The 226,788-nt window shown below is 49.2% G+C and overlaps 8 protein-coding genes across 12 annotated transcripts; 4 read left to right on the top strand and 4 right to left on the bottom strand.

Annotated features, from left to right (window-relative positions):
• Window positions 1-4,967: 4,967 nt before the first annotated feature.
• SLC7A6OS (solute carrier family 7 member 6 opposite strand) lies at window positions 4,968-12,536 on the top strand. Its single transcript, XM_056136297.1, has 5 exons — window positions 4,968-5,176; window positions 5,315-5,596; window positions 9,991-10,194; window positions 10,907-11,027; window positions 11,682-12,536. The coding sequence occupies exons 1-5, from the start codon at window positions 4,982-4,984 to the stop codon at window positions 11,804-11,806; spliced, it is 927 nt and encodes a 308-aa protein (XP_055992272.1). The 5' UTR covers window positions 4,968-4,981; the 3' UTR covers window positions 11,807-12,536.
• Window positions 12,537-15,681: 3,145 nt separating this feature from the next.
• SLC7A6 (solute carrier family 7 member 6) lies at window positions 15,682-38,672 on the bottom strand. Its single transcript, XM_056136292.1, has 9 exons — window positions 38,103-38,672; window positions 27,460-27,585; window positions 24,970-25,114; window positions 24,286-24,409; window positions 24,002-24,105; window positions 20,554-20,650; window positions 16,763-16,912; window positions 16,486-16,669; window positions 15,682-15,928 (listed from the first exon to the last, which is right to left on the bottom strand). The coding sequence occupies exons 1-9, from the start codon at window positions 38,632-38,634 to the stop codon at window positions 15,828-15,830; spliced, it is 1,563 nt and encodes a 520-aa protein (XP_055992267.1). The 5' UTR covers window positions 38,635-38,672; the 3' UTR covers window positions 15,682-15,827.
• A 19,729-nt stretch (window positions 38,673-58,401) lies between these two features.
• On the bottom strand, window positions 58,402-69,188 carry PLA2G15 (phospholipase A2 group XV). 2 transcript variants are annotated; one of them, XM_056136295.1, is made up of 6 exons: window positions 68,968-69,188; window positions 65,774-65,930; window positions 63,844-63,962; window positions 63,551-63,649; window positions 62,986-63,210; window positions 58,402-60,089 (listed from the first exon to the last, which is right to left on the bottom strand). In XM_056136295.1, exons 1-6 carry the CDS (start codon window positions 69,080-69,082, stop codon window positions 59,578-59,580), a joined length of 1,227 nt encoding a protein of 408 aa, XP_055992270.1. In that variant the 5' UTR covers window positions 69,083-69,188; the 3' UTR covers window positions 58,402-59,577. The 2 variants fall into 2 exon arrangements, with proteins under 2 accessions (XP_055992270.1, XP_055992271.1); XM_056136296.1 differs by having other exon boundaries at window positions 59,867-60,089; window positions 62,986-63,085.
• A 10,640-nt stretch (window positions 69,189-79,828) lies between these two features.
• Window positions 79,829-87,297, top strand: ESRP2 (epithelial splicing regulatory protein 2). Of its 2 annotated transcripts, none has more exons than XM_056136288.1 (15): window positions 79,829-80,080; window positions 80,175-80,303; window positions 81,817-81,930; window positions 82,039-82,153; window positions 82,473-82,571; window positions 82,920-82,974; window positions 83,046-83,153; window positions 83,227-83,359; window positions 83,440-83,482; window positions 83,646-83,947; window positions 84,055-84,267; window positions 84,349-84,547; window positions 84,688-84,874; window positions 85,621-85,786; window positions 85,862-87,297. In XM_056136288.1, the coding sequence occupies exons 1-15, from the start codon at window positions 79,883-79,885 to the stop codon at window positions 85,949-85,951; spliced, it is 2,151 nt and encodes a 716-aa protein (XP_055992263.1). In that variant the 5' UTR covers window positions 79,829-79,882; the 3' UTR covers window positions 85,952-87,297. The 2 variants fall into 2 exon arrangements, with proteins under 2 accessions (XP_055992263.1, XP_055992262.1); XM_056136287.1 differs by having other exon boundaries at window positions 79,831-80,080; window positions 83,043-83,153.
• On the bottom strand, window positions 87,285-178,924 carry NFATC3 (nuclear factor of activated T cells 3). 2 transcript variants are annotated; one of them, XM_056136286.1, is made up of 11 exons: window positions 178,731-178,924; window positions 141,136-142,270; window positions 135,801-135,963; window positions 130,994-131,193; window positions 123,885-124,057; window positions 119,690-119,830; window positions 116,691-116,746; window positions 112,691-112,817; window positions 105,816-106,826; window positions 95,520-95,623; window positions 90,061-90,199 (listed from the first exon to the last, which is right to left on the bottom strand). In XM_056136286.1, exons 1-10 carry the CDS (start codon window positions 178,831-178,833, stop codon window positions 95,523-95,525), a joined length of 3,210 nt encoding a protein of 1,069 aa, XP_055992261.1. In that variant the 5' UTR covers window positions 178,834-178,924; the 3' UTR covers window positions 90,061-90,199; window positions 95,520-95,522. The 2 variants fall into 2 exon arrangements, with proteins under 2 accessions (XP_055992260.1, XP_055992261.1); XM_056136285.1 differs by lacking the exon at window positions 95,520-95,623 and having other exon boundaries at window positions 87,285-90,199.
• Window positions 178,925-184,894: 5,970 nt separating this feature from the next.
• On the bottom strand, window positions 184,895-219,886 carry DUS2 (dihydrouridine synthase 2). Of its 2 annotated transcripts, none has more exons than XM_056136293.1 (16): window positions 219,781-219,886; window positions 214,335-214,476; window positions 209,753-209,798; window positions 206,696-206,787; window positions 205,295-205,338; window positions 203,588-203,648; window positions 198,560-198,607; window positions 194,321-194,386; window positions 194,071-194,141; window positions 191,638-191,724; window positions 190,193-190,361; window positions 188,473-188,594; window positions 187,350-187,499; window positions 186,628-186,715; window positions 185,589-185,662; window positions 184,895-185,390 (listed from the first exon to the last, which is right to left on the bottom strand). In XM_056136293.1, exons 2-16 carry the CDS (start codon window positions 214,458-214,460, stop codon window positions 185,153-185,155), a joined length of 1,482 nt encoding a protein of 493 aa, XP_055992268.1. In that variant the 5' UTR covers window positions 214,461-214,476; window positions 219,781-219,886; the 3' UTR covers window positions 184,895-185,152. The 2 variants fall into 2 exon arrangements, with proteins under 2 accessions (XP_055992268.1, XP_055992269.1); XM_056136294.1 differs by having other exon boundaries at window positions 219,793-219,873.
• A 44-nt stretch (window positions 219,887-219,930) lies between these two features.
• On the top strand, window positions 219,931-221,700 carry DDX28 (DEAD-box helicase 28). Its single transcript, XM_056136290.1, has one exon. It carries the CDS (start codon window positions 219,945-219,947, stop codon window positions 221,553-221,555), a length of 1,611 nt encoding a protein of 536 aa, XP_055992265.1. The 5' UTR covers window positions 219,931-219,944; the 3' UTR covers window positions 221,556-221,700.
• Window positions 221,701-223,709: 2,009 nt separating this feature from the next.
• DPEP2NB (DPEP2 neighbor) lies at window positions 223,710-226,348 on the top strand. Its single transcript, XM_056136132.1, has 2 exons — window positions 223,710-223,776; window positions 226,032-226,348. The coding sequence occupies exons 1-2, from the start codon at window positions 223,710-223,712 to the stop codon at window positions 226,346-226,348; spliced, it is 384 nt and encodes a 127-aa protein (XP_055992107.1).
• The last annotated feature ends 440 nt before the right edge of the window (window positions 226,349-226,788 follow it).

The raw sequence follows: 226,788 nt of genomic DNA, 5'->3' as shown, positions 1-226,788 counted from the left end.
ACAGCGGGTAAGGGCGTTTGTCTGCCTTGCATGCGGCCCGACCCAGGTTCGATTCCCAGCATCCCATATGGTCCCCTGAGCACGGCCAGGAGTAATTCCTGTGTGCATGAACCAGGAGTAACCCCTGTGCATCGCTGGGTGTGACCCAAAAAGAAAAAAAAAAAATCACAGTAGTGCAGGGAGCCCTTGGCTTTCCTCACTGGTTCCCAGAGGGTTGAGTCTCACCGGTGCACTGGGGTGCAGCCTCCGGCAAAAGCAGGTCAGAAGGAAAGAGAAGGAGCGCCTCGGGGTTATCAGTCTGCTTGGGGCCAGGGACGGGGCTCGAGTGCTAGAGTCCAACCTGAGCATAGGAGGCTGCAGGTTCGATCCCTGAGACTGCATGATGCCCCCAGCACAGCCATGGGGGACTTGCTGGCCCCTGAGCACTCAAACATAAAAACATTCTGTTCGAGGAAGAAGACAAGGAGCAGAGCCCAGAATCAGGCCCGCAGTTAGCACTCAAGGAAGAGTCAAATCAAGGAGGCCATTTAGGGGACGTCTAAAGTAACCATACTGGGCAGGGGGGGAGCGAAGGGCTGGAGCATGCTCTGTGGGGTGGGAGGTGGGGGGCTCCACATTCAATCCCCAGCACCACAGGTAGCAATCCACAGAGCACTGAGCCGGGGAGTAGCTCCCCCCCCCCCATCACTCAGGTGTCCCTCCTCCCCAAAATAAAAGTGAGTTTTCTTTTTTTTTTGGCATTCCAGAACACTGCTTGGGGCGACAGCCCTGCTATGTGCCCTTGACAAATCAAGCCCGAGCCTGACTGGGTGGCAGCCTTGCCTTGCACGTGGCAGACCCGGGGCTGGATCCCCAGAGCACAACCAGGAGTGATTCCTGAGCACAGAGCCAGGAGTAACCCCTGAGCATCACTGGGTGTGTTTCTCCCCCCCCCCCCCAAAATAAAACTGACTCCAGGGGCTAGCGAGATAGTAAAGCAGACAGGGTGCTTGCCTTGCACAAGGGCAGCTCAAGTCCAATCCCCGGCATCACTGCTGGGTGTCGGAAAGGTAGGGAGGAGAAAGGAGGGGAGAGAGGGAGGATTGGAGGGAGGGAGGGAGGAAGGAAAGAAGGAAGGGAGGAAGGGAGCTCACAGGTGCCTAAAATGAAACACTGCTAAGATTTCTTGTTTAGTCTTTGGGGCTAACGTGCTCATGCCAGGATAGAACCCAGGGCTCCCACATGCACACTGCCGACCTGGTTCAATCTCCGGAATCCATATGGTCTTGTTTTCTGTCCCCCGCTCTCCCCCTCCCCTTCCCGGCACCCCCAGCATGACTAGGAGTAATTCCTGAGAGCAGAGCCAGGAGCAACCCCTGAGCATCCTTGGTGTGGCCCTAAAACAAACAAAAAGCCCGAGTTCCAGTCCTTTGAGCAATCCCAACTGCCCCCTCCCCAAGACATCTTATTGGTCAGCTAGTGGCTTTCATTTGAAGTCATCTATACTGGGTAAGCAGTAAGTTCTGACACAGACAATAGGAAACAATCCTTTCCAAAAAGACTCATTAGGTCACTTCAAAGCAGTCAATTTGTCCTTCAGTAAAACTCTTAAAAATGCCAACATATCTCTCCTCTAACCTAATGGCTCTTAAGCTGACAGCCCTAGTAAGAAATATATTTTAGACTGAGGGGCCGGAGAGATAGTGCAGCGGGGTAAGGTACTTGCTTTACATGTGCCAGACCCAGGTTTGATCCCTGGCACCCCACAGGGTCCCCAGAGCCCCGCCTAGAGTGATCCTTTAGTGCAGAGCCAGGAAAATGCTTTAAGCACTGCTAAGTATGGATCACAAAAAACCAAAATGGGTCCAAAGCAATAGTACAGCAGAGAGGGATTTGACTTGCCCATAACCAACCCGGGTTCAATCCCTAGTACTCTAGTGGTCCCAGGAACTGTGTCAGGAGGCCTGAACACACACCCAGGAATAAGCCCTGAGCACTGTTGGGTGTGACCCTAAAATAAAAACCACCATATACGTATGCACATATAACTTAGTTTCACTAAACAGCATTTACCCTTCCTCTGTGCAAATTAGCCTTCCTGTCACCACATGATATTTACTTTCTTTTATTTTTTTCTTTGCTAATCACGATCCACTAACTTGATTTCATAATACACCAATGACTTACAACCAACAGTCTTAAACGCACTGGTAGAATCAGCTTTGGACATCTTAGATGCTACTTATCTCTTCTGAAAAGTACATGTCTGGGCTGCAACAGATAGTCCCACGGGCTGAAGTGCAGCTCTGCAAGCAGGAAGCCTGGGTGAGCATCGAGCACTGGAGCGTCCCAGCATCCTGAGCGTCCCAGGAGCAACTCCCAAGCAACAAGCCAAGAGTCACCCCTGCACACTGCTGGGTGTAACCCCCCAATCAACAACAACAAAAACAAAACAAAAACAAACAAAAAAAAACCCTTAGAACTACCAAAATGTGTAATGAGCCTTAGAAAGCTGTGACCAAGAAATGCCACAGGAGAAAGAAATGACCACATCAGGCGCTCAATGGTGAAATGCATGCCTTGATACATTACATGCAGGAGACCTGGATTTGATGCCTAAAGATGCAAAATAGAAGAAGGGGCTGGTGCGATAGCACAGTGGGTAAGGCGTTTGCCTTGCACGCGGTCGACCCAGGTTCAATTCCCAGCATTCCATATATCCCCTGGGCACTGCAAGGAGTAATTCCTGAGCGCAGAGCCAGGAGTAACCCTTGTGCATCGCCGGGTGTGACTCAAAAAGCAAAAGAAGGGGGTAGGATGTCAGCTACGTGGAGGATGAGTGCACCTCACCAGGTTAGAAAGTGTTAGGCCCGTATTTTGCAACCTTTTTCTGACAGTGGCCCCCTCTGACCTTGTATCCCTCCCACAGTTGCACCTGCCCCTCATGTCCTATCAGCTGCCCCCCCAGTCTCCTGATTTGGACTCCCCATTGTGTGATTTTTGTGGCCCCCTTGGAATATACCGGGTGCCCACAGAGGGTGGCTGAGGCACTAAGTTAGACAGTCAGCATGGTGAATGAATCAGTTTGGCTGAAAGAAGTTGGACAAGGATCAACTGTGTCTGTGGTGGGGTCCATGTGTGGCACATGTGGAACCAATTCTGCAGTCACTTTTAAGTTCACCTGTAGTTAAGGACATAGCAAAGAACTTTCATTTGTGGGATGGCCTTATCATCTGGGGTCCACGTCGACAACTAGGCCAAGAGAAGTCGCCAGAATCACAGAAACCTAAACCACTGCCTGAGGACAGGAAGCATGTCCTGAAAACTCTTGGGGTGACACAACACACCCTCCACATATAAATCTCTTCTAGCATTATGACTTGTCGTTCACAGAAGCAGCCCACACTGACCCCAGAGTCTAACCCTGCTTCTCACGTCCTGGAGACCAATGAGGGAACAGAAACATCTGGTGGCCCATCCCTAACTGCACTCCTCATCTGACTGCAAGGCTGATGTCTGGTTCATTCATTCAAAATTTACCCACCACCTTCCGTATGCCCCGCACTGTAGTCCACTGGAAGGCCATAAACAAGACAGCAGGTTCTTGTCCTCTAAAACTTTGACTCTGCTAGGTAAGACAGTAAGGAGAGCGAGCACAAGGAAGGAAAAGGCAGGATTCAAGAGAGTAACAAGGTAGAGGTTGGCACGACAGGGCAGTGGGTTAGGGCGTTTGCCTTGCACATTGCCCAATATTTGATCCCGGGCACCCTATATGGTTCCCAGACCCTGCCAGGAGTGAGCCCAGCAGAGCCAGTAATCAGTCCTGAGCACAGCCAGGTGTGCCCCGCCCCCCAATTATTTTTTTATTTTGAAAACAATAAAAACTGAGGACAGGCTCACTCCTGGTAGGCTAAAAAATCAAAACCACTAAACTTTAGAAAAGGGGCTGAAGCCACGGGACAGCATGTAGTTTTTGTGCTTTGCATGAAGCTGACCCGAGATCAAGCATTCCCAGCATCCCAGCATCCCAGATGGTCCCCTGAGCACCACCAGGAGTGATCCCAGGGTGTAGCGCCAAGAGTAATCCCTGAGCACTGCCAGATATAGCCAACCCCCTCCCCGCCCCCCCAAAAAAAACCAAAAACACAACTTCTAAGGAAGAGCTCAGCATGCTGAGCCGCTCTGCACACCTGGGAGCCCCCGGGCTCAAGCCGCAGGCACTGCATGTTCCACTCCACACCGCGAGCTGCAGCAGAGCCTGAAGCCGCCCGGAGCGCTGCTGGCTGTCCCCCACCCCACGCCCCCAAATAACTAAGTTTGTTACAGAAGTCCCTACCCCAACTTTTCCCCCAAAGCAACCCCCCGCTGAAGGAGGAACGGAGAGGCGCGGAGGCAAATCTGACACGCGCCCGCGGGACTGGAGCGCTCGCCCCGAGAAACGGCAGGTGCCTGGCGGGTGGGCGCGAGAGGCGTTTGCGTCCCGTTCCCGGCGCACGCGGGGCCGCTCGGGGCTCCCGGCGCCAGGGCATCACCCAATTCCCTGGACCTGCCAGCGGGCCGCCCCGGCGAGTGAGTGAAGAGGCTGCCACGAAGCCCACCCGCGGCTCCCGGCACCCGAGAACCGTGACCCGCTCGGGCGGCGCGTGGAGAGAGGCTCGGGTCTCGGTCACTGCGGGGAGCCTAAGCGCCTCCCCACGCGGACTCCGGAGCTGCTCCCCGCGTCCGAGCTCGCCCTCGGCCGGGCCCCTCGGTCAGAGCCGGCTGCGGGCGCGGCCCGGCCCCGCGAGCCCCGTCCCGCCGCGCCCGCCCAGCCGAGCGCCTCACCAGCCGCAGGAACCGCTCCGCTTCCTTGCGCCGCCGCCGCCGCCGCCGCCATCTTGCCGCCGCCGGCGCGCGGGGGCGGGACTTCCCGTGCCGAGTGGGCGGGGCCTCCGAGGGCCCGGAAGTGGAACTCGGAGCGCGCGTCGCCCGGGCCTCGTCCTCCTCAGTCGGCGGCCGCGCCATGGAGGGCGGCCGCACTGCGGTGCTGCGCGTGAAGCGAAAGCGGAGCGCCGAGCCCGCCGAGGCCCTGGTCCTCGCTTGCAAACGCCTTCGAAGCGGGGCCGAACGGTCGGAGACCCAGGAGACGTCCCCCCGGGGTCCCGAGGGAGACGCGGAGAAAAATGTCTTCCAGTTAGTGGCCACCGTACGCACGCAGGTGAGGGATGCGGTGGGGGGAGGATCGAGTGGGTGTGAACGTGTGAGGGTGGGGAGACCCGCGCGGCCGGGGTGGAACTGCATCCCCCCGGCCCCCCGGCCCCCTCACGACCCTCCGCGCGTCTCTGCCTGCCCGCAGGAGGAGCCGGTCCAGCCGCTCGTCCGCGCCGCCTTGCGCCCTGCGCGGAGCAGCGAGCAGCGGATCCGCCGCGACCTCCGCGAATCGGCGTCCCGGAGCCGGCAGGAGGGTCGCTACCGGGTGGTCGCCAGCCGCCGGTCCCTGGGGACGCTCGCGGCCGGCCTGGAGCCCGCGGCCGGCCCGGGAGACGCAGAGGCCACCGAGGACGCCGGCTTCCAGCTCTTCGACCTGGTCCACGAGGAAGGGGAGCCAGAGGCCGCCGGCGCCGGGGCCGCCTGCACGGTCAGTGACGGGCGGGGACGGACGCGGGGTCGACGCCCGGGAGGATGCGTGCGGGTGCCCCTTAGAAACGGATGACGCGGCCGGCCCTGCTTTGCACGGATGTGGTGATGCCTAACATCAGTGTCTTAACTGAACGCCCACCCAGCTGGGGGCCAGGCACCCCCCGAGGCTTGTGGCCAGGAGAAGCGTTGCGGGCAGAAGGGAGAAACGGTAATTACAGAAGTCGATCGAATGTTGTTGGGGGGGGGGGGGGTCTTGGCTCTAAGGAAGGGGACGGGAATGAAAACGGGGAAAGAGAGAATGAGAATGGCATTGGGGGGGCGGAGCAACAGTCTAACGTGGAGGGCGTTTGCCTTGCACACTGCCGACCCGGGTTCGATCCCGGGCATCCCATATGGTCCCCTGAGCACTGCCAGGAGAGTTCAGAGCCAGAAGTAACCCCTGAGCATCTCTGGGTGTGACAGAGAGAGGGAGGGAGGGAGAGGAGAAAAGGAAAGAGATAGAGAGAGAAAAGAATGCATTGGAGCAGAGGAAGGAATGGTAGGGCGCTGTGTGTGTCCTAGAAAGGGGTGTGGCTGCGTTCCAAGCTCAGGACCTGCTGTTGTAAAGGCCCTAAAGAATGCGCATGTTGGGGGTCAGCTTGCTGGAAGCCCAGCGGGCTGGAGGGAGCAGTGGTGTGTGGGGATGGTTGCTGGCTGCACCCCGAAATGATGGGATGTGCCTGGCAGGTTGTAAACAGGGGCCGGAAACCTGCAGGCCTGGTCCTGGTTGGCAAATCCAGTTTGAGGCAGTCGTATCACTGTTCCCCCAGTTGGCTTCCCACTACTTATATTTTACTAAGATTCGTGCCTCACTACCACCTTGATTATATGCAGAAAGACCGAGGAAAGAGGAAAGGGACAACCGAAGGGGTCCCAGGGGCCTCAAGGGCTGGAATGATGCTTTACATGCGGGAGCCCTCTGTCAGATCTGAGGCACCACCAGAAGCAACCCCTAAGCACTGAGCACCACCAGATGGCACCCAAAGAAAACAGAAAAAACACATATCACAGCAAAATAACATTTACTCATAGGACTAGTTCAGTCTAAATAGCAATTTAGGCATATCCATAGACATATCTTCTACAAAACTAGATTCAGACCAATTCATGAGCTATAAAAGTTTCTAAATGTTCAAAAAAAAAGTTACTAAATGTTCGATGGAATCAAGTCATAGCTATATAGGAGAAATAGTAAATAAACTGATGGAGAACCTGACAGGTTTTTCCAGTAACACAATATAAACAAAAAACCTAAAAAACACATTCTTGCAGAGGGGCTGGGGATATAATACAGCAGGTAAGACCTTGCACACGGCTGGCCTGGGTTCGATCCCCGGCATCCCATATGGTTCCCCGAGCACTGCCAGAACTAATTCCTGAGTGCAGAGCCAGAAGTAACTCCTGAGCATCACTGGGTGTGGCCTAAACCCTCCCTCTTCCACCCCACTCCACCCCCCCAAAAAAAATGTATGGATCCAGGTAGAGCTCAGTGATAGATCACTTGCCTTGCAAGCATGAATTTGAGCCCCACCTGGCCTACATGCCCAGGCTTGAGCCCCACCCAGCTTTGAATCTCATTTGGGATTCCAAGCACAAAATACAATTCCCTTCAAGAGAGAAGGGAAACTAAACAACAACGTTGCACAAAATTGTCTTAGGAAAATATTTAGGCAACTGGGGTAGCTCAAAGGGCTGAATGAGACACATTTTATATGTGGGAGCCCAGGGTCCAAACTTTGGTACCAAAGCACTGTTGCGTGTGACCCAAAAACAAATAAGCAAAAAATGAATATGCTGAAAGCAAACTGAGGTTGTATGTGAATAGGAGGCTGTTGGTAGCGTTACTGGCACGGCCATGATTAAAACGGCAGGTGACTGGGCGCTTAAAAGTGATAAAACTTGGGGATGGAGCTGTAGCACAGCGGGTTGGGCATATGCCTTGCACACGACTGACCTGGGTTCGATTCCCAGCATCCCATATGGCCCCTGAGCACCGCCAGGAGTAATTTCTGAGTGCATGAACCAGGACCCTATGCATCGCCGGGTGTGACCGAAAAAGCTCCCCCCGCCCCTCAAAAAAAAAAGTGATAGAACTCTTCAGGAGGACGCTATGACTTTACTTATTGGAAAGCATGAAAAAGAGCTTGGGCTGTTTAAGGAACCCCTGTCACTGCAACATTACCAACCACCAAGGGAAGGCAAGAGGAGAAGGGAATAAAATTACAAAATAATAAATTATTAATATAAATGATGTGTTCATTATAGAAAACAAAGAAGTACTATACTTTTCTCCTCCTACCCCAAACTGGAGCGATGACACAGCGGGTAGGGCGTTTGCCTAGCACGCAACCTACTGGGCTGACCCGAGTTCGATTCCTCCACCCCCTCAGAGAGCCTGGCATGCCAAACACAGTAACAAGTCTCACAATGTTGCGGGGCCCACTCGAGCAAATCGATGAACAACGGGACAGTGACCCCAAACAGGAGTAAAATTGATTTCTTTCTGAGCAAGAAATTCTGTTGTTTGTATCTCTAGCCAGTGTGTTTAATGACTATATGATTTGCTGATTTGATGGGCTTGTGTGTTAAAAGCTAAGCTTTTCTTTGTAAAGCCAGGGATATAGCTGAGAGGGGTGGAGCACTTGCTTCGAGTGCATAAGGCCTAAAGTTCATTCCTGGCACTGTGTGGTCCCCCAGAGCACCACATCCTGGGGCCGGCCTGAACACCAAACTGTCAGTCTTGTACCATAGGACTTCCCCACAGCCCCAAAGTATTGCTGGGGGACTGCTATTAAAACACAACAACAAATAACTTGTTAGCCGCTGTGAAGTTAGAAGGCCACACAAAACATTACATCTCTAGTTCCTAAACACTGGAACAAGAAAGAAAGAATTCCCATTAGCATGTAGTAGTAGAGTTTGGTCACTGCGTCTGCCACAGCCTCCTGTGATGAATATTCTCTCTCTCTCTCTCTCTCTCTCACTCTTTCTTTCTCCCTCCCTCCCTCCCCCACCCCACCCCACCCCAGCTTTTGGCTTTTGGTCCACACTTGGTGGTGCTCAGAGCTTACTCCTAGCGCTGCGCTTAGGGATCACGCCTGGCAAGCCTTGGGATTTTATGTGGTGGCAGGGTTGGTTGGCCACATGCACGGCAAGCGCCCTCCCCACTGTGCTGTGCTGTCTCTGCAGCCCATGTGATGAATTTTTCAAGAAGAGTCGCTTGCAGCAAGCACGTCCCTCTGCTTCCCGGTTGACTGCAGAACCAGATAACAAACTGCAGCCACTCCACCTCTGAGCCGGCCGTTGCCATCTACTTCAGTCCCTCTCAAGCTGTTCTTTCTAGCACAAGGGAAGGACTGGGAGATAGCTCAGGACTTGCTAGAGCCACAGGTTCAATCCCTGTCACCTGTGGGCCCCTGAGCATTGCCTGTTGACCCCTGATTTGTGATTAAAAGCAGATGTCGGCTCCGGAGCCATAGTACTTGTAGAGGGCTTATCTTGCACATGGCTGACCCGGATACAATCCCTGGCATCCCATATGGTCAACTGGGCACCACCAAGAGTCATCCCTGAGTCAGAACCAGAAATAAACCCTGAGCGCCACCCAGTGTGGTCCAGAAACCAAAAAAAATAAAGGTAAAGGTAAAGGCCCTCCCGTTGTTCGTCGATTTGCTCAAGCGGGCCCAGTAACGTCTCCATTGGAGATTTTGTTGTTACTGTGATTGGCATATTGAATACGTCACGGGGAGCCAAAAAAAATAAATTATAAAAAAAAAGATGTCGTGTGAGCAAGTAATCGGTGATGGCTGCTGCTAGTTACCAGACTTCAGGAATCATCCTTAGGCTCTTAGACCCATTTGGGGGTCAGCCACAGAGAGAAGCTGCTTTGGGTCTGCGGATCCCTGTGACGAGAACATCCTACCAAAGACAGACTGTCAAGCAGAGCCTGAGAGCAAGACAAGTGAGCTCTGCGGGGCCTCCTTGGACCTGAATCCTCCAGAAAAGCAGCGAGCTAGCATGAGTCTCTCAAAAGAAGTACACATTACCCTTAATAGATTTCCTAAGGTCTTGGTTTTGTTGCTGAGCTTAGTAGGCCCTAGGGCTAATAGCTTGAGTCCGGGCCAGGAATATAGCTCAAAGGATTGGAGCAGGTGCTTTGCACGCTGGAGGCCCAGCACTGCATGGTCCCTCAAGCATCACCAGGAGCTATAACTGAGCAGTTTGGGGTGTTGTACAATAAACAACCCCCCCCCAAAAAAAAAAGAATCTGTAGAAAGCTGTTGGGAGGCATCTTAGGCTTCTCTTCTTGAAACAGATTTTAATTCCCGCGTGTGTTTGCTCTTTTCCTTCCAGCCCTCCAACCCAGACGCTATCCTCTGCAACTCTGTAGAGTTGATCCGGGAACGGCTGACGTTATCAGAGGATGGCCCCAGAGTTGGGCCGCAGGAGGAACAGAAAGATGATTATGTGTATGACATTTACTACTTAGAGATGGCCACTCCCGGGTGGATCGAGAATGTCCTCTCTGTGCAGCCTTACAGCCAGGAGTGGGAGCTGGTAAGAGGCCTGTGAGGAGGGCATGAGGCAGCCCTCGTGGATTTTTCCCTCAGAAAGCTTTGCGTTCCTGCTTCCATTCCTACCCACACTGATCTTGGTTCTTGTGTTTGCTTAAAATGTTGTTATTCTAGAGGCCAGGAAGGTAGGTCAAAGGGCTGGAGCTTATGCCTTCCATGCGAATCCCTGCATTCAATCCCAGGCACCACATGGTCCCATGAGCACTGCTGGACTCAAATAATTGGACCTTCAGACCCACTGAGCCAAGTATTTACAGAGGTAGACACCAGGACCACCTCCCCCCCCCCCAAAAAAAAGTGTATTTTAAAGTCTTAAGAACTACAACCACCACCACAACAGAAAAACAGCAAAACTAATATCTGGTATCATTCTCAGGACACGTTCTAGAGTGATTAATGAGAAAAGGTGATGCTTATTATACTCTTGCTGTGAGACAGTACATATTCCCGTTCCCGCCCTGGTGCGCCCCATGTTGGTGGTGTTTACACTATCCCGCAGGGCTGGTGCCTGCGCTGGACTCAGGGAATAATCCTGCTGCCCCACTCTTGAAAGCTGAGTGCAGCAGAGCCGAGTCAGACTGGCTCCTAGGCTGCCTTTCCGTCACACACCTTCCAACTTGGCCTACTAAAGCTTTCCCCATAGCATAACGTTAGAGCTACAGTTGGTTATACTCATGTTTGCATGATATGTGCAGGTGAACAATGACCAGCCATCAGAGGACACCTATGAAGATGAAGATGATGAGAACAGTGAAAATAATTGGCGCAATGAGTACCCAGATGAGGAGGATGACAGTGATGAGGAAGATTCCAGAGGTGAGTGGGTCACAGGTCTGCTGGGATCTGTGAATGAGGTGTGAATGGATTTGGCAGGTGTCCCTTTCCTCCCTTAGAACTGGAGAAAGATAGTACAGTGTGTAAGGTGTTTTCCTCGATCAAACCCAGGTTTGATCCTGAGTACCTCATATGGTCCCCCAAATCCTGCCTGAAGTGATTCTGAGCACAGGACCAGGAGTAAGCCCTGAGCACTGCCTTTATGTAGACCCCCACCCCACTCCCCCAAAAGTATATATTAAAAATCATGTCATAAAGCCTTGGAATTTGTTGTCATTGTTCTGTTTTTTTTGGTGGTGCCAGAGATCATGAGTTGTTAATCAGGAACAATCAAACTGTGGAATACTCTAGAACCCAAACAGGCCTTTACTTAGGGGCTGGGGGTGTAACATAGCAATAAAGCAATGTCCTGTGTAAAGCTAGGGTATTGGGAGAAGAAAATGGACTTAGAGGAGAAATGACAAAATACTGCAAGGTCAAGGCCTTATTTAGATGGGAGAAATATTACTGTTTGTTCTTAAATTATTGTGTATTCTGGATTCTCTCAAAAAGGTGTTTTAGAATAGGAAACAAAAACAGACCTTTCTGAAAGAAAAGGGATTAATAGTTAGATCTCCACCTGTTCCCTCACTCTAGATTCTGGTGACTACAGCAGCTGCAGTGAAGATGAAAGACGCAACAGGAGACCGCAGCTGTGGAGCAAGTACCCTTTGGACGTACAGAAAGAGTTTGACTATGACAGCCCCAGTGAGCTGGATTAGACTCGACCTTGTAGTAGCCATGAAATTCGGCCATTTGCCAAGAGGGCTCTGTGACTAGCTTCAGCTGTCCTAGCCACATCCTCCCAGGTTTCCTCATCAACTTGTGGAGGAAAAAGGCCTAACTATCAACCCGATCCCAGTACGGTGAAAATGTGCTGTGGGAGTGCGTCTTAGTCACTGAATGGGCCCCTTACCTGATCACAGGTGACCCTGCATAACCAGGGAGAGGGCTCCAAGAACTGATGCGTGGGAAGGCCCAGGTTTGATGCATGGTACCAAGTACTGGTGTAGCCAAGAGTAATCCCTGAGCACCACCAGGTGTGATCCCCAAAGGTGGTCAGAGTTTAGGGATGGTGGGAATACGATAAAAAGGAAGCCTCCTGGTCCAAGCTTCTCCCCAGCATACCTGTTGTCTTTGCTGAAACCAGTTATATTGAAGAAAGACTTGTTTATCAGTAGTCAGATTTGTTTTCCCAGACCGCCAGGCCACCTCCAGTTCCTTTTGAGTAAAGGAAATGACAAGGTGTCATGGGTCCCTTGTGTCTGCACAGACCTGCCAGTCATGGCCCACGCTGGAGGAAGTAGAATCTGCCTGAAAAGTGAGTAGTGCCACCCAGTTCTGGTAATGTTACAGAGACTGCATTGGTGCCAAAGAAAGAGGACGTGTATGACTGTGATACTGTGTTTAATAAAAACTAACTTTAAAACCGTTAACATCTAAAGTCTAGGGTTTTCTTATTGTACTCCCCTCCCCTGCCATATAAAGAGGGAAAGTAAAAAAAAATTTCAGAAAACACATCCTGGACTATATTTTCTTTTGAGTATGATAAATACTATTGATAGTAATTATCAAAAACTATAACCAAAATATTTTGGAGAGATGGGAAGTCTGAGGCTAGTTCTTGGCAGTGCTCAGAGGACCATGAAGTGCTGGGAGTCAAACTCGGGCCTACTACATGCAAAGTGAGTACGCAGCCTCGTGAGCTGTCTCTGGCCCCTGTGAACATGATACATTGGTCTTACAATTGATCTCTTACAAGCATATTGACTGATGCTTTCCAAATAACAGACACCTTGATTTTAGTTGGCATTTATTCTAGCGTGGCGCTGTCCAGGAAGTCCATAACATGTCCTGTGCCTAGACTGCACTGGCAGCTTCCGGTCACAGGCAGCTGTTGAACACCTGAAATGTGTGTGGTGTAACTGAAGGATTGGCTTTTTACTTCATTCTGCCTTAACTAGCTACATGTGGCAGGTAGCAGACCTTCTGGACAGTGCAGGTCTTGGGAAACAATTCAGTAAACCGAATCAAGGTGTGCCCTCTTGCCCTGTGGCACAGATCACTCAAGTGGGAAGATGAATTACACAGGGAGATAGTTGTTTTGTACCTCTTAACATTTTTTAAATGGGGCTAGAGAAAGCACAGGCAGGGGGTAAGGTGCTGGTCTTGCTGCCAACCTCAGTAGGAATCTCTGGCACCACATATGGTTCCTTGAGTACCACCAGGGGTCACTCTAGTGCAAAGCCAGGAAAAGGTCTCAGCACCGTGGACACGAGTTGGACAAACCCAGTTTTTTTTCATAAACACTTTCCTATCCAATTCACTGTGTGTTCATTTTCTCTGACTTTTAAATTACATTAGTTCTTACCTACATGGAGTAATTAAGTATCTCCCAGGAACCACACCTCCCAAAGTGATTAAGTTCTGTGTACAGGTACTCAGGCCCTACAGAGCAACAAAACCAACAAAATACTGCTTTCCCATCCGAACGCCACAAAGGTACAATTCAGTGCAGCGAGTGACAGGCAGCAACTTAAGTCTGATAACCATCTGTCGTAGGCATAGAAACAGATCAGAAATCACTCGGTGCCATTATGTGCTAGGTACTGTTTATACACTCTCTGGTTCGCTGACATTAAAAACCTGACAACTTCAAAAATAAAGGATTAGATACAGAAGGATTGAGAACATAAAGCAACAAATAATTCCCAGTGAAATTTAATTCCACCTAGATGCTTAAGTGCTGCGGGTGTCGCTGGCTTCCCTCCTACAGGAGAATGGAAGAAGTCTCCAGCAGAAGGGAGGGGAGCCAACACCATCTGGTAATGCGGGACGATGATGTGGCTCAGTCAACAAGTCATGGGGTGACACAGAAGAGAGGCCTGTGCTCTCCCAGGAAACTCAGGCAGCAAGTTCCTGGGAGTCACTGGTCAACGATTTCAGAGGAGATCCTCAAACCTAGTGCACTCTGCTTAAAAAAATTACCTGCAGAGGGTCCCTGGGGTAGGTGCCAGCATGGCTCAGACAGGAAATATTGTGTTTATAAGAAACTAGGCAAGTCAGCCTTTGCGCAGGGCTCCCGTAGTCAGGCAGGAATTAGCTCTGCAAATCCTCAGCCCATGACATGAGAAATGTCCTTCCAATGTTCTCACAGATGTGTGCCATGAACCCAAAGCATCTGTGATCATGGCGACTGTCCAGGGGCATCACTTATACAATCCAGAGCAGTCACTCTGCACACAAGGGAACATCATCAGCCCAAAACCGCTGCTTTGGCTGGCCTGACTGGGTACCAAAGCAGGGGCTTACGCATCCACATTGGTTGTTTTTAATCTTGCATGTTGAGGAGTCAGATCCAGGCTGAAGCAGCATTTCCCAGAGTCTTCCCTGCTCTCTACAGGGAGAAAATGTAAATCCCCACAAGTCCTGAGCTCTTCCTGAGACTGCAGCCCCAACAGAGCTCACTGACAGAAAGTTCACACCAAGGCAATTCCGAATGTAAACAGCCCAGGAGTCAGGGATAGAAGAGACGAATGCAACCTGTTGTGAGGTTCGCCAAAAAAGAAAATGACTACTTCTAGCACCAAGAAGGGCTTGAATGGCTCTGCAAAGCAGCCCTTCACTGTGGTCCATCCAGAGAGGACAAGCTATTTGGTATTTGGGGTTAATGAGTCATTGGCTGAAAGAACTGAGTTGATCCACCTGGATTCTAGGCAAGTTTCTGCCTTCATCTAAAGTTTATACCAGAAACCAGGCAATTTACTTTATCAATTAGAACAAAGACATAATCTCAGGTAAAAAATAAAGGATTATTCAAACGATCAGGTTTCTGACTCACAAATTTGTTCATTTTGTCCTTACTAAGCCTTGTGCTTGTAATGAGATCTATATTCTAAGAGAAAGCTGAGACATGAGTGAAAATCTAAAGTTCACCTTTGCAGGTGAGATTCAGCTAAATATTTTGCTAAAACCAAGAAGAAAAATTCTGGTCAGTGTCTAGCTTACTGCCACACAGAGAAAATCTAAAGGCAGAGAAATTCAGTTTTGAGTACTTAATTTTAACACAGTCATCGGGGCCAGAGAGTTCAGCACATAAGGCACTTGCCTTGCACACAGCTGGGTTCAATCCCCGGCATCACATACAGTCCCCTGAGCACTGCCCAGAGTGACTCCTGAGCACAGCTAGGTGTGCCCCAAAATCAAAGAGAACAATCATCAGCCTATCACATTCTGTAGATGAACAGACACCCAGTGCTTTGCTAGAATTGCTTTTCTGGGCTAATATGAATAAATATGGGATACAACCCTCTTCCCCGGAGGGATTTGGAGTCAGCAGAGGACATGGTAGCATCTTGGGTTTCTAAGGTCAAGTGCTCAGACCTAGTCAGAGAAACCCAGAAAATAATTCCTCTATAGGGAGTCAGGCTTCCACAATCAGAAACACCGGCCACCCACTACTTCTCCAACTGCAGCTCAGCAAATAAGCATAAGGACTGCATCTACCCCCGGGAACAGAAGCCAACAGCCATGTACATCAGCACCCTCCGAAGTCCTTTCTAACAGCTTACCAAGGAGAGTGACCACCGAGTACGCCATCGGCCCCGAGCCTCACTACATAATGCAGGCAAACAGGCTCCTTTAGTACAAGAGGGTGAGGCCCACATGATCTTGTCACTGGATCCTGGTGGCGGAAGCCACATCAGCCAGCCTGCCAGGCCTCGGGGGTATCACCTCTGGCAGCTAGTCAGTTTTCCTCTCAATTATCATCTTTTCCTCTTCATCTTTATCTAGGTCTGTCAGGACACAAAAACAAAGCTTCTGCGTGACTCTGGTGACACTCCCTAGATGAAAAGGGAGAAGAACAGAATTTAGCAAATCAAAAACACTGAGTAGATCACATCTGTGGCTCCGACCCCACCTGTTTAGGTAGCCTAAGCCAGACTTGGCCCCTTGTCACTCCACTTCACCCCACACTCTGCCACCTTCCCTAATGGACTGACTTTCTAAAGGCAGCATTTTCATTCCAAAATAGGACCCAAATGAGAATTAAATGATCATGTCAAGAACTAAATGATCATGATAAATATCGGATTTGAGAACAACCAGACACTCCTTCCTTCCCGGAAGGAGAGGAGCCATGGGAAGGCAGCCCGGCCCTGTGGCCTCCAGCACATCACTAGTCTGGGGGAAAAATCTAGCCACCACCTCTACCTCACATGAAGTGGTGACACATGCACAGGCATGCACACGCACACACACACGTACTCAACACATACACTCACACACACAAGTACTCATACACACTCATACACACACACACACACACACACACACACACACACACACACACATTCACATATACACTCAACCAGTAAGCAATGGCAAAATAAAAGCTCACCCAAGATATTCCGAACTAAGAGTGGCCTCCGGGACTCTGGCAGGTAAACACCCAAGAAGAAGCAAGGGATCCCGGAAAGGGCGATCCCGATGCCGATGAAAGAATTGATGGTGTCACTGAAGAGCGGCACCGTCACCAGAAACACGGAGCATATGCAGAACACGATGGGGAAAAACAGGCTGAGCTGAAAGGGAACAGGAGCCAGACGGTAAAGGCGGACGGGAAGAAGGGTGCGCGGGCAGCTGGCCCACCCTCGTGCTCAGACGCCCTCACTCACCTTCAGAGGCCGCGGCCGCTCCGGCTGCTTCCAGCGGAGGTAGAGCTGCCCAAAGACAGACAGGCCCACGAAGAACCAGTAGCTGAAGCTGAAGTAGTTGATGAGCAAGAAAACATCTTCCACAGTGAGGTAGAGGAGCGCCATGGTGCACTGCAGGGAAAGTGGGAGGGAGGCTCAGTGGGCAGCGTCAGCACCAGGCTCCCCCAGGGCCCCCCACTCTTCAGTAATAAGGGACCCTCACAGTGGCAGCTCCCTCTTCTTTCAAGACCTGTCTCACTCACAGCACCCAAAAACCCTCTAAGAAACCAGATGCCTTTTCAGCATATCACGAATCACACAACTGCCCACGGGAAGCCGTTACAACTGGGTCCCCACCACCAATGAAATTGGGGGATCAAGGGGGTACAAAATGATTAAGATGTTTGCCTTGCATGCAGCTGATCCGGGACCCCCATATAGTCCCCAGAGCCCACCAGGAGTGGCCCTTGAGTGCAGAGCCAGGAGTTAGACCCGTCCCCCCAAAAAAATACAGCTCAGAAAAATTAATGGGTATCCCTGGGGAGAGAAGTATGACAGATTTGCCCTCTGGAATGGCAGAGTCCTACAAGATGGGGACAGGGTGAGGGTCAACAACCTGAGAGAGGGTCTGGAGAGACATTTTAGTGGGTAGGGTGTGTTGGCCTTGCATTTGAACAACCAGGGTTCGATCCCCGGCATCCCATATGGTCCCTGAAGCACTGCCAGGTGTGGGCCCCAAGAGAAGCTTGCTCTTCAAGCCTGTGTTCTCTCTCAAACATGCACTTCTCTCTCTCTCCTCTCACATCTTTCTAAATAAGTTCCAATAAAAACTTTCTTGCATGAAAAACAAACAAACAAAAAACAAAACCTGAGAGAGGCTGGGGAAAGGGCTCAAAGGGTTGGAGCACATGGCCTCCATGTGGGCGCCTCAGGTTCAATCCCTGGCACCCTCCTTGTCCTGAGCACCACTGGAAATTACCACAGAGAAATTCTGGGTGCAACACAAAAACAAAAAGTAAATGCAACCTGAGATAAGATCAGATTTCCTCAAATGACCCAGCAATTCCACTCCTGAAAGTAAACCCCAAGGACCCCAAAACACAATGCAGGAAAGACATCTGCACTCTTATGTTTATTGCAGCACTATTTGCAATAACCAGAATCTAGAAACAACACAAGTGTCCAAGAACAGATCACTGGATAAAGGAACTATGGGACATCTATACAACAGAATTCGACTCAGCTGTAAGTCAAGATAAAGTCATGCAATTTGCTGCCATGCTGGATGAAATGAGTCGGAAAGAGAATGATACCTCTCGTATGCGGGATATAAAGAAATATAGTAGGAGAATAACTAACGGCTGAAGGCAATAGAAGCAGGAGAACTGGTCCTTAGCAGGAAGCTTGCCACTTGTGGGGGTGGGGGGTGGGAGGGTAGGTCAGGGAAGGGACCAGTAAGACAACGATAGACGGAAGTGGTCACTCAGGAGGAGGACTGGGTGCCAAAAGGTGGCAAATGACTGCTGAGTGCAGAGCCAGGAGTAACCCTGAGCATCGCAGGGTGTGACCCAAAAAGCCAACACAGATGGGACTGGACAGAGTGCACGGGTTAGCAGGGACCTTGTCTTGCATGTAGCTGACCCACCCCTGGTGGAGCACTGGCACTTCATGCTGTTCCCTTAGCACTGACGAGTGACCCCCTGAGCATCACAGGGCGTAGCCCAAAATCTAAACACACACACACACAACTAAATGACAAGAAAAATGAGCTCTTTTCCAAATCTTAGAGAAAGGCCTTTCTTGGGTTCTCTGTTGAGTCATTACAGATTTAGTACTTTTGTCTGGGGAGTGGGGGAGGGCAGGGGCGTTTGGGACACACCCATGGGTGCTCAAAGGCTACTCCTGGCACTGTGCTCAGAGGAACATATATGACAGCTGGGAACAGAACAGGTCAGATGCATGCAAGGCAAGTGCCTAGCCCCTGTTAACACTTTCATGCAGAGCTAGAGAGATTATACAGTCGGTGGGGCGCTTGTCTTGCACACAGCTGAGACCTGGGTTTATTCCAGCACGACATTTGGTCCCCCAAGTCACAACAAGTGAACCCTGAGCTCCGAGCCAGGAACAAACCCTGAACGCTGCCGGAGTTGGCCCAAACCACCCCCTACAAGAATTAAAAAAGCTTCAGTGCAAACTAGGAAATGATAGCCATTCTTTAGGATTCTTTCCTCTGCCAGAATATTTCCATAATTTATTAACATGTTAGATTAACTGAATTTTGTTCACTGCCATCCACTGTATGTAAATTGATGTCTGTGTTAGAAATAAAAGCCCCAAGGGTAAATGGTGTACAACTGACATGACTTTTTAATATGATTTAATTAAAGAGGAAAAAAGAGCATCTGGAATGAGAAAAAGACAGTAAAATCAAAGATGATTGAATCAGAAAGATAATATAGGAGTTAAGGCACGCGCCTTGCTTGCAGCTCACTCCAGCAGGAGTAGGTCTTGGCCACGAGGTGAGGCCCCCAGCCCACCCTTGAGAAACAATGATTAAAGGGCTAGAGAGAGAGTACAGTGGACAGGGCACTTGTCTTGCACACAGATGACCCCTATTCGATGACTGGCACTCCATAGGGTCCCCTGAACCCCACCAGGAATGACCCTGAGCACAAAGCCAAGAGTCAACCCTGAACACTGCTGGGTGTGGCCCCAAACAAAAAGAGATTAAGTCTCATAGCACTGTAGCACTGTCCTCCCGTAGTTCATCGATTTGCTCAAGCGGGCCCAGTAACGTCTCCATTGGAGACTTTGTTGTTACTGTGTTTGGCATATCGAATATGTCATGGGTAGCTTGCCAGGCTTTGCTGCATGGGCGAGATACTCTCAGTAGCTTGCCAGGCTCTCCACAAGGGGCGGAGGAATTGAACCCGGGTCAGCTGAGTCGGCTGCGTGCAAGGCAAACGCCATACCTGCTGTGCTATTGCTCCAGCCCAGTGAGGTCTCATATCTATTTTTTTTTCTTTTTGGGTCACACCCAGCAATGCTCAGGGGTTATTCCTGGCTCTGCACTCAGGAATTACTGCTGGCGGTGCTCAGGGGACCATATGGGATGCCGGGGATCGAACCTGGGTCGGCCGCGTGCAAGGCAAACAAACGCCCTCCCCGCTGTGCTATTGCTCCGGCCCTCGTATCTATTTTTATATCCCTTTGTAGCTTGCCCTCTCTGATTTGACTATGCTTTTCACCTCTATAAGTATATCAGTTTAATTCTAAGAAAAATAAACACACAAGGCTAAAGTTATAATACAGTGGGTAGGGGCATCCCTTGCACATGGCTGACCCAGGTTTGATCCCAAACAGCCCAAATTGTTCCCTGAGCACTGCTAGGAGTGATTCCTGAGCACAGCGCCAGAAGGAATAAACCCTGAGCATGAGGTCACCTCCAAATAAATAAACACCGAGACACTGGGGACATGTATACTGGGACACAAGTTCCCTGCCCAGCAACTGCCAGTGTTGCTCAGGCGGCGGTGGTGACCCTGAGCATCACTGGGCCTGAGCACTGCACGGTTAGGCCCAAGCACTGACCCAGCACACCCACATTCAGGCGAAGGGTTGCCAGAAGTGGTCCCAGGCCGCCTGAGCACTGCTGGGAGGGAAGGGAGAGCAAGCACTCAGGGGCTCGTAAGTATGTCCAGAAGTCTCCTCATTAAACTGGCAGGGGACTTTCTAGACAGGCCCCGACCCCCACGGCACCCGGCATAGCTCACATTGAACAGTAAAGCGGGAATAGGCGTGAAGCGCTCGATATTGATCATGGACAGAAGGTCTGGGAGGTGGCCTTCACGGGAGCCCACGAAGAACAACCTGGAACATGAGAACTAGGTCAGCAGGACCCTTTGACCCCGCCACGCAGCCACTCCCTGATGGGGCCATCTTGCAGGCATCCCATGTTCTCCAGCATGCCAGGCCAACCTGCCCCCTCACGGATATATCCCCTCCACCAAGGGTGCCTGACTGTGATCCAGGAATGCCCAAGCTATGAAACACTGCATCGTCCACAGACACCCATTTCCAGAAACACTTATTCCTCACCATCAACCAAAGGATGCTTCACCCTGCCGCTACTCAATGGCACCCATCTATTCCCCCAGGGGACCTCTGATTCTGCTGCCGCCTAATTGCATTACCACAATGGCTTTAAAAACAAAACGCAGTCCTTCCTCTGCTGTGCCCTCCCTGTCTCCCCTGTGGCCCTGGGATTCGGGGCAGGGCAAGGAGTCAGTGGCACGACCCAGACTTCCTTTGGCACCTAGAGAGGAAACGCGCCCCAGGTAAGTCAGCAAGTCCAGGGCACACTGGGGTCAACAGCATTACCCAAGAGAGGGCCACGTCTGGAAAGAAAGTCGGAGTTTTTGTCATACTGGTCCCTTCTCTCTCTTACCTACCCTCCACCCCACACACTTGTGGTAGATTCCAACCATTGGCCAGGCCTCCTCTCCTCTAACTGTATTGAAGCACAATGCCTAAAAGGGAGGAAGGGAGGGAAGGAAGGAGGGGAAGAGGGAGAAGAAAAGAGAGGGTGGGAGAGAGGGAGAGGGAGAAGAGACAGAGAGTGTGTGTGTGTGTGTGTGTGTGTGTGTGAGAGAGAGAGAGAGAGAGAGAGAGAGAGAGAGAGAGAGAGAGCCTGCCATAGAGGCAGGGTAGGAGGGAATCTGGGGACACTGGTGCTAGGAAATGCAATGCACACTGGTGGAGAAATGAGTGTTGGAACACTTTATGATAAACCTAATCACGAACTGCTTTGTAAGGGTCTATCTCACAGTGATTCAATTAAAAAAATCTATTTTAAAATGCTTTTAAAAAAAAATGGGAGCTGGAGCAATAGCACAGCAGGTAGGATGTTTGCCTTGCATGCGACCAACCCGGGTTCGATTCCTCCGCCCCTCTCGGAGAGGCCAGCAAGCTACCGAGAGTCTCTCGCCCACGCGGCAAAGCCTGGCAAGCTCCCCGTGACGTATTCAATATGCCAAAAACAGTAACAACAAGTCTCACAATTTGTTGTGAGACGTTACTGGTGCCTGCTCGAATGAATTGATGAACAACGGGAGGACAGTGCAGTGCTTTAAAAAATAGAATTTGCCAGAAGTGAGTGGCTAGATGAGGGTACCAGCATGACAAACCCAAAAAAGGATGGTTCAAAATGCCTGCGTATAGGGTAAGAGCTGTGAGGGAACAGGCCTTGCCAGGAAACAATAAGGAACACGAGAACCAGCTATGGCTTCAAAGTCGGGGCCTGACAGGATTCGCTAGAGACTGGGGCATCATGGAGGCCACACTGGGGCAAAGGAGACTAGGATGCCAGGAGGAAGGCAAAAAAAAGAGCTGTCCACGACAATGGTCCACAAAAGGGGCTGAGGCTCTTAGCACCCTGGCTGGACAAAAAAAGAAAGATGTGGTAACCTCAGTCAAATTAAATGTGCACATGCAAACTGATGCACAGTTGAGCAAGAAAAGCAGAGGCTGCAGCTGAGAGGAGGTACTCACCTAGCATACGAGGTCCTGGGTTCAATCCCTGGCACTGCCCCAAAAATAAATTTCTTCTTTTTGGGTCACACCCAGCGATGCACAGGGGTTACTCCTGGCTGTGCACTCAGAAATTACTTCTGGTGCTGCTCGGGGGACCATAAGGGATGCTAGGACTCGAACCCCGGTCAGCCCCATGCAAGGCAAATGCCCTACCTGCTGTGCTATTGCTCCAGTCCCTCTCATAAGTAAATTTTTAAAAAAGCATCTGGAGGGGCTGGAGCAATAGCACAGCAGGTAGGGCGTTTGTCTTGCACGCAGCTGACCTAAGTTCGATTCCCAGCATCCCATATGGTCCCCCAAGCACTGCCAGGAGTAATTCCTGAGTGCATAAACCAGGAGTAACTCCTGTGCATCGCCAGGTATGACCCAAAAAGCAAAAAAAAAAAAAAAAAAGCATCTGGACATCAGGAAAAATCTAGATGCCAAGCAAAAGACTGATGTAGCACAACATACAACTGGAGACAAAGCACATGCAGAGAGCACGCTGAGTTAGAGAATCTTGTGGGCCACCCAGGTGGAGCGTGGGAGTTGACGTCAACTGGAAAAGTGCCACTGGGCAGATGTTGGCACTGGCTCCCGGGTTAATAATTTGTACTTGGGGGGCCAGAGTGATTGTACAGAAGATAAGGAACTTGCCTTGTACACGACAGACCAGGGATTCTATCCCCAAAACCTCATAGGCTCTGCCACGCGTGACCCTTGAGCACCACTGGAGATAGCCCAAAACACAAAACAACAACGTATATTTGGTAAAGGAGAAATGTGGTGAAAGAGATGTGCAAGGAAATAACGTGTCAAAGAAAAGTGAAAGTTTCTTTAGTTCAAAGCCAGGATAGTCAGATGGGTAATAAAGAAAAGTGAGGCAGCTCCCAGAGGCGGAGTAACTGCGTGCTAGATCATATTTCACTCTCCCTTCACAAGGCAGATCCCGATTCTCTTCTGGGTGATGCCAGGTGCGGGGCTACCGCTGGCTCAGTGCTTGGAGGCCATCATATGCCAAGGATCAAACCACATGTTCCTACATGCAAAACACACTCTAGCTCTTTGCACTATTTCCCGGGCCCCTTGTTTCAGTATTTTGGGCATACTCAGCAGTACTCAGCTTACTCCTGAGCAGAGCAGGAGTCGTGCCAGCCTCTGTGGAGACAGGGCAGAGTCGTCTGCCCTGGTACCTGGGTCTCAGCAAGGCCCTGGGGCTCATTTTCTGAACATGGGAACCGAGGCTGCAGCAGGACCCCGGGGAGGCTGGAGGCTGGCTCCTGGCAGCTGTCTTCCCTCCCATGACCTCTAACCAATATGGCTTCACCTTGAAAGGAAATGTAGGCCAGCAGCATGCAAGTGTCTGCCAAACATACACAGGAACACAAGCACACATGTACACACATTCATATAAGCACGAAGGCGCACACACACACACACACACACACCCTGCAAGCACACATGTACACATACTTACACAAGCACGCACGCATGCGTACATACATACACACACACACACACACACACACACACACACACACACACACACCCTGCATTTCCAAGAAAGGGAGAAATAAAAAGGGAAGCCTAGGGTTCGCCAGGGGCCTTGGAGAACTAGATACTTCGGGAGGGTCATCAGAACCACAGTACCTTGATGAAGCAAAGATAGACGCGTTGAGGCCCCCAAAGCAGGACAGAGCCACGGCGATAGGGATGGTCCAGCTGAACATGCCAAATGTCCTGTCTGCAAAAGTCTAGGGGCAGAGCACACAAGGACACTCAGCAAAGAGTAGGGTTTCTTGAGTCTCCCGCCTCTGCTTTCAGGTCAAAACCAACCAACACTGCTGGGTGGTCCACTCAGAGCTGGACCAGAGAGGATTGAAGCCAACTGGAATCATAAGATAACGGGCAAATGGGGATCCCAAGAGACTCACCACAGCCACCGCGTCACTGCCTAGGACTTCTGACATGTTCAGCACTGTGTAGTAGGCCACGTTGGTCAGGATGTAGATGAGCATCACGATGGGCATGGAAATCCCAATGGCCAGGGGCAGGTTTCTGTGAAGACAAGTGAGACTCCCTGGCACCAACCCCTCCCAGAGGCCCAAGTGCACCCCAGGGTTTTTCTGACACTTAACGGTTCATCTGGGCCTTTTAAGCAGGCTCCAGGTCCCCCTGTGGTATGGGCGGGTTGGGTACCTCCTGGCCCTGGGCTCTTTCTACGGGAAGGAGAGGGGGAGACCCCTTCTTGATGAGGACAGCTTGGGAGCAGTATTTGCTCCTCACCACAGTAGGCCCAAGGGTCCCACTGCTGAAGGGGCGAGGTCCCTAGGGATTGGAGGCAGGCAGAACAAACTTCTGTGTCCCCAGGACTCGGAGTCCTGGGTCGGCCACTGCCGCCTACAGGACCTCTCCTCCACGTGGGTCTGGGGTGCTCCAGGAGAGGGTGAGGCCAGGGCATCGTGGTTTTCCCACTCACTCCATCCCATCCCCAAGCCCCTCGGAGCTGGAGAAGAAGGGGTGAGAGGCAGACGGAGGGGCGTGGAGGAGGACAAGCATGCTCACTACTGCAGGAGTTCCAGCCAAGTTGGGGGGCGACCGTGTAATCCCGCCTTTACCTTTCTGGGTTTTTGATTTCTTCTGTTACAAAATTAAGGGTGTCCCAACCTGAGTAAGAGAACAGGGCAGAGTAGAGGGCGAGGGAAAGGTTTCCTAAACTCCAGGAGGAACCTTCAAAGGCGTCCTGAAAGTGCTCAGATTTTCCTGTGGTGACAAACGGAGGGAAAAGGGGAAGGAGGAAGAGAGATGAAAGATATGGAAGGGGAGGGAGAGAGGCAGTAAGAGAGAGGATGAGAGGATTGGAAGAAAAAGAGAAAAGAAAAGGGTAAAGAAAAGAAGATAAAAAAGAGGGCGGGGAAAGAAAAAAAAAACATAATTTTACACCAAAAGAACCACCACCACAGTTCCTGCACTTCAATCGCCCTCCCTACCCCCACCACTAACGGTCATGCTCACTGGGCTGGGGCAATAGTATAGCAGGTAGGGGCTTGCCTTGCAACAGCAGACTCATGTTCAATTTCTAGCACCCCATAAGGTCCCCTGAACCCCACCAGCAGTGATCCCTGAGTACAGAGCCAGGAGTCAGCCCTGGGCATCACTGGGTGTGGCCCAAAAACAATTAAAAAAAAAAGTTCAAATTCATCCAGGAAAATCAGACAATCGGGAGCTGGAGCGATAGCACAGCGGATAGAGCATTTGCCTCGTACACAGCCGACCGGTGTTCCATTCCCAGCCTCCCATATGGTCCCCCGAGCACCGCCAGGAGTACCAGTAGTAATTCCTGAGTGCATGAGCCAGGAGTAACCCCTGTGCATTGCCAGGGTGACCCAAAAACAAAAATACAAAAAACAGACAATCTCTGTGCCACCTTTCCGAAGTCCTAATAAATTCCCATTTCCTCCTAATGATCTCAAGCAGGTTGCAGGTCTTCCAATTTTCAGAACCTTGTTGCACACAAAGGTGTCTTTTTGGCATTGGCCTCTAGGGGGCACACCTGAAGGTACTCAAGGGCCCATGAGGTGCTGGGGATCAAATGTGGGTCTTCGCATGCCAAGTGTGTACTCAGAACACTGAGCTCTCTCTCTGTCCAGCCTCAGGTGTCATTTTCTATTAACACTCCAGAACTTCGTGTGGGCCCTGTCGACCCAGACAATTCACACTCTGATCAAAGGGCTTCTCTTGTCACGGAGAGAACGCTCATTCTCTCTTACCTACACCCTGGCAGCGGCTATATACCACAGGAAACCACAGCCTACACAGGAAGTGAGTTTCTTTCCTTAAGTCTCACAGAGCCTGGGGTAGGTTTGGATCACTTTCACTCTTTTTTTTTTTCTTTTTGGATCACACCCGGCAATGCACAGGGATTACTCCTGGTTCATGCACTCAGGTATTACTCCCGGCGGTGCTCAGGGGACCATATGGGATGCTGGGAATCGAACTCAGGTTGGTCGCATGCAAGGCAAACGCCCTATCCGCTGTGCTATCGCTCCAGCCCCTGGATCACTTTCACTCTTGGAGATGCAACACTTGTCACCTTCCAGAGAGGCTGCAGAGACCAGGCTTAACCAGAGCAAAAGGAGGGAGCAGAGACCTCGCTCAGAAGAGCAGATGCTTGGCATACATGAGGCTCCGGGATCTATTCCCACCAAAAAAAAAATTTTAAAGCTGAGAGGAGCACCCAGATGCCTCTTATAGAAATTTTTCAACAAGACAAAGACTGAGCTGAGCCATAGAACTAACAGAGCTTAAAGCATGAGATCCAAACTAAAAAGACAAAACTTAAAAAGTGCTTGTCAAGGAGGCAAGCTGGGGATGGGAGGGATACTGGGGGCATTGGTGGTTGGTGGAGGGAAGTTGACATTGGTGATGAAATTGATATTGGGTCATTGTATGTAAGCCTAAAACTAGGCAACTGTAAGTAATTCTATAAATCATGGTGCCTTGGTTAAAAAAATTGAGGGAAAAAAAAAAGACTGCTATAGGGCCAGAGAGATAGGCCAGGGATTACGGAGTCTTCGGGGTTTTATATATGTGTGTGTGTGTGTGTGTGTGTGTGTGTGTGTGTTTAATTTTTGGGCCACACCTGGCTGTGCTCAGGGATTTCTCCTGGCTCTGTGCTCAAGGATCACTCCTGGCAGTGTTTGGGAAACCATATGTGGGACCAGGGGTCAGACCCGGGTCAGCTGCAAGGCAATAATAATACCCACCATAATCTCACTACAGTCCATCTCCCACTCCTGTTAAGGAGGATCAAGTCTTCTACTTGTTACCTGGCAGTCACAGACCAAAAACAGGAGCCCCACTGCTTCCATTTCTGAACTAATTATGTGTGACCAAAGTTCCAAGAGCTCCAAGGCCCTCGGCCAGCTTCTGCAAGGCTCCCATCCGCCAGGGCGGGGCTGACTCCCATTCAACTGGAGCTGAGCTCAAGCCCTCCCAGACAGTCGAGCATGAACAGTCAAGCTAAAGGAAACCCCACTTCCTCCTCTGAGACCCCAGAGGACGTCCTGGAGTCACCCACTCTCCTTCCCACCTGGGGCCCTTCTTACCCTGGCACAGTTTAACAAGGCCCATGACAATGATGGCAATGAGCGCTAGCACCTTGGCATAAGTGAACGCGTCTTGAACCCGCGTGCCCCACTTGACGTAGGCACAGTTCACAAATGTCAGCAGACCTAGGAGGAAAACCACAAAGTCACTGGCAGGCATGAGCTGAGGATGCAGAGGCCAACCTCCCTGCTGGAAGGTTTCCTTTCCACCTATGGCAAAGGGGCAGTCGACCAACCAGATCAGAACAGGCAAATGGATGCCCTGGCCCCATGCAAGAGCTCTCATGAGTGTCCCAGCTCTATGGACAAGATACACGCATTCATCCTTTCAGGTAGCCTGAACCATCTGTGGGAATTCCCCGAGCCCAGGAATGGCGGATTTATTCTCTCTCCTATATCAGACATCCAAGGTTCCAAAGCTGACAAGACCCCACAAGTTCACCTTGGCCCCAAACAGTCAGGATGAGAAACATCCTTCAACAGCTAAGGTAAACTTGACCGCAGGTGACAACACAGGAATCAGAAACACAGTTTTGGATTAAATAGAAAAAAAGAAAAAAGTCGGTCCTATGCCTGAAGATTTTACAAACATCCTCATAAACAATTTTTTTTCTTTTGGGGTCACACCTGCTGATGCTCGAGGGTTACTCCCAGCTCTGCACTCAGGAATGACTCCTGGCAGTGCTCAGGGGACCATATGGGATGCTGGGAATTGAACCTGAGTCGGCCATGTGCAAGGCAAATGCCTTACCCGCTGTGCTATTGCTCCAGCCCCCTCATAAATAATTGTTATGACGACCACCCATCTCAATGTTGTACATGTAGAAACTTAAGTTGCCTGACTGCTATCTGTGAGCTCATATGAACGGCATGGATCTCCCGCTCCCATTCCTGCCCACACCTCACTTCCCCGCGAGCCCACAGAGGCCAGTACATGTGGGGCTCCCACGCTCATGTCAGGCTCCAGTTCTTCTCTCAGCTCCGGGTCTCTGGGCCCTGCTGAGGGTCACACACCTTTCCTTGGGTACAATACCAGGGCTTGAACTCAAGGTCTCATACCTCCACAACACATTCTCAACCGCTTGGGCCTTCTGGGTACCACCATCACACTTATTAGCACAGTAGCACTGTCCTCCCGTTGTTCATCCATTTGCTCGAGTGGGCACCTGTAACGTCTCCATTGTGAGACTTGTTGTTACTGTGTCTGGCATATCGAATATGTCATGAGTAGCTTGCCAGGCTCTGCATTCGGGCGGGATACTCTCAGTAGCTTGCCGGGCTCTCTGAGAGGGGCAGAGGACTCGAACCCGGGTTGGCCATGTGTAAGGCAAATGCCCTACCTGCTGTGCTATCACTCCATACTTTACCCTGCTACACAGAAGCTGTGCTGATGCATGGAGAAAGACAGAAGATCATCTACTGGAGGGTTCCACAGCAATTCTTCTAACCTTCCATAGGGGCTGTAGCAGGCACGGTGAGGAGGGTGTTTTCCTTGCATGCAGCCAACCTAGACTGAGTCCAAGCTCCCCATGTGGTCCCCTGAACCCAGCAAGAGAAATCCCTGAGCTGAGAGCCAGGAGGAAGCCCTGAGCACTTCCAGGTGTGACCCACGACAAAATCAAACAAAGAAAAAGCACAAATTTTATGTGAATTTCAAATGTTCTTACAAAATCTACTTGGCTCATTCCCCAGATCACCTCTGCCGACTCCTACCTGTTTTGTACTGTCTCCTTCAGTCACTCTCATTAGTGCCAGGTAGACACAAGCAAAATCAGCTCCTTTCCTCCTCCTTCTCCTCCTCAGCCCACAGGGGCTCCCACTGCCAAGGCGGAGCTTAATCTCCACTTTCCCAGATATGCCAGCGGCCCCTCAACTGAGCCCTCTCTAGGCCTCTCCCGGGAGCTCTATGGCATCTAAACCTCAGAACACAGCTGCGTGCCTGTTGCCAAGCACCGGAGTGATGCTACCCCAAGAACAGACTTTCGGAGGGAAACAAAAGCATATTGCTGTCTTAAGCGAACAACATATTTTCAAAGTATATCGTCAAGCAAAGGTAGGAACTGACATTGGGATCACATGGTTGATAACACCCACTAAACTGCAGGCCAGGCAATCAGAGGAAATACCTACAATTCTCCTGGCAGATGGAAAAGAGTTCCTGGTACAGGCTGCAAGACTGTGGGAAGCCCAACAGGTTACAGGACACTTCAAGAACTACCACTCTCACGGACAGAGAGAAAGTACAGTGGATAGAGCACTTGCCTTGCATGTGGCCAACACAGATTCAATCCCCAGCATCCCATATGGTCCCCTGAGCAGTGCCAGGAGTAATTCCTGAGAGCAGAGCCAGGAGTAACCCCTGAACATGGCTGAGTGTGTCCCCCACTCCCATTAAAGGACTATCACTCAATACAGTGGCAAATGACTCAGTGCTCATTAGTCAGTCAGGGAGATGGTGTGGCCAGTACCTCTTCCTCTCCTAAAGATCAAGGTGGAAAAAAAGTCAAAGGAACGCTGCTGCTGGCGAGAGCCCTCAAGATCCCACCTGCTAATCGCAGTTCACTGTGTGGAGCTAAGCCCAGATCACCCCACCTACAATTAGCTAGTCAACAATCCCGAGTAATCCTCAGGTTCCGGACTATACTATAAGCATAACATGAGCTGCCCTCTGGGTCCCTTCTTGGGAACTGCTCGTTCCCCGTCACAGCGCATCTGTCCAAATGCTAGTGCCATTACTGAGCTGTTGCCAGGAACAGTCATTAGCAAGAGACTGGCTCTACCTAAGAGCCACCACATTGGGGCCACGGCAAGGCCGAGCCTTCTGCAGAATTCTGTAACAGGAACAACAACAAGACAAGAAGGTGAAGGACAGAAGCGCTACTACAAAAAGCAGAAATAAAGGGCTCTGTGGCTTGTGAGAAAAAAAAAAGGATGGAGAAATATGTAGAAATAGACAAGGAGACGGATAGAAGGGGACAAGGGACAGGGAGGAGACCTCCACCCCAGCAAAGCTCAGGGACTATTAAGCACCACTAGTGTGGGCCCCTAAACACAGACCCAAAAGAAACCAAGACACGGACCCAGGGGCCACGGAGAATGTTCCACAAGGTTCTCCTCCAGCTTGTCTGCAGCCCCACGCCCGCCCACCACCCTCTCTCCTCCTCCCTTCCTTCCCCCCACACCACAGCTATCCCCCAGGCTTGCTCCTTATGCGCAGGAGCAGAGAGTGAACACTGTACCCCGTGGGAACCCTATGTCTCCAGGCAGCCCAGTGGCAGTCCCTGAAGGACCCCTTTGCCAGGGCCAGCAGTAGGGTGCTCGCCTTGCATAAGTGATGTGTGATCACTGGGACCATGTGACACTTGGCCATAAAACTGGGCCCGAGAGGGATGGTTCAGCAGGCTGAGTCTCCACTGTGCATGCAGGAGCCCTGGTTTTGGTGCCCGATACCACACGGTTCCCCCAAGCATGATAGGGAGTGAGCGCTGAACACCACCGGGTGTGGCCCCCAAACAGAAAAAAAAAATTACGAATTAGTGATGAGCAGCCAGTAGATGGGTGGCCCAGAAGAGGAGGTGAGTCAAGGGCCTGGAGCACAAAATTTCAGGCCCGTGGCCAAGCGGTTTGCTGAGAGCAAGCACCACCCTAAAAGCCGTCCAGGAGGCTTGCTTGCTTCATCTTATTACTGCCAGAGAACAGAGAGCTCCGAAAACAGTTTACTGAGGAGAAGCCAAGTCTCTGGACTGTTTGCTCGATTCTACTTAAGAAACAGCGTTTCACCACTTGCTCTCCGCCCTCTGAGACTCCCAGAACTGCTGGCCCCATTTAGCTGACCACGGACACAAGCCTGGGCCGGGGGTCCAGGGGCTTCATGTCTACTACCACAGTGAAAACACCAGCTGCTCCCCAGAGAAGCGGTTTGCTTGTGCCCTGCGTGTGCCTACGAATGAGGCCCCCAACGAGGTCTTCCACTGCCCTGGGGAACAATTGCTGAGAAAGACACACCCAGAAGCTCCAGAATCAGACCCAATGCCAAAGAGAAACAAGGCCCCAAATCCTCTGCGGCAAGTCCTCTTTCATTTTTCCTCAGCAATCAAAGTTTTAGGGGTCGGAGAGATAGTACAGAGGGTAGGGTGCTTGCTTTGCAATCAGCAATCCTGGGTACAATCCCTGGCACCCCATATGGAACCCCTAGCCCTCAGGACTGATCCCTGAGCATAGAGCTAGAATAAGCTCTGAGCACTACAGGGTGTGGTTCCAAAACAAACAAAAGTTTTAGCTGGAATCATGACTAATAATGTCACCCTTTCCCCGGGACTAGGGAGACAGCTCAAAGGGCCAGTACACATGCTTGAGGGAGACCCGCCCTAATCTCTCTGGTTTAATCCCCAAAACCAGTTGATCCTCCCTGAGCACTGCCTGAGCACAACTCAGGAGCCCCTGAGCACCAGCAGGTAGGTATGGCCAAAATCAAAAAATCAATAAAATAGACAACGTTTCCATTTTTCAGTCTCCTGGTAGGTAAACAGCAGGAAGGAACCTGGCTCCCTGAAGAAACAGGAAGTCATTCCCCTCAATCCCACACTGAGACTTCTGACATGGAAGAAACATGTCAACGTTTGTTTGGGTCACCCTGCTTCTGGCTTTCAGCTGCTTGAAAACCAAATGAACCATGAATAAAACATGCACCTCAGACTGAACGTCTCCTCTCATACTCCTGTGAGCGGCTGCCTGGTAACCTGAAGCTGGAACTCGAGTTTTACCCAGTGTCATAGCTCCCTTCCTGGCCTAGGGAGGGGAAGGAGCCCTTCCAGTCCCTCCCACCCACAGGCAGCCTGGTACTAGGGGGCAGTCAAGGTCACAGGCGTGCAAGTCTTAGAGAACAAGGTGGGAGGAGATAAAAACAAGTAGAAGTTTATTAGGAGAAAAACAAAGTCAGGGGTGTCGCTGGGTGGGAGAGCCCTGGCCTTGCAAGTGTGTGGTCCTGGGTTGGATCCCTGGCACAGGCGAGTAGGGGGAGGTGAAACATGTTCTACAACAGTTCAGGGGAAGTTAAGGAGTTATGTCATGGGATGTAAATGAAGATGTAATGTAAATGCCTTTCTAAAGAGCCCTTTTGAAGCCGGAGCAAATATAAAGCAGGTAGGGCCATTCCCTGGAACGAGGCTGACCCAGGTTCAGCCTCTGACACCCTAGATGATCCCCCAAGACTACCAGGAGTGTCTGAGCACAGAGCCAGGAGTGACCTCGAAATGCAGAATTAGAAGCCCTGAGCACTTCCGGGTATGGCCCAAAATCCCCCCCAAAAAATTAAAAACATAAAAAAAAAACCTTGTTGGGGCTGGAGTGATAGCACCGCGGGTAGGGCGTTTGCCTTGCATGCAGCTGACCAGGGTTCGATTCTCGACATCGCATGTGGTCCCCTGATCACTGCCAGGAGTAATTCCTGAGTGCATGAGCCAGGAGTAACCCTGTGCATCGCCGGGTGTGACCCAAAAAGAAAAAAAAATTCTTTCTTCTCAAGCATATGTCTCTATACATTTAGTCCTATTATAAAAATTCCCAAACTACACAGAGTACAGGGAATTTGAGCAGCTATAGCCAAAACCCTGTCCTCCTTAGGGGCTATCAATGCCAGAATAAGAAAGCTACCAGGGAGTTGGGCAAGAGCAGGAGGGGCACTGGTCTGACACACAGTGTAAAAGTAAAGTAAAGGCCCTCCCGTTGATCGTCGATTTGCTCGAGCGGGCCCAGTAACGTCTCCATTGGAGACTTTGTTGTTACTGTGTTTGGCATATCGAATACTCTCAGTAGCTTGCCGGGCTCTCCGAGAGGGGCGGAGGAATCGAACTCGGGTCGGCCATGTTGGCCGCTTGTAAGGCGAACGCCCTATGATCTCTGGTACCCCATATGGTCCCTGAATACAGAGCCAGGAGTAAGCCCTGAGAATAGTGAGTGTGGCATAAGAACAAACAAACAAAAAAAAACAGGCAGGCTGTGTTGGGGATGGGGAGGTTGGGAAGGGGAGGGCAGCAATGACAGGAAGGAAAATGGGGACATTGGTGGTTGGAAATGTACGCCGGTGAAGGGACGAGTGCTGGAACATTATGACTGAATCCCAAACATGAACAATTTTTGTAACTGTGTATTTCCCAGTGATTCAATAAAACAATTTTTTTTTTTTGCTTTTTGGGTCACACCTGGCAATGCACAGGGGTTACTCCTGGCTTTGCACTCAGGAATTACTCCTTGGCAGTGCTCGGGGGACCATATGGGATGCTGGGAATCAAACCCGGGTCAGCTGGGTGCAAGGCCCTACCCCCTGTACTATCACTCCAGCCCCAAAACAGTAAATTTTTAAAAAATAATAAAATTAAATTGCACAGAAAGAAAAAAAAAATTGTCATCTATACATAGAACAACTGGTCAAAACAGGGGAGTTTATCCTTCCTTTCCAGAACCCTGCTCAAGACACATTAAACTGTGTTTCTCGAATCTCCCTTGGCAGCCTCCCTCCCTTTCCTTTTCCTCTTCACTGTCAGCCTTACCAAACAAACCCTGGGCGGAGAGGGTCCAGAATCTCAACTGTGAGCAGGCCTCTGACGGATTGTTTGTTTTGGGGCCACCCACACCCAGCGGTGGCTCAGGGGTTACTCCCCACTCTAGCAGCTCCTGGCAGTTTTCAGGGGACCATGCAGCACTGGGAACTGAACCAGTTCCCACATGCTCCTACATGCAATGCATGAGCCCCAGCCCACTGAGCCCTAGAACTGGTTCTGGAGATGACCTGTGCCTTTATTTCTATGATGGATTTTTTCATTTTACCACACATCAAGGATGTTCGATCCAAGTGGCACCCAGGGGACCGGCAGTGCCCGCTATGGGGCCCTATGAGCATTCTCCTTGCCTGCTATGTCGGAACTGAAACTTTCTACTCCGGCAGGGTTATGACGATTTTTTAGATAGTCTCCCAACCAACCACCTGCACCCCTCTAATATTTCCATTTCAAGACTAAATTTTTGGGTCTGGGGTAGTAGTACAGCCGGTAGGACATTTACCTTGCACGCAGCAGACCAGGTTCGATTCCCAGCATCCCGTATGGACCCCCGAGCACTGCCAGGAGTAATTCCTGAGTGCAGAGTCAGGAGTAACCCCTGGGTATCGCCGGGTATGGCCCAAAAAGCTAAAACAAAACAAAAATCTTTATGGGGGACTGGAGTGACAGTGCAGCAGGTAAAACACTTGCCTTGCATGTAGCCAATGGGGTTCAATCCTAGGAATCCCTGCAGAATGATCCCTAAGTGCAGGACCAGGAGTACATCCTGAGGTGACCCCAAAACAAAAACAAAACAAAAAAACCCTTATGTTGTACTAGACAGAGTATCCTCAGGCAGGGCTGGCAGGGAGAAGAGCCTATTTCAGAGAAATAATGGAAGACACCAATGAAGTCATTTTTTTGTTTGTTTCTGGGCCACATCTGGTAGTTGTGAGGGCTGTTCCCACACTTAGCCAGCTGGAGAGGGTAGGAGAGGAGGCAAGGACATAGTGTGTCCAAAGGGAACTCAGGTCCAAAGGGAGCCCCATAAAGGCTTTTCAGGCTGGCCTCCTGAAGATCCCACTCTCAGACTTGCATTATGGAAATATCAAGGCTTCAGGGTTTGAAAAACTTAGGTCCAGAGTACTGCAGTAATAGTTTATTTGAATTAATGAGGCCAGGAGATACTACAACTTTATATTTTAAAGAAACCCTCCTGGGACTTTCCTCCAATGAAGATCATCACTGGCATAGGATAGGATTCCTTGACCCCAAAACAATGGGAAAAGTCAGAAAGAATGAAAACAAAAAAAGATTTCATAAAAATCCGCAAGTGCAAATTTATAGCACAGCGGGTAGGGTGTTTGCCTTGCAAGAGGCCAACATGGCCGACCAGAGTTCGATTCCTCCACCCCGCTCGGAGAGCCTGGCAAGCTACCGAGAGTATCTCGCCTGCACGGCAAAGCCTGGCAAGCTACCCGTGACATATTCGATATGCCAAACACAGTAACAATTGTCACAATGGAGATGTTACTGGGCCCGCTCTAGCAAATCGATGAACAATGAGAGGACAGTGACAGTGACAGTGAAGATCTATACAAAGTCACCCTTTAATGGGGCTAGAGAGACAGCACTGTGGGAAGGGCACTTGCCTTGCATGCACTGGACCTGGGTTTGATCCCTGGCAACCCATATGGATGCTGAGCACTGCCAGGAGTGGTTCCTGAGTGCAGAACCAAGAGTAAACCCTGATGGGTAGAGGGATAATACAGCAGGTAGGATGTTTGCCATGCTCGTAGCCAACCCAGCTTCAATCCCCAGCATCACATATGATCTCTCAAGCACTGCCAGGAATAATTCCTGAGTGTAGAGCTAGGAGTAACCCTTGGGTACCCCCGTGTGACCAAAGAAGCCAAAGCAGGGGGGGGGAAAGAGTAAATCCTGGGGCTGGAGCGATAGCACAGCAGGTAGGGCGTTTGCCTTGCACGCAGCCAACATGGTCGACCCAGGTTCGATTCCCAGCATCCCATATGGTCCCCCGAGCACCGCCAGGAGTGATTCCTGAGTGCATGAGCCAGGATTAACCCCTGAGCATCGCCGGGTGTGACCCAAAAAGAAAAAAAAAGAGTAAATCCTGAGCATCGCCAGGTGTGGCCCGAAAAGGAAACAACGACAACCAAAAGTATTCCCTTTTTTAGATAACTCAAGTCAGGCCAGAGGTCCCCAAACCCTGCAGAGCTCCTTCGCTCCTCCCAGCCTCATCTCTGGAGGAGTTCCCACTCAGATTTGTCTTCAATAAACTGTTAGAGCTAGAAGGCTCAGGGCGCTGTATCTTCAGTGCTAACTCCAAGGTACATTCGGTCTATTTTTAACACTGTGGATAAACGACATACACTGCCAAAGCTTTTGCAAGCTGAGATTCAGAAAGCACACAGTATAATTAAGTGCTTCTGGCAGCACAGAGCTAAGCAACACAGGATGCTGGGCCTCTCCTCAGCCAAGATGCTAGTGCTACAGGACCAAGTGAAGTCACAGCAATCTCTCTGGTGAAGAAGAGAAAAGGGAAAATAAAGAGATTCACAGGATCTCTCAGGTCCTATTTTCAGAGGCCGGAGTATGGAGCAGAAGACGTTCCTCACGCTGGTCAAAGGCCAAACCTGCTCAGTGTAAAGAAGTTCGCACACCAACAGGAGGGGGGTAGGGGGCGGATATGTCACTACTGGGTGGTGCCTGCTGCTGACACCGGCTAGAAGGAGCAGGATGGTGTGGAGCTCTGTGGGCCAGGGGGTGACGCCTGGGACCTCCACTCTACAGAAGGTGGTTTCCTCGCTGATGGGCTTCAGATAAAAAGCTGGGACGTAAGAAAGCTTTGTTTTCTTTTCATTGCTTTAGCCTTGGGGCCACAACAGCAGTGCTCAGGGATTACTCCCAGTGGAAAGCTTGGCAGCTCCTCCTGGAGGGGGCGCAGGGATCGAACCCGAGCCTCCCCCCCCCACATGCAAAGTGTGTGCTCCCGCCTACTGAGTGACCTCCCCAGTCTGAACTTTCTCTTTTTTGATCAACAGAACAAAGGCTTCCTGGGTTAAATTGCAAGGGTTAGGGAGAGGGCTCAGAGTGGAGGGGATGGCTGCCCTGGAATTGAATCCTGGCAACCTCTCAAAAAAAAAAAAAAAAAACGATTTATAACTCATGTTGTTGACTCCAATCACCATCCCTCACAAGACTAGTCCAAGACATGCAGGAACCTGCTGCAGAGACTGAGAAACACAACAGAGAGCGCCAAGCGCTGAGCGGCTGCCAGGCAGAGCCACACGCAGATTCAGCTGCCCCTCCCCCCACCTCTCAGGATCAAATGCCTTTGGGAGAATTACTTTCAATTCTTTGGTGTGGGGGCCAAACCCAGCAGGGATCACTGCCACGCTTGGGGCTGGGAGGCAACCCTGAGGCATGGAGGTTCAAACCCAAGGCTCCCAAGGATGCACTCTCTCCCTGGCCCTGGGGAAATCACTTTTTTTTATTTATTTATTTATTTTGCTTATTGGGTCACACCTGGTGATGCACTGGGGTTACTCCTGCCTCTGCACTCAGGAATAAGCCCTGGCGGTGCTCAGGGGACCATATGGGATGCTGGGAATTGAACCCGGGTCGGCCACGTGCAAGGCAAACACCCTACCCGCTGTGCTATTGCTCCAGCCCCTGGGGAAATTACTTTTATGAAAAGCTAAAATGCTTCTTCCCCCCACCAAAAGAGGAAAATCCTTCTGTTTAAATTTAAGGTATGAGGGGCTGGAGCAATAGTACAGTGGGTAGGGCGTTTGCCCTGCACACGGCCAACCCGAGTTCAATTCCAAGCATCCCAGATGATCACCCCCCCCCCAGGAGAAAATTCCTGAGTACAGTGCCAGGAGTAACTGATGATCACCCCCCCCCCCCCCAGGAGAAAATTCCTGAGTATAGTGCCAGGAGTAACTCCTGTGCATCGCCAGGGTGTGACCCAAAAAGCCAAAACAAACAAACAAACAAACAAAACAAAAAACAAACAAATATAAGGTCCCATTAGTAACCCCCTCAGCCAAGCATTGTCTCCAACAAGGCCCCCTCACTTACATATGCAAGCGGCAGCCAGGAGCCGACAGGCCAGGTATGGAGGGTCACAGGTGGGGAACATGGGCTGGACGATGTAGTTGGCAAAGGTGATGGCGATAACAGCCTGGCTGGTGGGCTCGATGATGAGCAGTGAGGCCCACAGTCGGATGAAGGCAATGAAGCCGCCAAAGGCCTCGAGAATGTAAGCGTAGCTGGCTCCAGACTTGGTGATGGTGGTCCCCAGCTCAGCATAGCAAAGGGCACCCACAACAGAGAAAAGCCCGCCAATCACCCAGACGATCAGGGACAAGCCGTAGGAGGTAGTGTACACCAGCACCCCCTTGGGGGAGACGAAGATCCCTGAGCCAATCATGTTGCCCACCACCAGGCTGATGCCACTCAGCAGCGAGATCTCCTTCTTCAGCTGCATGGTTTCGGAGGTGCCTTTGGACATGCCTTCAGATGCCATCTTGACGCCTTCCTTCTGGGTCTGGTTGGCCTCGGGAATGAGGTGGTAGGTGGGCGTGGGGCTCTCGAGCTCCCTGATTTCCATGGCAAATGGTTCCTTCACTCCTGTTTGCTGTGGCCTGGGGGGAAATGGAAGCGTGTCAGCTGGGGCAAGAGCGCTGGGACTGTTTCCCTGCCCGCCTCCTGGTGAGGGTAGCATGCCTCCCACACATAATTAGCTGGGCTCAGTTCCGAGCACAGGGCACAAACGGGGAGGTGACAGCATTCACTACTCAGAGAGATCAAGAGAGCACAGGCACCATAATATGACAATTTCCTTGGGGGGCCAGAGCAATAGTACATCCAGTAGGGTGTTTGCCATGTGGCAGACTCTGCTTTGATCCCAGCATCCCATTTGGTCCCCAGAGCACTGCCAGGAGTCCCAGAGTACAGAGCCAGGAGTAACCCCTAAGCACCACGGTGTGGCCCCGAACTAAAAAATAAATGAGTAAAAAAAAAAATTGTTTTTTTAAAAAATACATGGCAAGGGGCAGAGTACTAGTACAGCAGGTAGGGTACTGTCTTGCATGAGGCTGACCCAGGTTCGATTCCTGAGCACCACCAGGAGTAATTCCAGGAGTGCAGAGCCAGGAGTAACCCCTGAGCATGCTGGGTGTGACCTAAAAACAAGAAAATAAAAAAAAATAAAACTATGAGAGAGAGAAAACAAAACGGAATGCCCTGCCAAAGAGGCAGGGTGGGATGGGGGGGGATGGAGGGTGGGAGGGATACTGGGACCCGTGGTGGTGGAAAACGAGCACTGGTGGAGGGATGGATACTTGATCATCGTATAATTGAAACCCAGCACAAAAATTTGTAAGTCTACTAATGTACCTCTTGGTTTGTCACTAATAAAAATTAAAAAAATAATAATAAATAAAATAAATAAAATAAAACCATGAAAAATTCCAACGAGAGGTAAGAGGTACCTAGTTGGATCCCTGGAGTAGGCTGGCCTTATGGTTATCCAGAGCACAAATTGTCCCTGAGCTGGTGATCTTGCTGTCTTTTTTGAGGGGGTTATATCTGGCAATGTTCTGGCTCTGCACTCAGGAATCACTCAGGGTACCATACAGGATGCTGGGAATAAAACCCTAGTCGGACACAAGTAAGGCAAGCACTCTACCTGCTGAACTATCACTCCAGCCCCTTGTCTGACCATCTTCAAAACTTGCAAACAGGACTGGAGAGATAGAACTGCTATTAAGGTGCTTGCCCTGCACACAGCCAACTGGTGTTTGATCCTTGGCACCACTGATCATACTCCAAGCATAGCCAGGAGTGATCCCTGAGCAGAGAAGCAGGAGTAAGCCCTGAGCACAACCAAGTGTGGTCCCAAAACCAATTAAACAAAATTTGCAAACCCAGCCAGGAAACAAGCTCAACGGAAGAGTGCACATTTTTTCAAGTTTACTTCCTGAGTTTAGCTCCTCAGTATCAAAAACAAACTAAAAAAAAAAAAAAAGCCAATGAAAGCACCTTGCAAACTGCAAGCGTTTCTTACAGAAAAGAGGCTCAGCTCTAGACCCAAAGCCCAAGCCAAGCTGATAGGATACTCCCCACCAGATCCAGGTAATCTTTTTTTTCTTTTTATTTATTTATTTTTAATGAATCATCATGAGATACAATCACAGACTTACAAACTTTCATGATTGCATTTCAGTCAAACAATGTTCGAGTACCCATCCCTCCACCAGTGCCCATTCTCCACCAACATTTCCAGTATCCCTCCCGCCACCCCCACCCCTTCCCACCCCCTGCCTCTGTGGCAGGGACATTCCCTCTTACTCTTTCTTTCAGATCCAGATAATCTTGCCCACCCACCTCCATCCAAACTAAAACTATTTTATTTAAAATAAAATAAATGTGGGGCTGGAGCGATAGCACAGCAGGAAGGGCATTTGCCTTGCATGCGGCCGACCCAGATTTGATCCCCTGCATCCCATGTGGTCCCCTGAGCACCACTAGGAGTGGTTTCTGAGTGCATGGGCCAGGAGTAACCCCTGAGTATCGCCAGGTATGACCCAAAAAGAAAAAATTTTTTTAAATAATAAAACAAAATAAATATATTTAATAAATAATTTAATAAATAATTAAGGACTGGAGCGATAGCACAGCAGGTAGGGCGCTTGCCTTGCACGCGACCAACGCGGCCGACCCGAGTTCAATTCCTCCGCCCCTCTCGGATAGCCCGACAAGCTATTGAGAGTATCTTGCCCACACGGCAAAGCCTGGCAAGCTACCCATGACGTATTCGATACGCCAAACACAGTAACAAGTCTCACAATGTTACTGGGCCCGCCCGAGCAAATCGATGAACAACGGGAGGACAGTGACAGTGATTATTTATTGAACTATTTTATTTTTGTCCAGTCATATGCAGAGAAGTCTGCAGCTATTCTCAGGCTGACAAAAACATACGAGCAAGTAATAGAAAAGGGCCAGGAAGATATTCAGGAAAGGGCCATCCCTCTTGCAGAGACTGGACCAGGGAGAAGATCTTCATAAAAATACACACCGGTGAGTCATTGTGTCTGCAACACCCACTTTACCTCCTACATTGCTGCTTGCTCATTCAATACCTTTTCTTTTTCCAAAGTACCCAGGAGAAAGGGTAACAACAGTAAAATCAGACAGAAAAAGAACATCCAGGGTTGAGAGATGGCACAGGGGTAGGGCACGTGCCTTGCATGCAGCTGACCCTGGTTCCATTTCCAGCACTGCATATGATCCCCTGAGCTGCCAGGGATCACTCCTGAGCACAGAGCCAGGAACAGGCCCTGAGCACCACTGACTGTGACCCAAACATTAAAAGAGGAAAAGAAAAGAGAAGAAAAAGAAAAGGAAGGAAAAGAAAAGAAAAAGAACATCCAAGGATGGGGTAACAGCACAGCAAGTGAGGCGCTTGCCTTGCATGCAGCTGACCCGGGTTCGAACCCCGGCTCTGACCCCCAGCATATGTTCCCAAGTGATCCCGGCATATCACCCATGTGTGACCTCCCCCACCCTTAGAAAAAGAAAAGAAGAAGAACATCCAAAGTGCACAGGGGCCCATCTGCTACTCATTCTTTCTTCCTTAACATTCTCTTCACTTTGCACCTCCTCACTGATTTGCAAAGAGATTCTTCCAGAACAGGACCCGAAAGTTTTGATACCCTCCCAAGCTATAAAACTTCTCTTTTGTTGCTGCCTTGGTGCCAACCCTGGCAGTACTCAAGGCTTACTTCTGGCAGGGCTCCAGGGACCATATGTGGTGCCAGGTGTGGAACAGGGCAACCGTGTGTCAGATCCAAGGTACTATCACTCAGAATCCACAAACATGGCACCAGAAAGTCCCTCCTGTGGGGAGAGGCACACACCTTATTTACTGCCTTCAGATTAAAGTCAGGCCGGGCCAGAAACTTCAGAGAAGTTGAATTAGACACTAACCTACCTGGGAAAGACCCAGTAACCATCAAAGGAAGACAAGCACCCTGAGTGTACTCAGAATAGCCTTCTCCCTCCCTCAACCCAGTGCACCAGAAGTTAGGAATTGAAACCTTCCATTCCCACCTCTAGCAGAAAAGTAATCTGGAAGAGCAGATTCCTGGCTAGGGGTCAATCTTTTAAGGTCAAAAAATGGGGCTAAGAATGGGATTAGTGCTGGAGACTATATGGTACAAAGGTTAAGGCCGCCTGCCTTGCTGCTGTGGCAACAGCAAAACTCAGCACCATCAGCTGAGCACTGCCAAGAGTGTTCCCTGCTCTCCCCAGAAAAAAAAAAAAAGGGTCAGATCCTGGATTTCAGCACACCCCCCAAAAAAGGGGGTGTGAGGGCAGGGCTGTGGCTCAGTGGCAGAGCGTACACATTACACACAAGACCTGGGTTCCAACACACCAGTTCTCCAATGGGCCAAAGTCAGGCTTTGCACGTGGAAGGCCCCGGTTTGAGCCCCAGGGACACACGGTTCCCTGAGCACTCCCAGGGGAAAAGCCCCTGAGCACCACCCGCTGTGGCCCGTTTGAAAATAAAAAACCAAGGAAGCTGGAGTGATATTACAGCAGGTAGGACGTTCGCCATGAACACGGCTGACCCAGGTTTGATACTCACAACCCAGAACTCCTCCACAAGTGACCCCTGAGCAAAGAGCCCAGAGTAAGTCTTAAGCATCACAGGGTGTGGCCCCAAAACAAAAATAAAACAAAAAACAAACAAACAAACAAAAGGGAGCTGGAACAATTACAGGCAGGTAGAGTCTTTGTCTCGCTGACCTGGGTTCGATCCAAACCCCACCAGGAGTAATCCCTGAGCACCAGCATGTCACCACCACATTCCCCCCCCCCCCAAAAAAAAAGAATATCCACAAAAACCTTTTACTTTACAAAAAAAAAAAGACAACCCCGGAGCTAAGAGCAATTAGGTTGCTTACTTAGAGGATTTCCAGCCCAGGTTCTACCCTAAACACCACACTGACCTCCAAACCATCATGGGGGATGGCCCTGGTGGTCCCCAGCATTATAGGGCCCAGATAACACCACATCTTTTGGCTTTTTTTTTCCTTAAATTTTTATTAGTGAAACACCATGAGGTACAGTTGCAGACTTACAAATTTTTGTGCTTGGGTTTCAGTTATACAATGATCGAATACCCATCCCTCCACCAGTGCCCATTCTCCACCACCACGGATCCCAGTATCCCTCCCACCCCCCCGCCCCCCATCCCACCCTACCTCTGAGCACCACATCTTTTGAGTCCTGGCTTGGAACCAGGTTGGCCAAATATCACCAAACGTGCCCTTCCCGTTTCCTCTGATCATCTCTTGGTATTCCCCTCTCCCCCACTCCAACTCCTGCCCCTGTCCCCCACCCACCCACTCACACAATAAAAAGCCAAAAGACAAAATTCCGGCTTTACATCACCCTGGTTCATTCCCAGAGTCTGGAACTGAAGCCAAGAAAAGAAGTTCCTGTAGGGAATTTGTAAGCCTCCCCAACTGGGCAAGAACTGGGCCAGCCGCCTCTACGGAGAAGGCACCAGTCCACCTCTGCTGAGATGACACCAGCCCACGCGGCAGCACCTCATCGCCATTCTCACCCACACGCAGCCATGTGGTCACAGGGGAGATCTTTGCTTTCACAGGCCTCCCAGGTAGCCCAGAGAATCCAGGAAGCAGGAGACAGCTGCAGAGCCGTAGCTCTCGGAAGAGGGTGCAGAGAGACCAGGCGCCTTCCTCACCGGCTCCCAGCTCAGCAGGGGACATCAGAGGAGCCGCCGCGGCCACCACCACACCAGTCATTCCATCAGCCCCTCACTGTGATCGGGCTGGGGCTTCCATGCATTCTTCTGGACTTCTGACACCAGATGGGCGGAGTTTGCCACACAACAAACAAGTCTGAGATACCAGCCAGGTGAGCCACACTTTCACTCCATTCTGAACAGGATTTACCTGATAACATCAGCTCCCTCGGGTTAAAGGGCTCGTCCTTAAGGATTGCGTCCACCTCCGTGTCAGACCCAGGGCCAATGCGGACTGTTACCTGCCCTTCTGACTGGCTTTAAATGGGAGGTTGCCACTAGCTGACCAGAGCAGCTCACAGAATTCAGGAAAAGAGTCAAATTTACTGGATTGCCAGGTTATTATTAGGAAAGGTAACTCAGGAAGGGTCAGATAGAGGAGTTGAACAGGGCAAGGTGTGTGGCGGGGAAGGCCGGGGAGCTTCTGAGCTCTCTCCTGGCACCACTGTCCCCAGAACCTCCTCAGGTGTCCCAACCTGAAAGATCTCTCTACCCCATCACTTTTATTTTATTTGGCTTTTGGGTGTGGGGCCGGAGCGATAGCACAGCGGGGAGGGCGTTTGCCTTGCACGCCATCAGCCCAGGTTCGATCCCTGGCATCCCATATGGTCCCCCGAGCACCACTAGGTGTAATTCCTGAGTGCATGAGCCAGGAGTAACCCCTGAGCATCGCCAGGCGGGTTGAGTTTCCCTCCCCGCCCCCACCAGGGCTCCGGCAGCCGAAGACCTCCAGAACCAGCCACCACCATGCCGAGACCACTCTCCACACGCATGAAGGTACCGGCAAAGGAACAAAGGCATGCGGGTCCCGGGACTGAGATCTCCAAGCCTACTTGGATCGGGGCTGAGCATCCTCCACCCAGATCCTCCAAATTCCAGTAGGCAAGGGTCACACCCACCAACTGGTCCCCTGGCGCCGTGTAATCCCATCAACGGCCAAGACTCAGAGACTATAAAACCCAGCTCCCGGAAGCGCGCAGCCGCATTTCCGGCTGCGTGACATCTTATTATCTCATTCTTACTTTGGACAAACTAGCAGGCTACCAAATGTAACCTGCCCACACGGCAGAGTCTGGCAAACTCCCCGTGGCGTACCCAATATGCCAAATAGCAGTAACAATGATGGCTCTCATTCTCCTAACTCTGAAAGAGCCTTGAATATGGCACTTTTTAAAAAAATCTCAGGGCTAGGACGAAGGAGATGTTACTGGGGCCTGCTCGAGGCAATCGACGAATAACAGGATGGTCGTGATTGTGATCGGCTTTTGGGTCACACCGGCGATGCTCATGGGTTACTCCTGGCTCTGTACTCAAGAATCACTCCTGGCCCAGGAATCAATATGGGATACTGAGGATCGAACCCGGGTCACCCATGTGCAAGGCAAGTGTCTTACCGGCTCTACTATCTCTCTAGCCCCATCAATTTGAAATTTTTAATGGAAGTTTCATCAGAAATACAAAGCTGATTAAATCACTGCTCACGGATAACTGGCTTACCTCTAGCCCCTAATCTCTCCAGAGGTCAGTACTGGACTTAAAGTTCCAAGCCTCTAATCACAGGATTGGTTCCCTAGCAACCAGCCCCCAACCAGAGTTCACCTCTCTGACATAAACTCCTATACAGTAAAGGGGCTTAAGACAAAAACAATAAAAGACATCCATTCCACCTTTACTGCTCCAGGAACTAAGAACAAATTAAAATATTTAAGTTGACCTCAGCTCTGAAACTTGTGTTAATTAAGCCGTTCTTGAACCAACTCAAGTGTGAGGTGGTACAAGTTGGCGTCAATGTATTAATCAAATATGCCCCTATGAGTCATATACAGGAAGTTATCTTATTCCTACATAATTTTTGTGTTCAGAAGCAGTGAACAAAGATCAAATATGTATTTAATCACAGAATCATGGAAGGGGAAAAATGAAAGGTTAGCACATTTCACTGGAAATTTTAAAAATATTATAAAATGGTGTATCCTTGACTTTTAATTTCCATTTAAGATACAGAAAGATGAGTAAAGGATCACTCAGATGACAAGAAAATGTTGAATAATCTGAAGTTTTACCATCCCCACATCAGGATCCCAGATCTTGGGACTGTGAAAGATGGAGAGGTATTTTTTTGGGGGGAGGGGTAATCACACCTGGCAATGCTCAGGGGTTACTCCTGGTGCTGCACTCAGGAATCACTCCTGGCAGGCTCAGGGGACTACATGGGATGCTGGGATTGAACCCCCGGTCAGTTATGTACAAGACAAATGCCCTCCAAACTGTCCTACCCCTCCAGTCCCAAGATGAAGAGGTTAAATCAAAGTGTCACATCTGGAAAAATGAGTACTGGTGAAGGGAAAGGTGTTTGATCATTGTATGACCGAGACTTAAACCTGAAAGCTTTGTAACTTTTCCCACAGTTATTCAATAAATAAATATAAGAAGAAAAAAATAAATAAAATTATGAAAAAATACTCCAAGCCTACTCGGATTGGAGTCAAGCATCCTCCACCCAGATCCTCCAAATTCCAGTAGGCGGGGGTCACACCCAACAACTGGCCCCCTGGCGCCATGTAATCCCATCAGCGGCCAAGACTCTAAGACTATAAAAACCAGCTCCCGGAGAAGAAGAGCGCAGTCTCCTGCCCCGTGCCTGGCTATTCCTCACCGGAACCCCTTGGAGGGGAGCGGGTTGAGCTTTCCTCCCCGCCCTGGCCAGGGCCCCGGCAGCCGAAGACCTCCAGGACCAGCCACCACCATGCTGAGACCACTCTCCGCACACCTGAAGGTACCAGCAGAGGGACAAATCCACGCGGGTTCCGGGGCCGAGATCTCCAAGCCTACTCGGATTGGAGTCGAGCATCCTCCACCCAGATCCTCCAAAATCCAGTAGGCGGGGGTCACACCCTGTTGGGTAACATTGCTTTGTCCTTCAAGAAGCTTAGGTTTTATCTGGTTACACCCATCACAGTGCTCCAGAGGCACTTCCACTTCCATTGTGTTTACATGTAAACATGTAAACAGTCTTCCCTATGCTCTCCTTCCCACCCAGTTAATCAGCTTTCCCCTTAATCAGACTTTGTTAATTTGTAAGATCAGTTTCCCAGAAATCTATGATTTTATATTTATGAGTGAAATATTGCCTTTCTCCTCTCCCTATGCCTTATGAACAGTTTACCTTAAAGTAATATCCTTTTGTATAGATACAGGAAGACCGTTAACATTATGCTTTGTAACTTAGGATTTGATTGGCCTTGAATATTATTCACTCCTGGGCATCTTTCTCGACTTAAGCCTCAGTTGCCCTTAGTTCCTAACACCCCAAAAGCAGGGTCCCGACGAGGGACTGAATGGACCCAGGGCAAGCAGTGAGCTACCCTGGCAGCGAAATGGGCCAGGCCAAAGTGCCACGATTCTTAACTATAAGTTAAGAGTTTGATCATGGACAAATGCTGTCATGATCCAAGGTAACGACAAGACTAGGATCTTGCTAGGGGTGGGAAAGACTATCTGGCCTGAGCACCATAGTCTGAGATCAAGATGGCCCTAGGAGAGCAATTCTATAAGTTTAAGATATTTCTTACTGTATCCATACAAAATGATTAATATTATATTCTTGTATGCTTGTCGGACAAGGAGAGGAAAGGCACGCCCATGGGATTCTGCTCTAGGGTGGGTCCTCTTGCTGAGGAAGGATCTGTCCTAGGAGCGGTCTTCCCTGAGGCCAAGATTTCTACCCCTATTGATTGTGACCGCACCTATGTGTAGTTGTTTCCCCAATTCCTCATGGAGAGAGGATTTAACTGTACTGTAGGAGCGGGCTGGGGGAGAGGGAAGAAGAGAGTTCAGAGAGGATCAGAAGGAAGAGGAGGATGAAGGGGGATGGAGGAGAATGAAGTAGCATGGGGGCAGAGATAGAGAGACAGATGAGGAGAGAATCAGAATAAACTACGACTAATACCTACCAGCCTGGCCCTCGTTCCTTCCTCTGCCTGACCATCGCTATCGACCTCTCCGGGGTGGGAGAAGGGTGAGACTACCGAACGCGGGCGGCGGGAGAGATAGAGCCGCCGCCGTGTGGGTGCCGCCGTGCCTCCTCTTGTGTGAGTTTACACAACACCCAACAACTGGCCCCCTGGCGCTGTGTAATCCCATCAGCGGCCAAGACTCTGAGACTATAAAAACCAGCTCCTGGAACCGCGCGGCCACATTTGCGGCCACGCGACATCTTATTATGACATCTCATTCCTATTTTGACAAACTGGCAGGCTACCGAATGTAGCCTGCCCACACGGCAGAGTCTGGCAAACTCCCCGTGGTGTACCCAATATGCCAAATACCAGTAACAATGATGGGTCTCATTCTCCTATAGAGCCTTGAATATAACCTCAGGGCCAGGATGAAGGAGACGTTACTGGGGCCTGCTCGAGGCAATCGACAAATGGGGCCTGCTCGAGGCAATCGACGAATAACAGGATGATTTGTGATTTTTGTGATGAAAAAAAAAAGTAAGGTGGAGTTTATGCCCAATTCAATCAGCTAATCAGTGGCTGAATAAATAGCAGTACTCCTACATAAAAAAAATAAAAATAAATAAATTTTTAAAAAAAGTGTCACATCTGTCCTGGGCATTTTATGACTCTAAGCCACCTTCTATCTCAAATTATACCTTTTGTTAAAACCATTAGTGAAGTAAGAAGCAAGCAATTTGGCTGGAACTACAGCTCAACCTGCTGGAATACATGCTTTGCCTGGAGACCTGGGTTTGATGAACTGTACCACATGCTCCTCCTGAGCACTGTGGAGTGACGCATGTGAGCACTAAGCTGGGGAGTTGCCCCCTGGGCACTGTCTGTCATGGCCCCCTTCTCTCCCAAAGAAAGCAGTCTACTGGATAGTGATAAAGAAAAACAGACCTTTACAAGGAGAGATGCAAGCCCTATTTCCCCTGTGGCAGAGAATAATGAGCCACTATACAGACAGGTAAGAATTTAGTACCATTTTTAATGAATTACTAAATTACCAGGCAGGATACAGAGAAAGCGCTCAGCAGTGCTGACCTGAAGAAGGAAGTAAGTCATTGCGGCCCGGAAAAGACAAAGCTTCACCTGTTCTATTCTCTTAATAATAAAGACCTCAAATCCCTGGGGAAAGGGTGGCAAACTGTTATTTCCAAAGCACCCCAGGCAGGAGAAGAGAAAAATATTTCAACGCTCTATACTGTGGAGCGATAGCACAGCGGTAGGGCGTTTGCCTTGCACGCAGCCAACATGGCCGACCCGAGTTCGATTCCTCCGCCCCTCTCGGAGAGCCAGGGAAGCTACCGAGAGTATCTCGCCCACGCGGCAGAGCCTGGCAAGCTCCCTGTGACGTATTCGATATGCCAAACACAGTAACAACAAAGTCTCCAATGGAGACGTTACTGGGCCCGCTCGAGCAAATCGACGAACAACGGGAGGGCCTTTACCTTTACCTTATACTGGGGAGAGGTAAGAACTACTGACCCAGACCAGATCTGGATCAGTGCCTAACTTTTTTTTTTAATGATACTATTAATTTTTATTTTATTATTATTATTATTTGCTTTTTGGGTCACACCCGGCAATGCTCAGGGGTTCCTCCTGGCTCTGCACTCAGAAATCACTCCTGGCGATACTCAGGGGACCATATGGGATGCTGGGGATCGAACCCCAGTCGGCTGCGTGCAAGGCAATCGCCCTACCCGCTGTGCTATCGCTCCAGCCCCAGTGCCCAACTTTTAGAAGAGGGGCAAGACCACCCAGAAACCCACACAGAATGGCCCGCATAAAATTGAGAGAGTGAGAAAGAGAGAGAGAGAGAGAGAGAGAGAGAGAGAGAGAGAGAGCCTGCCTAAAACGGAAGCTAAACCAAGACAATAGAACCCCTCAGTTCTATTGTCAGCTTCAGTTCCTCCCTCCAGGTTAGCAAGCATCAAAGAACAAGACCGTGACCGCCAGAGCACTGAGGCACTGAGGCACAGAGACACAAACACCTAATGTTGAGGGTGTAATATAAACACTGGGTGTAATGTAACCTAGTTCATTTCCTGACTCCCACACCAACTGCCAAGCAAAAGCAGAGGGTGCCCTTTATTCAAATAAATAAAATGGACCTCCGTGTCTACTCTTCTGTATTCTACATCCTGCAATCAGCAACAAATTACAAGCAACACACAAAAAAGAAAAACAATCCATTGTCAAGAATCAGTCAACAGGGACCAGAGCAATAGCACAGCGGGTAGGGCGCTTTGCCGTGCGCCAGTCATAGCCAACCCGGATTCTACTTCCGATTCTACTTCCGGCACCACATATGATCCCCCGAACCCCACCAGAAGTAAGCCCTAAACACTGCCAGGTGTGACCCCAAAAGCAGCAAGAATAAATAATTAGTCAACAGAATAAGCCTGGGGCTGGAGCAATAGCACAGCGGGTAGGGCATTTGCCTTGCATGCAGCCAACCCGGGTTCGATTCCCAGCATCCCATATGGTCCCCCAAGCACCACCAGGAGTGATTCCTGAGTAACCCCTGAGCATTGCTGGGTGTGACCCAAAAAGCAAAAAAACAAACAAACAACAGAGTAAGACTTAGAGATGATGCAGTCCCACACCTTTTTTTTTTTTTTTTTTGCTTTTTGGCTCACACCCAGCGATGCACAGGGGTTACTCCTGGCTCATGCACTCAGGAATTACTCCTGGCAGTACTCAGGGGACCATGTGGGATGCTGGGAATCGAACCCGGGTCAGCCGCGTGCAAGGAAAACGCCTTACCCACTGTGCTATCACTCCAGCCCCGACTTAGAGATGATCCAGATAGTGGAACCATCAGATAGGAAAATTAAAATTAAAATGATGGGATGTGGGGGTGGAGAGATAGTATAGCAAGCAGGGCACTGGCACGAACCTACCGGTTTTTTTTTTCTTTTTATTAGTGAAACACCATGAGGTACAGTTGTAGATTTACAATTTTTTGTGCTTGGGTTTCGATTATACAATGATCAAATACCCAACGAACCTACCGGTTCTGATCCCTGGTACTGCAAATGGTTCCCCTGAGCCCTGTCAGGAGTGATCCCTAAGTACAGAGTCATGAATAAGCCCTGAGCCACCACCAAGTGTGGCCAAAAAAAAAATCCCCAAAATAAAATAAAATAAAACGATGGGCTGGTAGGATAACTTATTGGGTTGAGTATGTGCTCTGAATGTTGGAGGCCTGGGTTCAATCCCCAGAACCTCCCAAACTTGCAGGAGCGGATCCCTCTCCTGTCTTCAGCCAGGAGAAGTCATGTGCAATGCCAAATATGGCCCCCAAACCACACATACACACACATGTACACACACAGATAATAAAAATAAATTAAAATGATTAATACATTAAAGGTGAAAAAGGAAAAGTTAAATAGCACACAGGTACAAAGGTGGAATTTCAGCAAAGATATGAAAAGTGGGAAAAGTGAAAAAAAAAATGGAACAGTGCCTCTTAAGAGTTGGAGGATAACATCAAATAGCTTAATTTTAATTCCTTTAGAATATAAATGCCTAAAGAAAGAACAGTAGCAATGTACTATGGATGTGTACCATATGCAAAGATGAAATAAATGTGAACAACACAAAGAAAGGAAGAACTAAGAATTATGCTGTTCTAAGTTTCTGACATGTGAAATGGTTTAGTAGTAAATGCTGAGCATCATCCTGTGTGATTCCGCTGCAGAAAAGCAAAACCCAGTACACAAACTATAAGAAATATACTTTGGAAAATAGACACAGGGGCTGGAGAGATAAAACAACGGATAGGGCACTTGCCACGCACGTGGTCAATCTGGTTCAATCCCCAGCACCCCATATGATCCCCTGAGGCCTCGCAGGAGTGATCCCTGAGTACGAAGCCAGGAGGAGGCCCTGAACACAGCAGGTGTATTACACACGCACACACACACACACACACACACACACGCACACACACGCACGCACGCACAAAGCAAAAGGAACCTAGTATAAGGATTTATGGCTGAAGGGGTCTAGATTCGATCTGCAGCACCTCATATGTCCTAAGCTCCACCAGGAGTGGCCCTAGTGGCCCCTTCAACTAACAAAAATATATTGCTGGAGTGAGAGATATAACTCAAAGGGCTAGAAGGGCACAGGTGTAGGATAACATTGGTATATCTTATCTCCCTTGCCACAGGGAGCTTAGGTTTATCACAGTGCTCCTGAGGCACTTGCATTCCTCTGTGTTTATCTGTAACTTCCTTCTCTGTGCTTTGCTCTCTATCACCTTTTCCCCTAATCAGACTCTGTTAACTTGTAAGGTCAGATTCCTCGGAAATCTATGATTTTATATTTGTGAATTAAATATTGCTTTCCTCTTCTCCTTACGTCCTTTGCATAGTTACTTTAGAACAATGTCCTTTCTGTGTAGACACAGGAAGACAGTTGATATTATGCTTTCGTAACTTGGGACTTAATTGACTCCATATAATATTCACTCCTGGGCATCTGTTCTCTTGACTTAAGCCTCAATTGCCCTTAGTTCCTAGTACCCCAAAAGCAGGGACCCGATGAGACAATGGATGAATCCAGGGCGAACTGTGAGCTACCCAGGCATTGAAATGGGCCATGCCAAAGTGCCATAATTCTTAGCTGTAAGTTAAGAGCATGGTCATGACAAATTGTGTCATGATCCAAAATGTAACAACTGGACGTAATGTACATTAGGACCCTGCTAGGGTTAGAAAAGACTAATCTGGCCTGAGCACTGTAGTCTGAGATCTATAGTGAGATCTCCCCAGGAGAGCCACCCTATAAGCTTAATGTATCTCTTACTGTGTCCATACAAAATGACTAATATTATTAAGGAGTAGAATGAAGATGAATGTTTATATGGGTATCGGAACAAGGAAAGGAGAAACGCACCCATAGATGGTATTTCGCCCTTAGGCGGATCATCTTGCTGGATGAGTTTGTCCTGGAAGAAGCTTCCCCTGAGGGAGGGACCTTATATCCGTTGATAGTATGATGACACCTATGTGTAATTGTTACCCCAACCCCTCATGATTTGGGATATGAAGGCTGTGAGAGTAGGCAGGGGGGGAGGAAAAGAGTTTTGGGGAAGGAGAGTCAGGAGAGATGAGATGAGAATAAATGGAGATGAGAATGGAATAAAACTGCAACTAAGGGGCTGGAGCAATAGCACAGCGGGGAGGGCATTCGCTTTGCACACGGCTGACCTGGGTTCAATTCCCAGCATCCCATATGGTCCCCTGAGCACCGCCACGGGTAATTCCTGAGCGCAGTGCCAGGAGTAACCCCTGTGTATTGCCGAGTGTGACCCAAAAAGCAGAAAAAAAAAAACAAACCTGCAACTGATACCAACCAGCCTAGCCCTCGTTTCCTCCTTCATCCACCCATTGCCATCAGCCTCCCCGGGGTGGGGGAAGCGGTCCAAGACCACCGAACACAGGTGGGGAGAGCGCCATAGCCTTTGGTATGTGTATTTTTGAATACACACATAGGAACCTCACATTCTAGTTCCAGCACCTCATAGTCCCCTGAGCAAAATCAGAAAACCCCCTGCATACAGCGCTCGGAATAGCATCATAGGGCTGCCAAGGTTAGCCCAAGGGGCAGACAAACAGCAAACAACAAGAAGAACAGAAATATGGCCAGGGATGAAGGAGGGACAGTGAGAGTGACATGGAAACCAATTCACCCGAAAGACAACTCTAAATGCATATTACTTCAACAACATACAACTCCACCATTGGCTCAATCACACTGATTCCTTGCAGTTTCCAGAATGTGGAGTAGTTTGAGATTTCCAGAGGCCACCATCCATGGAACAAACACCTCCTTGCTCCTGCTGAGCCTCTGCCTCTAAAACGTTTCCTCCCACACAGCCATCTTCTCCCACACCGCTCCTTAAGCGCCAAAGGTAGTCTTCTGCCTGGCAGGCACCCCACTCTATTGTTACCTGCCACCGTAAATCTCTCCCCTCTAGTCTGTGAACTAGTCTGTTTTAGCAGAAGCCTGATCAAGGAGTAGCATGGGATCAGTGCTCAGTCCACAAGTACTGAATATAAATGTACCAAGGACACAGAACCCCGAGGATACCACACACCCTGGTGAAAGTTGACTTGGAACCTCGCTTCCCTGAGAGCACTGTTTCTCAAACTTTCTCTGATCGAGGCCCTTCTGACCCTATTGGCTGGTCCCTCAATTAGGCCATTTTAACCTTTAGATTATCCTGGGTCCTATGTCCCTAGACGCCCCAGAGTACTTGTTCTTCAGTTAAATGATTAAGGAGGGGGAAAAAAATAACAAAAAGCTTCTAGATCAATAAGAAAGATCTTGAATTCACTTGCATTTAATTCTAAATACTAAATTACTAAAGAACAGTTGTTCTTTAGTAAGATTATATAAAAAATTTTCTATTATTGGACACATATTGTTAATAATATATGAGTCACTCTCTTTAGTATCCTTTATAAATTTTTAAAAAATACTTCTTGTTTTGTTTTGGGGCGACTCCCGGCGATGCTCAGGGGTAACTCCTGGCTCTGCATTAAAAGAATTACTCTCCAGAATGCTCGGGAGACCATCTGGGATGCCAGGAATTGAACCTGGGTTGGCCATGGGTAAGGGTAAGGCTACGGCTACCCACTGTACCACCCCTTCAGCCCTGTTTAGTAACATTTTTTAATTTTTTATTTTACTGTTAGTATTCTTTTTACATTATACAAAATCAACTAAAACTCTTTACAAAGCACAAAGACCAAGAAAGCTAATAGATAACAGGAAAACAATAGTCACCTGGGAGCAAATAAGCAAACATCACCCTGTCATCAGCCTTCTCCTCCGAAGGGGTCAGAGATAGGCAAAGAAAAGGAAGTCTCCAGGCAACGCCTAAATCCACCGGTCAGAGGCCATTTAATCTCTGCAACAAAGAAGCAATTTATCATTACAAAAAAAAAGTAGCAACACTCCCCCCACACAAACACACACTAGTCAGACAGCAGGTTATTTCCCATCCTTCCAGGCCAGTCATCAACTCCGGAGAAGTCGCATCTCCCTCCCCTGAGGTGTCCCTTAAAGCTGCTGGTCCACATATCAGAACCTAGCCTGGTCAACCTCGGCTCACACAGTTCTCGGTGGCACCGACTTGTGTACATGTAGCCACAACCTGAAGACCAGAGTCGGAAGCACAAGAGGACAGAGGTCAGAAAATTTCCTGTAGCAAGAACTGCCAGTTGGGTGACAAAATCTTACTTTCGGTCTGCAATACAAAGGAGGTCCAGGGCGCCACGGGAAGGAGGGAAAAAGAAAAAAAAGAGTCGCAGCAGCAGCAGCAGCAGCAGCAACAGCGGGGCTGGTGATTTTCCTCTTAGGACCGCCCCGAATCAGGTTTCAGAACCCCAGTGACTCAAGAGCCGGGAAGCCGGAGCTGTCAGAGCACAATGGGGGTCCTCGGCGCGGCTCCTAAGGGCTCGCAGGGAAGCCGAGGGGGGGAGAGGTGCCGAGGGGGGGAGAGGTGCCGAGGAGCGGCCCCCTAAGCGTCGTCCGCCAACGCCTGTTCCTCCCAGACCCGCAAATCAGGTCGCGGCCCTGAGAGCGGCGCCCCCCCGCCCCCCACCCCACCCCCGGCATTCTGCCACCACGTGCGCGGGATGGCGCTAGATTTTTCTGGGCTCCCCACCCAGCCCCCCTTCAAGGGCAGAGGCCGGATTCTTTCGGGCTGTGCCAGGCAGCATCGGAGGAGCTGCAGCGCTCGCTCCCGCGCTCGCTCGACAGGCTTCAAGAGCGTCTGTGGAATGACGCTGGGCGCCGGGTTCCCGGCCCATTGCACAACGCGGGGGAGGGGGGCTCCCCCCACCCACCCCCACCCCACCCCACGTGTTTGCTTAGTGCTCAGGGAGGCATGTTCAGAATGTCCCACATGCAGATCTCCTTGCAGGTGTGACAGGAGAGGATGTCTGAGCCAGATGACAAGGATAACGGGGGTGGGGGTGGGGGGAGGCATTCTAGCCCCAGTGGACAATCGGGGGTTTCTGGAAGAGGGTTTTTGGCCTTCACTGCCCCCCAGCCTCCCGTCTCCCACCTGCAGAGCTCCGGGTCGCGTCTTCCCACTCACCCCCGTCTCTCAATCTGTCTCTGTCTCTGTCTCTGTCACACACACACACACACGCACGCACGCACGCACGCACGGGGTCCCCTCACCCCCAGAGTCTCTCACACACTCGGGGTTCCCTTCCATCCTCTTCACCCTCGACCTCCGAGTCGGGGGTCCCACGCACACGGCGGCCCCGACCCTCAGGACACCACCCCCAACACACACACACACACACACACACACACACACACACACACACACGTGCCCGCGTCGGGCCCGCGGCGACGACCAGGCCCGGGACGCGGCCGTTACCTCGCCAGGATGCTCCGTGGCGCTGCCGCCGCCGCCGCCTCGGCCCTGGCTCCGCCCCCGCCACGTCACCGCCGCCGGTCGCGACAGCGCGCGTGGCGTCGGGACCCGGCGGGGCGCGGGGCCCTGGTGGCGGCGCTGCTTCCGGGCGGGCAGTTCCCTCCGCAGCGCCCCGACGGCGCCCCCCCACCACGAACCCGAGTGCAAGCTCGGCACCCCACCGGTTCGCGCGCCCTGCACCCCGACTCTGCTCCCTGAGGGGACCCAGACGACGGGACGCGCAGGGCCAGCTTCCGCACCCCGCCCAGCCCGCCCCGACCCTCCCCCACCAGCCCCTGGGGCCCTGGAGTGACCCAACACCCAACACTGGGCTCCTCCAGACCCCCTAGAGGGCCTCCCAGATAAGCACCCCTTGGCTAACCCAACCCCCCTGACCCTTCAGAGTCCCTTCCTCTCCTTCACACCCCTTCTGCTGCCTCCAGCTCCCTGATCTCAGGGCAGCTAAGTCCCCCTTAGATTCCTTCCACACTCGCAGCCACCGACCCCTGCAGACATTCCTCCAGATGCACCTTCAGCCACTGATCCTCTGCTTCCAGACCCACCAAGGCCATCCCTGGCTCCCCGCAGCCCAGAGAGGACCGAACCCAGACATTCCCTCCTTCCCACACCCCCCTGAATCTCCTGGTTTACCCCCCACCATTATGAGTCCCACACCCCCAAGCCGGATCCTGCTCCCTATAGTCCCCAGCTAGAAAGAACGATCCTTCAGGCCCTGCCCTGGAAGATTTCCCCGAGTGGGGAGAACCTGGATGACTCAGTGCTGTCCCTAGTCTTGGCCCTTGGCCCTCTGGGCCGGCTCCCGCTGAGTGCCTGGCTGGCCAAGAGAGGGGTTCCCGACACTCCCCTCGCTCCACAGTGGCCAGAAACTCCACACACACACACACACACACACACACACACACACACACACACGAGCTGGCGCCCAGCCCTCTGGTTCTGTCTCAAGCCCAGTGACAGGGGACGGTCAGCTGCTGTCCACTGGGCACCGAGCAGCGAGTCCGATGTTCTCCTGGACTTCATTCACGGTCATCCATCTCCTTTCTTCAGCTGTGGAAACAGGCTCAGGAAGGTGAGAAGCCTCCTCAGGCAACTTGGCTGATGATGTCCACAGCTGGGACTTGAGTCCTGGAGTCCTGGTCAGCTGGTGCAGAAGCTCTCTGCCGCTGAGGGACCAAGAGCAGCAGTGGGACCAAAAGAGGTCACGGGGAGTGGAGTGGCTGCAAGTGGTACAGATGGCTAAGGGTCACCACAGAAGGGGAGTCAGGCTTGGCAGGTGCAGGGTGTGAGTTTGCTACGGGGGAGGAAGGTGCCCTACCTGTTTCTCCCACCTTAGGTCAGGCACCCGAGGGCTCAGGGTGCCCTCTAGTGGCGCACCTGTATCATGGCCCAGGCCGCTGGAGCCTTGGGCTGTGGACCACAGAATTCAGGCCCAGACCTCTTCGTGAGGTCTGTTTCTCAGCTTGAGATTAGTTTCTTTGTCCAGCTACACTGGGTCCCAAGTCTCTTGGTGCTTGTCCCTCCTTCCTTCTCCCTCTGTCCCCCAAGAAGTGGGTGAAGCCAGAATGTTAATATAGCAGGGAGGGCGTTTGCCTTGCACACGGCCAACCAGGGTTCAATCCCCAACATCCCATATGGTCCCCCGAGCACTGCCAGCAATAATTTCTGAGTGCAGGGGTATGAGTAACCCCTCAGCATCAGGGGTGTGGCCAAAAAGCAAAAAAGAAATTATAAAGTAGGCGGTGGACAAACAAGGTGAAGAAGGGCAGTGCCGCTAGGCTCACAGGCATGATCAGGTCACAAGCTGAAATGGGACAGAGGCTGGCAAGGCAAAGCTGGAGCGGTGATGGGACCGGGGCCCATGGGCTACATCCAAGAGGGTTGGATTCTGGTTCTTCATCCTAGGAGGGGCAACTAGCATCCGGAAGGAACCATGAACCATGCCTTAGTACCGTAGAAGCCCACCGCGGCCCCAGGAAAGGTCAGGTCCCAATTCCTGCCTCTCCAGATCCTTCCACTCCTTAGTCCCCTGTCACCCTCAGGGCAAAAACTGCATCCTCACAGCATCCAGAATACTTTTATTGCCAAAATTGAGGTACAACTTGCTCAGAGCCCACGTGAGGCCCACCACGCAACTCAGGGGGCCAAGGGAGAGTCAGGCGCTGGGAAGGGTCACAACAGACCAGACCCAGCTCCATGGAAACGGAAATGCAGTACAAGAGGCAGAGTCTGGCCTGAAGGAGGCTCTGGGCCCTACCCTGGAGGGTCCCCCTGAGTCTCAGCCTATGGCACCAAGACAGGAGGATTCCACCCCTGCTCTCACGCAGCACCTCTGAGGCAACAGAAAATCCCCTGAGCATGGGGGGTTTGAGGAGGTGGCATGGCCAACATGTCTCCAAGTTGGCGCCTGCAAACCGAACCTCTCTCAGCTTCCGGGTGGGGCACAGGAGCTCCGCCTCTCCCAGTCCGACTCTGGCCCTGGCACACGTCCCAGAGACCCATGACGAGCATGGCCGTGACCCTAGCGGGAGGGCAGCGGCCTTCAGTTCGCCCTTTAAGCGCTTGCACTGGGCTTGGTTGGCATCATGACCAGAGTCCCAGGGCAGAGGGAGCAGCGTCGGTGCTGACGCCAACTGCCCAACCCAGGGGATCTAGGGCTTGGGGGGGGCCCAGCCCCAGAACTGGGAAGCCATTTGCGACCCAATCCTGAGCAAGACGGCTCTTGGAGGTAAAGAAAGGAGGTGAGTGTTTGGGGCCTGGGAACCACGGAGACCCCACACTGCCCCTAACCACTGGGGCTGCCCCCCAAGAATCCAGCCGGGCTGGGAAGCTGCTGAGCCACAGGGAGGCCACAGCGTCCGCCCCCCACCCCCATCCTGGGGTCAGCAGTAGCCCTACCTGTGGCCACTGTGAAGAGGGGCCCATGCCTGGGACCTTGGGGATGGGTCCCAGCACTCTGTGGCACCCCTCAAAGGCAGGAGGCCTGAGCCTGACAGGTGAGTAAAAAGGCCCCCCGGCCCCAGGTCAGAGGAGCCTGGCCCAAACCCTCAGGAGGTCCCAACCCTCCCACTATCAGCCTCACCCTCCCCCTCTGGCCCCCCAGGTGAGTCAAGAAATTCCCTGAGGAAGGGAGAGGGCAGAAGTGTCACCCCACCCCAAAACCCCGAGCGTGGCCTGGTCTGTCTCCAGCTGCTGCACACACTGGCTCCAGAAGCCGAGAGCAGCCCGGGCTGGCGGTCAGGGCCCAAGGAGCAGGCGTTTGAGATAGGCCAGGGTGCTGGCGTTGGCCAGCATGGCGATGTGCTCATTCCCCGGCAGGTCCTGCAGCCACACTGGCTGCTGCTGGCGGCCCAGCCACGCCTGGCACTGCCGGGCGCTCTCCAGGTTCACGGTGCCGTCGCCATCCCCGAAGCAGATCTTCGGCTCCCGATCCGGGAAGCTTTCGTAATAGAAGGAGTCTGGGGTGGGAACCCCCGTGCCGTAGAGGCAGTGAAGTGGCACCCCTGGGGGCACCAGGCCCTGGACCAGCCCCTCGGTGTCCTGCCGCATGAGCCAGCCGTCGGGGAAACCGATGTCCCGGTAGAAGCGGGCGTAGTCCCGCAGCGTGTAGTTGGCGGTGGGCGTGCGCACGAACACCTTCTCGGGGGACCAGGTGGAGTTATAGGGCAGCAGCCAGCTGGTGGACACGGCCGAGCGCTGCTGCTCCCGGATCTTCAGGGGCCCGATGACGGAGATCCGGTTGTTGTCTCCTGCAGGAGAGGGCTCCCTTCAGGCTGAGCTCAGGGGTGATGGCAGCCCCCCACGGGCCCCCACGGTGTTCCCAGGGAGCGCCCATGCCAACCCGGTTCCCTTCACGTCTGCTTGCAACGCTCACGAACCGGATTACTTCACTTCCTTTTTTGTCTCCGGGGTCGGGTGTGCATTTTGGCCACACCTGCTGGAGCTCAGGGGCTACTCCTGGCTCTGTTCTCTGAGATCCCTCAAGGTGGGGTCCCTCAAGGTCCCCATGTGATGCCAGGGATGGGAGGGGGTGGGCCCAGGGCTAGCGCCCAGCTTCCCTTTCTCATTTCATCACCAGGAACTCCTCAGCCACTTTTCCTTCCCAGAGCTCAATTTGTTATGTAAATGTCACCCCGAAGCAGCTGGGCACTTATCACCTGGCCAGCAGGCACTGACCTTGTTTAGACAGGAGGCTGGGAGTCCAGAAGAATGCTCCTTTCTCTTTTATGCTACTGAGCTGTGTCGGTATGTTCCCTTTCCTGGGCTCAGCCCTGCAGACCTCTTACTCACCTGCCCATCACTGCCCGAGGCAGCCTGACCTGCAGGAGGCAGAGCAGTGGGCGAGGCTGTAGGTGAGTATCAGTCCTTCACCCAGGCATGGTGCCAACATGGACACACCCGCCGGCCAGTCCCGGGCAGGCAGAGCTGCAACTCGCGAACCAGAAGTTGGGTTTTGTAATTTTCTAGGGCCACACCCAGGAGTGTTTGAGGAACTGCTCCTCTTAGCTCTGTGCTTGGGAGTCGGTCCTGGCTGAGGTCAGGGAACCCTCTGGTGCTCGGGGCTCAATCCCGACTGCCTAAGCAAAGCCCATGCTCAGCCCAAAGGCCATTTCTCTCCAGCCCGGAGGGCGGGAACTGAGAACTTGCACTGAACACAGGTTTGCTGGAGGGGGTCGGGAACCGGCTCAGCTCAGGGCGGGGCCAGAGCAATAGGACAGTGGGTAGAACATTTGCTCTACCAGTTCAATCCTGGACCCCCCATATGGCCCCCTGAGCCCTGCCAGGAATTATTCCTAAGCACAGAGACAGGAGTAAGCCACGAGCACCACTGGGTATCACCTCAAAGCCCAAAAAAATTAAATTTCCAAGAAAACAGATGTACCTAGGGAGGCATAGCTGCACCCACGTGCCTCCCACCTCCCGTCCCCACCCCCATCCTGCCTGGGCCTGAAAACAAGTTTCCCTGAATCTGGGGCAAAGTGTGAGTTTTTTTTTTGGTAGGGCTTTTTTGGTTTTGGTTTTGGGTTTTGGTTTCTGGGTCACACCTGGCGATGCTCAGGGGTTACTCCTGGCTCTGCACTCAGGAATTACTTCTGGCATTGCTCAGCGGACCATATAGGATGCTGGGGATTGAACCCAAGTTGGATGCATGCAAGGCAAATGCCCTACACGCTGTGCTATCGCTTAGCCTTTTTTTGGCTTCTTTTGCAGAGTCTCTCACATACAAGGCAAGAGCAGGCTCGGCTTTCATTTGTTTCTTTGGGGAACAGTCTGGCAGGTGCTCAGGGCATAAGCATTGTGGGAAGAACCTGGGGCTCCAGCACACAAAGCAAAACTCTGAACCAGCTCAAAGAAAAGTTGGGGGCCACACCCTGCAGTGCTCAGAGCTTACTCCTGCCTCCGTATTCCGTTGCACGCAAGGTGAACGCCCTACCAGCCCTACTATCATCTCACTCGCTCCTCTCTGCGATTTTTTTTTTTTTTTGGGTACACCTGGAGATACACAGGGCTTATTCATGGCTCTGCACTCAGGAATCACTCCTGGTGGTGCTCAGAGGACCACATGGGATGCTGGGGACCAAACCTGCGTTGGCCACGTGCAAGGCAAACACTATCCACTATACTATCTCTCTGGCCCCTCTCTGTTAACTTTTCATATACTGGTTGAAGGTAAAGTTCTAAAAAGAATCCTGGGGAAGGGGGCTGGAGCAATAGCACAGTGGGTAAGTCGTTTGCCTTGCACGCAGCCAACCCAGGCTCAATTCCCACCATCCCATATGGTCCCCCGAGCACCGCCAGGAGTAATTCCTGAGTGCAGAGCCAGGAGTAGCCCCTGTGCATCGCCGGGTGTGACACAAAAGGCAAAAAAAAAAAAAAAAAAGAATCCTGGGGAAGCTCCGAGTGGGTTGGGGTCTTCATAGCTCCATCTCCGGCTCAGGGGTGCCCTAGTCTCCCCCTAGACCCACACTGGACAGAGCAGGTGGCTCGGATCTGCAGGGCTGAGGCCTGCATTCACCGCGCAGCCCAGACTGGCTCACAGGGAGCGGCAGGGGCTTGAATCAGATGGAGAGCAACACGCTAGTCAGACAGACCTGCTGAATGGGCTCAGGGAAGAACGTTCACAGATGCTTAGTACGTGCCTGGCTGCTGGCTAAAAGCTAAGGGCTCACCATCCGCCCCGGGGCTGCAGCTGGCAGGTTCTGACGATCTTGAGGAGGCAGGTGGTGGGGAACAGGCCAGGAGGGGTTTCTCACCAACCGCCAGGGGGGCAAGCCCCGCCAGACTGGCACCTTCGCCCTCTGTGCGCTGCCCACAGAGGAGGTGCAGCTCCCTAACAGGAAACTGTGGGCCAGCCTTCCTCCTTGGGGCAAAGGCAGGTCGGGGAGAAGGGGAAGGCTGCCCGGAAGTCAGGCCAGCTACATCCAAACCCAGAGTGTGAGTGTGTGTGACCTCAAGGACCAAGTTTTGCCGTCCCTGAAGAGGAACCAGATGCAAATAGCAGGAGTCACCAACTAGCGAGGGAAAACGAGGCCGAGGGCTGGGTCTCCTCCGTGGGAGGGAAACGCCCGGCCCCGGGTGAGAGAAGGGGGGGGAGGAGGCGGGGGCAGGCCGCCAGCAGAACCAGCTGGACCCTGCGGGTCTTACCTGAGGCCAGGACGCGCAGTGTCTTGGCTACGCCCCCCCAGGGCGCACCCAGGGCCACGAAGGCCCGGATGTACTTGTCCTTCCAGGCCTGCGGCTGCCGCTGCAGAAAGTAGAGCGTGTACATGTTGCCCATGCTGTGGGCGACCAGCACCACGGGGCCCCCGTACAGCTGGTACATGTCCTCGATCATCTCGCGGAGGGCCAGGAAGTAGGGCCCGTTCTCATCTGCAGGCCAGAGCCGGGCAGGGGTCAGGCAGGAAGGGTCCTGGGGCCTGAATCAAGCTCTCTTGGGCCAGACCCAGGACCAGATGGGCGGGGAGGGGATGGTCCATGTCTCCCCCACCCCCCGGTTCCATGAAGGGAGGAGACGAGGGGGCCTTGCCCCCCTCTTCAGTCTGTCTTCCCCCGGAAGTCCTGCGGGATCGGCAGGGAAGGACAGGACAGAAGAACCCCAGGTGGCAACTATGATGAGGGGTCAGCAGGAGAGCACAAAGCGTGCGGTGACCGGGACCTCCTTGTCCCCACCTTCCCAGACTTTAGGGAGGAATCGAGGATGACCACTTACTTGGAGCTCGGCGCCAGTCGTAGGGGGCCCCGCGGACATCCTCACCCCGCGTGTAGCCCCAGCCCACGAGGCTGTCCACCATGGTGTGGAAATAGGAACCTGCAGACGAAGGGCACTTGGTGTCTCCACCTGCGGCCTCAGGGCAGGGAAGCTGACCCGGCACTTTCCCCGCAGCCCCCTGGATGGGACCCCTGTAGCAACAAGGGACCTGACCCCCCTCCCCCAGGCGGCAGGGGTCTTGCCATTCAAAGAACCCAGCCCCTACCCGGGGGGCCTGCGGGAGGGCTACGCACCCACGCTTCTTTTGCTGGGGTCCAGGAACTCCAGCGAGAAGGTCTGCCCAAAGCCAGGGACCTGGATGTCCACACCTTCTGGAAAGTGTGTGGTCCGGGAGGTTCTGTTGTAGATCAGCCTGGGGGGAGGGTGGGCGGAGATGCAGAGTGGTCACCTCAGGGTGACCCACCCCTGGTTTGGTCAGATGCAGAGAGGAGACCAAAAGTCAGGCTCTAGAGCCCGAACCAGAGGAACGCTCTGAGGGTCCTCGAGGTCCCTGTGCGGACCGACCCCAGCGCCCACCCTGGCAACAGTCCCTTCCTTTTCTCTTGTTTTGGGGCCGGGTGTGGCTTATGCCCAGGGCTTATGCCCAGGTCTGACTCAGGGGTCACTCCTTTAGGGCTCAGGGGGCCGTATGAAGCGCCGGGGGTCAGTTGTGTAGCCAAGGTAAGCGCCATGCCCCCTGTACTGTCTCTCCACCCCCCTTTTATAAATCCCAGTGTTGCAGCACAGCGCTCAAGGGACCCTGCGGTGCCGGGGACCCAACCCAGGGCTCTGGCCCCAAAGCATGAGCACTAGGAGCCCATGGAATTATCTCCCCGCCCGCACTCCCTGCTGTCACCCGGCACAAACAACTTTTGTGTGTTTGTGTGTGTTTGTGTCTGTGTTTGGGCCACAGCTGGGTCACTCAGAGGTGACTCCTGGCTCTGCACTCAGGACTCACTCCTGGCGGTGTGCAGGGGACCATATGGGATGCCGGGATTCGAACCTGGGTCGGTCACTTGCAGGCAAGCATCTAGGCCACGGACTGGGAGAGGGGAACGGCAGGCCTGGCCCTGCCATAAACACTGTCCCATCAGCCCCCCTCCACAGATGCTCTCAGCACCCAGCACCAACCCCGCATCCCACAGGCCTCCCCACCAGCACCCGAGTACGGAGCACTGCTGTGTGGGTGTGCAAGGCTGGAAATGATGAGAACGGACATGGGGACAGGGACACCATTGCCTGCCTCTGTGCCCAAGAAAACAGCCAGGACCTTCAACAGCTGTTCCCACCCTTCGGACACCCTAAGACTAGCCACAGAAAGCTGGCGAGAGCCCCAAAATGGCCCAAATACTAGGCACTGGGGGGGGGGGGGTCGTAGAGAGAGCTCAACTGTGTGGTCCAAATCAGGACTGAGTAGAATATCCAGCACCACACATGATCCTCCCTGCCCTGCCAGGAGTGATCCCTGAGTGCTACTAGGTGTAGTCCCAAAACACAACAAAGCATAACAAAAACAAAAACAGAGTGTCTTATCTAACAGCAATTATTATGACTATGACATTACCGTCACCGCGGGTAGGGCATTTGCCTTGCATGCGGCTGATCCGGGTTCGATTCCCAGCATCTCATATGGTCCCCTGAGCACCACCAGGTGTTATTTCTGAGTGCATGAGCCAGGAATAACCCCTGTACATCGCAGGTATGACCCCAAAAGCCAAAATAATAAATAAATAATGATGGTATGACTATGAAGTTACTACCGGTTCTTGTCCGGGGGCCACACCCAGCAGTGCTCAGAGACTACTTCCTGCTCAGCACTTGGGGGAACGGGATACACAGGGGATGGAACCGGATTTCTCACATGCAGGTCACCCACACTAGCCCTGTGGACCCAGCCCAGCCCGAGCCCTGAGCTAGAGATCAGGTAGCAGGAGATGGAGTTTGTTCGGTCTTGTATTTGTCTGGGGGCCACGCCCGGGGGCTCAGGGCTTCCTCCTGGCAGGCTGGGGACAGCACGGGGTTCCAGGAATCCAACTAAGTGCAAGGCAAGCACCCTGCCTGCTGGGCGGTTGCTCCGGCCCCCAGTTCATCATTTCCAGTTATGTCTGGAGACGCAGGGGCGCTGGCATCTGGACAGAGGACATGGGGAGTCTGGGGACTTGGGGGTCTGCGCCACCCACCCACCTGATGTTGTCGATCCAGCAGTCGATGATGACGGGCAGCAGCAGCTCCAGGTTGAGCCAGAGCGTGAAGTAGCTGTCGGTCCTCTTGGAGCAGAGGTAGTGCACGACGCTCGGCTTGTCCAGCTTGGCCTCCAGCTGGTTGCCCAAATCTCCGGGCACTGCAGGGAGGCACAGAGCCAGCTAGAGTTCCTGGAAGCTTGAACCCCAAGGCTTATGCTCCCCTCCCCCGCCGGACCCAAGTGGGTAACAGGACAGAGCATGGGGTCCCTTAACCAGCCCCTGGGAATCCAGAGAAGCATCTAGAACCGGCGTGTGTGTATGTAGGTGGGGGGGAGGGGACAGGGGGAAGGGGAGAAGGCGGTGTGCAAAGGTGTCAGGGTCACAGCTGACACGTTCCCAAGGACCCGGATTCGCTAAGCCCACGGTCTTGAGTCTGGTCTGAGCCTGGGTCTGAGACGGCTACACTCAAACCACAGCCCTGTGGCTTGGGGGTGTCAGACCCCAGGGTGACCTTCCTCCCCACTAGGCCACACACTGGGCTCCACCCCCACCCCCTGGCATCACGGCCCAACACTCGAGTCTTCATCTACATACACCCCCATGACTGTCTGTGCCTGTCTCCAACGCCCCCAAACGTGGACTCTTGTGCAAATCACAATCGCAGAGTGAGCAAGTGTCTGCTGAGCTCCCCTGAGCCCTGCAGGGTCAGCCAGCCCCAGCCCCCCCTCCATGCCCTTGGAGAAGACAGGGGTCGCCGGGGGGCCCTGGCTACCCTCCTCCCTTCATGACTGGGGTGTAGAATCCTCCCCCAAAGGCAAATGGCTGGAAGAAGAAGTTGCCACATCTACTCTCTCAAGATGTCCTTTGACCTGGTCAGCCTGTGGGGTTTCTGAAATTAGCAGAAGTCACGTTCTGAGCCACTTTTTGCCTAGTATGTCGACAAGCACTCACATGTTCTCAGGCCCAAGAACACTGGGACAGGACAGCCTTATTAGGCCCATTTTACAGATGAGGAGACTGAGGGAGGTGGGAATGGGTGCAGATAGCCTCTTCCCCTACCCAGTGCCTTCTGTATTACATCTTGGCTTCTGCTGCTCCTACCCACAGAGGCTGGTCATCCTGAAATGCTGATCCTCGGAAGGTCGAGATTAGGTCCCCTGATCTGTGTCCAGACACTGGGGTTGCTGCCACGGGGCTTCTCAGGGCTGACGCCAGCAGCCTCACTCTGGGATGCCAGGCAGTTTACTCTTCAGGTCTGTTGCCGATGCATTGGCAGGGTCAGGAACTGAATCCAGGACCTCGTACACATAAGACAAACAATCTACCACTGGGTCACATCCAGGTCCAACTTTTTGTGGGCGGGAGGGTAGGAAGTAGCCAGCCATGCACGGGGCCTACTCCTGGCGGTGCTTAGGGGACCATATGCAGCGCCAGGACCCAACTGGAGGCTGCACACAAGACAAGTGTCTTAAGCCCATGCTATCTCCTCAGCCTCTCTCCCCTTTTTGTTTTGGGGCCACAACCAGAGGTACCTAGGGGCTTCTCCCAGCTCAGTGCCCAGGGGTTGCCCCCGGCAGTGCTAGGAGGGCATACGGTACCCAGGATCAAACCTGTGCTTCCTGCTCACTGAGCCCCTGCTCTAGCCCTGAACTTTCTCCCCAAACTGAAACTGAGACGTTTCCAGTGCCAATTTCTCTGTGATGGTGGGTGGAGCCCGAGGCGCCAAGGCCGTGAGTGACCTAGCAGAAGGGTGTTTGGTCTGCGCCCATCAGGGGGAAAGGGCGAGCGGCTCAGGGACCACGACTTCCCAAGGCCACGCGCCCAGACTCAGGATCAGTAGACTCGACCCACTCCCTGGGGCCTTCAGGGTATAAAACACATGACACGAGTCATGAGTTACAGAGTCTACTCCTCCCCCCACCGCCTTTCCGGTCAGCCGAACCACTACCACCCTCGTCCACTGTGCAGTTCCCTCTGCCTGCACCGCCCGGGGCCCATTGGCCTGCTCCAGGAATCCCTCGACATCCACCCGAGTCAGCAGTCCTGTGCCTGCCAAGCACAGACCGCGTTTCTAGCCATCGCTGGGAGTCTCATCCTCCAGGCTGAGGCAGGTTGGGCCCAAGCTGCACCCAGCATCCTCCTAAAGCAATTCTGGCCCAAAGCTCCCAGCACAGGACTGCCTGAGCCCACACCAACGGTCACCACCCCCTTTTGGGAATGACGACAACCTCCCTGAAATATTCTGAGCGGGGGAGCTGGGGCTGGGGCTCAGCGGCGGAGCTCATGCCCTGCACGGCTGGATTCTATCACATCCCTGGCACCGCAAAAATGAAACAAAAAGCCCCAGAGGGAAAGAGCAAGTGGGTGTCTGCACCCGGCTCTGAGTGTGGATCACCTGCCTGCAGCGGCTGCTGAGAGCCATCATAGGGGGAGAGACTGACAGCTACAACGATGTGACTAAAGTCCCCGCGATGGCTAGCCTGTGACTCCAGATGGTCCGTGGGGCAGAGCTCCGAGAGGTCACAGGTGCCCAGGAACCCACAGGTGCGGCTCCAGGCCACTCAGCGCCTGGTCCAAGTAGGTCTGGCAGGGATGAGCGAAAGGGCAGGCTCCCCCACATCTGCTCCTGGTTGCCCACCGTGGCATTAGCCCAGCGCCCCTTGACTGGGCCTCGGTACCCTGCTCGGATACTACCCCCCAGTTTGCTAGGGGTGGGAGAGGGAGGGGGCAGGCCAAAGTGCAACCACCTGCCCAAACTGTTGCCTCTCCCGTAGTGGCCTCTGCAAGGGTCAAGGGAGAGAGGGCTAAGCATACCAAGTCGACCCTGAGGTCGCTGGTGGTCAGTCCAAGACCACATCACGCACTCCCTAACTCCTCACATACCCCACATCTCAGAAACGAGGCCGGAGGGTGTCGAGTCATTACAGTTTAAAAAACAAACAAATAAACAAAAAACTAACTAAAAACGGTTATGAGGCGAGGCGTCAGACTACGTACACGGAACCGCGCTGCCAGGCGCTGACCCTCCCACCCTCACCCCGGGATTCCACAGGGGAGGAGAGGGTGACCACGCCCGCGCCCATCAGAGCGGCAAGCGCACCGACGGGCTTTTACGCCCGAGCACCCCCTCGTCCCCGCTCTGCACCCCAGGAATGCAGCCCTGCACGCACGCAGACGCCTGGACGCGAGCCTCACCCAACACCACCGGAGGGGGTCGTCCAGCCGGGAGCGTCGGGGCTGCGAGCAGCAGGAGACACAGGAGCCCGCGCGGGAGCAGGGCCGCGGAGCTGGAGCCGCGGCCCAGACCCATGGCGAGCGGGCGCGCACAGCTGCGGGTTCAAGGTGCAGGTTCGGCTCTCGGGGCTCGCGCCTAGGCCCGGGGCGGCGGCGACGCGCTTAACCCCGCCGCCCGGCACCGCCCGCAGCCGCCCAGCCAATCGGAGCCCGCCTCCCGCAAAAGACCGGCCAATAGGGACACGCCCGCCGGCCACGGCCCTCCCCGGAGCGCTCCTTGTCCCGCTCCTGGCCCGCCCCCAGCCTGTTCCATTGACTGCGCTGCGCGCCGAACGCATCGAACGCATCGGTCGCTCGCGGCTGGGCGCGACTCGCACCCTCGCAGCCACCCCCTCGGGGAGCCCGGCCCGCCGCAGCCGTGCACCGAGCCCAGCCTCCGGCGCCCCAGGTCCACGCGGCGCAGCGCCACCCCTGATTCCTGACCCGTGATCCCGAACGGGGGTTCGGGGTCCAAGCGTTTGCTGCTGCTGCATGCCCCGGGCCAAGGGGGAAAGTGAGTCCAGGGCCGTTCTTTGGTCTTTAGCGGACCTGGAGCTGCCCAGGACCCTTGTGAACCCCACACAGGGCTCTTCGCATCCCGTTTTGTGTTTGTTTGTGGGCTACATCCGGTGTTGCCCAGGGACTATTCTGGGCTCTGTGCTCAGAGGCGACTCCTGGCGGTGCTAGGGTCCCATATGCCTGCCGTGCCTGGGATCTAACCCCGTCTTGTCCTGTGGAGACCTTACCTCCTGCGCTCTCTCCCCCTCACACCTAGTTCTGCGGACCTCTGGCTTACGGTCCCCCCTCCCCCCCCCCCCACACTCTGCTTCAGACTAGGGATGGGGATGGGACAACAGAGACAGGGTCAGTGTGTTACTGTCATTATTTTACTATTATGACACTGTTATTTACAATGTTGTTCATAAGTTTCAGGCATACAATGTTGCAACACCAGTACCAACCACCGGTGTCCCCAGGTTCCCTCCCAACCCACCTCCCTAACAGGTACTTTTTTTTTTTTTTTCTTCTTGGGCCACACCAGCGATGCCAGTTACTCCTGGCTCTGCACTCAGGAATTACTCCTGGCCGTTCTTGGGGGACCACACGAGATGCCAGGGATTAAATTTAGGTCGGCCACGTGCAAGGAAAACGCCCTACCTGCTGTACTATTGCTCTGGCCCCCAGGCACTTTTTTTTTTTTGCTTTTTTGGGTCACACCTGGTGATGCAGAGGGGTTACTCCTGGCTCTGCACTCAGGAATTACCCCTGGCGGTGCTCAGGGGACCATATGGGATGCTGGGAATTGAACCCAGGTTGGCCGCATGCAAGGCAAATTGCCCTACCCACTGTGCTACTGCTCCAGCCCCAGCACTTTTTTTTTTAATTCTTAAAAAAAAGTTTCATTTTAAAATTTTGCTTTCTGACTCTGAGCTTGGGCTGGAGCTATAGTACAGCGGTAGGACATTTGCCTTGCACGAAGCCAGCCCGGCTGAGCGGGTTCAATTCCTCCGCCCCTCTCGGAGAGCCTGGCAAGCTACCGAGAGTATCTCACCCGCACAGCAAAGCCTGGCAAGCTACCCATGACATAGTCAATATGCCAAACACAGTAACAAGTCTCACAATGGAGACGTTACTGGGCCCACTCGAGCAAATCAATGAACAACGGGAGGACCATGACCGTGACTCTGAGCTTGTTGCCATCAGCACCATCACGATGATTTTCTGCTCCTCAGTAAGGACAGCATATGCTGTCCTGACTCGACATAGCACCACCGCAGGCCTGCAGGACTGTGTTTTCGTTTTAGAGACCTCTTAGGTCTCACAGCACAAACTCCTCCAGGCTGGCCACGCGCACACAGCTGGGGCCTACCCAGCCTTTTTGGTATAAAGGTAAATGCTATTTCCAGGGCCTCAGGAAAGCCTAGTTTAGCTGGAAACTGTACTGCGGAAGAGCCTGTCACAGTATGTCAAACACTGGGCTATTCTGAAGCCTCAGAGACACCATCCAGAAGAGTTGGTTGTTTTTTATTTAATTTTTTTTTCTTTTTGGGTCACACCCGGCAATGCTCAGGGGTTATTCCTGGCTCATGCACTCAGGAATTACTCCTGGCGGTGCTAGGGGGACCATATGGGATGTTGGGAATCGAACCTGGGTCGGTCATGTTGGCTGCGTGCAAGGCAAATGCCCTACCCGCTGTGCTATTGCTCCAGCCCAGAGTTGGTTGTTTTTTTAGGGGGGTGGGGGTCTGGGGAACACCAGGCTGTGTTCAAGGCTTACTTCTGCCTCTGTCCTCAGGGATCACTCCCAGTGGCGCTCAGGGAAACTTATGGGGTGCTGGGAATTGAACCTGGAGTTGGCCATGTGCAAGGCAAGCGCCCTACTCACTGTATTATCACACCAGACCCCAACAGGCACATTTTTAAGTTTAATGATTGTAGTTTGGATCTCCTGCTTACTGTGCTGTTGGCTCTGTTGTTTAGATATAGATCTGCAACCCCCTTCTGCAAGGCCCCAAGTGCCTGAGGGCTCTTCCTTGCCTCGATACCTCCTGTCTGCCTCTCCTACCTTTCTATCTCAATTTCTTTTCTTCACTGCCCTTCTGTAGGGCCCAGGGTGGTCGCAGGTACCCTGGTCCTTGTTATACAGCCCATAGAGAGGTCAGGTCTGTATTTGGATTAGGAGTGAAAGTGACCATTTATTGGGCACTGGAGTTTGGACTCACCCTACCAAAGTAGTTTGTTTGCTGGGCAGAATGGCCTTGAGCCTTGGTCCTTCTCCATGACTCACGAGCATGTTCCCCCAGAGAGCCAGAGGGTGCCAGGGCTCCAATATCCGATCCCTAAAGGACTCTGCAGCACACAAAGGAGAGTCAGTGATGTGCTGGCACCACACGTCACTCTGGGCTAGGGGACAAGCATGTTTGGGGACTGGAGGTTTTCATCCTCCACAAACCCCCAACCCAGGCTAGACATAGTCAGGTCATCTGCCTGGTCCCAAGGTCTCTGTCCCTCTGCTTCCTTCCTCTTGGTCAGTGACTGAGCTGTTCCCACGTCTCTGTGACTTCTCTGTGAACCCTGCCCTCGTCTACTTCCCAGCAGTCTGGGGACATAGGGCTACACCCTCAATGCACGGGAGGTCATGCAGTTCCAGGGATCATCTTCTCTTTGTGTTGCAGTGCGAGGATCAAATCTCAGGCCTGCCACCTGCAAGGCAGGCGTGCTGTTAGCTAAGTTGCATTCTGGATCTACTCTTACTCTCTTTGGTTTTGTGGCCCATACCAGGTTGGTGTTCAGAGGACACTCTTGGCAGTGCTCAGGGGATCATGTGATACTGGGGATGAACCCAGACTTCCTGCATGCAACGCTGTGTGCTGGCCCTTTGAGCTGTCACCCCAGTGCCCTCCTATATTTTCTTTTTTGGCAGGAGGAAGGTGACACCCAGCGTTGCTCAGGCTCAGTCCTGACTCTGTGCTCAGGGATCACTCCTAGCAGTGCTCTGGACACCTATGTGGTGCCTGGGGTCGAACCCGAGTCAGCTGCGTGCAAGGCCTTTCCACTACGCTATCTCTCCAGCCCCACCCCACCACATTCTTACAGAGGAACAGATCAATGGCCGTGGCGGGGGTACCCGCCTTTCCTAAGGTTCAGCCACTTCCCATCTCAGGTCCTATCTGGACCACCCCCCTAGCCCCAGCCCAGCCCCCTGCCTCCCTCACCTCCATCTCAGGCCCCAGCAGAGAGGCTGCTGTGACCCCTTGTGTGGGAAGCCATGGAGACCCCCTGGCAGGGCTCGAGGGAAGCGGGGGGCCAGAGCCAAGCTTGGGGAGAGGCAGGAGCTCCCCCTTCCCACAGGCCCTTCAAGAGACAGGAAGCATCAGGTTTGGGTGGGGGGAGTCCCCAAGCCTGGCCCTGCAGACAGACATTGGGAGGTGAGGGGTCCTCCCTTTCACAAAGGTTTGCCATCCCTGGCCCTGGGTGGGGGAGGGTTGACTCTTCTCTAGATAATCCCTAATTCCCAGATCCACAGCCAGAGGTGACCTGGGCTTGCCATCTCTCCCTGCCCCAAAGCCAAACCTTGTGTCCTTTCATGGGTGTCCCCTCTGTGCCCTTTTGCTATAGGTTGTTCAAGACAGGCACTGTGACACATGCCAGGCCCCAACCAGGCCCCCCACTATGCCTGCATTCATCTCACTCCGAGTCCTTTTCCCCAACTTCCACTGCCCCGCAGTCCAGTTCTGACCTCCAGCCTCAGGTCACTTTCTTGCTCCCTGGAACAGGACCGTGTTGCCCCGGACATCTGCACGGAACCACTCTAGAGTCGCAGGGCTAGGGCATTCAGCTGAGTGTTTAGGTCTCACTGCTTTGAAGCCGGCTCTGCATGACCTCCTTAAGAATCTAGTGGTCGGGGCTGGAGTGATAGTACAGCGGGTAGGGCGTTTGTGTTGCACATGGCTGACCCGGGTTCCATTCCCAGCATCCCATATGGTCCCCCGAGCAATGCTAGGAGTAATTCTCTGAGTGCAAAGCCAGGAGTAATCCCTGTGCATTGCCGGGTGTGACCCAAAAGGAAAAAAAAAAAAAGAAGAATCTAGTGGTGGAAGTGCTGGAGCGATAGTACAGTGGGGAGGGCGCTGGCCTTGCTCGCAGCCAACCCAGGTTCGATCCCCAGCATCCCATATAGTAACTCCTGAGTGCTGAATCAGGAGTGACCCAAAAAGCAAAAATAAATAAATAAAATAAATAAATCTAGTGGTGGAGCCCAAACAGCTGTACAGCGGGGAGGGCACTTGCCTTGCACATGGGTCCTGAGAATTCTATATCGTTCCACACCGCCAGGAGTGATCCCTGAATGCAGAGCCAGGAGTAACCTTTTAGCACTGGTAGGTGTGGCCAAAATATCCTTTCTCCCTCTCTCTCACCCTCTCTCTCCCTCTCTCTCCCCTCCCCGCCCCCCGCACACCGCCCCCCCCCCGCCCCAGAGCAAGCTCTTCACCTATCCTGTTCTCATCCCTGCCAGATTGCTAGTTACCTCCAACATGTTAGCTCGAGCCTCCCTCCACCTTGCTGGACAGGGTCCCGGAACCCAACAGACCTGGGGAAGGAACTAAGGGACTAAGAGGAGACTGGGTGTACATAAGACGAACAGGGAGGAGAGTTTTCCTGTGGAGGCAACAACTTCCTGGGCAAAGGCTGCGTATAGACATAAACCCAGAAGCTGGGCAGCCAGGCCCGCGGGAGCACCCTCAGCTGAGAACCCAGACAGTTCTGCCTTCCCTCCCCCACGCCCTTGCTCAACTTCCAAGTTCTTCTACTTGGACCAGCTGGAGCTTGGGGCATTCCTAGTCAGACCAGGGCTTCCCAGCTGGTTTGGCTTAATTTGGCCTCTTTGCAAGTTAACTGACTTCCCTAGAGCTAGTTACACACAGGCTCCTAGTCCTCTGCAGTCCAAGTCTTTTTGGGATCTGGAGTGGCCATCACTGACCCAGTTATGATGGTGCCCAGGGTGCAAGAGGCTCGGAACAGGCCTTCCAGCCCAGGGCATCAAGGAAGGCTGCCTGTAGGAAGAAGAATTATTAGAGATGGGTCATGAAGGATACATCGTAGCTTCGGGAAAAGAAGGGAATGTAAAAAGGTTGAGACCTTGAGAAACAAGCATGAACACTCAGTCTGGATTTAGGAATCACTTGTGAGGGGTCTGTGTCCTGGACCTCCCTCTCTCTTCCTCACACTCCCCCTCTCAGCGATCCTGCGCAAGGCGCAAGGCACAAGGCAGTCACCGCGCCCTCTGGTGGGTGCCAGGGAGCTGCGCATGCTCCATGCTGGAACCAGGAGACGGAAGGTAGAAGATGTGCCTCGCGGGGCGGCCGATGCCAGCGATGGACTCCAGCGCCGTCACTCCAGGCGGGGTCTTTGCTGACCCAGCAAGGAAAGGTTGGCACTCTTACACTAATCCTAGACGCCCTAGAGGTTGCTGGTGTCCCTAGATATTCCCACCTTCTATAAACCATCGGATAAAGGAAGGGATTCTTTGAGTGTGAGACCTGCTCTGGGGACCCAATTCTTTCTCTGCAATAGATGGAGTGAGGTTTGGGAAAGGCATCTATCTGCTGGCCATTGGAACCTCCTTGCCATCTCTTATTCATTCGTTCTTTTTTTTGGGGGGGGGTCACACCCGGCAATGCACAGGGGTTACTCCTGATTCATGCACTCAGGAATCACTCCTGGCGGTCCTCAGGGGACCATATGGGATGCTGGGAATCGAACCTGGGTTGGCCGCGTGCAAGGCAAACGCCCTACCCGCTGTGCTATTGCTCCAGCCCCTCATTCATTCTTTAGGATTGGTGTGGCCTGCCCGGAGCAACACTGCCACATGGGTTTTGTGTGTGTGTGTGTGTGTGTGTGTGTGTGGTGAATGGACACTCTTTGAGCCCTCCACTTATCAGCTAAGCTGCTAAGGAGAAAGATGCCTTGCGGGGAAATTTTTGTGCAGGAGCCAAAGGTTAACAAGGGCTAGAAAGCCAGCAGGCTGAGCTGGGTGCAGCTCTGCTTTGTTTGTGGCAATGCTTTGCAGTTGCCTGGCCAGGACCTGTGGGTCACCCAGCACCATAGGGATGGGCCCGCAAGATAAGTGGGAGTAGCCCTTGAGTACTAGCGTTGTGGAAATTCTCACCAACAGCCAGAGAAAAACCAAGCAGTATCTCTGAGAAGTGGGAGGACATACTTTAATTTCACACCGGTGGGGACTCAGCAGAGGCTTGCTCCAAAGACTGGGCCCAGAACAGAGGCGAGAGCATTTTTTTTTTTATAGAATATCTAAAGGGGGATGAAGGCATTTGCAGGCAGCAGGTGGGAGAGTATAGAAGCAGAAATTCTTTTTTTTGTTTGCTTTTATTTTTGCTTTTTGGGTCACACCCGGCGATGCACAGGCGTTACTCCTGGCTCTGCGCTCAGGAATCACTCCTGGCAGTGCTCAGGGGAACATATGGGATGCTGGGAATCGAACCCGGGTCTGCTGCGTGCAAGGCAAACGCCCTACCCGCTGTGCTATTGCTCCAGCCCCCATAGAAGCAGAAATTCTTAAGCATGTTATTTTGTGAAGTAGGGTCTGGACCACCCCAAGGGCATCAGCACATTTGGAGGACATTGCCAGGTTACCAAATGACATGGTGACCATCTCAAGGATATCCCAAATGCACTCCATGGTTAGTCGTGTCTCACAAACTTAGCTGCTCCTTGGCAGCCCCTGCTCTCTGGTGTCAGCCTGTTTGAAATGTGGGCAAAGGTCTATTTTTTCCATTGTCACTAGGTGTGAGGACACCCACCCAGACATAGAGAGGTGAAGAGTTGCTGTGAGGGAGGGGGGAAGAGTTTTGAGGAGACTGGAGGTTATTTCCACAGCAGATGAAACAACACTAAGTCCTTTTTTCCTCTATTAGTTTTAGGAACTACTACTTCCTAGCCTGTCCTGAAGATCTGGTATTCTCATGGGCAGTGGGTAAGGAGATACTAGCACTGTTAGCATTGTCCTCCTGTTGTTCATTGATTTGCTCGAGCAGGCACCAGTAATGTCTCCATTATGAGACTTGTTGTTACTGTTTTTGACATATCAAATGTCAAGGGAAGCTTGCCAGGCTCTGCCGTGAGGGTAGGATACTCTCGGTAGCTTGCTGAGCAATCCGAGAGGGGCGGAGGAATCGAACCCAGGTTGGCCGTGTGCAAGGCAAATGCCCTACCCGCTATGCTATCGCTCCAGCCCAAGGAAACAATAAAACACAAACAAAACACTGTCTTCCCCTTGTTTATCAATTTTGCTCGAGCTGGCCCAGTAACGTCTCCATCGTGAGAATTGTTGTTACTGTGTTTGGCATATGGAATACGTCACAGGGAGCTTGCCAGGCTTTGCCGTAGGGGGGAGATGCTCTCGGTAGATTGCCGGGCTCTCCGAGAGGGGCGGAGGAATCGAACCGGCTCGGCCGGGCTGGCTGCGCACAAGGCAAACGCCCTACCACTGTGCTATTGCCCCAGCCCAAGGAGACAATAAAAATAAAAAATTTACTGGGGTGGGATATAAGTCAAAGTCAAACCTACACCCATAACCCCAGCAATGCAAAAAAACAAAACAAAACAAAAACAAAAACCAAAAAACTAAACCCTTGTGTTGGTTTTGGTTTGGGGACCACACTTGGTGATGCTCAAGGATCACTCCTGGTGGGCTGGGAGAAAATTAAGTAGATTACTTACTGTGTTGGAAATTGTCTTAGTGTTGGGATAGAAGAGAAGGCTGGGGCAAACGAGTAAGGATTGTTTATATTATAGGAGTCATTTAGAAGGGGCCACAGTGGCTAGGATCCTAGCCTTCCTTGCGGCCAACCTTGGTTGGATCCCCAGCACCATATATGATCCTCCCAGCCAGGAGTGACCAGAGTACAGCCATGTGGCCCCAAACAATAGAAAAATAACGACACATCTTGATGAGTAAGGGACTCCGAAAAGCAGGAACCCTAATGTTTTCCTAGTCTTTTTAAAGTTTTGTTTTGGGAGGGGCACACCTGGCAGCTCTTGGTGCGGTGCGGGGATCCCTATCCACGACGCTAACAGGCCACGGATAGCACCCAGGGTCTCACGTATGCAAAGCATGTGCTCAGTGCGGTGGGCCATCTCTGTTATTTTATTTCTGTCCAGTGGGTAGAGGTGGCTAGACACATGCACCAGGTTTTGAGGAAGCCCCTCACGTCGGCAAACCCTAGTTTCAGGCTCCAACACAGCAGGGATCTGGGCAGCCCTGAGTGCAGGGCTTGTCTCTAGTGGGAACGCACTTAGACCTGTCAAAGGTGTCACGCTGGAGGGGCGACCCAGAGGACCCGGCTATGCGGGCTTCCACTCACGCAGAAGGCTGACTGGGGCAGAGCCTAAGGCGAAGGTCTGGTTACACAAATCCGGGCACCAGGAAAGGTGAGATCCACAGACACCGGAAGGCCTGGAGGGGCCACCAGGACTCAGAGCTGCAGGAGCCGGAGTAGGAGCGAGGAATGCCTAGGGGCGCTACTGCGGAGTCTGGAGAGTGGACTGGGCGCGCGGGGGCGTGGCCAGGAGGAGGCGCCGCCGCCGCTCTGCGCACGCGCCCGAGGCCAGGGGCGGGGCCTCACCTCACCTCGCTGTCGCGCCCCGCCCCGCGAACAAATATTTGACATTCCAGCCTTATCTGGGGGCGGGGCCCGAGATGCGCGTCTTCCCGCCTCCCGCCGGGCTTGATTGGCTTAGAGGTTCCGGGGGTGGGGACAGAAGAAGCGCCGGGGTGGGCGGCCCGGAGAGGAGCCTCGCGGGGAAATACCCGTCTGCTCCCCAAAGGGAGCCGCTGATTGTCCCGAGCCGCTGCCAGACGGGTCTGCTTCCCACTCCTCGAACTCGGGTTCCGGTGCAACCACTTTCGTCCCAGGCGCCTCAGTTTCTTTCCCTGCAAATGGGGACACGCTGGGCTGGGGGTTCCGTGGGCACTCGGAGGCACCCCTTCCACACCCGCCTTCCTCGCTCTTCCCATTGTTCGAAGGTCGGGACTCAGCGCCCAGCTTTTCCAAAGTCGGTGCGGCTCCGGTTCAGGCGCCTTCCTCTACGCTCTTCCCTCGGGATTCTTCAGTGTCTCAATCCCCCAAATGGGGACATTCAGAGATGCCCCGGCGGCCCGGAAACGCGGTCCGGGAGTGAAGGACGCTCTCCGCGCTCGGCAGGGAGAAAGGGGCTCCCGCGCTGTCGGTGCGGGACGGAGACGGGAAGGAGGGTTCCAGCCCGCGTGCGCGCCACTCCTTCCCGCGGCGCGCTCGCACCTCCAGATAACAGAGCTCGCGTCCAGCGGGGAGGGCGACCAGAAGCAGGAGTCCCCAGGCCGGGTAGGGGTGACCATCTAGGCCGGGTCGAGAGTGCAGCTCTCGAGAATTGGGGGGAGTGCAGCGGGGCGCATCTTCTCCAGCCCCTGCCGCAGCTCCGAAGTCTGCGCAACTCTGGCGCGCAACCAGCGCGCTTTGGCACCGGGTGCAATTCCTGAGCTGAGCAAAGCCCGGCCTTCGCACCCGTGTGGCCGGGTCCTGCCCTGTGACCTCCGATGACCGATCCCTCGCCGCGCGCCCGCGCGTATACCCACACTCTTGGCTCTAATGACCTCTGCTGGTTCCCGCCGCCTTCTCCCCCAGAGGAATTCTGGTGATCCCCCACGGGCTTCTGCGTGGTACCTGCTAGCACTTCGCCGACCCGCTTGACCCTTTGGTGGCTTGTATCACTCCAGACTCCCTACCGGGATCTCCACAGGCCCCTCGATTGTCTCTCGGTGATTTTCAAAAGCCCTAGGTGACCTCAGTCAGGGACTGCACAAGGCCCGCGGTCTTTGTGGGTTCCCGGGCGGCCTCAAGACCTTAGAGGGGGTAGGGGGTGGACGGGGTCTCCCAGGAATCGGGCAGGACTCGCGGAGCAAGGAAGGGCAGTCCAGGTCCTGAGCGCGCGCCAGGACCCGGGTGCTGGTCTGGTGGTGGTGTTGGGGGTAGGGGTGGCGCGCGCGTCCGGGGCTGGGTCCTGGCGGCCCTCCCCCACGGTTCCCCGGGCTGCCCTCGGTCACGTGGTCGGCGGGCCCGGCAGGTAACTCGCAGAGGAGGCGGGGGCCGGTCCCCGCCCCGCCCCGCCGGCCGCCGCGGGCGGGTCTCTGCAGCTCTCACTGCGCCTGCCGGGCCGCAGGTGCCGCCCCCGACACACGGTGTCCCGCCCAGGCTGCTCCGCGTCCCGTCGGTCGGTGCGTGCGTGCGCCTCGTCGGTCCGCGTGTGCCTGGCCCGGCGCCCCCTTTCCTCTGCGGCCATGACTGCGCCGCCACCCCAGCCCCCGTCGCCGGGCCCGAATCCCGCCGCCGACTCGGCCACCGACCCGGGCCCCAGTCCCGGCGCCCTGGTCGTCCTGTTCGGGGCCACGGCCGGTGCGCTGGGGTCGGACCTCGGCTCCGATGAGACCGACCTGATCCTTCTGGTCTGGCAAGTGGTGGAGCCGCGGAGCCGCCAGGTAGGGCGGCAGAGGGACGCCCGGATTCCCACCCCGGGGAGCGGCGAGAGGCGGGGGCCGCCGGGGCTGACCGGTTTGCCCCGGCCGCTCGCAGGTGGGGACGCTGCACAAGTCGCTGGTTCGCGCCGAGGCGGCCGCCCTGAGCCCGCAGTGCCGGGAGGCGAGCGGCCTGAGCGCCGACAGCCTGGCGCAGGCCGAGCCGCTGGACAAGGTGCTGCAGCAGGTGAGCGCCGCGGTGGGTGCAGGTAGGGCCGCGGCGGCGGGGGCTGCGGGCATTCCTCGGCGGGAGCGGCGGCAGGAGGCGAGGCCTGGCGCGCCGCAGCCAACTGGCCCGGGCGGTAGGACGGGTTTCTGTTGTTTGAAACTTTCGGCGACTCCCGCGTGTGCGTGTGCGTGTGTGCCGGCCGTTCCCAGGGCGTCTGCTCGGCCCTTCCAGGGCTCCACTCCTACTGAGGGGGTGGGGATCCAGGCTTCGAGACCCCTCCCAAACCCCCGGCCGACGCGGGAGTGGGGTTGGGACGCCGCCGGGAACCTGCCCAGGCCAGCTGCCGGAAGCCCAAAGGGCCAGGGCCCCGGGCCCCGCACTTGGCCATAGGTCACGGTGCGTGCGGCCCGCGTCCTCGGCCCACCCACCCGCCGGGGAGACGCTGGAGCGGGGGCGGAGGGCGGTGTCTACCCCCGGGGCAGACGCCGCCAGGTGTAAACTGCTCGTCTAGGCCTGCCCCGGCCAGGCTGGCCAGGCGTGGGCGCTGTCCGGACCCCGCCTGAAGGGCTAGCTGCCTCGCAGAACCGAAGCCCGGGGAGCCTCCTGGCCCCGACTGAAGTGGGGGGCGGGTCCCCCGGCTGTTTTCTTGTTCTTATCTTCGCCCACTGAGCTCACCCGGCGCTGGACTCTCGAGTGTAATGAATCTCAAGTGCTTTACCCGCACAAATTCTTTCATCTTCCAGTTCCATCTGGAACTTTGGAGGTTTCTGATGAGGACATGGAGGCACAAAGCGTGAATCTGAGTGTTCCACCAGGGCTCCGGGGCTAGCCCCCACACGGAGGTATCCCAAGGAGAGCAGGGTGGCCAGGCTCAGCTTGCTAAGTGGCGGACTGGGGTTCGTGGGCCTGGGCTTAGAGCTTCTCTCTGTCCTCCTCGAGCTGGGCTAGAGGCCGGGGGAGGGGCCGGGCAGCTTCAGGAGTGCCACCCCTCTATGAGCAAACAGCTCAGTGCCAGCTGGTCGATAGGGTGTGGGTCAAAGCTCATACTGCCCCTGGCGTCCAGGTGTGGAGTTCTGTCCTTGGGTTTCTCTGCGCCTTGGTTGGTCAAACCTAGAGGCGGGGCTGCCATTGACCGTGAGCAGTCGGGCCTCAGGCAGGACTGGGCCTCCCCCACCTGTCTGACGCCTCCGCCTCCTGGTCAGGGACAGGTTTTACCTGCTTTGCCCCGCCCCTTCCCACCTGCTTGTCCCACTCCACCAGGTGTTTGCTCTGGCTCCTCTCCAGGAGTCTGGAATGGCTGTGATGGGGGCTTGGGTGATGATCTATGATTGCACCCCTTTGCCTGGGAAAGGTGACAGCGCGCCCGGTGGGGGTGGGGGGAGAATGGGGGACCCAGCCGGGCCGGAACGGGCGTGGCTACAGCCGGGGAGAGCTGAACATCTGGCTGAACCAGCTTTGCAGCCTGCCAGCCCTCCCGCCTGCCCCCGCAGCTGTGAGTTTCTCTGTTTCTCTCCCCTTTCTCTGTCCGCAGTTCTCACAGCTGGTGAGCAGGGATGTGGCTCTGCTGGGCGGGGGCTCCTACACGCTCTGCACGGACGGGCAGCAGCTGCTGCGACAGGTCCTGCACCCCGAGGCTTCCAGGAAGGTACGTCACTGACTGAAGGTGCCTCAAAGGGCGAGGCCCCATCCTGCTGGAGGGTAGGAAGGGCAGTTCTGTTCCTCCCTCTTAACCCCTGCTCCTCTGTGCCCCCAGAACTTGGTGCTCCCCGACACCTTCTTCTCCTTCTACGACCTCCGCAGAGAGTTTCATGCCCAGCACCCAGGCACCTGCCCTGCTAGGGACCTCACCGTGGGCGCCATGGCACAGGGTACCTGTGGTCCTGTGGGGCTGGGTGGAGGGGTGGCGGGAGGCTGCGTGAGTAGGGGCGTGCTGGCGGGGCAGGAACACAGACAAGTGTCCCTTATTTGCCCAGTCCCTGGGCGACATGTCTGTGCTGGGGTGCTGTGGGCACGTGCCTGTTTCAGGGCTGGAGACCTATCAGGTGTATAGAACTGGCCCCAGACAGGTGCTTGCTGGGAATTTGCAGCATCTTGTGGGGGACATCTGCCTCCACGTGACTGGGATCAGGGCTCTTGTGGGAGTCTAGTGTCGGGGTCTCCTTACCGTCCTTGCCTCTCTGCCTGCAGACTTGGGGCTAGAGACAGATGCCACTGAGGATGACTTTGGGGTCTGGGAAGTGAAGACAATGGTAGCTGTCATTCTCCACCTACTTGAAGCCCCCAGTGGTAAGGTCCAGCCCTCACTGCTCAGGGTGGGGTCCACACCTGCCTGTTCTTTCCTCAACGGTTCTTACGAGACCATAAGGCCCTCAGCCCAGCCTCCCAGCTTCCTTTTTTTTTTTCTTTTTTGGGGTCACACCCAGCGATGCACAGGGTTTACTCCTGGCTCTGCACTCTTGGCGGTGCTCAGGGGACCATATGGGATGCTGGGAATCGAACCTGGGTCGGCCACGTGCAAGGCAAACGCTCTACCCTCTGTGCTATCTCTCCAGCCCCTCAGCTTCCTCTTTTTGCAGTTTGGTGGGGAGACTCCCTCCACCCGACACTGCTGACCCCCCTGCCGTGTCCTCTCAGGTCAACTGTTCTCGACGCCTGAAGTGATCAAGCAGAAGTATGAGACAGGCCCTTGGTGAGTGTGCGCGCAGGGGTGGGGTGGTAAGAGCTGGACAGCTCTGACCCTCTGTCCGGTCCCCACAGCAGCAAGTCCGACGTGGTGGACAGCGAGACGGTGGTCCGGGCCCGCGGGTTGCCCTGGCAGTCATCAGATCAGGACGTGGCCCGGTTCTTCAAAGGACTCAACATTGCCAGGTTGGTGTGGCCGGCGGGGTGGGTTCAGGAGGGCAAGCCGACCCGAGGCGCTAACATGGTACTGGCTCCACAGGGGTGGGGTAGCACTGTGCCTCAATGCCCAGGGCCGCAGGAACGGCGAGGCCCTCATCCGCTTTGTGGACAGCGAGCAGCGGGACCTAGCACTGCAGAGGCACAAGCACCACATGGGTGTCCGCTACATCGAGGTGGGGCTCTGGGCACGGAGAGGAGCAGGGCAGAGCCGAGCCAGGCCCGAGACCCACGCGCTTTCCCACTGTCCCCGTAGGTATATAAAGCGACGGGAGAGGAGTTTGTCAAGATTGCGGGGGGTGAGTGTCCCCGGCAACACCTGGTTCCCCCGGTTCTGGGCACACCCCCGCCCCCAACACCCCAGGTCTTTCTGTTTTTGTGTCAGCGTTGAGGGAGATATCTTTGGAAGGGAACAGTGACGTCAGTCGGTGACGGCCAGGCCAACTGCCTTTTCTCTCAAAGGTACATCGCTAGAAGTGGCTCGTTTCCTGTCACGGGAAGACCAGGTGATCCTCCGACTGCGAGGACTCCCCTTCTCTGCAGGGCCAGCAGACGTGCTTAGCTTCCTGGGGCCAGAGTGCCCTGTGACTGGGGGTGCCGACGGGCTGCTCTTTGTACGCCACCCCGATGGCCGACCCACTGGCGACGCCTTTGCCCTGTTTGCCTGTGAGGAGCTAGCACAGGCCGCCCTGGGCAGGCACAAGGGCATGCTGGGTAAGCGGTACATCGAACTCTTCCGGAGCACGGCTGCCGAGGTGCAACAGGTGAGCTCCCAGGGCTGCCACCGACCGTGGGCTCCTTCAGGTGCCGACACCGTTCCCTGCGCTCCTGCCCCGTGAGTCTTGACTGGTGTCACTGCCTTCCTTACTAGGTCCTGAACCGCTACGCCTCCAGCCCACTCCTTCCCACCCTGACGCCGCCGCTGCTCCCCATCCCCTTCCCGCTGCCAGCCGGAACCGGGAGGGACTGTGTCCGCCTCCGAGGCCTGCCCTACACAGCCACCATCGAGGACATCCTGAGCTTCATGGGCGAGGCTGCGGCCGACATCCGGCCCCATGGGGTGCACATGGTGCTCAACCAGCAGGTGAGGCTGCCCCCTTCGGTGGGGACAGACAGGCTGGGGCGCGTGGCGCACGCGACAGACTGCTGACTGGACTGTGTGCAGGGCCGGCCCTCGGGAGATGCCTTTATTCAAATGACGTCAGCAGAGCGGGCCCTAGCCGCCACTCAGCGCTGCCATAAGAAAGTGATGAAGGAGCGCTACGTGGAGGTGGTCCCCTGCTCCACAGAGGAGATGAGCCGCGTGCTGATGGGGGGCGCCTTGGGCCGCAGTGGCATGTCCCCCCCACCCTGCAAGTTGCCCTGTAAGTGTCCTAGGGACCGGGAAGGAGGCATGGAGGGATCAGGCTGCCGGCCTCGACACTTCGCACTCTGGGGACTCCTTTCTGGCTGCCCCCACGGGGTAAGGGGTTTCCTACAGATAAGCTTTTCCTTCTGTCTCTAGGCCTCTCTCCGCCCACCTATGCCACCTTCCAGGCCACCCCAACGCTCATTTCTACGGACACAGCAGCTCTGTACCCCTCTCCGGCACTGCTCCCGGCTACCAGGGTGCCTGCTGCCCCCACCCCTGTTGCCTACTACCCGGGAGCAGCCACTCAGCTCTACATGAACTACACTGCGTACTATCCCAGGTACCCGCTGCCGGGCGCCACAGTCCTGTCCCGTCCCGGTTTGGAGCAGGGTTGAAACCTCCTTTCTGGGCCAGAACAGTTAGTGTCTATTAGAGCTTGAATGTCTGTTCCTGTCTGTTCTTGGGTCATACCTGTTAAGTGCTGAGGGGACCACGCAGTGTTGGGGAGTGAGCCTGTACCTCCAATGTGCAAAATAGCTGGCCCTTGGACTTTTTTTTTTTTTTGCTTTTTTTGGGTCACACCCAGTGATGCACAGGGGTTACTCCTGGCTCTGCACTCAGGAATCACTCCTGGCGTTGCTCAGGGGACCAGAAGGGATGCTGGAAATTGAACCTGGGTTGGCCGCGTGCAAGGCAAACGCCCTACCTGCTGTGCTATCACCCCAGCTCCATGGACTCTTATTTTTTTTTTTTCCACACACGCTTAGGACTTACTCCTGGCTCTGCACTCAGGGATCATTCCTGGCAGGGTTTGGAGGACCATAGGGGATGCCAGGGATAGAACCCAGGTTGGCTGCATGAAAGGCAAACGCCCCAGTCACTGTACGATTTTGCTGTGACAAGGGAATGACAGATGTGGACTGGCTAATGCCATCTAAAAGTCGGAGTGAAGACAAAAAACAGCTATAAAAGCAAGGGGATATGAAGAGAAGAAACTAAACACGGGGCAGAGGGAAGCAGGAAGCAGGGTTTGGTCGAGGCCCTAGGTGGGACTGCACTACTAAACCATTGCCTCTCTGCCCCTAGCCCCCCTGTTTCCCCCACCACTGTGGGCTACCTCACTACGCCCTCTGCCGCCCTGGCCTCTGCTCCTGCCTCAGTGCTGTCCCAGCCGGGAGCCCTGGTCCGGATGCAGGGAGTCCCATACACGGCCGGTATGAAAGATCTGCTCAGCGTCTTCCAGGCTTACCAGGTGAGGCGCGGCTGCAGAGCCTGGGGCCGTGGCTTCCCTGGTGCTCCCTGACCTGACCCTCTGTCCTTTCTGCAGCTAGCCCCCGATGATTACACCAGTCTGATGCCTGTTGGTGACCCATCTCGCACTGTGCTACAAGCCCCCAAAGAATGGGTGTGTTTGTAGGTGAGATAGCTAGGAGGTAAGAATTGGCTGATGTCCTCAGCTAACTTCTCTCCTGCATCGAGGACCAGTGACCCAGTGGCTTTTATCTGGCTTGTCGAAGCTCTCAGAAGGCACCGAGGAGTCTCAGCTCCAGCCCCCATCTACTATTCTGCCTGTTCACCTAAACATGATGGCTGACCCTGCAGGAATGCAGGGTTGGGGTGGAATGGTGTGATTCTACTCCCAATGGCTTGATCTGGGCCTCCTGAATGGCACCAGAGAAACTTTGGTCTGTTCTGGCGATTGCCATGCCCATGGATTCAGTGAGGATAGCAGGTCCACAGCACTTCTTTTCTTTTGAAAAATGTAAGCCCTGGTACCCTCAATGTATGATTCCTGGGGGCTTCTGAGTAAAGATCCTGATCTGCTTTTCCCTGTCCCTTCTGGCAAGGGGAAGGAGGCAGAGCACTGGCTTCAGCTTCCGGGATACTCAGACCTCAGGAGACATGTTGTGCCAAGGCTGGTTCTATCAAACTCCCTCCAGCTTCTCACAAGGACTATCAGAGGGCAAAAAACCAGTATTTGATGAACTGGGCTGCAGTATCTCCAAGGGACACTAGGGGGCAGGAGGCCCCCACACAAAAACTCAGGCTTGAATTTTAAAGGGGACCTTCTGCCTAATTTTCATATACACCTTGGACAGGCCAATTGTCCTAAACTCAGCAGACATTGTGGAATATCCTTTGCACCTGTTAGAGGTGTAAAACTAAAGCTTTGGAAATATTTTGGAACTTTCCTGTAAAATAAAGGTTTCTAACCAAGTGGATACATACATATATATATATATATATCTATCTATGTGTGTATACTGTGTATGTGGGCTGGAGCGATAGCACAGCGGGTAGGGCGTTTGCCTTGCACGAGGCTGACCCCGGTTCGATTCCTCCACCCCTCTCGGAGAGCCTGGCAAGCTACCCGTGATATATTCTATATGCCAAACACAGTAACAAGAAGTCTCACAATAGAGATGTTACTGGTGCCCACTTGAGCAAATCGATGAACAATGGGAGGATAGTGCTACAGTGCTACTGTGTGTGTATGAATATAATACATGAACACAAACATTTTTTGGCAACACCCTGTGGTGCTCGGGGGGAGGGGGGATGATATGGGGTGCCAGGGATCAAACTTGGGTTGGCCACATGCAAAGCAAATGTCCTACCACTGTGCTATCATTTCAGCCCCTCCAGTGAGTATTTTAAAAGCTGAAGTGGTCTTCGCTTTGGTCCCCAGGGCAAGGGGTTCCACACCAATCCCAGGCGGACGAAAGTTCAGGCAGATTTCAACAATACTGTTCACCTGTTAACCGTTTATTATTTCAGCACTGTTAACCGAGGAGCTTGAACTGCTGGCTCTTCCCTTTGTGTTTGTGTAAGGAGCACTGTACTCCTATGAAAGGTTTTAAAATACAAAATGTACAAGAAAACACAATCCCAAGTGCTGTAAACATACCTGAGAACCAGTTCCTCAACTGAACATCATCCATTTTCTGAAATACATGGTTGCAATCATCTGAGTCTGAAAGACCCTCTGTTCCGAATATCCCAAATGGGGTTTTACTGCCAGACCCAGCAGACTGGGTGCAGCCCGGGGTGGCAGCACCACATGTGAACCTTCAATCATCCAGTTCCTTTTTTCCAACTTTCTTCAGCTATGTTTCTCTGCGCCTCCAATAAGCAGAAGGCTGATTACCCCATTCTTCCAAGGGGCTGGAGTGCAGGGTGAGGGTGCACACACAGGCCTGGCTGGTTGGTGCTGCTATTAGAAATTTGCATAGTCCATTGGATGTGTGCTTAAATGACACTAGGTTGCACAAAAATTTAAGTTTTTATCTACAAAGCCAAAAAAATAGACTCTTACACCAAAGCTCTTATAAAACTGCTTATATAGTATACAAAGCTCTTTTAAAATTTAACTTTTTATTTTAAATAGGAAAGCATTTCTAGTGCTACAGGCATCAAGGTATTTAAAAGGCATCAAAACTTGGTGCATAGCAACTCTGAACCATAGAGGTTTTTATTCTGGAGGGCAGTAGAGCAACCCCCAAAGTCTTGCAAAAGAAACTTGCAAGAACCCTATGTGAGGCGGCTACGCCAGGGGCAAGAGAGTTGGGGAGAAGGAAATCTGGCCAGGTCTCTGGAGCTCAGGCCAGCCTGTCCCCTGACACACGTCCCCCCACCCACCTGCCCACCCAAAGGAAGCTGTGGGCTTCCGACGATAGGCCCTGAAGCAAGTCTCACTGTTCACACTTGACACAAAGCTCATTTTCAAAATAAATCTAATGACTCACCCAGCTCCAAAGTGAGACCAGAGTAATTTGCAGAATATTTTTCTCTAGTTTGAGGGGGAAGAAATCTAAAACATCATTGGTTTTTTTTAAAGAAAAAAAGGAAGAAAAAAGACCCACCCACAGTGCCTCATCCTGGGTCAATAGCGTCTACCCAACTAGATAAGAAGGGTGTTGAGCAGGGCTAACACCCCCCACACCTCACTCGGCTTCAGTGGAGAGTCCTGGCCCATAATGAAATGACCTGAAATTACATTAAACCTTTGATCAGCCCAGCAACTTCTCTCACATGCAGGTACTCAAAAATTTACATCCTGAAAAAAGGAAAGCAACGTTTCAAAAGGAAAACATAGCCCTGAGGGTTTTTGAACTGGGGTCCCATTAAGATGAGGGGTTTGGGCAGGGTTTGAAAATAGCACCCAATTGGGGCTCTCCTTTGGTTAGAAGGCAGGCTGGAGCTCGTTGCTGGCCCTGCCTTGGGCGCCAGCTCCACCAGCAGCAGCACCAGGGCATCTTTGGTGTAGAGGGTCAGGTCAATGATTCTGGGTCACGCCCGGCGATGTTCAGGGGTTCCTCCTGGCTCTGTACTCAGGAATCACTCCTGGGGGTGCTCAGGGGGCCATATGGGATGCCGGGGATTGAACCCGGGTCAGTTGCGTGCAAGGCAAATGCCCTACCCGCTGATTTTTCTTTTCTTTGTTTAAATAGCCTAAAACCCTTTTAGGGAAAAGTCCAATTTTTAGGCCACACAGACGGGACAGGGAAAGCCAGGATAATTTTAGGCTGTAAACAGAATGAGGGGTTGCCCTTCCAGGCCGGCGTGGGTCTTAAACATGTCCCATCTGAAGTCCTTCATTTTCTCTGCTACTGAGCTGCAGCAATTCTCATTTGTGCTTAGTTCCTGACAGTCTGGCTTCTGGAGACAAGACAGAACCAACAAGGCAGAGGACCCGGATGAGACTGTGGCTTCTAAGGTTAAAGGGCAGCAAACTGTAGCTGCTCCCACTTGGAAAAGATCGGAATCCACAGGATACAAAGAGGAAGAGCACTCAGTAGCCTACTTGTTTGCAGGATGGCAGGAAATAGAAACTCCCGTGCTCACAGCCTGACCCGGAAAAGTCACCTGACCCAAGGCCCTGAGGGGGAAAAGCTACTTCCACGTGGTGTTGGTCATGGAGAGACTGTGGGAAAACTGTACCTAGAAAGTGGCAGAAAGGCTATGCTCTGGAATGTCATTTTCTATTCCAACATTTCAATGATTGGAATGGTCTCTTTTCATTTTACCTACCAATTTACTTTTATAAAGTATGAGCTACATTTGGCTTTATTTCCTATGAGTCTATGAAAGGCTTCAGGACACATGCTGAGTTTCTGAGGCATAGAATGGGCTGAGGGTTTTTTGTTGATGTTTGCCTCTGGAAGATTTTATCAAAAATTCTTATTTTAAAAATATCAAAGCTAAAGGGCCCTTTAAATGACCATAAAGCAGTACAAATCACCAATCCTACCTAAGCAACCAGGTTACCTGCATAAAGCAGCACCTCTGAAATGGAGTCTGCTGCATTTACACTCGAAGCACCCATCATATAAAAGGATCTATTTAAATATAAAAAGCAAAGCTCAAACAGCCTCAGCTGCTCCTGTTCTATAAAATCTACCCAAGGCCTGAGGTGGAGAAACGTTGCATTCCCCACACAATGATCCCAACTTCTGGCATGAGTCCTGAAGGCTGCCGAGTTAGAAACCCAAGGTCCAAGGAGAGAAACATGCTGAGAAGTACATGGTGGTGGACCAAGGCTGTCAGAGCCCATCGGATCTTCCTAAATCCAGGGACTCGGGACCAGGGAGGGGAGGCTGCCTGCTCACCCCTCTTCCTCGGGAAACAGAAATCTGGGACATGTCTCTCCCAATGATCTCGTTCACTGAAAAACAAGAAAAGGGAGTGGGGTTAGTGACTATGTGCGTCAGTGACTGTCAGATGAAGCTCAACTTCAAAGACGTTGTCCCTTTCCACGGTTAGCTATGAAAACAAAGCCAGTGTTCCCGAGGTGAATAGAATTATTTTACATGGTGTTACAGACCCCTTTTTGCCTTCCTTTCTGCTCATACTTACCCTCACACAATTTGTACTCTAGAGCAGAGGATAGGAAAGAGTTCCTTAAGGAGACTTTTCCATTCTTAATTCCTGCAGGGCACCTCATAAATAAATAAGATAAATGACAACAAAAAGTTCGGATGAGATAAACATTGAGACTGGGGGTTAACTTGTGCCCTATACCAACAAGAATCCTTTATTATGTGCTCAGTACTTGTATTATTTCTGGTTCTTTCTAGCATTTTTTCTTATTTTCGGGTGGGAGGTGGGGTGGGGTAGGGAACACACTCAGCGACACTCAGTTATTCCTGTCCCTGTGCTCAGGAATTATTCCTGGCAGTGCTAGGGGGGCCATTTGGGATGCTGGGGATTAAACTCAGGTTGGCTGTCAGCAAGGCAAACACCCTACCTACTGTACTGTCTCTCTAGCCCCTGGGGTCTAGCTTTGCTATTAGTTTCTATGATGTATTAGGCACTTTAAGAGTCTCTCTGAATTAGCTCGTAAGTCACATTTTAAAACATCATAGTCATTAAAAGTGAAGCTTTAAAGAGCCAGAAAGAGCTGGAAAGATAATACGTTGAGTAGGCATTTGCCTTGCAAATGGATGACTTGGGTTCAACCCTAGTATCCTATATGATCCCCCAAGCACTGTCAGAAGTAATTCCTGATTGTAGAGCCCGGAGTAATGCCCAAGCACTGCTGGTCGTGGCCTCCAAAACAAAGAAAAAAACGGGGGGGGATGTCAGAGAGATAGTACAGCAGGTAGGGCACTTGCCTTGCACATGGCCAACCTAGGTTTGATTCCCAGCACCGCATATGATCCGCAGCACCCCATATGGATAACGAGGAGTGATCCCTGAATGGAGAGTCAGTAATAAGCTCTGAGCACTGCTGGGTGTGGCCCCAAAACAACCCCCCCCAGTGTTTTAATTATCATAAAAAACCACATTGGTATACAGTTTTCTTGTCTTTTTGAGGAAAACAATGAAGATGAGGATTTATATCCAATGCTGTCTACCATGTGTAAGTACATTCTGTTTTTGTTTATCTTTTTTTTTTTTTGCTAAACCCTTCCGAAGCACACAGGAGTTACTCCATACTCTGTGTTCAGGGTTGCTCCCAGTACTGTTGGGGGGACACCATGTGGTGACAGGAATTAAACCCAGGTTTGCTGCATGCAAAGCATGTGTTCCAGTCCTTTGAGCCATCTCCCAGCCAAGTGCATTTGATGATCAAGGTTATCTTCTGAAGTACTGGAGCAATAGTACAGGATGTAGGGTGTTTGCTTTGCACGTGGTTGCCCTGGGTTCAATCTCTGGTATCTCTGAGCACCACCAGGAGTGATCCTGAGTGCAGAGTAAAATTCCTAAGCACTGTCAGGTTACCCAAAAAAGTGAAAATGAAATTGCAAGCATTAGTTGGGCTTTTTTATGGTTTGCTTTTTAAAGGGAGGACCTTTGGGCAGGAACCATAGTACAGTACCGGTATGTGTTGCATACAGCTGACCAGGGTTCGATCCCTGGCACCCTATATGGTCCCCTGAACACCTTCAAGAATAATTCCTCAGGAATTACCCTTGAGCACCACCAGGTGTGGCCCCAAAACAAAACAAAAAAGGGAGGGCCTTCCCAAGTGGTGCTTAGGGGGTTCTGGGGACCATGCATTACCATCCTATGCCAACTGGGTGGCTCTTCAGTGCTAGGGCACAAGGATGCAAAATTCCTAATATTCTAAGAAAGACCCAAGTATGATTTATCAAGACTGCTAATAATTTTACCTTTACCTTACATTCTACCACTGAAGGGCTGGAGCGATAGCACAGCGGTAGGGCGTTTGCCTTACACGCAGCCAACATGGCCAACCCGAGTTCGATTCCTCCGCCCCTCTTGGAGAGCCTGGCAAGCTACCGAGAGTATCTCGCCCGCACGGCAGAGCCTGGCAAGCCACCCGTGATGTATTTGATATGCCAAACACAGTAACAACAAAATCTCCAATGGAGATGTTACTGGGCCCGCTCGAGCAAATCGAAGATCAACGGGAGGGCCTTTACTTTTACTTACTTTACTTACCTTACATTATCAAACTGTTTTACTAGACACACTCTTGTTTTGGGGTCACATCCAGTACCCCTTGTATCTCTCCAGCCCTTTATTGATTTATTTAAACCCTAGTTGACAAAGTGTGACGTTTTGTGCTTCCCCCATCAATTCGGCATGAGTACATGCTGTTTTTGCTATTCAATTTAATCAGCCTCTTCCCTTAAAGAGTAAAGGGAACTAAATGTCTAGAACAATGGGGTCGAGTGATAAAACAGTGGGTAAAGCGCTTGCCTTGCACATGGCTGACCCAGGTTTAATCCCTCGCACCCCATATGGTCCCCCGAGCCCTACCAGGAGTGATTCCTGAGCACAGAGCCAGGAGTTATTCCTGAACACCACTGGGTGTTGCACAAAACCATTTCAAAACAGAATACGAGCCTGGAACAAGATTCACCCCCCACCCCATGTTTATACATGTAGGTCACAGTATGTAGCCTACTGTGCAGTCACATTCCTCAAGTCCTACCATCCTAACACCTGGATTGTCTGTGTAGTCACAACAGAAGCAGAATCAATAGCATTATTTGCCAAAAGTTTATCGAAGAACTATTGTGTTATTCCAATGGAATACTAATTCTATTCACAAGAATGAGCTACCAGAGCAACTACAGCTTCCTGAAGGGTTCAGGCTGAGGATGCGCATGCATGATATTGTATGGAACTCTACACCAAGAGGTGAGAAAATGGCAAGACAGGGCACCACCTCTTGAGTAGGCAGATACACACTGCCGGTACGCAAGAGCCCAAAGGGCTGTGTAAGGAACATCTTAACATCTTAGCCTTTTTGTAAAGGATTTTTGGGTATAGGATATTTCACTTAATATGCCATTTCATCTTGAAACTGCAGTGGACATTCATCAATGTTTGGCAAATTATCAATGTTTGGCAAATTCACCTTTTCCTTTCCCTAGAGCCAAAGAGTAAAGATATAATTAATTTTCTCGGTGAACAGTTTTATGAAGAAAATTTTGAAGGAATAATAAATATGTGGGGAATTGCCTTCCACACAGCCGGCCGGGCAAACCAGGGTTCGATTCCTCGGCCCTTCTCAGAGAGCCCGGCAAGCTACCGAGAGTATCTCGCCTACACTGCAAAGCCTGGCAAACTACCCGAGACTTACTGGATGTGCCAAACACAGTAACGACAAGTCTCACAATGGAGATGTTACTGGGCCCGCTTAAGCAAATCGATGAACAACGGGAGGACAGAGCTACAGTGCTAATAAATATGTAAATTAAGGAGCAGAAATGACTTTGAAAGAGATATTACTTTATGTTCATTACTCTGCAGCATTTTGCTAAGATTTATGCCATCTAAAATTAAATACAAGAAAGTGAGTTTCCCTGTTTGAGGCATTAACTCAAAAATTAACTTTCATTAATAAAATTTAATTTGCCACCCCAAAAGATAAAAATAAATGCCTATCTGAGGCTTGTAAATGTTATTCTTCCTGGGTAACTATTCTTCCTGGGTAACCAGTCACATGGCCCCTCAGCTAAACTTCGTATTTCCTAGTTTTCCCCTGGTAGCCATGTATGGCTATCTAGAATTTTTTTCTCCAATAAAATGTGAGCAAAAGAGAGGTTTGTTTCTCTCTCATTACTTGCTGGATGACCCCTTCCCTCACACTTGCTTTGGCTAAGATGACACGGATTTGTCATTATTAAGGAGATGAAAGAACAGATAAAAACAAGAAAGTGAAAGGAGCCTGGAGCTTTGAATTCCAGGAATTAAGGAGAGAAATTTGTGGCTGAGCCACTCTGTCTTGGGACCTCCCTATAGAAACATTAAAATAAAAACAAACCTCACCATCATAAAAGTAGCACATTAAAAATATTTAACTATTTTTTTTTTAAATTATTTAACTATTTTAACAAGAACTAAGATAACAAGCTTGAGATCTATTATGCCAAGTTTATTGTGAGTAGACTGTTTGGGGGGGGTGTGTGTTTGTGTGTGTAGGGCCTTGTAACACTACAATGGATTTCCCAGGAGTGATGAGAGAGACAGAGAGAGAGAGAGAGAGAGAGAGAGAGACAGAGACAGAGACAGAGACAGACAGACAGAGAGAGACAGAGAGACAGAGAGAGAGTGCAGGGCCTTATAACACTACATTGGATTTCCCAGGCATCTCAGTGTCAAGCGTATGTAAGACCAGTCCTACCAGGTGTGGCCCCAAACCAAACAAACAAACAAGACTTAGATAGTGAGTGGGCATGATTTTAAAGTCTCCTTCCAAATCTAACTTCATGTAAACGAAATTCAAATGACGTCCTGAGAATTACAATTTGTATGTTTTTAATTTCTATCAGATACTTTCTCATGTGAGTCTAAGGGTACAACCAAAGAAGATCTGTGACAGGGTGGGGTGTGAATCAGCGTTGGGGTAAAGAGGTAGAAGGCCCAGCTCTCTCCTTCAGAAACGCTCACTCCACCTCCGCAGATTCCTTCCAAATAAAGTCCCAGAAGAACTATGAGCAGTGTGAACAGGGCCTTTAGGAAAGGTCAAAGGTCGCCTCTGCCAAATGTTTAAAACTTCCTAACTTATTTCATTCCATAATGGCTCATGAAGAGAAACTGACCAGAGGGTTAGGGATGTGACTCAGCAGTACATGTGTGCCTTGTATTTGTGAGGCCTTGGGTTGGATCTCTGGTAGTGCAAAAACAAGCAAGCAAGCAAACAAACAAACAAAATACCCCCTAAAACCCCCCAAACCAAAAACAACCTTGCCCAGAAAGGAGCTGGCTTATATGTCTGATCATACCCACTTTACTCAGCATCCAAGCTATAGAATACATATAGCTGGGCCTTTCTGTGCTTGGTTTCATAAATTCAAACCAAGAGTAAAATTACAAGTGCAAAGGTGACAGACTGGGTGTTAGATAAAAAGCAGTCTTACATTAAAGTGTAGCTCCAACGATACTGAGTGGGCCTACCAAGAAGGTGCCCAGGTTAATTCCCTCCTAAAGAGCACATGCAAATCCAGCCACTGCATGCAAATACCAGATTTCAGCACAAAAACAAAAACATTTTGATCAACACTCACCCTCTAGATTCTCCAGAAAGGAGCTGGATATGAGAGCTCACTGTGGTTAGGCCATTTCTCTGCTGAACCTGATGGCTGGTGTTCCAAGTCAGAGATAAACTGGTCTGTGTCAAAGAAGACAATATCACTACTGAATGGAACAAACCAGAGGGTAACTTAATCCATCATAGTGCCCAACTCTTTTTTTGGTAATGGAGGATTTTTTTAGATAATATAAATATTAAGAGTCCAAATAGTTGAGTTGACTTATTTTCAAAAATTGAAAGGGTATGGGGCCAATGCAACAGTACAGTAAGCTCTGGGCACTGACTGGTACGGCCCATAACCAAATAAAAAATTAAATAATTAAGAGGGCAGTACTTTTAAAAAAGATTTAACGATGACTTTCAACTAAATAAACTAGTTTTTAATCTAACAATGTCTATAATAGTTCTCAAATGTCTAAGGTTACACTGGAATTATCAGGACACAAAAACATAAACTCCTGGGCTCTACTTCAGACCACGATATCAAAATACTAAGGTAGGAGTCCAGAAATAAACACAGACAAATTTGGTGTCATTGAGGAGTGTGTTCCCTCCCTCCCAAAGAAAGACTGCATCCATGAGCAAGATACAATCAATTCAGCAAGCTGAAATAAACATTTTTAAAAGGGTGCTGGTGTCCAGACAGACAGAGGGGTTAAGGTGCTTGCCTTGCACACCCAGATCCCCAGCATCACGTATGGGCCCTTGAGCACTGCCAGGAGCGACTGCTCAGCACAGAGCCAAGAGTAAGCCCTGAGTACCAATAGGTATGACTCAAAACCCAAAACAAAAAAACAACAAAAAAGAAACAGAACAAAATAGAAGACGGAAAGCTTCACTTTCTTTAATAAAAGTTAGGAACTTTTATAAATAAAACTTTTATAAATAAAAGTTAGGTCTGTGAGGCTACTGTGGTTGCTTCGCAAGTGCCAGGGCAGAGTTCAGTCTCTGACACCACTGGTCTCCTGAGAACGGTTGGGAGCAAACCCAGAGCAATACACCAGAAATAGTCCCTGAGTGCAGCTGGGGAGGGCCCGAAAACAAAACAAAACAAAACAAAACAAATATAAAGAACTAGCCTGTTAGTTGTACATATGTTTTTGTTATAAACTAGGATGCTCTGCAATATTCCTGTGCAACCAAGAGTCGCCCACTGCAAAAAAAAAAAAAAAAAGTCAGCAGGGGCCAGAGAGGTAGCTCAATGGTCTGTGTAGTATTCCTGGCACTGCATGGTCCCCTGAGAGTGTGGAGAACAACCCTGAGCATGACTGGGTATGGTCCAAAACCAAAACAAACAAAAAATGAAAATATTTAAAACTATAAAATGGATTAAACAGTATGTTTGGCCACAGAGACAGTGCAGCGGTTAAGACTGTACAAACGGCTGACCCGGGTATCAAATCATTTAGTCCCCTGAACAATGCCAGGTGAGATCCCTGAGAACAGTCAGGAGTAAACTCTGAGCATAGCTGGGTGTGACCATCCCTGTACCCCCCACCCCCAAGAAAACAAAAACAAACCAATATGTTCTTTAAAAAAGTCACGGCAGATGCTTCTGGACCTGCACCAGGCACCCTGGAGGTAGGCAGGTGCCCAGAGTTCCAGAAGCTGAAAACCTCCACCCTCCATTCGCCGCCATGCTCACGGCTGGACTCCACAGGCCCGAGAGGAGCCACACCCAGGGCTGAATCTGTTGAAAAACTCAGGTATAAAGGTTTTGTGACCAAACTCTCCAGGTTCTCACTGAGTTGGGGATGGCCTGCTTCCTGCTCTTCCCGGAGCCTCTCAGTCACACTCACATACTGCCTCTGGCGCCATATAAGCTCATTACCGCCCATGATCCAGAGACTCATAAATAAATCTCAAAAGAGATCAGCAAGTCGTAGAGATGCTTTCGGAACCTAAAGTCACCATCCAGTTAAAAATTTAACTCCCCTCATGTCCAATTCAATCAGCATAATCAATGGCTGAATAAACAGTAGTATTCCTACATTAAAAAAATAAATTAACTCTGCTGTATCACCCCATTCAAAATTTTAAAATTCCTCGACTGCTGGCTGCATTCGTGGCCACGCAACATCTCAAACTCTACAACACTGATATATCAGGAGTAGCAAACCACATTGGATAAGATGTAAAGTACAAAGCAACCAATCGATTAAGAACATATTAACACATAAGGCTCAATCTGTAACAACATGTTTGTAATCTTTTATACAAGGGCTTAATGGCTCCAGGGTGAAATACAAAATGTTCATTCACTTTCTTCTAAGGAAACCCTTTCTGATCATTTTCAGCGAATTATTCCTAAAAAAAGTAACATAAATCATTTAGGGCCTGCTTTTGGGGCAGGCTTTGGTGATGGTTGGGAAAATTGGAAACAACGGAGGTGGGAAAGTGCAATGGTGGTGTTGGAATATTAAATGCAAAAAATTATCATTAACAATTTTATAATTTTTTTAAATGAAAAAAGTCACTCTGCATGAGCCATGACAGTGGTGTATAAAGATGCCCGCTCAAGCCTAAAATATAGTATGTTGGGTAGGTAAAGCAATGCCTCTAGCCTGAAAAGAATTATTGGTCTTCACTATGCAACTTAAAATAAAAGGACTTAGCCATAGATTCTGGGCTGGAGCGATAGCACAGCGGGTAGGGCGTTTGCCTTGCACGCAGCCAACATGGCCGGCCCGAGTTCGATTCCTCCGCCCCTCTCGGAGAGCCCGGCAAGCTACTGAGAGTATCTCACCCACACGCAGGGCCCTGCAAGCTCTCCATGACGTATTCGATATGCCAAACACAGTAACAACAAAGTCTCCAATGGAGATGTTACTGGGCCGGCTCGAGAAAATCGATGAACAACGGGAGGATAGTGACAGTGACAGCTATAGATTCTAAAGAGTATTTATTGTAGCCTGGAGAAGAATCTGCATGCAGTCTCTTTGAATAATATTCAATACCCTCATATCTAACAGATAAAGAACAGAAAACAAAACAAAGTCAGATAAATAGCTTAAAGGGCTGACACATGCTTCGCATGCAGGAGGCCCAGGTTTGATACCTCACACCACATGATCCCCTGTTCACTGCAGGGAGTAACCTCCAACTAAAGCCAGGAGCAGTTCCTGGGCATGGCTGGGTATGACCCAAAACCAAAATTACAAACAAAAAAGGCTTTTTTTTTTTTGCTAAATTTTAAAGCAATTACCTATTTTCTTTCCTTTTTTTTTTGTTTAGGGGTTTCCTTTTTCATTTTTAATGCTCATGGGTTACTCCTGGCTCTGCACTCAGGACCATTATGGGATGCTGGGAATCAAACCTAGGTCTACTGCATACAAGGGAACCAATCTATCAGCTGCACTATTGCCCTGGACCCTCTCTATAAAGTAATTTATTTAGTATATGTGGTTTTTATAGATATATATCTTTTTGGTATATATATTACATATACTTTGTAATATTTTAAAGACAGAAAATGTAGTCAAAAATCTCCCTTCTGGCACCAGAGACAGAGATAGCTCAATGGGTTGAGAGTATGCTTTGCAAACAGGAAGCCTGGGTTTGATACCTTGGTACCACATGGTCCCACCAAGTACCACCCAACACCTCCAAGTATGCTCTAATAAAATACACCAAAAATGATACCTTGGTACCACATGGTCCCACCAAGTACCACCCAACACCTCCAAGTATGCTCTAATAAAATACACCAAAAATTTCCCTTCTTAAGGATGCCCAATTTACACAATTCTCCAAAGCACAACGAAAGGTACATAATTTTGATTCCGAGAAAATCAAGCACATAAAAAGAGCTAAGAGGGCCTAGAGACACCAGGAGTTTCATAAGATGGCTAACAGTGGTAATTTCAGATTGTGCTTAGGGAAAAAGGTACACTCAAGAAAATTTTCTAGTTCACCGAAACACTGCTGGCAGTCCCCAAAATACCTGGTTCATTTCTATCACAAAAACATTGACCAAACATCTAAAGTTGAATTAACATATACTTTTGGGATCAGAGAAAGAGTACAGTGAGGATAGAGCACTTGTCATGCATGCAGCCAACCCAGGTTTGATCCCTGGCACTGCATATGGTTCCTCAAGCTTGGCCAGGAGTGATCCCTGAGCTCAGAGCCAGGAATAAGCCGTAAGCATTGCTCCCCCCACCCAAACCATCCATTTTCATTCTTCCAAAAGACTAAAGAGGAGGGAACACTTCCAAACTCATTCTAAGGCCAGAGTTATCCTGATACCAGTCACACAAAGAAACAAGAAAAATTACTATGGGGGGGGGAGGAATAGTACAGGGATTAAGACACTTGCTTTGCCTAGGGCTGACGCCAGTCTAAATTCTGGCACAGAGCCAGGAGTGGTGCCTGAACATCGCACCCCCCCAAAACGAAAAAAACCAAGGTATAAGAATACAGAGGTCAGGTAAGTTGCTCAGCGGCAGAGCACAAGCTTATTATATATGCGAGGTCCTAGGTTCTATCCTGAACCCCACAAAAAATAATAAAAAAGAGAAAGGAAAACTCCATGGGATGTGCTCAAAGTGGTGGAGCACAGGTCTAGGACCTTGAGTCTGGGGGGCTGGAGGAAGAGCACAGCTGTAGGGCGCTAGCCTTTCACGCAGCCAACCCGATCCTGTATGTCCCCCTGAGCACCACCAGGAGTAATTTCTGAGTGCTGAGCCAGAAGTAAACCCTGAACATTGCCAGTTGAGCTCCGCTCCCCCCGCCACCAAAAAATACCACCTTGAGTTTAATCCCTGGTGCTCCATGACCTCCTGAGCAACACCTGCTGTGGCCCCAGTGATCCTCTGCATCACCAAACAAGAACTTCAAACTGAAAGGCCTGAACACTGCTGTCAAAATACTAGTACTAAGACACACAACACACAAAATAAGTGGCCCCTGGAGGTGTGGGGAACCTTATGTGGTGGTGCCAGGGATTGGCCAGGTCAGCTGGTAAGGTGTTGGCCTGGTACTGACAATGTTTACCCCTGCTCCTCCTCCCCGGCAGTATCCGAGGTAGCCTCCCCAATCCTGTGTGTAGCTTTCTCGCCACTTGAAAGCAAGCTCTTTACCTACATGGGGAACTGCGGCAGCTGAGGCCACATCTAAAGTCCTTGTTTAGAGCTGAATTAACAATTGCCCTACATTCTGCATCAGTGGTTACTACGCAGAGCCTGTGAGTGGCAGTGTCAATTTTCACCCCAGCAGCAGGTCAGGTTATATTTAACAGGCATCCTTTTCTCTGGTGAAGAGATGCAGCTGCGGCTCTATTCGTTTGTGAACAAAGGAGGGCAAGTGGGAAGCTAGGGACCCTAATGAATGCAGAAACAGGATTTGGTTAGCTCAATCACAAGGTAAATGGCTCCATATTTAACGGTCTGGAATAATCTAGTTTCATAAACCTATAAAAACACAGCTGTGACAATTTTATACCACTGTACTATCAAGTGTATATAATTTTGTACAAAAACTGTGGCATACACTATAATGCATGGAAATATTTACGAAAAATTGTAGTTCTAGGTATACAAAAGTTATCATATAAATAAGAATGTACTGATAATCATACATGCAGAAAAGGAATCATAATAGCAGTGCCCAGAGGTACTCCTGGCTGTGTGCTTGGGAATCATGTTGTGTTGTTGATTAAATCTAGTAAATAAACACCACACATGTACACAACCCCTCTCTCTTTCTGGCACACTTTCTCACACTTTTTGTTTCTGGGCCACAACTGGTGGCGCTCAGGGCTTACTTCTGGCTCTGTGTTCAGGGATTACTCCTGGAGGGGCTTGGGGGGCCATATGAGGTGCCAGGGATCAAACCCGATTTGCCACAAGTAAGGCAAGTGCTTTACTCACTATACTATCTCTCACCTCTATCCCTGACCCTTCTGATCCCCCCCCTTCCGTTGAGGGGCGGGGTGGGGGAGGGGAGGATCACACCTGGCAATGCTCAGGGATTACTTCTGGCAGGGCTCAGGGGAACCATATGGGATTCGGGGGATCAAATCTTGGTCAGCCTCAGGCCAGAGTGATAATACAATAGGTAGGGTATTCTGCCTTGCACACAGCCAACCTGGGTTCAAGCCCCAGGATCCCATATGGTCCTAAGTAACTCCAGGAGTAATTCCTGAGTGCAGAGCCAGGAATAACCCCTGAGCATCGCCGGGTGTGACACCCTCCCCACCAAAAAATAAACAATGCATGCAAGGCAAATGCCCTACCCTCTATACTATTTTTCCAGCCCAATAACTTTTGTTGATCATATGTCTTACACAATTTTATATGAAATTTATGTAAAATTGCTTTTATAATTTCCCCCAAACATTTCATCTCACCAGATTCCACATTTTGTAACACATCGTCATTTTGTAACATGAATTCAAAAGACGAAATAGAATTTTCACAAAACTTCTCTAGAAGTTTCAATTTGGCTTTAAAAAAAAAATTTTTTTTTGGGGGGGGGGGGGGGGAGGCACACTTGGGCAATGCTCAGGGGAATCGAACCTGAAGAGATGAGCTCTGCCACTTGCATGACTTCTCCACCCTGACATGAGATTTACAGAGGTCTCATCAGATAGTCCAGTTTCCGTTTGGGATCCCCCCAGATGACTATAGATAATCTCCTTTCTATCTGGTGCTGGTCATTAATAGACAGCAGTGTCATGCATAAAGTGTACAGCTAGACATTTAATACTAGAACCCTCAAATTCCTCCTGACATAGTGTGACAGACGCACTGTGAACATATGCTCTTTCAATGAAATTCTGCACAAGTATTCCTGGAGAATGTTCCACTATTCTCTGGAAATAAACAAAAAACTTGAGGAATTCCCATTAGCACCAACTTTAAAATACCATGGCCTGGGGCTGGAGTGACAGCAAAGCTGGTCGGGTGTTTGCCTTGCACGTGCCCAACCCGGGTTCGAAATCCAGCATCCCATATGGTCCCCTGAGCACCGCCAGGAGTAATTCTTGAGTGCAGAGCCAGGAGTAACCCCTGTACATCGCCGGGTGTGACCCAAAGTAAAATAAATAAATAAATTTTTAAAAAATACCATGGCCTGCTATAGCTGGAAGGCAGCTGGAGTGCTGCAAGAAAAAAAATCAGGAAGAAAAAAATCTGGTTCAGTATCAACTCTACTATTAACCAGTTACATGACCTTCAGAAAGTTCAATTCTCTAAACATCACTACCCACCTTATAGAGGATTTGTAAGGGTTAAATTAGATAACAAATGGAAAACTGGGAAACAAACTGTAGATGAAGCTTCATTTCACACAAATGCATTGTTTGTAATCACTGACCCAACACATAAATACTGTCTTTGAAAGCCATCCTCTAACATACCATTTGCCCTCCAGTCACAGATAAGCACGCAGCTATCTGCTGTTTTCAGTTGTCTGATTTGCCCTCTTATCCCCATAAAGAACAGTCATCCTCCAAAGCTCAAAGGTTCTCCTTCAAAAAAGTCTTGCCGAATTCTTAAAGTATGTCACATCTCTCTACTGGTTTCCGGATCTTCTATATGTTGAATGTAAGTGACAAGGCCACTGCACTCTAAAATAGTCACATGCTGGCCTAATAGTAAAGCCCTGGGAGAGGAAATGCCAAATTTGATCTATTTTTCCCTTAGTGGACTGGAACTTGGGGTTTATTTATTTTTACTTTGGGGTCACCAGGGGGTATTCAGGGGCTACCTTGAGCTCTGTGCTCAAGATCACTCCTGGAGCTAAGGGAACTCTGTTATGACATGGACGGAGTCTGGCCCTCCACATACAAAGCATGCTTTCTAGCACACTGAGCAATCGTTCTGGCCTGGAACTTGGGACCTTTAAATTTTTTTCTACACCAAACAGTGTTCAGGGCTTACTTGTGGCTCTGTGCTCGGAGATCATTCCTGGAAGTGCTTAGAGACCTATAACGTGACAGGGATCAAGCCTGGGTCAGCTGCATGCAAGGCAAGTGACCTACCTACTATATAATCTCTCCAGCCCCAGAACTTGAAATTTAATACCAACTTTGTAACTAATTAGTATAATAAGTCTCTGGATATGTAAAGAAGATGGCTAGTCTATAATTATAATTTTCTAAGATCAATTACAGGACTAGATAGCACAAAAATCCTACATCCATGTTTTAAAATCTTTAGAATTTTCATGTAAGACAATATCACCAGTAGTTTTCATTAAATTATTTAGAAAAAAAGTGACATAAATAATAAAGTCAAGAATAAATTTTAGGGCCGGAGAGGTACATTAGGTAATTTACTTGCCTTGTACATGACAGACCTGAGTTTGAAATCCCCAGAACCACACATGATCCCCTGAGTCCCACAAGCCCTCCCAGGAGTGATAACCTAAGCTCAGAACTAGAGTAAACCCTGAGCACAGCCAGGTGTAGCCCAACAATAACAACAAAAATAACACACTCAAAAATTGTTACCTGAAAAGCCTACCTAGGATCATTACTGAAATAATACAGGTGTATGTTGTTCCCCAGTTAAATTTTTTTTCCATAACAGCAAACATATCAACTTGCTATATTATGGTTTCTTTTTATCCCTGTGCCAACAGCTGGGCCAGCTGCAGCGAACTGGTATTTTATACCACAAGTACTACCTTACTTAGCAACCAGGTAGGGCCACAGAGGAGCAGTTTCATGTGTGAAATCTCTTCAAAGATAGAAACTGCAGCACCCAAGAGATAGCACTTGCTTTGCATGCAGTTGAGCCTGGTTTGATCCCTGGCATGCACAAGGGCTCCAGAGTATTGCCAGGTGCAACCCTGGAGGCCTGAGTACCAGGAGGCATCTGGGTAATCCCCTGGCACCAAAGGGTCTGAGATGTGTCTTTGAAAACCATCCTCTAATACACCATTGGGCTCTCTCACTGAAACCACAGTCCTGGGCTGGAGAGTTAGTACAGAGGTTAAGACACCTGCTTTGAAGGTGGCTGACTTCAATCTGATGCCCAGCACCAGACTTATCCCCTGAACACTGCCAAAAGTGACTCCAGACCACTGCCAGGTGTGGCCACAAAACCCAGAGCAAAAACCAAACAAAAACTGAACTGCAGGCCCTGCTGTCTTGAGAATCACTGGGAGGGGTCCCCAGGTGCCTTAGCAGACCCTCCAAAAATTTTAAACCAAGTAAGCAGGGGGCCCGGAATGATACTACAGGAGATAGGGCATTTGCATTGCATACGGCCGACCCTGATTCAATCTCTAGCATCCCCTATGGTCTCCTGAGCAGCACTAGGAGTAATCCCTCCCCCCTTTTTTCTTTTGCTTCGTGGGTCACACCCAGTATTGCTCAGGGGTTACTCCTGGCTCTGCGCTCGGGAATTACTCCTGGCGGTGCTTGGGGGACCATGAGATGCCGGGCATTGAACCCCAGTCGACCACGTAAAAGGCAAACACCCTACCCGCTGTACTATCACTCTGGCCCAGGAGTAAGCCCTAAATGCAGAGCCAGGAGTAACCCTTAAGCACTGCCAGGTGTGACCCCAAAAGCAAACAAACAAAAAATAAGCAAATAAATTAAAAGGATAGAAATTTGATCTTAGTACTTGTCTAGTATTCCCAGCATCTAGTTTTGGGTCTTGTAAATGAATGGCATTCAGTAATCATTAGTGAATGAATATCTCTGTATTCCATTCTCTCGACACTCACCTCGCTAATATGTTCAGAAAAATAACGAATAAATCTTATGTCTGAAGTTCCAACACAAAAGAGTGGTGGGGGGGGGGCTGGAGCAATAGCACAGTGGGTAAGGCGTTTGCCTTGCACGCGGCCGACCCAGATTCGATGTGGTCCTCTGAGCACCACCAGAGGTAATTCCTGAGTGCAGAGCCAGGAGTAACCCCTGTGCATCGCCAGGTGTGACCCAAAAAGAAAAAAAAAAGTGGTGGGTTATCACCCAGTGCCATATCCTATGTAATACAGGTCTTAGAAGTAAAACAAACTTTAAAGCACGGTGGTTTTTATGGTTGGTTGGTTTGTTTTTGATGGACTGGGATGGGGGGGGGGGGCAATGCAAGCTAGGGACTGAACCCAGACCTCACCACTGAGCCACATGTACAGCGTGAAGAACAGATTTTTATACCTATTCCGGTTCATTTATAAACATTTCCAGTCATTTATAAACATTTCCAGTAATAACATTTAAAAATCCAACCGTATGCCAACAATAATCTATGACTCCTGAAGAAGGAAATTCCTAAATCGTCACTGCTCTAAATAAAAATAATGAAGAACTTACCATCATCTAAAGTGATGTCCTGAAGACCAATAGTTGAGAAGTTAGGCTCATGCTCTTCAGGTTCAGGTTTAATGTTCACAGTTGACTCATCAGGTGGAAATGAAGCTGGATCACACAAATTGTGACATATTAAGGATGAAGGAGCAGAAAGACCTCCCTGGCCTGTACTTTGTGCTTGAGTTGAATGTTGATCAGAATGCATTCTGGTGGTCAGAGACGGTGATGAGGCAGTTCCTGAGCTAGGATTCTGGTAAGGCATAGGCTGCAGCTGAGGAGATGGTGATGAGGGCCCAGAAAGTGGCGAACTGGCCAGGGGACAAGAGGCTGCTGGGGAGGCTGTTGGAGCAGGTCCTGAATGTGACGGGCTATACGTAATAGGCTGTAACTGAGGGGAAGGCTGGCCTGTGACCTGATCGGCTACAGGAGAAGAAAGAGATCTTTGTCCTGTGTTCGGGCAATGGTATCCTGTTGATGGCAGATGAGGCAGGGTCTGCATAGAATGAGGTGAATGGGGTAAGAGATGTCCTGCTGAGCCTGAATTCGAGGAATGAAATGGTATGGATGAAGGTGGTTGACAGCCAAGATTTATTAAACGAGGAAGAGCTGTATCCTGCTGAAACAGAACTGGATCAAATTCTTGACTAGAGGCAGCATTAGCAGGAAGACAAGACGGTCCACTGTACACAACATTACTTTGCATAGACTGATAGGAAGACGCCACAGGTGTTGGTACAACTTGAAAAGGCTGGTGAATGACTGAAGACGGTAGCACGTGCTGTTCTTTACCAGCACGCTCATCCCTACACTGCAACTGTGTCAGATGGGATGAGGTTATCAGGGATCCATATGTTTGCTGAACAGGACAAACCAAGTTTCTCTGTGCTGACAGTACACCATCACGGAGGTGTCCTGCATCTGAGGAAGGCCTCTGGCTCTGGGTAGAATGAGGCACAGGCAACGATGGAACTGAAGACAAGTCAATCTCTTCTCTGTGTTCTTGCTTCATCAAAACTGGGGGGGAGGGGGGGAGAAACAAAACCTACCAGTCACCTAGTTTTGATTTTTCATTTTATAGTACATGTAACATACTTGTAAGAGATTTTTATTCTAGACAACAAATTTAGCAAGTCAGGAACTGAAAACAAAAAGCCTTCAGAGAAGGAAGATAAAATAAGTGAAAGCAACAAGTGTAAGACAACAAGGAGTGATTCCTGATAAAAAAGTATTCAAGTTAAAAAAGTTACTGAATACTATACAGAACTCTATAAAATGATGCTGGAAAGTTTTCTAAGATATGCTGCTAAATTGACAAAGATAGAGAACTATATGAAATCTTACAATTCATGCAAAGTGTTATTTTTATGAATGTATGAGTGAACTCTTATGCTTATTTCTAGAAAAATGCATGAGACTGATGATACTTGCTGGGAAGGGAAACTAAGTGATTAGGAGCAGGAGACTTTTTTTTTTGTGGCAGGGGTGCAGGCAAATACCCAGCAATGCCCAGGGATTACTCTTGGCTCTACACTCAGGAATCAGTCCTGGCAGTGCTCGGGGGCCATACTGGATGCCAGGGATGGAACATGGGTTGGCCATGAGCAGAGCAAATGCCTTACCGGATATACTATCACTCTGGCCCAGGCAAAAGAGACTTATTGCTGTTTTTGTGCCTCCCAATTATTTTTCACCGGATATATATATATATATATATATATATAAAGAACTATCCATAACCTATGGATTTAAAAAGGACCTGAGTTTCGGCTCTCTGATCTGAAATCTACCAGGCATCTAGTTTACATTTAGCACCAAACACCAAAAACCATGAAATCTGACACTCACTGAGCTTTTAGTTCACCATGGTTTTCTCACCCATACTTTATTTAATTCAACCATCTTTTTCTACAAGAGAAATCACGAGATAAAAAATAACAGTAGAGGGCCAGAGGGATAGTACAGTGGGTAGAGTGCTTGCCTGGCACACAGCTGACCTGGGTTCAATTCCCGGTATCATATGAACCCCCGCACCACAAGAAGTCATTTCTGAGTGCAGAGCCAGGAGTAACCCGAGTATCACCAGGTATGACCCAAAAAGCAAAGCAAAACAAACAAAAAACCAAGTAAGCAAATAAAAGAATAGGAATTTGATCTTAATACATGTCTAGTACTCCCAGCATCTAGTTTTGGGTCTTGTAAATGAACAGCATTCAGTAATCATTACTGAATGAATATCTCTGAATTTCATTCTCTAGACACTGACCTTGCTATAAAATTTCAGGAAAACACCGAATAAATCTCATGCCTAAAATTCCAACACAAAAGAGTGCTGAGTTAACATCCAGTGTCATACCCTTTGTAATACAAATGTTAGAAAGCCAGTATGCTACCTGCTGTACTATCTCTTTGTCCTTAAACCATTTTCCTTTCTAAAAAATTAAAATAAAAAATTCACAGTAATAAATTTTACAAAGTTTTTATTCAAAATTTTATTAAAAAAAAACCCCAAAACTCAAATGCTACAAAGGAAAATAGAATAACCAACCAGAACAAGGATTGTCTATATACTCTGGTGTGTGCATAGTTCATCCTTCCGTTAGTCAACCCTGTGGCGAGTGACGACAGCTGCAGTTCAGTTCAGTGGCTCTGTTCACCCTAGGGCACCTCTGCCTTCTATTCTCATATGCAACGCCCTTCAGGACTCTGCCTTTGTTATGTTACCTTCCCAATTCACAAACTAATGATGCAGAGGCATTATACTGTCTTCTATTTGTCTCTTTAACTGCTATCATCATTATGATGGCTGTCATCAAAACTTTTTTTTTTTTTTTGGCTTTTTGTGTCATACCCGTTGATGTTCAGGGGTTACTCCTGGCTCTGCACTCAGGATGCTGGGGCTTGAATCCATGTAGGACTTATGCATGGCAAATGCCGTCGCTGTACTATTGCTCCAGCCCCAGCAATCTCTTTCTTATTCAGGTTAGATCATGCATCTCCCAACTCAATAGCATTTGATAACAATCTTGTGCTGACATCTATTTTTTTAAATATTTTTAATTGAGGTACTATAATTTACAAAGTTACTCACAGCACCCAACTTTACAGTCAGCCATGATCAAATTCCATGTATATAATTTTCCCGACCTCAATCCTATCACCAGTGTCAGAGATCACTTCTGCCTGGGCTCTGGGGCCATATGGGGTGCCAGGGACCGAAACTGCATCAACCACATTGCAGGGCAGATGCTGTAAATGCTGTTTATTATTCTGGCTTCTATACTTTTATATCTTCAGTAAATCCTAAAGGAACCCGATCAGTTTTCACCACCTGCACTCAAAAGTATGTAGCCCCCAGGCAAACAAAAAAGGAAAATAATTTGAGTACTGCTTTAAAAAGTCATACTGGGGAAGGTAAGATGGTTCAAAGAGCTAGAGGCCTTAAGTGTGATCCCTGACACTGTAGAGATTCAAGCACTTGAACCATCATGTTTGCCAGCACACTTAAATATGGCCAGGAGTGGCCTTGGTCACCAAATACTGAAATACTGTCCCCCCCACCCATCCACCCGGCAAAAGAAGTTGCACAGCAAGGCTAATTTTTTGGGGGGGAGGGGCACACCCAGAGATGCTCGGGGGTTGCTTCTGGCTCTGCACCCAGGAATTACTCCTGGGAGTGTTCAGGGGTATGCCAAGGAATGAATCTGGGCCAGCCGAGTGCAAGACAAATATCCTATCTCCTGTACTACAGCTCCAGCCCCATCACAGGCTAATTTTCATTCATAATTTTAAATTTAAAAGAATTTTAATAAATTTAAAAGAACTGTCTCCGCCCCGAGCAGAGCCCCGACAGCTGAAGACCTCAGGGACCCAGCCAAAGCCATGCTGAGACCACTCTCCACACACTTGGATGAGGAACTGGCAGAGGAACCCAGGTGTGCGGGATTCGGGGCTGAGATCTCCAGGCCTGCTTGGTTCGGGACTGGGTCTCCTCCACCCAGCTCCCCCACCTTCCAGTAGCTAGACACCCACCAACTGCTGTGTAACCCCATCAACGGCCATCCAGAGACTATAAAACCAAGCTCCCGGAAGCATGCGGCGGCATTTGTGGCCGTGCAACCTCTTATTCTCTAGTTCTCACTCTCAGAGAACCTGGCAGGTTACTGAGAATATCATACCTGCCTATATGCCTTACTAGGAACACCTGTAAAGGTGATTAGAGGCTGCCCCAAAAGCTTCCATCCATCTCGGAGAGCCCAGCAAACTACCAAGAGTATCCCACTCGCACGGCAGAGCTGACAAGCTATCCGTGGCGTACTCGATTTGTCAAAGATAGTAACAATGAATGGTCCTCATTCCCCTGACCCTGAAGGAGCCCCCAATATGTCATTGGGCTACATTGCATGTGACAGGGATGAATGGAGATGTTACTGGGCCTGCTCGAACGAACTGAAGAACAACAGGGTGATAGTGAATTTTAAATTTACGAATGACAACATCAAAGGTATCTGTCAATCACACTTAAAATCCTGCTAGATTTCGAGAATACCTTATTCTCCCCCCATTCTTTATAATTATTTTGGACTTCTCCATCCCATCATTTAAACTGTCGAAGAGTCAAATCAGATTGCTGTCTACTCACAAAGAATTTCACTCCATCTTTATAGGGGGGCTATAAGGAACCTCCCTAATCTCTCTACAAAATCTACAAACCTCCCAATTTACAGTCAACTTCTTCATCTTTACCTTTTCCTCCTATTCCTTCTCCCATCTAAAGCTCATTTCCACATTCATTTTTTTTTATTTATTTATTGAATCACTGTGGGAAAGGTTACAAAGCTTTCAGGTTTATGTCTCAGTCATGCAAATATCAAACACATTTCCCTTTACCAATACTTATTTTTTACCATGAAGAACCCCAATAAACCCCCACCCCCCACCCCTCCCCGTCCCTGTGAGGCAGATGAATTCTAGTTAACACTCTATCTGCTTTGATTAGATTCATTGTTTCAATAAAAGATTCACCACTATTATTTAGAGTTTACCCCCCCCCCCAAATCAGACATGCTGAAAAAGCATTGTGAAGTGATTTGCTTTCTACAGCTGGGTTCAAGAATTAAATGTTGGTTTTGGATTTCTGCTATTTTACCTATTGACCCTGGAAGTATTTCTACTGAAAGTCAGATAGTTAAGAAATTGGTTTCTGTGTTCTGGAGTCGTGGCCGTGCTGGAGAGCCGCTCGCGGGGGGCAACCGGTGGCCTCGGTAGGGCGTGAAGGGCGGAGCGAAACGCCCCCCTTCCCATGAGGTTTTAGTCGCCCCCACACTCCCGGCTCATACCTGCTGTCCACAAGGCTCCCATGTGGCCGCCATCTTTCTTTCCAGAGAGGAGAGGGCGAATGGGGCAACACCCTTTCCCCTCCGGCAGACTTGATGGGCTGGATCAACGCATAGTCCGTTCACTTTTCTGCTCCAAGCTGCTGGGTTCTGCATTATCCACATTCATTTTTTAAAATCCCGCACCTTATCATCACTGATATTCTCTTCTCTATATTTTTAACATTCAAGTTGTTTAAAAGCAACAATAAACAGCAACCCCTTTCAAAAAAGGGGAACAATAGACCCTTCCCAAGGAGGACATATGGACAGTCAGTAGGCATATGGAAAAGTGTTCATCATTAGTTATCACCAGGGAAATGAAAACGACAATGAGATATATCATAGAGTGAGAAAAGCACATATAAAAAATAATGGAAATAACCAATCTTGGCAAGGATGTGATGAAAAAGGAACCCCCATTCTCTGTTGGTAAGAATGTCATCTGGCTCAGCCTTTAGAGAAAGCAGTATGAGTGTTCTCAAAAAATAAGAACAGTGTTTCCATTGTGGGCAGACCTCCAAGATGGAGAATGTGCCTGAAAAATCTTTTAGCCTAGTCAGGGGCCCCTCAGGGTCTTGCATATAGTTAATAAATAAAACACAAATACAAACTTTATCATAATAAAATGTGATGGTTATAACTAATAAAATATGATATAGATGTTCCAAGAGCATAGAAATCAAGCTCAGGGGATCATATGAGATGCTGGGGATAAAACAAGTCAGTCATATGCAAGGCAAGTATCTTAGCCTGTATAATATCCGTCCGGGTAGAAGAGTATATTTTGAAGAATAAGAGTTACTGATAATTTTGTCTGATGATGACTGGAGGTCCTGGGGTGGAGGAGAGGGGAGTTTGGGGCTATACTCACTGTGCTCTGGGCTTATTCCTGGCTCTGTGCTTAGGAATAACTCCTGGTCTTGCTCAGGGGACATGTGTGATGCCAGAATTGCATTGCCCCTCAGCACCAGTGGGGGACTCAAGACTCCTGTACATCCTCTACTCCATGCCCTCCCCTACTCCAAAGGAATGTAAAAATCTCCCTTGTGATGGTATCTATAGATCTACAGAACTCTGGCATCAACTTTACTCTCGCCACAGTCAAGATTCATGGCTTGTTATAGTCACTTCTTGCCAAATACAAAAATCTACCAAGAGATCTTTTTTTAATCTACTTGGGTATGGCTCAAAGACATTATGAAGCTAGCAAACTGTCTTTCCAGTTCTAAGATGAATTCACACATACTCAAATACTTGTTACTGCTGGTGACTTTTGGTAGCTTCTGGAGAAAAAAAAAACACCTTCAAATCTACATTTAATCTTCTAATTTCCTTGAAATAAATGAGCACAACTGATATCACAGTTAATGTTTTAAAGTCAACAAAAATTATATACTAGGTACATACTGACACCTTTTAAAAACATTTTGATAAGGATTTACTGAACAATTTCTTATCATTATGAAAGAAAGCACTACAGTAAGCCATTACAACTTCTCATACCTGGTGTGTAAGTAAAACGTTGAGACTGGCTTTTCTTCCTCTTGCCATTGCAAAGATAAAAGTGCACCTGCACAGCAGCTGTAACTGCTGGGTTATGATACGGAGGAACTTCAAGGACTATGTGAGCCTGAGGAGCATAGAAAGCAAGATTATGTTACACTCAGAACTAAAAATGAAATGCACCTGCTAAAACCATGAGTTTTAACTACCCAGACTGATCATTACACCCATCAGTTGGTCATGTAAGTCATCTGGAGATGACATTTCAGTCTTAATTGAGATGCTCTTTAAATATTAAGGACTGAAGAGACAGTACATTAGGCAGGGCGCTTGCCTTGTGTGCAGAGCCCCAGGTTTGACTCCAGCACTCCGTAAGGTCCCCCGAGCACCACCAGGAATAATTTCAAAGTGCAGAGCCAGGAGCAAGCCTAGACGTCAGGGCGTCACCTCCAAAAACAGATCAAGTAAACATCAAGGAGAAACTGTTTCTTTTCCATTGAGTTTCCAGTTAAAGGAAAAATTAAAAGATTAAAAGATTTGGCTCAGTCACATTTCACGCATATGTGAGGCACTGCTTATTGTACAGGTTCAGTTTACTGTACTGCAAAACAAAAACCTAATCCTATATACTTTATAGTCAGATACTTTGCTCTACTGTCTTACATATTACATGCAATTAAACATTTTCCCCCTCCTCCCCTAGGTGGGGGTGTGAGGGCAGGGGTTTGGACCAAACCCTGCAATGCTTGGGGGTGACTCTCAATAGTGTTCAGTGAACTATGTGTTGCCAGAGATTGAACTGAGGATGGCCACATGCAAATCAAGCACATTATGCCTGTACTAACTCTCTGGCCCAAACATTTTGTTTGTCTTGCTGCCGTGCCCAGTGATGCTCAGAGCTTACTCCCGGTGGTGCTTGGGGGACTGTGTGGGATTGCTGGGTATTGAATTAAGGCTGAGTACCTTATGCCCTGTACTATCTCTCTGGACCATTTTTGTGTTTTTGGGAGACCATAGCCTATACGCAGTCTGGCTCTTTATCTCAGGGAAGATTGTTTGCTTGTTTTTGTTTAGGGGTTTTGTTTTGGTGATGCTCAGGGGTTACTCTTGGCTCTGCACTCAGGAATTACTCTTGGAGGTGCTCGGGGGACCTTATGTAATGCTGGGGATTGAACCCAAGTCAGTAGCAGCCACAGCCCTACTCACTCTACCTACTGTGCTATTTCTACGGCCCTCAAGGAAGATTTTCTATTCCAACTAGGATGAAAAGACCATAGTTTTCACTGTTTCATAGTTTTCATTACCAGGTTTGATGAAGTAGCTAAGAAGTTGGGAAAGGTGTGTAAAACGTAAACCCGTGAGAGCTTGTCTTCTTCCTATCCTTTATCCACTATATTTTTTACTCATTTTTCCTTCCTGCGTGCCTTCTTCCTTTTTTAAGGTTTTGGGCCAGACTCAGTTGCGATCAGGGATCACTCCTGGCAGGGCTCAGGAAACTACATTGAGTGTCAGCGATTAAACCAAGGTTGGCCACATGCAAGGCAAGTGCCATATGCACCGTACTACCTCACTGAACTTTTTCAATTTCTTTACTGAATTTAGAAAAATAAATTAATGATACTTCAGGATAGCCCTTCTAATAATTTTTCATTTCTAATTTCTCCTTTCCTATAAACATGAAGTACTGGTAGATGCAGCAGAAGCCGGGAAAAGTATTCGTAACGCCTGCCTGTCCTTCGCCAACTACAAGACCAAGATGACTGCCCTCCGACATCCTGATGGATCCATCACATCCTCCAGAACGGCAATGGAGAAGATTATCCATGACTTCTACTCAAATCTCTTCGATAGCCATGTCCACTTGCCGACATACCAAATTCCACAGGATGGATATGTCGTTCCCAACGTTCTCCCTTCCGAAATCCGACACGCCATTTCATCGGTAAAGAAACAAACAGCACCCGGCCCAGACAAGGTCAGACCTGAACACCTGAAGAACCTGCCGTCAGTACTCATCAATACACTGGCTCGGCTCTTCACTCGCTACCTGTATGAATGCAAGGTTCCATCCCAATGGAAAACCAGCAGGACCGTACTACTGTTCAAGAAGGGAGACATCCATGACATTGGCAACTATCGCCCAATCTGCCTATTGTCTGTCATCTACAAGTTGTTCACTCAAGTCATCCTAAATAGGATTGGCAGAACACTAGATGAAGGACAACCATGCGAGCAAGCAGGGTTCCGCAAAGGATTCAGCACCATCGACCATATCCACACAATAACCAAGCTCATTGAGGTTTCTCGGGAGTTCAAGATGCCACTCTGTTTAACGTTCATTGATTTAAAGAAGGCCTTTGATTCTGTTGAGACGGAAGCAGTCATTGAAGCCCTAGCCAATCAGGGCATTCAAGCCCAATACATCAGGATCCTCCGTGAGCTGTATTGCGGATTCACTACCAGGATCTCACCATTCTACAAAGAAGTGATCGTTGATGTCAAGAGAGGGGTGCGGCAGGGTGATACCATTTCACCGAAACTCTTCAGTGCCACCCTCGAGAACATCATGCGACGACTGGAATGGGAAGGAATGGGAGTGAAGATAGATGGTCGGCAACTACACCACCTCCGCTTTGCTGATGACATTGTTTTAATAACACCAAACATCAGCCAAGCGGCACAAATGCTGGCCGACTTTGACCGTGAGTGTGGAAAGGTAGGACTACAGCTGAATCTTACGAAGACAATGTTTATGAGAAACAGCCTCGTTCCTGACGCCCCATTCGCTCTCAACGGAACGACCACCTCCGAATGCAACAGCTATGTGTACCTAGGTCGAGAGGTCAACATGACAAATGACCTGGCACCCGAGCTGCGCAGGAGGAAGAGAGCGGCTTGGAACGCCTTCAAGAACGTCGAAGAAATAGCTAAGAGGACGAAGAAACTCCGGCTCTGGGCACATCTCTTTGAAATGAGAGAAAGAATCCGGAGTTCTGACATCCGTCGACGATCAAGAATCAGGGACGCTATCTCATTTGCCAAGGTGTCGAAAATCAGATGGGCTGGTCACGTGATGAGATTTAAAGACGACCGCTGGACTAGAGCTGTTACCGACTGGATTCCACGGGATGTCAAAAGACCGCGTGGCTGCCCACCTACCAGATGGTCAGACTTCGTCAAGATCATGAACGATCGATTTGAGGCCCTTCATGTTCCCGGAGCGAACAGATGCCATTGGGCTACACTAGCACGCGACAGAGACAAATGGAGATGTTACTGGCGCCCGCTCTAGCAAATCGATGACTAACGGGAAGTTAAGGTAAAAAAGGTAAAGGCCCTCCTGTTGATCGTCGATTTGCTCGAGCGGGCCCAGTAACGTCTCCATTGGAGACTTTGTTGTTACTGTGTCTGGCATATCCAATACTCTCGGTAGCTTGCCGGGCTCTCCGAGTTAAGTGATTATAAACATGAAAAAGAGATACAAATTATCTTTCTGTAGACTTTAATTTTAATAATGAGGAAAGTATCTACTCTCAAATCCAAACCTCTAAAATTTGAATTTTCTTTTACTAAAAAGATAAATTATTTCTTCTTCTTTTTTTTTTTTGTGCTTTTTGGGTCACACCTGAATCGAACCTGGGTTGGCCGCATGCAAGGCAAACGCCCTACCCGCTGTGCTCCAGCCCCGATAAATGATTTCTTATACCAGACAGCGATAGCACAGCGGTAGGGCATTCGTTCGCCTTACAAGCGGCCAACATGGCCGACCCGAGTTCGATTCCTCCGCCCCTCTCGGAGAGCCCGGCAAGCTACCGAGAGTATTCGATATGCCAAACACAGTAACAACAAAGTCTCCAATGGAGACGTTACTGGGCCCGCTCGAGCAAATCGACGATCACCGGGAGGGCCTTTACCTTTACCTTTTTATACCAGACAGCAGAATTATCAAATTTTCTCATAGTGACTTAAGTATTTCTATTAAAATATGTAAATTTCTTACCCCTTGACATTTTTCCCTGATTATTTTCCCTTCTACCTCCCACTGAGGTCTTCCATCTGTTGAAAAAACAGCAGTTTACAATTAGAAGCGATTCAAATGAGAAAGCATCTTAACAAAATATAAGGTATTTTGTATCAAATGTTATTTTCAAAGAAACTCTTTTCTGACTTACATTATGAAACAGAATGTGTGCCCATGGGGGGGAAATGGGAGAAAGATTTGGGCCTCACAAAGTTCATTCTACCAAGAGATGTTTGAAAACCCTGAGAGCAGCACGCCTAACCAACTTCGACTTTATTTACATTACATTAAGTAATGAAAGACTCACTCCCTCACCAAGTAATCCATTCATGTTTGGCCAATAACTAATGCTGGGAAGCTTTTAACATTAAATAAAATCTGTCCCTTACAATATCCAATCGATGGCCTAAGTATTACTCCTTGCAGCCATCTCCCCCAGAATCATGAGTGCTCCTTTATGTTTGCCTTGGTTTTCTTCTGCTGCTGGCCACCATGGTCAGTTCTGTGTCTATTCTTTACACAGTATTTTATTCTGATAACTCTTCCTTCAGCGAGACCATCTCCAGCAAATGCACCAGGCCCAGGACTGAAAAGCACAAATGAGAAATGATCCAGTAATGCAAGTAGTGCTGGGGAGGCTCCCGCCACCTGATGACTATGTACTATGTCATCTCAGTTACCAGAAGTTTTGGAGGCAGATGCAGCATCCTGACTTCTCTATGCAAGCAGGAAGGAGTTTCTCAGCCTACTGCCACATTTCCTACTGCCACGTTCAAGTTCCCACACTGAACAATTAAACTTAATTTCTTTTTCCAAGAATTTCATTTTTCCTGGATTCATGACTTGCCAAGATATTTTTTTTATTATTACTTTGGTTTTGGAGCTGTACCCAGCAGTGCTTAGGGGTTCTATGTTCAGGAGTAAGCACAGAGGTGCTTGGGGGACCATGTGGTGTAGGGAGTGAACCCAGGTTGGCCACCTGTAAGGCAAGTGCCTGACCTCCTGTACTAAGACTCTGGCTTATAACATATTTTTGGATATTGATAATTTCTAAAACATTAGCTAACTTTTCCAGATTTGTATCGCTTGAAGATCCAATCAGCACATTTTCATGTTTTCTGTTTTTCTGCTACACCTGGTGGTGCTCGGGGCTCCTGAATCTGTGCTCAGGATTACTCTTCCTGGGGCTCAGCAGACCACCTGGGGTGCTGAGGACCCAATCTAGGTTGGCCACATGGTAAGTTCACTACCCGCTGTTACTCTGTCCAGGCCCCATTTTCTTTTCTTTTCTTTTCTTTTTTTTTTTTTTGCTTTTTGGGTCACACCTGGCGATGCACAGGAGTTACTCCTGGCGGTGCTGGGGGACCATATGGGATGCTGGGAATCGAACCCGGGTTGGCCACGTGCAAGGCAAACGCCCTACCCGCTGTGCTATCTCTCCAGCGTCCCAGGCCCCATTTTCACTACTTGGCCCAAGCGGAGAGTCCCATCTGCTATCAAAGCATTTGCTTCAATCTAATGTGCATCTTACAAGTACCTTCATAGCAATGTTTCTCCAGCTGGTCTGTGATAAGAGGTAAAACTCAATCAAATATGTTACACATTGTGATATTGGACTGGAGATGTAGCTCAGCAGGAGAGCATTTGCCTTGCATGTGTGAAGTCTTGGCATTACTCCCCAGAACCTCCCCCACACCCAAAAATAAGGCTACCTATACTCTATCATTTTCCAGTCCAGCAAGGAGAAAAAGACACTACAGACAAGTGCTATATCTATTAAGAATTAAAGCTTGGTTCAGTGATCATTTGCTAGGTGCCAATTTTCCAGGCATTGTGCCAAGTCATGAAGACAACAGAGATAGGGAGAGAGACACAGTACAGTGGGAAAGGTGCTTACCAACCTGGGTTCAATCCCTGGAATTCCATACGGTCCCCTGAGCACCACTAGGAGTGATCCCGGAGCGCAGAGCCAGTATTATTAAATCCGGAGTACAGCTGGCTGTCACCCAATGCTTCCACCCGCCCCTCCACCAAAAAAAGGATAATAGGATACCTTGCCTTCAGTTTATAAATAAAAGTGCAAACTGTTCATAATAATAAAATGTGATAGTTGTAATAACTAATGAAGTATAATGTAGATGTTCCAAGAGCAAAGAAATCAAGCTCCTTAAGTTAGTTTTGGGTGAGAAAAAAAATATATGTGTATGTATAAGGAAAACTTCCAGGAACATGGCTTGGTGGTGGAGAACTTGCCTTCTTTACCAAAAAGCCTTAACATAAATGAAGAAGGTAATACTGAAGATAGTTTTAGAATAGGAGTAAATTACATATCAATGCAGTTAAAAAGAATGGAAATAAAATCCTGCTGTGAAATAACAGGAAAATAAACAGACATATGGGTTTCTGCATCCAGTGCCTGGCATAGAGTTCCCCAAAAATGTTTGCAATTTCCTGAGTGATAAGAGCACTAAAAGCATCTCTTGCTCTAATACTTGGTCTCTGGCCTCAGTTCCTCACACAGAGGTCCCAAATCCCTTGGAATTTCCTGGGTGATAGGTAAATCTTTTTTAGAAGGAGGTAGCTCTTGGACTCCTGGATTTGGGGACTGATCACTAGAAACACCAATCCGTTATTAAAGTGTTGGAATTTTAAGCTCCACCTCCCATTCTCCAGAGGAAGGCTGAAAAAGAATAATCAATCTGTGTGGGGAATTGTAAGAAGGACTCATTAAAAATTTTCGACAGGGGTGGGGGCAAGGAGTAATAGTACAGCAATAGGGCATTTGCCTTGTACACGGCTGACATACGGGCCTTTCTTTTTCTTTTTTTCCACTTTATTTTTATTGAATCACTGTGAGATACACTCTTAACAAAGCTGTTCATGATTGGATTTCAGTCATACAGTATTCCAATACCCATCCCTCTACCAGAGTACATTTCCCAGCACCAGTGTCCCAGGATCCCTCCCATCAACCTTACCTTGTCCTTTTTCAAGAAAAATAATTTTGGATTCTGGAAGAAAATTAGATCCTGTCACAATCATCTCATGACCTCCGTTTACAGAACAGCTGTTGATACTATACTTCTCAATATGAGGAAGTTCCTGAGCAGACCGCTGGGCTGTTTAAGAGTTGAGTAAAAACAAAATTTCAGCTTACAACTTTCCATACACAAATGAACCATAAAATGAAAATAAATGTTTAAAGCTCCAGACTTTAAAAATTCAGGACAATGTAACAATATCCATTAAATAATGAGTAGGTTGGACCTTAGAGAAAGATCAGTGAGCTGAGCATATGTAAAGTGTGATTTGTACATGGGAGACCTGGGTTTGATCCCTGGCACTGCATGATCCCCTGAGCACCACTTAATTTACCCCCAAGTAGAGAGAAATAGCCCCTGAGTATTGACAGCTATGTGCCCCCCTGTCCCCCACAATCAATTTTTACAATAACTATGTGTTGGCCTGGTGGTGCTAGGGGGCAACAAAGGTTACACTCAGCATTTCTTGATAGACCATGTGGTGCTGAGAATCAAACTCACAGCCTCCTAATGTAAACTGTGTGCTCCCACTCTGAGTTCTATGCTTGACACTTGAATGTAAAAGATACTTATGGTGGAAACTGGGTATCACAATGTAGAGTGGCATAGCTCTACATTCAAACCACAGACTTAACAACACTAAAAACATGAGATCCAAACAATCACAAGTAAGTATAAAGTAGTAGCAAAAAGAAACTCAACAAACTGTCACTGTCACTGTCCTCCCACTGTTCATCGATTTTTGCAAACGGGCCAGTAACGTCTCCATTGTGAGACTTTGTTGTTACTGTGTTTGGCATACCGAATACGTCAAGGGTAGCTTGCTAGGCTTTGCAGTGCGGGCAAGAAACTCTCGGTAGCTTGCCGGCTCTCCAAGAGGGGCGCAAGAATCGAACTCGGGTCGGCCATGTTGGCTGGGTGCAAGGCACGCCCTACCCGCTGTGCTATCAAAAAAAATACTAAAACAGGGGTCAGAGACAGTATGGAGAGTTCTCAGCATACTTGAAACTGAACTGCCATACAACCCAGTAATTCCACTTTGGGGCATCTACCCCCAGGACACAAAAACATTCATTAAAAAGGACACATGTGGGCTGGAGTGACAGTACAGCAGGTAGGACGTTTGCCTTGCATGCAGCTGACCTGGGTTAGATCCCCAGCATCCCACATGGTCCTCTGAGCACTGCCAGGAGTAATTTCTGAGTGCAAAGCCAGGAGTAATCCCTGTGCATCGCCGGGTGTGACCCAAAAAGTCAAAAAATAAATAAAAACATAAAAGGACACATGCACACCATTATTCATTGCAACACTTAGTTGAAGATATGGAATCAACCTATGGTTTTGATTCCATATGACATTCATATGACCCAATGACACAATGAAATATGAAGATGTGGCATCTACATCTACATACAATGGAATATATAGCTGCAAGAAACAAGGAAATCATGCATTGTGCTGCAACTTGGATAGAACTGGAAGATATGTTGAATGAAGTAAACTAGAAGGATAAGAACAGGATGATCAAGTTATTTGTTGCATACTGAATAACTGAATGAGGGAATGCAATGTAATAATGGGGTGATGCCTTCATCAACCTTGACTCCAATGCATAGGGAAGAAGACAGAAAAGGAAATAAATCAAAGAGAGAAGAAAGAAAATGAGAAAAGAGAAGAATGGGGGAGCAGGTGTCAGGGGCCTCGGGTACACTGGTAATGTGGAGTGGCATAGCTCTATATCCAAACCACAGACTTAACAACACTAAAAACATGAGATCCAAACAACCACTACCAAATTTGATTTGTGCTAGAACATTCACTGTATCATTGTATCACTGTCATCCCGTTGTTCACTGATTTGCTTGAGCAGACGCCAGTAACGCCTCTATTCGTCCCAGCCCTGAGATTTTAGCAGCCTCTCCTTACTCGTCCTTCCCAATGCTGCCGTCTAGGAGGCTCTTTCGGGGTCAGGGGAATGAGCCCCGTTTTGTTACTGTTTTTGGCATATCGAATATGCCACGGGTAGCGTGCCAGGCTCTGCCATGCTAGAACATTGTATGTCTAAAATTCAATTAGCAATAACTTTGTACATCATAATTCATTAAGTAAAAACTTTTTAAATTAAAAAATAGAAGGAGGACCATGAGAGATAACAACAGCTTTGCATGTGGGAGTCCCAGGTCTTATTTCTGGTACTGCATGGTCCCCTATTACTTCCAGCTGCAATCCCCAAGCACTGCCAGGTGAGAATGAAAATAAAAATACTAAAAATGTATGCCTATGTTAAACAAGTTATAAAACTGTGACAGACAAGTACAACTCAAAGGTTACGAGGAGGGAGAGGATTCAAAGAACTGGAGTGCTTGCAAAGTGCATGCAGGAGTCTAGGTTTGATCACTGGCACCACATGGTTCCCAGAGTACTGCAGGTTATGGCCCAAGAACCAAAAATAAACCAACAAAAGTGTATCTAGCGATTATCTATGCTGACTACCAAAGGGGAGTAATATTACAAGGCGCTAAATACATTCCTTGATACAATTCTGTATCTTCTATATTCTTAACAATCATCACATTCTAATTTAATAATTAAAAAAATCATTTAAATAATCCATCTCAAAAACCCAAACTACTGCATGAACTCATAATTGCTTTTGGAAAAAAAATAGACATTTATGCTTAGATGAGAATAGACTACTACTCTGGAAAGGAAATAAATATATTAGCAAAGACATACTCAGAGGGATACTGCTGACTTAGAAATTTACTTTGCAATCAATACTCTTATACTCTAAAAATCTACATCAGGAAGCATATTATATATTTTATTTAGCACTGTCTATAGCACTGTCCCACCGTTTGTTGTTTACTGATTTGCTCGAGCGGGCACCAGTAATGTCTTCATTGTGAGACTTGTTAATGTTTTTGGCATATCAAATACACCATGGGGAGCTTGCCAGGTTCTGCCCTGACTGCGTTACCAAGAGTAACTTGCCGGGCCCTCTGAGAGGGACAAAGGAGTCGAACCCAGGTAGGCCCTGTGCAAGGCAAATAATGCCCTACCTGCTATTGCTCTGCCCATGTATTTTATTTAATTATATTATTAATCTATTTTGAGGTATTAAAAATAACTTTTACAATGAGTCACTATAAATTTACTCAATAATTCCCATAGTCAATTAGATTAAAAAAAGATTATTCCCATTTGGCTAGAAGGCACAGAAAGACAGTATAGTAGATATAGTACCAAACTAAGAATGAATATATTTAACAAAAATAATTGATAAAATGACAAAAGCAATAAGAAAAATATGTTCTAGGTACAGTTCTGTCACCAATACACAACTTTTTGAATAAGTATGAGTACTTAAGAGACTTTATCTCAGTGTCCTCCTGCAAAAAATTAAGACATGGAATTAGAACATTTCTACATCTGTGCCCTAGAAAACAGAGCCAAGAATATAAACTCAGCAAGAGTACTTGCCATGTGTGTATGTGCTGGGGCTTGAGTTCAATTTCTGACACCAAGACAAAATTTTTACAAGAAAAGAAAAATAAAAATCCAGACAACAGTCTCATAATTTTAGTCCTATCAGCTAGCTTTCAGAGGTCCCAAATTTTCCAAGCTTGAGTAGATTTTATGGTCTTTTATCATTTATCATCTTTTTAAATCATAGAGCTTTAAAGCATTAGCACATGGCCGACCCAGGCTCAATCTCCAGCACCCTATATGTTCCCCTGAGCCTGCCAGGTGTGATTGCTGAGTGCAGAGCCAAGAGTGACCCATGAGCACCACCGGGTGTGACTAAAAACCAAAGAGAAAAAGAATCAAAACTTCAGGAATTGACCTGGTGTCAAGTCTACCTTCTTCAATTCACAGGCAAGAACACTGAGGTCAAAAGAATTTTTTATAGTTAAATAGCTGTGTAGAGGTCAAATTATAATAAAAAGCCATTTTCTAACTCTGAGGTGAGAACTCCTCCTACCTATACATGCATCTTCTTTCCCCATAAGAAAATCAACAGCTATCCAGATTTTGTGCTTCACGTTACACTTTATGATCCATACATTTTATTATAAGTGACACAAAAACTGACCTACTATAAACAAAATTTCAGAACAGGTTCACTTACAACACTCAACAGGTATAGAAGCTGTCTGCAGAGAAAGGACTTTTCCATTTGGCTGAGGGATGTGTACACGAAACACAAGTCGGACTCTAGTATTCTTTCTGCCAATATCAGTTTCTCCTTTTCGAAGTTCTATATCTGAATTGCGGAGTTTCAAAATACCTGCACAATCAATACTAGAGGGAAAAAAAAGAGTTTTATTTACTTACCGATAATAGTTTTAAAGAACTCAGCAAAATAGCTATTTTTAATTTGGCAGGGAAACACTATAATTATCTAAAATTAGGTTTAAAAAGATACATATATATAAAATAATAACTATGGTAGATTGTCTGCAAAGATGGCTGTCAATAATAATTTCTCCTACATTCATGTGCTACTTTTTCCATTAAGTGGCAGACTAACTATGTTCCCTCACTTATGTTTAGAGTACCAATGTCTATCTTGCTTTGAAAAATAGAATGTGGCAAAGTTAACGCTGGGTTAAAAATGAACCTAGCACTTAACTCCAGCAACTTCCGTTTTTTTAGTCTGGAACCACTACAAAGTTCAATTAAAATGCTAGAAATAAATACACAGACTGCAATAACTCTAGCTACTCCAGCCAACTTGGAAGTATTATTTTATTATTTTTTTTCTTTTTGGGTCATACCTGGTGATGCTCAGGGGTTACTCCTGGCTTTGCGCTCAGGAATTACTCCTGGCAGTGCTCTGGGGACCGTATGGGATGCTGGGAATCGAACCCGGGTTGGCCTTGTGCAAGGCAAACGCCCTACCCACTGTACTATCACTCCAGCCGCCCAACTTGGAAGTTTTAATCCTACTGATCTCCCATCTGAATTTAGGTGCATCACTACTACTCAAAGAATAATTCGAAAATAACCAAAAAATGATCAATGGGGTAAGGCATGTAGCTCCAGCGGCAGAGCACTTTCCTTGCATGCATGAGGCCCTGGATTCAATCTCTTGAACTGTCATGGATCACCCCAGAGCACCACCGGAAAGAGCTCTAAGAGCCCTGGCACGGAACTATTAGGCCCACACCACCTGACCAGAGACTACCGGAAGAGGCCTAGGACCCTTTTAGCAATGCTGGGACGGTGGTGGTTGTAGCCAACGTCGTCATCTGACGTCACAGTCATAGTAGTAGTAGGCATTACTTTTTAAATTAAAAACAACATCTTTATTTTGGGGGTTGGGGAGGCCGCATCTGGTAGTCCTGGCTCTGTGCTCAGGAGTGACTGCTGGTAATATTCAGGGGACCATATCCAGTGCTGGGGATCAAAGCAGGTTCAGCAAAATGCAAGGCAAGCACTTTAGTTTCTGTACTATCTTTGTCATCCTCTCTGGCACAAGAGTCATAACTGTTAAGCCACTAAACTCTGGGAGCAGTCTGTTTTACTAGCTGATAGATGAAACTAAATACTTCTCTTCTTTTTTTTCCTTTTTGGGTCACAAAGGAATCCCTGATGATGCTCAGAGGTTACTCCTGGCTTTGTACTCAGGAATTGCTCCTAGAGGTGCTTGGGGGACCATATTGTACGCCAGGGATTGAGCCTAGGTCAGCCGCATGCAAGGCAAATGTCCTATCTACTGTACTAATGCTCCAGCCACAAGGCTAATTCTCTATTTACAATAAAGTAAAAGAAGGTTCACTTGTTGAACTACAAATAAGTAATAGTACTAATAAATGAAATAGACATTTTTGGAATTATTAAGAAAATTCTGTCATGACTGGAAATTAGACATAAACACCTCAACTAAATAAACTCTTAGAAATAATAAATTGGGGGCCAGAGTGACAGTACAGCAGGTAGGGCGTGCCTTGCATGCAGCCTTACAGGGTTTGATCCCCGACATTCCTGCTGGTCTTGCATGCAGCCTTACAGGGTTTGATCCCCGACATCCCCAAATGGTCTCCTGACCCTGCCAGGAATGATCCCTGAGCACTGCCGGGTGTAGCCAAACAAACAAAACAAAACAAAGGGGTGGGGGTAGACTGAAGAAACAATAAAACAACAGAGCAAAAATAGCAGGCTACAAAATCAACACAAAAATCTATTGCTCAGGGGCTGGAGCAATAGCACAGTGGGTAGGGCGTTTGCCTTGCACGCAGCCAACCCAGGTTCGATTCCCAGCATCCCATATGGTCCCCTGAGCACCGCAAAGGGTGATTCCTGAGTGCAGAGCCAGGAGTAACCCCTGTGCATGGCCAGGTGTGACCCAAAAAGCAAAAAAAAAAAAAATCTATTGCTCAGGAGACTATAAGTAGTGCTGGGGATGAAACGGAGGTGAGCTGCATGTAAGACAAGGGTCTTACCCCATTTCTGGCACAGCAATATAAGTTCTGTGCCGCAGACTGGCTGTGTTCACCTGGATATGCTCATTGGCCAGAGAATCTACACAAAACCCTAAGGTCCAGCGCTACTCTAGCTTTCTAAAGTATGTGTAGTAACGCTCTTTTTGGGTCACCCACCATGCACCCACCACAGCTTAACGTGGGCACACCTCCCAATGCCAGCCACCGCTGTAATGAAGAAACGGCATTTGGAAGTCATCCTTCAGATGCTTTGAAGCTTTTTGGATATGCATGTCTTTGGTGGCGAGTGCAGTTTCACAGTGTTCTTAGTCAAACATGAGGATCTGAACCTAGTATTTGTTTTTGGTTTTGGGGCCACACATAGCTGTGCTCATGGCTTACTTCTGGCGATGCAACCATAGATCACTCTTGGCAGTGCTCAGGGATTAAGGGATCAAACCTGGATTGGCGACAAGCAAACCAAGTGTCCTTCCTGCTGTACTATGTCTCCGGGCCCTAAAGATTTGAACTTCTTGATTTGGATGACTGGGATTTTCAAGTGACCATTTTGAGACCACCTAAAAATACATACATATGGAGAGAAAAAGTGATGGCTACTGGCAAAAAAAAAAAAAACAAACTTTATTGGGCTGGAGCCTGAGCAAATAGTACAGTGGCTGCACCTGCCTTCCACATGCAGCCAACCAACGTTTAACCATATGGGCATCCCCCGAGCACTGCCAGGAGTAATTCCTGAACGTAGACTCAGGAGTATACCCTGCCCGGTGTGATCAAAATACAAACAAATTAATTTTTTTAATCTAGAAATCATGAAAAAATTCTATAGAACTTAAAACAAGGTATTCTTAGAAGAGAGCTAATTTTCTAAAAAATACAGAGAATAAGAGTTTCAGAGGAGCTCGAGAGGCAGTACAGAGGGTAGGGCACTTGCCTTGCATGCAGTCATTCTGGATTCAATCCCTGCCCTCCCATATGGTTCCCTGAGCATGGCCAGTGTGCCCCTCTCCCCATGCCCCCCTAAAAAAGTGACAGAAAGGACCAACTTAAAACTGGGTATAAAATGAAGAGAAGGCTTGAAGGGAGGGAAGGAGGAGGAAAGGGGAAGGGAAAGAAAGTAAGTAAAAAGGCTGGAGAGATAGTATAGGGGATAAGGCACTTGCTGTGCATGAGGCCAAGCCCTGGCACTGCATACAGTTCCCAGTCCCCAGACCAGGATGGAAGGAAGGGAGGCTGCGAGGAAATAAACAACTAACACCAGAGGAAAAGAAACACTGGGCTACAGAGAGAGAGAGAGAGAGAGAGAGAGAGAGAGAGAGAGAGAGAGAGAGAGAGAGAGAGAAACATGGGTTTAAGTACATGTGAGGTAACACATGGTCCCTAAACATTGCTCAATGCAGCACTGGAGGCCCCCAGCATCGCTTAGTGTGGCCTGAGTAATCTCTAGAGTGACAGTACAGTGGTAGGGCATTTGCCTAGCACACAGCTGAGCTGGAATCTATCCCTGGCATCCCATATGAACTCTGCCAGAAATGATCTCTAAGCACAGGGCTAGAAGTAAGTCCTGATCATCATTGGGTGGCGCCCAGAAACCAAAATAATAAATAAATATATAAAAACAGTTCTATTTAAAACTAAATCTTTTTTTTTTTTTTTTTGCTTTTTGGGTCACACCTGGCGATGCAAGGGGGTTAATCCTGGCCTTGCACTCAGGAATTACACCTGGCGGTGCTCAGGGGACCATATGGGATGCTGGGAATTGAACCCAGGTTGGCCACGTGCAAGGCAAACGCCCTACCACTGTGCTTTTGCTCCAGACCCTAAAACTCAATCTTTATTTCATTCTTCTGGTTCTTGGATCACCTCAGAGAGTGCTCAGAGGATCATGTGATACCGGGGATTAAACCTGGCTGCCCTCATGCAAATGCTGAACATTTACAAATTAGTTTAGCCCACTGAGCTATCTCTCTGGCCTACAATTATATTTTAGATCACAGGGTGTAATGTCAGATCCATATTCATCTACTTTTTTAAAAAATAGGGAGTGTAGCTCTACACTTACCTGTAGCTTAAATAAAGGACCCATAGCTTATCCAAATTAAATTCCTATAGTCAGGGGAGGGAGGAAATAAACTAATAACACCAAGAGAAAATAAACATATAGGGGGCCAGAGAGAGAGAGGGAGGGAGAAAGAAATGAAAGGAGAGAGAGAGAGAGAGAGAGAGAGAGAGAGAGAGAACATGGGTTTAGGTACATGTGAGGTACTCACATGGTACATTCACAGCTTCATTCAGCACTAGCTGCCCTGTTATTCATGGCAGTTTCTTAACTGCCAGCTCACAGGTTAAAAAAAGGTTAAAAATCACTTATCTAGAATAGATGGAAAAGGCTTCTTACAGTTGTATACCTTTGTAACTGCTTCTTCCTTAATGGTCTCTTGGGGACACTAAATGTTGTCACATGCCTTGGTTCCTATAGGATCGCTACTTCCTAATCTATCACCAAAGTAGAGTGAATGGGCAAAGAATTTTCAGGTATGTGCATGACAGAATGAGGCAAAGGGGTTAGGTACCTATTACTTGTAACAATAGTATTTTTGAGGCTTTGTGCTTTCTGACCAGAACTAGGGAGAAAGTATATATACCAGAGAAGGACCACAAACCGTAATAATCACCTCTGTTCATGGGGAAAGCAGGAGACAAATATATTCCAATCTATTCTGGTTTTTAACAATGATTTGGAGTATTCCCACAGAGAGGATTATTCAAATCTGTGTTGTGTCAGCATCACCTGGTAGGACAGTGGAAATCTCTCTGTCCTGCATTGAATGCAGTGAGGTACTTTGTTGGTGGAGCTAATGTTAATGGTGGAACTATAAGTTAAGAACTTCCTAGGTTCATTAAAAATGCATTTTAAAAACAATCGTTATGTAAATAAATGTTTATTATGTATCAATTTCAAAATTATTTGTTGTGTGAGACTTTCTCGATTCCCTGAAAGTTTCTTAATACTTTAAAAGCTCGTATATTCTTGGGGCTAGAAAGACTATAGCACAATGGTTAAGACACTTGCCTCACATGCATCCAACCCGGGTTCAACCCATATGGTCCTCTGAGTCCCTCCGGGAGTGATTCCTGAGCGCAGGGTCAGCGGTAAGTCCTGAGCATAGCTGGGTGTGACATGAGCACCATACCTCCACCCACAACACCCCCCGCCCCACTCCCAGCAAAAAAAAATCATGTATTCGTTTTTGTTGCTGTTTTTTCAGCCTTCCTAGTGGTGCTAAGGGGACCATGTTCGGTGTTCGGTCTCTTACCAGGGCAAGCACCTTACCACCTGTACACCTCTACAGAACACAATTCATTAATTCTTTTTAATTTATTGGTACAGTTATTATTTTGCCAGTTATTATTTCTGGCAAACTCCCCGTTGCGTACCCAATATGCCAAATACCAGTAACAATGATGGGTCTCAATCTCCTAAAGAGCCTTTAATATAATCTCAGGGCTAGGATGAAGGAGACATTACTGGGGCCTGCTCGAGGCAATCGACGAATAACAGGATGATTTGTGATTTTGTGATTATTTTGAGAAAGGATATGAGGTATTTTATAATACAAAATAAAGTCAAGAAAAAAATTGTAAATAAAAAGAACAGAAAATATATTGCAAACTGATGGTTATATAAATTACTATAATTACCAATTATGACTTTTACCAGAAACGTCAAAGCTAAAAGTAAATATGATGACGTCTCTCCTTGTCTGGTAAAGCAGTCTACCATATCATTAGGAAATACTGACCATTTGAACAAAGCAAGTAAAAATAAGCCACTGCACTTCAGGTTTCTATTACAACCAACTATATATAATCCTGAAACTCAACCTGAACAAAATTCTATTACCTTCTCATTTAGAAAATTACCACCTCATCTTATTTATAAGTGGAACAAACAGGACACCTGAAGGAAGAGTCAGTTTCCCTTAAGGAATCAAAATTGCACCGCTACAATTTATTTATTGTCTACCATATCAGACTTTGAACTACACAAAAAGTCCACCTATTTCCCCCTCTTCATTTCCTTTTGTCACCGTTGCTGCAAAGACCAGGGGTAGCAACGCTTGGTTGTGTTCATCTACTTTTGAGTTTGGTGCCTAGGGAACACACACTTGAATGCAGTGCCTAAAGTCACATATTAATTGTGGTACTCTAGCACACTTGGCTGTGGGGGACCAGAGAGAAGACACTTTGTGTGGATCCCAAAGAGAAGAACTGCTGGAATTGTATCTGCAGTATGTAGGATAGTGACAGGGATTGAACTCCCGATGATATTGGCCTCATGTTTACAAGGGAGGCTCTCTAATGTTGGACCATCCTCAGACTCTGAAAAAGTTCCTATGTTTTCATTTTTATCATCAAACTTGGTGCTTATCGGATACTACATGATGTACAATTTTTTGCTGAATTTAGTCTTCTTTCTGTAAATTTGCGATCAACCTTAGCAAACATGCTACAAATCCAACATTATTGTTTAGATAATGTTATTCAATTTAGAAGAATGAGCACTTTATTTCTGGACTGTAGCACTGTCCTCCCGTTGTTCATCGATTTGCTCAAGCGGGCACCAGTAACGTCTCCATTGTGAGACTTGTTACTGTTTTTGGCATATCAAATAGGCCACGGGAGCTTGCCAGGCTCTGCCATGATTTCTGGACTAGAAACAGAAATATGTTTTCCCCAAAAGCTGTCTTAGGAAAAGAAAGAAGTGTTTTGACTGAACTATTTTTCAATCTACCTGGCTGACATGTTGTTTTCTGGAAGAAGTGGAATTTCCAAAACTTTTGTGCTGGCAATTATTATCTCTTGGCTCGCTGTAGCAACAGTCTTCCCTGTGATTCGATGAACCTGGTAAAATGCATGAGGCCGTAAATATCGATCATCTGCTGTTCCAATAAACATCTGTAGACTTATTGGCTTTTCACTATAGCCCAGGAGCTAAGCAGGAAAAAGAAACAAACAAAAAAGTATAATTAATAGTAAGTATTTCACAATTAGCTGAGAACACTAAGTCTATCATATCTGTAACAGACATTATTGACACATACAATGTTATTTAAAAAAAGATAATTGGAAAAAAAACAGCAAATAGCCTCTTCTATTTCAGAAGTTTCGAGTTTTAAAGTTCTGGAATATGGGGTCAGGAGACAAAGTACAGTGGGGAGGGTTCTTGCTCTACATGCAACTGACCCAGGTTTGATTCCTGGCACCCAGTATATGGTCTGAACACTGTCAGCAGTGATGCCTAAGAACAGAACCAGGAGTAAGCGCTGAGCCTTACTGGGTGGAACCTCAAGTCCCCCATATCCTTGCAAGCACAAACACACACACACACACACACACACTCTCTCTCTCACACTCTCTCTCTCTCTCTCTCTCACACACACACACACACACACACACACACACACACACACACACACACACACTCGCCCACCCATCCTCTGGAATATGTTACAAAAGGAAGAGGGTATTTTTTCTTTTTTTTTTTGATAAATTTTCTTATTAACAGAATTTTGCAAAACCTTTTTAGAGTTCTGTGAAGACCTGAATGTGTAGAAAGATCATCTAATAAACTGTTAAAATCAAACATTTTGTTTTAGTGGGAAGTCTGAAAAAGCCTGAATCACAGGTTACCAACACAATTTCTTTTTCAGCTTAAAAACTGTTTGTTTGAGGCCACACCCAGCAGGACTTACTCCTGACTTTATACTTGGGGATCACTCCTGGCAGGGGTGGGGGACCATACGAGGTGCCAAGGATCCAAAGCCGGGTTTGGTTGTATGCAAGTCAAGCAACTTATCCTCTGTTCTACCTCTACAGCTTCTTAATTTTTTTTTAAGTAACTGCACCCAACTGCTAACAAAGTGCCAGTGACACCCCACCCCACCCCCACCCCCGACCCTACTCACACATATAATGTCCTCATGTGTCCTTGTGGTGCTCAAGGGTTACTCCTTATGGTGCCTTGAGGAACAATACACAGCACCAGGTCTGCCACACATAAGGCAAGCACCTTAACTCCTGTACGTCTCTCCAGCCCGTCTCTTAGTATCATACTTAACCACTGCCAAATCACAGTTCTTGAAGCAGGTCTGCCTTTTCCTAAAGTGCTAGTTTGATTCAGGACTGCTTCATCTTCAAAGACTCTGAGAATGCAAGGCATCTGAGCACTGGTTAGATATGGAGATCTATGCTTATGCTCTAAAATCTACAGTTATGCTTCATAACCAAGACTCTAGTCCTTGAAAGCAGAATTTTTTTTCGGGGGATGGGGCTTTGGGCCATACCCAATAACACTGAGGGGCTCTGTACTCGGAAGTTGCCTATGGCAATGCTCAGGGACCACGAGGTTTCTGAGATCTACCCAGCGTCAGCTGCATGCAAAGTCAGTGCGTTAACTCCAGTACTATTTCTGGCTCTGAAGAATTTTCAGACCTGCCATCAAGATGTTTGATTTTTTTGTTGTTGTTAATGGGGAGTCTTTTGCTCTTGTCCTGGCCCTGAGTTCTGAGCCCCAAGCCCTTCTCTCAGCAGCTCTGTTGCCCAATTCTGGTTTCCCTGAAAATGCCATGGAGGAATTTATTTCAATCTCTTGATACAACTCTAGTCTTTAATTAATGAAAGTCTAGAGTATCTCAGAGTATTTCTGTCCCTATAACAATTAAGTACGAAGAGAGGAAGTTTCCCAACTCTTTCTAAATACTCTACTTTGGGATTGTGGCTTCTCTGCACTTGGTGGGGTACCTTAAAGTTTTGGAGATAGCTTCTTCAGTAATAACCATGCATACTTGACTACAGGTGTCTCTGGGGGAAAATTTTTTATTGTGGCTTTCTAACCCATTAAATGCCAAAGGATCACTGTGACAAAAGAGGTTGCTTAAAGCCCATTTTTGAGTAGCATAGTGGAGGATTTCTGGCACTTAAAAGAAGCTGTGGTAGTGAATCACAGTGCTAGTGATATTTTCATAGAGCAATGCTGGGTGGAGTAGGTAGGTATGTGCCTTTCAAATCTGAGATATTATGAGCTATCCAATAATATGCAAATTTTTTCTCTACTGTTTTAAAGTATCAAGATACATGATACTGAATACAGGCTACATAAGTGTTTGGCAAGCAATTAGTGATACATGTGTTAGCTAATAGTCTGCATTCATGAGTTCAAATATAAGACCTAATCAGGGAAATTTTAAAAAACATCTTGCAGGGTAGGAGTGGGAGGGAAACTGGGGACAGTGGTGGTGGGAAATGCACACTGGTGAAGGGACAGGTGTTAGATAGAACATTATATGACTGAAACCCAGTCATGAACAATTTTTTAACTATCTCACTGTGATTCAATTAAAAAATAAAAAAAATTAAACAACAAAAAAATAACCTTTTAAAGGGCCAGAGTGATAGTACAGTGGGTAGGGCATTTGCTTTGCATGTAGCCAACTGGGTTTGGTCCCTGGCACCCTTTGTGGTCCACGGATCACTTAGGAGTTATCCCTAAGCCAGGAGGAAGCCCTGAGCACTTCAGGGTATAGCCCCAAACAAAACAACTCTCAAATATATAAAAGGATTGTTATTTCTTCGGGTGAATGCTTTATTCCTCCTCTCCACTGCTTGTCCATCCCTGTGTAGAGGAATTTGTAATCTAACAACATCAAATTTTACTAATTAACCTCCTCTCCCAAGGAAAGGACATGAAGACTTTGTCTATTACCAATAACACAATTTAGGTTATTTTTCTGTCCTGTAATATTTATCGAGGAGCAGTAGTGGTGGAATTCTGGCACCAAGGGTAGCACTAGCAAATAAAGGAGGTATTAGGGCCTACAGAGACAGTATAGTAGGTAAGATGTTTGCCTTATAAGTGGCCAACCCAAGTTTGACCCCTACCTCTATCAGAAGCTCTATCTACCTGAGGACTGAGCCAGGAGTAAGACCTGAGAACCACTGGATGTGGCCCAAAAAAGAAAGAAAAAAAAACGTTAGAGGATTAGAGGTGTGGACCAAGTTGCAGAGGTCATGAGTGAATACTAGGATTGATACCAGCATAGCATAATCCACTTTGAACAGTCCCTGCAAAAAACTGACAAAATCAAACCAAACCTAACCCTTTTGAAGTCACTGATTTTGAACAGGTAATGTAATTTTACAAATTATTTTTGGGGCCACACCAACAATGCTCAGGGTTACTCCTGGCTCCGCACTAAGGACTTATTTCTGAGGGTGCTTGAGATGTGGGGATTGAACCTGGGTTAGCTGCACGCAAGACAAACATTCTATCTGCTCTACTATCTTTCCAGCCCCTTAAAAATTCTTTTAAAATTCCCTCCACCCTTGATTATTTATTGTTGTTAATGTTGTGATAACTGGAGGCTGTACAAATGCCCAGTTGTGGTGCTCACACATCTATCTGGTTGTGATGTTCCCCAGGGTTTGCAATCCCATCTTTTTTAGCAATACCACAGATTGTACTCAAGGCCTCATACATGCAAGGTATCTGCTCTACTACGAAGCTGCATGTCTGACCCTTCACACCCTTTTTGTGTGGTGCTTGCACCTGGTCATGGTTCAGCTGGGTTCTTGTGTTCCTTACTGATTCTCTCCAATCAGCTTAAGTTACATCTGTCTAATGGCTAACAAAGGTAAGTAAACATATGTGCTTAATCTATATTTAACTAGAAGTGGTTTGTAAATGTTTTAATATTTATAGTCAAGAAATCTACAGTATGTTCAGATGTGAAATCTTTTTTAAATGTTTGGTTTAAATAATTCAGTAAATTTCAAGATGTTAATAGCAAAGATTCTATTTTTAAAATACCAACATGATCACAATAAAAAACTAATGGGCTGGAGAGAGAGCACACCAGGTAAGGCATTTGTTGTGCAAGTAGCAGATCCTGATTCAAGCCCAGGCACCACCTCTGGTCCCCACAAGCTCTGCCAGTAGTAACCCCTGAGCACAGGGCCAGGAGTAAGCCCTGAGCAAAGCGGGGTGCGGCCCAACAACACAAAACATAAATAAAACTTAAATAAATCAGTGAAGTATAAAATGTGCACACAAATGAAATTTAGTCATTTTCCTCTTATGTTATGTGGAGAAACATAGTGTAAATGGTAACATCAAGTGCAATTCACCCACATTTGCACACAGTTGAAAAAGCAGAGACAGGAGTGCCATATTTGTTCTTCTTTTTATTAAGAGGGTGTGGGAGAGGGCACACCCATGCTAATCAGGACTTATTCCTGGCTCTGTACTCAGGAAACACTCCTGGTGGGAATATATTACTACAATGGCAAGAACTGAGTCAAATGTATATAAAACATTCGAAGGAAAATAAACAGGGCTTCTGCTCCACACAGCAGGGATTTGAAAGAACATCAAATATCATCCCACCCCATTTCCACAGGAGCATTAAGTTGTAGGCAGTAAACAAATGACTATTATTACTATTCTCTAAAATTTTTCACCTATAAGCAATAAACTGCTCTTCAGGTTACCTTCTGTTTCATGTATGTGTTTCTATCAATAGCATGACCCCAAGATCCCATACCTTTACAACAGGATGTCCCCCAGTTGACGCTTTTACAGCTCCTCGGCTACCCTCGGTTTCATAATGCGCTCGATGATGAGTTTTAGGCTGCACTTCTATTTTCAACTCATATTGTCCAAAGTGAGTTGGTAAAGGCCAGTCTAGTGGAGGTAACGAAGATGTGCTATAAATAAAATACACAAGGAAATATTTACTTCATCATGATACCATTCATAAACAGTGATAAAAATCAACAACTTTCTTCTGATAACCATGAAGAAGTTTTCTGAAATAAAAATGCACTTAGCAAATTGTGATATTGGATATGGTGGGCAATTCTTAACTAGAATTTTGTTTTATTTTGTAGGGGCTCACAACTAGTGAGGCTCAAGAGTTACTCCTGGTTCTGTTCTCAGGAATTACCCCAGTGGCGCTCAGAAGTCTAAGGAATGCAGGGGATTGAACCCAGGTAGGTTAATGCCCTACCCGCTGTACTCTATCTCCAGACCCAGAATTGCTTTTAATCTACCTTTTGGCTCTCTATTCTTTTCTTAAAACTTGCAAACTAGTGCCAGAGAGATATTATAGCAGTGCTTTGCACACAGCCTATCTGGGATTGATGCCGGCATCCAATATGGCCCCCAACCATTACCAGTAGAGATCCCTGAGCAAAGAGCCAGGAGTAAGCACTGTTGAGTGTGTTCCTTGCCCCCTCCCATATTTATTTATTTTTTTGTGTGGGGCTGGAGTGTGGCTCAGTGATCCAATTCCTGCTTTACATATGTGAAGTCTTACATTCGATCGATCCCCAGCACTGCCAAACACTATCTAAAAAAAAAAAAATGAGGGGGTGGTGAAAATCACATCTACACTGTAATTTTATACCAGAACAAACAAGTGTGAGAGAAAAATAAAAAATTGAAAGTCTAGGGTTTAGGAGCTAGCTCAAAGGACTGGAGCACATGTGAGAGGCCTAGGTTCAATCCTGGACACGACACGGCCCCCAAGCACTCAAGTACCCCCAGAACAATGAGCAGGGAGTAGGCCCCCAGCACTCTTAACCCCCAAAAAGCAAGTCTTTGTTTATGTGTACCAGTCTCCAAATCAATCTACACATTTGTCTCAGTAAAAATCCCCTCCTTGGTGTGTATCTCTGTTAATTAAGTCAGCCAAACACACATGTTGCTTTCCCCATGTTCTCCCTATTGTTCTTTCCTATCTTTCTAAAATATTGTTTATATTCAACAAAATAGTTCAATTTGAAGTAAAATTTTATTATCAGTACAAACACTGCTGACAAATCTGATGGCCAACTACAACATCTGTCAATTTTAGAGATACTATCAACTGATCGATAATTTAAATAGTAATTAGTTTAGGGGCCAGCTAAAGGGTAGAGCATTTGCCCTGGATGTATGAAGCCCCAGATTTACAACCTCTCTCTCTGTCCGTGTCTGTGTCTGTCTCTCTCTCTCTCTCCCCCCCCCCCCCCGTCTTCCTCTCTCCCTCCCCCTCCTCTCTCTCACACACACACTCTCTCTCTCACTCTAATTTAAATAGTTTAAATCAGTCTTTCTCAGTTGGGGCGAATGACCCCGGTGGACTCAACACTCCAAGTGGGCCAAGGGTGAAAACTGCATAAATGTGCTGTTACATCATCAGATTAGGGGGAGCAGCAGCTACAGGTCCACAGGAAGAAAGAGAAGTCAGAAGGGGACCATGGTCAGAAAAAGGTTGAGAAAACACTGGTTTAAAGGGCCTTAGGTTCTTTAGATATATTAAATTGCAAATATAGGCATAAATAAAAAGAACAACTTGGGACCAGATAGATAGTTCAAAGGGCTAGAATGCATGCATGGCACGTGGACATTCTGGGCTCAATTCTCAGCACTACACAGTTTCCTGAGCACTGCCAGAAGTCATCACAGAACTATAAGTAGCCCCCAAGAACCAGCAGGTGTGGCCCAAAATACAAAAACAAAATAAAAACAAAAATAATTTACATGTCTCCTGAGCAAATCTGAATGGAACCGAAGCCAGAATGATGTATGAAAAAGTAGTATTTTATGAGAACTTTGTAAAACAGGGCTTTTCAGGGCTTTTCACCTCCAAGATGCTATCATTCCTACTGTAAACTTCATTGCCTCCGGAATGTCTTCAGCCTAGTTTTACTTGCCATTATAAAACCGAAAGGTATTAATTTTTATTAGTCTGAAACAATTTAATCTTGTTAACTCTCAACCTGCTTCAATACTTGGTCTGCAGACTTTGAAAATCCCTAAAAAGATTAAGATTATCAGAATCTAGAAATACTCATAGCAATAAAAAAGCAGAAAAAAAAAAAGTAAACAGGATCTCTAGCAAAAGATGGGTGGAAAAAAAGAAGGTAAATCCATTTTACTCCATGTGGAGATTTAATAAATTATAAAGTTGTCTGTTTTGGGGCTGGATATAGAGTACAGGTATTAAGGTGCGTGCCTTCGAGCCAGAGCGATAGTACAGCAGTTAGGGTGCTTGCCTTGCATGCGGCCAATCCGGGTTCGGTCCCTGGCACCTCATATGGTCCTGGAGCCTGGCCAGGAGGAGTGGTTTCTGACACTGGTGATGGGATTGATGTTGGAAAATTGTACAAATGGAATTTGATCATGAGTTACTGTAAAACTGGGTGCTATGAATAACTCTGTAAATTATGGCACCTCAATAAAAAATATTTTAAAAATAAATAATGTGCATGCCTTGTAAGCAGCTGACCTTGAGCATCACCAGATATAACCATGGAAGACACTGAGCATTGCTTACTGTGGGTCCTGAGGGCCCCAAACATATCAGGGTAGCCCAGGTATCCACAGCACCACAGAGTCAAACAGCAATGCATCTGTGTGCCCTTTAATTGAGTCACTGCTTTGGTTGACCAAGAAATGCCAGGTTTCCCATGGAAGGTTCTCTCAATCAAGAAGCCTGTTCTTGGGCTGCAGAGATAACTAAGTACTTGCTTAGCAAAGAGGCACAGGTTTGATTATTTGGTACCAAATGGTCTCCTAAGCGTGCCTAGGATAACCCTGAGCAGAGCCAGGAAATCACCCCTGAGGATTATATGGAGTGGGCCAACCCCCACCCAAAAAACCAATAGTATTAGTTCTTATGAGATATATACAAATTGATCTTGAAAGTGGTATTGTGATAACTTACAAGTCATTTTGGAAAAAGAACTGTTACACTGTTTTTATAGGATTTTTTTGTTTTTGTAGCAGTATTTAGAACTTACTCTTGGCTCTGTGCTCAGGGATCATTCCTGGCAGTGCTCAGGACACTAACCCTATGTGGTATTTGGGACTGATCTTGGGTTGGCCACATGCAAGGTAAGTGTCTTACCCGCTATGTTATCCCTTCAGTCTATTACATTGTTCTTTATTCCAGAATTTAACTGAACTTGTGATCCAAATGCATATGTATATTATATAAAGAGAAAAATATGTGCATATATTTTGTGTACACATGACATAAAAATTCATAATCTTAAGCTCTTCAAGTTCTTGTTTTCCCTTCAACACATATCTCACTTGTCTCTGGTTCTTTGCTTTTCCACTCTGGAGAAGCCAAGTTCTCTCTCCTTTTTTTTTGCTTTTCGGGTCACACGCAATGATGCACAGGGGTTACTTCTGGCACTGTACTGAGGAATTACTCCTGGAGGTGCTGGGGGACTATGTGGGATGCTGGGAATCGAACCCGGGTTGGCCGTGTGCAAGGCAAACGCCCTACCCGCTGTGCTATCGCTTCAGCCCACTAAAGTTTCCTCTTGAACACATACTTCCTCTCCCCACACATCTTTCTAAGTAAGTTTAAATTAAAACTACCTTGCTTTACTTAGAAAAAAAGTATAGCCCCTGCCCCCGGGATGAGGGTTCCAGGACTAAATCTCCAGGCCACATAGCGGCAGGGGACCAGGGCTGTCCCTACCTGCGTCCCGCCCACCCAGTAGACTGGCTGTTCGGCCCACAATTTGCTTCAGGGTGCCATCTTAGCGTACCAACAGCCCTGGCCCAGAGACTCCCAGTTGAACCCCAAAATGGATTAGTGCCAAACAGAGAGGTCTTGGAACCCAACCATTTACAATCTAGAAATTTACATTTACATTGATGGCCATGCAAGCTCTCATGATATTCAAAATGAGCAATGGAAAATAAGTTATCCAGCATCTGCCCCTGGCAGGTAGGCTTGAATGGTGGTGGGACTTTTCGAGCAAAACATAATGCCCAAAATTAGAGAGATGGTATTGGGGATATTGTCTGCATAGAGGTAGGGTGAAGACTGGGATGTGGGTGGTGGAAAATGTACACTGGTGGAGGGATGGGTGTTCCATCATTGTATGGCTCAATCTCAAACATGAAAGCTTCGTAATTCTATCTCACAGTGATATATTTAAAAAAAAAAAGTAATGTGGAGTTCATGCCCAATTCAATCAGCTTAATCAATGGCTGAACAATAGCAGTATTCCTACATTATTAAAAAAAGGGTATATACACATACACAAATTATATATAAATTATATATATATACATACACACTTTATTACAAACATGAAGTTTACATTTTTATACTTTTTTTTCAAATATAAAAGAATAATCCAAAAGTCCTGGAGCCAGAGCGATAGTACAGCAGGTAAGACATTTGCCTTAGCCCACGGCTGACAGTTTGATCCCTGCCATTCCTGAGCCTGCCGGGATTAATCCCTGAGTGCAGAGTAAGCCCTGAGCACCAGGCGTGACCCCAAAACAAACAAACAAACAAAAAATCCAAAAGACATAAAGAAAAGCACACTTACATAAATAAAAATTCCTCTCATATATAAAATCACAAACTTATAAAAGCAAAAGACAAAAAAACCCCTTTAAATTACTATATATATGAAATTTTTCATTTGTGTACTAAGCTCATACTATATAATGTCTGTTATTCCCTAGCAAATTTATTAGCAACTTAATTCATACTATGATTAGGTTAGGGTTTTTTTGTATTTTTTTTTTATAAGAAAATTCCCTTTAAGGCTAAACTGGCTAGGGCATATGCTGTACCTACAACAACGTACAGCAGTCCCAGAGCAACACCAGGTGTAAAACACCCAAAAGAAAAAAAAATTCCCTTAAGGAGTTCTTGAAAGTAACTTATTAAATTTATTCTACATAAATAAATTTTGCCTATCTAAAAAAAGTTTCAAGACGCAAAGGAAATTAAATACTTATTAATTCAACTGGCAGAAAAGAAGAAGAAAAAGGAAAAATGGTCAAACCATTCTAAGGAATTTACTAACAAAAATCCACAGCATAAAACTGGCCAGGAGCCATTTCTGTCAACTCACCGAAATATAGGGGTGTGACCAGGCTTTGGTTTGCTCCAGGTAAAGGGTGAAGGAACTGAAAGAAATTGGTCACCGGATGAATCTTTCTTTAAAGGATACTGAGATCCAAGGCCATCATCTACTGAAGTTTCCCGGGATGGTGATAAACTCCCTTGGTCATCTGAACACAGCTCTAATTTTCCTGGTAGTATGGCAGCTTGATCTTCAGATGTCTTCCTGGTCTTCAGAGGGATATCAGTGTCTACATAGTACTGAAATGAAATAAGTGTAGGGCCAAGGCCCGATCCACCCTGGACAGACGCATTGAGCCAGGTATCTTCTGTTACACTACCCCTAGGGGAGTGACCAGGAGAAGGAACAGGTGAGTGATGGGGTGAAAGGGATCCAGCATAACAAACCTCAGCACTAGAATGCCGCCGTTTCCCACAGGGGGAAGTGGGCCTCGAAGATGGTCCTGAGGCTGGCCTGGGACTCAGCCAATTCTCATCAGTGATGCTAGATCTAGGAGAGTGGCAAGGAGACTGCCTGGGTGACAGGGAGTGTCCAAGTCCATACTGCTGATGCCAGGAATCTTCTCCAGGGCAGCCCCCAGGAGAGCCACCAGGAGAAGTCAGAGGGGATCCAAGAGTAAATCGGGCAGCTGCTTCATTCAACTCTGAATCCACATCATCATAAATATGTGAAAGAGATTCACAAGAAGATGCATCTGAGAACCAGCTCCTAGAAGAGATGCTGCTGGCAGGACTAGGACTAAGGGAAGACTCCCGGTAGGTTGGCTCAAGAGGAAGATAGAGGTGATCTCTAGAAGGCCTTTCCAAGTATTCCCTTTCTGGATCATTTATGTGGAGATCATCTTCATGAGCATCTATTTCTTGATGACAGTTAGGAGAGATGGATGTGATTTGAATACTTGGGCATTCAAAGGGCTTTGAGCCACCTAATGGACTGTACTTAGATTCAGGAATCTCACATGTTCCTTCATAGTTTTTGTGACCTTGAAGCTGAAACGATGGTGACAAAACAGAAGAGTGAGACGGTAATCCATGATGTGGTAAGCAAAGTGGTGAGTGTAAAGTAGATGGAGGTGGATCTACATTTAAGATGTAAATGGATGTACGATCAGCAGGCTCAAGATCTATGGAGGGGAAAGCAAAAACAAAAAACAAACAAAAAAGAACAAAATAAGAAAATTTAGATGTATAAAATACTAAATGAGAAATCAAATTACAATAATTGAGAAAAAAATAAAAATGTTTATCACAGCTTTACTAAAAAGCTTTTTTTAAAATTGTATTTGGTTATTTCTGCAGATATTCAAAATTACTACATATTTGTACACACAATTATATATACTTTTCCTTTATTTTTATATTTCTAAAGTGAAAATATTTTTTAAAAACCTAGTAAATTTATAAGTTCAATTATATCCATAATTCTGAAAAACACTCACAGAACTATTTAGAATGATACAGTCAAATAAATTCAGACTCATCTGGGAGTCTACAAGCTAAATGTAATAAAGGAAAAGTATTTGAAAGGTTACTACTAAGTTTATACATACACTAAGTTTATTAATATAAAGGACTATAGACTCAAACTCAGCACACCTAGTCTAGTCTCTTCTACCATTAACTAGAAAACCCTTAGGTCAAACTATTTAACCTCTCCAAGGCTTCAATTTCCCTTCAGTAAAATTCAGAAATTTGGAAAAATTTTTTTGGTTAACTGTAACAGTTTTCCCCTCCATAATCATGCCATAAAAATTTTCTATCTTTGGTCATAGCAGAACAAGTTACAGAACTCACATGATCCCACTAGGTACTTCACCTCAACTGAAAATTAGAGCCCCAGCATCTCATATGGTCTCTCGAGCAGGCCACGAGTAATTCTTGAGTGCAAAGGGAGGAATAACATTGAGCATCGCCAGTTGTGACCCAAAAAGCCAAAACATAAAATAAAAATAAAAAGAACTTTCTTTTCACTTTTGGGCCATACCTGACAATATCCACGAACTACTTCTGTCTGGGCTGGTGCTCAGGGAAACCAAGATGTTTTGGGGACCAAACCCAGGTCTTCAATAAGCAATGCATGAGCTCCAGCTCTTTCAGCCATCTCTCCAGACCAAGACTGGAAATTTTAAAATATGCCCCTTGCTGGAGTATTTAGTATTGGACAAGTTCTGCGAATTAATTATTTGCAGAGAACGTTTTCAGCAATTAGCATGTTTGGCAGCTCTGCTTTTGGAAAGATTACAATCCATTTTTACAGAGATAAAACAACTACCAGTTCAAGGGGCTGCTAAAAACCTTCACTTTTCCAAGACATTACTGAGATGAGCAGAGACGTGGCTCAAGTGGTAAAGCATAACCCCTGCTTACAGAAAGTTCTAGGTTTGATCTGATACCACAAGACACCTGAACACCTCCTGACATCTGACACCTGGGAGCCCTCAAGTACTACTCAGTGCACCACCAGTAACATCCTCAAACAATAATGAAAAGAAACAAGTGAGAAGTGAAAAAATTGTCCATGGTAGAAGAAAAAGAACGAACCTTCATCGAGACCATGCTACTTCAATATATTTGTACCCCTAGAAAATAACATACATTTTCAGACACCTGGTACTGCTTTTAGCCAATATCCTGGAATTTAACTGTTTATAGCTTAAATTTTGAAAGCTTTAAGATGTTCTGTAGTTGGTGACCACATCCACTAGTTTTTCCATGCACTGGGCCAGTGAAACAGCAGAACTAGTTGGAATGCATGCTTTGCATGCAGATCCCTGGGTTTTAGTCCCCAGCACCACATGGACTTCTAAAGCCGCAGTGGCCCCAGCACTGCTGGGAAATAGCAATCAAAAAAGTTTTACATGCACCAGAACGAAACCCATTTGTTTAAACACTGTTTCCACCATTCCATCACTGCACAAAATAGGGCAAGTTTTTTTAAATTTATGGGACTGGAGCAATGGAATAGCAAATAGGGTGCCTGCTCTTCACACGGCTGTCTTGGATTCAATCCCCTGAGCCCTGACAGGAGTGCTCCCTGATTGAAGAGCTAGGATTAAGCCCTGAGCATTGCTGAGTGTGCGCCCCCACCCCAAAAAAAGTTTTTAATTTACACAAACCTCAATTTTCTGAGGCAATATTTTAAAAACTGGCGAGGAACAACAAATATAAAGGACTATTTTAAGACAAGCAACCTAACACAATGACCAATATTTAACAAGAACTCAACACAGGTGAATTACTTTTTCTTTCCCATTTTAAAATTTTATGTAGATTTATGGCATACTTAAACTTTTTTTTAAACTTTTGGCCCACACCTGGTGGTGGTTAGGGATTACTCCTGGTATTATTCGTGGGACCATGTGGGGTGCCAGGGAGTCAAACCTAGGTCAGTCGTGTGCAGGACAAGTGCCTTACCTTACCTACTGCATTCTTGCTGACCTTTGACATACTTTTAAAAAACAAACAACTCAGAGACAGGGACTGGAAAAATGGTACTGGGGGTGTGGGGGACAATGGGAAAGCACTTGCCCTGTACACAGCTGACCCATTTCAATTCCTGGCACTACATATCATCTCCTGAATACCACCAGGAGTGACCTCTGAGCAGAGCCAGGAATAGTCCCTGGCTACTACAGGGTATGGCCCCAACAAATGCCCTCGTATCAAATCAGTTTCTTTTTATATTCTTAGTTTGCATTTTGAGGATGTTAACTTAGTGCTATTCACTTTTCACCCATGTACAGGTATTTTATCCTAAAATCAGAAGTAAAGTAAACATTTAAAAAACTTTTTTTAAATTGGTTTACAATGTTAATGTTTATGCCTTTGGAGTACAAAGTTAGTGCACCAGCACTAGAGTGGCAAAAACCTTCCACCTCTGTCCATAGGTCCTTTCTGGTCAGTCCATCCAGTCTCCTTTCCCCACCCCAGCTTGGTAGCCTGTTTTGTTGTTGAGCCCAAGGATTTGTTTTCACTTGATACTCTCCAATCACTTGTTGTTTTTTTTTCATATATACTATATAAGTGAAATCATCCAACAATTATCCTTCTCCCTGACTTATTTAGCTTAACATGACACCCCACTAACCAAGTTGCAGTAAAAGCAAATTCATCTTTTCTTATAGCTGAGTAGTAACCCACTGTGTATACCACGATTTCTTTATCCACCCATTATTGCTGGACATTTGGTTTGACTATCATAAACAGCACTGCAATGAACACGAGTGTGCATTTATTTTTTCAAATTAATGTTTTGTGTCTTGGGGTAAATGGTGAGAAGTGGAACTGCTGGGTCATAAAGTTCATTTTTAGAACCGCACAACTAGTAAACAGATTCACCATCAATGAATGAAGGTTCCTTTTCACAACATTCCTATCAGCACTGCTTATGTTTCTGGACGTCTTCATATAGGCCATTCTCACTGGTATGAGGTGATACCTTATTGTCATTTTGACTAATATTTCTCTGATAATCACGGTCACGGTCCTCCCGTTGTTCATCGATTTGCTCGAGCGGGCCCAGTAACATCTCCATCGTGAGACTTGTTGTTACTGTGTTTGGCATATCGAGTACGTCACGGGTAGCTTGCCAGGCTTTGCCATGCGGGCGAGATACTCTCAGTAGCTTGCCGGGCTCTCCAAGAGGGGTGGAGGAATCGAATCTCTGATAATCAGTGATGATATTTTTTTTTGGGGGGGGGGGCGGAGGTGGACCTCCCAAGGGAGGAAGTGGAAAAGTGGAAGCATAAAGAAAGCTTGTGGGTTGTTTGCTTTCTGGGTCACACCCGGCAATGTACAGGCTTGCTCCAGCCCCAAGAAAGTTTTTTAAAAAGCTTTCTTAAGTTTTTTTTATCTCTTGTATATCAGATGCAAAGTCATAATGATTATTTTCCAGACAAACACACAAAATGCCGGCTATAATTGATCAGTTGTCAAGTTCACTGGCAGGTATTAACAAAAGTTGGCAGTTGAGTACATATATATTGACTGGAAGTACACAGCATGCGTGGAAATATGTATCTGCAGTTACTTGTTTATAACTCAGTAAGCAGTAAGCAACAGTGTAAGTGCAGGACTATCTGCACTGTCCTCCTGTTGTTCATCGATTTGCTCGAGCAGGCCCAGTAACGTCTCCATTGTGAGACTTGTTGTACTGTGTTTGGCATATCGAATACATCATGGGTAGCTTGCCCAGGCTCTCCAAGTGGGGTGGAGGAATCGAACCCGAGTAGGCCGGGTCTGCCTCGGGCAAGGCAAACGCCCTACCTGCTGTGCTTTTGCTCAGAAGGAATTTAAAATTGGGGGCAGGAGGAGGTCAGAGAGATAGTACAGCAGGTAAGGAACTTGTCTTGCACATAGCCAAGCTGGGGTTGATCCCCAGCACCATACATTTGGTGCCCTGAGGATTGGAGGATTGCTAGGAGTGATTCCTGAGCATAGAGCCAGAGGTAAATCCCAAGCACTCTCTGGTGAGGCCCAAAAAAACAAACCAAAAAAAAGTTAAAAAGTTTGGTTTTGGGGACTGAGAGATAATACAGTGGTTAGGGGCCACTTTTCTAGTTATATAAATTGTTTTAGTTCTAAATAATATTATGATAAATGGGCCGGAGCGATAGCGTATTGGTAGGGCGTTTGCCTTGCAAGTGGCCAACCTGGGTTCAATTCCTCCGCCCCTCTCAGAGAGCCTGGCAAACTACCCGGAGTATTCAGTCCACACGGCAAAGCTTGGCGAGCTACCTGTGGCGTATTCGATATGCCAAAAACAGTAACAAGTCTCACAATAGAAACGTTACTGGTGCCCTCTTGATGAACAACAGAAGGACAGTGCTACAGTGTAGTGCTATTATAATACACACATAAATTTTATTCTTTTAAAGAAAGCATAACTGAACCTAAGGAAAAATATATATGGTCAGAGAGATAGTACGGGGAATAGGAGCTCACCTTGCATGCAGCAGACTCCAGTTCAATCCCCCGTATGCCTGGATGTCCCCTGAGCACCTCCAGGAACATCCCCAAGTATCACTGGTTGTGGTCCAAGCCTCCCCACTCTTGCAAAATGGTGACAATATAATATTGAATTAAAACTTCTTTAAATAGCTAGAAGCAATATATTACCAATATTCCTGACTTGCCAAAAAAGTTATAGTAATGAAAGGCTTCAAGGCTATACGAAGTTTTGACTAAAGTTCACGTTGATATGAAAGATAAGAGTGGTGACTGGGGAACACACAGTGCCAAGGACTAAATGTGGACCTCCTGCATGCATAACACACACTCAGCCCACTGAATCATCTCTCCAGCCCATCAATGAGTTTTTAAAAGGGAGTCTTTAATATTTTAGAGTAATTTTGCTCTGTTTTCGATATACAGCATTCCCGATATTTATCAGCCTATAGTAAAGTATTTAAAGTTGGAAAAAGTTTCCTTATAAAATATGTACTAAGAGCTGGAAAGAGAGTACAGCAATTAGGGCAGATGCCTCAAATGCAGCTGACCCCAGTTCCATCCCCATCACCATATGGGCCTCCAAGAACAACCAGGTTTGGCTCTGGAGGTCTCTGACCACTGCCAGGATGGCCCTAATGGTCCCTAGCACCATATGGCCAGAACAGCATAATATCTTCAGGTTCTAGCACTAGAACACCAGCCAACCAGGAGGGGCCCCCAGGATTCCTGATTACCATTTGGGTGATACCCACTCCCAAAATTCATACTTACCATGTTATGATAGCAAAATCCTTAGAGGGAAATTTTGAGGAAATAAAGGGCATTTTCTTGGAAATGTTTGTAAGTCTGGTTGAATCAGGATAACAACCAAGAATTTTCTTAAAGGGGCTGAAGCAACAGTATGAAGGTTAGGATGTTTGCCTTGCACACATCTGACCTAGGTTCAATCCCCGGCATCACATATGGTCCCCTCAGCACACCAGGAGTAATTCCTGAGTGCAGAGCTAGGAATAACCTGAGCATCACCGGGTGTGACCCCTAAAAGACAACAACAAGAATAAGAATTTTCTTTTAGATGATTTGTTTTTTCTCTTTTGGTTTTCTGGGTCACACCCAGTGATGCTCAGGGGTTATTTCTGGCTCTGCACTCAGGAAATCACTCCTGACAGTACTCAAGAGACCACACAGGACGCCGGACATTGAACTTGGGTCAGCTACGTACAAGGCAAATGCTCTACCCACTGTAATATCGTTTCAACTTCTTTTTTTAGCCATAATGCCACTTATTCAAAAGATAATAGAGGACCAGAGAGATGACTCAAAGAGTTGGAGTAAATGTTCTGCATGTAGGAGCCCCAGGTTGTGTTAAAACATTGCAGAGACTAAAGAGACTAAGAACAAATTTTCAGAGGTGTGCTTCTTCTCCACCACCACCCCACGCCCCGGCTGAAGTCTAAGTTCTAGAAAGTATATAATGGATAGATACAATTTCACTATTGACAAAACTCCCAGGTTCAGATTTCCAACTCTAAAATCTCATCCCTTTTGCTTTAGTAATCTAACCAATCTCAAAATGTGTCTACTAGTTTGTGTTTCTTCAGCCAGCAGGGGGCCCCACTCAAGCAAGAAGTAATGTGGGCAAACACAGGTTGCCAATGAATATTTTTATTCTGTAAAGCAACCACGGGCCCATAGACAAAATGTCCCTACCATGTTTCATCGAAGTCTATGAATTAAGAATGGATTTAAACAGCTGGAAACAAAATCAAACCAAAATCATGGGATTTGATCATAATTCAATCCCCAACACAAAGAATGAAAGAGAAAACAATTTTTTATTTTGTTAAGTTTTGGGGCCATACCCAGCAGCGGCTGGCAGTGATCAGGGGTTTCTCCTGGCTCTGCATTCAGGGATCACTCCAGGCTGTCCTTAGCGGACCTTATATGTTGCTAGGGGATTTTTCCTCAAGGGATAGGGAGTCTTCTCAGAAGAATCCAGTCTGGGGTAGTATTTGGTCCAATTGTGTGGGGCTGACAGTTGGGTGTTTGGGTCAGTGGCAGTACTGGCAACCACTGAGACCAATCTGATGATGCTGGGGGGCTGAGGGAGAGAACAGGTCATGAGGCTTGGGGATCAAATAATGCTAGGCATGTACTCCAGATCCCTTAAGTTATCACCCTAGCCCCTAAATAATGATTTATGGCAGGAAGAATATAAAATTCAAACTGATGTTTACAATTGAAGTTTGTTGCTGATGGGTTTTTACTTGTAGAGTTCATACCCGATGATGCTCTAGAGGCAAGAGTCACTCCCAGCGGTGCTCAAGTGCCACCAGAGCCATACAAATAGTTTACTGGAACATAAAATTCATTTTGTATAGTGCATGCATGGGCTGGAGCGATAGCACAGTAGGTAGGGCGTTTGCCTTGCATGCGGTCAACCAGGGTTCGATTCCTCTGTCCCTCTCGGAGAGCCCGGCAAGCTCCCTTTGGCGTATTCGATATGCCAAAAACAGTAACAACAAGTCTCTCACAATTTGTTGTGAGACGTTAGTGGTGCCCAATTGAGCAAATCGAGCAAATCGAAGAACAATGGGAGGACAGTGCTACAGTGCTAGTTCATGCATATACATTACAGCTCATAATTGCTTTCACACAACTGAGTGGCTATGAAATATACCTCCCACTGCTACCCTGTATAAGAACAAACTGCACTGACCCAGTTCTAACTTGCTAGCACTGAGTGCAAAGCATGGTGGTGTTGCAACCTTTTTCCTAACTTATTGATGCATACCTGTCACACCAAACCAGGAAAGAGAAAAGTGAACTAAGTATGAACTGAATGTCATGGTTTTAAAACACAGTAGAGTGTGGGTCATTTTGTTATCAAATTAAATGGCAAAGCGTTATGCTTATGCAATGTTACTCTATTCTTAAAGAATACATTATATACCAGAGTTATCACAGTAATCACTTAACACAATACTCCAACTCACAAGGAAAACAAAAGAGAAATTTAAAAAAAATAAATGCTTACCACAATAGTATTTTTCTTAAAAAAAAAAAAAGTAAATGAGGCTTTAACCAGAGCTCCTAAATATTTTACCAAGTAAAAAATTCTATTACTAATGTTGATTAATTTCTTTTGTCTGATTGCAACTAAAAAAAAAAAAAACTTGTTCAAGGAACATAGACTGGGGTCAGAGAGATAGCGCAGCAGGGTAGGGTGCCTTGCACGCAGCTGACTCAGGTTCTATCCCCAGAACCCAGAACCCCATATGGTTTCCTAAGCCCTGCCAGGAATTATCACTAAATGCTGAGCCAGGAGTAAGCCCTGAGCACTGCTGGTGTGGCCCAAAAACAAACCAAAGAAAGAAAGAGGACTCACAGATTCACATTTCATAATTCAAAACTTACTATAAAGTGACAATAATCAAAATAGTGTGATGTTGGCCTAAAAGACAGACAGACACACACACACACACACACGACAGACACACAGGGGCTAGGTAGTTCAGAGGATTTTGCCTTACACAGCTGGCCCCGGTTTTCCCCTGCACTCCATATGGTTTCCCTGAGAGAAGTGATCCCTGAGCACAGAGCCGGAAGTAAGCGCTGCGCATGGTCAAAAACAAAATCAGGAGAAATGGAGGGATAGCAGTACAGGAGGTAGGAAGTCTGCCATGCACATGACTGACCTGGGTTTGATCCCTGGTATCGCATATGGTCCCTAGAGCTGTGCCAGGAGTGATTCCTAAGCTCAGAGTCAGGAGTAAGTCTTGAGCAATAGTGGGGTGTGAGCCCCCCCCAAAAAAAAAACAAAACAACAAGTGTAGGTGAAAATATGAAGAAACCTCACACATTAGTGGTAGAAGAAAAGTGATACTGTGTAGCCATTTGCACTACCTCAAAAAATTAAACACAGTGCCAGAGTGCTAGTGCAATGAGCTGGGACAAGAGCTGGAATGCATGCTTTGCATGCAGGAAGCCTGGGTAAGATCCCTGGCATGGCATGGTCCCTTAACTACTACAGGAATGACCCCTCAGCACTAAGCTTTGAGTAGTTTAACAAAGAAATTAAACACAGAATTGCAACAGAACCCAGCAATCCCACTCTAAGTATACATTATATATAATATGCCCAAGAGTACACAATTATTATTTTCAAAAAATCTTTACACAAATGTTTACAACGGCATTATTCATAAAGACAAAAGGTAGAAACAATCCAAATGTTCATCGTTAGCTGAATAGAGAAGGAATTAATGTACATACATACAATGCAATATATTCAACCATAAAAAAAGATAAACCTGTAAACTGTAACCTGGAGGAATCTAAAAAATATGTAAGGGAAAGAAATCTGACACAAAAGGTCAGTCACATACGGCATAATGGAATAATGCATTTTATGAGCCGTGTCTGTAATAGACAGTCACAGAAAAAGAAGCTGCAACAGATTACCAGAAGAGGGTGACCGCAGGCCAGAGTGATAGTAGGGTGGGTAGGAGGCTTTCCTTCTGCACATGGCTGACCCGAGTTGGATCCCTAGCACCACATATGGTCTCCAGAGTTCAACAGGAATGATCCCTAAGCACAGATTCAGTGCTAAGCACTGCTGGGTGTGGCCCCAAAACAAACAAAAAGAGTAACTACACAAAGCTGTGAATAATACCATTTACTAAATACCAATACTAAAGTATATACTTCAAAGTGGTTAATTATAATATTATATGTCACCTCACTAAAAGTCAAAAAAATTGTTTTTTATTTTGTTTTTGGGTTACATCTGGTGATGCTCAGGGGTTATACTAGTTCTGTACTCAGGAATCACGTCCTCATGGTGCTCAGAGGACCATATGGGGTACTGGGGTCAAACCCTGGTGGGCCGCATACAAGGCAAGACTAGAGCCCTACCCACTGTACTCTCTTCAACCCCAAAATAAAAACAAAATTGAATGAACTTCCTCAGGATATTCCAGCGTGAATGCTATTCTTCTAGCATGTATGAAAAAACAGAGTTCAAGCTCTGGAACCACCAAACGCCCTCACACCACTAGGTGTGGCTGCTACAAGAATAATATTTTGGCCAGGTATATAGTACCTTGACCCTATGGGAAGTGCCTGGTTTGATCTCTAGTACCACATGCCACTGACCCTACCAGCACTGTAGGGTATAGTACTGGAAGCGCCCCCCGCCCCCCCGCATTAGCACTGCTGGATTCTTGACATCCCCAAGTACCAAAGCAGTGGCCCTGGTGGGTCCCAGCACCTCAGGGCCTGAGCAATACCACATCCTTGGGCCATAAAATTAAACTGTCCATCTCATTTGGCTAAAAATTAGAGAATGGGGACCAGAGAGATAGTACAGCAAGTAGGGCATTTGCCTTACACGGAGCTGACCTGGGTTCAATCCCCAGCATCCCCTTTGGTCGACTCAGTCGGCCAGGAGTTATTTCTGAGTGCAGAACCAGAAGCAATCCCTGAACATCACAGAGTGTGATCAAAAAAAGAAAAAAAAAAAGTCATCCTGAGCACTGTTTGGGAGTATTCCCTGAATTTTAAAACATTAAAATTGAGAGGACAGATAAAGAGTAGAGGGACTAAGGTGACCAACTTGAGTCCCACCAACCCCAGTTCAAATCTCTGGCATTATGCATGATGCTTAGGGCATCACTGGGGTCATTGCTAAGGAAAGAACCAAGAATAGCTACTGAGCACACATGGGTGTGGCCCAAAAAATAAAATAAAGGGCTGGAGCAATAATATAGTGAGTAGAGTGCTAACCTTGCACACTACTAACTGGGGTTCAATTCCCAATACCACATATGGGAATTATGGCCCCAAAACCAAAACAAAGTAACTGAAAGAACTTCCAGAAAAAGGACAAAAGATAAACATTTACTCATGCCCTACTGAAACTCTAGTAAAATGATTTGTTAAAGCTTAAAAAACCAGGGCTGAATGAAAAACTGTCTTATGATGATTCAATTAAAAATAAATGAATTAATAAAATTTTAAAAAACTGGGGCCACAGGTACCAGGTTCAATTCCTGGAAACCCTTATGGTTCCTGGAGCCAGGAGTGATCGCTGAGTGCAGAGTCAGGAGTAAGCCCTTAGCACTGCCAGGTGTGGACCCCAAACAAACAAAAATAATAAATAAATAAATAAAGGTAAAAAACTGTAAGAACAAAGAGAACAGAAGATGAAACAATAGCAACAAAAACTTTGGAAGCTGGAATGCAGGACACATAACAACTGATTTAGCACCTGAAAAAACTAAAACTAAAGCCAGCAGAGAAAAGAAAACCAACTTCCAACAAAAATCTCCAAACATTCAAGAAATGCACTCACTACCAGGAACTTTTGAAAGAGGAGTTGAAGGCAAAGCTAAAAACAAAAACTGCTTCACATAACTTTAATGAGTTACTAGTGTCCTTTCTGATACTGAAGTCTCTCTAGGTAGAAGACTAAAGATTTTCCAAAGAGAATTTCATTTTTTCTTTTTTTTTCTTTGTTTCAAGCTGATGAACAACTGAGAACCAGAGAGATCACAATGAAAAGTCATGAAATTAAAATCTCTCTAAAACTTCTATAATAAGCGCATAGAAATTTTCCCTCCCTTGGTTCACTATTTAAAAGGCTTATAGTCTTGGGAATCTGATTAGTCAAAAAAAAAAAAAAGGACCCACAGTCAATAGTGTATCATGCAAAATCTAGTACTGCTCCAACAGGGAAGCCTGCAGATCACTACTTGTGAGCATAAAACTGCCATTAAGATTTTGAAAAAAATAAGATTTTGAAAAAACAAGATCTGAGAAAATAAGCAGACACATCCTCAAACATCTGAGAAAAGCTTTAACATTAAAACAAAGACAAGAAGAAAATGAGGGATAAATTTTTGGTAAAACTATGCAGTTTTACCAAATATAAGTTTCAAAATAGAAACAAAATTTATACTCAATAACTTGGGGAAGGTAAGCAAATAACTTGAGCTGAGTATGGCCCCCAAACCACACACCAAAAGATAAAATAAAAAAAGATCCCCTACTAATTAGAAATGTAACTGGAAGGTTCAAGGGAAAATTGAAAGGTCAAGTTGAACAATTTTCCAGTTAAGCAGAGACAAATAGGAAATGGGAGAAAATATTAGACTAAGTTGTACATGAGCCATTTGATTCTATAAATAAATATATGGACAACTTTGATAAAACTATTAACACCACATCCAAAAAAAAGAAAAATAAGAAATAGTACTTCAGAAATAGCAATAGAAGAGTTAACAAGTCCCACCGTTGAAACTTCAAGTTCTTAAGAAGAAAATTTAAAAATAAAATTGCTAGGGGTCAACTCAAGAGGAACACCCTAAGTTAGAGGAAAACTGAGAGCAATGCCTAAAATCTGTGAGAAAATGATACCTAATCTAGAATTCTAAAACTAGCCATAATTTAAAGAGTGACAGGGGGATCTTTTGTCGCCCCGTTCACCACATTCTATTGCGTGGTGGCGGGGGGAAGTAGTTTACACACACCCCACTTTCCACAGGTATAGGGGATTCGGTTTTATAAAACTGTCTCCCCAACCCCTCTTCCACTTCAGATACTGGTAACAAGTCTGGGTTGTTACTGTCCTTCTGACCAACTGACTACAGATTGAAGGTTTTACTTCAATGAAGGTTTTACTACTATGTGAACTTTCTATACCAGTTACAAGCTCAACTTTATTAGGCTGTACTTCTAACCTACCAACTATAAACCAAAAGTTCCCATGATCTCCTCCTTGGGTTTACTTAATTTGGAAGAATAAATTAAAAAAACTAAGAGACTATGTATCCCTTGATTACTAGTTTATTATTAAAAAGGACATAAGCCAGGAACAGCTAAACTGAAGAGATGCACTGGGCTTGCGATGGAGCGCTGTTTGGGGAAAGGGATGGAGCTCTCCAGGTACACCACTTTCTCTCAACCTCCACTTGTTCACAACCCAGAAACTCTCCAAATTCAGTCCTTAGAGTTTCTTTTTTTTTTTTTCCCCACTTTTTCGGTCACACCTGGCGATGCTCAGGGGTTACTCCTGGCTCTGCACTCAGGAATCACTCCTGGCAATGCTCAGGGGATCATAGTGGATGATGGGGGATTAACCCAGATTGGCCATGTGCAAGGCAAATGCCCTACCCACTACGCTATCACTCAGGCACCATCCTTATAGTTGTATTGAGGTTTTATACCTAAGCGCAACATAGTAGCATGCTGGACACTGGTCAGTGGGATGACTAAAAGTTCTGGCTTTGGGGGCTGGAGCAATAGCACAGCGGGTAGGGTGTTTGCCTTACACGCAGCCAACATGGCCGATCCAGGTTCGATTCCCAGCATCCCATATGGTCCCCCGAGCACCGCCAGGAGTGATTCCTGAGTGCATGAGCCAGGAGTAACCCCTGAGCATCGCCGGGTGTGACCCAAAAAGCAAAAAAAAAAAAAAAAAAAAAAAAAGTTCTGGCTTTGGGGTCTGAGCAGAGTACAGCATAAGGTGTTTGCAGTCAACCTGGGTTCGATCTCTGGAATCCCATATGGTCCCCCAAGCTCCGCCAGGAGTAATTCCTGAGTGCAGAGCCAGGAGTAACCCCTGAGAATCGATGGATGTTACCTAAGAAGAAAAAAAAAAATTTGGCTTTCTCCCCCTCTGTAGAAGTTCATGTTCTCTTAAACATGTATTTCACATACTCTTTCAGACACCTTTCTCATACATCTAAATTTCTTTCAACAGAAAACAATTTACTTAAAAAAAAAAAACCCTGAAAATTCTAATCACATGACTAGTTCCATTGGCAATCAGTCCACATCCTTAGGTTTTAAAAGTCATGTCAGTAATAAGACATCCATAAAGACTTCAACATTTGGGAAATCCCAAACCACTGCTCTGTGTCAGAAATGGGAACCTGACCAAATATATACCTATTATATATCATATTGCCAGGAAAATACCTTTTTTTTTTTGGTTTGATTTTGAGTCACACCCAGCAATGCTCAGGGATTACCACTGGCTTTGCACTCAGGCGACCGTATGAGATACCAAAGATTACACCCAGGCTGGCCTCATGAAAGACAAGCACATTACCATATAGCTCTGGCCCCAGGAGAATACTTTTTTTTTTCTTTTTGAGTCATGCCCCGCGACGCACAAGTGTTACTCCTGGCTCTGCACTCAGAATTACTCCTGGCGGTGTTCGGGGGAACCATATGGGATGCCAGAGATCGAACCCAGTTAGGCTGCATGCAAGACAAACACCTTAAGCTGTACTAGCGCTCAAACCCAGGAGAATACTTTTTAAAATACTGTATGGTCTCAAAGTTTTACCTTCAGTAGTGAAAGCACTTACTCAAAACAAGAATAAAATAACCAAGCAAGAGACTGGATAGCAGAGAGGTAAAGGTACTCGCCTTGCTTCCCACTGAGTCAGGAGTAAGCGTTGAGCACTGCCAGGGGTGGACCCCAACCCCCCCCCAAAGTCTTACTGACAATGAGGTTTTCCTAAGAACCTCGAGCCTTAAATTCATCTAAAATTTAAAATAATCCCAAATAAACCAATCTGAGGGGACAGAGTAATAATACAGCAGGTAAGGCATTTCCCTGTACACAGCCAACCTTGGTTCATGATCCCGAGTCCCACGAGGTTGGGTGTGGTACCCCAAAGAAGAAAAGAGAAAGAGGAAGAAGTGGAAGAGGAAGAGGAGGAGGAGGAGTAAGGAGGAGGAGGAAGAGGACGAAAAAGAGGAGGAAGAGGACGAAAAAGAGGAGGAAGAGGAAGAAGAACAATAACAATCTGAGGCAAGGTCTACTTCTCCAATGGTTTTCATGGTTTACATCCTTACCAAGCAGGCATACAACTCATCAGACAAACTGGCATAATCCTTTCTGCTCATATCTTCTCCAACAGCAGGCATTATAATGAGTATAGCATATTAATAGGTGAGTTAATCTGCCTGTCACATTAATATCAGAAAGTCACATCAGAAATGGGATGTGATATCATTAGGCATATATAATATATAATGTCACATTATATAATAGGTAGTCACATCATGAATGAGGTGAGTGATATTGTTAGCATGGTAAGAATAAGCAACTAATAGAGAAAACCTACCTTCCTTCCATATGACTAGCATGTTCATATATAGTGACAAAAGCTATTCTAGGCAAAATCTGAGATACCTCAATGAGGAACCTCTTCTTGTGCAGCTGAAACCTCTCAAAATGCTTCAGCACAAGAATTTAAGTGTGTATAACCAATACATCTTCTCATATTGACAGGCCAGAAATTCAACTATGGCTAGAGTCAAGCAAGGAGTGATAATTCACTTAATAGACGGGTCATTAGCCAAGTTGAAAAAGAAGCAGACATTGTTCACTGAGCCATTTTCTTAGAAGTCAGACTTGAAGAACAGGCAGTTTCCATGATTACACACAGGGCAGCAAAAGCAATTGCAAAATTTCCTCACAATAGTTCACTACAGCTTTGGACTTTTTGACCAGTCCTGGTGACAGATCAGAGTGGCAATCTCATTGTACGGTAAGCCAGCAATAGAGAAGACAGAAATCTTCTATCCCCTAGCAATACACTTCATGCCCTTTATGGCCCATGAGAGTCTAAATCACCTTCTTTGGGTAGATTCAACATCAAGAATTCTTTAGCTGCCCATGGTAAAAAGCTTTTCACCAAGGACAAGACTTTTTCAGATTCTGAGTGAGTAGAGTGCTTGTATTGCATGCGACTGATGCAGGTTTGATCAATGGTACCCCATATGTTCTCCCATGACGGAGTCAGGAGTGATCCCTGAGTACAGACCTGAGCATGGCCAGGGTAGCCGAAAACACAAAAATACAAAACACAACAAACAAACCACCCACACTTTCAGAAAGTATTTATTCTCAATTGGGTGAGGATTTCCTGGACTGGTCTCTGAGCACTGCTGGGAGCTCTGATCCCCCCACCCCCCAAAAGCATTTTTAAAACATGTTAGTATTTTTTATTTTTTTTAAATGAAGTATTAGTTTAACTAGATGACTCCATGGAGTTTCATTTTTCTGTTATGTCTGTGTAACCATCTGATTTTACTAAAACACAAGGAAGACAAATTTGGTACCCAACATCCCACAACCCCCAACAGACACCAGGCGCACTATTCATAGAAACCTCCTAGCTGTATTTCATTCTTCCTATGCACTTAAATAACCTCTCATGTCCATCCTAAGAACTCTGATAAAGAGAACAGGCACGTGTCAGAAAACTTTAAAAGTTTGCTTTTTAAATTTTCCTCAACTGCTAACACAGGGGATGTTTTGGTTGATCACCTCTTCCTTCCCCAGCAACCATTTTCTCCTTTTCCCCTAACAAATTCTCTTCCATGTTTCCACTGTTCTCCCATATAACCCCATGCTTCAGGGGAAGCAAACCACATCCTCTAGCCAAGGGATGGGCCTGGTTGGCTAAGAATAATTTCATCCGTCTTTACCAGTGACTAATTTAGGAAAGGGAGTGCAACCCAATTTTGGTCAATGAAATGAGAGGTTAAATTTGCTGTAGGCTTCTGGAAATGTCCTTCCTTCCTCTTAAAAAGGACCAGTGTCTGGGACTGGAACGAAGGCACAGGGGTTAGCATTTTCCTTTTCATAGGGCAGACTGGGTTTGATCTCTGGCACCCCAAATGGTCCCCTCAATCAGTCAGGAATGATCTTTGAGTTCAGAACCAGGGATAAGCCCTGACCATCAGAGTGTGTGGCCCAAAAAACAAACTAAAAAACAAAGAAGCAGTGTCTGGGACCAGAGCAATAGTACAGCAAGCAGGGCATTTGTCTTGCATATGACTAACGCAGGTTCTATATGGTTCCCTGAGCATCCCACATGGTTCCCTGAGCACCAGCAGGAGTAATTTCTAAGTCCAGAGCCAGGAATAAGCCTGGCTTATTTTTTTTTTTATTTGAGCACAGCCCAAAAACAATAACAACAACAAAAAGAACCAGTGTCTTTTCCTCTCCCCCTACCAACTATAACAATTTTACATTAATTTTAGCTAAAAAATACATTAATTTTTCAAATAGTAATCACAAAAGAGATAACAAAATGTCAAAATAAAATTTGAAACAGCTATTGGCCAAAGTACAGTATTTTTGCCTCTATTCTGAAAAAAATTCTGATAAAGCTCAGAGACAAATGGGAACATGTAAAAAGAAACAGGTAGTAGAGAAACAGTCTAAAAAGCAATACTGATCATAAGAAACAAATGGGCGGGGAAGATGACTCAAAGGGCTAGAGTGCAGACACTGCATACAGAGGCTCCACATTCAATTCGCAGCGCCACATAATCTCCTGAGAAGCACCAGGGCGGACTTTGTGGCATTCAGTGCCACTGAGCAGTGGTCCAATATCATGGGAGCGGTCATGGGGTCTCCCAGCAGTGTGTGAGAGATTACTCAAAAAAGAAATGGCAGATGGCAACTTGATAAAAGATGTGTCAGTGATAACATCTATGGAATGTAAAGCAGTTTTACTTGGATTCTAAATTCAAGGGGAAAAATGGTATGCATCTTTTAGAATATGTGAAAGAAACAAAAATGTTAACTTAAATAAATTCTAAACTACCATTAACATATTAAAAATATAAACTTTGGGTCAGAGAGATAGTACAAGGTGTAAGGCATTTGTCTTGCATGCACTGCATATGGTTCTCCAAGTGGCTGCCAGGAATGAACCCTTTGCACAGAGCCAGGAATAAGGCTTGAGCACAGCTGGGTGTGGCCCCAAAATAAAAACAAGCAGAAAAGAGAAAAAATGAATGCCCTAATCTAGCATTAAGATTTTAACAAATTTAACTTCCGTTCAGAAAATGATTATTAAGGAATTTTCTCAGTATGCGGCTGTGTCCACGACCCTGGTCTTGAATTCTGGTACTGCAAAAGGTTCACCATGTCCCCTAGCTAAGCATAGCAACCAGAGTGGACTCTGAGCACTGCCCACTGTGGTCCCCCCAAAAATCAATCTTTGGGCAATTTTGATGAAAAAGCTTTCAATTCTGAATCTGAACACAAAATCTGGCCTACAAAAGTCACACATTAGACCCTAATGAGGACATGGAAGGGAGCTGACAGAGGACAAATCCTCATTACTCAAAATTTAAGACATCACTTCCTGACTTTCATCTCCTCATTCATCTCCTCAAGGAAGCAAAGTGAAGAAAAAAAACAAAAACAAAACAAACAAAAAAAAAGCCCTAATTTGGAACTAATAGCTGTGAAGTATCCTCTATTGGTCTGGCTGTCTCATTTTAACTACTCAAAACTTAAAAAGTAAAAAGAACACTTTGAGCATTGTAAGGCCAAAATCAAAAAATCTACTCATAGGAACAAATCTGTAATTTGTAAACCCTGGCTCAGATATGTTTTTATTCCATTTGCTCACTAGGAGTCTTGCTTTCACCAAAGGAAAAACTAAATATTTCTGTACTTAAATGCCTTGTGGAAGTACAGCAGAAGAGCCAAAGAAATAGCACATGGCAGAAAGGACGGGTTCATTCAATCACAGCACAGTATGACCCTCCAGCTCACAATGAAGGACCACCAGATGTAGCCGGGAATAGCTACCAAGCAACACCAAGTGTAATCCATAAAAGAACCAAAAAAGAGGCAGAATAGAGAAAGCACAAGACATGGTTCAAACAGCATCCATGCCTCTCATGTAAATACCTGAATTAATCCCAGGCACCTAAAAAAAATTTTTTTTAATATTTTAAAGACAGAAGCAAAAACTCAAGTCAGAAAAACTACATACAGAGTTCAGAACTTCCTGTCTCTATCAAACCAAACCCATTATCACTTGTTTCCTAGAGTATAAAATAGAAACACTGGACTGGAGAGATAGTACAGTGGGTAGGGCCCTTTCCTTGCGTAACGCTAACCCAGATTCGATCCCTGGCATCCCATATGGTTCCCCAAGCCCACCAGGAGTGATTCCTGAGTGTAAAGGCAGGAGTAACCCCTGAGCACTGCTGAGTGTGGTCCCCAAACCAAAATAAACGAAATGGAAATATCTCTGTAGCTTATCGTAAGATTTAGCGATAATGCATATAAAAATAATGTATAATAAACATTAAAGATAATGTATCAAAGTATGCATATATTTAAAGATAAATGTCTTACATATAACAGACTCAATAATATAGGAATAAGTTTTTATTTATTATAAATGTAAATAAAGTAATGCAAACAAAAAAATTACAAAATAATCTAAATTATAAATTGAGGCCAGGGAAAGTGCTCACAGGTCTGGAGCACGTGCTTTTCATGCAGGAGACTCAGGTTCAATCCCTGGCACCACATGGTTCCCCGAGCACCGCCAGGTGTGCCTTCATCCCCCCAAAAATAACAGGCTACAAAACAACTCTAGAATTTTCAAGCAGAAGTTAAGCAACTTATATAAAAACAAAAGAGCAACTTACAGAAAAACTAAAGTCAGAGGTCCCTGGGTCTGTTTTGCAACTGATTAGTTAAAATGAATTTGGGCTAGCTGGGATGACTCAATGGTAGGATATGGCCAGGCACGTGAGAGACTGATTCAATCCCTAGCACCAGAAAAATAAATAAAACAAAATAAGGTAACATAAAATGACATGACTCTGGGCAAGTCAACTTATTTTGTTTGGAGCCACACGCGGCTGTGTTCAGGGCTTGTCCTGGCTCTGTGCTCTGGAGACCCTAGGGGTGCCAAGGAACAAACCTGGATCAGCTGTGCAAAAGACAAGTGCCCTATCCACTTACTATCTCTCTGGCCTCAAAGGCAAGTGAACTTTTTTTTTTAATTGAATCACTGTGAATTACAAAGTTAAAGAGATACTTAATGATAGTTTCAGACATGGATTGTTCCAACACCATTCCTTCACAAGTGCCCTCCACCAATGTTCCCAGTTTCCTTCCCAACCCCAGCCTGCCTCTGCAGCAGGCACTTTTCCTCTCCCCCGCTATAGTACTGTCTGTCCCCTTCCCTAACTATCCCCCTCAACCCTACCCCAGTGCCAAGCTTCCTACTGAAGACCAGTTCTCCGGCTCTTCATTTCTATAGGCTAAGTAAACTTGGAACTAGTATTCCTTTCTTCTGAAATAAACCAATTAGGGCAGGGAGAGATAGATCAAAGGGCGGAGTGCTCGCTTTGCACGCGGGAGATCCATGTTCAATTCCCAACACCACGGGTTCCTGGAGTGATCCCCAAGCATTGAGCCAGTAGTCTCAGAAGCAAAATAAATAAATAAATAAATACATGGATTAGCCCCAAACTATTCAATACTTTTATTTACGTGCTGGAGGAGGCGGGTAGTTTGAGCACACTGACCATGCTCAGGGCTTACTCCTGGCTCTGTACTCAGGAATCACTCCTGGAGGGCTAGGGGGACCTCATGGGGTACCGGGTATCAAACCTGTATCAGCCGTTCAAGAAAAATGCTTTACCCACTGTATTATCTTAGCTCCTATTCAGTATTTTAAACTAGCAAAGTGGTAAACTAAAATTACCACTAGACATCTATCTAAAATCAGGTACTGGTTCAGTACGCTTCAAAATAACTAGCTCAAGACTGTTAGAAAACACTGCTCACTCAAAATGGTGGAGGAAAATGTTTCATACTAGGATTGAGAAGTGAATAATGAAATTAAGGATGATGGACTTGAGGCAGGGAATGAAAAACATGTTCACACAGTGAGGAATATGAAATAGGTAGAGCAATCCAAAGGATGAACCCAGGGCTTGAAGTTTCTGCCTAATGAGCATATGGTCACAAGTTCAAATGCCTGGTGCCCTATATATGCCAAGCATTATCTACTGGAGCCTGGCAGTTCTAGTGCCTGTGATCCTGGTACCACAATCAATTTCTGGCTGTACCATGAACAAGTTAGTGTATACATCATAAAAAAGAGGTATGAAGTTCATCAAGTACCACAACAAAAAAGATGTACAAATGCCAAGGCCAAGAAGTGAGACCACCTGGAAGGCATGTGCGTAACCACTGCATTAAACCCCAGTAAGCACCACAAACATAACTTGAATGTCATAACCAAGAGTGCAAGTCCTGGCAAGCAAGCACATGCAAGCATCTCAACTAAAGCAACGCAAACTTCAGTGAGCCCTTGATTGTGTAAACACTGCAAATTAATGTGCAATCCTCGGTCACCACAACAATATTATCATCATCAACAACAAAGAATGGGGCTGGAGCGATAGTACAAGGGTTGAGGACTTTGTCTTGTCTGGAATGTAGTCAACCCCAGTCTGATCCTCAGTCCAGCATATGATCCCCCAAGCATCTCAGGGAGTGATCTCCAACCACTGAGCCAGGAGTAAATCCTGAGCACCATCAGGTGGGGTGCCTCCCCAAACCAACAATGAAAGGAAGGGGAAAGGAGAATAAAATAATTAAATATATTAAATATATTTTAATTAAAATTTGCTCGAGCAGGCACCAGTAACGTCTCCACTGATGAACAACGGGAGGACAGTGCTACAGTGCTAATTAAAATTAATTCTTATTTTTATAGGGGCCATAACCAGTGATGACTGGGAAGCCCAGCTGTGCTAGAACCAAACCCAGGGCACTAAACATGCTAGGCATGTGCTCCACCAGTAAATATGACTTGAAAAACAAGAATATCTCATGACCTCACAGTTTTGATATAATCAGAACTACGAAACCATTTCCTAGAGCTGTTTTTTAACTAAGTTAGTGACCAACAATTTTTAATACTGTATAATGGGGGGAAATGTCAGTAACGCCATAGAGTGAAGGTAAACATTTTTTATATGAAGTTTCTCAATTTTTAACATAAAAATGCATGTGCTAGGTTAAGACAAAATATTAGTCTTGGGCTGGGGCTATGGCTTACTGGTAGAGCATGTCTGAGGCCCTGGGTCCAATTCCTGACATGTTATGGCCCCCAAGCACCACTAGGAACAACATGGATCATCAATCCAGGAATAAGTAGCTCTTGAGCATCGGGGTATGAGGCCAAAAAGAAGGTCTACCTTGTTCTGTATCATGATCAGGAAAGGTTTCAAAGTTTTCATTATGGAAGTTCCCAATATAGAGAACATAGTATGGATCCACAAATATGTCATCTAACGACTACAATTTCCAAATGTCAGTTTTCCCCAGAATGTCCTGTTTTTGGTTCTTGTTTTTGTTTTTTGAAGTAAAACAGATTTTGAGGTTTTTGAAAGGGGAAGAGAGAGTAGAGAGTAACACGCTCAAGAGAGCACAGGCTTCTACAAGGGTGGAGAGAACCCCTACACACATCCCAGCATTAGATATGAAGGCATGAAAGTACACATCTCAAGAGGGGAGATGCGGGCCCTACATGTGCTCAGACATGTGGTTACAAGCAGCAAATGAGCTCGGGCAGCAGACGCACCTGAATGCCCTGTTTATCAAGCAATCTTTATTAAAAGTGAAAAGTGGTTTTTTTTAATGTTGATAACAGAAGCTCAAGTTTCCTAATATGGACATTTCTCAAAAAACTAGAAATTGAGCTCCTGTTTGACCCAGCAATACCACTTCTGGGAATATACCCTGGGGGCCCAAAAACACACAGCAGAAACACCATCTGTACTCCTATGTTCACTGCATAGCCAGAATCTGGAAACAACCTGAGTGCCCAAGAATAGACGAAAGGATAAAGAAACTATGGCACATCTTCACAATGGAATACTATGCAGCTGTTAAGAAAAATGAAGTCATGAAATCTGCCTATAATTGGATGGACATGGAGAGTATCATCCTGAGTGAAATGAGTCAGAAGGAGAGGGACAGATATAGAATGAATGCATTCATTTGTGTGTGTACATATATATATGACATATTTAATATGCCAAAAACAGCAACAAGTCTCGCAATTTGTTGTGAGACATTACTGGTGCCTGCTCGAGCAAATCGATGAACAACGAGAGGACAGTGCAGTGCAGTGCTATATATAGTCACTGTCACTGTCCTCCCATTGTTCATCGATCTGCTCGAGCGGGCCCAGTAACGTCTCCATCGTGAGACTTGTTACTGTGTTTGGCATATCAAATTCATCACGGGTAGCTTGCCAGGCTTTGCTGTGCGAGCGAGATACTCTAGGTAGCTTGCCGGGCTCTCCAAGAGGGGTGGAGGAATCGAACTCGGGTCGGCCATGTTGGCTACATACAGTACAAGACTAATATCCGTGGCCAGGGAAAACAGGGGTCAGCAGGACTGGTCAATGGTTGGAATTAACCACAAGTGTGTGTGGGGCTCAGGGTAGGTAAGATAGAGAAAAGACCAGTAGGACTATAATATCTGGGAATGATCACACTGGACAAGATCTGAGGGTTAAAAGTAGGTAAAGGGATATTCTTGATAACCTTTCAGTATCAATATTGCAGACCACAATGCCCAAAAGGAGAGAGAGAGACAGAGAGACAGAGAGAGAGACAGAGAGGGAGGAAAAGCACCTGCCATAGAGACAGGCAGGGGGTGGCGAGTGATGGGAGGGAACCGGGGGACACTGGTGCTGGGAAATGTACACTGGTGGAGGGATGTGTGTTGAAATACTGTATGACTGAAATCCAATCATGAACAGCTTTTTAAGGATGTATCTCACAGTGATTCAATAAAAAAGATTTTTAAAAAAGCAAGTTTCCTTAAAACACTTATGTTACAATAAAAATTTTAAAAGAGGGGCCAGAGAAATAGTGCAGAGCTTCCAGCACTTGCTGTTCGTGAGGCTGATGCCAGTTCAATCCTCAGCACTCCGTATGGTCCCTCAAACAATGCCAGGGGTGATTCCTGAGCACAGAGTCATGAGTAAGCCCTGAGCATTAGCTGAGTGTGCCTCCTCCCCCAAATTTTTAAAGTAATACATAGGGTCAGAGATAGTACAGTGGATATAACACTTTCCTAGCAAGCAGCCAACTGCGGTTCAATTCACAGCACCACATATATGCAGCCAGGAGTGATCCCTGAGCTCAAAGAGCCAGAAGTAAGTCCTGAATACCAATGAATATGGCTAAAAGCCAGGGAGAGGGTTGGGGGGACTAACATTTTGGGCCCAGCAAGATGGTACACCTCAGTGCTTGCCATGCATGTGGCAAATTCCAGTCAGATATCCAGCACTGCATGGTGCCCCAAACACTGCTAGAAGCAACTCCAAAAAATGGAGCCTGCAAGCACCACCAGATATGACCAAAATCCCCAAACAAAAAGAGTAACATAAAATTTTCTACATTTCCTCAAAAATGGCAAGATTAAGGTTCAGGAAAGAGCTCAACAGACTGAACTCATGGTTTGTATGTGGGAGGAATGGGTTCAAGCCAAGCCCCTGAATACACACCCTAACCCTTCTCCGCCATATTGTCTCCTAAGCACCACCAGGAACAACTCGAGTACTGCCAGGTGTAACCCACAAAAACTTTTAAAATTTTTTACTATGGAAGTGTTTTAACATATTAAATATATAAACTATTATAATGAACTCCCATATACACATCATCTAGCTTCAAATATTATTTTTTTCGGGCCTTGCCAGCAGAAGAACCAGGATGCTTGGAGAGGCCATGTAGTCCATGGCCTCCAGGCCTCATTCACGCCAGGTATTTACTTGAGTCTTTTAAACTATCTCCCCAGCCCAAAAGACTCTTTTCTAAGATTGGGGGGGAGGATGGTGCTCAGGGGTCCATGCATAGCCAGGGTTCGAGACTATAAGTCATACACTACAGTCCTTGGCACCATCTCCCTGCACATAACTCAACAACTTAATACCCTTGCTTTTATCCTGAATACCATTGTCAGTGCTATACTGAAAAATATTTACATCTAAATATAATTCATAAACTGTTAAATAACTGTTCTGGTCAGTTATTAACTTCTTAGAAAAAATGCTTTTAGAAATACTTTTGACACAAACTAACATTACTTAATAAAATTGGAAAAGGATAAATCTAAAATTAACTAATTTCAGAATTCATATAGTCCTAATTTTCTAATTAAAGTGTTTTTTAAAATCAATACAAAATTAAAAACAGGAATCTACCAAATATAAAAGCATTGAAAACTTATTTTAAAATATACTGAGCACATGCTTTGCATGCAGTAAGTTCGAATTTGATCATAGCTGGGTACTGCAAGCACCTCCACAGTGATACCTGGGATACAGAACCAGGCCAGCATCACTGGGTGGAATCCTAAAAATGACAAGTAAATTATAACACTAAAACTCTCACCTCAGCTGTAACATAAGACAATGAAACTACATTAAGTATAGAAGAATCCTGGAGTTACTTCTCCAGAGTACCTGTGTCTTTTCAGGCTTAATTAGAGCTACTATACCAATGACTATTTTATCTACCAAAACATAGATTCTACTTAATTCTTTGTTTTTTGAGTTTGGGTTTTCTGGTTTGTGTGGTTGCTTGATTTTTGGCTCTCAGGCAACAACCAGCAGTTCTCAGGGCTTACTCCTGGTTCTGCACTCAGGGATCACTCCTGATGGTCTCCAGGAATGGGTACCAGAAAATGAACCCAAGTAAGCCATTTGCAAAGAAAGCACCATACCCACAGTATAATCTCTCCAGCCTATCCTACTCGAATTCTACAGGTCGACTAGTTCCTTCCTTCCTTCCTTCCTTCCTTCCTTCCTTCCTTCCTTCCTTTCTTTTTCTTTCTTTCTTTTTTTTTTCTTTTTGGGTCATACCTGGCGATGCACAGGGTTTACTCCTGGCTCTGCAATCAAGAGTTACTCTTGGCGGTGCTCAGGGGACCATATGGGATGCTGGGAACCGAACCCGGGTCAGCTGCATGCAAGGCAAACGCCCTACCTCTCTTGTGCTATCTCTCCAGCCCCTCTTTTTCTTTCTTTCTTTTTTGTTTGTTTGTTTTTGATCCACACCCAGTGATGCTCAGGAGTTATTCTTGGCTTTCCACTCAGGAATTACTCCTGGTAGAGTACAGGGGACCAATGGGGTGCCAAGAATCGAACCCAGGTTGGCCATGTGCAAGGCAAGTGCCCTCCATTCCACTCCAGCCCTTCCAACTCTTTCTTCTCAAGTTTACCAAATTCCAGCGAACAGGTGAGAGTCATACAATTATAAAAATATTACCAAAAATGTTGAAGTATGTAGACTCATGCTACATTTGGGTTAAAATTATGGCTGTTAGAAAAGCTTGCTCCTGCTTGTGACTCTAAGTCTCCCTGAAAAAACTCACTCTTCTTAAATTCCACTGTTACTTGAACCTCATATGGCATGCCTGGGCAAATTTGATGACTTGGATTGTTTTAGAAGCAGGGCTTACTGCCAAGTCGGCTGTCTACTCCCCTGACCCACCAGGACAGCTTTAGACAACACCTCCCTTATTTATGTTACTGCTCTGAGCAGTCAAACTACCGCTTACTATCAAATGAGACTCAATCGACTCAGGTTTCCCATCTCTTAAGAGTAATGCTTCACTGTAATAATAAAGCTTCCTTACTCCACCTCTTATTTAAAGTAAAACATCGACACACTGAATCATCTACTACTCAATAATAAGGAATTTAAAGAACAGATTAAACTTCTTAGAACTATAACTTATCATCTTTCAAAGGTTTCCCTTTTAAATATCAACATTTTACGATTTTCTCGGAAGAAAAACTGAAAATCAACAACGGGAGGACAGTGACAGTGACAACATTTTCTTACCAAAAATGTTTTCATTAAAATGCCTCATTTAAAAAACAAAATGCAATAGCAGAACCTGTGATTCGCCTTCAAAATTACACATAATTTTAGTCAGTTTAGTTGCCACAGAAAGACAAGTCATAAATAAGATGATTCCACAACATAACATAAATTAGTACTTTAAATGTTTAAGGCTCTAAATTTACTAGACACCCCAAACTTTCTAGGTCATGTACATAATACCCAAGTTTTATTTTCCTATCATAATAAATTACTGTATTACTTCTGCTACTTAAGTAGAATATATCTCTTCAATATTGGCAAATTCGATTTGCTCGAGCGGGCACAGTAACGTCTCCATTGGAGACTTTGTTGTTACTGTGTTTGGCATATCGAATACGTCACGGGAAGCTTGCCAGGCTCTCCGAGAGGGTTGGAGGAATCAAACTCGGGTCGGCCATGTTGGCTGCGTGCAAGGCAAACGCCCTACCGCTGTGAGTCCGGCAAGCTACCGAGAGTTTCTCGCCCGCATGGCAGAGCCTGGCAAGCTCCCCGTGACGTATTCGATATGCCAAACACAGTAACAACAAAGTCTCCAATGGAGACGTTACTGGGCCCGCTCGAGCAAATCGACGAACAACGGGAGGGCCTTTACCTTTACCTTTACCTTAATATTGGCAAATAAGAAAAAAAAAAGCACAGGCAAAATATTGCTTTTACCATGATGAAGTATTTTTTGTTTTGTTTGTGGGGTACATTCAGTGGTGCTCTGGGTTTACTTCTGACTCTGCACTCAGGGATCATTCCTGGTGGTGCTCAGGGGACCACAGCAGATACCCAAGTCAAACCCAAGTCAGTTACATGTGAGGAAAGCACCTTACTTATTGTACTATCTTTCTAGTCCACAACGATTCTTTCTAGTCCACAACGATGAAGGGCTCGCTCTTTCTTTCTTTCTTTCTTTTTTTTTTGTGAGGGGTGGGATGGGGGGAAGTGACCACCACACCCAGAAATGCTCAGGGGTTACTCCTGGCCCTGCGCTCTGAAATTAGTCCTAGTGGTGCTTGAGGGACCATATGGGATGCAAGGCAAGCACCCTACCTGCTGTACTAACACTCAGGCCCCTAATCAAGTTTTAACAAAATGACTAAATTTTCTTTCTTGATTTCCCCCTCAACTTAGTAAAATACAATGGTGAATAATTTCCAACAAAAAATTTTACAAGTACTCCCAGGAGCATCATCTACCCCACCAAGAAAAGTACCAAACAAATAAAGTATTAAATTATTCTTCCATGCAAAATGGTGAAATGTGTATTAATGACCCAAATACCTAATAGAGTCTTGATAAACTCAAGTATAAAGAAATGGGTGGTATGAAAATACGGTTTTAGGGGGTATGGTGCCGCCAGCAGGTCAATCTGTAACTGTGAGGCGAGTGCATCAGCAGCCTGATGGCGCCTTCAGACTTCCAGATACCCAAAAACTGCCACTGTGCCTTTGGCCAGACCCCAAAAACTTGGGGCAAAGTTTACCAAGAAAATAAATGGCCAAAAGTTAGGTATGTGGAAAACACACCCACAAACCACCTCCGGCTCAGTTATATAATTGAAGGCATGGCCTCTCTGGTTCCTGATCAAACTGCTTATGGCCATGATCCCAAAGACTCAGAAACAAATCTCGAAACCCAACGGCTTTTGGCAGAACTGCATCCAGTCCCTGCAGTAGGTTATTGGCGCTGGGTCACCCCTGGTGGGAATAGGTTTTGTGCCTTGGCCTGTTCCCCCTGGCGGCCTGGTGGCTGCCATCCTCCAGAGGCCACTGGATAGTCAGGTTTCGGCCTGCAGTGATGAGACACACAAGGCCTTATGGGATGGGGGTAGAGCCAGCTTTTTCCTCCCCATCCCAAGGAGACCCCAAGTCACCGCCCATGAACGGCCTCTCTGGCTCCTTATCAAGCTGCTTAACGGCCATTATCCCAGAGGCTCAGAAACAAATCTCGAAACCCAGCAGCTTTTGGCAGAAATGCATCCAGACCACACAGTAGGTTACTGTTGCCAGGCCACCCCAAGGGGGAAAGGGTGCTGTCCCTCCACCTGCTCCCCTTTGGCAGCTCGGTGGCCGCCATCCTCCAAAGGCTATTGGACAGTCAGGTTTGGGCCCTCAGGGATGAGACACGCAGGGCCTCATGGGATGGGGATAGAGCCGGCCCTTTCCTCCTCATTCCAAAGAGACCCCGAGTCGCTGTCCACGAATGGCCTCTCTGGCTCCTGATCAAGCTGCTAAACAACCATGATACCAGAGACTCAGGAACAAATCTCAGAACCCAGCAGGTCTTAGCAGAAATCCCTACAGATTTAATTTGGAATTTCAAAATTGACATCATGTTATTCATAACCAGCAACAGAAAACAAATTGTCTACTGTTGCCTTTTTGGCAGGTCCAAGTGTTGGGGTAAAATCCCAAATAATAATGGTGGGTCAGGTGTCAAAATATTGAATGTAATCAAAGTAGAGAGAGAGTAATGTGGAGATAGGGGGAGGGTGTTGGATGGGGGTATACTGGGGTTTTTGGTGGTGGAGAATGGGCACTGGTGAAGGTACGATGCTTCACTGTAGAATGAAATGTACAATGTAGAACTCTTTCAAGACTTAAACCTGATAGCTTTGTAACTGCTCTCACAGTGATTCAATAAATAAAAGTATAAAAAATGAAGGAAAAAAAAGTAAGGTGGAGTCATGCCGAATTCAATCAGCCTAATCAGTGGCTGAATAAATAGCAGTACTCCTACATTAAAAAAAAAGAAAATATGGTTCAAAAGCAATCAAACCTCCTTCAGAATACCTGAAGAGCTACACAAACACACCATTACATTTCAACAAGAAATCATACAAGCAACTTCCCTTTTTCACATACAAATTTAAATATTCAATTATACCTACTTAGGTTAGTAAATCATCTTTCATGTCTTTCAAATCATCTTTCAGAGATAGTAAACCATCTTTCATATCAGTCAGTAGCACTGTCCTCCCGTTGTTCATCAATTTGCTCGAGTGGGCACCAGTAACGTCTCCATTGTGAGACTTGTTGTTACTGTTTTTGGCATATCAAATACGGCACATGGAGCTTGCCAGGCTCTGCCGTGCGGGCAGGATACTCTCGGTAGCTTGCCGGGCTCTCCGAGAGGGATGGAGGAATCAAATCCGGGTCAGCCACTTACAAGGCAAACGTCCTACCTGTTGTGCTATCACTCCAGCCCACCACTAGTAGCAGTAGCAGTACCAGTACTGCTGTAGCAGTACCAATCAGTAGCAACTTAATTAAAAATGTAGGAGCAAACCAGAGAGAGAGTATAATGGGTAAGGTGCTTGCTTGCCTTGCACACGGCCGGCCTGGGTTCAGTCCCTAGCATCCCATATTCACCACCAAAAGTGAGTGATTCCTGAGTACTGAACCAGGAGTTACCCCTGAGCATCACCAGGTGTCACCCCAAAACAAAAACCTGACCCTATTCAATCCCAGTACTGTATATGGTCCCCCAGACTCTACAAGTGATACCTAAGCACTGCCAATAGTAAGCTCTGAGCACCTCCAGATGTAGTCCAAAAGCAAAATAATTTAAATTAAAATTAACAAATAAAGATGGGTGCACTGGTGATGGGTATGGTGTTGCAATTATATGCATGAGAAAACATTATTAATACTGTAAGCCAAAGAACCTCAATCAAAAAATCAATAAAATAAAATTAACAAATAAAAATTGGTAGGTGAGATAGTACAAGGGTTAAGGAGCTTGCCTTGAATACAAATGATCCTTGTTTAACCCCCAGCACTACATAGTTCTCCAGCACCACCAGGAGCACCTCCAAGTAACAGAGCCAGAAGTAGCCCCTAAGCACTACCAGGTGTGGCCCCAAAACCAAATGTTTAATCAACAAAATAAAAAATAACAGTAGAGGTATCAGAACAATAGCACAGCAGGCAGGGCATTTGCCTTCCAAGATGTTCAATTCCCAGAATCCCATATGGTCCCCCATAATTACCAGGAGTAATTCCTAATTGCAGAGCCAGGAATAAGCCCAGAGTATCGCTGGTTGTGACCCAAGGAGAGAAAAAAAAGTAGATAATATACAGTATTGCCCACATTCCTCCACAGCAACTCTCTTCAGCAATAAAGGTAAAGGTAAAGGTAAAGGCCCTCCCGTTGATCGTCGATTTGCTCGAGCGGGCCCAGTAACGTCTCCATTGGAGACTTTGTTGTTACTGTGTCTGGCATATCGAATACTCTCGGTAGCTTGCCGGGCTCTCCGAGAGGGGCGGAGGAATCGAACTCGGGTCGGCCATGTTGGCCGCGTGTAAGGCGAACGCCCTACCAGCTGTGCTATCGCTCTCAATATTTAGTAATGAACATACCTTGAGAAATTTTGAATTTGAGAAAACTTATTAATATAATATCAAATTAGACAGTCAATCAAGACACTACAATAGAGTAATTCCCCCCACTTACTTTTTTTTTTTTGGTTTTTGGGTCACACCTGGTGATGCTCAGGGGTTACTCCTGGCTCTGTGCTCAGGAATTACTCCTGGAGGTGCTTGGGGGATCAAACGCAGTTTAGCCGCATGCAAGGAAGATGCCCTACCCGCTGTACTATCGCTCTGGCCCCAGAACTATGCCCCTTATAATGGCAAATGACACACATGTGAGGCATTAAACGTTGATTTTGGTTTGGTTTTGTTGGGGCCACACCTGGTATTGCTCAGGGATTGGCTACTCCCAACTTGGTTAAGGGGTGGCTCCCAAGAGTTGAATGCCTGGGATTGACCCTGGGCCTCATGTGGTGCCTGGGGTTGGCCCTAAGACTCATACATGCAAGACAAGTGCTCCAGTCCGTTGAGACATCTCTCCAACCCTAATACCAATTTTCTTTCATTTCATTTGGAGGGGAAGTGACACCTGGAGGTACTCAAGGGTCCATGCACTGCCAGGATAAAACCTATGAGCCCAGCCTAGAGCAATACTACAGGATTCAATCTCCAGAACCACAGTGGTCCCAAGCACAGTCAGTAGAGATCCCTGAGCACAGAGCCACGAGGAAGCCCTGAGCACAGTTGGGTGTAGCCCAAAACCAAAACCAAAACCAAACCAAACAAAAAAACCTGTGGGCTCCCACATAACAAAAGGCATTTATTTCTGAGGAATCTCCCTGGACCCTAAATAGCAACTTAAACTTTTCTGTTTACTATTAAAGTATGTTTTCATTTTAAAGCTAGGTATTAAGTAAAACAAAGTTTAAAAATGGCTTCTCCCAACCCCCACCCTGCTTACAAGGGATGCCAGACAGGGCTCAGCACTAAAATTATGGTTAAGACCTCACATTAGGTGCTTCCAAAATAACTGAATCATTTCAGACAGGTCCTTTCTCACAAAGGGCAAAGCTGTCATAATCACCCTGGTGATTACCTGCAGCACCAGGGCTAGAACTCACCTTGAGCTACTGAGCTATCCTCTGGGACCTCAATTTGGTGTTTGTTTTTTATTCGGGGGCCATATCCAACTATACTCAGGGTTTACTCCTGGCTCTGTGCTCAGGGATCACTCCTGATAAGGCTCAGAGACCATATGGGGTCTTGGGAATTGAACCCAGGATGACCACATGGCATGGCAAACATCTTAACCTGCTCTACTATCTTTAGCTAGCACCTTAATTTTTAACTGAGATGGGGAGGGTGAAGGCAGGGGGGACGGGAATCAAAAAAAACTAGTATAAGTTTTTTTCTGGCTGTTAGGGCCACATCCAGCTGCAGTATTCCCAGCGCAGTCCCTGGAGGTAGCTTCTGATGGTGCTCGGGGGACTATGCAGTTTGGGGGATTATACCTGGGCCTCCTATACTGTGGCTCAAGTGGCCAAGCACTTAACTGGCAGATACAAGCCTCTAGGTTCAATCCCTACTGCTGGGGTAGTGTTAGTTCCTCGTAGAGCCCCTATAAACAAAAATGAAAATTAGAAACCTAAAACTGAGCCTCCCACATGCAAAGCATGCTCAGTAACCTTTGAGCCTGCCCCTTCTCACGTTTTACTTTTCATTTTTTGTTTTTGGGTCATACCTGATGATGCTCAGGCATTATTTCTGGCTCTGCACTCAGGAATTATACCTGGCAGTGCTTGAAGGACCAGCCAGGGACTGACTCCAGGTCACACACATATCCTACCCGCTACACTCTCTCCAGGCCCCCCATTTTTTTTTAAAAAAAACAATAAAGCTAAAGACTCTAGGGATATTTTGTTTGTTTTGGTGGTAACAGGACTCAAACCCAGATCCTTACATATACACAGCAGGTGCTCCACCACTGAGCAACATCAGTTCAAATTACAATCCTAATTTTTCTTTTTTAAGCATTCTTTTGTTTTGTCTTGTTTCAAGGATCACTTCCAACAGTGTTTAGGTGCTAGTCCTGTTAGAGGTATATCCCTGCATTAGTGAGAGACCATGGAACACCAGAATTGAATTCAGGTCTACAGCACACAGAGCGATGTAGATTAAGCACTTGCCTTGCATGTGGTTGACCCAGGCTCCATCCCCTGAGCACCACCAGGAGTGATCCCCAAACTCAGAGACAGGAGTAAACCCTAGTTACAGCCAGGTGTGGGCCCCCCAAAAATTAATAATCAAGTTTTAAATAAGAAGTTACATGTCACAGCTGACAAGAGAGCTCAGAGAACTAATGCACATGTTTTGCATGGGGGAAACATGGGTTCAATTCCCAGCACAAGATTCCCAAAGCACTGGGTTGCCCCCCCCCCAAGAAATAAAATCCACAAATAATTCTGACATTATCAAGCACTTCTCAAATCATCTAATTTGTACTTAAAATAAGCTTGCTTAAGATACTCATTAAATTCGAAGCTAGAGAGATCGCACAGTGGGTAGGGTGCTTGCCTTGCATTTCAAACCCTAGACATCCCAAGTGATCCCCCAAAGACTTCCAGAAGTGATTCCAGAGTGCAGAGTCAGAAGTAAACCTCTGGGCCTAGTCAACACCCCGCCTCACCACCCCCCCCCAAAAAAAGGACATTCACTAAATTCAACTTCCTGGCTTACCCTTAATTTCCATCAAGCCTTTAGAGAAATAGAAAGCAAATACAGCCCAAAATTATCAGGACCTGCACTCTTATGGAAATGACCAAAGGCTAATGAACTAAAACACGTTCAAAATCAGCGAGCACTAACTTAAAACCCGAAGCAGTATTGATTCAATACTTCAACAGGTAATACACCTACTTATTGAAAGGCACTGTGCTAAGCACTGACAATGCAATTATAAACAAAATCTAGGTACTATCCCTGCCCTCATAAGAGCTTCCATTCCATGAGTGAAAAAGAACCAAAAATAAGTGCACACACTGATAAAATTCAATAGTGATCCAATAGCACGTTTTATCTACTATTATCGTAAAAAGCATAACCAACTTGTCTATTTCTTTGTGGGGCTTTTTGTTTTTGTTTGGTTTTTGAATCACACCCAGCAGTACTCAGGATTTTCTCCTGGCTCTGTGCTCAGGGATGATTGCTGGCAAGTCTCGGGAGACCATTGGTGATACCAGGGAACGAACCTGTGCAAGGCAAACACCCTACCCACTGTACTATTTTTCTAGCCCCCTAATTTGTCTAATTCCTTCAAACTACAGATTCATAACTATAAGCTCATTTTGTGAACAATCTTAGCTCTGAATATATAACATAATCTTCAACAGTATTTAAAAATTAATTGCTAGTTGTTCATAACAGCAAATGTTCACCAACTGATGAATGGGTAAATGCTGGGTTACATACATACACAATAAAAATTATTCAGTCACAGAAGAGTGAAGTGCTCATAACAAAATCATGTCCACCAAAAGAAGCCAAACACAAAGGTCACGTGCTGTATAACTGCATTTATATGAAATATACAAAAATGTAAATCCACGGAGAAAAGATCCCATATTAAAGAATGGAAAGCCAGGGACTGGGAGGAGAGGAAGGAAAAATATAGGGGGGTTTCCTTATGGGTAGTGAAAATATTTAAGAACTTGATAGAAATGTGGTTGCACAACATTGTAAATGCCCTAAATTCCATGGAATCACTCACTTTCAAAAGGTTTATCTGTATAGCATATTAATTAGAAAGCTTTTTTAAATTCACTCTTGGATATTTTAAGGTGGATTTATTAATAAACTTCAATTTTAACTGGGAATTTCAGTTGTAAATCAAGCTTCCAACATTAACTCCTTCTAAGTCTATTTTCATATCAAATGGTGGGGAATTCTTGGTTTCGTTTTGATGGCAAAAATAATTTCTTAAAAGCTATTCTCAGAGTCTCATAGTCTCTCCTTTAAATGTTATTCGACACTTAAATGTACATACAATTCCTTGCTACATGATGACATTCCTTTATTACTCATATATTTAGCCAGCATCTGCATTTATTACTAGTAAGCATATAATGTGCCCTAATCAAGCATATGCACAATAAAAGTTTGCAGACTTCATCAACTGTTTACTTCCTTATAACTCAATTTTTTTTTAAGTCCCAATCGCCTAAGTTCAACTTAATTGCTACCCTTTCAATAAATGCCACTTAATTTTTACTTGGAATTCAACAGGCACCACACACGGCCGCCTCACAGCTTAGTTACATGGGTCATGCGTCTGCCTCTCCCCTCATCTCCCAAGTTTTTTGAGAGGCATGGCATTCCTTTCGCATCCCTCATACGCGACCCAGACCCTACCAGCACCTTCCACATAACAAGTGCTCAAATGGTGTCAGCGGGATCGAAACAAACGCGGCCACCAAATAACGACTGTAAATTATTCATTATGGTAAAGAAGCCCTGGACCACATACACTGGCAAGACACGCACCCCGCGTTTGGAGGTATTTCGGTGCGCGCTGCAGAACAGTCTGCGGAACATCACTTAGGAACACGAAGCAATTCTCCGAACGCCCGGAGAGAAGAGCGAGGCATTCGCCTTCTCCATCGCCTTTCTGAAGTTCTCCTGCATATGTAATAGGGAAACTGAACTTGATGAACCCATGTATTCCAAACCAGGTCACCGGAGAGCTGCGCGTCCCCAGCCAGCCCGCTGCTATTTCCTGATTGGTCTGACCTCCACGCCTGTGATGGTGTCCAGCCCTCCGCTCCCCGGCCCGCTTCAAACATCTTCCGAGGCGAGCTCCTTCTCAAAATAAAAGCTGCTCTCCGCGAGCACTTTCAAGGGCAGTTACCAAGAGGCACCCACTTTGGGGTTTCTGAACTGCCCGCTTTGCTCCAAGAAAAGACCAAAAAAAAAAAAAAACACACAAGCCGGTCCTCGGCAAAGGGGCCCGTTAGAACGACGCTTCGAGTTCAATGTGGGCCACACACCGGCCCGCGTGGAAGTGACCGCGACAGCGCCGGCAGAGTCGATCGAACGCGACCCGTGCCGAACCGGAAAGCGGTCCTCACGCGTCGCCGACGCGCATCTCCGAAAACGCAGCTTTTAAAGCTCCCAGCAGGAGAGAGCCGGGGGGCTCGCACCTCCCGGCGGCCGACGATTCCTCCACACTCCGCCGGCCAGAGCCGCGACACGCTGACGCCCCTCCGGCAGCCGCCCGGCGCGCGGCCCCCTCCGGGACCCCCGGGGCGCCCACTGGCCACAAGGCGTCCCGGAGGCGAGTTGCCCACTAGTTGGTTTCCAGTCCAGCCCTGCCCCGCCGCCACTTCCACGTCGCTGGGTCCCCCGCGCCCTCGCAGGCCATTTAAATCCGCTCGCCACACAGCCGGTGGCACCCGGCACCCCCCCCCCCACCCCGCCACCAGCCCGGGACCCAGCGAGGGGGCGAGCTCGTGCGGGCAGGGCGAGGGACCGGCGCTCCGGGTCCGGCCCGGCCCGACCCGACACCCACCTGCAGGCCGCGAGCCCGGGGGCGGCGGCGCCGGCGCCCCGTCCTCGCCAAAGACGAGTTTGAAGTCGAGCTCGTCGTGGGCTCCACAGTTTGCAGTAGTCATCGGCGTGGCCCAAGGTGCTGCGGCTCCTCCTCAGGCGGCGGCAGCGACGACGGCAGCGGCGGCGGCGGCGGCGGCGGCGGCGGCGGCGGCGGCGGCAGCGGCGGCAGCAAGAGCTCCTCAGCGCCGCTTCATGCCGGGCCGCGCTGGCCGGGAGGTCGCAGCTTCGCGGCAAACTTTCCGGGCGGGGACCGCAAACGCCCAGAGTTCCGTTCCGAGCTCGAGAGCTGGCCACGCGCCGAGCCGCACCAGGAGCCACTGCCAGTCGCGCTAGTGCCTAAGCCGCCGCGGCCGCCTCAGCCAACATCCCCCGCCCCCCAACTGCCGCCACCGCCGCCGGCGCGCTCTCGCGCCGTTCCGCGCGTCCGGCCCCGCCCCCTACCGCGCACCCAGCTGACCGGCCGCCCATAGGCCACTGGAGCCGCGGGCTAGCCCCATGGCCCCGCCCGCTCACCGACCTACCGCGTGACTCCCGCCCCCGGAGAAGGAAGTCACGTGCGCACGCAGCGCGGCGGCCCCGCTGCCTCTTGGGAGTTGTAGTTTGGGCTGGAGTCTTTCCCCCCTCCCCCCGCAACTTCCAAGCCAGGGCCCGGCCACCCGGATGTCGGGCCCGTAGCTTGCTCTAAAGGGATTAGAAACCCACCGCCCGCCCATCGGCCAATCGGCCGGTTCCTTTCTTTACTGGGCGGAGCTCACGTCGAGGCAGACGCGCTAGGTCTACGCAGGCCCCTGACTCGCAGCTGCACGGCTACTCCTGACAGCTGGGTTGGGGGAAGAAGCCGGGTGACGTGATCGCCTCTGCCACCTCAGCCCCACCCGTACTCCCACCCTAATGGCGGAGCCCCGAGAGGGCCGAGTTGGGGCGAAGCCGGTGATGGAGCTGGTGATGTCGCTACAGACCCAGCCCTGCGGGGCGTGGCCCGCGCCTCGGCGGCGGCCCCTTTGTCTGCCCTCCGAGCCGACCCAGCAGCTGCTCCCTCAAGGACAGCCGGTGCTTTCGAGGCCTCTGCAAGACCCCGCTGGCAGGGCTGGCCCCTGTTAGGCGCCCGGCAGCACGAACGGGAAAGGCCTTTCGTGAGCTGGCGCTAACTCAAGGGCTCTGTGACCTCTGCATCCCGATGCTCAACCGAGAAAGCGGGAGGGTTCCAGCTGCCCACACCGAGACTGGCCGTGGAGAAGTGACAGTGACTGAAGAATCTTTATTTTTTTGGCCCCTGCTCTCGCCCCTCTGGCGAGCCTGTCTGCTCCGAAGCACTCCCCCGGGGGCCTGTGGCTGAGGCAGCCCCTGGGGACCGAGCAGAGCTTGTTTACCTAGGTCGACTCCGAGGTGCAGGGGTGGACCGGGAGCTGGGAGAGCCGTGACAGACTCCCCTAGCCCAAGGCCCCGCAGGGCACAACATCCTTAGCGTTGCCAGAGGAACCCAGGAGCCATATCTGTGACTTGGGTGCAGGTGCAAGGTCCCAGGCACCTCCCACGGGGCCCACAAAAAGCCCCGGGAAGAGGGAAGTGGAGAGACTTGCAGAGGAGTCTCAGCGGCTGGCCTGATGCCACGCTATCAGGGTGCCATGCTTCGTGAGACCAGTTAACCCTGGGATCTAGAGGGCAGACAATGTCTAGAGCAGGAGAGTTCCTCCTAGATTTGTTCCCTTCTGGTGTCAGAAAAAATTTCCTGCTTACACTCTGTACCCTCACCTGTGCTGGAGCTGAGGACACTTGTCAATCTTCCTTCAGGGAAGAGACCAGAAAATTCCTAATGACTTGAGAATAGGGATGAGATGGCAGAGAGTAGGGGTGTGCAAAGAATTGGGGGAAAGTTCTCAAACTCCCGGGGCTATGAGACTTCCACAGACCAAGTAGGAATTGGAGGGATAGGTTAGAAGTGAGCAACATGGTTCTAAGGCAGAGCACAGATTACCAGGCTTGGGAGACCAGAAAGTACCTGCCATAAACAGAAGCCAAAGGTCAAGACTAGGGCCAGGAAGGTAGTACAAAGACCTGGAGGACATGCCTAGCAGGTCTGGTCCGACACTACACAGTCCCCTAAGCACACCATGAAAACACAGAACTCGGAGTAGCCCCTGAGCACCACCAGGTGTGGCCAAAGAATAAAAAACAAACAAAAAGGTAAAGTTAGATGAGTGGGCTGAGTGCTGCAGGCCACAGCAAGGTGTCTGGACAGCTGGGAGCCATGAAGGGAATCCAAGCAGAGGACTTGGGGGTCTGAGGGAGAGAAGGGAGGTAGAATGGGTCATACAGAGGTAATCAGGGCTTTCTTATGGCTCTGTGCCCTGAACTGACCCCTGGCAGTGCTTGGGGGACATACACAGTGCCAGGGATCAAACTAGGATCAGCCACATGCATGGCAAGGATACCCCCTACACTCTCTCCAGTCCATGTTCAGAATTCTGTATGAATCACTCAACTAAGGAGGGGAAGGATGGAGTCTGAAGGTAACAGCTTTCAAGGAGCAGACACAAAGGGCATTAGGTGGATCGAACATCTTCTCAATAAACTTACCTACCTTCAAAGGCTCTCCAACCTCAAAGCCCAAAGGTCACACTAACTTTGCCACCTTCTGTCCCAGGCAGATGACCGCCCCTTCACATCACATGACCCCAGTAGAATAAAAGGTCCCAGAAATCAGGCCTTCTTGCACGTTGTGTGTGTGTGTGCGCGCACACACAGACACACACAGACACACACACACACACACACACACCTTTAAAATGATAGAATTTTTATTGGGCCTAGCAGATAACTAGGGCTAAGCATATACTTTGCATATGGGAGTCCCAGATTCAGTTCCCAGCACCACATGGTCCCCCAAGTACTATGGGAGAGGAGCCCGTCCCCACAAAAGTTTCCCTAACACCCAACACACACCCGACATCCCAGGTTATCTGAATAGGAAAAATGGACCTTAAAATCATACCTTCATACCTGCCAGATAGGACTTTACCTTAAGCAGGCAAAAGGGAGATCCTAGAAGGAACAGAGAAGCTCTAGAAGGCTTCAAGAATTCACCTACTCAAGGCCAAGGAGAGGGCTGAAGTTCATGCTTTGCATGTAGGAACCTGAGATTTGATCCCTGGCAAAAACCTCAGATTCAGTCCCTGGCACTGCATGGTGCCCAAGCACCAAAAGGAGTGACACCCCTTCATACACACCCAGCACCAGCACCACTTGGTATACCCTCCTCCCATCCAAAAATACAGAAAAATAAAATTCACCCACTTCTCAGCGCTCAGTGATGCACCATACTCACAACAACTCCGAGTAGATGCCAGCCAGAATGAGACTTGGGTAAATCTATCTTCCATCAGTTCCCACACTCAGCCTGAGCCCCCATTTTTGAAGCTTCTCCTATGCCTTCTCTGGGACGATGTAGCTTAGCCCAGCGCAGCCCCACCTTGTTCCACACTAGGGGTAACAGGAGCGTTGGAGGGCAGTTTGAGTTTAGCCAAGTTCCTTTTCTCCATGCCAGGTCCCCTCCCCGTCCCAATAAACTTGTTTGATTCTTCTGTGCCTGCTCCCCACCCCCACAGCAAGGCTGGCCATCAGGGACACATGGGCTGCCCTTGAGCAGCTCCCAATCTGGGCGGAGGTGACAAAACCAGCCAACAACCGACACCCGAAGAATGTCAGTTGCTGAAGTCAGCACAGGGCGCTCAGAAGATGGGCTCAGCACTTTGTCCTGCTGGCCTGAGGAGTTTGGACCTGTGCTGCAGGCAGTGGGGAGCCAGGAAAGAGCGCTGGGCATGAGGCACACCAGAAGGAATGAGGTAGAAGGGGCTCACATCTGCACAAAGTTAAGCCTTTGCGCTGTGGTTACCAGATCTGCCACCTTACGCATCCCTCCCTCTAGTTTTGGGGATTTTTTGTTTTTTGTTTTATGGGCCATACCCAGTGATGCTCAGGGTTTACTCTTGGCTCTGCACTTAGGAATTACAGTTTGTAGTGCTCGGGGGACCATAGGGTTGCCAGGGATCAAACCTGAGTCAGCAGTGGCTGAGTGCAAGGCAAGTGCCTTACCCTCCGTACTATCTCTGGCCCCATTGCCTTCCCTGTTGTACTTGGATCAAAACCATCCGCTGGGCCCATAAGGTGGGTTGGGGACAAAGCACATGCTCTGCATGCATTAGACTGGGGTTCTATCCCAGGGATTACACACATGTGCAAGAAAAAAAAAGTCTCCAAAATGCAATGCACCCAAAGTTCTCAGTTGGGTGGCTGAATGGATACACCAGCGGAGGCTTACTTCAAGGGTTTGGGCAACGAGGCGGCCTCTTTAGGGGGCAGCTTGGTGAGAACCTTGTACAGCAATTTCAGATGTGATGGGCCCTCCCTGTCACTTCCAGGTCTTTGGACAGGTCATTCTGAGACCAGGGCAGTGTGCTAACCTGACACCAGAGCCTCGGCCTCATATTCCACCGCCATCTCTGCCCGTCCTCTCTGTCCTAGAATCCTTGGTCAGTGGCTCTCCTTTATGCTACCCGGCAGGACACTCCCCAGGGCTCCTCGGGCCCCAACACTCCAGCCTCTAGCCTCACGGGCTTCTCTCTCTCCGTGCGCCTTCTTCCTCTCAGGCCAGAGAAGGTCTGCGGGGGAAGGGAAGTCACACTGGGGGAAGAGGCCTGAGGACAGAGGCGAGCCCAGCAAGGAAGGGCCCCCTAAGAGGCCCCCTCAACGGCGGGAGCTCAGGCCTTGTGGGCACCAGGTGGCCTGTAACACAGGTTGGGCCGAGCACTGAGTCACATGTCTATAGAGTGAGCTGGACACTGCTGCGAGTGGCTGCCAGGAGCCCTCTGCAATGTCAGGGAGCGCTCCCCGCAAAAGACGGGGTGTCTGGCTTCCACTGTGCCCTTCCACAAGCTCTGACTGGCTCAGAATGACCCAAGCTGCACTGGGTCTGGCCCGTCCCATCAGAATGTATGGAAAAAGTAATGGGAACATCATGATAGAGAATTTTGAATTTTAAAAAAAAAATCTAAAATAGGAGCTGTGGGTGTAGCCCAGCAGCAGAGCACCTGCCTTGTGGGCATGACACCTGGGTTCCATCCCTGGCACCACCCCAAAATAGAAAATACCAAATAAACAGTGGCTGAAGTTCAGTGACTGAGGTCTCACTGTCTCTCCTGTGGGGCCCCTTCCCTGGAAATACACAAAGCAGGCAGCGAGGGCAGCCTCGGCACGGAGGACCCCTCTGGCACCCAGTGCCCTCACACACGGCAGACCTCCTCGGGCAGAAAACCACGATCCCACCCTCAGAGGCAGCTGTGCACCCTGAGAGAAGTGAAGGACCCAAGGTCAGCGGCCATGAGTTTGGGGGCCCAGGAAGGAGGTGTCCTTTCCTGCCATAAACGTGCAGGAGGGCGCAGAGGGAGGCCTCGCCCACCCAGGGCTGGCACAGGGGCAAACCCTGGAGGTCTGGGCAGCACAGGGCCTTGGGCCCCAGGGGAATCCCCCCTCCCCAGAGTTTGGCAAGGGGGGAGGAGCAGCGTGTTTACAGCAGAGGAAGCGGGGGTGGCGGTGGTGGCGCAGGGCAGGGACCTTTGGTCAAAAGGCCCCTCCCAGTAAGCGGGGGAGGCCCCGAGATGTGGTGGCCTGTGGTAGCCGTTTGTTTGCTTCTCACTGCCAGGAGGAAATTGGAGAGAATCTGCCACTTCCTTCCGGCCTCCGTGGGATGATGGGGGAGGGGGCAGTGGCGTGGGCAGGCAACGGTAAGGGCCCCAAGCTGCTGTCATCCATAGCGGTGACTGTCAGGCCCCTACTCAGGGGGAAACAGAGCCAGGAGGCCTCACTCTCAACTGTGTCAGTTGCATCCTGGGGTACCACAGACCCGAGCAGTCCCCCAGATCCCTCAGGAGCTGGATCTCAGGCCGGCCCAGGGGCTACAGAAGGAGCTGCCCTGGGCCTGCTGCCACGGAGCCATAGGACTGGCAAGGGATGAGCTTTAGGCAGCTCTGTGCACGCAGGGAGGATGGAGAGAATCACCCTGGCACGAATCTCTGTGGGGCGATGTCCCAGGTTGGCACGTTCAGCCCAGCAAGGGGTCTTTATTACACTGTACTGATGTCAAGTAGGCGAGGCGACACCTGAACACTATTTGCAGAGAAAACACTGAGATGTGTCGGCATGTGACCTGCCTCCCAGCTCCTCCCAGGGAGATGGGCATCCCGGGACCCCCTTGGTTCGGGCTCCACTGGAGGGCCAGGTCAGGACCCCTTAACTCATGCCTGGCAGGGCCAACAAGTTGTCCTATGGCATCTGGTTCAGATCCACGCACTGGCCCCTGCAGAGGTGACCAGGGCGGGGCCGTGGTCACCGGCCTTCCAGGGGACTCTCTTCACCGTCCCTCAAGGCCACAAAAGGCTTCTTGCATAACTCCCCAGGCAGGGCTGACTCCTGGGCTCTGGGCCCCCCCGGGTCTTGGTCAGGAGTCTCCCGCTTGCGCTTGTGCAAAGAGGGGCTCTCCTCACCCAGCCGACCCTCAGGGAGGCCCAGGCTCCGCAGACAGACGATGGCCGCAGCCTGCTCCGCCAGTTTCTTGGACTTGTCCCTGGACAGACAAGGCGGGGATCAGCCGGGAGCGGAGCAGGCAGGTGGGCTGCAGGACCCCTGGCTGAGAGGCGCAGCTCTGCCGCCCTTAGCAGAGGGTCTTGGGTCACGACCCAGGGAGCCCACTGTGTGGGCTAAGCCTCCCGCCCTCCGTCCCAGGCCATCCTAGTTTCCGGCCCCCACAGACAAGGAACCTTACCACAGGGTGGACTGGTACTTCTGTTCAGCAACAGTCACGACGGAGCAGAAGAGGCGGTCCAGAGGGCGCTGAGTCTGGGGCACAGAGAGCAAAGGCAGCGGGGAGTTGGGGGTGGGGGGAAGGGGAGGCTGCATGAGGGCACAGGGGAACAATCGCAGACGCCCACCATCCAGGGCATGGCTGGAGGCGGAGAGGGGAGCGACTGTCCTTTTAGGTCCCCGTGAAGGGCATCCCACTCACCCGCCCCTCCCAGTGCCAGGAGCGGCTTCTAGGGAAGAAAGGCAGATACACACAGTGAGATCCCAGGCGTCAGCACAGCTGTCCCTGGCGCAGGGAAGGGATCCCCCAAAGCTCTCAGCTGCACCTACGGAGCTTTTGCTGATGGCACTGGGAGGTGCCAGGACCCACCGAGAGAGGTGAAAGGGGGCAGAAATGGAACAGGCGGGGAAGGCACTTGGGGCAGAGAGCAAAAAGATGCTGTGACCGACCGGAGGGTGAGGTGAGAGCACAAATCAGAATCAGAAAAGCAGCGGTGAGGATGGGGGACTGTCTCAATGCTCTCTGTTGACATTCCCAAAGACTGGGGAGCTGAGGAAGAGTTCGGCAAGGGAAAGTGCTCGGATTACCACTGGGAGTTGCTAAATGAGACAGGGAGCCAAGACCCAGGAGGAAAAAAGCTTGCAGGCTGAAAGCCAGTGCCAAGAGGCAGGCCAGCCTCAAGAAGACACATCACAGCAGGGGGAGAGTGTCAGCAACTTCCCCTCCTGGAACCCTGATTCTGCGCCCTGTCGGCATCGCCTCACCCAGAAGCAAGTCGGCAAGTCTCTCCATGCAAGCAACACGGCTAACAGCTGGGCCGGGATGAAGCAGCCCTATTGCTTCCATGCCGACTTCACTCGCAAGAAAGTGGCCAGAATCAGGCAGCAGGCTGTCTGTGCAGGGGATGGGAAGGGATGGGAGCTATGCCTGCCCACAGCCAGCCTCCGGCCAAGCAAGGAGTGCAGCAAAGACAGGCAGCGGGCTAGAGCCAGGAACTCACCGTCTCATACACGGGCTGGGCCAACTTCTCCCTCCTGCACCACTCCAGCAGGCACATCTTGGGGGTGATCTGGGGTGAGTATGCCCTCCTGTGGAAGGAGGCCAAGCTCATCAGCCACTCAGCAGGGCTGCTTTTGGGCCTCGTCCCCCAGTCTCCCACGTGTCCCACCCAGGGTCTTCCAAAACAGAAGGTGCACGCCCAGGGCCTGGGACATTAAGAGCATCCAGAACTCTGAGGCCCAGCCTGAAAAACCACCTTCAACTACCCAGACGCCAAGGCCTCTCCAGTGAGGGTCAGGAGGGAGCCCGGCAGGAGGGGGCATGTGGTCAGAGACAGGCGGCATGTGCCAGGGTGGCATGCTGTGGCCTTCGAGTCCCATTAGTCCGTGATAAGGGGTGAGGGTGGGCGGGATCATGGTCCAGCCTCCTATTAGGACCTTATCCCTGCCTGGGGTCACCCAACAGTCACACCACACCCCTCCTGCCAATGAGAGGGACTCTTCCTCTGGGCCTGTGGCTTCAGTCACCCTTGGGCAACCAGCCACGCCTGACTGGGCTTTCAAGAACTGTCATCCCCCAGGTGTCTGCTTTGGAATGCTGAAAATTAGGGAAAACATCCAAACTAAGAAGACCCAGTAAGCTCTAAAAAATTGGGCTGTGAAGCAGGTCCAGCATTCAGCTTGCTGGCCCAGCGGGTCAGAGCCAGGACCGCTAGAGACCTACCGGTCAAACTTGACAGCCATCTTAGTGATGCCAGGGGTGTCTCCAGCAGGTTCCCCGGCCTCCTCAGGGGTCCTGGCCAGGAGCTCAGCACGCCGGGCTCCCAGCTCTCGTGTGGTCTCCTCGTAGAAGGAACCCAGGCCGAAGGCCTCACTGTGGATGGACAAGCAGAGCAGGGCACAGCCCGCAGTGAGCACATCCAGGGGACAATTGCTGGGCCCAGGCCCCTGGCACCAAAAGGGGCGTCCTCACAGATCCCTGGCATCTGCCTGGAACGGGTGTGTCCAGGGAGGGCCTAGAAAAGGACCCAGCGGTCCCCTCCACTGCCTAAGCCCGGCCTCGGCTTGGAGGGAACCTAGCTGGCACCACATGGAGCGCCAGGGACAGGCACAGATGCTTCCTCCCGTGGGCTCAGGGATGCACGACTGAGGTGGCCCCCTGTTTCCCACCCCAAGCACGAGCTGCTGGGCCTAGCCTACACAGAGGAACAGCAGCAGGAACGGGCCCCTGCCCTGGAGCTTACAAGAGCTGGGTCAAGCGGGGTGAGCACTACGGAGAGAGACGGAACCCCAAGGCCGGGGTAGAGGAGGTGCCAGCTGCTCCCTCCACAAAGGAAAGCTGAGGACAGTCACAAAGGTGGCTGCCATGAGGAGCTCACGCTGGATTCTTTGGAGGGGGCCAGCGTGGGGGGAAGAGAACAAGCTGGAAGAAGCCCCAGTACAAGCGCAGGTGTGGAGCAGAGGAGCCAGGGGTCCAGATGTCAACCGCTGGGTTTGGAGTGATGCCAGAGCTAGAGGATCAAGGGGTGGTCTCGCAGACCTAGTGACAGGGTGTGGCACAGGACCAGGCCAGCGGGCCCCATTTTACACCCCAACTCTCCTAGTCACTGGCTCCTGGTCACCCACAGTGGCAGGCAGTCCTGTGCCCAGGAAAACCCTTCCTCCATGCCCGACTCCATCCTTTTTGTTCTGCCCGAGGCCAACAGTCTGTGAGACAGGGCAACCCCGCACCCCTTCCTCCTCCTCATCTGCCCTCCATAGCCGGGTCCCTGCTGCTCACTAGAGGGCACAGGACCAGCACGGGCAGTGTCTGTGGGGACGGACTCACAGCCCACCGTGCCTCTCACCAGATTTCCTGGGCAGACTGGGAGGCATGGAGCAACCGTCCCCGGGGCGACTCCAGCTGTTCCCGCAGCATCTGGCACAGGCAGTACTTGGTGTTGGTGTAGTGGTTCTCATACTGCACCGCCTGGGAAAAGAGCAGGCCTGAGCCATCCTGCTACTGGGCAAGGCGGGGGTCGGGGGGGTGGGAACAGCCACGTGCCGACAGCAAGGAGAGGTGGGACCAACAAGAAGAGCCCACTGCCAGCTTGGTTCTGTGGACCCCCAGTTAGTGACACAGCACCCCAGGTCAGGAGCTTACTCTACCGGCCAACCAGGTCCAGGGGCGCAGGGATTCAGTTCCCCAGGTGACCACCAAGGACCTGATGCTAAGCATCATCAGGGAGGTCAGAGGGGAAGAAGCCAAACTCGGGGGTGATAGGCAGCCCTGGACCAGGGGTGTGAGGCCTCAATTCCTGCCAAGAGGCTGGGCCGCCCTTCCCCCACCTGCCCGGGGAGACCAGGGCCCGCCCAACAGGCATGTTCGTGCGAGTTGCCCTCACACCTCCGTTATCTCTCCCAGCATCGCATCCTGCTGCTGTTCCCCACACAGCAAGATGCAGGGAGGCAAGAGGGAGGACTCCACGGGACTGCTCAGCTATTTCCAGTGGCACCTGCTGGGCTGGGCCCCCGCCCTTCTGGCCCCTACGCCCCCCCCACCCACCCATATCTCATAGTTCTCATAGCCCCATCTACATCTCATCTTCAGGCTGGGCCGAATGCCATGGCCTGCTCAGGACCGAGCCTGGAAGAAGTGGGTAAACCCCGGGCGGCAGCCAGGCCTTGATGTAGCTTGTTTGGGATGGAGGCACCTGGCTGGACCACAAGCGGCCCTGCCTCAACTGGAAGCCGCTCCCTTTCTCCGTGACAACACCGCTGGAGGAGCTGCCAGGGCACAGGCCGATCAGGCACGCGACGGCCCCTTTCACCCAGTGAGGGGACGGGTGCGGCTCTACTGAGTGGGTCTTCTCTGCCCCACCCTGGCCCGGCTGCCACAAGTGCTGCACGGCTGACCTGGGCTGAGGTCTGCCTCCCTGTATCTGGTGGACCCAGGGCCACTGGCCAATTGGTGATCACCAACCTGCTCAGCAGAATGCCTGAAACCAAGGAGGGAAAGGCCAGAGCCCTGAGCAGGGAGAACGGAGGCCAGCTCTCAGCCCTCCACCCGGACCTAACAATCTATCTACTTATATAAAATATGTGTGTTATGCATGATATTATATAGATATATCAATGATGTATCTATATATGTAAATACATATTTTTTTCACAGGAAAATACCCCTGCCACTACCATCAAGTTCCAAAAATATGCCTTTCCCTAAGAAGGGGGTTAAAGTTAGGCTATTCCTAGAACCAGGAGTAGCTCTGGGAATCAGCAGGAGAAGAGTTTCCGAAGTGCCTCTGTGCGGCGGCAGATGTGAGGTTCCTCAGAGTCCTGGCCTGCGCCAGCCTCCAGGGCTCCCCCTGGCTGGGGAGACTGTTGCCAGCTCCGCAGCCTGCATGTCTTCCATGACACAGACCCCACTGCTACTGGCACCCATGTCTGCGGCCCTGTGTGATGGGGGCCTCCCCACCCCTAGGCCTTGGACACATCAGAACGAGGCTGTGGCAGGGACACCATCTCCCCCAGCACCCAAGTGACCCCGAGCTCCGGGGAATGAGAAGGGCTCCCCGGCAGACGTACGTATCTGATGTACTTCTCCATGACCTCCTCCAGTGGCCGTGGTCCCTCCCGGAGGAAGATGGACGGGTTCCACATGGCCGCGCGGGCCACCATCACCGAGGAGGCTGCCGTGGCCTGGCGGAAGTTCTCGATGTCCGAAAACTCCTGGATATGGTCATGAGACCCGCCACTGAAAACCAACACAGAGTGAAGGAGGTACCCCTACCGTCCCGGCATTTCAGACCAAACCCCCCAGCATTGGCCACTCGGCGCGGATGGGGCTTGGGCACTGCAGGCAGCTGGAGAGGTCATTCCCCTACCCGCCCACCGTGGGGTCCAGCGCTAAGTGAGGCCCTGGAGGACCATGGGCTGAGCTGGGCCTGGCACCGACGTGGCATACTCGGGGCTTTCCCTTCCCTCCCCCTCAGCCTAATAGTAGTGATGGCATCACCTCTCCCCTGAAGGCGGGAGGGGGTCTCTAAGGGCTGGGCTGGCGGGAAAGCCCCCGCGGGAGGACAGACAGGGGGGCACCTGACAGCTGCTTCACACCCGGGAGAGGGAAAAGACAGTGTGAGCGGAAGGAAGGAGCCCCAGCGCGGTTGCGATTTCCCTTCCTGTCACCTGCGGCCCCAAGGCCCATTTGGAAACTGCTCTGTCTTCTTCACAAGCCACTGGTGGCCTCAGTCCAGAGACAACCATGGGGGTCAGGGAGACCCTTGGGTGGGAGCAGCAGCAGCCGGATCTGGGGTCTTTATTATGAGGGGGGGGCATGTTTGGACCACGCCCAGCTGTGCTCAGGGCTTACTCCTACTGGGGCTTCAGGGACGATACAGGATGCTTCGGACCAAACCCAAATCAGCCACGTGCAGGCAAGGACTTGAATCTCTGTACTCTCCACCCTCCTCCACTCTCTCCAGCACCCCAGGGTCTTGACTAGCCCTACCCTCTCAAGCCCCGCCCCCTGGTCCCACCCACAACTCCCCCGCCTCTTTTTCCTGCCTGCCTTCAGGCTTGGCTATGCCACTGAGCAGGACCAAGCCAGACTCCTGGTAGACACAGACCAGCGGATTCTCCCTCAAGCCTCTGGGTCATCACACCTACCTCCCAGCAGCCAGCCTCAGCCCTGGACCTGTAGCTGCCCAGCAGGCTTGTTCAAGCCTTGTTTGTGACACGACTCTGTACCCTGACTCGGGACACCTCCCCCTTCACCCTGCACACCCAACCCTCGAGCGGCTTCACCACTATCTTCTTGCTCCCCCTAGGCACTGAACATACCCCGCCTGCACCCTCAGCCCCGCACCCCAGAGGCCAAGGATGCAACTAGCACAGCATATGTGCTTGCGCGCTGAGCCACATCCCTGGCCCTCAGCTCAGTGTTTAAAGCTCTCGGGCCACGTCCTGGGTTCTACGGGCCGGCTCAAGGCGGTGAGCCCAGGGCGCGGCTCTGGAGGAGGAAGGATGCTTACTTGGCAATGACAGGGATGGACAGGCTCTCAGCAATGGCTCTGATGGTCTCACAGCTGACGGGGTGCTGAGGTCGTTCCTCCCGCTTCCTGGAGATAAAAAAGGAGTAGGGTCCGGGGCTGCGCGCCGAAGGTCACGTCCCAGTATACAGAGGCTTGTGTTAGCCAAGCTGTCCCAGCCCAGACCTCAGGAAGGACACGGGGCCATCAAAGACAGAGGTCAAGCTGCGGGGGGCAGCTGTCCTGACGGTCACGAGGGGCAGGCGCAGCCTCAGACCAGGCACCGAAGGCAAGTCCCGCTCTCAGAGGCCTGCAATGAGGCCTGGCTAGAGGCGGGCCGGGGAAGGGTGCCCGAGCCCCTGAGCGTTGTGAATGCCGCCCTTGCTGTTCTGGTCCTGCCCTCTCCAAACGACTGGGAGCAGCTGCCCACGCCAGGGCCAAGTCAGGCAGCTGACCCTGAGGCAGGCACCTGGCACGGGGCGGGCCCGCAAGCCGGGTACAGAGCATCGCTGTCATGATGAGACACAGGGAAGACAGAACCACAACCTGGACCTCTCCTGCCAAGGTCTGATGCACACAGCCTGGTTTGAGGGTTAGCTGAGGGATGCTGAGGTGAGCCCAGGCCCGAGGTACGCTCAGAGAGGAGCAAGGGAGGTACGACCTGGCGCACAGGTGGCACGGGGCTCATCTGCATGTGCCCCCAGCAGGCCAGTCACCCGGCCTTCACTGCTGCTTCCCCCATCCCCTGGCTCAGTTCTAGGCCCTCCTCAACAGCTTTCATGATGGGCAAGTCCCTCAACTCACCCAGCCCTGTCTTCTCGGCATTTACAGCTCCTGGTAAAAGGAAGAGCATCACAGAGCCACAACGTGCTGCCTGCCAGCCACTGTGTCAAGAGCGTTTAGTTCCCACCCAGCCCAAGACTCGACAACCCTCGAAAGCAGCAAGCTGCTTCATTTCCACAGTGAAAATGCGACTCTCAGAGAGGTTACAGAACACAGTCAGGGCCAGGGAGATGCTCAGAGCTGCAGTGCATGCTCCGTAAGCAGGAGGCCCAGGGTCAATCCCTGGTACCACATAGTCTCCCAAGCCCACACTGGGAGTGACCTCAGACAGCATCAAGCCAGGAGAAACCCCTAATACTGTCAGGCAGTGTCCAAAAGCCAAACCAAAATCAACAAAAGAAAACACACAGCCTATTCCGAAGAGAACTCGTGTGTGTGTGTGTGTGTGCGCGCGCGCGCGTGTGTGTGTCTTCCCCCTCCTCTGCTCTCCTTAGGAAGGAACACGTGCATGTGTGCGCATATGTGTCCCCTAAGAGAATGTGTGTGTGAGTTATCTTTCACTTCCCCCCAACTGGCTTTGATCCATACAGTTCTGCTTTTCTCTTGAATGTGGTAGTTTTGGATTCTGTTCTCCAAATACATTGTAACATAAATAAGCAGTCGATAATAGACTGTTCCTACAAGATCCCCGAGTCCAAAAGAAACCCAAAAGGACCAAGTTTGCTATATTGGGATTCGGTACAAAAGGAAAGGAGACAGGAGCAAGACTGACTGCCAGCTGTAGGCAGAGGGCTTGAGAGAGCTGGTAGTCCCATAAAGGCAGAGAAGAGCCCTGGCTTTAAAGAGCAGCAATCTGCCCCCGAGCACTCATGGGGAGTCCACAACGGCCCCACCCCAGCCTCTCAGGAACAATGGGAGTGACCCCCTTCTGTGGCTGGAGCAATATTACAGCAGGAAGGGCATTTGCCTTGCACACGGACGACCTTGGTTTAATCCCTGCGGTATCCTCTATAGGCCTCTGAGCACCACCAAGAGTAATTCCTGAGTCCAGAGCCAGATGTAGCCCCTGTGTATCACCTGATGTCACCCAAAAAGCAAAAGAAAGAAACAAACAAAAACCGCCAGAAATCTGCTAGGGGTCATTCAAGGGAGAAGTTAACTCCGTGTAGTGGAAGGAAAGAAAGACCAAGAGTTAAGGTTCTGAGGGCCAGAGCAGCCATAGTACACCAGGGAGGGCACTTGCATTGCACGTGGCCGACCCAGGCTCAATCGCCAGCATCCCAAGCCCACTAGGAGTGATCCCTGATCACAGAGCCAGGCATAAGCCTTGAGCAGGTGTACCTCTCCTGCCCTACCCTCCCCCCCAAATAAAGAAAAGAGTCAGAGTTCTAAGGCCACCACTTCCTGGCTGCACGCTGAAACTGCCAACGTGTCACTCATCAGCATTTACACATCCTGAAACAGGCGCTTCTCCTTCCTCTCGGTCTCCGGGTTGGCGCAGTGTCCTGGGCCCACCACCAGCAGGTGCTTGTGGAGTCTGGCTGTCTCAGACTCAGGGCCCGTGGCAAGGCAAAGCAGAGGTGAGAGAAGCTGGGTGTCACCTAGGGGACAGGGAAGGGACACTGAGGGGACTGAAGAAAGGCAGCCACTCACCTCCCGTGGACTGTGATGGCAGCAATGCCTGTCCTCTCGATCCGCTTCACCAAACTCAGGGTTTCTTCCAGCTGGAGAGGAGGACCGCCAGGGTGGGTACTGAAGCCACAGAGGAAGCAGAGACCAGCCCCTGCAGTGGTGCTCAGCTCCACCCACTGTTCCAAGCCCAATGCAGCATCTCCAGTATCACTCACACCCCGGAACCAGGCCCAGAGGAGAGGACCCCTCCCAAGTGCCCCACCAGCCTTACCGAGGGCAGGATGCGAATCTTACAGGTCACGGGTCTGCGTGTTCCTTTAACAAGAGTGCTGAGGATCTGCAGAGGGGACAGAACCGCCACGGCTGCTCACGCCTTAGAAAACAGCTCCAGATCCATGCACCCGAGAGTCATGGATCTGCCTGTGACCAGATGGACCCACGAGGCAAAGGAGTCCCCCTTCTCTCCAGGCTCACAGCAGTGCACACTCTTGGGGTGAATCAACGAATGAACCTGCCTGTGTGACTGTGGAGAACAGTGCTCCATCCTCAGGGCAAACATCTGAATCACTGGGAGAGTGGAAGACACACAGACTCTCTTTGATTCCAGCCCAGCTCTCCTGGCAAGGACCCCAAGGTGCGCAGGAATTAAAAAGAAGTGTTTCTAGGGGCTGGAGCCAGTACCGTATTTCTTGTACAATGGATAGGGCACTGGCCTTGCACACACAGCCAACCCAGGTTTGATCCCCGGCATACCATACGATTCCCAGTCCCTCCAGAAGGGATCCCTGAGCACAGAGTCAGGAGTGGGCCCTGGCCACTGCTCAAAAAGGAAAAGGAAAGGAAAAGGAGAGAGAAAGAAGTATCCTCCAGGGGCTCTGCCCACACCTTCCCTCGTTGATGTGGTGCTAAGGACCAGGCCTGGGCACATACGTGGCTGCCAGTGTCTGCTCAGCAAGGCCAGATTTCCTGAGTGCTATTCTAGGATCTGTCAAGTGACGGCGCAGGAAAGTGTGATGAGGCCTGGGCCCTGTACGTCCTATACCCCCCTCTTTAGGGGTGTCAGACATATAATCACTAAGACTGGCAAGGGAAAAGGCAACATACTGAAAAGCGTTTCTTTGCACGTTACTTGAAAAGGACTTTAAAGAAAGTTCAAGAAGTCATCCAGAAGGCCTAGAGGGAGCAAGACCAGCACAGACGAGAGGACAGTGAGATGCCGAAGGTGACACTGCGTATCTGTGACACTATCTTCTGCCCTCATCTAAATGTCCCACCAGGGAGGGTGGAGGGAAGGTGATCCCAGAGGCCCCTTCCAAGAACCAGATCCCTGCTGAGCAGAGCAGACACCAGGACGGCTGCTGCCAGTCTGAGAGACAGCACAGCGGGAGGAAGCTTGCCTTGCACACAGCTGGCCTGGGTCTGATCCCTGGTACCACAACTGATCTCCTGAGTCCTGCCAGGATTGATCTCCAACACCGCTAGGTGTGGGGAGCCCCCGCCCCCACAAAATAAAGGTGGGGAGGCAAAGCAATAGTACAGTGGGTAGGGCAGCTGTCTCACACCCAGCTAACCTGGGTCTACTCTCCAGCACCCCATATGGTCCTGAGTCCTACCAGTAGCAGTCCCTGAGAGCAGCACCGAGTACGTCCTGAGCACAGATGGGTGTGGCACAATTAAAAAAAAAATAGGTAAGGGGAAGGAACACTGAAGAGGTGTCTGCATGAGGCCCTTCCCTTAGGGACAAACCGCAGGAGGCCCCTCTGGGAGACCGAAAGGCTGGGCAGATGGGCAGGCAGACAGTTCACAGGCAGGAAGAAGTGCCAGAGGCTGGCAGGAAGGAGCAGGTGCGGTGCCAGGAGGCTGGGCAGCTGACGTCACTCTGGCAGGCCTTTGAGGGGCACCTTCCCTGTAAGGGGGAACCTGCCAAGTGGATCAAGATACACAATAAAGGACTCCAGACACAGCTCAATAGGCTGAGGTCACGCTTTGCATGTTGGAGACCCGAGTTAGGTCCCTAGCACCGCCTGACCCCCAAGCCCCGGGAACAGCCCCTGAGCAGAGCTGGGGACAGCCTTGAGTCATGCCAGATGTATGTCAAAAATTAAAAAAAAAAAAAAAGATTCACAATAAAGGGCTGGGGGTGGGCTGAAGGGTGGGGGTGATGGCTCCAAGGCCTGGAACAGAGACTGCAGGCAGGAATCTAGGGTTTGACCATCAGGAAGCAACCCCTGGGCACCAAGTTAGCAGGAGTGCCCCAAAACTACAAGGGGTGACCGGCAAAACAAAACAAAAAGAAATACAGTAACAATTCTCACTCTAGTTCTACCCGTGGTTTTCTTGTTTGTTTTCAGGGAGCAGGGGGGTGGGGAACACCCCCCTCAAGTGGTACTCAGGGAACCCAATGCTTCTCTTGGCAGTACTCAGTCAACCGCGCCAGACCATTCAATATACTCAGATCGGTGACAAGGTGCGGGTCAGGCCCAGCAGGGCTGAGGGCAGCATCTGGTGCAGGGGAGCGATGTGGGGCCAAGGATCAAGCTCTGGTCCATGTGCCCCTAATCCTGAAAATACCAAGTCTAGAAGGTTCTCTTGCAAATGCTGACTTGGTGATTTAAATACTGGAGCAACGTCAGCTGGTTTGCTCCATTTCTGTTTTACAGGACTTCCTTTCAGTATACTTTAACCACACAGCTCTAAGCACTTTCCTTGGTGTTTCTGCTCATTTCGTGTGCGTGATCAGGTCTTGGAAGGAAGTGAGAAACCAAGAGAGGCCAAGCCCGCCTCGAGGGTCATGCTGAAGGGATAGAAAAGCCAGGAACTACATATGCTCGGGCCAGGCCCAAGCACAAACTCTCCCGCATACCCAGCTCTCTGGGCTGTGGGTGTCTTCACACCAACAGCTGTGAAGACAGGCTCACAGGAACCCACAGGCAGACTCGTCACCGGATCTATTGATCAGCTGGCCTCAGCATTCTGGGCTGTTAGGACAGCCTGGGGAGAGGTTGGCAGAGCAGAGGCTTGAGGGTAAGTAAGAACTGAGTCCAGTCCTGGTTTCGCCAAGTGTTAGCCATGACGGAGCACAGCGCACATGCGGCACGGAGCTGCTGACACTGAAGCTGGTGGAGACAGTGGCGTCTCGCACCGGCGGTGTTTCCTCCAGGTCTCTCTTGCCTGTGGGAGGCACTAGGAGGCTTCAAGCCTGGACTAGGAAGCAAGGTGATGCAGGAATGGGAAAAAGAGGGAGCTAAGGGGAGCGAGAAGGAAAGGGATGGCAGACAGAGGGGGAAGTACAAGGAGAATGCGGTGCACCAGAAAGTATCACCTCCACACATCCTGGCTGCTCACAACCTCGGTTTGCAAATGTCAAGCTCTCCCCAGGGCCTCATAAGCCTGCTTTCCAGAATCACCAAGGGAAGGGGAGCAGAGGAGACTAAGGCGCTGGCCTCAGATGCCCCCGCTGCCTGCTCTCCGAGGCTGGCGAAGGGCTCCAGCAGGATGCAGGGGACCCTCCGCTGCTCCCACCAAGACCCTGGGGAAAGGCCAACTGCCAGCTTTGCGGCCTGCCACCAACACACACCAGTCACCAGGCCAGTCCCCACCCAGTCAGCCTACATCTGCTCTCGAGCCCCTCTGATAGGACAGTCTCATGTCCAGCTGAGGTCAGGTGAGTCCTGAGCTTTAAAGGCGTGTCCAAGTTAAAAAGAAAAGTTTTTCATTAAAAAAGAATTCTTATTTTTTTTAAAAATTAAATAAAAAGAAAGACGTGTTCATGACTGACTTTCGGGTTCCCAAACCTGACTGCATCTCAAACCCACTGGAAGCCTGCTTCATTTTTGTTTTGATTTGTAGTCACACCCAATGCTGCAGAAGGGCTACTCCTGGCTCTGTTTAGGGTCACTACTGGAGGTGCTCAGGGATCAAGCCAGGTCTCTTGAACACAAAGCATTCAGCTGAAGTTGTGCATATGGCAGAGAGAGAGAGAGAGAAAAACAGAGAGAATGTGTGTGTATGCATGTGTGTGTATGTGTATTTTTGGTCACATCTGGCAGTGTTCAAGGCTTGCTTCTGGCTCTACATATATGAATCACTCCTGGCAGGGTTTGGGAACCATACGGGGTACTAGGAATGGAATCCGGTTGGCTGGATACAAGAAAAGCACCTTACCCCTGTAGTATCACTTGCCCCTAGGAAGCCTGTTTTCAAAGTTCAGCCCCCAGGGCAAGGGAGAGATGCAGTCAGTCCGGCAGAGGCAGCGTGGTAAAGCATCCACTGTCACTCAGCTGGTCATTCAGCCGTCACTCACCTGTCAATCAGCTGCCAGCCACCACTGAGACTTCACTCAGCTGTCACTCAGTTGTCTCTCAGCCATCAAGAGACTGTCACCCTGCCTTCACTTAGCCATCACTCAGCTGGTCACTGAGTTGGTCACTTGGCCATCACTAAGCTGTCACTCAGCCTTTACTTAGCCAGTCACTCAATCACCACTCAGCCATGACGCAGCATTTTTTACCTTCTCGATTTTGTCAGGGTCAGACAGCAGAGCAGCTCCCATTCCTCCCTGAGGGAAAACACACAAAGGATCTTCTCACTCCTGTGGTAGGACCCCAGTATGGTCTCTGGGTGGCCAGCACTTGTCTCCGCACGATCAAGGGCTCCACAGCAGGAGGAAAGCAGGCACAGTCACCCTGATCTCAGACACCAGAGCGTGTGACGAGTTCTGATCCCAGACAAAGCCATGGAGCACGCAGCCATGTGCTCTACAAAAGAACGCATTTTCAAGATGCCCACTCCCAGTCCAAGGTCTTCAGTGTCCTCATAAACTAGAAACCTGCCAAGTTTTTAAAACAAATAAACAATAAACCATTCTCTCTTGGCAATGAGCTCAAATGCACCTTCTCCTCATCCTGCCCCCTTGTGTTCGGGTCCCTGCAGCCGCACCATAGCCACTTAGAGGCACACAACCTACAAATCTAGTCCAGGCCCTTGCCCCGCCCCCCAGCCCCCCCCACTGCCGTAAAATCCTAACCAATGTCCCCTTTCCCAAATGTCTTGAGGCCCCAGACTTCAAGCAAAGCCCCACCTGGATGGAAACCAACAACCCATGAGGCCAAACCAACAACCCATGAGGCCAAACAGACACTGGCATTAACAGCCACATGAAGTACCATGCAATGCAGCAACTGAACCGGAATCAGTCACATGCAAGACGAGTGCCTTAACCCCTGTACTGTCTCTCTGGCCCCAACAGCTGTTCTCTCTTGCTGGGATCACTGTTGATTTTTTCCTGTTCCTTTTCTATACTATTCAAATTCTGGACAATGGTATGAATTATTTCAGTAACGGGGAAGGGAGATCTGTAAATAGTGGGTGGCAGGGGCCAGAGCAATAGAACAGCAGGTAGGGCCTTGCACGTGCCGACCCAAGTTTAATCCCCAGCAACCCATATGGTCTCCTGGGCATGGTTAGGAGTGATTCCTGAATGCAGAAGCCAGGAGTAACCTCTAACCATCACCAGGTGTGGCCCAAAAACAAACAAAAAAAGTGGATGGCAGGGGTAGCACTGAGTACTGTCCTCCCGTTGTTCATTGATTCGCTCGAGCGAGCACCAGTAATGTCTCCACTGTGAGACTTGTTACTGTTTTTGGCATATTGAATACACCATATTCCTCTGCCCCTCTCGGAGAGCCCATCAAGCTACCAAGAGCATCTCGCCCGCACAGAAAAGCCTGGCAAGCTCCCTGTGACGTATTCGATATACCAAAAACAGTAACAAGTCTCACAGTTTGTTGTGAGATGTCACTGGTGCCTGCTCGAGCAAATCGATGAACAACGGGAGGACAAACAGAATATACCAGGGGGAGCTTGTCAGGCTCTGCCGTGTGGGCGGGATACTCTCAGTAGCTTGCTAGGCTCTCCGAGAAGGACAGAGGAATTGAACCCGGGTCGGTCACATGCAAGGCAAACGCCCTACCCACTGGGCTATCGCTTCAACCCCAATAGCAGGCAGGGGTCCCATAAGTAAATGCTGTCAGCACACCAACTGCACAATAATAACTGCTTGCAAGATGTGCTCAGGAGCCTGAGAAATATAGTATAAGTGGGTAAGGCACTACTTGCCTTGCATCCAGCCAACCTGAGTTCAATCCCGGGCACCCGCTCTTGTCTCCTGAGCCACACCAGGAGTCATTCCTGAGCACAGAGTCAGGAGTATCCCCTGAGCGTGCCTGGTATGGCCCCAAAACAAGAAGAGTTCAGTTCTCACAGGTTCATTTCAGGTTTAAGGATGACAGACTAGAATCAGCAGGAACCACCGGAGACTCGGCCGGAGGGTGCCCAGCACTGGCCAAAACCAGCCACTGACTCGAGCCAAGGAGTCCCTCAAGCCCGGCCACTCACCCTGGTTCACCCTGGCTCTGTCCGACCTTCACCTCGTGCACAATCCGGTCTTTCCTTGTGGAATCACAGGATCTAAAATCCAGCCGCGCGGCTGGGTTCTCACAATGGTCTTCTCAATTGGTATTTCCTTCCTGCCTTCCTATTGAACTAGCGTGTTGGATTTTGTTGTTGTTGTTGGAATAGAATATAAAAAAATTTTCATGGCTCAAAGGATAACAAGACAAAAAGATAAACAGACTCTCCCAGAAAAGTGAGGAACTTTTTGATCTAGACATGATTTTTAAATATATGCTTATTTTTTTTGGGGGGGGAGCAACAATGCTTTGGACTTACTCCTGCCTCTTCACTCAGGGATCACTCCTGGCGGTGCTCAGGGGAACAAATGGGATGCTGAGGATCGAACCTGGGTCAGCTGCATACAAGGCAAGAGCTATACCTGCTACAGTCTCTCTCCAGCCCCATAAAATGTATATTTTAACTCCCTCCACCATCTCCCACCCCTTCGCTGTTGCCATTATTACGACGCTGAGCTGTGCACATACGTGGCTGTGGTGCTCCTATGTTTTTCACCTGGCAGGTCACAGTGCACACTCAGCTGCAGTGCTCCCTGAGGTTTGTGCTCCTTTCACTGCAGGGCAGACACTCTTGACTGAGGCGCAGTTATGGCTGTGGAGCTGACGGAGTTAATGCAGTACTCACATGCGTGCTCGCCGGAGGCCACAGTGTTAGGCCTGGGGCTCACACATCTTAGAACCGTTGAGTCTTGCCGGGGTCACACCTGTTACTCAGACATACTTGGCTGCGGTACAGCGGGAAACTACTTGCGGTACCAAGGATCACAGATGGCAAAGCTGCCCGGATCATGAGCTCCGCACATGTGGGGCACTGGGGATTTGAACTGGTAACCAAATGCTTGCATGGCAGGTGCTCTAAGCCTCTGAACTATTCATCTCGGCCTCAATTTAAACTTTAGATATGGCTTCAATTTTGATGCATAGGAGGAGTCAAGGTTCAAGGGCTCTGCAGTGAGCAGTTTGGAATCTTAGTGGGATGCGCTCTAACTGGCCAACACCAGTGCTGTGCCAGTGGCAAACTGTTCTGGGAAGCAATCCTGCCATGGATTTACTCCCTGTGCAGAACCAAATAATAACGAGTTCTCCTTCGAAACCAACAATTGCTAGTTTCTTATAGGTGTTTCCAGTGTAGTCCATGAAAACTCAAACTATCTATATCTAAATGTTCCTTCCCCATTCCTCATACTGAAGTAGTAGAATAACCATATACAATTCTGCTTCTTGCTTCTTTCACTCCACAATACACTGGAATTATTCCAGCAATTCCACTCTACTCCTTACATAACTCGGGAGCACAAAGGGTAATTTCTGAGCAAAAGAGTCTAATGTTTTCAACGGTGACTTAGAACACCTGTCCTGTAAGTGTAGGGTCACAAGTTTAAATATGAGCTGAAGAAGCATTTCAAGGAACACGTACTTTTATACGCAGCCGACCTTTCCTCGATCCTTGGCATCATAAATGGCCCCTGAGCACTGCCAGAGGCCGCTCCTGAGCATAAAGCCGGGATAGCCACTAAGCACTGCCAGGCGTGGGCCCAAAACAAACAAACCAACAAAATACCCAAGATCCTATCTCTGGTGCCCCCATGCCCAGAGTGTGACCCAGCGGCTCAGCTCCTTAAGACTGGCAGCTCTGAAAACTCTGGATTCAACAGAACCGGGAATGGGTGTCCTCCCCCCATCTCCCCATCTCCCTTGACTCAGCAGTGACGCCCATAAACTGCCTCTGGCTGGAGCCAGATAATCTCATCAACAGCCATGACCAGAGACCCATTATAAATCTCTCGGAAGAGAGCACATGACAAGCCATAGCCATGCTGCCGGACCCCGCACCAGGTTGTTTCATTGGGGAGACCCAGAGGGGGGCAGGTGAGTTCCTCCACTTTGCCCCAAGGACCCAGACCCGGCAGCCAAAAACCTCCAGAACCACGTGGCCGCAAATATTCCAAGAGTAGTGCACCACATTTGATGGGGGTTAAAGTAAAAGGCACCAATCTTAGAGGGAAATATATTTTTACAGATAAATACGTGTGTGTGTGTGTGTGTGTGTGTGTGTGTGTATGTATCGCCCCTGGGTGAAATACAATAATCTTCATGCACTCTCCCCTAAGGAAACTTTTTGGATCAATTTCATAAATTTGGATTTTTCATAACAAACAATACAAAATAAATTATCTTGGGTCTGCTTTGGGGCAGGGGTTGGGGTTCGGGAAGGAAACTCCCGAAATATGGCGGTGGGAAGGAGTAATAGGGTGTAATGGGTGGTGGGATTGGTGTTCGAATATTGAATGTAATCAAATATTGTATACTTCATAAAATAATAATAATTAGGGGGCTGGAGTAATAGTACAGCGGGTAGGGTGTTTGCCTTGCACGCGCCGACCCGGGTTCGATTCCCAGCATCCCATATGGTCCCCGGAGCACCGCCAGGAGTAATTCCTGAGTGCAATGAGCCAGGAGTAACCCCTGTGCATCACCAGGTGTGACCCAAAAAGCAAGAAAATAATAATAATAATAATAATAATAATTTTTAAAAATACTGGCAGCTCTGTTGGGCCACAGAGATAGTGCTGCAGGAAAGGCACCCGCCTTGCATGCAGCTCACCTGGGTTTGATGCCTGACATCTCATCTGGTCCCTGGAGCCTGCGAGGAGTCATCCAGGCACACAGACCCAGAATTACGCCCTCAGCACAGTCGGGTGTGACCCCAAAAACAAAAACACACCAACAAAAACGAAAAAGCAAAAACTGGCAGTTTTGCAATCTCTGGTACTGCAAATGATTTCAAACAACAGTCCACAGAAGTACACATAAGCAGCACAATAGAGATGCAATCCCCAGAGACCCCAATGACACAAGCCATGCTCTCCATCCCTCTGCAGGTGGGCAGCAAGGCCCATCACTAAAGTAGTTTTAAGTGTCTACTGTGCGAACCCAGTGATCTAATTATATCCTCCTGTGCATCTCCCACTTAGCGCAGATCTAGTCCAGATGAGGCACGGCACTTAGTCATCATTCTGCTTGAATCTGCGCCCTGTATTTGTGAAGGCTGGAAAGAAATCCATTACCTTGGTGGAATACTCTTTTGGACAGCCCATATTGACGTCAATACCAGCCACATCATTTTCTCTGAAAAAAAAGAGAGAAAAGATAATCAATATCCAACAAGAAGGCATGTGGCTGTGCTCAGTAACCCTGCAGCATGTCCCATGCCCGTGAACACGCCAACACTCACTTACAGACACTGAAAAAAACTTGTCTCGAGCCAGAGAGAGAGAGCATAGCTGGATAAAGCACTTTCCTTGCACCTGGCCAATCCGCGTTCAATCCCTCACATTCCATAGGGTCCCTGAGCACTGCCAGGAGTGATGCCTGAGAGTAACTCCTCATATCACCAGGTGTAACCCCCCCTCCAAAAGAGGAAGAAAGAAAAAGACTGTCTCTAAAAGCTCTAAGTGCCCTGTGGAGGAGACGAGAGGAACATGTGGCAGGGGCTCTCGCAATGCACTCTGCTCCTCTGAGCTGCACCAAGTGCACCAAGTACCAAGAAACCATCACACTAAATTCATCCCAGCGTTCCAGTCCTGACTTGGAGGATGAAATCATCAGTTGCTGCAGAAACGTGCTATGAGCATAGGAGCCCATGCCAAGAGCTCTGGTCCCATCAGGGCTGCAGCCTCTAATCTCCAGTGTACAAAGGAGTCCCCCCACCACCACCTGCCATCCCAGGGATGCATGCAGTTGACAGCTCAGCAGCCACTACAACCTGAGTTCCCAGTCACCTTGACTGAAGTCAACAATGCCGAGGGGCCGAAGTGCATGCTATGAATGCAGAGAGCCCAGCTGCATCCCCACTGCACGAGCGCTCACACGCTGAGCACGGCTTGGATCAACCCCAGGGCACCAAGTCAGGAGTAGCCTCTGAACACTGGCCCCAAACCTCCTGCAAAAACCAAACCCTAGGGTCTGGAGCAATAGCACAACGGGTAGGGCGTTTGCCTTGCACGCAGTCAACCTAGGTTCGATTCCCAGCATCCCATATGGTTCCCCAAGCACTGGCACTGCCAGGGGTAATTCCTGAGTGCAGAGCCAGGAGTAACCCCTGTGCATTGCCAGGTGTGATCCAAAAAGCCAAAAAAAAAAAAAAAACCCTAGCATTTAACACGTACTGAGCACTCACTACATGTCACGTGCTGCAAAGACAGTCATGTATATTATTTCACTTTCCTTCCCGAACATGCAAGTGGTTCTACACTCTAGATGAAGAAACAAAGTGCTACGAGAGGTTAAGGACACACCGTGAGCAAGAAGCCAGGTCACACTTCCAACCCAGTCTAACTCCAAAGTCCAACTCCTTAGGCACCTACTTTTTTTCTTTTAATTAACAGTCTTGGGGATTAAGCCCAGGCCTTACACACAAAAGCCTGCACAGTAAGTCTTTTCCTGCTCTCTCTTTTTGGGGGTTGGAGAGGCAACACCCAGCATCCAGAAGCTACTCCTGCTTCAGGGTGAGAGATGAACTGGCTCCCACCCGATGGTGAGATGACACTTAAAAACTCAACGTCAGGAGAGTTTCCAGCAAGGGACCCTTAATCAACACAGCAAAACAGCCCCGCACAGAGGGTCTCTGGGACAGTGGGGACCAGAGTCTGAGGCCAGCCTTCAGGTGTTCCTGGGAGGGAAGAAAGGAGCCTTGACACTACAGGAGACAGACCAAGAGCCGGGAGAGTCGTGGAGAGCAGAAAGACCTCGGGGCACCCGCAGGCAGCACTTACACAAGCCTGGCCACGGCGAGGGCGCGCTCCGCATCAGAGGTTCCCTGGAAACACAAGAGGCTGGTCAGCCCCCACCCCAACAACACACAGCCACACACACATGCGCACACCCACAACGGCAGCAAGTGGGGCACTCCTGGTAAGCAGCTGGTCCATGGGACGAGCTCCTGTCGGGAGTCAGGATACGAACCTGGAGGGCCATGAGAATGTCTCAGGGCTGCAGTGACTTTCAACATAAAATAGACAGAGCATACAGGAGTAAGGCGTTTGCTGTGCACGAAGCCAGCCGGGATCAACTCCCAGCATGACATGTGGCACCACCAGCGCTACCAGGCTTAAGCCCAGAGCCAGGAGTGAGCCCTGAGCACAGCTAAGAGGTGGCCCAAACCACCACCCATGCCAAAAAGGTAAAACATATTAAAAAAAAGTTGATGAAGGTTGAAGCCGGAGCAATACACAGCAGGTAGGGCATTTGTCTTGCACGCAGCCAACCCAGGTTCGATTCCCAGCATCCCATATGGTCCCCCAAGTACCGTCAGGAGTGATTCCTGAGTGCATGAACCAGGAGTAACTCCTGTGCATCGCTGGGTGTGACCCAAAAAAAAAGCAAAAAAAAGTTGATGAAGGGGGACAGAAAGATAGCACTGTGGGTAAGGTGCTTGCCTTGCACATGGCTGACCCGGGTTTGATCCCCAGCACTGCACATGGTTGCCCAAGCCCCATCAGGAGGGATCCCTGAGCACAGAGCCAGGGAAAAGCCCAGAGCACTACCAGGGTGGCCTCAAAAGAACAAACAACAACAACAACAAAAAAAAAACAGCTGATGAAGCTGAAAAAGAAACATCTATATACCTATTATTTAGATTATATAATTAACACTGTTGTATCTGCTTTATCATGTCTACCCATTGCTATCAATTTTTAAAAAACTTAAACCTCACTCAGGAGCTATTTCTGAAGACCCACCAAGCAATGCCCAAAGTAAGTAACACGGTCATTACAACCTTAACACAAGCCTGGCAATTCTTGAGGAGATCTATTTTCCTTCTATTAAAAAAAAAATCCACAAGCTACAGAAAAACAAAGACTGTTATCTGGATTAATAATACTAGGGCTTCAAAATATATGTCATGCCAAACAGGCGTTTCCTAGCCTTCAGGAAATGACAGCTGAGACCAGGGCGCGGGGAGGCGGCCGGGACTCCGTGGCCATGGCCTGTCGCCAGCAGCACAATCACCCGAGAGCAGCTCCGGGGGAAGTGTGACGGCAGATTCCTTGGGAAGTCGGTGCTGTGCCACGGAGCCCCGGGCAGTTAGCACCAGCCTGGCAGAGGCGGGAGGCGGAAATCCGGAGGCTGGGTGAGAAATCCACGGGAGGGCTCTTGGCCTGGGGATCTCGTACCATCTGGAAGACGACCCTGCTCTGCTCTCTCTCACAGGTGCGGAAGACCACCCGGTCATCAGGGGTGACAAAGTCCACAGTGCTCAGTACCTCTGCAAGAAAACACAGACCACTGAAGAAGCGAGGCCAGCCTCTGCCACAGGGGCCAGGAAGATGGCTCAGTGGACAGCGTCTGATCAGCTAGTTGGAGGTCTGGAGTCCCAATCCCAGGGCCACGCATGTGTGCTGTGACTCTGAGAGCTCTTTGGGGTCACACACAATAAAGACCAGCAGATGGTCCTCCCCACCCCCCCCAAAACCTATTAATAAAACAAAAATTTTAAGAGGCAGGCTACCCACATGAAAGAGAACCAGCACAGCCGACAGGAGAACATGTCTATCCCACACATTTACTGTGTAAGAGAAGTGACATCATGGCCACATGTGGAATCCTGTGTCATTATCCACTTACTGGGCAGATTAGAAGGTCAAAAAGGCAGAGGGGGATCAAGAGACAAGTTGGGTTTTTTGTTGTTGCTGTTGTTTATTAGGTGGGGGTTGGAGCCACACTGGCAGTGCTCAGGGTTTACTCCGGGTCAGGGCTTTGCCAGGGCTGTGGGGAATACAGTGCCCAAGGGGTTGGCTGTGTGCAAGGCCAGAACCTTAGCTGCCGTCCTCTCTCTCCATAGGAGATCTTCTGGAGGGCTAGAACGCATGCCTGGTACACAGAGGGTTCTGGGTTCAATCTCTGATATCAATGGTCTTCCAAGAACCACCAGGTCTAGCCCTAATGGGTGACCTCCTAGAGGGGGCCTCCTCAATAATGCTTTTTTGGGGTGAGGGAAGGGCCTTTTTTTTTTGGTTTTCTGGGTCATACCCGGCAATGCACAGGGGTTACTCCTGGCTCATGCACTCAGGAATTACTCCTGGCCGTACATGGGGGACCATATGAAATGCTGGGAATCGAACCTAGGTCGGCTGCGTGCAAGGCAAATGCCCTACCTGCTGTGCTATTGCTCCAGTCCCAAGGGAAGGCCCTCTTTCCTGAAAAAAGGGTGAAGTAAAGAAAATACCATGCTAGGAAAGGTAACTACAATGATCTCCGACAACAGACATGGTTATAACTGGCATTAAGCAGCCTGAGAGCATTGCAAATGCTTAATGTGTTTACATCACACCTTTACTTACACATCAAAATTCTTGTAACCCCTCTACCCATTAAAAGATTAGTGAAATCAGGACTTGGAGAGATAGTACAGAGGTCAGGGCACTTGTCATGCACACAGCTAACCCAGGTTCGATCCCCAGCATCCCATATGGACCCCTGAGTGCAGAGCCAAAAGAAATCCTGAGCATTGCTGGGTGTGGCCCAAGAAACATAAATAAAACATTGGTGAAATCACTTATGAAAGTCATTGATTTTTATATTAGTACTGAAGGGGGGGAGGGCTGGAGCGATAGCACAGCGGTAGGGCGTTCGCCTTACACGCGGCCAACATGGCCGACCCGAGTTCGATTCCTCCACCCCTCTCGGAGAGCCCGGCAAGCTACCGAGAGTATTCGATATGCCAGACACAGTAACAACAAAGTCTCCAATGGAGACGTTACTGGGCCCGCTCGAGCAAATCGACGATCAACGGGAGGGCTTTTTTTTTTTTTTTTTTTTACTGAAGGGGGAAAGTTCTTAGGAGAAAAATAAGGACAAGAGCTGGAAAGATAGTACCAGAAGTAAGGCCTTGCATCCCACAGACCCTGGTTCAAATCCTAGGCACCAGGCTGGAGTAATAGTATGGCAGGCAGGACAACTGCCTTGCACATGGCCAACCCAGGTTCAATTCCCAGCATTCCATATGGTAACCCCAGTCCTAGTAGGAGTGATCCCTGAGCATAGTGCCGGGTTAGGCCTAGAGCATAGCCAGGTATGGACCCCAAAACATAACCAAGAAAAAATGAATCCTGGTCCCATATATGGTGCATAGCCAGGGTTCACTTCTGAGTACAAACCAGGACTAGCTCCTGAAGGCCTTTGGGTGTGACCCAATGACCATCACCACACACAAAAAAAAGAGCAAATTATGTGTAACATGATCCCAAGGAGATAAGGTAGGAAGGACATGCGTATGTGTGTATGTGAGTGTGAGTGTGTGTGTGTGTGTGTGTGTGTGTGTCTAACCCTGAAGGGCCTTTGGGTGTGACCCAACAATCATCCCCACAAAAAAAAAAAAATAAGAGCAAAATATGTGTACTATGATCCCAAGGAGATAAGGTGGGAAGGACATGCGTGTTTGTGTATGTGTGTATGTGTGTGTGTGTGTGTGTGTGTGTGTATGTAAACATTTACTTCTACTTGATATGTCAGAGATCAAGCCCAGGGCTTTACACATGCAAGGAGTACACTGTACTAATTAGCTAATTAGCAAAATCCCCAACCCAAACATTTAATATGTTTATAAATACACTAAAGGTTTAAAAATAAAGCCTAATCATTGCCCCTCTGCGTGGTTACCTTTTCAATTATGGGATATGGGGACTTTCATTTTCTGAATCATATAGGTACCTACTATTGATTCATAAGACAAAGAAAACGGTTCTAGTGACTTCTATTAAGGTTTCACAACACACATTTTAGACAGCCTCCCCAAAAGGTACCACAACTCTAACCAGAGCAGAATTGGCTTCTTCAATACAGTACACACAAAACCACAACTGACATATCCACCTCTGCAAAGCACCTGCCCATCTACCTTACCTTGCCTGACCAAGCCTGACTTAAGCAGCAGGGATTATGATTTTCACCACAGAGCTCCCCAAACAGGCACAGAGAGCTAATGCAGCTTGCCCGGGGACACACAGCCCACAAGAACAGGGCCCAGCCCAGCACAGAGCTGGGGCTTCCGGGTGCCCCCCTGGTGATTTCTAAGCCAGCAAGCCTGCAGGTAGAAAGGTTTCTCTGCCCTCTTCCAATACGTCTCTCGGCCATGGTCTCTTGGCGAGCAAGGAGCATGCTGGCAGGGCCTGTGAGTCCAGGCCAGGGTCTGACAGCCGCATGCAGAACTCTGGGCCCGGAGCTGCACTCACCATTGACAACTCTCTTGCACTGAAGCATCTTGAGGTCAATCAGCTCCTGCCAAGAAAGCAGAGGGCACGCGTCAGTCCTGGACTCCGAGAGACCAACTGGCCTAAAGCATGGCTTTGGGGAAGTGTGGCACAGCCCTCCACACCCAGGCCTCAAGCCTGGCTAGCGGGGACCCACCCCAAGTGATCCTCATGCTAATACTCTTCGTAGGGACCTTGGGGACATTTGGGTAAGGGGTACACAGGGAGCCAGAGAGAATAGCCTAGAATGTGAACTCCTGAACAGTTCCCTTACCTACTCCTTTCAGTTCTCGTCCGTGCCCCCAAAGACCCTCCTCCACCTCGGGTCACGGGTCACGGTCCTCCCGTTGTTCATCGATTTGCTCGAGCGGGCCCAGCACAGCGGTAGGGCGTTTGCCTTGCACGCAGCCAACATGGCCGACCCGAGTTCGATTCCTCCGCCCCTCTCGGAAAGCCCGGCAAGCTACTGAGAGTTTCTTGCCCACACGGCAGAGCCTGGCAAGCTACCCATGATGTATTCGATATGCCGAACACAGTAACAACAAAGTCTCCAATGGAGACGTTACTCCTCCACCTCAACCAAGAAAAAAAAAAGTAGGCAGGGAGGAGCTCCAACGGCCAGAGAGGCCGCATGAACAGAAGCACAGTGAGTAAGGTCTTCGATCTACTTCAAGAGGCCTAAACCCACCCCGCATGGGTCACACTAGGACATGAAAGGCACTGTCTGTCACTCAGCTCTGGAGATCTTCAAACAGATGTAGGAAAGAAACATGGGGGGTTTGGGGGGTAGGGAAGGTATTCCAAATGGGCTTCATAAAAACTGAAGGGGGGGGCTGGAGCAATAGCACAGTGGGTAGGGCGTTTGTCTTGCACACGGCCGACCCAGGTTCGATTCCCAGCATCCCATATGGTCCCCCAAGCACCGCCAGGAGTGATTCCTGAGTGCAGAGCCAGGAGTAACCCCTGAGCATCACCGGGTGTGACCCAAAAAGCAAAAAAAAAAAAAAAAAAAAAAAAAAACGAAGGGGAAGGGCACATCTCCTGCAAGAGTGAGACTCTCCACTGGGCAGAGGCAAGACCATTCTGCTAGGCTCAGGAGCACTTCAGCAGACTAGCGTGACAGACAGCGAACCAGCCCTGTCTACACGCCCGGGGCTCACGTCAGGGATTCTGGGGGGTCCCAGAAGATAAGAGGAGACACAGCCCATGTGCTCAGTCCCAGTCTGAATTCCCAGGAGCTCCAGCAAGTCCCAAGAGCAGCCAGGCGGAAACCAGCACTTTTTCGATCTTTCCTCCTTCTGTTTTTCTGGCCACACCAGGGGTGCTGGGGATCACTCCTGGTGGTACGTAGGGGATCACATGCAGTGTCAAGGATTGAACAGGGTCAGCCATATGCAAGGCAAGCAATTTAAGCCCTGTACTACCTCTACCTCTATGGCCCAGAACATGAGATTATCATAGATATTTCTATTAAAAAGTATATAAATGGGGCCAGAGCAATCGTATAGCAGGTAGGGGGCTTGTCTTGCACGTGGCCAATCCAGGTTCAATCCCATTCCAGGTATCGCATATGGTCCTCAAGTATCACCGGGAGAGATTCCTGAGCACAGGAATGGGAGTAACCCCTGAGCACTGCCAGGTGTTGTAAAAACAAACAAAAAAGATATCAAAATAATCAATGGGGGAGGGGGAGTCAGACAGTAGAGCAGATAAGGTGTTTGCCTCGCTCCTGCCCAACCAGACTAGAGTCCCAGCACTGCACACAGTGCCCCTGCAAGAGTGAGCCCAGAGCAAGGAGTGAGCCCTGAGATCAGCCAGGGGTGGACCACAAACCAAGAGGAGAAAAAAAAGGAAAGGAAATGGGGCTTCAAAGAGGTATCTGAACACCAATGTTCATCATAGCACTGTTCACAATAACCAACAATCCAAACAGCCACTGACAGATGAGTAATATACAAAATGTACCTTGTACATAAAAGGGCTATTCATCCCGTGTCACACATCTAACCTGGATGAACCCTGAGGCCCTTACGCAAATTGAAATACCACAGAAAGACCACGTCCCACGTGCCCACAGGCACACGTCAGGAGTTAAAGGAGTCAACACACAGACCCAGAGCGCACAATGGAGGCACAAGGGATGTGAGGGGGGGAGGGGTGCAGTGATGGGCTGCATAACAGGGACAGTTTCCGCTTTACAGGGTGAAAAGGTCTGAAGACCTGCTTTCCGGCACGGTGCGTGGGCTTGACTATAGCCTCGGATAGTTATGATGGTATACTGTATGTTATGGAGGGCTGTTGTTTTTTTAGTTGGTTTTGGTTTGGTTTGGTTTTAGGACTGCACCTCGCAGTGCTCAGGGCTTCCTCCTGGCTCTGTGCTCAGGGATCCCTCCCAGTGATGCTGGGGATCAAACTGGTATCAATCACATGCGACGAAAGTTTTTAAACCCCTGTACTAACTCTCTGACCTTATGTGGGTCCTTGGATTTTTTTTTCTGGGTTGTTTTTTGTTGTTGTTCATTTGGTTTTGTTTTGGGGCCACACCCAGCTGAGCTCAGGGGTTACTCCTGGTTCTGTGCTCAGGAATCACTCCTGGCAGGCTTTGGGGACCATATGGGGTGCTGGGGATAAAACCCAGGTCAGCCACGTGCAAGCCTTGCCCACTATGCCATCACTCCGCCCTCACGCCACTGTTTTACAGACAGAGGCCAGAGTGATGTGCCGTCCACTGGGCCCATTGAGTTGGTCATCGGACTCCAACTCCCTTAACTCTGGCTGAGCTACTTCGGCCTTTCTTTACTGCCAGCTGCAGAGGGTTCTGCAAAGCTTCAAAGTTGTCCACATGCCTGGAATATCCCGGGTCTTATACTCAATCCAACAAGGTGGGTAGGGTGACTTTATTATCCCACAGATGGCACACCTCACAGGAACCAGTTCAGGTCGTCCAGGGCTAGACATGGCCTGTTGATGCCACCTGCAGGTCATTCTTGCATCCACCAGGGGGTGCCAGGTACCAAACTACACCCAGGCCAGGACTTGGCACCCTGAATGCCTCTAAGCCTCTGCCCTCTGCCAAATACATGACACAGAATAAGCCCTGAGCACTGCCGGTGCACTCCCCCACCAGACTTGAGTTTGAGGGGGAGCTCTCCAGATAACTGTGACACCCACTCATACTCCCTCAGGGCACAGCATCAGCTACTCCTGTAATTCTATTTTTCCCCGGGCCCAGAGATGGCTCAAAGGAACACAGACTTTGCATGCCAGAGCCCCATGTCTGTTCATGGCACCATATTATCTCCCAGGAACTAGTAAAAGTGATCCCAACCCAAGTACTGCAGAGGGAGTAGCCCTTGAACAATGCCAAGTGCGGCCCACAAACAAAAAGAATTTTATTTTTCTTGCCTATATTTTTGTTGGAATTTTTTTTTAGGGCCACACCCAGTGGTGCTTAGGGTTTACTCCTAGCGTGCACTCAGGGATCGCTCTTGACGGTGCTCAGGGACTGAATCAAAGAAGGCCACGTGTAAGGAAAGTGCCTTATCTCTGGAGCATCAAATGCCTTTCATTTTCTGTCTTTCCTAGAAGATGCTTTCCTGCTTTTTCATTTTTCTAGGTGGGAGGGGAACACATGAGGATACCAGGGATAGAATCCAGGACCTCACACATGTGGAATTTACTCTCTGGAACAGCTATGTCCTCATCCCCTAGAGTCAACACTTCCTAAATCCACCTCTGACCTCAATCAATTAAAAAGAAAAAAGTTAATAAATAAGAGTGGGGGCTGGAGAGATAGCACAGCGGGTAGGGCGTTTGCCTTGCACGCGACCGATCCAGGTTCGATTCCCAGCATCCCAGATGGTCCCCTGAGCACAGCCAGGAGTAACTCCTGAGTGCAGAGCCAGGAGTAACCCATGTGCATCACCAGGTGTGACCCAAAAAGCAAATAAATAAATAAATAAATAAGAGTGGACTGGAGTAATGGTAATGGTATAGCAGGTAGGGCACTTGCCTTGCTCATGGCCAAACCAGATTTGATCCTCAGTATCCTATATGGTTCCCAAGCCTGCACAGGGTGATCCCTGAGTGCAGAGCCATAAGTAAGCCCTGAGCAGGTGTGGCCCCAAAACCAAAATATATAAAATAAAAACATCCGCTGACACTCTCAAAAAATAAATAAGTAAATCCTGGTGTGAAGTCCTAATATTCTCCAGCACTGCGAGCCAAGTAGCCTGTCCACCAGCTACTGATGCCACGAAACACTATGCCCCACTAAGCCACCTCATCCACCTTGCCAGGCCTGAATCTGGCCCTGTTCTTCCTCTTCCGGACCTGTGTCTGACCACTCCTGTACTAACTCACTAACCCAGATCCCCTGCAAGCTTTAGGAGGCCCAGGCTCCCAGCATGGCTTGTGCGGGTACTTTTCCACCTCCCATGGGGAGCGGTTGGGAAGTGAGTACCCATCCTGCCCTCGATCTCCTGATCAGCCCCCGAAACCCACCCAGGTAAGTGACCGTCCTCCGGGGGAAGGTGTCCGGGAAAGCGGAGGGGGGGCCCCTTACCTCACAGTACACAATGTCCGCCCCATAGTCCAGGGCCAGCAGCCTCATTGGCAGAGTCCCCACGCGAACCATCGGGGCCAGGATGAGTTTGTCGCTGTAGCACAGGGAGAGGCCGTTCACGATCATGCCTCCTCGCTGCAACCTGAGGAGAGGGGAGCAGAGTGAACAATTCCGACGGGACCCTCTCCTGCTCTCCAGCGCGGACTTGCCCCCTCCTGCTAACACGGCTTGGGGACTTTCCTCCAATCATGAAAAAAACTTGGGGCCAGAGAGTGGTGCAGGAGTGAAGGTATTTCCCTCGCACGCAGCCAACCTGGGTTCACTTCTGGAATCCCGTGTGGTCCCTCAAGTACGTCAGGAGTGAGCCCTGAGCACAGACCCAGGAGTCAGATCTGAGCACTGCCAGGTGTGAACCAAAAACCAAAAAGTAAATAGATCAGTAATAAATGGAAGAAGAAAGACCTAAGTTCATCCCTTCACCCCACAGACATGCAGCTCATTGTCTGAGCTAACATCTTGTCTCTTGGGCCACATTTGACACAAGATTGTCTTGCTCTGCTAGTGCTTTCGTGCTCATGGGGAACACGGGATATGCATGTCAAAGGAACAGGCAGGGGCTGGGGAAGACAGTACAGCGGGGAGGGCGCATGCCTTGGACGCAGCCGACCCAGCTTTGATCCCCGGCATCCCAGGTGGTCCCCCCCACACCACCAGGTGTGATCCTGAGTGCAGAGCCAGGAGTAACCCCTTAAGCACCTCCAGGTGTGGCCCACAAACAAAAACAAAACCCAAATTAATAGGCGAATGTGTCAAAAATGTACCGGAAATTCGGTAGGGCTAGAGCAGTGATTCCCAGAGTGGGTGGAACCCTCCGGAGGAGGAGGGGGCACAGGAATGGAATGACCTAGTGGGGACATCAGCAGCCTCAGGTGAGGACGATGCACCTGCTGTTCGTTTGCTTAGAGGCAGGTTTTCAGGGGAGCAGGGAGCGGTTTCTGTCAAGGAGGCAGTAAGGCCAAATCAATTCGGGAGCCTAGAGGAGGGAATGAAAGAGAAGACGGAGGGGAGACTGAAATTCTGAGGATGGGCCGGGGTGCAGCCCGAGCAGCAGAGCATGTGCCACCACAGAGCTCAGGCCTCAGTACGGCGGCCACCCCGGCCACAGCGCGCCCTGCTCACCGCGGCCCTCGTAAAGAAAAGGCAGAAAATGCCAAGGATTGAGGCCGGAGCGATAGCACAGCGGGTAGGGCATTTGCCTTGCACGCGGCTGACCTGGGTTCGATCCCCGGCATCCCATATGGTCCCCCAAGCACTGCCAGGAGTAATTCCTGAGTGCAGAGTCAGAAATAACCCTGAACATCACTGGTGTGATCCAAAAAGAAAAAAAAAAGCCAAGGATGAGTTAGAAACCTTTTTAGTTTTGTTTAGGGCCCACAAGCAGTGGCTTATCCCTGGCTCTGCACTCAGCCCTACTCCTCAGGTGGCTTGGGGGACTACAGGGAGTGCCCGGGGATTGAACCCAGGTCAACTCCACGGTGATAAAGAGCCTGTTTATCTCTATATCAAGGTCCTGGGTTTGATCCCCCGAGCCAGAAATTAATAAACTAATGAAAATTCCAGCTATTTGGAGATGTAACTGGTATGAACACTGCCCCAGGGACTGCAGCCACGCCTCGCTTTGTGGCTCAATTGGGATGGCACCCCCACATTTGCGTTCTTTGCCTCCTCACCATGAGCTTGGCAGGATGAGCACTCTTGGCTGAGGCACATGAGTTCATGGGTATGGAGCCTCTGGGGGTCACTAAGCTGCTCCCAAAATAAGCCTGACCCTCCCTGGCTGTGGGGCTCATACATCCTTTGTGGCTGCAGTGCTCGCCAGGCACTGCACCCGTTTTATTTTGGTTTAGGCCCCTACTCCCAGGCGCTTACAACTTCCCTCAGTCAGTAAGTCATTCTTACTTCTAAAGCGCAATACTACGAAACACCGCCTCAACTTCTCAGGGTTACTCGAGAGAGGGGACTGACAGAGTCTACGAAATGACAGACACAAATTAGGGGCCAATGGCGGAGGCCGGTTCAGTCGGGCTCTTGTACTCGCTGTGACTTTTGAGGGAATTAAAGGAAAGAGCCTATACATAGAGCAGTCACTGTCTGGTCACCTGGACCAAATATCTGAAAGGGGACGGATCAATAGTACAGCAGGGAAGGCATTTGCCTTGCATGCGGCCAACCCAGGTTCAATCCCCAGCATCCCATATGGCCCCCCCAGCACCTCCAGGATTGATTCCTGATGGCAAAGTCAGGTGTAACCCCTGAGCATCGCCAGGCATGACCCAAAAATAAAATTAAAAAAAAAAAACACAAATATTAGAAAAAAAATCCAAAGGCAAATATATATCTAAATATGTGTTTCTTATCATTTCTTTAATGGACCTACTCTGCCATGGTACAAAGAATTCTATGCTTACAGCTGAAAAGATGGAGGCACGTGTATATTAATAAAATGTTGGGGGCCAAAACAACACTAGAATGGGTAGGGCGCTTCCTTGCACATGGCAATCCAGTTTCAATCTCTGGAATTGTCTCAGATGATCCCTAAGGCTGCCAGAAATGATCCCTGGGCATAGAACCAAGAGTAAGTCCTGAGCGCCACTCAGTGTGCCCCTCCCCATCCAAAAAAAAAAAAAAAAGAAAAAAGAAAAGAAATATACTGAATTAGATATCTAAAGAGCTATTTAGTGGAGGAACAATGAGCCTTGAATTCTTGGAGAGAATCACAAGTGTAACTTAGAAGCACTCCATCTGGAGTATCCTTTACGTCAACTCCCATCTGATTTTATCACCAGTGGTCATCTGGGCAACACAGAACAGTGACAGGCAGTGATAGGACAGTGGGCTCTCATTGAGATAGCGCTATCACAAGAGCGCCTGCCTTGCACCCAGCTACATGGGATTGATTCCTAGCACCCCATATGGTCCCCGAGCACTATCAGAAGTGATCCCTGAGCACCGCTATGCATGGCCCCCAAAATAAAAAATTGATTTAGAAACATTTTTTAAAACTTAATGTAGGAGTACTGTTATTGATTCAGCCACCTATAAAGCTGATTGAATTGGCTAAAAACATTTTTTAAAGGGGGTCAGTACAGCAAGAAGGGCATTTGCCTGGCACACGGCCAACCGAGGTTCAATCCTCAGCATTCCATACGGTCCTGTGAGCCCCCCCAGGAGAGGGATCCCTGAGTGCAGAATCGGGATAAGCCCTGAACACTTCTGGGGGTGGCCCCAAAACCAAGAAATAACTTCTCAGTGAAGAAGCTCAGATCTCTCAGGCCGGATGTAGGCAATGCCAATGGCTCAAGTTCAGGATGAGTCACGAGTCTGCCATGGGCCTCAGTTCTGCCACCACACGGTGGACAGCACACTGCACCTGTCTCTCTCCTGAATGATGCATTATCCAAATACCTGAGGAGGTCTTATTCTCCCTGAACTCTCCTCCACCCCTCAGAAAACACTCCATCCTGCCTTTATGGCTTTCAGGGATCCCCACACACCTGATCCCAAGGGAGTCACAGACAGTGGGGTCAGGATGCCCACAGGATGTTCAGAGGGTGCATGGGGCTGTTCACGCTTTGGCAAACAGGCCTGAGGTGAATGTACATCCGGGAATCAGCCTCTCTGCAGTCCTCACCCTTTCCCACCTTCACCACCATTCAGGATGAACACTTTTGATTATTTTTTGTAAGGTGCTGCCTTATGCTCTGTATACTCTGTGACAGCAGTCTGGCCTTCCCCACCAGATGTCAGTAGCACCTCCCCAAAATTGAAAATGCTCCCAGCTACTGGCAAGTGTGTGTGTGGGGTGGGGGTGGGGGGGAGAATCACCCTCAACTGTCCTCTCCAATGGCTGCACCCCCATAACCCTACAAAACTCTCACCTACCCGGATTTAGCTCATTACTCCCCAGAAGTCAACGTGCATATCAAAATGGTATTTAAAATCTTGAAAGTATTTTTCTTTTGTGCTGAGGAGAGCGCTCAGGTGGTCGAGTATGAGTCCAGCATGGGGGAGTCCCTGAGTTCAATCCTACCCCACTCAACCCCACCCCACCACTGCCAGGAGTGGCTCCCATGAAAAAAAAAAAATGTTTGGGACTGGAGCCATAGCACAGCAGGTAGTGCGTTTGCCTTGCATGCAGCCAACATGGCCAACCCGGGTTCGATTCCCAGCATCCCATATGGTCCCCCAAGCACCACCAGGAGTAATTCCTGAGTGCATGAGCCAGGAATAACCCCTGAGTATTGCCGGGTGTGACCCAACCCCGTGCCGTATTCGATACGCCAAACACAGTAACAACAAAGTCTCCAATGGAGACGTTACTGGGCCCGCTCGAGCAAAAATAAAAGTTTATTTGCTCATTTAATTGGTTTCTTGGGCCACACACAGTGGTGCTTAGGGCTGAGTTCAGGGGGACCATATAGGGTGCTGGGGACCCAACACTGGTCAGCCAGATGCAAGGCTAGGGCCCTGCCTGCTGTGTTCTCTCTCTGGCCCTCTTGACAGTTGATGAAACTTAAATACTTTCTTCCAGATGTTAGGACACTCCCAAGCGGTTACCCCACATTCACCTTATCTCCCCCTCAGACACTGGGGGCTACAGGAGCCATCTGACACTCCCTCTCTAAATCTGTTAAGTACAACCAGAGGCTGGAAAATTGGTTCAGTAGGTAGGGTTCTTGTCTTGCACATCGACCCGGGTTTGATTCCTGGCATCCCCCTATGGCTCCCTGGAGTGGGCACAGAGCCAGGAGAAAACCGTGACCACGGCCGGGTGTGACCCAAACACTAGAAAGTAAAAAGGTGAGAAGAACAACGACTGAAGAACTTGGTGGAAACCTAAACATCTGAATTCTGGGCTGCGGGCGATAAGCGGAAAGGGCAGGCGGCACGAGAAGGGTACTCGGGCTGAGAAGGGCGACCTCGGTGACAGGGAGAGAGGACAGTGGGCCACGGCTGACAAGAGGAAAGCAAGGCAGGAAAAGATGAGTCCTCTCGAGGGGCAGCTCAACACCCGACTCCCCCTGAGCAGGGAGCGGATGCTGAAGCCGCCCACCCCGCCGGCGGGCGCCGGGGGCTCCTGGGGGTGCCTGCCCCCATTCATTCAGACTCTCCACTAACGATCAGAACCCGGCCTGCGCCAGCACCGCCTCGAGGAAGCCCCCGCCGCCCCCGGGGCGGTTCCGGGGTGACCCGCGGACAGCCAGGGCCGCGGAGGGAACGGCGACCACGACTCGCAGGACGCCGACGCCCATTCGCCTGACCCCCTCCGCCCCTCGGGGTAAGGCCGAGTCCCAACGGCGCGGGGCGCGGGCGCCAGGCCCGCCGGCCTCGCGCGCCCTTCCCCGTCGCTGGCCCAGGTCTCGACGTGGCCGGGCCGCGCTCGCACCTCCAGACAGACCTCGCGACGGCTGCGCTCCCCCAGATCCTCCTGCCTCAAGGTTCGCCAACAACTCCGCACACACGGAACTGAGCCGCGGCAGCCACCGTCCTCCCGGCCCTGGCGCGCCCGTGACGTCACTGCCGTGCGCCTCTTCCCCCGCCTCGGGGAACATGGCGCTGGCCCGGCCCCCGCGCCTCCTGTGCTTCACGGCTCGGTGGCTTCTGGCTCCTAGACGGGAGCTGGCGGTAGGGGACCCCGATGAGCCCCTGCCGGTGGTGCGAGTCCCGCGGGCTCTCCAGCGGCGGCAGGAACTGCGGCAGCGCGGCCGGGAGGGCCCCGCGCAGCCGGTGCTGGCGCGACCCGGTCCGCTGCTGGTGTCGGCGCGGCGGCCCGAGCTGAACCAGCCTGCTCGCCTCACGCTGAGCCGTTGGGAGAGCGCGCCCCTCGCCTCGCGCGGCTGGAAGAGCCGCCGCGCGCGCCAGGACTATTTCTCCATCGAGCGCGCGCAGCGCGACGCCCCCGCGCTGCGGAAGCTCGCGGAATCCCGCACCTTCGCCGACCTGGGGCTGCAACCCCGCGTGCTGCGCGCCCTGCAGGAGGCCGCCCCCGAGGTGGTCAGGCCCACCACCGTGCAGTCGAGCACCATCCCCCCGCTGCTTCGCGGCCGCCACCTCCTGTGCGCCGCCGAAACCGGCAGTGGTAAGACCCTCAGTTACCTCCTGCCTCTGCTGCAGCGGCTCCTAGACCGGCCGAGCCTGGAAACGGGCCAGCTCCCCGCTCCCCGGGGCCTCGTCCTCGTACCTTCCCGAGAATTGGCCGAGCAGGTGCGGATCGTCGCGCAGCCCTTGGGCAGCTCCCTGGGCCTCCAGGTGGCAGAGCTCGGGGGAGGCCACGGCCTGAACCGGATCAAGCTGCAGCTGGCCAGACAGCCGCGGGCTGATGTGCTGGTGGCCACGCCCGGAGGGCTGTGGAAGGCCCTGAGGCGGCGGCTGCTCAGCCTGGAGCTGCTCTCTTTCTTGGTGTTGGACGAGGCCGACACGCTGTTGGATGAAAGCTTCCTGGAACTGGTGGAATTCATTCTGGAGAAGAGCAATATAGCAGAGGGTTCCGCTGACTTGGAAGACCCCTTCAGCCCCAAAGCCCAGTTAGTGTTGGTGGGGGCCACCTTTCCCGAAGGGGTTGGCCAGCTACTGAGTAAAGTTGCCAGCCCAGAATCACTAACCACCATCACCAGCTCCAAGCTCCACTGTATCATGCCTCACGTCAAACAGACATTCATGCGACTGAAGGGGGCAGAGAAGGTGCCCGAGCTGGTACAGCTGCTCAAGCAGCGGGACAGTGGTACCTCGGGGTCAGTGCTGGTGTTCTGTAACAGCTCCAGCACTGTCAACTGGCTGGGGTACATTCTGGATGACCACAAGATCCAGCACCTTCGGCTGCAGGGACAGATGCCAGCCTCCATGCGGGCAGGGATCTTTCAGGCCTTCCAGAAGGGCTCCCGGGACGTCCTGCTCTGTACAGACATAGCCTCTCGGGGCCTGGACAGCACCCAAGTGGAACTGGTTGTCAATTATGATTTCCCCCTCACCCTGCAAGATTACATCCACCGGGCAGGCCGGGTAGGCCGGGTGGGGAGCGAGGTGCCAGGCACTGTCATCAGCTTTGTGACCCACCCTTGGGACGTCAGCCTGGTTCAGAAGATTGAGCTGGCAGCTCGCCGACGAAGAAGCCTGCCAGGACTAGTGTCCTCTGTGAGCGAGCCTTTGCCCCAGCACACCTGAGACCAGCGGGCTTCAGTGTGACACCACAGCAGGAGTGTGCTGCTCCCTGGGCAGGGCGTGCTCTGGTCAGCAGGCTCCCTGATGAGCTCTGGCAGGGAGAGGTCAGAAGCCCGCCAGCACTGCTGAGCTCGGTGCTCTCTAGTCTTTCTCCTGAGTCACGGGAAATAAAACAGTTTTGATTTTGCATGATCATGGGTTTCTAGCAGTAGATCATCTTTTTATGCATCTCCCCAAATGATAGGGGAAAATTCCTGAGAAGATTAACCTTCATACCCCAAACTGCCACACCCAGGATGAAGCCTCCCTCTTCCAGTGGATCTTCAAATGTTTTTGTGGGGTTTTTTGTTTTGTCTGGAGGTGGTACTTAGGCTTACTCCTGGCCAGCTCAGAAAAGCGTATGGGGTGCCAGGGATCAAACACACGTGGGCCATATGCAGGGCAGACACTGCACCTGCTGTACTAGCCCTCCAGCCCCAGTGAATATGTTTATCCCCTACCCCCAGAAGGTACCCATTTAGCCCCAACAAAGTGGACGACAAGCAGGGATATCCCAGTGATGCTTGAGGTTTACTCTGAGCAGTGTGTAGGGCACCATACAGTGCTTGGCATCAAACCAAGGTTAACCATATGCCAGGCATGTGCCTTAACCCCTGTACTATCTCTTGGTATATGTATGAGTATTTTGAAATGGTCTGTGGAATCCCCAGTGTCAAGCCCTCAGAGGTCGATAACCACTTGTCTCTATCCTGCCTTTTCCAGAGTCCCAGCTAAGTCCATCAGTACCCATCTAGTCAAAGGGAGAGTCCTAGACAAATGAGCTCTTTGTAACCCTGGAGATTATGTGTTCTGCTGGCCAATCGCCAGGACTAACCACATCCAAAGCTTTCCCTTTAGTACTGGGCTCCCTAAAGACAGCTCGTGTTAGGCCTGACTTCATCTGTTCTGCTAAGCATCATAGAGAAGATGCTTGTAGATCTCAACCAGGAATAGGAGCCCAGTAAATCTATCCTTGACACAGCCCTACTGTGTCTACTCTGCAATAGCCCATTAAGTTATTCTGAGCTGGACTGATAGTATAGCAGATGGGGTCCTTACCTAGCCCATGGCTGACCCAGGTTCGAATCCTGACACCAAGCCCCTTAGCACAGAACTAGGAGTAAGCCCTGAGCACTGCCAGGCGTGGCCCAAAGACAATTTGTTTAAGCCAGGAGTCGCTTGTAAGGATGGGTCACGCCAAAGTCCTCAAACTCGATGTCTACATGTGGGCCGGCTCCAGCTAAGGCCAAGTCGACTCCCTCTGGGTAGAACAGATCAGCTCTTAGCCCCTTTTGTGGTACAGACCACGTTGACCACTTGGGCTGAGCCTGCACCTCCCTCATCCTTCTTGATGGTGAGGTTGTCAGAGGGGTACAGTGTCATTTTATGTGATGCTATTTTGTCATGTGTCCTTTGAATTTCATGTTACTATGGGCCTGTCATTCCCACTAAATGAATTTGGCCTTGTATCACCTATGACCTCTCTCCCAGCTGCCCTGGAGAATGAGCAGAGCTTGTCGTCACATCCCTATCAGTTGAAACTCTGCAGTCCAGCACAAAGCTGTCATCTGCCAGATGCCCCCTCATAAGCCGTGTGACTGAGCTAGCACGAGTTGCTGGGTTTTCTGAAGAAAGCATTGGAAAAGGTCTGAATTCCCTGAATCTACATTCTGAGCAGGACAAGCAAAGAACTTGGCTTTGCTTTTTTCAACTGAAACTTTTTTCTTCCCTGTCCTGTCCACATGTCCAAAGCTCAGGCCCATCTTCGGGGACCCTTCAATGATTGCCCAGCACACATAAATCTGCCGCTCCAATTATTCGTACTTAGGTTAGTGCTGTTCAACCTAGTCTTTTAGGTGAATCTCCTCCATCCTACCTCAGAGGGCAGTCTCTCTTGCCCTGCCACCCCTACTATGTGCAAGAAGGACCAGGCCGAGGAGATTCAGATCACATGTCCCTATGCCTCAGAGAACCTAAAGTCGATCCTTGTGTGACCTCACTGGGTAGTGATGACGTCATAGGCCTCTCCCAAGTTGCCGGGCAGAGTTACTACACAAACGTGCCCTTGAGGAAATTTTCATTTCTCCCTGAGAGACCAGTTTGGTTGCTTGGGGGAAAATGTCAGATCGGATCTTTTATATTCACTCTAACTTGTCCTGTGTCCCGTGGGATGGCCCCACAGCTGGTAGGACAAGACCTAGTCTCTGGACCAGAAGCACTGATGTCCATGCACATAACCTCATATGGCTACCACCCCTCAGAACCTCCCTGCCTATCAAGTATCTACCCATGACCTGTGGCCTCCTCAGGGACCCACCTTGTTCTCACTCACTGCAGAGAACGTGTGAACTGTCATCCATGGGTAAGTGTCCAGGAAAGTTCTAATCTTCAAAACTGCAGCCTTCCCCTCAGGACTACGCAATGCTGCCATTCAGACCCTTTTCCTAATTGGCCTCTTGGCAAAGAGTCAAGTGCCTTTTGATTAGCAAGTGACAGATGGGGTAGTCCGAGAGAGAGAGCTGTTGAGAGCCCCTCCTGAACCCCACTTCACGCTGTCATGTAGACATCCACATGAGTTCCATCAGACACACGGAGCCTGAGCCTGCTGAGTCCCTAGGGAAGAGTGGTGGCATGTGGCTGGGAAGAACCAAAGCACCAGGGGAGCCATGACACAGCGTTTGGGACTCAACGCTGAGGAGATGGGGTGCCAGGAGGTCGGGGCCCTGTGATTACGGAGTGGGGAAGGAGTCTGCCTCCAAGCCTCCTGGTCACCCGTACCTCAGGGTCTGCTATTTTTCTTTTTCTTTTATTTTGCTTTGGGGCCACATGCAGTATTGCTCAGATTCACTCCCAGTGGTACTCAGAGGATGGAACTGGGCAAGCCTTGTGCAAGGCAAACACCCTACGGCAATACCATTGCTCTAGCCTCTGGCTATTTTCTAATATTCATAAAAGGATTAGAGCTTGGGTGATTAAACTCAGTGTGAAGGGGGCTAACAAGTTACCAAGGGGGAGGGATTCTTAACTGTCCTGTACTAGATTTTCCCCAAAAGTTAAAAGCCATTTCCATGAAATCCTCAGAAGTGATCTTAAGAGGCCAGAGCTGATTGTATAGTGGGTAAGCCTTGCACATGGCTGACCAGGGTTCGATCCCTGGCATCCCATATGGTCCCCTGAGCCCCACCAGGAGTGATCCCTAAGCACAGAACTAGGAGTAAACCCTGAGCACAGACAGGTGTGCCCTCCGACCAAAAAGAAAAAATAAAAGTGACCTTAAGAAATGTTTTGGGGGTGGGGCTAGAGCAATAGCACAGCAGGTAAGGCGTTTGCCTTGCATGCAGCCGACCCAGGTTCGATTCCCAGCATCCCATATGTTCCCCTGAGCACTGCCAGGAGTAATTCCTGAGTGCAGAGCCAGGAGTAACCCCTGTGCATTGCCGGGTGTGACCCAAAAAGCAAAAAAAAAAAAAAATGTCTGGTGGGGGAAAATGTTTTGGAGAGGCCAAAACCATAGGACAGCAGGTAAGGTGCTTGCCTTAAACTCAGCCAGCCCAGGCTCAATCCCCCAAGCACCACCAGGAGTGATCCCTGAGCTCGGAGCCAGGAGTAAGCCTTGCATGCAGCTAGCTGTGATCCAACAAGTTCCCTCAAAAAAAAAAAAGTTTTCTTGGAGCAGAGATAACAAATGGAGTGCAGAGCTTTCCTGGTATTCAGTGACCTGATTTGACCTCCAGCACCACATGGTGCCCTGTGAGCCTTCAGGAGAGACCCCTGAACACAGAGCTAGGAGGAGCCCTGGAATACTGTCTCAGGGTATGGCCCAGACCCCAGCTCAAGCTGGAGAGACACCTCAACAGGCTGGAACACATGCTTGGCACGTGGGAGGCCCAGGTTTAATCCCTGGCACCGCATGTAGGCCCTGGAGCACCACCAGAAGTGACCCCCAAGCACCACGGGATGCCACTCCTCCAAAACCAGAAAGAAAAGAAAAAAAAAAAAGAAAACATTTTTCTGTTGTGGAAGGGAGATTGCCTGCAAACTTTGTGGGGTTTTTTTGTTTTTTTGTTTGGGGGACCACACCCAACAATGCTCAGACGTTACTCCTGGCTCTGTGCTCAGAAATGACTCCTGGCAGTGCTTGAGGGACCATATGGGATGCCAGGGATCGAACCCAGGTCATCCAGGTGCAAAGCAAGCGCCCTACTCACTGTACTATCTCTCCAGCCCCTCTTTGTGGGGCTCTACTGATAGGAGCAGGTTCTCCATGTGCTCCCTGGCTCCCATTTGCAGCCAACGTCAACACTCCAGGGACTCAATGGCCAAGGCCATGTCTTAGATACCAGATTAGAGGGTGTAAGGCAGAAACGAGAGAGCCGTGGGAGCGGGAGGTGCGTGGGGTCCGACAGCCGCATAGGACTGAGCTTGTGCCTCCCTTTGCAGCAGCAGTGGCACCCTCTTCTCCCACACCCGGCTACTACCATGTCCTCTACCGAGGGTTTGGAGAGAGCCAGGTGGGCTGGCATGGCGAGACATACTGCCTGGTTGGCGGCTACCGGACCTACGGAGATGCCCCCGTGGCCACCCCAGAGAAGATGGAAACAGAGAAGCCGGCCCCCCGACGGGCTCCCAAGAGACGCCACTCTCTGTCCGAGTTGGACAACGAGCTGGGCTGCTCCAGTCCCAAGATTCAGCGCTTGCATGAAGTGGCAGAAGGCAGAAACTCACTGGCTGAATCCCTCTGTGGAGAGAAACCATGAACTGCCGGACACAGCGCATGCCTCTTCCGTCGGACACTCCACGGCTCATGCTTCTTCTGTCGGACACTCCCCCTGCTCTCGTGTCTGTGCCTTTCTTAGCCCACAGCCTCTTTCCAGGACACTGAGGTCTGAAACGAAAAGCTGCTGGGAACATCCTGGGCTGAAGCCGAACTTGGAAAAAACCCTCAGTGTCCTCTGCCCCAGCCTCAGAGTCCCTGCCATGGTGGCAGAAGGAAAGGAGCACTGTGCTGGCCGAGCGGGGAAGACGCCAGGGCAGACACGGGACAGGGTGGCTTTACCCACATTCCTCCCTGGTCACTGCCAGCAGCCACTGCGCATGTCCGGAGGAGCAGGGGTGCTTGGAATTAGCGGAAGTAATCTGTGGCTCTCTGGGGGTCCCCTGAATAAGGACACCCAGAAAGACCTGCTCCCCAAAGCAG

Source organism: Sorex fumeus, unplaced genomic scaffold, assembly GCF_029834395.1.
Source record: "Sorex fumeus unplaced genomic scaffold, SorFum_2.1 ptg000122l, whole genome shotgun sequence".
Taxonomy (NCBI): Eukaryota; Metazoa; Chordata; class Mammalia; order Eulipotyphla; family Soricidae; genus Sorex; species Sorex fumeus.
Note: the sequence above shows the minus strand (reverse complement) of the source record. Positions and strands in the feature narration are given on the sequence as shown.

Bases quoted from the DNA above. Each gene is read 5' to 3' on its own strand.
- SLC7A6OS (XM_056136297.1), top strand. From the start codon at position 4,982: ATGGAGGGCGGCCGCACTGCGGTGCTGCGCGTGAAGCGAAAGCGGAGC. The intron at 5,177-5,314 runs GTGAGGGATGCG...GCCTGCCCGCAG, and splicing joins TGGCCACCGTACGCACGCAG to GAGGAGCCGGTCCAGCCGCT. The intron at 10,195-10,906 runs GTAAGAGGCCTG...TGATATGTGCAG, and splicing joins ACAGCCAGGAGTGGGAGCTG to GTGAACAATGACCAGCCATC.
- SLC7A6 (XM_056136292.1), bottom strand. From the start codon at position 38,634: ATGGAAATCAGGGAGCTCGAGAGCCCCACGCCCACCTACCACCTCATT. The intron at 24,106-24,285 runs GTGAGTCTCTTG...CTCTGCCCCTAG, and splicing joins GCAGTGACGCGGTGGCTGTG to ACTTTTGCAGACAGGACATT. The intron at 16,670-16,762 runs GTGAGTGAGGGC...GTTCCCTTTCAG, and splicing joins AGCGGCCGCGGCCTCTGAAG to CTCAGCCTGTTTTTCCCCAT.
- PLA2G15 (XM_056136295.1), bottom strand. From the start codon at position 69,082: ATGGGTCTGGGCCGCGGCTCCAGCTCCGCGGCCCTGCTCCCGCGCGGG. The intron at 63,650-63,843 runs GTGCGTAGCCCT...CTTCGTCTGCAG, and splicing joins CCCCAGCAAAAGAAGCGTGG to GTTCCTATTTCCACACCATG. The intron at 63,211-63,550 runs GTAAGTGGTCAT...TCTGGCCTGCAG, and splicing joins CGACTGGCGCCGAGCTCCAA to ATGAGAACGGGCCCTACTTC.
- ESRP2 (XM_056136287.1), top strand. From the start codon at position 79,883: ATGACTGCGCCGCCACCCCAGCCCCCGTCGCCGGGCCCGAATCCCGCC. The intron at 82,572-82,919 runs GTAAGGTCCAGC...GTGTCCTCTCAG, and splicing joins CCTACTTGAAGCCCCCAGTG to GTCAACTGTTCTCGACGCCT. The intron at 84,268-84,348 runs GTGAGGCTGCCC...GACTGTGTGCAG, and splicing joins ACATGGTGCTCAACCAGCAG to GGCCGGCCCTCGGGAGATGC.
- NFATC3 (XM_056136285.1), bottom strand. From the start codon at position 178,833: ATGACTACTGCAAACTGTGGAGCCCACGACGAGCTCGACTTCAAACTC. The intron at 135,964-141,135 runs GTGAGTTGACAG...TTTTATTTATAG, and splicing joins GGTCACACCCCTATATTTCG to CACATCTTCGTTACCTCCAC. The intron at 90,200-105,815 runs GTAAGTTCTTCA...CTTGTTTTTCAG, and splicing joins GGACATCACTTTAGATGATG to TGAACGAGATCATTGGGAGA.
- DUS2 (XM_056136293.1), bottom strand. From the start codon at position 214,460: ATGATCGTGAACGGCCTCTCCCTGTGCTACAGCGACAAACTCATCCTG. The intron at 209,799-214,334 runs GTAAGGGGCCCC...CTTTCTTGGCAG, and splicing joins CGGACATTGTGTACTGTGAG to GAGCTGATTGACCTCAAGAT. The intron at 198,608-203,587 runs GTAATGGATTTC...GTTTTCCCTCAG, and splicing joins CAAAAGAGTATTCCACCAAG to GGAGGAATGGGAGCTGCTCT.
- DDX28 (XM_056136290.1), top strand. From the start codon at position 219,945: ATGGCGCTGGCCCGGCCCCCGCGCCTCCTGTGCTTCACGGCTCGGTGG.
- DPEP2NB (XM_056136132.1), top strand. From the start codon at position 223,710: ATGTCAGATCGGATCTTTTATATTCACTCTAACTTGTCCTGTGTCCCG. The intron at 223,777-226,031 runs GTAGGACAAGAC...CTCCCTTTGCAG, and splicing joins GTGGGATGGCCCCACAGCTG to CAGCAGTGGCACCCTCTTCT.